We start from the raw sequence: 288,358 nt of genomic DNA on the forward strand, positions 1-288,358 counted from the left end.
TTTCAAGGTCAGTCTTGACAAAGCCCTGGCTGGGATGATTTAGTTGGAGATCGGTCCTGCTTTGAGCAGGTGGTTGGACTAGATGACCTCCTGAGGTCCCTTCCAACCCTGATATTCTATGATTCTATGGTGGAGATGGATTTGCAAAGATGTAAGGTCATTCTCATATGTTAATAACTGTTTAGAGAAGAGTCTGATAAGCAAAATTTGGATGAAGGTACAGATTTCTTACCTATTCTCCCCCCGCCTACCCATGGTTTAGGTGGTGCTTGGATCATGAATGTTACAGAGATAATCTGTTCATGAAATTTGGGTGTGGTTTTGAATTCCAAGTCCCTCAGCAGATGAAGGATGTTCAGGTCCAGGAGATTTGTTTGGGTCCATCTCTACTTTTATTTTTTGCATTACAGTGCGAAGCAAAAAGCTGGACACAAAACTACAAATTCACCTTTTGCAAATCCAGTGAAAATAAATATTTTCCCCTCCTGGTTAATCCAATGATGAAGCTACCTTTTACATGGCTCTATTCAGGAGCTGCAATTTCACTATTCAAGAGGCTCCTTCAAAGGGCTGGACACATGGTATATGTCAGCGGCACCATTAGGAGATTTAAGAATAACTTTAAATATCCTCTTGTGGCTGTAACTAAACTCAAATGGTTATATACAGTCTGTTCCTAGAATTCCTAACTAGAAACCAGAATGAACTGGTGGGAAGAAATGTTGGAAAAGCTGCGGAGTCAGTGCATGAATCGTTTAACAAAGGCAACATTCTGGGAGAAATTTCAGAGGCTTTGACAGTAGTAAATGGTATTTTCTTGTACATAGAAAAATGGAGACTCTTGAAAATTTAACAGCAGGAATCTAATACTTTGGGGACTAACAGGGGGAGCTGGGGGGAATGCAAAAGAGATGACGTTTTCATTTGTCAAAACAATAATTATTCATCATATTCCACCCTAATTATACCATAAACATTAAAATAATCACATTTCTGTTGTACTAGGAGAGTGGGCTTGATTCTGATGTCACTTACAACAGGAGAGAAAAGGGGCTAAAAGGGGGTGGAGGCATATATCAAGCAATCTCAATCTAATGCCATCCAGTGATTCCTTCACAGTAGGGTTGGTCCTACGTGTTTCCAGCTGCTGTACATACTTGCTTAAATCATTCTGCCCAAGCCAGAAGAAGGAGGGTTTGCATCTTTAAAAGTAATTTACAACTTAGGGCCCAGATCCTAAAAACATAAATGCATGTGCTGAACTTTGAGCTTGTGAATAATCCCACATGAGTAGTCTTACTGAAGCACTTAAGGTTAAGCATTTATGTGTGTTTAACCAGGATTGTGGTCTTAGAGCACTGGCCATTCTCTACTCTGCAGAGTTACTTGAAGCAGAACTAGATATCTTTGATGTCAGAACTGACAAGTTTTTCCCCTCACTTGCATAAAAACATCATGGCTTAGAGCTAAATAGCAATTGCTATCATTTTATTTTTTGGTTGGTTTTATTTTTCATCAAGTAGAGAATTATTGCTAATACAATATACTCTGTATAATTACCAAGTACATAATAGTGGATTATTTGTTGCTTTTTGGATATGCAGATTTAAACTCAGGAAATAAAATTAAAATAATATCAAGTGGGGGTAAAAAATGGATAAAACTAATTATTTTTAATGTTACATTTTATTTTGTTTTTATAAGTGATTCTAACTGTGATATAGGTTCCCAGCCTCATATGTCAATTTTACACCATTGACTTCAATGGAGTAACTCCTCATTTACAGTAACGTGAGAGGAGAATCAGGCTCCGTGTATCTAAAATGAACAGTAACTGCTGATGAAAAACTTTCCTTGGGGAACAACTGTATGAGAAACTGGAGTGGACTGTTAAGAAGCTGCTTTCTTATGAGTAAAATATGTTTGTTTAATTTTCACCATTTGTTACCCCACATACCATAACTTGCAAACTGTGGAGTTCAATATATCAGCATCGTATGATGCAGAATGACTTGAGGGCCATGTTCATCAATGTGTAAGGTTGTAAGAAAATCACAGGACATGATTTTGTTGTGGAAACCGCAACTTTTAACATATTCCACAGTTTTTTCATAGTTGCTGCACATCTGAGCGGCACTGTGACCTGGTGCCACTCAAATCTGGCCTGGTTGATCCTATATCATGCTTGCCTTCAAGGGTCTTTGCAGGCATGCCAATGTCTGACTGTACCAAAACCACAACTTTAACAAACGGTGGCTGCCGCTTCTGAACAAAAAACCCCCAAACCGAACAAAAAAACTTTATAGCCTTTAATGAGCATAACCTTGGTAATTAATAATAATTTTCACTTACAGAATCCCAGGATCTCTAAAGACTTAACAAATATTAACTTCTGGCATTGATTCTTGGAGTGCAATTCCTATTGATTTCAGTGGGAGTTATGTATATGTAACTAAGGGAACCAATTTGGCACCACCTGAGCTGTGAAGTGGCTACGTATTTTTAGTGTTAATATCCCCATTTCACAGATAAGGACGTTTCAGCACAGGAGGGACTAAGGTTAAAACATTAAGAAGTGTGAAATAGTTTTCGGTATCTAATTTGTGTCTCAGGTTGGGATCCTCAAAATCATGCAGCATCCAGAATTAATGGAACACTTGTGAGAATTTGAAGTTGAGTGATTAGTTCAAGGTCTCATAGCTAGTTCGTGGCAGAGCCTGGATCAGAACCTGGAAATCCTGAGTCTCAGACCTTTGCTTTATCCTGAGCTACCCAGGAGTTGCAAGAAGTCATTTTCAGGCAAGGGATGAGGAGAGCTGTTGAGCTGACAGAAAGAGGTGAGGGCATGGGGAGGAGGGAATAGAAAGAGCCCTGCACCTCAGGGCCAGCTGTGCTGTTTGCTCCCCTCCTGATCATATGGCTGCTATGTGTTCTGTAGAGTGGGGAAGAGGGGCAGGCGGCGCCGACACACAGAAAAAACATGTCCTCCTTTTTCCATCAGCCTGCCAGCACTCAATCCTTGGCCCTCAGGAACACTGGACCTGACTGCAGAATAGTGGGGCTGCTATTGAGTGGCAGCGCAAGATGTATGCACAATGTGGTACAGTTGAGAGCTCTGGACATGGCATCTTTGAAAATGAGAGTCTTTATTACTAACTGCTGAGATACACCTGAGGAGTAACTTCCTTATTTGAAAGAAAGCACAATTGTAACATTGGAATTGTTACACTGATGCATAATATTAAGTGATATTTAATATGGGATGTTTAATATTCTTTGTCAAGCAGTTGAATAAGGGTATTTTGATGCTTTATATCAGGGGTGGCCAACCTGAGCCTGAGAAGGAGTCAGAATTTACCAATGTACATTGCCAAAGAGTCAAGTAATACGTCAGCAGCCCCCCATCAACTCCCCCCGACCCCCGCCAGTCAGTGCCTCCCCCTCCCTCCCCGCACCTCCCAATCAGCTGTTTCATGGTGTGCAGAAGGCTCTGGGGGAGGGGGAGGAGCGAGGGCACGGCAGGCTCAGAGGAGAGGGTGGAGTGGGGGCAGGGCCTGTGGCAGAGCCAGGGGTTGAGCAGTGAGCGCCCCCCCGGCACATTGGCAAGTTGGCGCCTGTAGCTCCAGCCCCGGAGTCAGTGCCTATACAAGGAGCCGCAAGTTGGCCACCCCTGCTTTATATCGTGTGCTCAACTTGGGATATTGCTGGAATTTCCTTTCACGAAATATCCCTGCAGTGTTGTTTTTAGTTAAAGGAAACAAAAGGGAATCATTGGTCAGAAAATTAGCAGACATAAAATATTTTTTCTGTAATATGATTTCTAAGTACATGTAATAGATTTGGAAGGAGTAATTGCATTTAGTAACACTGAGAATAAGGGCAGATGCTTTGTAGAACAATGTGTAATTTAATTATAAGAAGGTTGTCAGAATGAAAATTCTACTTATAAAAATTAAAGAAGTCTAAAAACACTTGATTTTCAACTCATTGAAATTCAAGTAGGCTACTTGTCTGTCAGAGAAATTTCAGAACAAGATCCTTGAGAAGTTCAAGTTATCCTTGAGATTCTGTGGCTTGCAACTACTATTCTTCATCAGACAGCTGAGCCAGCTGATGGGTTAATTAATCACATCAGCCCAACTGGATAATACAACATTTTCAAACAGGACAAAAGAATCTGGTACATGTACCAGGAGTATTCTATTCTTAACATGCAAAGAAAGAGCAGTTAAGCAACACGAAACAGGGGTCTGATTATTTTCCCACTCACACTAGCTTTTCACCAGTGCAACTTCACTGAATTCAGAGAAGTTACTCCTGATTCTCCAGAATGCAAGGAAAATCAGACCCCATATAGAATTTATTGGGCCCCTCTCTGATTCCCACTGCATTCATTCAGTTCCCCACTGTTATACATTTAAGACAACTCATTTTAAATAAGTATTTGTGGTGTAAATAAGAAATGGATTTTTTAAAATATAGCTGCTGTTTTCGGTATTTGTAAATTCAATAAAATAAAGATTTTTTACGGAAATCATTCTACTAAAATATTAACCAGACTGTTATGTCATTGGAATTTCCCTTCTTTCTCTGTTCTTCTTTGTCTCTTCACTTGCTTTGCAGGATAATCTATAGCTACCTACTCCTTCACAGTTAGGTGTTTTTCAGAATTATAAGCCTAAATCAAGTAGGTGCACTGTGTTCCTATTGTCCCTATAATCTTTTAATATTTAGTAATGTCTTTCAGTGCTGTTACTGTATGTGATCACTATTAATGGTCCTGAACCATTCTCCCTTGATAGCTTCCTGATGGAATGAATCAGCCTTCATCTCCTTATATTTATCATGTCCATTAAATCTTGTAGTCTAACACCACCATCATCCTTATCTGTTTTTTAATAGCTGCTCCTTTTATGTTCAGTTGACACTGTCTCTTGCTTTTTTATGCATTGGCTGTCATCTCCAGCTTGAATTTTCATAAAACATAGGAGGTTGCTCTTTGCTGAAATAAACAACATAGAAACATCCCGAAATAAGGGGAATCTTGCATTGTTCCCTCCTATTTTCTAAATTCTTGCTCAATTTTTCCCTATGCATATACTTTTTGGTCTGACTGCAACAAGAACTGCTGCTATTGAAGCAGTAGTCTGTGTAGAGAAAAAAACATTATTTGTCCTTCCTGACAACCTGTTTCTCTCTATTCTCTAATCTTCACTTACAGTATGCTTTCAATTCTTTGATGCTATCCCTCTGATTTATGTCTACACTGACCCATTCCCTACCACCCCCACACTGAAGTATCTTTAACTAGCCTCTGAATCTGTTAGTTCTCTGATCCTGTTGGATTTGCAGCGTGAACTTCATAGACATTTTATCCTTCAAAACCAAACATCTGGAGTTTGGTTCTTTGAACATAATTCTGACTCATTTGAATAAGTATGCTAATGAAGCTTTTTAGGCATGGTACTGCAGATTTTTGAAAGGAAAAATATTTTAAGACATATTTAAAAATCTCTGGTATACAGCGTTGGTAACAGTTTCAATTGAGTGTCTCAAATCACAATTTAATGTATATTTTATATCAGTTAATTAGAGATCATTGAGAAAACAAAATGCAGTATGCAATAATTTCGATGCATATACATTCCAGGACTAAATTAATCACCAATAACCTCAGTCCAATGTGAAGAACAGATTTAAACATCAATTTTTGTATTTAAACTTGCGGTATATTTCTGTAAATATATGCAACTCGGTTATCAATCAGAAATAAAGGTGATACAAATAATTGTTTTAGTGGTTGCTGAAACAGAAACTATTTGAATTCCCTAGCAGAACTGAAAAAAGGCTAAGTACAAACAGGAAAGGTGCTTTGAAATGGAAGCAGATGTAGTACAAATAAGAAAGTCATGTGTATAATTAGTAAGCTTTGCACATGGAGGGGATTAATGTTTCACCAGAGAGTTTATGCCAGCAACCTTTGGCATGTGACCAGTCAGGGAAAGCCGCTGGCAGGCCAGGATCATTTGTTTACCTGCAGCGTCCGCATGTTCAGCTGAGCGCAGCTCCCACTGGCCGCGGTTCGCTGTTCCAGGCCAATGGAGGCTGCGGGAAGTGGTGCAGACTGAGGGATGTGCTGGCCGCCGCTTCCCACAGCCCCCATTGGCCTGGAACGGTGAACCACATCCAGTGGGAGCTTTGATCGGCCAAACCTGCGGACACTACAAGTAAACAAACCATCCCCACCTGTCAGTAGATTTCACTGATGGGCCACGTGCAAAGGTGGCCGATCCCTGGTTTATGCCATTATGTACCTTTCAGGTCACTATAAAAATCCCAACCAAACAACCAAAATCAGAAGAGTCCTTGCTCCTGCAGTAGGAGTTTGGGATGCTCAGTCCCTCTCAGGAGGCACTTTGCACCTTGGAGGATCAGGTCCTAAATGAGAGATTCACAGGAGTAAGCCCTTTGTGAGAGTTCTTGATGAGAGGAAATGCTGCCCACCACAATCTTCTGGGATCTATCCAAGAGTGACCAATAGAATCAAAAATGGTGATAGATCTAGAAGCGCTGGCATGGATGGATGACTTATTCCTAAATGCCATAAGATGGTGTCTCCATGCCATTCCCTGGGAACTGAGGATGTTGTGGGGCCAAACACAAAGCATTGCTGTGGTTAGCCAACACCACCTTTTCACTTAACTTCCCCTAAAAGGCTAGGTTTAGAACTAGATTGTTAGCTGACAAGATTGCCAACAGCAAATAATGTTTCTTCAACACAGGACTGAATGATTCATGTTTTAAGGTTGCTAGTAGGTTGACCTCCCTAGAATTCTGATCTGACTCCAGGTGTCTTTGGGTATGTCTACATTGCAATTAAAACCCTGAGTCTGGCCCGTGTCAGCTGACTTGGGCTTGCGGGGCTCAGGCTAAGCGGCTATTTACTTGCAGTATAGACATTCAGGCTCGCCTGGGGCCTGGGCTCTAGGACCCTGCAAGGTGGGTGGGTCCCAGAGCTAGGGTTGCAGCCTGAGCCCAAATATCTACACCGGAATTAAACAGCCACTTCAGTAGAGCTCTGCAAGCCTAAGTTAGCTGGCATGGACCAGATGTGGGTTTTCAGTTGCAGTGTAGACATACACTTAATGATCAACCTCACATTAAATCAAGTGCTGAGTCTTTGTCAGCATGGTTCAAACCCTCCCCACTAGGCTTTAAGTGACCAAGACTGGTACAGATCCAGTTCATATGTGGTGGCTGATGTTTCTCAGTGCTTTCATGAATTCCCTCCCAGCACTCCCCCACCCTTAATGGCAAATGTGTGTGGAAGGGTGTGTGATGGAGCAATGGCTTTGCCACCCTGCCCTCTTTAAGATACTGTGAATCCCTGAAAGAATAATTATGAAGCACTCCCTCTCTGTCCCCAGTGTGCACCTATATAAGGATTAGTTAGCATGTAGGTCTAGGTAAGCTGTTGCATCCCAAACCCCTATTCAGTGAAGGAATTGTTGAAGGAAGCAAATTGAATTTTAACAATAGCAATTTAGAGATGTTCTTTTACATTCCAAAAGCGGCGTCTTCTAGATCTCACAGTTTGGTCCCAGAGGCAAAGACGTTAAGAAAAATGTCTGAAGCTCATCTAAGTGCAAATGATATGTAAATGTATGTTGGTGTAATTATATTACAGTTATTACTATAGTCTAGACCTTTGCTAAAAATAATAAGAAAAAAAAAAGAAAAATAAAGGTCTCTTCAACAAACATATTCCTGACAACAATGCAATCATTGAAATTATGGACTGCTGATGTTATTTGCACTAGCCTCATGATAGCAAGCATTTGGGCTACTTCCAATGTGTCTGCTTTAGAAAAAGGTTTTCCATTGACATATTCAAATTTGTCAATCAAATAAATGCTTGATGAAAACATAAGATCTAAAACTAGGACCCTAGCTGTCTTCAATCAGATATGTTATGAAGAAGAAACAGTTGATCCTTTGTATCTGGAGGAGAACCACAGGTAAGCCAAAGTGACTACTGCAGACCAGTAAAACGATATTCCACGTTAACTCAGATTCCTGCTGCTAGTACCAAAAACGACCGACAACACCATTTGTAGATACTTGGTTATGTGGGTGGGTTGCATTAATTTTTACCCTTTTATATTTGTCTACAACACATGCAGAACCACCTCTTGCCATTTTATGAGGTAATTAAAAGACTGGGGGAAGCTGAACTACAAAGCACAAAATCAAATGAAAACAAGTTAAAAATATGCATTTGCTCTAGAATGTTTAGACTAATACATCCCACACCTTCTAAAAAGGGTAATCCACAAAGAAGTGATCAGACTGCTAGAGTTTGTGGAGGGGCACTCTGATGCCATGCTTATGACATCCCTTCCTCAAAGGAAATTTGCCCTTATAACAACTATTGGCTCATGTATTATTCTGTATAATATAAACTGAGTTCATCTATCCTCTACATCCTAACTCTGCGTGTAGCCTCTCTGTTCTAAAGTGCCCGTCTCACTATGAGCCTGTTTACAGTGCATCTGACTTTTTGAACTGCAGAGTGTGACACACTGACAATGTGTCTGATTATAAAATCAGCTCATCTGGCAGTATTAGGGAAGAACAAGATACTGTGTGAAATACATTTTAAATGAACTGCATTGTAACTGGAAGATAAATCAGTCTGTAATGTCTCTAAGGTGACACACTCTGCAGTCTGGGCTTTGTTGGGTTTGGGTTTTTTCAAAGGTTGTGACATTGTCCGGCCATGCCAAAAGAAAAACAGGAGGCAATTGTTGTGGCTTAATTAGGCAGCAACTTTATTCACTTAAAATAGCTGAGAGTACCCAGCAATAAATTATACAGTGCAGAGCATCATCGTTTCCTTAATCATTTCCACATAATCCCGAACATGGTCCCAGCTATGCTGTTCCTGGGAACTATAAAAGGAGAGGAACTGGCTTCCTGCTGTACCAGATGTAAGAGCCCTGAACCCCCATTCTTCAGCTCCTTTTAGGGATGCTTTCATTTAAATCCTTTCCCAAACCATTTTATCTGTATCCCCTCCATCGTGAGTATGCACACTGGACGTTTCTCACAAGGAGGAGGCAGCAATTTAGCTTGTCTACTTCCCCCAACTGTGGCTGGGTTTCCAGATATTTACTGATCTTTTCTTAGTATTGGACAAAAATATATTCGCTGCCTAGTACATAGGTGTACCCCATCCTCCCTGAATAACTTGGGAACCCAGTAAGATACATCTGGATGAGGAATTACCAAAGCCCTTAGCCACACCTCACCCTCATTCCCACCCCCGGTCACATACTTCCTGGTCATCTCATCAACCCACAAAAGCTTCACAGCTCGTTGCCGCACACTGCATTACAACACGTCAGACTAAATAATGGTCACCCTCAGAAAAATCCTGGATCTGCCCCAAATCCATCTTAGCTCTGCTCATCAAGTCAACCCCCTTACACTTTCCCAAGCAATTTTCACTGCGTTGAAAAATAATCACATCTGGATCCAACTCCCAGGTCACCGACTAAAGTGTGTATAAGATACATCAGCCGGTCCAATAGCATGTCTTTCCTTCCATGCCAGCTCAGGATTGCCTCACTGCATCAGCCTTCCAGTTAATCCAGAAACCTGCTTATGCACCCAGTGTACAATACTGTGTCCACTGACGCCCACCACTGCTCACTTGGCCTGTTTACATTATTCTGAAATTGGAAACACAGGCTCCAATTCTCAGCCTGGGGTCTCAGAACCATCCTATGTGTATTTGAATGCCATTGTTCCAATTGCCTGAATCACTCTGGCCTCTAGCCCTAGGTGGGCCATGCCACAGCCCTAATCTGGAATGCATGGGAACCGAATTTGTACACTGGTAGCCCCAACTTCGTAAGCCCCTTTCTGAAATCCATAACAAATTGGTATGTTGTGAGGGGCCTTCCATCCATATGAATAAAGAGGAACCCTCCTCTCCACTGGCTGATCTGTTTTTGAGATGCTGCTTTTAGCAACCTCAGAACCCTGGGTAAGGTGGAGGACTGGCAATTGATAAGTACCACCACCATGTTGTCCAGAAACACACTCTGTTGTTTACAAAATCCATTCCCCAGATAGTCACTGCCACTGAAATGGGAAATTCCAGGATGTTATATCCCTTACTATCCCTTTTTGTATCCAACCAGAGGGCCATTTCGGGTGCATCACCTGCCTTGGTAACATACCCCAAAACCTATTCCTCCTGATGCATCTGAATTAACCTTTAAATCTGCTTCTATCATCCATTCCGCCCTCCAAAAAGACACTCCATTAAAGTGATTCAGAAACTGTTGCCATATTGCCAAATCCGCCTTCGTCTCTTTATTAACTTATATTAAATGTCTGGGTTTTGATATTCCTGTGGTGGCAGTTGACAGTCGGGTGCAAAATGCACGCCCTGCAGCCACCATTTGTCATGCAAAGATAAGATGCCCAATAAGAGATTGCAGCGCCAGCAGTCTAACCTTCCTGGCCACTCTAGCCTTGATAATCAATCCGGGAAGGTCTCCCAGCTTATCCTGGGGGAGTCTAGATATACCAGCCCACATATGTAATTCAATCCCCAGGTAGATAAGAGTAGTAGAGGGTCCCTCCGTTTTTTTCATCCACTTACCTACCAGCCAATGTGGCAAGCAGGCTAACACACTCAGAATCTGTGTCCGATTATAAAACCAGCTCATATAATATGGCATTATTAGGGAAGAACAAGTTACTGTATGAAATAGGTTTTACATGTACCACATGTGAACTGTAAAATAAATCCATTTCTAATGTCTCTAAGGTGAAACACTGTACAGTGTGTTCTTTGTTGGGTTTAGGTTTTTTTTTTAAGGTGTGACTTTTTATCTTTTGTTCTCATAATATCCAGTAGGCACTGAAAAATGTGCGTGCTCTTTTCAGTTACAGTAGACTTTTCATTTGTAAATATAAATGAACTCAGTAAGTTCACTGCCCAGATTTCTGAAAGAGTTCAATGCTAGATTTTCAAAAGCTCGCTATCCACAATTAGGGCCAAAAGAGCTCAGCTTCCATTCAGGCATCTAAATAAATAGGTGCTCATATACTACGCTAAATAGTGCTATATAAGAACCTATATATAATAGAACAAAGGCCAGATTTTCAAAAGTGCTCAATAACCAGGGGTACCCATTGTGACACAGATGGCCAGATTTTCAAAAATGTTCAGTGCCCAACATGCTGAGCTATTTTGCCAATCTGGCTAATATTGTGCTGAAGCTGAAATGTGAGATATTTTCATAGCTTAGCTCAAGAAATTTCACAAATGATCTTCAAGTTGAAAATTTGCTGATTCATCCTGAGTGTATGTGGCTTTCTTCAGAATAAATAGATCTATAATTTGGTGATCTTACACTGTGCAGCAGATCTTTACCTGACGCTCAAAACTGGCCTGTAGTAAATGTTTAATATGCCATTAAAATTAAACCACAATAAAAATGTTCTAGTACCATTAAGGATCTGACTAAAACCCACAACATAAGGAACTTCAAGAAAGGCCACGCAAAACTGCAAGCCAACACTATAGTTGTGACATACTTTATTATGCCTTTACGTTGCAGCACTTATGTAATATAGATTTATGGAGACGGAAAATTCTGCTTAAAAATGAGTGAGGTGGGTGCTCCCTAGTTAGCCTATTATGCTTTTTTTGCTTAGGATGATGTAATTGAGTTACTAATTCCTATTCAATGAAAACCTGAACAGACCCGTGGTAACACCCCTAATAGTGGCATCCCTTCAAATTAACATTCTGCTGCGATCAGACATGAAGGAGAGTTTCAGTAGTGAGCTTTCTAATCTGGACAGCACAAAGAAAACTCTAGAGTGCCAGAAAAATGAGGAGGCTAATGAGAGCTGCAGATATATTGGCTGCAAAAAGGAAATACCTTACAGAGACTGATTGTCTTTAATTAATAAAATTGTATGAACCTTAGTCCTTGACCCACATTAAATCCTTGTGCTTAAAGGAAACCCGGGAGTGAGTTGAAGTTCTTTTTTGTGCACAGTGCTATCAGCGTGTTGTTTCCACAAAAACTATCTTCTATAATGTGAAGATATGGCCCAGGTTAATGAGCTATTGAAAGCATACAAAAATGATGTTCTCCAAAATGTTTAATCCTTTTTGAAACTCTGCGTACTCAAACTCTGAACTGCCAATCTCCACATGTAATGAACCAATAGTTGAGAAGGCAGCTCCATCATTTAACATGGAGAAGGCACTGTGCCATTCCCGCTTGCTTTCAAAATTCTTTTTCCCTTGTGGCACTCTCCAGTGTGAGCTGTCATGCACATCTGATTAATCCAAGTACAATAGTGCCTGTTGTGCTTATGTTGTTTCTGCCTTGTCTCATCATCTACGCTGCATGCCACTGGCAGCATGGAGGATATGGGGAGCTATGTGCTGCAGTGAAAAGCAGGCTGCATCCACACTGCAGTGTGTAGCAACACACATCAGTGAAAGGCTCTGGTGGAAGGATGTGGCAGGTAGCTGCTGGCACCTTTCCTGGCTGCCTCCTCTTTGCCAGAGCCTTTTCCCAATATAGGAGTCTTTCACTGTAGCAATGAAATGCTCAGCATCTCGCTGCAGCAGTGGCGAGCAGCGGGACACTATGCAGCTAAAAATAGCAGTGTAGACAGAGGAGGCATTGCTTGGGCATGTAGAAAGTGATGTAGAGCAGTGCTACTCAAAGTGGTGGTCTGCGGACCGGCGGCTGCTGGTCTCCGCGCACATTGGAAAAAAAATTGCCAGTCCCCCACATAAGATAGCACTGATGTAGAGCACATGCCCACAGGATACAGGGATGTCTTTACCTGACTCACCTAAGCAAATGCGTCACTGTCAAAACTGCTCTTTATACCTGTACTGCGGGGCATGCAGTGTACATACTCTATATGCTGGTGTAAGGTTTGTGCAGTGTAGGCATACCCTAGGATGAGTTCTGGTTAGAGTCAGACCTTAACTAAAATCCTGGATTCACATACCCGCAACATTTATTGGTAAGAGATGTTCACAGTCCAAACCTGGACCAGAATCAGAACTTTGCAACTGAGTCTGCTGCTATAATGAATAAAACCCAAGGATCCAAACACTCCTGCACTTAAAGAGGTATGAAAAAATCTGTGTCAAGTTCTGAACTTCACAGTTGAGCCATGTCTCTAGTTCTGAGCATGAATATTCCTTCTATGTTTGATATAGGCACCAAAAATAAATAAATAAATACAGTACAGCTCACACACCAATGGAGCTATAATGACTATACACTGACTTTTGAGTTTTACCAACGTTATCCCACAAAATACACAGCAGGCCAGTAAATCTACTAAGACTCAACATTTAAAATAATGTGTTTGTATTTCTTTCTTTAAGAAGTGGACCAAACTGTTTGTAAATATGGGTAAAATTTCCCAGTGAACCTGGTCATTCCTGTGGAAAGAAAGAAAAGGATAAAGTGCACAAGTATTTCAGATTAGCACTTCACTCACATAAAAGTAAATTTGCTAAGAGATCTTGGGGAAAAATAATTGAAAACATCATAGTGGTTTTGATTAAAGTGAACATTCTTTGAGCTTTATAGTCACTGAAGCTCACATATGGAAATTACAGTTGGTCTTAATCTGCTTTCAGAAGACTGATGCAAATATTAAAAAGTAATGAACTAACAAGATTGTTTGTTAATGCCACATAAAAGTGCTAATTATACATCATTTCCTGCCTACAGCTAAACCCAAGAGACATTTCCTAAGAAATTGTTAAATAAGCTGCTTCACTTGAAATGTGAATAGATCCGCAGTGCTTGATGGATTTCCGTTTAAGGATCTGGGTGCCATCTCACCCTTTAAAAAAAGTAGCACACTAAACATATACTCAGAATAAATTTGTTTAGTTCACAGAATGTCTATTATTAACATATTCATGATAGCTAGTGCATACTTTAAAGGGAAAGGATTTAATACTTAACTGCATTTATCCTGTGATTATGGTATACAGTGTAATATGGTACTGCAGTATAAGCATATGTAAATTCTTATACTAGCGCTGTTAATAATTTAATAGCATAATGATGTTTTTTTTTACTTTAAATATATATTTGAAACATAACTCTTGGTGTTGCATTGTAGGAGTCTATTAGTATTTCTAAAGATTTTTATCCTGCATTCAGATTGACTTCTGTATCCTATGTGTGAGTTGTAGGTATGCCATAAAAATGTCATCGCAGATATGTCAGGGTGAAAACTGAAGACTTATGAAATTTTTATTTTTACTTTACTTTTTTTGACAGTTTCTGCTGAAATTCACTGTTTCCTAGGAGGTAATTTGAAGTTTAAAAACCCTGCTGGTTTTTGTTCATGCTTAGAGTGTATATACTGAATTACATGTATGTAAATTCCATTAAACTGGAAAATAGTCACCTCAGCAATGAGTATTTGGTCTCTGTAACAGGGTAAGCCACCTGTCAAGCACCCCTGTGTGGCCTGAGGTCTCTGTGCAGGTGTCCTACTTAAGTTTCCCCCTTTAATGGGCTTCTTAAACACTACATGCAAATTCTTCTCAAACACTCCTCACCGGGGCTTGATGTAGTAACGTAACAAAATAATTCCCAAAATAAAGTTCTCAAAAATCTGCATCAAATCCATATTCCCAGTCTCTTTCTTGCAGGGTGTCTCCCAAGCCTTCCCTTCCTGGAATCCTTTTCCCTGAAAATTTTGTTCCCTGGTGGAGCCTGTTCACTCCCAGTAGTCTCTGTAGCCTCTCACATCCTGCCTTTCTCTGCAGTTTCCTGTGGGAAAATCAACTCCAACATACTCTGCTGGTTCTATTTATCAAAACATCGCAGGTGTGGCAAGAAAGGCTAATTGTAGAGGGCTGACCAGCTCCAGGCCTCTATCCCTTAAAGGTGCAGGCTGCCTCATTACAAAACCATTTAAACCACATCTGTTTCTAAGTAGTAGTTTAAAAAGGCAGATTAATTCAGCATGACCTCATGGACACAATGTGGACTGAATTCTGCTCTGATGTACACCCCATGCTACCCCAATTAATTGGACAATGCAAAGGGGTGTAAGTCTGGGCAGAAACTCACACTAAAGGATGCCATATAATGATCTGTCTCCCATGTGATCCACATGCTTTAACACAATTTCCTATGTATCTAGCACATGGGACAATGAACGGCACAGTATTCAGTAAGGGAAATGATACCAAATATAGGGATGCATATTAATATTTAGAAAGTCTTGAGCCACATGCAGTTCTGAGTGTGGAGTTTAGATTTTCTAAGTGCCATTTTAAAGATACAGTTAAGAAGCGAGGTTGATGATGGACTTCATTAAACATATCATCCAGTTCTTTTTACCTAGGGGGATGGAAGAAGATATGGGAGCATCTTTATGGTCCCAACATACTATGGTAGCACTTGGAATGTGGGGATAGGTGGCCATTTAATTTCACTAAATCCAAATTTGATGAAAATATCTATAGCCTTTTTCTTCAAATGGCAGAAACAGTTTGTGCTGGCTGTTTGGAAAAACATGGCTGATACATTTTATATGTGTTAATATTGTATAATTGTACCAAACTGGTACTTTCCCAGAGATCACGGATAGGTTTTCTTATCAACCATCTGGATCCATAGGTTTGTCTCCACACTTCATTGCTTCTCAGGATAAATCATGAGTTACTTGGCTTGTGAGTCTGGTAAGGTGCAGAGTTTTGTTCATATGGCTTTTAATGAATTGTTCACAGCCAAATGGAACTGTATCTTTAATATCCTACATAGGTTTTTTTGGTCTTTACTTACAGAAGAGTCCTTCTTTTGGGCACAGATTATGTTTGAAGTACAGTGCCAATAGGGTGACCAGACAGCAAGTGTAAAAATCGGGACAGAGGGTTGGGGGTAATAGGAGCCTATATTAGAAAAAAAGTCCCAAATATCAGGACTGTCCCTATAACATCGGGACATCTGGTCACCCTAAGTGCCAGCCACAGATGGGAAAGCGGGAAGAGAGATCAGTGATCTGAGATGGCAGAACCATTCTGCATCTGGCACTGGTGAATACAGTGGATGCAGAATGAAAACAGGTTAGATTAAACAAAATGTGAGGCCATTATAACACTAGTAAAATACTTCCCATTGTACTCGACATAACAAGAACAGGTGCATATACTGGATGGTGTGGAAGTGTTGTAACTTATTAATAGAGAAAACAAACAACACAACAGCCTTTCCAAATGCAAAAGGAGTTTGAGTGTTTACATATTCACTTTATGTGCCACCACAAACAACTAAAAGTAGGGGGAAGGGAGGAGGAAATGAGACATGGTCCAAGAAACCATGTTCATGCTGCAGTTTGTTTGTATATATTATATTTTATTGGTAATCTTTTAAGAATGCCTAATGTATAAATATACCTACCTCTAAAAAAATTTTTATGTCCATTATACTGCTCTGATGACCTATTACTAATAGAAGTTGCTCTTTTAGGGATAATCAGCATTCAGTCTGTGACATTATACATTGTCTTCAGCACATTTATAGTGGTACACATTGCTGATTAGCTATTGAGTGACGATAAGGATTCAAAATATATGGCTTTTTGTACAGAGAGGAAGCGATAATGCATGCTATGGGAAGAGCAATAAAACGTATTTATTGGCTGCTTGATGAAGACTGCATTGAATAAAACTAGGTACGTCCCTACCAATTCCACCTCAGGACTTATATTAGAAGAAGTTTGGGAATGTGACAATGAGAAATCATAAGCTTTTAAATAACTAAAGCAAAAAAGAAGAAGTAGGAAAAAGTCAGTAAACTTTTTTTCCCATCCTTTGTTTTGTTTTTGGTTATTTTAGCTCATTAATGTCTGATAAAGTTAAGCATCTAAAGCAGAGTAAATCCTCCATGGGTCTATTGCACTAGCAAAGCTCCTCTTGATAATAATGGCCAGTAATTCTTTTCACTTATTACAGATTATGCAATGAAACCTAGTTTCAATAAAAATCAAGCAAAGAAATTCTGAGTTAACAGAACCAATTTCCTGCAGATTGTTTATTCATATCTTCCATTAACAACTGGTCCTTCTTAAATGCTGAAAATGGATATTGCGCGATGAAATATAGTAGTTCTGAGACTTGTGGAACAGTTTGATCTTCCAAAATATCTATTAATTTAAATGAAATATCACTGGACTATGGCATATTCCCTTTTACAGTATATACATCAATATTGTGATGTATTTTTAAGTTTTAGCAAAGGCACATCAACAGTATTGTTAGCAGAACTGGAGAATTAATGGATTTACCAGTTGTCTTGCAATTCCAAAAAAAATAATAATAATTTCAGTCTGAACTGAAAACTGTTTTCAAAAATTTTCAGTAGGGCTGTCAAGTGATTAAAAAAATTATTTGTGATTAATCGTGCTGTTAAACAATAATAGCATTCCATTTATATAAATATTTTGGATGTTTTCCACATTTTCAAATAAATTGATTTCAATTACAACACAGAATACAAAGTGTACAGTGCTCACTTTATATTTATTTCTGCTTACAAATATTTGCACTGTAAAAAATAAAAGAAATAGTATTTTTCAATTCACTTAATACAAGTACTGTAATGCAATCTCTTTATCATGAAAGTTGAACTTACAAATGTAGAGTTATGTACAAAAAAACCTGCATTCAGAAATAAAACAATGTAAAATTTTAGAGCCTACAAGTTCACTCAGACCTATTTCTTGTTCAGCCAGTCGCTCAGACAAACATGTTGCATTTGCAGGTGATAATGCTGACCGCTTCTTGTTTACAATGTCACCTGAAAGTGAGAACAGGCATTCGCATGCAGCGTTGCAAGATATTTATGTGCCAGATGCACTAAAGGTTCATATGTCCCTTAATGCTTCAACCACCATTCCAGAAGACATGCTTCCATGCTGATGATGGTTTCTACTTGATAACAATCCAAAGCAGTGCAGACCAACTCATGTTCATTTTCAACGTCTGAGTCAGATGTCACCAGCAGAAGGTTGATTTTCTTTTTTGGTGGTTTGGGTTCTATATTTCCGCATCACAGTGTTGTTCCTTTAAGACTTCTGAAAGCATGCACAACACCCTGTCCCTCTCAGATTTTGGAAGGCACTTCAGATTCTTAAATCTTGGGTCGAGTGCTGTAGCTTTCTTTAGAAACCTTACATTGGTACCTTTGCATTTTGTCAAATCTGCAGTGAAAGTGTTCTTAAAATGAACAACATGCTGGGTCATCATCCGAGACTGCTATAACATAAAATATATGGCAGAATGTGGATAAAACACAGAACAGGAGACATACAATTCTCCCCCAAGAAGTTCATTCACAAATTTAATTAACGCATTATTTTTTTAATGAGCATCATCATCATCATGGAAGCATGTCTTTTGGAATGGTGGCCAAAGCGTAAAGGGGCATACAAATGTTTAGCATATCTGGCATGTAATACCTTGCAATGTCGGCTACAAAAGTGCCATGCAAATGCTGTTCTCACTTTCAGGTGATGTTGTAAATAAGAAGAGGGTAGCATTATCTCCTGTAAATGTAAACAAACTTGTTTCTCTTAGTGATTGGCTACACAAGAAGTAGGACTGAGTGGACTTGTAGGATATAAAGTTTTACATTGTTTTATTTTAAGTTGCACTTTCACGATAAAGAGATTGCACTGTGGTAGTTGTATGAGGTGAATTGAAAAATACTATTTCTTTTATCATTTTACAGTGCAAATATTTGTAATAAAATAATAAAAAGGGAGCACTGTACACTTTGTATTCTGTGTTGCAATTGAAATCAATAGATTTGAAAATGTAGAAAAACATCCAAAATATTTAATACATTTCAATTGATATTCTATTGTTTAACAGTGCAATTAAAACTGTGATTAATCATGATTAATTTTTTTTAGTTAATTGTGTGAGTTAACTGCAATTAATCAACAGCCCTAACTTTCAGTGAGCAAAAGATCAAAAAATTCCAAGTTGGGTCAAAATGAAACATTCCATTACAATTTGATTACAGTTTTCTTTAGATTTTAAGGCGTTTTGACAAAAGCAAAGGAGGAATAGAGTCACAAAACGGTTAGTGGTACCATCTCTCTAATAAGCCTTTTAGCCAAGTGGTTAATGCATTGTTGCAGGATGTTAGAGATCTCAGTTCAGTTCCCCACTTTGCCTGATGTGGAGAAGGAATCCGAACATCTATAGTGGTAATTCATAGTCATTCATTATGACAATGGTTAGGCATTGAGTCAGGAGAAGAAAGTGAGCCTGGTGGTTAGGGCATCATGTAGGAGACCCAAGTTAAAGTCCCTAATCCAATGAGTAGCTCCACTGGCTAGGGCACTCTCCTGAAATATGGGCGACCCACGTTCAAATCCTTTCCCTGCATCAGGCAAAGTGGGGAACTGAAAACCACGATTTGAGGACTTCAATAGCTCAGACATAGGTGAGAAGTTTTTCACAGGAGTGGGTGGGTGAGATTCTGTGGCCTGCATTGTGCAGGAGGTCAGACTAGATGATCATAATGGTCCCTTCTGACCTTAATATCTATGAATCTATGAATCAGGCTGAGGCGGAATTGAAGCTGGGTCTTCCATATTCCTGGAGGTACCTTAACCACTGGACTAGAGAGTATAAGACAGAAACTGGCACCACTACCGCCACTTCCACCATTTTGTGGTGTTGTGATTCTGGTCCTTCTTTCCTTCACTTTTGTCAAAATGTCTTGAAATCTAAAGAAAATGTTTTGTTTTGATATTACCAAAACATTGATTTTTTTCGATTCAGTTGAAACTGTTCAGTGAACTTGACATGAATCATTTTGGCCAACCCAAAATTGGATTTTCAGCGAATAAACTGTTTGGTGACCTTTACTCGTCTTTGTATAACCTATAAATAAATGGAAGTATTCCCAATATTAAAACAGAACTTCTCATTAGTAAGGTTGAGTGGTAATATCAATGAATTTCATCCTCTTCCTGGGTGCTCTCAATAAGAATATTGTTTTGTTTTCTATTATCTTTATTATCCAAAGGCCACAATCAGGATCAGGGCCTTATTGTGTTAGGAGTTGTACAGACACATACAAAGACATGCCCTCAAGAGCTTAAAATTTAAGAAATTGTGTGAGATTTCTTGCTGGCTGTGAAGTAAGTCTGCATCAATCAAGTTTGCTTGCTTGAAAATTTAGCTCCATCAACCATAGTTGCATCACTTTATTTTTCTGATGTCTTGCAAATCAGTTTTTACTTTCACTTTAATACCATTATTGTAGAAAAATGAAATAGTTACAGGACTGTCTCAAACTGTCATTATAATCTGGATGCATACTGGTAAATATGTGTTACATGATAAATAAATTACATAATTACCTCACTGGCCTTTGACATATAAGGATCACAAGATCCCAACCTTAAGGGTATAATGAAAATAGCTTGTTTGCATTATTGTGCATTCCTGTTTTACAATCTTTGCCAGCAGAATTGTGCATAGTCTTTTGCAAACTCTAAACTTTGAACAGATTTATAAACCTAGGCTTTAACCTTTTCAATATTCTGTATTTTGATTGGTTGTCTGTTCCACCTCTTCTTCCCAGGTTACTAAGGCTGTTAACAGGGGAGAACAAGCATAGCTAATGAATCAAACTATGGGACACCGAAAAGGTCAAAGTAGTACAGTGTACTATTATCTTCCATAGAAAATGAAGCATTAAAATTCTGATGCCACAGTCTTGTGACAAAGAATATAATGAGAACTATAAATAATAAACAGCACAATATGAATCTCTTCTCATGATAATGTTTGTAACCAAACTAAGAGACAGTAAATCATTAACCCTTTCTCACTGCCCTCATAAGAGAAGGCTTCTCCTCTGATGGGTTTGTTGTTGGCTTCTATAACTGAAAGAATAAGAATGGAGAGTGTGTAAAACATAAGAGGAAAGATAGGAGGTTGGAATCCCAGGAATGAAGAATGATGGAGAGTTAAATACAACAGCTACAATGCATACTGGTTTCTGTGATAGAACATTCCTTACAGACAGTTTAATATAACTGTGAATAAACAGTATGTGGACTCATGCATGAGAACATTAGTGAGATGGGATATGGACCCACTAGTGATATTACCATCATCCCTTTATAAAACTCTCTGCAGAACCAGCTGTTGGGATGTTATTGAAATACTGGCTGGATTTCTTTTCAAAATCGGTCTCAACAGCTGGTGAAGAAGATATTTTTGATGTCCATAAGCATGCCCAACTCATTCTCTCATTAGGGCTGACAATACAATAAGTGCGTAATACACTGGGACTAAGCTACCCCATAGCAAGCAGCTGTCGACCGATTTGCTGAATACTTTTGTCCAATCCACTGTGAATTTGTGGCACATTTCCAATTTCAGGACATGCTTAATACAAAAGAAAATTCATCCAGCAATATCCAGCTGCCCTTTGTAAATGCTTTGCTGCCACCTGTAAGACTGGCATTATCTAAGAAGAAACAGGAACTAGGTCCTTGAAGGAAAATATTGTGCAGTTTGGGAGGGCTTCTGATTAGAGCTGCAGCAAGCAAACAGTTGGGTATGCTGGGAAATCTCGGTGAACAATCACTCCGATTCAGCAATCCAGCTATCTGCCATTGAATTGTAGACTTGCAGACTTGCTCTTCATAGCAAGCCTGCATGTTTTCATCAGGTTCTGCTCCAGAATGAAAGGAAAGATTAACATTTAAGCTTTCCAGCTGGCACGAAATGTCAAGCTTTGGACAGTCCAGTGACTGTATGCATAAGAAACCAACAAAACCGAAGCATCATGATTTCATTCCAAAGGGAATTTGTTCAGATGGGGACAGGCCCAGATTGCGTTAGTAAAGCTAGTGCTTTACACTTGTAAAACTCATCTGGAGATCTCAAAGTGCTATACAGACTCACACACCGAGTCAAGACAGACCTCAGCAGTGTTGTTTCAGTTTTCTGTGACTGATTCTTTCCTTTTCTCTGAAAGGATCTATGAGAAGGGTAACTAGTTTAGAGTACAAGGACTATAAATCAAGGCTCGGGATTCTGTTCCTTGTTTTGCCACAGACTCAAGCCCCAGTCCAGCAATGTAGTGAAGCACATACCTAACTTGAAGCACTTAAATAATTTCTTTTGACTTCAATGGGATTATTTATGAACTTAAAGTAAGACACATGTTTAAGTATTTTGTTGAACCACAGTTTCATTGTCTGATGTCAGGCAAGTCATTTTGCTTTTCTCTGACTTAGCTTACTTATCTGCAAAAATGACTATAATTATATTTACTTACCTCACAGGAGTACTGTATTATCCAGTTACCTCAATCCTCCATTAATCTAAAACCATCTCTTTATACTATTGATGCCCCAGTTGGTTGGTTCTTTGTATCGGATATTATTTTTTATTAGTCTATGCCTGGCGCTAGAAAGATTGCTGAGAAAATACTTTCTGTTCTTTTCCTGGATCCTTGATATCATTCTTAATTATTTCAACTCTTCTCTCACTCTGTGGCTGGCTCCCCTCTCAGCTGATATGCAAATAGCCAGGTTCCTATGGATGTTGTCTGTTATTTAAACACACCTTCTGCTGGAGGAACTCCTGGCAGCAAGTAGCTCCTACTTCCATCTCAGTTCTCAGGGGGACATGAATCAAGCCACTGTGCTCTATTTCAGATATTAAGGGAAATCAGCATTATGAATAATTTGGTGAAGTCTTTAAGTCCTGTGGAGGTGAGAGAAATGCAAACAATTGTTGAGCAAAGTTAACTGCATGTGAGGATGTGAGATAGCTGGCAGAAACTGAAGACTTGCCAAGAAAGCAGCTGAAAGCTTAGCCTATAAAGGTAATACATGGCCTCTTATTTGAAAAGACAGCTCCAACTATGACTCCAAATGTTGCTAAATTGTTTTAAGGTTTGAGTCAAAATGCCAACTTCTAGTCTTACATGGGTATATTTACTCTTGCTTAGTAATAATGAAGCTGTTAAAAATGTGCATTACTGCCAAAATTTTACCATTTTTACTACAATGAGCTTTCACTGTTGTATATTGCAGAGAAAGTGGCATTTAAAATGTGTCCTTCTTACTTTGAATAGAATGAAGATCCCAGAATGTTTTTTCTATTTAAAAAAAGTGTCTACAGTTATGTGCTTATCATCAGGCAGAGCCTGTCACACACACATTCCATTAGCAGGTGTGGCTTGATGCCAAGTATTCACTATCTTGGGACAATATTGTATTTTTAATTATCCAGATCTCAGAGTAAATAATGGGTGGTTCATCATAAATACTTAAAAGGGCTGACGTGCTGGTGATGGAAATACACTGCACTCTGATTGGGTAAAAGGATCATCACAGGGGTCAAGTATCCCATGTACACAGTGTAATTCATTTCTGCAATTAGTATAAGGTCAACAGCAAAGATGGTTATACACCGTTACTCCAAGTTGACCAAGTGATAGTGAAGAATAGGAAGCTGGCAGTTAAAATCAATCGCAACTACTTCTGTGGCCAAGTAGTTCATGTTGTCCCTTATTGTCACTAATGACATTTGTTAGCCGCCTATGGTTTATCTTTATATTTTGTTTTATTTATCGTTACTTTAGGGAACACCGCAGGTGTATAAGGAGCTTTGCAGCCAGATGAAAAGATAGGGGCCTTGGGTTTTTACAGTCTGAATTTTGTCAAGGACAGAATAAAGAAATGACATCAGGCTGTGCTGAGAAGGAGCAAGTAAGACCTGTAGGAAAAGGTTACACATAACAAAACTATAATTAAGAGGCAAGGTGGGTGAGATAATATCTTTTATTGGACCAACTTCTGTTGATGGAAGAGACAGAGACAAGCTTTTGAGCTACACAGAGCTCTTCTTTGGATCCCTCTGTGTAGCTCAAAAGCTTGTCTCTGTTTCTTCTGCTCACAAAAGTTCATCTAGTGAAAGATATTATGTCACCCGCTTGTCCATTGCATATCCTGGGACCAACACAGTTACACCACCGTGACAAAAAAACCTATACTTAACATTTACTAAGCACTTTCTGTGTGAAAATCGCAAAAATGTATATCAAGCTTCAAGAGAAATTAGTATTAGTCTGATTTGTGTAAGATGTGTAGATAGAAGCTCACTTACAAAACCAACCAACCAAAACTATACAAACTATAGAAAAGAAAAGAAAACGAAAACTTTGGATGAGGTGTGAGTTTTGGATGAAAGACTGTTCACCCATTCATTCTCATTATATCAAGCATAACACCTATGGTGTAGATAGAGTAAAGAGTTCCAGTTTAACAATGAATTACCATAGAATAGAACTGGAGATAAGTAGTGAAAGGATAGTCTTCTCTTTTGCCTAATTGGATGCTAGCATTTTCCCACAACAAGTCTTAAGAGAATGAGTAAATTTCTCATCCATATTTAACAGGGTTTTTTTCTTTTCTTCTCATTAATTTGCTGTCTGCAATACGTAGCTAAGTTTGGAATGCTATGTCCCACTGCAAAGGGGTCAGTAGTAGCTGGTTCTTTGTGTTGTATAAGCACTGGATTATGGTACATCCTTTTTTTCTGACTGAAAATTGTAATCAATACTTAATCTTTCAGGAGTTGGTTAACTGGGTTTAATTTTGAGTTTCATGGCAAGGAAAACTGAAAATGGTTCTAATGATTAGCAAAAAAAAGGCAGGAAAAATAAAGACCATTTTCTTTGCCTTTAGAGAGTGCTCATTTGATTGATTGGCTGAGTGATTTGTTGCATTCAATAATTTTCCCCCTACATGGTCAAATAAACAACTTGCAAGATGAAGGATAATAATTTTATAGATTGACTACAATTCAGAATGCGAGAAAATGTGCTGATAAGTCCAAAAATTAAAATTATAATAAATTCCACCCAGAATGAGCGTTTCTGTTTACTTGTTATATTACGTAGCATTATTGTGCTGCTGCCACTTCTCTTTGTTAAAACAGCCGGTATAATCACGACTGACAAAAACATCTTTTTTTCTTGTTTTGGACCTATGCAGGTGCAATGTCAATGGAAGGAAGTTTTACATTAAAATTCTTTCCTGTTAAATGGAAATAGATTATTCTTATTTCTGTGTATTTTTTTATGCATAGAAACAAAACAAAACATTCAGTGTGAATCAGTGTGTAAAATATAAAGTGTTGAGGGTGAGGCATAAATCAATGAATGAGAAGCAATTCAGAAATTATTTACCATACTGGGCCAAATTTTCAAAGGACATGAAGAATTGCAAAGGACGAACACGCAAAACCCAGCATTTACATGCTCATTTACAAATTGATTAATTACATACCTGATTGCCAGTTTGCAAGCACAACAAGCCTGACTGTAGAAATGTATCCATGGTTTCATCGTCACACAGAAAAAGTTCAAGTTGCAGGTGTACTTGTAAGTAGGGTTAGCTTATTTGAAAATGTGGCCAGTTGCGGGATATCTGATTTTCAGCATATCATATTTGTTTTATTATTTAGGCACAAAGTAATAAATTAAAATGGTGGTGGCAGCTTTGTTTCATTGTGATTCACTTAGCTCTAGTCCGTTCGAGTGCCCGCTCCCTTAAATACTTTAAATAATTACTTTTTGGATTTACAAACTATTAGGCCTGATCCACAGCCCATTGAAGGCAGGCAGCACTTTGAGTCCCAGTGACTTTCTTTGAGTTTTGTTCAGGCACATTATGTCCTTCTGAGGGAATAATTGTTATCATTTATATTTTATAAATATTTCCTGCCACTCAGGGCACTATACAATAATGCTACTATGCCACAAAATCTGAACAAATTAAAATACAATACAAATATATATATTTTTAAATCTCTTAAAAATCAAAACAGATGAAAGCAAATAAATGGTTCAAATACAAAAGAAGAGAGGAAGGTGGGCCAGAGGTAGTGGCTATCAATAATCATATTTAGGGAACCAAAAAACCTTTAAAATCAGACCCCCCCCAAAAAGTTTGAGATTTTTTTTTAGATTGGGCAGAATTAAACGGATGGATTTCAGAGAATAGCAAGTTTCACTCCTTAGAGTCACCTCATCAAAGGTATAATCATCTGCTGACCTGAGATGGGTTGCTCCTATCTCTAAAGGGGAGGTGTTATCTTCTGCTATGTTTGTACAGTGCCTAGCACAGTGCAGCCTTGATCTCAATTGACGCCTCCAGGTGCTATTATAATGCCAGTAGATTGGGATTTTCTAAATAGCCTAAGGAAATTCAATGCCAAAATCCCAGTGAAATTCTGACTCCTCCATATGACACTATTTTTCAGTCATTCCTCCAATCTCGCAGGGTGTATATGGCAAAAGATATGCATCCGTGTATCATCAGTTTACAGAAACTAATCTCGTATAAATCAATAATCTTGCCCAGGGGCCTCAGATATATGTTGAACAGCATGTAGGATAGATTCTTGAAGGACACTCCTTTTCAGCTTCTCGGTGAAGATACAATTGTGCACCACTACCAGCTGGTTTCCAGCTTCTAAGTATGACTGGAGCCACAGAAGAAGAGTTGCAGACATATCAGCAACATCTCTTAGAGGCTGAAGCATCAACCTCTGATCAGTCGTATCAAAAGGTGCATCCAGCATGGCTAAGGTGGCCATCTGACCTCCAGTTTAAAACCAGCAAATCAATATTTATGTCTGGAACCCAGAGTACTATGTACTCCCAGAGTCAGTGGTGTTCAAGAATATGCAGAGTTCTGCCTTCTCAGTTACCTTCCCAAAAGGGGTTTGAGACAGGCAGCAAAAGGTGTTTATATGTGGAGCCAGTACATGTCAGTAAACTTAAAGATAGTTGGTATGCTCACTCCACTAAACAAGGTGATGATATTGCATGCCATTGCTGGTACAATTGTCATAAGATGGTAATACATTTTACTTATATTTTAGTGTTTTTTATCTAGGTACCCTCTCTAGTAGACCACTCTTCAGCATCAGTTAGATCACAGACATATGAACATAAGAGTTACTAGTGTCTAAGGTTTTGTGTGGAGATAGAAAATGGCATGGAATTGGTCATGGAGTAGTCCCTAACTGATATGCATGAGATCATAAAGGATGACCTGAATCTCAAATATTCAAACCAAATGCCAAGACAAAGACCAGCATATCATGTGACTTTCCTATTCACATGCTTTGGGCATCAATATATTAACATCTGCATATTAATCTAATATATACACAAAATAAATCTAGGTGTCTTTCACAGAATTAGAAGAGGTTCTCCCCCATCTACCTTTTTATTCCCTTCATGAAACTTCTATCCACCAAGTTAGAGAAAGCAGCTGGGGGCTTGTAAAAAAATTCTAATCATTGCAAATATAAAATAGTAATCAGAAGCAGAACTTCCCCCTCCCCCCCAAGCAAACATGAAACATATGCTAGGTAGCTTTGATGAAAATGCTTTGAAATACTTGCTGCTTGCCATCAAATTACATTTCATCTTATATTTAGCATGAGGATTACAACACTTAAATAAACAATAACTTTATGCAACAAAAAACTAATTATATTTATTTAGCCTAGCTAACACATAGTGTTTTGGCTCATTCACAATGAAGTTTGGAGCTGTCAGTATAATGTTCTCATTATTCATGATATCATGGTCTCTGCTTGGGCTACAGACCACATTATAGCTTATGAAGCCTTCTAAAGCCAAAACAAAAGTACTGCAGAATGCTTGGAGAAACTTACTGGCACTGTCTAGACTTAGAGAAATTCAAAAATATTGTCATTCAAATGTAACACAGTAATTTGGTGGGAACTATATTTGAATTCCAAACTCTATAGCAAATACCAATATGACAATGATCCTGTAGAATTAAAAGGATAATGTTTCAGTGCAATCTCTGAAGGAGTAAGTTAAGTGCTAGTTAAGTGCTAGTTTATTTAAAATGTATTCTAAAGTACTAAAAGATTGTTATAATATTCAGCCATACCACCTCAGGCTGTGATCTCAGATTTCATAAGTTAAACAGCTAAACCAGCAAGCAGGTCAGTGCTTGAAGACTTCAAAAGAAAACACAGTAGGTGAAGATAGAGGTGTTTGTGATTCAATAGGTAGCACTCTTCTTTCTGAGTCAGTACTGCTGGATTTCAGGAAGGATTGCCATCTATGAGCTCCAAGCCACTTTTGGTTAAAAAAAAAAATCCATTTTTGGTAAGAGTAACTATATTAACACTAGTGTCACTCAGCATGTCCAAATTTCATGTGGGGTAAATTTAAAGAAACTTCACCCTGCAGTTTCCCCTGCGTAAACTATTCTCCATTTCCTAACCTAAGCCGAACTGTTGCAAACTAGGTTTGTGCGCCACTGATTTCCAACCAGTCTGCCCGTATTTCAGTGATTTATAGAAATTAGATGGGGGGTGGAGAGGGAGGGGAACCTGTTTAGTCACATAATACATCCCCTTTACATTGGAGCATTGCTGGCGATTTGTCCAGTCTAGTTTAAATACATCATGCCCAGCAATGAGATTTCCTTTGGAAGACCAATCCACAGTCAAACTGATCTGTCAAAGTTTTTAGAATCATCCTAAATTTTCCTTTTCTTTATTTCATCCTATTGTTGCTTATTATCCTCCCCTTTATACCATCCCAAATATTTCCGTTTAATCCTTGCTGTTTGCACCACTTAGATACATGCAGATGGTTATGTCTCAAGTGATTGGTGAAGTAATTCCTGCAATGATGTACGGTCAAATTGTTTTACACTCAGTAGAATGTATGCATTTGGGGTTTGGACTGTATTGATATAGTTACAATTATATAGTTACACCGGTGCAAATTTATCTATGTTTACAGGAATTTAATCTCTTCACATCAATTCACGCATTTGAAAAACAGGGACAATAATATTTAAAATACATATGTCCAAGATCCCTAGCACTCACCGCAAAAAAGATTTTACAAAACAAATGAAATGAGAGAGAAGATAAAAAAATAGAATTTAAGGGCAAACAAAGAAACAGCATATAAAATAAAACAACAACTTCACCATTCCATCACTGCTTTGTGTTAGGTCCTATTCACCATCCCTCATCTGGACAATCTCTATTTATTAAAAGTTGTAATCTTTAATGGCAAAAGCTGCATAAACAATAAAAGTAACACTTCCCTACCAGAATGTTTTGATGCTCATTGTTTGAGATCCTCTTTGGGAATCCTGTTAACACTTTGCAATTGTTAGATGGAAGGCACTATGTCAGTATCTATATATAATTATAATTATTAATAACAATAAGCCAAAGTACTTGTACAATATTTGGCAACACTGAGCAATATAAGTTATTTCTTGAGCGATGTCCTTGGAGTATATTCAGTTGGGTGTTATTTTATACTCTGACAGCAGCTGTTACAAGGTGTTTGCAATCTCAGCTGAATGAGACTCTCAGAGCTTGCAGAGAGTAACCTATGAGTTTACTGCCACGTGCCCTGAAGCTTTACTTCTTGTCATTTAGTCTGAAGGTGCCTGTAGGCTTGCCATGAAAAGCCAGCCTAAAAGTGGGCTAATAATTGTGCCATTGACCCAGTAAGAAATGTTTATGACTTGAATTGCAGGAACAATGATGTCAACATGGCTGCTGAAACAGGAATCAAAAAGCTGTTTCATGGTTCACAGAAATGTGACTCCTAGGAACTCAATGGGAGTTTGTCAAGTATTGACACTTTCAGACTGAGCCCTAATGAGTGTGTGCTTTCCTCTCTCTCTCTTTACTTTGTATTTTATTAATTTCATTGCATGATCAAAAAGACTTGTTATATTTTATTTTTAAACAGCTTCTTCATCACTTACACTTGGGCTAAATTCATCCACCCAACTCTGGTCATTTGACTAAGTATTGGTTAGACATTGTTTGGAATGTTGTTTGAAATACTGGTCAATCGTGGTCATAAAAGGCCGGGTGGGGGGGCAGGGAGGTAACCCCTTGCTGAGTAGTACTTTACTCCACAAGGAGTCCCAGTGATTTCACAGAGAACGGTATTACTCAACATGAATAACAGTGGCGGACTGCGGTTTTTACTGAGGTCTAAGAAACCAGAAAAATAATTGAAGTAAGGCAGAGATCTTTTTCATGTCCTTATCCAGCATGTCTTCTTCTAGGGCCTGATTCAGCTGCCAGTGAAGTTAGTGGAAAGTTATTTATCCTTCTGCAGCTAGAAGCATTTTGAGTATTTTACTGCAATTGTATTTTACATCAGTGTGATGCTTCTTGGAGCAACCAGAGCTGTGAGTTACCTTGTTGCCACCAGCCTCCAGCAGGAGGGAACCTTGGCTGTGCACTGGGTATTAGTTCCCTAACTAAGGTGACCAGACAGCAAATGTGAAAAATCGGGCCAGGGGGTGGGGGGCGGGGGTGGTAATAGGAGCCTAAGAAAAAGACCCAAAAATTGGGACTGTCCCTATAAAATCGGGACATCTGGTCACCCCATCCCTAACACAACCAGCCCGTCAGCTACCCAAGTGCTCTTCTTTGCGCTACACCAGCCCAATCTTTGCCTTGCAGGATGACAACAAATGCACCCCAGCCCCAAGTCCCTTCAAAATATCCTCCTGTTGAATCCAGCTCCTAGCACAGAAATCCTAGATCCTCTGTTCCAAAAGGAACAGTGTATCCCAGTTTACCAGTTATCCCATACCACCGCTCCTGTACTGCACACAGCATTTGAGTTTCATTATAAAGCAAAAGGAAATTTATTTAACAAAAAATGGAGATTCAATTGAAAAACAGTTTGAGAGATGGGAACAAATGCTTACCTATAAAACAACATTATAACACACATTCTAAAACTTAATGGTAACTAACAAGTTTCTTCCTGTCTAAAAAAAATTATCTCACCTAGAGTTCCCTCCAGCGTTTTCAACCAAGCCTGGTTGTGATCCCTATTTCATTAAGCAAATTACCTCTCAGTTTACTTCCTAGGTGAAGGATCCCTGGGTGTCTCTTTGCACCTCCAAATATACCAGAACAGACCTTTGACAGAACAGCCAAAGGTAGGGTCCCTCCCCACACCGCTGGGTACCTCTTTCTGTAAGTTTCCTTTGGAAGTCTACACCAGCTCTTCATTAGCATTTGACTTAGAAATGCTAATAGACCAGTGGGTCCCAAACTAGGGGCGCCGCTTGATCAGGGAAAGCCCCTGAGGGCCGGGCCAGTTTGTTTATCTGCCATGTCTGCAGGTTTGGCCGATCATAGGTCCCAGTGGCCGTAGTTCGCCACTCTCGTCCAATGGGAGCTGTAGGAAGTGGCGCAGGCCGAGGGACGTGCTGACCGCCGCTTCCCGCAGCCCCCATTGGCCTGGAACAACGAACCACCTAACCTGCAGATGCGGCAGCTAAACAAACTGGCCCGGCCCGCCAGGGGCTTTCCCTGAACAAGCAGCCCCCCTAGTTTGGAAACCACTGTAACAGACTCTTATCATATGCCATACAATGCATAATGGTCCACACTGGAGATAAATGTGTTCCACCCCCTTTCTGGAGAAGTTATCTCAAAACACACTACCTTTGAGTGACCTGTTTTCATTTACAAGGGCTAGGGTACGTAATTTTTAGTATACAGTAACTCCTTGCTTAACATTGTAGTTATGTTCCTGAAAAATGCTACTTTAAGCAAAACCATGTTAAGCGAATCCAATTTCCCAATAAGAATTAATGTAAATGGGGGGGTTAGATTCCAGGGAATTTTTTTTGCCAGACAAAAGACTATATTTTATATATATATACACACACACATATACACAGTATAAGTTTTAAACAAACAATACTGTACACAGCAATGATGATTCTGAAGCTTGGTTGAGGTGGTGAAGTCAGAGGGTGGAAGAGGGTGGGACATTTCCCAGGGAATGCCTTACTGCTAAATGATGAACTAGCAGTTGGCTGAGCCCACAAGGGTTAACACATTGTTGTTAATGTAGCCTCACACTCTACAAGGCAGCAGGAATGGAGGGAGGGGAGACAGCATGGCAGAGAGAGACAGAGGCACACACCGTGTGTGTGTGTGTGAGAGAGAGACATGCATTGCCCCTTTAAGTTTGCTGACCCCATTCTAAGTACATTACCTTTTAAAGTAGATTAGCAAATTTAGACAGCAGCTGCGGCCAGCAAGATTCCTCCGTCCTGAGCCCTGTCATGACTCCCCCTTCCCCCCCCCCCGCTCTGTGGAGATAAGGTACAGAAGCGGGGGGGGGGGGGGCGGTAGTAGTGGGAGGAGGGGGACACACTGACATTAGCACCCCTCTTTCACCCACCTCTGCACAGCAAGCAGAAGGCTCCCAAGAGCAGCCTCAAGGCCCAGGGCAGAAGCAGCACACAGCAGTGGGGGGAGGGACAGCTGAACTGCAGGCAATTGATAGCCTGCTGGGCAGCTGCTGCACAGGGAACTTAGGGGAGCGGGGAGCTGATGGGGGGCTGCTGGTCCACCCTGGTTCCAAGCCCCCACCAGCTAGCTGCAATGGGCTGCTCTTTCTGCAAGCAGTGGACAAAGCAAGCGGCTGCCAAACAACGTTATAAGGGAGCATTGCACAACTTTAAACAAGCATGTTCTATAATTGATCAGAAACATAACAACGAAACAACGTTAACCAGGGTGACTTTAAGTGAGGAGTTACTGTATACATAGGCGCCGACTCCATGGGTGCTCTGGGGCTGGAGCACCCACGGGGAAAAATCGGTGGGTGCTCTGTACCCACCGGCAGCTCCCCGCCCCCCGCCCCAGCTCACCTCTGCCTCTGATCTGCCTCCGCCTCCTCCCCTGGGCATGCCCCGCGTCCTGGTTCTCCCCTCTCCCTCCCAGCACTTGTGCCGCAAAACAGCTATTTCACACGGCAAGTGCTGGGAAGGAGAGGGGAGGAGGAGGAACATGGCGCGCTTGGGGAAGAGGTGGGGCCAGGATTTGGGGAGGGGTCCAATAGGGGCAGGGAGGGGGCGGAGTAGGAGCGGGGCCGGGGGCGGGGGGGTGCGAGCACCCACCGGTGCCAACAAAAGTTGGCGCTTGTGACTGAATATACATAACTCCTCACATATTGTATATACGTAACTCCTCACATATTTTCCATGCATATGTCCTGCTATGGTTATGATGACACAGGCTTTCATTAGTGGCCTCGTGGCATTCTGATGGTGAACCCAAAGGATCCCTGTACTCCTGTTTGCCTCAGTGCCCTCTTCCAGTTGGCATCCAGAGGTTCCTGGATCACAGTCTACCTCCCTGTTTTTGAATTCTTCCCACAGATTCTTGTAAGAACTTTCCTATACTGTCCTTCCTCTCGTCACACTCACCTCTCCACCAGAAAAAGACTGATGCATATTGAAAAGAAATCTACCAATAAAAGAGAATTTCAGATGCCCCAGATTTCAAGGAGTGCAGTTGTATTTCCTCGTGGAAACTCTCCAATGTCATGTTCAAATCAGCTACAGTTGGTTTCACTATATGAAGTTCATATTTTACATTCAGGAAAATTAATTAGTTTTATGCCACTTATTTTGAATTTTAATTTGTAGATATGCCTTTTTCTGGTTCTCTAACCCAGAATTCCGTACTGTTGAGAAAGTTACCTTAGGAAAGCAAATAACAAATATTGAAAATCATATTTCACTGACTTATGTGATATTTAAAGTGAATACCAAGGTGGCATTATTTAACCCAGATAGGCTTTATCATCACAGGAGGGAATTATATAGTACCCCTCGTTACTGAACATGGGAGGGAAGTTTCAGAACTAGAAATTGTTCTGCAATATATATTCATGTTAACATTTTGTCTTTATATTGATCAATTATATACACACTAGCAAAGTAATATGAAATCATAATACCTTAGAATTCCTCCTCCTTAAGACTCCCTGCACTGCAGTGTGCATTACGTTTGGAGTTCTTGTAAAAGTAGACGCTCACTTTCTGCAGGAAAAAGGGGATTTGTAGAGTTCTAGGAGTGTCTTTTTTTAGAGCTTTATTAAAATCAAGAGTTTATATGCACTGAAATCAGGAGCATCAAAGTTATGGTTCCCAGATCAGAATACATTTTTTCATGCTTCAGGGTGTAGAGTTATGAACCTTCAACAGCACCCCCTTTGGGGTGTCAACAGGGTTGTTTACTCACACCAGGTCTGATCACTCAAGTGAGGGCACTCAGTAGCACTCTGAAGGGGATGGGTTCTAAATCATCTTGCTGAATATCTCTGGATGCTCACCCCTTCCATGGTACCAGCAACAAACAATTTAGTAGCAGGAAAATAAACAAAAGAAAAGAAAATATACCTGACTTCTCTTCCTTCAGAGGGGCCTTGGATGGGCTGCTCAAAGTCCACAGGTTCACCAGCAGAGGAATATGCCCCAGCCCCCTTGCCTCAGTGGGCTTGTGTCTCCTTTTAGGAGGAGGGGATAAGCTCTGTTCTCTCCAAGGCCTCTCCCTGAGAGCTAGGAAACTCAGCACGCTGCTCTTCTCTGAGCTGCTCACTGCTGAGTTCAGCTTCTCCCCTCTTGAATGCCTCCATTTTTGACATGACATACAGATGTGGTAGGGCAGATCTACTCCAGCCCCCAGAGAAACTCCCTACCCACTTCCTGCCTGACCAGGGGTTTATACACCGCTCTCAGAATATGGGAAACCTGAAAATAAATGCACTGAGGACCAACAACAAGACTGTTAAATCTGCTACATTCTTTCCATTGCCATCTTAATGAAGAGGGGTACAGAAGGATCTGCATGGGAGATTTAGCTTTCAAGATTATGGTGAGAATAGCTGAAGGCATGTTCACTCACAATAGGCCATATGCCCTCCTGGAAATGAACAAGGAACTCACTTGATATCAATGTGAGCTTTGCTTGTGGATCAAGGTTACTATATGACCCTACTCTCATCTGAAAAGAAAAGAATTACATATTTTCAGAGTGATAATTGCACTTATTACTTAATATCTTCCCTAACATTTTTGTTCACAGATTGCAGAGCAGACATTCATCATTGATGAACATAACATTGTTCCTCTTTCAGCAATCTGAACCCTATAATAGAAACCATGAAACATCTTGCATCATAAAAAGCAAACATGGGTAAATCAATAGTAGCTGAGCAGTTTTTCGTAAGAAAATACTAGATTGAGAACAGGGACATGAGATTTAATAGTAATTTTTTGGGTGGGAGGGGAAAGTTGCAAGTCACTGGAAACAAAGTCTAAGAGAAAACAATTCTTTCTGTACTGTAACTGTTAACACAATCCTGTAATGGAAGGGAGCCAATAATCATATTACTATTATACAATACACCACTGTACTTAATCAGAAGAACATAGGGGAAGGGGGAAATGTATATCTTCAAACATGTTCGGGCAATCTTTAATGAATAATGTTAATGCTGTCATTAGTGGCAGCTCTCAGGAAAACTTTTTATCTATTTTTTTCTATGGAAAAGCACTCTTCTGGGAGATGAATGTTGCTGCAGTCATATTGTGCTTTCAGTTAATGAGATGTGGATTCTATTTGTTAGAGTTTTATGGTAATGAAGCTTATAATTTACTGACAAACTGGCTTGCTTTCAAAACATTCTCTTACTGCCATGACATTTTTTATTTTCGTCAGGAACATTGATGTGCTAATTTGCGTGTTGATGGCAGCAGATGTGTACCTTCACGGAAAGGCACCGAAAACATGAAACGGGATAAAAAAGACAGAGAGAGGGATTGAGAGAGAGAAGGGTGGGGTGATGGGTTCTGCTTTCAAAAGGCCCTGAAAGCCAGAAATAAATTAATAAAGGGTATAGCTTCTGAGGAAGTGTGTTCTGAAATGTCATTAGTATGCAGTGTTTTAAAGATGTTTCATCATGTTGTGCTATAAATTTGATATTTGCAAAGGTTGAAATTCACCCCACTCAACCCCCTGGGAATCACTTAAATCCAGTACTGGGTCTTTTTAGAGGGAGTTGCAGGTGGAGAAGCAATATAGAACACTACGGCACTATCTACATGCCATGAAGGTTACCCTCAGTGGCCCCACATTTTTGAGTTTGCCTGTGAAAAATAAAGTCCTGAATCCAGTGAAGTATTTAATAACATGCTTAAAGTAACACACATGCTGAAGTACCTTTATGAATCAGGGTTCTTTGCTGAATCAGAGCCAAACTTTTCAAAAATGGAAATAAACATATGTTTTTTGTTGTTTAGGGATTTTAAATGCAAAAAAACCTGGCTTGCAGCTCCTAAATGATGAGGGATTTTGCTCATCCTTTGTGAATAATTCTCCATCATAAATCAGTGCAATCACTGCAACAGAGGATGCATTTTGTTTGATTTTTCTTTAGTATACTTCCTAGGTATTATTCTAGATTTGGGTATTTAGCATTCACATTCCGATGTCTGGCAAATGATGAATGGACCCTCTGACCCATTTTTAGACAAACCTTTCTGATGTTCCTCAAAATTTTACCTGAACATGAAACATCTACAAATCAGGACCAGACCAGTATTTTAAAAAATGGGTACTTAAAGTTGGTTTTCTAAATCTTTATTTAGGTGCCTAAGTGAGTGGCCAGTTGAGCATCCAGTAACAATAAACATGTTAAAAATCAAGCTATTTGTTTAGGCACCTAAATATTGACTTAAAAGCCTAGCTTTAGGCATACATTTTTAAAAACATCTTGGCCTTGGAATGTAACATATTGGAAAACAAAATGAAATTTATTATTACAGTAAATATTTTTTGTTCTATCAGGAAGATGTTGATCCAAAACCATAATTATATATTAGAAGCAAAAGAGCGTTCTAATGAGATGCCAATCTTTACATAGTCTTTGCCTTTGACAATTTAATATAAATTGTATTTCTTTGTTTCAATCACTGCATTTTAATATAACAGATCTCTTCTTGGGAACTTTTCTTTTTCTAATCCTTTTGCAATTCCAGTGAACAATAATGCAAAACAGGTCAAAACAGTACTAAATATTGTAGGTGGGCATCTGTGACCTGATCCAAAGCCTGTTGTCAGTGGAAAGACTCCTTTTAACTACAGTGGACTTTCAGTTAATTCCTTAGGGCTTAATCTAGTTAGCAACAAATATTGAGGGCTAGCCTTTCACTATTAGGGTTGCATTATTGCAGGATAACCTTCTCTATGCCTCATTTGTGTGCACAAATTAGCAAAGTAAGTGCACAGCTAATTTTGAGCATTTTGCCCTATTTCCTGTCCTTTGTCTTTTTACTTCACCTAAAGTCATTCACAAAAGCCCTTCCAAAATGAAAATAAATCACTAATTAGCATGATATAGCAAATACTGGGTTAAACATCTGATACAACTGCTTTGCATATGTGTTTTTTATGAGTATACATTGTATATACACAGAGGGAAGTGTGAGGATATAAAGAAACTTCTACGTGTAACTTCAAACTTAGTACCTTCTAGGACAAACTTCTCCCAATTATCTCATTTTGTGCTTCAGCCATTATGCAAGTCTGTCAAAAACAAATCTATTCCTCCAAGGCAATTGATTAACATTGATCAGTTTTTCTTCAGTTTCTGTTCAAAGTAATGTTGCCAGATTAACAACACACTTATTTGCAGTGGGCTGAGTCTCTGTTGTTTAATTAAAATAAAATAAAGCTGTCCATGAAAAAGCAACTTGTTTGCACAAATACAACTGTTTAGAACTGACTCCTGGGTTTTAATTTAGGTAGGAATCATTTTATTCCCCTTCCTGACAAGATAAAACATTCATTTTGTTGTTAATATATCTTATTCATTTTGAATGGATGAAGAGCTAGTGATTTTGTTTAGTAAACTTTGCATGAGAGAGGGAATTTGCTAATGTGGCATGGTGGTAAAAGCTTGAAATTGCCCTAAATGATTGTGATACAAACCTGCAGTGTCTAATTATTTCTTTAATCACAATGGTTCTAATTATATTCCACATTTGTATAGATACAAAAAAGGATCAAGTCACAAAAAAGTATTCTTTAATTAAAATTTCAATTTCAAGTCTGCTATTAAAATAAAATTAGCATTTCTAGAGAGAGACAGCATATTCAGCTGCCTAAAGCATTGGTCAAAAAATCTGCATGTTAATTGACTTCTTTTGAAATGTATATTACATGTGTGCATAGAAAGTTGGTAGATATGTTTTTATACAACCAAGAAGAATCCCTGAGGGCATTAGGTCGACTTAATATGCTTTTCCTAAAAAGAATGCTGCATTTTAATTGGTACTTTAAAAGTGTAAACACATATGAACAATGGAAGGCCTTCTATCTGGGTGGAAATAACTCTTAACAGGCGTTTGCCTTTAGCTGACAATTTAACCGGTTGATACATTTTTAATTATAGCACCTTCAAGCTTTTAAAGAAGTGTTGTTACTGCTAAGCAAGGGAAATCTCTGAGACAAGATTTCCTATTGTTTTGTGTCAGGATGATATAACTTTGCTTCAGGCATTGCTACAGGTGGAAAACACTTTTAGTGGATTAAAAAACAAGACAGATGGGCATCTGTTAAGTTGATAACCATTATCAGTTTGAGAATGGTTTTTCTATTGAAAACTATTCTTTAATGCACACAACCATAAAACATTATGATGATGTCATATGATTTTAAATATTGATGTGTGAAGTAGAGTGTAATGATTCTAAAAGAGCGTCTATGGTCTATTGAGTTAAAACAGTTTTTGAAAACTAAATATCTGCAAGAAACAATGGTTCGAGTGAAGTTTTGTGCTTTTAGAGGCTAAAAGAAGTCTTTTGTGTCAAACTCAAGTGTGAATTTAACCCACTGACACACATATGGTATAATGTGTGTTATAGCTTCCTGAAAATAGCTTCCTGAAACAGAACAACATTTTCCATATTTAAAGTTTGCTGAAGTTTTGTTTTAAAGTAATTTAGAGTCTCAATAGTTGTCGTTTCTTGATTATGAAATAACGTATCACAAGTAAAAGGAACCTAGCTGGAAAGAATTGCTGAAGATGGAAAGCGTATATTTGGTCCTACTTTATTGTTTATATTATGGTAAGATCTAGAGGCCCCAACTGGGACTGGGCTGCAGTGTGCTAGACACTGTACAAACACATAGTCTCCACCCCAAAAAGTTAACAATTTAAATAGACAAGACAGAAAAAGGGCGGGAAAACAAAACAGAGCACAGAAATGTGAAGTGATTTTTCCAAGGTGTTATAGCAGATCAGTGACAGAGCTGGGAATAGACTTCCTGACTTCCAGTCCTTATCCACTAGCCCATGCTGCCAGTCCTTGTGTGGGCTGCAGTGGTTGAAGCAACAGCAAAAGTACTTAATGGGTAATGTTCTTTTAACAAGAAGGAGGGAGGCCAAGCTGGAAACAGGAGGCCCCCAAAGATTCCATGGTAGCTGAACCTCACTTCAGTTTATTGATGCCAGTGTACACGCTGAAGCACTGAGAGAAATTTACTTAAAAAGAATTAGTGGTAAAATGGTAGCCATTAAAAAAATCAGCTTTTACCAACAGTTATTATCATCTGGGATTATGATTGTTTCCCCCATACTTAGAATGGAAGTTATCTGAGCTAACTCTTTAGGAATGGTAGGCAAATATTGACTTTTTAATAATTACTATTCTACGCATTTTAGCTGATATAGCAGTGGTGCACAAACTTTTCCTATTGTAAACACCCCCCCCCTTACCAGTAATGGAACCTTCCCCCCTGCCCCACTCTGCCCTGCCCCGCCCCGCCCCACCCCATTGCTGCACAAGTTGGCTCAGCAGGGGAGCTTGGGCTGAAGTTGGAGCTGGGGGCAGAACTGGGGATGCGGGAGGAGCTGAGGCTAGAGGCAGAGCTGGCCTGGGGGCAGACAGGGAATGAGGTCAGAGCTGCGTCTGGACCAGGGCCAGAGCTGGGCTTGGGGGCAGAGCAGGGGGCTGAGTAGAGCTGCAGCCCAAGGGAGAGCTGGGCTGGGGGCAGAGCTAGGCTGGGTGGTGCTCCTCCCAGCACCCCTGGGGATAGCCTGGGCCATGCCACATGACCCCTGAATGTTGCTCTGTGTCCCCAGAGAGGGAATGCCTCACAGTTTTGGGACCACTGTGATATAGTATGTCAGAACAAAATGAGATATTTAGGCCATATAGATTTTCTGAGTCTGAGGATAGGGGAAAAATAATTTTGAGACCTTGCAAGATCACCTAAGAAGGAAGTTCTGCTATATTCATTTTTTGCGTGTAAATGCAGGATTTGTGCGCTCAGTTTGGGTAGTTTTGAAAATGTACCTCATAATACTCAAAGAGAAATAAATAGAAGCTCAATTATTCCCGCAAATGACAGAAATAGATCTCTCCTTGAGTGCTGCTTCTTATAATGTTATCCACAACTGAGGCAAAAGTCAGATTGTCAGCAAGATAAATGTGTTACATTGATTCAAATAATGCTCAAAATGATTGCACTAGTTTACAGCAGACTTGTAAATTAAGTATTAGATGGTGGAAAAGTCACAGAACAGTCACCCCCTTTTGAATCAGACTACAACAAATTCTGACAGACTCCTTTGAAAAAGTATTCTATTACAAATGACTGATTACTGGATCTCAGAAGTAATCAGTTATATATTACTGATCACCATCTCATAGAAATCCTAAATGATAGATTAGTCTGAGTTTTCTTTCGTGTCATGTGATTAACTTGCACAGTTAACACAGTGGCTGTGTTTCATGATGCTCTGTCATCTTTGCTCATGCTATGCTCTGAAGATGAGAGTTATATAACAGCTAAAAAATAAAACCAAAAAAGTAGTAAAAATAACTTAGTTTGCAGCCTGAAAGCAAATCAGATGCCTTTGCAGGACTGCATGCTTTAAAGATTAATCTGTTATAACTTTAAAAAGGGTAACTTTAAACAGTAATAATATTTATATTATTGGAGGTTTTCCTAAGAGTGCACACTAGAGGGTACTAGTATTCAATACAGAACCCACGTACAGTTAATTTAAGATCTTCTTGAAAATATGGGAAGTGAAAGAGGGAGTTTTAAGAGCTTCCTTTTTTCCCACTTGAGTTCAAAAGGGGAGCACACTGTAACTTTTGGCCTAGCTGTTTGGTCCTATGTTTTCTCCATGTGGGCATTGCTTCTTTTAAATAAACTGGTGTTAATCTGAATATTGGTGTCTGAAGTGGATTTGGAGTTGACTGTAATGACCTATACATTCAATAATCTCTATATGTTTGTCTGATTGTTGTAGATGTTTACTGAATGTATGTGTTGATTTCAATGTAATATAGAGGTGTTAGGAAATTCATCCCAGGAAGGAAGAGGGTGGCTCCAGGTAGCTATTCATCTACCAGCACTCCAGAGACTTTGGCAAGCAAGGAGGCCCAAGTTTGTGCATTTAGAAAACAAAGGGCTTTGCCGGTTTTAAAAGGACACTCCCTGACACAAGATTTCCAGTGAACTGAGATGACCTCTCAGGAGAAAAGGCTGAGATGAATGGAAACTGAGGCTAAGACCCAGAAAAAAGGGGCTTGCATGATCACTACATTGGTAGGACTCTGGGCTAGGGTTGCCAGGAGTCCGGTTTTCGACCAGAACACCCAGTCGAAAAGGGCCCCTGGCGGCTCCGGTCAGCACCGCCGACCAGGCCATTAAAAGTCCGGTTGGCAGTGCTGCAGCTCTAAGGCAGCCTCGTCCCTACCTGTCCTGGCACCGCGCTGTGCCCCAGAAGTGACCAACAGGTCCAGCACCTAGGTGGTGGGGTCACGGGGCTCCACACACTTCCCCCACCCCGAGCACCAGCTCCGTACTCCCATTGTCCAGGAACCATGTCCAAGGGGGAGGAGGGGAGATGCCTGCGGGCGAGAGTAGAGCACGGAGGCTCCTGCCCCACACCCTTGCTGGATCTTCTGGCCACTTCCAGGGCGAATCATGGAGCCAAGACAGGCAAGGAGCCTGCCTTAGACCCGCAGCACCGCTGACCGGGAGCCGCCTGAGGTAAGCCCCTGCCCCAGCCCTGAGCCTCCTCCCACATTCTGAATCCCTCAGCTGCATCCACCAGCCTGGAGCCCCCTCCTGCACCTCAAATTCCTCATCCCCAGCCCCGCCCCAGAGCCCGCATCCTCAGTTAGAGCCCTCACCCCCTCTCGCACCAGCCCAATGAAAGTGAGTGAGGGTGGGGGAGAGTGAGCCACCGAGGGAGGGGGAATGTAGTGAGTGGGGGTGGGGCCTCAGGGAAGGAGCAGGGCTAGGGTGTTCGGTTTTGTGCGATTAGAAAGTTGGCAACCGTACTCTGGACAAGCTAGGTTCACATATAGGCTTTTTGTTGTTTTCATTCTTTTTCTCTGGGATACTTTGTTCCTCAATGAAGAATATGTTAATTTTAAGAAGGCAGCGCTAGTCATGGAAATCCACTGGTCACAAGCTCCCAGAGGGGAACAAGAACTGCAGGCATCCAACCCCCATTGGGCCTATAGGGTAAGAGCAGTTGGTCACAGTGTACTGCAGTCTAGATCTCCTGCCTGAGGGTGACAGAATTGTGTGATTCCACTCTGAGACAGTAAAAGGCAGGAGGCCTAACACCTGAAAAGTTGCACTCAAAGAGATCGTAAACGGTCCAGAGTTGCAGCTAGCTCTAAACGATGACAGGGTCTTTTTACCATTTCTAAGTTTGCCCTACAGTTATTTTTAGATAGTTATCTGATTACATGTAACTAATTACTGTAACTGGTTGGTTTTATCACCCTGGATCTTGATCATCTGATGAAATTAATTTTAAAAAATGTACACATACAGTGAAAAATGTACCAAAGTATTAAGATGTCTGTCAATGAGTTATGGGATTTGTCAATTTTCAATACCAGATATTTAGGTGACTGTAACAAATTACTTTTAGGTGTCTCTGGATAGGTTATGATGATTATCCATCTTGAATATGTTGGTGAGGGTTTGGCTGTTAGACTCTGTTAATCTTATCTTGTGCCGACTTAGATATCAAGTTATGCTTTGCTTTTGCTCTGTCACATTTCACTTCTCAAGCCATTTTCCCTGTAGATCATCACATGTGCAATAATACAGCATGACAAAATGTTACAAAAATGTGTAAGGGAACTTATGTACACTGGGTTGAGAACAGATTCCTTCTGTGCTATCAGTCTGGGACTCACATAGCAGATGGCTAATTTTTTTTTTTAAGACGGGAGGATTTTTCTATCTGCAAAAGATATCTGAATGTATTTGCCTAGTCTACCTTCCAATACATCACTGCTAATAAAGACCTTGTTGACCCACGCTAGTGTAATGCCATAGGACCTTAGCATAGCACCCTTCTGGTTAATGTATTTTTAATATAGTTTGACATTTTTGCAGTTTGTCAAATCAAAGTTGATTGAGAGCTGTGTGTTAGAATTTTCCTGGCTTTACAAGTCTGGTGCACAAGGAGGTTCTAGAAAGTTTAGAAAACTTATTATTATTTTGATACATTTCTCCTTGTTTTTAACTAAGCCTGTAAAGCACAGCCCAGGACAAAGGACAGTGCTGAGCCACACACACTGCACAGGGGGACCAGCAGGAGGCATTCTGTTTCAAGGAGGCAGAATTTGTTTCTGATCTTTGCCTCCTAGGCCTTCAGAAACTGCAGGATTGGTTGTTCTTACTCTGAACAAAGGGGAAAAGCCACTCCCTGCTCCTTTTTGGGAACTGTGTGGCTCTTGAGAAATACAGAGGGACCTTAGTACTTTCCTGAGAATAGTTTTACAGGTTTACAGAAGCCACAATAAGGGTGGATCATCCTTTCATCTGGCAATAAGAGATTGTGCCTTCTTACTGCTATGTTATCCCTTGCTATAGCAGAAGCTTACTGACAAGGTGGTAACATTCATTTTCTTTTAGGTAATGATGACAGTCTTATTGCTCTTCTACTGTACACCTTAGTCATAGTCATTTTGAGAAAGAGGTGTTCTCACAATCATTAAAGAAGAAGGGATGTGAAATGATCTGTTTACTGCCAGACTCTTTTTTCTCTTGGAAAGTAATTTAAAACATCAGGCAAGCAGAATTGTTGGGGGTTTTCTGCAATCATGCCTTTCTGTGTATTATATTTCAGTAGAAGCAAGGCTTTAAGAAAAGTTCTTCTTGTCTCTCATAGCAAACAAAGAGGTCCAAAAACTATGGAAACATGAATTAATGCTGGAACTTTTTTCCTTGTTCTGTCTGAGACTTCTAGGTTTTTGTTAATGTATTGAAACAACAACAACAAAAATCTATTAGTCCTGTTAATTTTAATCTTTTTTTGGAAAACACTCAAAAGTAGTAACTAAAATTGTTTCTCCATGAATCCATTTCAGTATTTACTCTGTACATGTGATTGTTAATATTTTTTTGTTTATAACTTATAATAACAGTTTAACTCTTAGCATTCTAACATCTTCCTGTTGCTCAGTTCCAGACCCGTGTGTAGAAGTGTGCCAGCATGTCTCTGTACGCACATGGATCTGTGTACACACAGGTACCTGGTATATGTTAATAGGTTATTTAAGTGATCCCCATACACACCAGAATAATTGTTTTAAACTAAACTTAGAAAGACTGACAAATATAATGATTTTTAGGTTACAAAACCATCATTAGCTTGGGAAGGATAGTCATTAGTAGAGAGCTTTTCACAGGAACATAGGAATTGCCAGACTACATCAGAACTGTGGTCCGTCTAGCTCAATAACCAGCCTGCAATAGTGGCTTACCCCAGATGCTTAAGAAACCCCACAGTTGACAGATGTGGAATAATCTACCCCTCCCCATCATGAAGGGCTCATCATAATCCTTTCTAGTTAGAGATTGACTTAAGCCCCAAGACATGAGCTTTTATATTCCTTCCAATAGTCTTTTATCGTTAACTGTTATAACTCTGGATACTCTTGATATAGATATACATGTCCAATCCCCTTTGAATCTAAGTTCTTAGTCTCAACAACATGAGGCAATGAGTTCCACCACCTAATTACACCTTGTGTAAAAGTATTTCCTTTTCAGTTTTTAATTTACCACCTTTCAGTGTAATTGAATGTTCCCTTGTTCTTGTGTTATGAAACAAGGAAAACTGTAATTCACAATCTACCTTCTCTATATCGTTTGTTATTTAATATATCTTTTTACATCTCCCCTCTTTTGTCTCTTTTGCAGGCTAATCCCAATCTTTTCAACGTATCTTTATATGAGAGTTTTTCTATGCCCTTAAGTCATTCTTATCATCCTTCTCTGAAACCTCTCTAATTCTGCAATATATATTTTGAGATGGAAGTGTATAATGACATCAGAATTTATTCTACATTATCCCCCATCTCATTTCTTATACATCTAAATATGTTGTTTGTGTGTTTCTGAGGTGAACCCTGTAAGGTATATGAATAGTTCATTTCCCCCCCCTGCAATGTGCATTACTTTGCATTTATCAACATTGAATCTCACCTGCCAATGTGTTGCCCATTCACCTGTTGTTATTATTTATTATTTGTATTACCATAGCACTGAGAAGCTCTTCTCATGGACCAAGACCCCATTTTGCTAGGTGCTATACAAACACAGCACAAAAAGATTGTAATATCCTTCGGGCGGGGCCATCTAAGCATAAGAGAAGAGACAACAGATGGATAGAATAGATGGGGGAGTACAAGTAGACAACAATAAGACAATATTGGTCATCATAATAGGCAGTAGTCAAGTCCCTCTGAAATATATGTGTTCCCTGAACTTGACTAATATATATAATTTTGCATCATCTGCAAATGTTGCTGCCTTGCTACTCACACCCCTTTCCACTTGCTAATAAATATATTTAAGATCATCAGACCTAATAGAAAAGGAGTACTTGTGGCACCTTAGAGACTAACCAATTTATTTGAGCATAAGCTTTCGTGAGCTACAGCTCACTTCATCGGATGCATAAAGATCCACTTTTGCATAAAGATCCACTTTATGCATCCGATGAAGTGAGCTGTAGCTCACGAAAGTTTATGCTCAAATAAATTGGTTAGTCTCTAAGGTGCCACAAGTACTCCTTTTCTTTTTGCGAATACAGACTAACATGGCTGCTACTCTGGGACCTAATAGAGAATCTTGGAGCACATTGCTGGTCCATACATTATACATTTGACCAGTGGTAAGATTTCTAAAATACTATGCCTTTGATTCATGAAAATTTTTAAAATGTGTTTGTTTTCATACTCACTCGACCACCTGACAAAAGCATTTCTGGTTCAAGACCCGCTCTTGATTCAATACTAGGAGTAAAATTCCAAATTCTTTCACAAATGGGATGAACAAATGTTTTGTTAAATGCTTTATCCTTCATGCTGAAAAGAGATAATTTGACTCTAACATGGCAAACATTCAAAATGAAATCAAACTTTATGGTTGCACATTAGCACCATCCATTACCTTGTCCCATAAGATGCAATAGATGTTGTTATATGTTTCTAGCTTCAGTGCAAGCTCTGGACTGGGTTATTTTTTCTTCAGCCCATTTGGAAAACTGGAATTCTTAAATTAAAATAAAGCCCCAGAGTTTCAAATTCCCTCCTGTGCTACAAGGTGGATTCCACTGAATAATCTTGAGATCCTGTAAAAGAACATCCCTTTCCTCCAGACAAATGGTACTTTAAGGCTGTAGTGTTGTAGGTGAATTAAGGCAAAGACGAAGACAAATTTTTTACACAAATTATCTTAAGAGCTTGTTATAAGGAGTTTGTGGCATTTGTTAGCTTTTAAAACTACTCTTCATGCAATTTAGCCTTTTGAAGGCTAAGTGTGAACATGCTCATCTTCAGTAATTTGTACTGAACAAAATTATACCTAAACCCTCCCTCTTCTCAGCAAAAAAATACAACCACCCTCCCAAATGGCTGCTCCTGCAGTCTTCCATGGGCAATGAGACTTGACCCTGCTTCACAGCTGCCTTTCCTTCCTGCAAACCTCAACCTAGCTTTACCCCTTTTCAACTACTAGCTTCCCTAACATGTGGTGCCCTGCATCTCACTGCTATTTCCAGACTGAAAATCCAGACAGAAAGCAGCAGTTGGAAGGAGAACAGGTAGACAAATGGAATGTGAGGCTGGGCACCACTTGTAGAGGATGTGGCTAGCAGTAAGAAAAATGTTTTGCTGAAAGAATCTTGTTTAGGACAGTGGAAATGGGGTAACCATACACTGCTGTTTGAATGCAGCTGTGTGATGTTTCTCGCTTTCTCTTTTAGTAGTTGATACCAGAATAGATAATCTGTGGATAAAAAAGAATAATAATTTTATTTGCTGACTGGCTACCCTGAAACATATAGCACCTGTGTAAAAGAATGGGTGGGGAAAAAAATAAAGGTCCCATCCTGGGCACCTGAGTTTCCATCAACGTCAGTGTGAATTGAGGACACTCAGCACCTTGCAGAAGGCACTGAATAAGTTTCAGAATCGGGCCCAGAGAGAGACACCGTCAGTCAAAGTAATAAAAATGCAGGCTCAGTTTGAAACACAGACTGTCCCTTGACAGCAAGTGCCAGTAATGCCAGTAAACCATAGGTCTACATCCCCTTGGCAAGTGAAAATGCAATTGTAAGAGGTGTGATGTCTTAATGATAAATTCAAGTCAAGGTATATTTGTGTATCTGATGCTATTTACATAGATAATATTTCTTAAGCGCTTCAGTCGTGTCTCTTGGTGAATATCTGTAGCTTACAATACAAAGAAGGAAACATTTTAACAAGGGGTTATAAGGTGGTGGCATAAGAAAAATACAAGACTTTTGGGAGACACAGTATAGAAATTGTCTGAAAGCTTTTTCTAAAGTTGGAAAAGCTTTTTCACTTGATAGCAATTTTCAGTAGGTAATGCTTTCTGATACTGCCTGTTTAACACTCATGGTACGATATATTAGTTGGGCTGGGAGGCCTGTTTTAGTTGGGCTGTGCTGTATGTATCATGGTGGCATCCTGGATCTGATGGCGATGATATTTCATTACCCACCATCCTCTACTGGAATCCTCTGTAACTGTGCAGTAAGTGTGTTATACTCACATTTTGGATATGGCAGGGATTGGATAATGCTTTCTTCCCCCTCCCGTCCCTTATGTCCCTTTTCTCTCCCTTTCATTTTTATGAAAAGTTCCTATAATCTCAGCTGGCCATGAATTCCCATGACACACTGAATCTGCAAAGGGGGAGACAGTGTCTTCAAAATGTCGATGCAGTATGTCTGATAAGTGCAGACAGCTCAATGGCACAACACTAGGAATTCTTTAAATTTTGCAATTGTGGACCGTCAGGATCTGGGCCTGGAAAATGCTTTTCATTGACCCTTGCTGATGTTCCTGCTCAAAATTTGACATATGAAGCTGCAACTTCTGCTTCCTAAATTCTAGCAGACAAGAAGAAATGTGTTTTTTGAAAAGAGAATACAGGTACAGGGAATTCTTGGTCAGCTACATACTTGGGCCTAGATCCTCAGCTGGTGTAAATCAACATAGCTACACTAATGTCAATATTGCCATGTTTCTCAGCTGCTATAAGTAAACATAGCTTCACTGATTTCATTGTTACACCAGTTGAGAATCTGGCCCTTAATCCATGTGACCCATGGAATATAAAACTTTTGTGAATGTGTCAACAGAATGGTGCACCTACATATCTAAATAAGCATATCTAACCCTACCTTTGTGTGTGTGTTTGGGGGTGAAAGAGACTGGTTGGTATTTTGGGTTTGGTTTAGATTTTTTTCTTTCTTTTAATGTACTATTTATATTTTAAGAAGTTTTTGTATTATTAAAGAAGCTATGTTTTATATTTTCTGGGGCTATCCGGAGACTAGTTCTACCATCTTGTAGTCAGATTTGCTTCACCATTACTTTGAAGCATGGACAAAAAGACAATCATCAAAAGTTGCTATCTCTACTTGACTACAGAGTATGATCCTAAACAAAGCAGGCAATGGCAAATGGATCACACCTGGCATGCTTGAAAAGGCATCTCTTATCTTTAGAATAGTTAAGAACTTCTTGCAAAAAAAACCCACTTCTTTCTTCAGTTTCCCATGAAGTCTATAGTAGCCAAATTGTGTCCTGGAACTGCAAATTCATGAGTGAGTCTTGCAAGGATCCTAAATTTTCCATTTGGAATACATTCCGGAATGGACAAGACTACAATTCATATTATACCTGCTCTGCATGAGACACTTGAATCATAGGACTGGAAGAGACCTTGAAAGGCCAACTAGTCCAGTCCCTGTACCAGGTGTTTGTTTTAAAAATGATGGAGAGTGCACAACCTCCCTCGGTAATTTATTCTAGTACTTAATCACCCTGCCAATTAGGAAGTTTTTCCTAATGTCCAACCTAAACCGCCCTTGCTGCAATTTAAACCCAAATTGTCCTATCCTCAGAAGTTAAGGAGAACAATTTTTCTCCCTCTTCCTTGTAACAATCTTTTATGTACTTATGTTATCATGTCCCCTCTCAGTCTTCTCTTTTCCACATGGAAGAACCCAATTTTGTTAATCTTCCCTCATAGATCATGTTTTCTAGACTTTTAATCAGTATTATTGCTCTTCTCTGTACTTTATTCAATTTGTCCACATCTTTCCTGAAATGTGGCACCCAGAACTGGACACAATACTCCAGTTGAGGCCTAATCAGCACGGAGTAGAGTGGAAGAATTACTTCCCGTGTCTTGCTTATAACACTCCTGCTAATGCATCCCAGAATGATGTTCTCTTTTTTTGCAACAGTGTTACACTGTTGGCTCATATTTAGCTTGTGATCCACTATGACCTCCAGACCCCTTTCTGCAATACTCCTTCCTACTCAGTCATTTCCCATTTGTATGTGTATAACTGATTGTTCCTTCCAAAGTGAAGTACTTTGAATTTGTCCTTATTGAATGTCATCCTGCTTTCTTCAAATCATTTCTACAGTTTGTCCAGATCATTTTGAATTTTAATCCTTTCCTTCAAAGCACTTGCAGTCCTTCCCAGCTTGGTATCAGCCACAAACTTTATAAGTGTACGCTATATGCCATTATCTAAATCATTGATGAAGATATGGAACAGAACCAGATCCAGAACTGATCTATGCAGAATCCCACTCGATATACCTTTCCAGCTTGACTGTGAACCACTGATAGCTGCTCTCTGGGAATAGTTTTCCAGCCAGTTATGCACCCACCTTATAGTAGCTTCATCTAGGTTGAATTTCCCTGGTTTGTTTATGAGAAGTTCATTCAAGACATATCAAAAGCCTTACTAAAGTCAAGATATACTACATCTACTCCTTCCCCCCTATCCACAAAGCTTGTTACCCTGTCAAAGAAAGCTGTTAGGTTGGTTTGACATGATTTGTTCTTGACAAATGCATGCTGACTGTTACTTATCACTTTATTATCTTCTAGATGTTTGCAAATTGATTGCTTATTTATTTGCTCCGTTATCTTTCTGGGTACTGAAGTTAAGCTGACTGAATTATTGTCCTCTGAGATAGTTTACATGGCTGAGTACTGACTCTGTCTTGTATTGCAACTCTGTGTTTCTAGAGTGGGCTATTTCTTACATAATCTTTGAAATAGTACATCAGAGTGTGTTAGAGACTTTCCTGCTTCCTTATTGGGAAACTAGAAGTCACAGGAGTATGATAGCAGGGCTCAGTTAGGAAAGCAGTTGACAGCTGTTAATTAACATTTTTACTGTAACTCTTATCTTTAGCAGTGACATATTCATTGTGTTTTCATTATTCACATATTCAGAGCAGTTGGCAGAAAAGTCTGTGCCATAAGAGAGTGTGTACAGCCAGACAATGAATCTATAGCAATATGTGGGGTCCCTGCAGGGAAGGGCAAGCATTCCCTACATTGTATTTTTTTCATGGGAACAATGCTGTATGCATACCAGTAGCACTAAGATACTGTTACTGTGATGCAGTTGTTGGTGAGATAAAATAATCATGAATGCATGCCAAATTAGTGTAGCTCAGCAAGACAGGCAATGCAAAGGGACATCTCAAAGCAAGACACTTACTAACTGTGGCAATAGGAACAATGTGAATGGGATGAGACAATGTCAAGAAGATGCCTAAAGAATAATGGGCCAAGGCATTTGAGGTACTGACAGATATTCCAGACTGCCACAGCCACAGAGTAGCTGTGTGTGTATATTTTATATAATAGATGAAGCATGGAAGCATCCTTTTTAGGCAACTCTTCTGCTACCGATTGCCTCAAAATATCCACTATATTTTGAGTACAAATCTGTTCCATCTTCGTTAGAAGATCACTTGCATTGTGTCAGTGTGTATGGAGGTTATATCTATGATATTTTGCAGTCATGCAATAAATTTATTTATCATGTGACCATCTCACTAATGTTTGTCTGTCATCCAAGTCCTTCAGATATATTCTAATGTTTCAAACCTCTCATAAGCTTCAAGCATGGGTTCTCTGTTGAAAATAGGCAGTATTCAGTATGGGTAAGAAAACTTGGTACATTCAAAGCTTTTAATCTGAGAATCTTACAAGCCTTTTGATTAATAACTTTAGATACAGTGTTAATGGCACAAGAAAGACAAGATCTCAAACTGGAAATATTATGTGCTACTATGAGCAATCATGACTGTGAAATATTCTTGCCAATGGAGGTTGTAGCCCTTACCTGGATATACAATTAGCTACTATATTGATTACCTGAAAATGCTTGCCCATTCTAATCAAATGTGAATGCATGCCAAGTGAGTTTTCCATCTGAATTGAGAACATTGTAGCTCAGAGCACAGAAACATCCCCAATTTTAATAATCATCAAGAAAAATCATCAGGAACTGGGGAACTCCAAAATCCTGCTCTAAAGCTTGCATACACAAGCTTATTATTGACATTTTCAAAACATATACCTTTGAAAGTGATCTTGTGTAATGTATGCAGTGTTTGCCCACCTGCTACTAAACACTTCTAAATAAGACTTGATTTGCATGGCACAAATGACTTAGTAGATATTTGAACTTTGTTCTCTTTCCTTCTGTAATGTACATGAGAGGTAGAATCCTGGCCCAAATGAAATCAAAAGAACTTCTGACATTGATTTTACTTGGATAGGGATTTTACCTATTGTGACAGGCCAGATGGCTATAGGAGAGTAATAGAAGGCAGATACATTACCCCCAGGCTAAGTAGGTCCCTTTTCCCTGGGTAAGGTAACAGGGAAGGTTCCAGAACAATCAGGAACCTTCTGGAGACAATTAAGATAGGCTGATTAGAACACCGGCAGCCAATCAAGAAGCTGCTAGAATCAATTAAGGCAGGCTAATGGCACCTGGGTTTTAAAAAGGAGCTCGCTTCAGTTTGTGGTGTGCGTGTGAGGAGCTGGGAACAAGAGGTACTAGGAGCTGAGAGTGAGAATGCGGACTGTTGGAGGACTGAGGTGTACAAGCATTATCAGACACCAGGAAGAAAGTCCTATGGTGAGGATAAAGAAGGTGTTGGGAGGAGGCCATGGGGAAATAGCCCAGGGAGTTGTAGCTGTCGCACAGCTGTTCCAGGAGGCACTCTAGACAGCTGCATTCCACAGGGCCCTGGGCTGGAACCCGGAGTAGAGAGCAGGCCCGGGTTCCTCCCAAATCCTCCCAACTCCTGGTCAGACACAGGAGGAGTCGACCAGGACTGTGAATTCAGAAAAACGGCCAAGCTGAGGGCTGCCGTGAAGCTCCAAGATGAGCAAATCCGCCAATAAGCGCAAGACCCACCAAGGTAGAGCAGGAACTTTGTCACACTATGCAGTCTAATTTCGATACCTTTTGATTATGTCTTTCTTTTTCATACACACCAACATCTGTGTGCTCCCCTTTTGAAGGCCATTATAGAGTTCATAGTGTTTCTTAGCCCAGTGGTCCCCAAACTTGTTCCGCCGCTTGTGCAGGGAAAGCCCCGATGGGCTGGGCCGGTTTGTTTGCCTGCCGCGTCTGCAGGTTCGGCCTATCACAGCTCCCAGTGGCTGCGGTTCACTGCTCCATGCCGCTTCCAGCAGCTCCCATTGGCCTGGAGCAGCGAACTGTGGCCACTGGGAGCCGCGATCGGCCGAACCTGCGGATGCGGCAGGTAAATAAACCGGCCCGGCCCGCCAGGGGCTTTCCCTGCACAAGTGGCTGAACAAGTTTGGGAACCACTGTCTTAGCCTTTTTTCAAGCTGTAACTAATACAAATCCACTTTTTGGGTGACTACTTATTTATGGCCTTCACTTCACTCACAGTGTCTGAGGTCCCTCATTAGGGACTAAAGACACTTCCCCATGGCTCTACCAATGGCCAGTACATCCCATTTTCAACCAATATCTATTCTATTCCAGTCCTGCCTTTACCCCCAGAAGACAATGTCCTGTGTGCTGATTTATGTCAGAGAAATGTAGTCATATGAGACCACTGCCCTCCTTTCCCTTGTTGTTATAAACAAAATGCAAACACTCGTGCTCACAAATTGTTAATGGAATTCCTTGTGTCAGCATTTACAATGGTAGTTCTTTAGATTATTCTGTAATCCTTTAAAAGTTAAGATCATGTCCTGATAGATGATCTAAAGTGCGGGTTTCCTTACATAATTTCATTGTTTCTACCTTTTATGTTGGAAACTTCTATTGATTTAAATTATGGATTTCACTGGGATGATATGTGAACTCACTGTTCACAGGCACCTCTTTACTTCTTTTATTGCCTGTTTTAATTAGTATGGATTATATTATCAGTTATATCCATACTCAATTCTCTCTTTCTGATGTAGTCTCTTCATGTGGTCTCACAATCATCATAATTGCATATGCTTTAGTTCTGAAAGGAAAAAAAACTCAAATTGTTGGAAAGACCAGTTCTTCTGTGCACATAACTTGTTCACCTATATTGTGATTTTCCATCTTCAATTTAAAATGGGGTAGGTGTAAGTATTATTAATTGTTCATTATATATTTAAAGTTTCATATGCAATTTGCCCAAGGCTGACATATATGGTAATTTAAATGGTACCTCTTACTGCTGAAACCATAGACTATTAGTTTATGGCTTTTTTCAGACAATTCTGTGTAGATTGCAACATGTATAAAATGCTGCTATTGGAATTTTAACTCTCATGCACTGGGTTTTCAAAGTATGTCCCTCCAAACTTGAAGGAGCTAATACAATTACTTCCTCTTAAACATCAAACTCACATTAACATTGCTTTGACTTAAAAATCAGTACTCAATTTGGGCCCCTTCTGTTTATCTGAATTTCTATCTACATAGGAGTCCAGTTGTCGCTTGTGAGCTGCTAAAACTGGGTTTGGCCCTTTCCAAAAGATGAAAGTACTGCAGTACCAAATATACAAACTTAGGAGCTGAATTATCCTTAGCTTTTTGTTTCTGGCAGAACAATAGTGTATCTTTTAAAAATTAACATTTTAAATATGTTTTGGGAAGATTTTTCTTGAAACACATCATTTTAGCCTGTACCATTTACAGGCTGGAGCAGGGCCAGCTCTACACCTTTTGCCGCCCCAAGCAGCTCACTGAATTGCTGCCGCCACGAGAGGCTGAAGAGAGAGAAGCTGCCGCTGAATTGCCGCCGCTGCAAGCAGCTCAAGATAGAAGCTGCCACCGATTTGCCGCCGCGGGCAGCTGAAGAGAGAAGCTGCCGCAGAATTGCCACCGCTGCAGAACTGCCCAAATGGCACACATGGACTGCCGCCCCTTTCTGACCGCCGCCCCAAGTACCTGCTTGGAACGTTGGTGCCTGGAGCTGGCCCAGGACAGGAGGTCATAGATATGCAAGATCTTGATCTGTCATAGATATGCAAGATCTTTCTACACCCCAGCTTTTAAACAGTCTGTCAAGGTTCCTTCCCCACTCTGAACTCTAGGGTACAGATGTGGGGACCTGCATGCAAGACCCCCTAAGCTTATTCTTACCAGCTTAGGTTAAAACTTTCCCAAGGTACAAACTTTGCCATGTCCTTGAACTGTATGCCACCACCACCAAGCGTTTTAAACAAAGAACAGGGAAAGAGCCCACTTGGAGATGTCTTCCCCCCAAATATCCCCCCAAGCCCTACACCCCCTTTCCTGGGGAAGGCTTGATAAGAATCCTCACCAATTTGTACAGGTGAACACACCCAAACCCTTGGATCTTAAGAACAATGAAAAATCAGTCCAGTTCTTAAAAGAAGAATTTTAATTAAAGAAAAGGTAAAAGAATCACCTCTGTAAAATCAGGATGGTAAATACCTTACAGGGTACTCAGATTCAAAACATAGAGAATCCCTCTAGGCAAAACCTTAAGTTACAAAAAGACACAAAATCAGGAATATACATTCCATCCAGCACAGCTTATTTTACCAGCTATTAAACAAAAGGAAATCTAACACATTTCTAGCTAGATTACTTACTAACTTAACAGAAGTTCTGAGGCTGCCTTCCTGATCTGTTCCCGGCAAAAGCATCACACAGACAGAAAAACCCTTTGTTCCCCCCCTGCTCCAGATTTGAAAGTATCTTGTCCTCTCATTGGTCATTTGGGTCAGGTGCCAGCTAGGTTACCTTAGCTTCTTAACCCTTTACAGGTGAAAGGGTTTTGCCTCTGGCTAGGAGGGATTTTATAGCACTGTATACAGAAAGGTGGTTACCCTTCCCTTTATATTTATGACACAGTCCCTTTGAGGAATCAGTGTGCCAGACCCCCAAGGAGTCCCACTCTTCCTTCAGAGTAGGCTCAGTGGCACAGAGGCCGCATAGCCTGAACCTCTGGCCTTCAGCATTCCTGTTTCGCACAGTGAGTTCTCCCACCAAATCCAACTGAAGTAGACTCTGGATCAGAGACTTTTACACTCTTCAGGGCCCAGAGCACCTCAGCAACTATTTGCAGTTACACCCACCAGCCTCTTTAAAACAGAGTACGGTTATAGTAACACAGCTTCAGGATGTCTTTAGGTTAGCAGAGAGAAGCAAAGATTAACACCTAATCTGTATTGGCCACATCATTGCAAAATGCTTTGGAATCCATTTCTGGCTGTGGCTCTCTAGTAATCCAGGTGAGAGCTCAGTGTCTCTCCAAAAGCCAGCTGCTATCCTTGCCTTTTGATACCTTTTGGTCCATTGTCTAACTCCTGCAGTTCACATGTTCTGGAAATTGCCACTGTTAGGTGTTCAGTACTGGGTGCTTCTGCTGTCTTACTGGATCCTTGATTGGTATTAGTCAGTTTCAGCCAATCCTGTCATGACCCATTCATTCTACCGCAGACAGTTATGTGATACAATACATGTCTTCTGCCCCAAGTTCAGCTTTCTTAACCCTTTTGCTACCCAGTGGGGTAACAATCCCTAGCCAAGTAACTCACTGCCAGGCATATAATTCATAAAATTTACAGGAAATTCCCACGTCATCACAGTGACGATTCAATACAAATAGGGAAAGTATCTCTAATATGAGCAGTGACTGCTTTAATGAAGCCAGTATGAGGGCTTTGCAAAGGGTCTTAGAGTAACTACTCCAATTCCACCTTTTAAGATGAGTTCTGAAAGTTTTACTGCAGTTCCCTAACTTGACACCAGATGGTATAACAGTGACAGCTTATTGTCCCCCCCACACCAGTCAGATCTATTTCCACACCTGGCTACAGCTGTTGAAGTACATGTAAAAGTCCCTTAGACTCATTTAAGCTCACCTGAATTTGGCCCATAATGGGGATCCTGAAAAAGAGTAAAAAGCCACATTTTAAAATGAAGCTGAAACCATCTATAGCTGAAAGCACTCAAGTTAAAGGAATAAAGGAAGACGTTTACTGAAGAACTGTGTTGAGATGTCACCCTTAGGATATGTGACTTCAGCCATGATAATTTATACCATACATGAAATACTGTCTGAAGACAGGAACGATTCATTTCAAATGGAGGGAATGAGGCTCATTTTTATTGTTTGGCATACGTAGTAAAAAGTATTTGGCACATTCCCTTCATCGTTATTTGGTCCCAGAAAGGATCATATAAATCTCTCCTTCACCATACTGAATAAGCATGTCAAAATAGTACCTCTCGTGTACTATCTCCACTAAAAGCAATGAAGTTGTGCTTCTGGACATACTGATTCACTGTGATGAAGAAGAAGTGATACAGACCAATTTAAGAGAACCATCATGGATGGCAAAATCTTATTGTGGTGTTCTGAATGGGGGGTGGGGGAAAATCTGTGTAGTGTGGATTAATTTACAATATCCTGTAGCCTGCATTTCAGAAATAGTAGTCACATGTTAGCCAAGCTCATCTGTTTAGATGTATTCATATTTTAAAGATAGTCTAGCTATATTGTACTTGTATGGTGCAGTGTTTCTCATTCACAGAATATAGCAATCCCCCGTCTTTGCTTACGGGACTGTGTATGTATAATGTACCTTACAATGTTACATGTATATGAAAACAAATCAAATTATTTATAAGCAAGATTGAGGGAAAATACTTCTCTCTTGCTTTTTACCATAAATCATTCTGCTGGAACTGCTTTGCTCAAACACCTTGAATTTAGCTTGGTAATTCTGCACATTTCTGTATTTCTAATCCTTTGATATGTAGCACTTTTTCTGAATTTTATTCACACTTATTTGTGATCACAGGTAGGAGACATTTTCAAGTATTGTTTTGAAATAAATTATAATATGACATGGGAAATAAAGTAAGCTGGCTTGACACTTCAAATAACCACAGCCAATTCCATTTTCAATCTAAATCAAGCTGTCAAAGATAAATGAACAAGTTAAAAGTTTGATTAGTTTTCAAGTGGTATTTATCATTCTCAGCTGTACTGATTTGGTAGGTATATTGCCAACAAATTTAGTAAACATTTTCCCTTCCTAAAGAGCAAGACTCATATATACGTGACTACCATATAACTACCTTTTTGATACAAACTATTAATAAAGACTCATCTGAGAGAGAAAAAAAGTTAATAGGCTTCCCATATGTAAATACTTTTGGAAGTTGATTTGATTTCCAAGTACCATTTAAAACAAGTTAGCCAATATTCTGAAACTGCCAGTTAATAGTTTATTCTTGGGTCTAATGTACTATCTCTTTTACGATCCACGTGTCTGAAGTGAAATCAATCAATATTTTGAGAGATCCAGTTGTGTTTCAGCATAAGTCATGGAAAACATTTTTCCTCCATTTCATTATTTATTTCCATTTCTTGCTTCAGGTGAGACTACTTTGATAGCCTCTTTCCAAGTAGAAAGATAGCTGAAACACATCCTTTTAGGCAAAACCCTTGTTGCTCAGATACCTAGTCAGCAAAAAGGGGATTGCTCACATTTGGATTCAGTCTCACAAAGTGGTGGGCACTAGTCCTGAACCTCTCCATTCTCCCTGATGTTGATTGGAGTTGAGTGCTCTTAATACCTTGCAGGAACAAACCCTTAATGATCCTTTTCCAAAGAGAGGACTGGCTAGACAGCTGGTATGCTGCAACTGCTGCATGCTACACTAATCATAACTGTCTCATTCTTTCCTTGTGCTCCCCTTGTCTGTTTGGTGTATTCATCTGATGCTACTGGGCTTGTAGTTAGGCCAAGTTTTTCAGGGTGGGGACCATCATTGTCTTCTGAATGTACTGTGCCTAGTACAAAAGGGCCCTGATTGGAACCTATAGGCACTATATGCAATACAAATATAATAATGATATCCTTCATATTTGCATTACGAGCAGCTTTAAGAGGATAGTCCTGTATTTGTTTCTAAATCTAGGTGTAAGACTTGTAACACTTAAGAGTGTAATAGTAGTAATAATCATGATACCTAGCTCTTCTGTAGTGTTCTTAATCCATAGAACTCAAAGCGCTTTCCAAAGGAGGTGGTATCCCCATTGTACACCTGGGGGAACTAAGGCACAGAGGTGAAGTACCCAATATCGTAGAACAGGCCAATGGAAATACCAAGAATTAGATTGAAAATAATACTCTCTAGAAAAATGATGTGTACTTGGCAATTATTGTCTGCTTTTCCTGGACCGTCAATAGTCACTCAAAACCTCAGTCATTATTCACATTGGGCCTAACTGTTCTCATTGAAACCAGCAGTGAGTGCTTTGAAAATCCACTAATGTTTTGCTGCTGCTATATCCAATATGCTATATCTATTTCTTTAAAACCTCATTTGCCTTAGCAAGCATATTAAGTATCTTTCCTAATGACCATTTTACTATCTGAGATCTTGCTGTAGGATAGGCTGCTTTTTATCCTTGTCTTTCAAAGAATAACCTTGCCTAAAAGCATTCCCAAATTCAAAGCACAATTTTAACTAGTGATTTCAGGGACCATCACTTGCTTAAGCAGTATTAACAATTCTGCTACATTGTTTGCCTTATTGGGCTAGCTTCAGGGGTTTAATGGGTCACAAATACTGTGTATGTAGGGAAAAGGAAAGCATTGATTTTTGCTCTGCAGTTGATGTTTGCCTTGCTTTTTCAGCTTCAGGTAGGATGAGTGAGGGAATACAGAGCTTTGGGTTCCATTAGGAATTAATTTTTAAAGTTTATAAGTTCAGTTTCTTACATTTCACTTACAACCTCTGTAGAGATCAGAATGATTTACAGTCACCGTTGGACTTAAGACTGATTCCCAGAAGTTGAAGTCCAGTAGTACTTCTATAAACCACTACAATAATATTTTATTTTTATGGTTCTAAATGTCCTGCAGTGTATGGTAATTCAGATATAAAATAATTAAAGGCAATTAAAGGCCATTATACTAAGGATTACTTTGAGCTAATGATAGACTACTTGCCGCAAGGAAGAATTCTTTCTAAAGTAATGCAGGAAACCTGATAACTGGTTGAGGTAGGAAAAGGAGCAGATCACTGAGACTAAAATAGGGGGAAGCTAAAATTTTGGAGATTTGTGCAGCCTTTAGAGCTGTCATAGCGTCCTGTCACTTTTTAATATTTTTATAACTAACTATAAATACTATTTTATAAGGAAAGGTACTCACAATTGAACACTTCCTCAGAGAACCCATTTTCCTCAAACAGCACTTTCAAAGAAGAGAGAATTATTCTGGGTTTTAAATTTTGTTTTGACCATATTCTCCTCTTCGGTTCAACAATGATAATTTACAATTGACCTCCCAGAAGCGAGTCTGTCTTTTAATAAGAAACTTCCCTTTTTAAAATAAAATTCAGTATCCTTGTTGGACAGAGCATCAAGGAGTGGAACCTTTAGGGTCAACTTTTCTAAAGAGCTCTAGGCAAGATTAAGTGCTCAGCAGCTATAATTGGGGCCTCATTTTCAAAAAGGCTCAGCAACTAGCAGCTTCAATTGTGACACAGAGGGCTGAATTTACCAGCGAGTTTCTGGGTTACGGACAGGCAGCTCCTGCTGTTTGTGTGCTGCACAACCAATAAGGCACCCCCACCTGCATAAACAGGAGTCTCCACAATACAAAACTGAGCCAAATAGTTGTACTGCATCTGAAGGGGATGGGGGCTCCTGGCTCCGACTCCCCAAGTCCTTTCAGTATAGTCCCACATTGCCTAACCTCAGAAGGGGTAGAAGATAGCAATACCAACCATGTAACAGCTTGCCTTGGGCCTTGTGGAACATATCCTACCGGGTCAGTATACCAGAGTCTGCTGTCTCCTTGTAGGTGGACGGGAACTGGTGAATGACCTTCTTGGTAGCAGTTGAGCTACTAGCCGCTCTCTCCCCGAGCTCCCCAGCAACTGTCTGGAACTTTCTGCTTTTAAGCCTTTATTCCACCCTTAACATAAATGATAGAGCTGGAGAGGCAGGGTCAGGCTTGTTGACAGCAACTCTTTAACCTCTTTGTCACCAGTGTGGTGTTTATATGTCCTATCACACCAACATCCTGGCTTCTTATTTTGGTACCTTGACTGGACTTTTAACGGCCCAATCGGCTGTGCTGCCCGGAGCCACCAGCATCCCTTTTCGACCAGGTGTTCCGGTCAAAAACCAAACACCTGGTCACCCGAACTATGTTACAAATTTTATCTTTTGAAGCCTTATATGACTGTGATTTCTGCGAGAGTCATACAACACATAAGATTCTTGAAGCCATTCAGTCTTAAATACATGGTGAGAAGGGGACAAAGTGGGCTTAAGTTTTAAAAATAGAGGATCAGTTCAAAATTAGAAGCAATTAATGTACTTGCTCTAATTAATGTCACTTGCATCACAGCCATCAATGTTGTTAAATCTGTGGAAACACCCTATTTTATGCTCTTAGAATGAGTTTAGATTGATTGGGTGCATTCTGTTCATAACTAAGGAGATATCAGTATAGACACTTAACTTTGTTCAACAGAGAGACACAGTTTCAGCTCGGGTGACCAGTAGGTGAAATCTCGACACAGTATGGGAGGTAATAGGCGCCTATATAAGAAAAAGGCCCCAATTTTGGGACTGTCCCTGTAAAATCAGGACATATGGTCACACTAGTTTCAGCCAATGTTAATGTTGCTACATTTAAAATAATATTTTCAGTACGGATTAGCTGGACACAGTTTACTTTAGAACCTTACATTATTGGAATGCTGGTAGTGTATTTAATTCTGTCTATCTTGCCATTACTAAATGATCAACAGTTAATATCTTAATTCAATCAATAAATACATGGCTACTTCTCATTTTAAAAATACATCAACCACATACAGCATTAGAATACTGCTTTCAGCAAATATAGAACCAGAATCTGGCATTTTTTTTCAGGGCTAGTCATCCTCTTAACGGTCTGTCTCCATTGCAGCTGGGGGAACCAGCTGCAAAAGTACGTATGTATCTGTGGGGGTCAGGTGGGCTGATGCAGCATATTCTGTAGCCCATACCACATCCTCACTTCTATTTTTACCAAGCTAGCTAGAGTGAAGCTATCATGGGTACATCTACAATAGCTGCTATTCACCTCTTGGCTACAATGTACATATATTTGATGGAAAGCCTGGTAGCTGGACTTGAGCAGAGTTGCACTTGTGCAAGAGGAGATTGGGAAGGGAAAAGTGTCTGAGAGGAACACAAATACCTCTTTGGTTCCTCTGGGGCATACAGAGGGTGCAACATCCTAAAGGGTGAGTTGATTTGAAGAAATTGCAGAATTGGTACCTGCATGAAGACTTTAGAACTTAGCCCATATCTACTTATAATCTTTCATTACTGAAAGAACCAGCACTGACTGCAATGATGGGCACCATAATTATTGTGAATCCATCATTTCACAGACAGTAGGTGAGAAAGGTTGTGATCCTATATCTTTTTATTCTTATAGGATTTATTCATATTGTTATGCACATGGATTGCCATTCAGTTCAGGTTATTTATTCACATCTGCATGGTAAACATGTCACTGGATGAGTCAATTCAGATTACGTTTATAATGACGACTTCATCAGTCATTAACATCGGGAACTGTCTGTGGAAATACACATTTCGTTAATAAAGCTGCTTTTACTCAAAATCAACCCTGGTGTCCTGCTTTGAGGTAGCAGCGCTGATTGCGTCCCCTGTGCAAACTACCCTGATCTTTGCTTTTTACCTTGTGGTTTTGTGCACAACACTCCTCACCTGTGCTTTGCAGGATCAAGTCCAATATGTTTCATCACACAGCAAGCAACATAACGAGGTGCTGGAAGCAAGATCATGTGAATGGTAGTAATGTTTTCATTGTCCATTGGCCGTATTCCATTACTATTTTTTTCTCTGCTTGTCACATTTCTATAGAAATGGACTAATTCGCTATTTGCCTTTGAATTTACTCTTAAGGCACCTGATACAAAAACAGTGAAGTGTGTTTAGGCTCTTTGAAACATCTAGGTTACACTGGGGATACTCAGAGTCTTAAACACAAGGATTAGACTAGTCACTCTCCTGATAACTTTACATCATCTTATTTGAAAAGTCATGGTCATACGAGTGACGACAGGAAGGGAACTGATGCCACAAAAAGATAATTTGTATTAATCTGCCAACCTAGATTTGAACTAGAATTTATGAATGGTGGTGAAAGGTGACAGGCATGGTATAAATTGGACAAACTAGTAGTCAATATGTATAGATCTCAAAACGGATTCTATCTCTGGTCACTGCAGTACTACAGGGGGACTCATCCAAATATAGTTATGTCCCTGCTGCTTTTGCTCCTAGAGCTTAGCTCAAGGAAAGTATGTAGTATGTACACATTATATTAAATTTCCCCTTGAATGTCATTATTAGTTAGTAGCGTAAGTGGCTGCAGTTCAGTGCAGTCTTATATATTGTGTAGAGGAACACATGCAGAAGAGAGATGAACAAGTGCCAAAATGGGTACAAACCAGTACTTTAGGGTGGAGCTGCTTAGCCAGGTTGCCCTGTCACCAGGCCGCTCTCTGTCAGATACATTCTTCTGCAGCTCTGCCTCTCATAGAGGATGATGTGGCCTGAAACAGCCAGTCCACAAAGGGCAGGTTTTTTCAGGTAAGTCTGCTCACCTTGTCATATGGACGAGTGAGGAGATGGTGCCTTAAAAAACTTAATGGAAGAAATACACATTGTGCAATGTATGTGACCACTTTTATTGTATCCCAAATGAAATAAATTACATTTTTTCCAATTAAAATGCAAATAATGTTGATAGAACCTCATCATATACTGATGTCAGAGGAAGTAAGACTTCTAAGTTCTCACTATTTGAAATTGTCTAAGTCAATAAAAACTGTTCATCCATGAAGGATTTGAGTGTTAACACGGTTTTATGTGAGGCATAAAGACAACCTTGCTTAACATTTTATTTAAATAAAATACTCTTTATGTGAAAATAAGCAATACTGTTTGTGATTTCCTTGCAGCTACTTTAAAACAAAATGATTGCTTCTCCTCTGAGATGGAGTTTTTCAAACACTAATGTTAATTGCTAATCCCTCCAAACTGGGAATAATTTTAAATTTCATAAAGCACTTTCCCCACAAATACAAGAAATTTCATTTGAATGACAGGGAGGAAATGGAAAAGAGATTAACAGAGACTCTTATCACTGTAAAAAGAAAGGATATTCTCGAATCCCACTTATCCTTTCCTTTGCTAAGCTTTCATCATTGGTCCATAGCTGAGCCTTTGTTTGCAATTATAGCATATTAAAAAAAGTTTAAAAGTGAGGAGACCTTCTTCACTGGTGTGTAATTACATATTTAGGGATACTGTATTCTTTCTTTATTTATTTATTTATAACTCCTTAATGTAAACATCACAGAGGGATAGCCTACAAAGGAAGAAAGTGATGTTTAAGGAGGTCTCAGTGGGAGTCTTAAAAAATGATGTTTTGGCTGGGGAGTCCTCTTCAGATTACAAATGTAAGAACCAGCATTTTAAATTCTAACAACTGATTCTGGGTTACTGCATAGCTGAATCATTGGCACGAAAGCCAGGTTGTTTCGAGCTTCAAGTAGCTCTGTGAGCAAAGGAGACTAGAGGATGCATAAACCTCTGAGTGGCATTATTTAGAATTTAAAAACATGAGATACCCCATGTGGCAAATTTTAATCAAGTGCAGAAGATTAATAACAAGATTTTAAGAAATATGATAAAACTGTGTGCATAAAAAGGTGAAGTTAATGGGGAAACTTGTTCAGAGATGCCCTATTTATCTATCTTGGATACCATTGCAATGAGATATCTATTATAAAAGATTCCAAAGGGCATTATATAATGTGCTCATGGTAGAATTCAGTCTGCTCTGAGATGGCACATAGGAGTTTTATAAAGATCTGCACCTACTGAAGTGTTTGGGAAGTTTGTCATTGACTGTAATGAGAAGAGAACCAGGCTCCCAGTTCACAGATAATGAAATAAATGAGGCATATCTTTCATAAAAGGCAATGTTATGCAATTCCTACAAACCACTTAACTGTTGTGATGTCATCTTAATCTTGGAATTTTGTCCTTTGGAGTCTAATACTGTGCCATCCAAGTATTACTTCCATTACACAAGCATTGCTCTTTCAGATAATCTTCCACCTTATTCACTGAAGAATCGTTATTCAGACAGGATGTTTCCTCTAAAAGGTGAGGAATAGTGGGAACAAGCACCCAACCTCAGTGCCCTTCCTTACAGTAAAGATGTGCCTGTCACAATAACCACAATTCAGCAGATCCTGCAGAATCCAAGGTATCTATATTTGGGTGGGTACATTTATAATATTTCTAATCAGATTGGAATTTTCTTAAATCCAGGCTGTGCAAAATCTAATAGCAGAGTGAGGATTTTTTCATTCCTTTAAAAAAAAGGATGCAGGCAATAAAGTGAAGACTCTCTAAGATTAAAATTAATCCAGCATCTTATTACCATATTTATGTATTTTCCACCAAATCTTTGGTTCATTTTAAATATTATGATTTTTTGTAGATTAAATTGCTTTACAATGTTAAAAGCAGTGCTGAATAAGCTTTGAAATAACTCTTGCTAAATTGATAAGTTCAGGGTCTCTAGTGAAGCTCTCCAAGTTTTACTGGCTTACACCTGATTTGCTCTAATAAGGGTTATGGGAAAAGAAAAACTATTGAAACTTCCATTTAGAGATGCCTGGCAACAGACAGGTAGAAAAGACTTCGAATTACTATTTTTCATTACTGAGAGCCCCCTTAGGACTATACTGGAAAGAATTCTGTCTGCCCCAGATAAGAGTCTCCCAGCAGTTTAATGTGCCAATCAGTTGCGCTCAGCAGCCTAGAATCATCATATTGCAGCTATTGAATAGTTCCAGACCATATGCTCAGAAGGATAGGGAATGTGATATGTGTCACACTTTCAAAGAAGGATGATGAAGAGTATTAATATGCTGATGAAGAAGAAAAAATAGAGTGAAATCTGGGGGATCCTAATATACCTGTGTTATAAAGCCTGACAGATATGCTGCACCAACTATGCCACTTCATATACATTGACATGTTTGAGTTAGCATAAGAGCCGTTTCATACTAAATTTCTCAGATCCTCTCTATCTCTTCACCTGTCCTTTATACTATCCTGTAATTGCTTTTTTTATGAAATAAACAGTTAAATCAGACTCAAAATACCTGCAAGGAAGCCTGTAACAACATCCACTGGGTATCCTAGAAATGTGGTTGCGTGTGTTCTGTATCTAACTAACTACCTTGAAAACAACTGCCTAGGGTTGAACCAGGTATTGCTTCATTACCATTTGCTGCCACAGCTATAGCTTGAAGAAGGAAAACAAAGGAGATGAGAGAGAAAAAAGTGAGAAGAAAAAAAAATATTTTTCTTGTTGTGTCGTGCATCTTCAGTTTCAAAATTTCCTCCTTTATGAAACTAAATGCAATTAGCATGTGTCATGATGAGTAGATAAATGAACAGTGCCTCACAACCAGTTACACATATCTAGAACACACACAATATACTTCATCTTGCATCTGATCCCTAGTAGCCAGACTTTCTGGGGTCTATTCTCAGAATTATTGTGCAGATAGAAATTTAGGGGCAAAGAAAAACCTGGTATAAGCAGCTAAAACTGCATTGATTTCTGCTTACACCAGATCTAAATTGGACTCAGGTTTCAAGTCTTCCTCCTCGTTCATCTTCAGCCTCATTCTGAATTGTAAATTAGAGGAAGAGAAGTGTCCTGTGGGAAGACTTTCAGATTAATGGTTTAAAGCAACAAAAGAAAATGTTTGGCAGTGGCCCGCACAAATGAGATCCTTGGAATTGAATAAGCACTTTGATGACAAAATGAATTCTGGGGAAGTCAAGGAATATTTTTTGTCAGAGCTGGCCACAGCTGGCACTTTACATTATATCCATGTAATTAGTGTTCTCTTCAGATACCAGTAGACTTTCATTCTGGAAATATTTGTCTATTAATCCTGTTATAAACACACTGTGTTTGCCTGGATTGTGATGCCTACAAGATTGTGCAACACACTGTTCTAGATATTGTGCTCACATCAAAACCACAGGCTCAAACAGCCCTCAAGCCCTGAGGTTTTCAAATTCTGGATATAGATCTGAATTTTGCAATTTGTGCCCATCTCTACTTTGTTCTGTTAACAAAAGACTCAGATTAACCATATGCTTATTTGATCTCAGAAAAAATATGGGATCATTCATATTTGCTGCTGCTAATGCTATCAATTTTGGTTTATTATTATTCATTTATTTAATTTGTACTTTGGTTTATTCCAAACTGAGATTGTGCAATAGTTGGTCATTTCACTTTGCATTATGTGAGTATTCTTTGGTCTCAGTCTGTATTGGGTAGCTCTCCCCAAGTTACACTTTAGTTTCAGGTTTGAATGAAATCAAAATTGCAGTGTGAAGCTCATTAAGTATTACCAGAACCTCCTAGCTGTACATCAAGACTGTGCAAAACTATAGATTTTATATGAAAGTGCAAACATATACTCTGAGATAGGGTTCAGTCAAAATAGTGTTCAGCTTCACACAAAAGATTTGTGATTTTTAGGGAGTATTTTGACAGTATTAGTCTGAACGTCAGGTTTGTATCACAGGATTGCCAACCCCAAATGTGCAAAAATCATGAGTCAGGCTCACCACAAATCATGAGATTGGTTTTAAAATAATGAGATTATGTAAAATAATAGATAAGGTGGTCTTCTTATTTGCCTTCTGTTTTTTGAGCCTTTAGGGTGCACTGGGGTCACATTTTGAAGCTTTCTCCACAGTCACAAGGCCTAGAAACTTAATTTTTCTTAAGAATGAAGGCTGAAATCATCACATATCCACTTGACTCCAGGAGCTGGGGCTTTAAGGAAAACAATAGTTAGCATGAGACTCATGACAAAACCCTGAGAGTTGGCAACACTGGACCAGTCAAAACCTGGAACCAGTCAAGTTTTATGGATTTTTTTGGATTTCATCCACAGTATTTCATACAGGTCTATTCCAGACAAGTATGCCCCTTCTGCTTCTTTAGATGTATAATACAATTATTAGACTGTCCCACATTATCTTCAGTGATCACGATTGCAATGTTATTGGTTAAACCAGATTAATGCTTCTGTACTATTTTTGCAAAAGAGAAGCACAATGACTTCAGATAAACATATCCTGTTGCAAGAGGGCATGACACTAGCAAGATGACTGAAGAAATAACTTGACTCTTCCACCTCAGATTTTCTTACATGGCCTCAGCATTTGTTTATAAGAATGTTTATCCAGTGATCTGTTTGCATGGGGTATTTTCAGTTAAGTATTTTCAATTAAGTCTGGGACTGATACAGAGATCAAATAATGCAACTAACATAGAGTCTTCCCTTTCAAACAGTATACTTATTTTCTTGCCTGAGGACAGTTTAGGAAACGTGTTTTTTTTTTCTTTGTGTTTCTTCCCCACTGTTTCCTTTTCTTTCAGATTAAATTCATGATTTTCAAGCATCGAACATGTATGAAAAATAGCAGCATGGGGTTTACCCTTGCATCCCTTCTACTAACTTAGAAAATTACCATTTCCAAAGGATGGACAATATGAGATGGACATTACTAATTGTTGTGAGATTCATGTAGGTGTGGATGAGGGAATCATCTGAATTTCTTGACGTGTACTTTGCAACGTCATCCACAAGCTGTTTTTTTCACCAGATGGTTCTTAGGCATGTAAAATGTGTAGTTCCAAAGAGTCAGTTCCTTCTCCTCCAAGCATGTTTGTTGTTCTCACTGCAATTGGCTCAGGATTTTACTGTTTTACCACTGGATTGAGCCTGTTGAGTACAGCGCTGCATTGCTGTGGTGTGAAGCTAATGCTCTTCATGAAGCTCCTCAATGGGGGAGCATCCCTACTGGTACACATCTTCATGGTATGCACCTTGCTTCTTCCTGAAAACTGGCCCCACTCTGTGGTCTTGTCCAGTGAACTCCAACCCCCACCCCCCTTTGGAGCTTTGGGTAGCCCTGGAAGAAGAGAGAGAAGTGTCTGCACTCCCCTGGATGCTAGGACTTCAGTGCTGCCTGGCTCTTGTGCCTACATAAGAGCCAAGCAGAATCTAGCCCTTAGCAAGAACGCACAGTGTGAGTTTTGTTTCATTCTTCTGTAATTAGTTCTTTAGGAAGGCATTATGCAAACCGCAAACTGTGACTTGTGAGCACAGCTTCAGTCCTTTAATGCACATGGGTTGACACCATTTCCTGGAACAATGTTAAGGGCATCGAATTCCAATCCTGAACAATGTAAAAACAATTCATGCTGCTACTGGAAATGGTAAACATTCACGTGTTGGCTGGATTCATACTGTAATAAGAGATTTATAGTTTTGTGGGGGAAAAACAGTTTTTATCCTTTTTGAGCTAGCTAAAAAAATACCTATCTCCAGGTTTCATAGTTCTGGGCAAAAAGAAAATACAACAATTGTCCCTCCCGGATCCTTTGAGAAACATTTATTTATATAAAATTCATTATGCTGGAAGCAGTACCATTGATTGCTCTTATTTGACCTGTAGTTCAGGTCACAGTTCAGGTCACTACAGTTTCTGATTCTCTTCTCTTAGAGAGAGAAGGTGGCTGAGGTAATATCGTTTAATGGACCAACTGCTGTTGGTGAGAAAGACAAGCTTTCGAGTATAGATAGAGCTCTTCTTCAGGATTGGGAACTTACTCAGAGAGTCACAGCTAAATACAAGATAGAACAGATTGTTTAGCATAAGTAGATTTCTATGTGACCTTGAACTTAAGTCAAACTTGGCTGCATCGAGTTAGGCACCTAATTACTTATTTAGACATCCAAACACAGTAAATAGCCTGGTTTCCAAATGTGCCTAACCACACACATTCACCAGCTTCAGCTCTAGGACACTGCACCAGCTTTTCCCCTTTCAAGTACATAAAAATTTTAAATAAATTATAAACAATTATAATAATTCAGTCATGCCCTCAACTGGAGGGAATCTGAGGGTCATCTCATTAGCCACCCAGAAACTTGAAGGACTTAAACAGGACTTAAGAGAACCTGAGCTCTTTGTAGGAAAACTACCCTAGAATATTGTGAAGGAACCTCCCAGAGTGATCTTATTTCATTGTGTGTTTGTTTGGGTTTTTTTAAATTGACCATTTGATCACTGCTCCACAATTCTCTGGTGTTGTAAATGTGACACCTTGCAGTTTTTTATTTTTTGTGTTCATTCGTTACTCTTCTGCTCTTCTTCATAACGGGGTATGCCACGCTGTCTGGAGTAGCTCACAATTGAGAATGCCAATCTCAGGTCAGGCTGTTAGAAAACAGGGCAGATACCCCAAACTGGTGGTAGATTCTATAATTAGATTTCACCAAGCCAGTAACAAATGTGTATTCCTGGATTACTATAGTATTCTTACCATGGAGTCACAGTCTCCTTAAGCTCTCCTGTTCATCTTGCAGTCCAGACAAACTAGACTTAATGATAAAAGGATATTAAAACCAAAAAAATCACACCACATCAGGTAACTCCCAATCCCAAAGGAAAGGTCACTTATCCCAGGCCAATGGATACTCTCAATCTTACACCAAAAGCAACATTAGCAGCCAATTTATTTAGTAGACTAACTAAAGGTGTATTAGCTAAGAAAAAGAACTGAGAGTTATTGAGAGTTTAAAGCAGGTAAAATACATTAACAGGTAAGTCCAAGTTTGTAAGTCCAAAGTAAAAGCAGAGATGAAGTGGTCTGCTAGTTTTCCATAAATCTCTCAGGGTTACCCAAAATAACTTTGGGGATCTCTGTCTTGTATCTGGAACACTCCCTGAAAGTGTCCAAACAGCTCAGAGATACAGGATCATTCCCTGGATCCATTCTTATAGCTGTCGTCCCCAGAAAGCATTCTGGCAAGTGTTTCCATCACATCAATGGCTTTTCCTCTGTTGACTAAATGCAGAGTGGGTCTGTGGATTTCCCATTGTCGAACACAATGACCGATGCTTTGAAATTCGCATGCTTCTTCATTGACAGTTCCAAGGCTCCAATCTCATTTGGTGGGCAATCCAAGTACAGAAATATACACAATGCATTTAGTTACAGCAATCCAAACAATCTTTCATTAGTTTTCATTAAGATTATGCATCAAGTACATTCACATCTTAATATTAACACACTTTCATCTAGGGTTATCTAATTACAGGATATACATAAAGTATGTAATAGTAAACAACCAGTTATAGGCAAGAGAAGACAATAACATTAACATTTCTTTGATAGCCACACGTAAGTTAATTGTCCTATGCCTCCTAGCCCACTTATCATTTTTGATATTCACACTAAAATGACTTGGCCTATGGCTTTGATTTTAGCTGGCAACCTGCTAGATAGCATCACAGGGTGAATTAGTGTTCAGAGAGATAAATGTCTAATAAAGATCAGTAGTAGCACTAAATGTGATTTAAGATTTCCTCCAAGCCCCAACCAAAAAGTAACTTGAATCCACTTTTCAGTTCTGCATAGTTCTCATTTATGTTCAATGACCTGCAAGAGGCAAATGAGATGCTTTATTTTTCTGCCCAGGCATTCTGCCCACCACTTATGGCTCAAGTAGTTTGGGCAATGGAGGGTTTAGCATCAGGGAATACTTTCTATGGAAGTCAGCACTAGGACCCATTGTTAGTCTTTCCTGCATTCTTTAAGTCACTTACCTGAGTGTGAGACAAGCAAGTGTTTGTGATGTCAAGTGAAATGATTAATTAAATAAGTCACTTTCAACTCTGCGAAACAGCCGTTTTAATTGTGAATGCTATTCCAGCATTGGGGAGGGTGGTGCACATACACACATAGGGAACAAGATATATACATTGCACACATTTCTTTTTAGGACACTGGTAAGTATTTGGGTGGCTGGAACAGACCCTGAACAAAGAGAAAACAATTTTAAAAAATACATATAGAATCAGCTTGCAAAGCATGGACTTACTGGGACAATGGGCTGTATCTTAGGGTTTGTCTACACAGCAATTAAGCATGCAGCAAGCCTTGATGTGACATATACCGCGCAGTAGGCTGCTGTGCACTGACTGGCCACATGGACCGTGCTACCATGCAATAAAAGTTCCATAGTGCAGTTTTACATATCAGAGGGGTAGCCGTGTTAGTCTGGATCTGTAAAAGCGGCAAAGAGTCCTGTGGCACCTTGTAGACTAACAGACGTATTGGAGCATAAGCTTTCATGGGTGAATACCCACTTCGTATGCATCCGACGAAGTGGGTATTCACCCACGAAAGCTTATGCTCCAATGTGTCTGTTAGTCTAGAAGGTGCCACAGGACTCTTTGCCGCTTTTACATATCAGTACATCAAAGCACACTACAGAACTTTTAGTGTGCTCTAGCAGGCTCCACATACTGAGTTAGTGCATGGCAAGCTAGTGTCCTGTAGGCTCGCAATCTGGCTTGCCATGCACTAAGTTGCCATGTAGACAAGCCCTTAGTCTGAATTGAGTATTATGAGTCCAATTTTAATTATTTTAAAAATCCCATAAACATTCTGTACCCTACACTAACATTAACACAGATAAATTCATTTGATATTTGTGGTTGTTTTGATGAGTTTCCTTTCAGAAGTTAGTTATATTAAGATACTAGATTGCTGGTGTTATCTTCTTCTCTATTCCACATGACAGTATTTGAGCACCTTCCAGTAGTGCGCAGCAGGCAATGTCAATTACATCTGTCAAATGTGTGTTCTCTCATCCTCTCCCCTGGGGGGAGAAATGTGTGCAATGGAGTGCAATTTTTTGTTTATAACTTGTATACACATGTTGCTATATGTTTATGTTAGAGAAAGCAAAATCAAAGAAGTGTGCCTTGCACTTGGACTGGAAGGTGGTGAGGTTTGTGATGATCCTTAGCACCTGGTCTCCCATTCGATTCCACAGTCTTGGGCTGCCTCCTGAGAAAACTCTGTCTTCTCCACAAATGAGCTTCACGCTTATTCTAGAAAGTTCTTCTGTGCCAGAGGAGCCAAGCTGTGAACCGTGGTTTTCATCCCAGAGTTTTAGTCCATCTTTTAGATCTGGGCCCAGGTCATGGAACACATTGAAGATAAGGACAAAGATGTTGCACTTGACTCTCTATTCTATGGGAATCCAGTAGAGAGAGTGGTGGACAGGTTTGATGTAACCGCAGTAGCCAGGGTTGCTGAAGATATCTGCTGCAGTGTTCTGTACCACTTGGAGTTTCCTAAGGGTTGACTGCTTCATTCCCAGGTACACTGCATTACTGTAGTCCATCCAAGAGTTGAAAAAGGCATGAATAACTGAGGCCAGGTCATCATTTGCCGGGATGGGATGGAGTCCTATCTCTTAGCCACCCGGAGGTTCTGTAAAACGTTACTCGTGATGATATGTGAGAGTTTAGTGCCTGTGAGGAATCCAAGAGTATTCCAAAACCACAGACTGAATTGACCAAAAGTGGGTGTGTACTGTCAACCAAAGGAGACTGCACTGTGGATGCAAACTCTTCCAAATGCTTTCCTCTGTTCACCACCCTAACCTCTGCCTTGCTTGGGTTCAGCTTCAACCAGCTGTTCCTCATCCATGAGCTGAACTTGTTGAAGAACTGGGTTGTCTTGGTGATAGTGATGTCATATGTGATGAAGCACAGACAGAGCTATGTGTTATCTGCTTATTGCTGGTACTCAATCCCAGGTCATCTGACCAGTTCATCTAGTGGCTACATGTATATGTGGAATAGTTTTTCTTTCCTAATATAGTCTGTGTTGTAATGTGTTTATTTAATATAATAGTACAATGCCCACTGTGGTATGTGCCCATTAGTAAGGCTAAGATTTAGTTACGGGTATTTTTGGTAAAAGTCATGGACAGATCACAGGCAATAAATAAAAATTCATGGCCACTGACCTGTCCATGACTTTTACCAAAAATACCCCTGACTAAATCTCTACTTCTGGGGTCCCACTGCTCTGGAGGGCTCCTGCTGGAGGGGACCCTGCTCCAGTGCTGGGGGTTGACTGCATCCAGCTGCTGCTCCCAGGGACAGCCTCTGGGTGCCCCTGGGGCCGCTGCTCCAGCTGCCTGGGGACAGCTGCTGCTTGGGCAGTCCCCAGGGCACCCTTAGGACCACTGCTCGGGTGCTTCCCGGAGTCAGCCACTGTTCCGGCGGCCCCAGAGCCAGCTGCCCAGGGCCACCCAAGCAGCAGCCAGTGCAGCTGGCCTCAGGGCAACCACCAAGACCACTGCTCAGGCGCTCCCCAGGGCCACCCCCAGGACCACTGCTTGTGCAGTCTCCGGGACCAGCCACACCGGCTGCTGATTGGGTGGTCCCTGGAGCCAGCTGCCGAGCAATGGCCAGTGTGGCTGGCCATGAGGGCGCCCAAGCAGCTGGCCCTAAAGTCCGCCACACCAGCAACCGCAGAAGTCACGGAGATCATAGAAACTCATGGAATCCATGACTTCTGTGACCTCCATGAAAGAATTGCAACCTTACCCATTAGGAATTGATTTACTTTTGAGAACAACATCACAACAGCGTTAGAGCCAGCCAACTGTAACTTTACATTCAAAGGTACATGTAAAATAAGTATTTTTTTTCTTTTACATGTTTGGGAAGGGGTATTCTAAGAACTTGAGTAATTACAAAGTCATGTTTGCAAAAAGAAAAGGAGTACTTGTGGCACCTTAGAGACTAACCAATTTATTTGAGCATGAGCTTTCGTGAGCTACAGCTCACTTCATCGGATGCATCCAGTGAAGTGAGCTGTAGCTCACGAAAGCTTATGCTCAAATAAATTGGTTAGTCTCTAAGGTGCCACAAGTACTCCTTTTCTTTTTGCAAATACAGACTAACACGGCTGTTACTCTGAAAAAAGTCATGTTTGGATTTCCTTGGGCTTAGGTGTAGTGATTTTGCAAACTCACATCTGCAAATAGTGTTTGATTTGTTCTATCTTTTAACAAAATCTGCAGAAACCAATACCCATTATTTCATGGCCCTATCCTACAGTCCTTATTTCAGTTGGAGTTTTGATTGGCTTAAGAATACAGGATCTGGCCTTAAGTCAAAGAGTTATTACCAAGTCTATCAGCTGTACTGCGAGTTACAAATTAGTCAAAGCATGTATTTACTCTGTAATTTCATGCAGCTCATGTAAATATCATGCCATAATATAATATATTAGTAGAGACATAGAGCTTGTGTGTGTGTGTGTGTGTGAAAAAGTATTAATGGTTTAGTTAACCCTTGCCAAAGATTGTCCTACTGTATACTGAGGTAACAGCAGTTATGTGCAAGTTCAATGCAGAGCTCTGGGAAGAGAGATTTAGGAAGGAACATCATAAGCACTTTTATTAACAGCTTCCATTGTAAAATGACGTTAACATCTAAGGAGTATTTTCTCATTCTACTGCGCAGGGATTTATGTGCCTAATTCCTATTAACCCATCAATCCTTACTCATTGAGATAAAAATATACCCCTCTGTATGGATTATTATATTAAGCCATATTACATACAGCTTAGATTTATTTTATGAATATGTTGAATTCAAAAGTCAGCATTTAGTTTCCAGATAATGATACATGTCTAGCATCAGATATATAGGCATTGCTGAACTCAGTTGAAGGGGTAACACTCTGATAATCATCCATTTTATTTTAATGGTTTCTTTTAAGTCATTCACAATTCTTTTTCAAGTATGGGGGGGGGGGTGAAAGGAAGGAGAATGGAGAGGCTGTAAAGAATGGAATTAGACATTAGCAAGCAGATTAGGCCATTGAAATTCAGATGACGTGGTGCAACAAGAAATGCTTATATACTTTATCTGCCCACATAACTCTGGAATTTTCCATCTGAAGATGTACCTAAGGGTAGGTCTGCACTTTGAGCTGGTGGTGTGATTCCCAGCCTGAGGAGACATACCCATGCTAGCTCTCATTGAGCTAGTGTACTAAAAACAGAATGTAGCCCGAGCCGTGTGAGTGGCAGGAGGGGCTAGCTGCCCTGAGTACATACCCAGCAGCTTTGATGGGCATGTGTTCAGGGCTGTTAGCTCCTCATGCTGCTATGACTACATTCTATTTTTAGCACACTAGCTCAATGAGAAGGAAAGCAAGTATGTGTCTCCTCAAGCTGGGAATCTCCTGGCTCAAAGAAGAGACACACTCTAACTCTTTGATGAAAGCAGATCATAAAACTGTTCTTGCAGGCTTTCTGGTCTGTGAGCAGCATAGTTAGAAGTGATTACTGAACCGCAAAGGCTTTGCAGTTTGGGTTCAGGTTGCTGGAGTACCCAAACGCTAATCCCTTCCCCAAACTGTCTGAATTGGCTGAATCTGCAAAATCAGGCCCTCTAGCTGCAAAGAGAAGCACAAGGTGGGTGCAGGGATCTACTCATGCAATCCCTTTGCATGAGTGGGGCCTTGGATTGAAATTGTTGTTGAAAATAGGCTTTATGATGAATTTTCTTGAAGTCCTTATTTCTTTTAAACCAGAAATACCATGGAAAGAAATACTCTTACAGTATTTCAGCCATTCTAGTTTTGTTCTTAAGATTAATAATTGTAGAGGTGCTTAGAAATGTAAAACAATGTGAGGGAAGGAGAGTGGAGTTAATGTTACATTTTAGAACATGAAAGGGTTTGATTAGATTCTAGAAATGGGCTAATATGTTGGAAGAAGTGGATTCTGATATATTCTCAGTATTGTTTAACTATCTCTAATAAATTATCCTGTGGGAAGTTGTCTTCCCTTGTAAAGTAGTTTGCCTTTTGTGTGTCATTGTTTTTGCAAGCATGTGGAATCTAATTTGATTGACACATTTAAGCACATTATTGATGCATATTTAATTTCAACATCTCTTTGTTACCGCTCATCCAGGAAAAAAGAAATTGTGCAGTGACCCAAATGTGATTGAATCAAAACATTCTGTATAAACTGTTGAAGGTGCTAGTTAAAAGTACTATTATTATAATTTACTAAGATGGTTTCCTATATAGATCTCAAATCTTTCACCTGCCATCAGGTGGAAGAAAGCTGCAACAGTGTAACATGTGGAAAGGAGAAATTAGATTGAAGGATTACACCTGTGGCTTTCCACTTGTTTATTCTCCATAAATTTGTACTTCTGTAACATTCTGCAGTGATAATTCTTTGTAGAGATACATGTCAATTGTAACCTATCTGTATTTTTTTCTTATCTTATGTGGTAAATGGCTTTTTTCCCCCTGGTAAATGTTTTTTTTTCCCCCAGTAGGGATAGAAAAAACACATTAGGCTTGTGTGATGGAGGCTGATTCAGTGACTTTAAAGTCCAAATCTGGGACAAGGTTCATAGATTTATTGTCTGGATTTGCCACTGACTACAAAGCTGATATCAAGTGATAAGTGGGGCAAAAATTTCCAGTCATAGAAATGCATTGCTATTTGGTCAATGGAGATGAGAGGGGAAATGTCATAATTCCAACCACTTTTCAAGCTTTAAAAAGTTGAAAAACTGCTGTTCTCAAGATGATGAATATTTAAAAGTACCAAAAAATCATCCTAATCACTTATCTAATTTTCTTCTTCCCTTTTAATTTGGTTATTTATTCATTTCATTTATAATGTTAATGCACAGATAAGCTATGTGATTTTACACTGCAGCACTTGCATTTTTTTTTGCCCAAAGTAAGGGAGAGAAGCAACAGAGAGAGATGTGTGTTTTGGTCTGAATACTCTGTGTCTCTGCCCCATGCAACTCAGCTAGGAGGTTCCAGAACCATACAGAAATAAGTTGTGGTATTTAATGGATATACTCAGCTCAATCTGAGTCTGTATAGGACTTTTTCAGGTCAGACCCAATCACCTTCAGAGAGCTGAGCCAATCAGAGTGTGCATGGGGGGACGGTGATATTAATATAAGAGTTAAAGAGAGCCCTGTGGACTCATTCAATGGCTGATCCATGCAGCACTGGGAGATGGGTCTATTTTGAGGAGTGGGTCCCAGAACTTCAACCACTTTGGATACAGGTGAGTATTAGTCCAGCTTTATTTATTAGGGAAGCCTTCCATTAGGATAATGTTTGGTCAACTGTGGTGTGTTTTATGGACCTAGAAGGAAAGCTGAGATGGGAGCATTTGTTACTCAGAGACTGCAGAGCCTGAGGAATTTGTTTAGCTGTTAGCCAACTGCTTTAAACTGGGATTTTTTCTCAGTTGAAAAGAGAATGGGGAAGAGTTCAGGGAGGTGAAGGAATTAATTTCTTACCTGACTTGGCTGGGTTTATGGGGAAAAGATACTGCTATGTAGTATTAGAGCCTTAGGGCTTGTCTACCCAGAGCAGCATTGTGCACTATGGGGATGTAATTTCTAAAATACGCTATAACCATACCCTGTAGCGTGTATTGCTGCTCCATGTATACATGCCCTTAGAAATCCAGGGAAATAATATTTTATGTACTGATACCAAAACCTTTATCACTTTGGATACAACCTACAGATTTCTGTTTCATCTGCAAGTGAGAACTAGTCAACTACTAGTCGAAGGGCTAGAATGATGCTAAGTGTGCAGATCCCCTGTTTGTTGCTGACAGGGTTCTAATGCATCTGGAAAAGAACTGAACTGCTGCCTTCCTTCTCAAGCTCAGAAGGGTCCATGTGACACATGCTATGTAGTATGGCCACAGAAAGACTGAGAAATCATCCATGAAAGTAGATCAGAGATACATACATGTATGTGTGCACGACAGTATAGAAGTGTAAATGTTCTAGTGGAAACCTTTCATTACAAAATTTAAATATGTAACAGCAACAAAGCGGGGGAGTCTGTATGAGGAACACCAATTCACTGTCTAATAGCTTTTGTGTAAATGTTGTTTATAGTATTCCCAATACAATTTATGTTATTTTCTGCGTGCACAAAATGTTTGTTTTACGTAGGGCTGCACTACACTGGGAATTTACATCAGCATAGCTACACCTCTTGGGGTGTGAAACAGCAACACTGCTGAGAAATGTAGTTATGCCAGACTAACATGCTGTAAGGGTCTGTGGCCTAGAACCTGAGGTTTCAGACCATAGGATGGTTTATTTTCCCCACTGTGCCACCATGCAAAGCTATGGCCAGGGAGCACTGTGGAGAGTAGATGCTGCAGGAAGTAACAGCCAAGGGAGTCAACATCAGGGCCGGATTAACTCTACTGTAGGCCTGGGGCTATTAGATTTTATGGAGCCCCTGTATACAAGTCTTTTTCCTAATTTAAAATAAAATTATCACAATTATGGCATTGAGGTTATTAACACTATACTAAACTTACCTTTTAATTAACATAAAGCCATTCTGTGATTACATTTCAGTCTTAAAACTTGTAGAATATAGTTAAGGTAATTCAAAATAGCCTACTTCTTACCTTAGAACAGCTGTTATATTAGTGTTTCTGGGAGGGAGTTTGGGTGCAGGAGGGGGCTCCAGGCTGGGGCAGAGATTTGGGGTGCAGGAGAGGGTGAGGGTGCGGGCTCTGGGAGGGAGTTTGGGTGCAGGAGAGGTTCTGACCTGGGACAGGGGGTTGGAGTGCAGGAGGGGGTGCTAGGTGCAGGCTCTGGCCGGGAGGCGCTTACCACAGGTGGCTCCCGGCTGGTGGCGCAGCAGGGCTCTCCTGGAGGTGGCCGGCTGCTGGCACATCTCTGCGTGCCTTTAGGGGGAGGGGGACAACATGTCTCCGTGCACTGACAGCACCCACAAGCACCGTCCCTGCATCTCCCATTTGCCAGGTGGGGACGGTGCTGGGGGTGGGGTCAGAGCGTGGAGCTGCCTCCCCCACCCAGGGGCCACAGAGATGTGCTAGCAGCTAGCCACTTCTGGGAGCGGCGTGAGGCCACGGGATGCAGGCCACCTGCCTGAGCCCTGCTGCACCGCTGGACTTTTAGCGGCCCAGAGATTGCTATCGACTCCAGGATCAACCAGTCGATCGTGATCAACAGGTTGGTGACTACTGAATTATATATAATTATGGATTTATTTTTGTGTGGGCCTCCTTAGCCTGAGGCTGTAGCCCCTAAAGCCCCTGCATTAATCTGGCCCTGGCCAGAGTGACATTACCCTGCAGCCCTCTGACTGGCAGAGCACACTATTTAACTCAGGGATTGCCCAAGGAAATTATCTGGGTAACCTCACAGACTTTGGCCTGCTGTGACTCCAGATCCTGGCCTGACTCTGACTCTTGCCTCCTGACTCTAGCCTGGTACTGTCTCTGATCTGTGATCTCTGACTCTAGCCTTACTCCGACCCTGATTCCAGCCTGGTACTACCTCTGGTCTGATTCCAGCCTGGTACTGTCCGGTTTCTGACTCTGGCCTGACTCTGACTCCGACTCCAACTCTTGCTTACTGAGCCTAGCTCTTGTGATACTGCTGACTCCTGCTCAGTGACAACCGTCCTTGACGTGCAGACCCCAGCCCAGCTGTGACTGCTAGGCCGGACCGCCTACGCCCCAGTCCCTTACACATGCAGTGTAGATTGTCGTTGGTCACTTCTGTTGACCTAGCTACCACCTCTCGGGGAGATAGATTACCCACACTGCCCCCTATTGGCATCAGTAATGCCTACACTGAAGTGCTACCGTGGCGTAGCTGCAGTTTAAGTGTACACATACCCTAAGAAACTATGTATTACTCTCTGTTTCGAACTGACTGGGGCTATTGATGCCTACTTGTCAAGGGTTTACATACAATAACCCTGACATTTCACTCGGTGTAATGCTTTCTGAAAAGTCCCAAAAAGACAGCTCTTCGGCGTGCGCTTCAGCAAAGGGTTGAGCTGAGGTGCAGGAAGAAGGTGTGACGGGTTGGACCCAGACATGCCAAACCCACGAAAAAAATGCAGAAATTGGGCTTGTTTTTGGCTTAATTGGCTTGTGAGTCACTTGTTGGCTAGTTTTTGGCTTGTAGCTTGTTGCAGCTTGTTCTTTTTTTTTTATCAGCTCCTGGCAAGCGGGGGGAATGGGGGGCAAGCAGCAAGAAGGAGCAAGGTGGGGGAGAGAGTCGGAGTGCACAGCAGGCCCACCACAGTCCCAGACTGCACGCCGGGAGGATCTAGTCACATAGAGTGTTGGGATTCTGAGGGATTGGCTTGTTTTCACCTTGTTTTGAAATGGGATTAGCTTGATTTTGGGGCTTATTGTGAAAGTTGGGGTGCGTGAAATTTGGCAACTGGGGTGTACCCCTTGGTAAGCCACCTGATGTGCTGAGATACCACTGAGCCTACCTGTTCTGCCAGCATGGGCCCCCTTTAACTTGTCTTGCTGAGCCAGGCTATTAAAGCCTCCTATAACACACATGCACACAGGCAGGGCCACACCCAGCTGTAGATCAGCTCTGGGAAGACTCATCTTGTTCCAGCACTCAGATGGTCACCTCCCTTGGAGTGCAGACCCAAAGATATATTATGAAATTCACCTCCTCCCTCAATGTGGAGAGGGGTGTGCACACTCCTTGTTCCCCCCACACCCAAGTTAGAAATTACAGAAACTGGATTATATTATAGACAAAAGAAATTTTGTTAAGTAAAAGAGGCAGATTTTAAGTGGCAAAAGGGGTAGCAAACAGAACAAAGCTGATCCCTAAGCAGATGAAATCAAACGTGCAAACTAAGATAGTTTCACTAAAGAAATTGGTTACAAATAGTATTTCTCACCCTAGATATTGTTGCAAGCAGGTTGCAAAGTTTCTGTGGTTCAGCGTTCCAGTTATATTCCTTTTCAGACTGGATCCCGTCTAGTCTGGACTCTTCCCCTGCCTTCCCTTCTAGTGGCTTTTGCAGTCTTTCTTCTTGGGCAGACAGGCCATGGACAGGAGGAGTCCCCTTTGCCTTCATCCCCACCCTTAAATAGGAGTTACATAAGGCAGGAATCCTTTGTTTCCCCCCTTCCCTTCAGTGGAAAGGTACAAGAAGTTGCAGGAAACGTTTAGTATCAGGTCACAAAGACCACCAGACCTAGTAGTGTCACAAATACATCCCTGGACGCCTCCCAGGAGGGAGAGAGATTAGTATCTTCATGTTTTGCTGTTCCTTCCTGATGGCTCATCAAATTTGATGGCCTGTCCACTAGTGGGTGTCTTCCCAATACACACCCAGTTATAATTGTTACATAGTCCGTATTTCTAACTTCAGATACAGAAAGGATACAGGCATACAAATTGGATAATTGCATTCAGTAAATCATAACCTTTCCAATGATATCTCACATGAGCCATCTTGCATAAAGTATATCTCAGTTATGTCATATTCATATAGTAAGCCTATTTTCGTAAAGAATATGGAATGACACATCATAGAAGGGAAGTGTAATAGAGTTATGCATAATTGAGACAGCCTACCACTACCCATTACACATGCACATCCTGCTGGATAAGATGTCTTTTTCTCTCATTTTGAAAGTATTTCCATCTACTAATATTCACATTTCACCACAACTTTACTATATTATACTCCAAGCTTTCTGAATGAATCTTTTCTATAGGATCAAGCAGTCTCAACGCTAAAAAGACTAAGGGTCAGATCCTGCTCCCAGCGACTTCAATAGGAACAGTCAGGCCTGGGAAATGTCTTTTGGCCGGCTAACTTTTTCTTTTGTGTAGTATAATGGCACGTTGGAGATTTAGAGTGCCCTACATCTACAATGTGTATGTAGTACATGCTCCTGGGAATGTAATGAAGAAGCTGAACGAGTGCTTCTACCTCAGCTTCATTCCCATTGTGTACTCTGTCTTGCTCTAGGCACTGTTGCATTCTAAACATGTGATACTTTTTATAATTATGCTGAGAAAATTTTCCTCCCAGTACCCAAAGTTTCAATGTGTTTAAAGCCAAAGCATTTAAGCCATCAAAATAAACAGATATACAAAAACTCAGAGAGACATAGTGGGTGAGATAATATCTTTTATTGGACCAACCTCTGTTGATGAGAGAAACAAGTTTATACAGAGCTTGAAAGCTTTTCTCTCTCACCAACAGAAGTTGGTCCAGTAAAAGATATTACCTCACCTACGTTGTCTCTCGCCTATCCTATCACCAACACAGATGCAACAACACTGCATGTACTGTATCTCAGTTATTCATCTGAAATGTACAAGGAATTGCCAGATATAAACATCCAAGACAATTCTTTTTATACACAACTATGTTTAACTGCTCTTGTGCCTTATAGATAAATGAGCTACATGCAGTAAAATTATGTAAGTGATATATTCTATCATTTGGCTATATAGCTAGAGTTGTACACAATTACCAAATTTCATTAATCCTTTCTATCTCGCATATAACGCACACAGCAATATACTGTTATGCATGTTGTAAACCTTATTTTTTGCAAAATTCAATTTAGTGTTAAATGTTTGTCAGTTTCCTTCAAACATACTGAAATGCCACAACAGGAAATTAGGCATTTTGCTGAACTTGTGCCAGAGTGAAATTTTGCCATTTTCCTGATATTTCATTATTATTGAATAGCAGCAGCTTTTTTCATGGACAAAATGTTTTTTCAGCCATGGTATTGCCTATCGTTTTTGTAAACCCAGACAAGATGCGTGAGCAATACACATGCATGCATGCATGCACACACACACACACACACACACAATATTACACAGTACATTGATGCCTGGAATGTGTTCTCTTAGTGTGACAAGGCAGTTCCATTAATATTGATCATCCAAAACAAAATGTGTCCCGAACTCTCTGCATTTTAAAGACAAATGAAAGAAATACAACTCATGACAATTCATGACATTGTGCTTCCAAGTTCAACCTGAGAGTTTTAGTGTATCTGGTAAACATTTCCATTTTACTACTGACCTTATAACAGGAGACAGTTGCCTTGTCTGTGTTATGATTCACCACGCATAAACTTACAGGGCTGCTGTAAAATCTTTAAATCACAACTCTTCATGGATAAAAATGAATAGTAGAGCAAAAATGCATGGAAATAAAAAATACTATCCCAAGTAAAAGTCATAAAAATATAAATTATTCTTTACTAAGCAGAGCATGAACTTAAACATGAATAACACAACATATAATAAATAACTTGTTGTGATAAATTCCTTATAATAAAAGAATTCCTTGAAAACTTGTGATAAAATGTTCAGTAAAAATGTTCATAAATATTCTTTTCAGCACTATTTAAAAGTGCCTTTTTTCTCTGATAATAATAATGCAGTAAATCAGTCACCTCCAGTGATCTATATCCTGAAGAACAGTGGTTGATAGATGGATATTTTTCACACTTTCTCACTTCTTATTTACACGATTGAGAGGCCTGTTAAAGTATCTTACAGAAATTTTCATTTCAAAACAAATTGTGCAAAGTTTTAAAATGGACATATATTTAAAGAAATGTATTCACTAACTATTCTTTCTTGAACTTTTGTAGCACATTTTGCAGGATTTTGTTGATAAAGGACTTCATAATTGCTCTGGGTCCCATCCTGAATTTCATACTTAGGCAAAAACTACCTTTAGTATTTTTTCTTGAATAAAAAGTTCAGCAATTGATCTCTGAGAGCTGAAAATTTATTTAAATAAATGTTCAAGAGAGAAAAATATTCTACTATTGATGTTATTAGCCAAAACCCTTTTCAAGCCTTTTCAATATGTTAAAGGTATGTTGAATATGAGCTTTTATTACTGAATCTGGAAATTAATACCACTGGCCTGATTGTGTGTGCCATATACAGTTAAAACTTTTCTTAACTTCAGTTGGGGGTTCTGGGTGAAGCAGTTTTGTGCATCTACTACCCATTGATTGTCTGGAAGGTTTGAACCCCATGATTCTCTCTATAATCAGCGAGCATCTCTGAACAATCTACTTTACAATGAATGGAGCTGGACTGTGGGGACATATTGGATTAGCTTCTGGTACATATATTTTAGGTCAGGAGAAGATACATTTGATTCTCTTTAGTCCAGACTCGAACCTTTTGTTTCATAGGTGCATAGAATGATGGGGAAGGGCCAAGGAAGTGCCCTATCTTTGTGCACTTCTTCAGCAAGGGGGCCCAACTGCACACAATCAAGCCTACGGACTGCTCCTTCCTTACTATGCAAGTTATCCTAAAGGGAGTGAGGAGGAGGTAGGGCCATGAAATGTTATGATGTTCTAGCAGTGTTCTCATGTATCCCCCAAAGGGATGAAGCAGTAGGTGCTGATGCAGAACTCCTTTCATATCTCCCTCTGGCAATGTGCTTCCACAGCACCCATAATGTCGGAATGAGTTTAAAGCCACAATTGAACCCTCACCTCAATCCTAACTGATGTTCTTCTTTAGCACTAATTATTAGCTCCTTCACAGAAAATGATTCTCAGAATAGCCTGACAGTTATGAATATATTGGGACACTTTTGTTCAGCTACTTGTTTGCTTTATGTTCTTGAGTTAACAGCTAGCCTAATAATAATTTTAATCAGAATGTCCCACAATTACAGCTGTCCAAATAAATGATTTTTCCCCCCTGGCTTTTCAAAAAAAATTTTAAAAAATTGCTTTGGGCTGACTCAAAACAATTTTTTTTCAAAAATTTGAAAAACTGAGAGGTTGAATATAAATTGTTTTTGGTTAAACTAAATGGCTTGTTTCTGAGCTTGTCATAACAGTTTTTAGTGAAACTTGAATGAAAAGTTATTATAAATTCAGAAACTTTTTTTAGAAACAAAATATTTAGTCTATTGTGCTTCTTTTTTTTTAATTGAAACAATTTGGCAAATTCTACACAAATTTGTTAAATATTTGGGTCAACCCAGATCTGCATTTTTCAATTTAAAAAGTTTTAGCCAATTTTTTTTGTCCAGCTCTATTCACAATAAAACTGTTGTGTGTATTACACACACAACTTGATATTAATAATTTCAAATATGGAGTAGTACTGTTACCCACTAGTAGGGTATTTTAAGGGAATTCCTTAATACATCCTCCAAAAATCACAATTTTGGCTGCAATTTTAATATTTATTACTGTTACAAATAAAACCTAAACTAATTGTAACTGAAAGCGATTATAGCCAAAATTTATTTTTCTGTCTTTCATCAGCTGATTTACTTTGTGCATGTTAGCAGTGGTTTGAGGTGTCAATTTCAAAGTTTTGGTGATGTTCATTTGTACAATGAAATGTGAAGGAGTAGAACCACATGGGTAGAAATCAAAGACACATATGTATGAACTTTTGCAAGACAAGTGTTACAGAGTGCTCGTCACACATTTTAAATGTTTTTATTGGATATTTAGTTTGTGCTGGAGCTGTATGATCACAAATAGAATGCTTTGTAATCCATCAATTGCTATTAATGTTACCAGTTGCTCTCTATTTGTGCTCCTTGAAGCAGACATAGTATTACAGTTTGCTGAACTGTTCACTAGTATGAACAGGATAGAAGAAAATAAACAAAACATCTGTGTAGTATATACAGTCTTACATCAAAATATTTTATGTGATCTGTGTCCTAAAACGTTGTCTGGTTCCATCCAGTTTTTTTTAACCCTGCACATTTTTTTGAATAAATTGAAAAAGAAACTATAATTTCAGTTTAATGACACTATAATATTGGCATCCAGAAGCCAAAGACATATTTTCAACAGTGGCAATAGATGTCACGTTCAAGTCTACTCTACTCTATTTTTCCTTGCCAATATTATTTAGCCCTTGACTTTTTCAGAGAAACTTTTCCATTTCTAGGCTACTTAACCTATTTCTTAGGCACAGAAAATTACTACAAAATATCTATTCCAAAGCTCTTTATTAAACTATTTTAAAGCCGAAAAAAGGGCGTACTAATGAAAGTTTCCTGAACGTAATATGCTACAACATGCTTTGTACCATAGATGACACACTAAAATTAAATTAGTGCAAGAAAGGGATTTGGTTTCAGGAGATCTTCATTTTTACTTGAATATAAAATGTTTCTTCCTTACGCTTAGAGCATAAAGGGAAAATATGGAGAAAATAAAAGCAAAGCAGACCCACGTTTAGAGGGCATTAGAAAATCATAAAGAGGTATTGTTATAACCTTATTGGAGTCTGTGGTTCTACAGTAATATTCAATCATATGTCATCTACAGTAACTACAACAGTTTTAGACATCTTTAATCTTCTATATCACCAACTAAATCACTGCAAATTACTGGTTGCATCAGTTCTTTAATTAGGAACCTGACAATAGCAAATGTTCTATTCTTCCAATAGAATTACACTTCTCAGAACATGGTAGAGAAAAGTTCTTGAGTGTGGTTTTTCTCTGAAAATTGAGTGTAAAAATTACACCTTACTGAACATATTTGCTCCCTTTTTGTGTTTTCAGTGTCATAGCTGTTCAATTTTGTGACAAAAAAGTAGTCCTTATTTGTTTTTAATCCTAACAGCAGCACTCCAGATACAACAGAATGAGGGGAGATTGATCTGACTTCTATTCTGGAATCCACACCAATAGAACTTCCAAATTTCAGGGCCAAATTCTGCCTTGTGTTCAAAAGAGGTGAAAGGCAGAATCCTGGGATTGACTGACAAGCTAGAAAGAACCCATATGAACTTTCAGATCCCCAGCTGAGATTGCAGGCCTGGCATTTTTAGAATAAAAAGAACACTATTTTACTTGTAAACTGAACAAATGTGATCTAGAAATCATTGAGGAATGACAGATGGAACCCACAGTGACACCTTTACAGTCACTTCTACAGACACTTAACTGTGCCAAGCATTTCACAGAGAATGTAACTGTAGTGTCATCATTTAATTTGAATTAAATTCTCCCCATAAAATCTAGCCTATTAAAATGTATTTCCAGTGGGCCCCTCTAACTCTTCTGAGAAGCCTACAGTAATGTTCAGATTGTCTGGTTTATTTGTTTTTTATGCATCTGCTTGTCACTCTTCTGTGCCAAAATTCAATCTTCCGGTATTAAGATGTACTGTTGAAGTTTTGACAACTTTACATATTGAAAGCTACTGATCCTTTCTCTTAAATGATTATTCTGAATGGAATCGACCTCTTCATTGTAAAAGAGATGATAAATCTTTCTGTTGTCAAGCAGGATTATTAAGTAATTTTCAAATAGAGGGATCCCATTTCGGCCCTGATCCTGCACCATTAAAGTGAATGAGAGCTTTGACTTCAATGACCCTACGATCAAGCCCTTAGTAATTTGCTCAGTGACCTCTATTTGTATTGCATATATACGAACATTTTTTTCTTATTATAATTTATTATTTTCATATAAAATACAATTAGTTATCAGTACAAACATGTAAGCAGAAATTAACAATGAGGGGGAATATACAGTTAGGCCACGATCCAGCACGTTTCTATCTACAGGTAGACTCCTACACTTGCACAAAGCCCTATTCACTTCAGCAGGGCTTAGTGCAGATGAAGGGATCCACCTACACAGAGCCCATTTCAGGATGAGGGTATTGTTTTGGTGAATGAGGGTTATTTGAAAGCTTTACCACTGTGGGTTATATGAATTAATATCATTTTACCCGCTAAACTCAAAATGATCAACAAGAGCAATACTACAGTTACAAAAATAAATATAAAAATGAAAAATCAACACAACAAAATAAAACCAAAACATCTTTTCGGGTATTTTTTCCACAACTTATGTTGTAATTAATTCAAATTGTTTAATTTCTGCTGTTTTTCAGCTAATTAAGATTTTTACTGTCCATTTCTTCAAAATGTTGAAATAACCGTGGCAGGGTAGGGAGGGGACTGCTGGAAGCAGAACAAAGTCAATGCAGGGATTGTGGGCTGGAAGGATTGCTGTGATGGTTTGGCTGCGTCCGCAACTGATTGTCTTATCAGTTTGTCTTGCAATTGGTTCACTAGCATGGGCAAACTATGCTATGCAAAAATATCAGAGTCTCTCAAACTGATTTTCCTAATGTTATTTAATTTCTGCAGTACATGTAGGGCATGTAGTCTTCATAGAATCCTTTCCTGCAATTATGCACACTTGCATCTAATTTAGGACACTAAGGTTATTCCCTATTCAGCAAGGTGCTTTAGTATGTGCCTCTCTTTAATCAGGTGAGTAGTTCCTTTGAAAAATTAGTCATGTGCTTCACTATCTTACTGAACCAAGGTCTAGTTGCAAATACGTAGCACGTGGATAGTCCTGTTGAAGTCAATGAGACTTAGGGTTTCCAACCTTCCGAGGTTGTCCTGGAGTCTCATGTGATGTTATGATGAAACCTCCAGGAATATGTTCAACCAAAACTGGCAACCCTCGTGAGACTACTCATGATTCAATTTGTGCACATTTAAGGATTTACAGGACCATGTCTTTAGACTTTTAGTTTCTTGGTACTCCTTGCATGTTGTTGTTTGGCAAATTCACTGATAAATGCAATGGTCTTGTTTCCTTTATCTGTTTGGGTTGAAAACATGTTTGGTCAATATGCAAGTTGCCCACAGCTTACATGAGATTTTTTTATATGCAGTTGTCTACAATTAGCTATTATACTGAAAATACACTGTTCACAGGATACCAGCACTGTCATGTACAACAAATGTATCCTATTGTTTACATTTCTGGAATGTTTATGGATTGTAGGTAATTAATCCCCATGGATATTGGTTATCTTCAGATGAGATGACTTGGAATAGATAATTACACTGAATAATGTTAAAAATGATATGTTCCAGCATTGATGTACCTCCAGGACAACAGTTTTAGTTTACAGTTTATCCAGCCTTCCACTCTTAAATTCACATACACCTTTTTGATTTGATGGTTATATAAGACTAACTGAGCTTGATAGCCTTAAGAGGTGCTAAATTGAAGACATATGGTAGTGATTCTGTAAAACTACCTATACTATTAATTTTTGCCAGCTACCATTCAACATATACATATATAGGTTCTACTATATTTTCTATTATAGAAAAGCTTCTTCAATATAAATGCAGTACAGTTGTTTAAAATATTTTTGGACATACAGCATAGTTAAACCAAGATGGTTCTGTTTAGAAAATTAGAACAGAAGAGTATAATGTAACCCTTCTGCCCATCAGAGTTGGCAGCAACAAGGGCCGGGTTCAGTATCTAGGGGTTCCATTCCAATAACACCAGGCAAAACCAGCTCGAGCCCCCGCCCAGTGACCTGGGACAAATATATACCACCCCCGCTGGGCACCTCTAAGAAGCAATACTTCCCCTCTCACAAGCACAGAGTCTGAGTATAGCAAAAGCCTTTTAATAGCAGAGAGAAACAATGTGGCATTATGTTGGGGGAAACACCACCAACAGGATTCATAATACAACCCATGAGCAAAAATCCCGGCCCAATTTGCTTGGGGTGGGATTTTTGCTCATGTCCTTTCCCTTTGGTTCTTCAGTCCAACAACCCAAAAATCACCCAAAGTCCCAAAAGTCCAACAACCCAAAAATCTCTGTCCCTGGTCAGTGCAGCGCCAGAGTTTGACAGTTTATCTGCAGAGTTTTACCTGGGTGGAGATGGGGGGCTAAGGGGCACCTTATGTGGTCCGAAGCCAATTGCCCCATCTCTCTGTGGGGCTCCGCTCCACTCTGCTCTACCAGCCGTCCCACAAATCGCTCTGCTCTGCCAGCTGGCCCATGAACTGCTCCAGCCATCCCACAAACTGCTCCGCTCCACCAGCCGCTCTGCTCTGCCAACCATCCCGCAAACTACTCTGCAATATATCTTCAGCCGCCCCCCCGCCCCACTACTTAAGACAACACTCAGTGATTTCAGCTCTTAGTAATTTTAGCTCTTTTGTGATTTCAGCTTGTAGTAGGGGAGCCTCAGTGCTGGTGCACCATTGGCCCAAAGTGAATTCAGGTCAGCAGCCTGTAACTAGACTCCTAATGGAATCAAAATTAGGTCTGATATTCCACAGTGGAGAGAAGAGGAGGTGCAACTGGCATGTAGGACCCTCACCAGGGGCCCATTCCACCAGGTATAACTTAGATAATTTTTTCACTTCAAGGTCTAAGACACAGACAAGGTTTTCATCTCAAGGCCAAAAGACCAAAAACAGCAAGACGCTTGATCACGGCCTTAGATAGGCCAAAAGACTATTTACACTTGATCTTAGCCAAAACATATGTCCCCAGGCTCTCTAAATTCACTGAGTTTTGAAACCCATGTCCCTTGCCTAGCAAATGCTACTTAGTCGATGGCGAATCCCTCCATCATAAAAAAAGGCCAAGTACAGTTCCACTGTCCTTAATTCACATAATCAGGATAATAACAATTTATTCTTCCTGCCCAATAACAGAGAAACTGGGGATCCCACAGCAGCCAAAGTGACCATTTGGGCAGCTATGGACTCATGCTAGATGGGGTGGGTGTGCCTATGCAAATGAGATCAGCCCCTGAAGTTCTTTTCCACAGCTTGCCACAACTCACCACCAGATGTCAGGGTGGAGCTCATCCTGACTCTGCTTACATCATATGAACAGTACTTAACTATAAGTGGTCTAGCGTAATAAAATAGTACTGCTGGGAGTACTGTGGAGAAAACATAAGTAAACTTTCTCTATTTTTTCCCAAGTACTGATCTTGCACTGGGATTTGCTAAAGTGGACTCCTGCATTTGTATGTATTCTCACTTAAATGAGTCTTTGCAGGAGTCTGCACCAGCATATCTTAATTGTATAACAGGGTCATAGATTATAAACTTTTTGAAGCAAAATCCATATTTTTTTTTGTCTATAACATGCCACGCATGTCTATAGCAATGTTCACTCTGGGTCTACAGATGTTACCAGTTTTAGTGATATAGAAAATCCCTACAACCAAAAATTTGGGGTGGTTTGTTTAGTGCATAGAATCATAGAATTTCAGGGTTGGAAGGGACCTCAGGAGGTCATCTAGTCCAACCCCCTGCTAAAAGCAGGAACAATCCCCAACTAAATCATCCCAGCCAGGGCTTTGTCAAGCCTGACCTTAAAAACCTCTAAGGAAGGAGATTCCACCACCTCCCTAGGTAACCCATTCCAGTGCTTCACCACCCTCCTAGTGAAAAAGTTTTTCCTAATATCCAACCTAAACCTCCCCCACTGCAACTTGAGACAATTGCTCCTTGTTCTGTCATCTGCTACCACTGAGAACAGTCTAGATCCATCCTCTTTGGAAACCCCTTTCAGGTAGTTGAAAGCAGCTATCAAATCCCACCTCATTCTTCTTTTCCGCAGACTAAATAATCCCAGGTCCCTCAGCCTCTCCTCATAAATCAGGTGCTCCAGCCCTCTAATCATTGTTGTTGCCCTCTGCTGGACTTTTTCCAATTTTTCCACATCCTTCTTGTAGTGTGGAGTCCGAAACTGGACACAGTACTCCAGATGAGGCCTCACCAATGCCGAATAGAGGGGAATGATCAGTGGTTCCAAAACTACGGGCGCCGCTTGTTCAGGGAAAGCCCCTGGCGGGCCGAGCCAGTTTGTTTATCTGCTGCATCCGCAGGTTCGCCTGATTGCAGCTCCCACTGGCCACAGTTCACTGTTCTCGGCCAATGGGGGCTGTGGGAAACGGCGCGGGCCGAGGGACGTACCGGCCACCACTTCCCGCAGCCCCCATTGGCCTGCAGCGGTGAACCGTGGCCAGTGGGAGCCGCAATTGGCCGAACCTGCAGACACAGCAGGTAAACAAACCGGCCCAGCCCGCCAGGGGCTTTCCCTGAACAAGCGGCATCCCAAGTTTGGGAAACACTGATCTAATGAAACATAATGATAGATCAGATCTATATTACATATCTTTAATTACATGTAGGGTTGCTAGGTGTCCGGTTTTTGACTGGAATGCCTGGTTGAAATGGGACCCTGGCACCTCCGATCAGCTTCGCTGACTGGGCTGTTAAAAGTCCGGTCGGCAGCACAGCATGGTTAAAGCAAACTCCCTGCCTGCCTTGGCTTTGCGCGGCTCCAGGAAGCAGTGGTATGTCCCCGCTCTGGCTCCTAGGTGGAGGGGCAGCCAAGGGACTCTCTGCGCTGCCCCCTGCCCCAAGTGCTGGTTCTTCAGCTCCCATTGGCTAGGAACTGCGACCAATGAGAGCTGCGGGGGTGGTGTTTGTGAACAGGGCAGCAGGCAGAGCTGCCTGGCTATGCCTCAATGTAGGAGCCAGAGGAGGGACATGCCGCTGCTTCCGGGAGCTGCCAGAGGTAAGCGCTGCTCAGAGCTTTCACCCCTCACCCTTCATGTCCCACCAACCTCCTGCCCCAGCCCTGATCCCCCTCCCGCCCTCCAAACCCCTTGATCCCAGCCTGGAGCACCTCCTGCTCCCCAAACCGCACATCCCCAGCTCCACCCCAGAGTCTGCACCCCAACCAGAAGCCTCACATCCCCCTGCACCCCAACCCCCTGATGCAGCACTGATCCCCGTCCCAGCCTGAAGCACCCTCCTACACCCCAAGCCCCACATCCCCACTCCACCCCAGAGTCTGCATCCCCAGTTGGAGCCTCACACCCCTCTACACCCAACCATCTGCCCCTGCCCTGATCCCCCTCTGGCTCTCTGAACCCCTCTGTTCCAGCCCAGAGCACCCTCCTGTACCCCAAACCCCACATCCTGGCCCTACCCCAGAGCCTGCACCCCCTCCTGAATCCCAACCCACTGCTGCAACCCAGAGTCTCCTCCCACACCCTGAACTCCTCGTTTATGGCAGCACCCCAGAACCTGCAGCCCCTGCCAGAGCCTGCACCCCAACCCCCTGAGCCAGCCTGGTGAAAATGAGTGAGTGAGGGTCGGGAGAGCGAGCAATGCAGGTGGGGGGGGGGGTAATGGAGTAAGCGGGGGGGGGGCAAGGGTGTTCGTTTTGTGCAAGTAGAAAGTTGGCAACTCTAATTACATGTTTAACAAAGGTTGAAATATTTTGGAGCTGTTAGAAGCCATTTTATTTGGACATCACCAGATGAAGATGATTACCTGCTTGAGCTTTTGAGCTAATTTTGCTTACTGAATGCTTGAGTCAGTACTTCAATGTTTTATTGTAACAATCTTAGCAATGCTAACAATTCCATAATTACAAGACAACATCTAGCATCTGTTCCAAAGCCTATTGAAGTCAACTGGGAATCTATTTCCATTTACTTCAGTGAGCTTTGGATCAACCCTTTACTTCAGTAAGGTGTGGTCCTGTTTCCACTGAAATCAATGACAGAAATTCCACTGAGTTCAATGGGTGTAGCATCAAGCCCTGAAGTAGACATATTTTATACAAGAGATAAAAATGTCCATTTAATAATTCTGTAAAAAATTGCTTACATTATATTTTTACTTTTCAAGTATCCTACTTATATTAAGCAGATCAGTTTTAAAAAATGGATGAAGGGTGTAAGGCAGGGGTAGGCAACCTATGGCATGCATGCCAAAGGCGGCACGTGAGCTGATTTTCAATGGCACTCACACTGCCCGGGTCCTGGCCACTGGTCCTGGGGGCTCCGTTGCTGGCCTGAAGTACTGGCTGATGGCCCCCTGCCAGCCGGGGTTCCATCCACCAGCCCCGCTCAGCCCGCTGCCAGTCCCAGGTCCCGGCCGCCAGTCCGGGGGGGCTCTGCTGCTGGCCTGGGGTCCCAGCTGCCGGCCCAGGGCTCTGCAGCCACCCCCAGCTGTGGCCCACTGGCCCCAGCCTGGGGAGTGAGGGGTGCAGACAGGGACAAGAGGGGGCGCAGCTCAGCACCCCCACCTGAAAAATTGTTCCAGCGTCACTGTGCTGCGATATTTTCAAGTCCTGATTTGCTCCTTACATCACTATCGTGCCACGTGGAACAGCGCACTGCCTTTGATGTTGAGATTAGAATGTACATGCAAGAACTGGAATCAGAATTTTCTGACAGATTACAAGATTTCCAGCAATTTGGCCCAATGCTTTCTTTTCTAATTAAACCTGAAAAGTTCAACCAAAGCGACTTGGATTTGTCTGTATTTTAGCGGATGGGCGTTGAAGATTTCGAAATGCAGCTCATTCAGGTAAAATGCTCAGAATTGTGGGCATCAAAGTTTGGAGATCTGCCGAGTGCACTTGAAGCTACTGAGAGAGATCATGGGGCCTCTATTCTGACCTGCTGGACGTCCCTGCCAGTGAAATTTAACTGTTTGACGAAAATTGTTTTTGCAATGCTTTCAGCATTTGGATCCACATACCTGTGGGAACAGGTATTTTCACACATTAAATCTGTCCTCTGTCCCTCTCGGAGCAGGTTAACAACTGATTGCTCAGAAGCCTGTGTGCAGCTTAGAAGCCCGTGTGCTGCTTAAAGTATCCAAAAATGTGCCAGACATTGGAAGACTCAGAAGGAAAAGCAAGGGCAAGGATCACACTAAACTGATAAGATCTGCTTTTTAATTTAATTTTAAATGAAGCTTCTTAAACATTTTAAAAACCTTATATACTTTACATACAACAATAGTTTAGTTATATATTATAGACTTACAGAAAGAGACCTTCTAAAAACATTAAAATGTATTACTGGCACACAAAACCTTAAATTAGAGTGAATAAATGAAGACTCGGCACACCACTTCTGAAAGGTTGCCACCCCTGATGCAAGGTCATACTCCAGAGTGCTACCTACATTGACCTGGGATATAAAATTATTTTGAGTTCTTGGAAAACAGATATTTTCCATTGCAGGTGATAAATGTAAAAGTCCATAGCAGTGTGTAAAATCCCTCATCCTGCTCCTATAATTCAACACTTCAGCTTCCATAGAAGGAGATTCTAACTTTATTAAACTATTTAATTATCTGAGGGTGAAATTCACTCCAGTGCAGAGGCCCTAGGCGCCACCTTTATTACCTACAATTTCACCTAAACTGTGATAAGAGAAAACAGTAGCAGAACAATGGAAACAAATGAAAATAATGTTGTTGCTGTGAGAAAAATGAGGTTGACAAATTGGAAAGTTTTAAGTTATAAGGTTTGGAAAGTACATTTTTTACAATTGTACTAAGCTATCATAATCGCTTTAGAACAAAAATATACCACATTGTATTGTATTGTTCTGATCACTTTCAGTAAGCTTATAAACATTTAAGAAAAATTTCCTGGAGACCTGATACTACTTAAAATGTTGTTACCACTTCTGTTTCTCATTCCAGGTCCATTATATTCCCATTAATTCTTTATAGCTTACATCCTACATTGTATTTTTTACAAAAATAGTAACATAAAAAACAGAACAAAACTTTAATATATTTTCGACACAAAGCTCTATTGTCGTCTTTCTGAATGTATCTCCTTTCGCCATATGCATTTAAATTCTTAATTCTGTTTCTTTTTTTAAAATTTAATGACTATGTTCTTTAGAGGTGATATTTCCACAGTTAAATTCAATTATTTCTGTAGCTCAGGAGGGTGTGAAGTGAATAATAACTTTGATGATTAACCCAGTGTTTGGCAGATTATATTAAGTGTGATGGTTAAAGAGCTGATCCTTATTACAGGAAAACCATGTAATTAATAATTCAATTGCTTTTTATTATAGTCTCCATTTGCGACCTTCCATCCATTAGGAATTTTTGTAATTACAGGTCTTTAAGACTTAATTCTTCACAATTGATCATCAACGATACCACAGTATATTTATGTTTTGGAAATAGTTATAAGAGCACATGGTGATAATATAAAATAAAAATTCAGCACCAGCTACAGATGGGAGCACATTAAAATATCAAGTCTGCCCACCTAGATGATGTAGGTACCACCCAAGTTACTTTATACAACATATAAAAGTAGTAAAAATAAATGACGAGTATTAGATGGCTGCCAGAGTCCTTTCTTCAAAACGAGCTGGGGAAGTAGGGAGATGAATTATCTGAGGCAGTCCATGTTGTTGTAAACTAAGTGGTTAACAGGACTGGCTGGAAAATAACAATTCATTTCTGTGAAAACTAGACCATTCCAATTTTTTTTTAACGAAAAACAAAAAAAAGAGAACAAAATTGACAAGAACTGGTGTTTAGGGCACTCACTCCCTTGGGATATGGGAGCCCCATGTTCAAGTACTTTTCTGGCTGTTATTGTCATGACCCATGGATCTCAGAACCCAAGTCTGCAGGGTTCATGGGAGCAGCCACCCTCCACCTGGCAGCCTGCTGACAACTGCTTATCTGGGATCCACAAAACCCAGCCCCGGTGTGAGACTCTGCCACTAAGATCTAATTGGTAGAGTCCCAGAGCAGCTGATTGGCCTGCTGGCCCTACTTAAACTAGCAGCAGGAACAGGAAGTTGTCTGAACAATTGGTCTTCCCCTTGCTCTGGACTGTGTGCTTCCTGCTCCCCCAGCTTGATTTCCTGGCATCTGACTCATGATTCTGATCTCCAGTTTGTCTCCTTTTTCTGATCTCCTGGTATCCTGACCTAGTCAACTCTTGTCTCATGCCTGTGGATTCTGGCTCTGACTACTAGATCTGGCCACCCATTACAGATACTGAGCAGGGACTTGGATTGTAAATCGCTGGGGCAAAGACTGTCTTTTTGTTCTTTTCGTACACCACCTAGCATAATGGGGCTCTGGGCTATGACTAGGGCTCCTCACTGCTATGATAATATTAATAATAATCTGGTTATCCCACATCCTATGTCCTAACCCCCAAATCCTAATCCCCAGGCTAGAGAGTCAGTCTCACTCTCCCTTTCTCCTTCAGTCTCTCCTGTTGAAGCTGTTTCTCTTTGTGTAAATAAATAGTCATTTGGCCAAAGAGAGAGAGAGAGAGCCAGAGAGAGAGACTGACTCTATAGCTGGTGGCTAGAGTCCCCTAGAATGTTGGAGATCGAAGTTCAAAAGTCCCTGTTCCAAATCAGGCAGAATCAGTTATGATGAAATAGCATTTTTCAACACAAGAGTTTAAGTGAATTTTTTAACATGCTCTATTGTTAACTAGCCTTACCCAGATTAAATTGAGCAAAGTTAAATTTCAGCTAAATATTAGGATGGATGTTTTGTAACAGTGTGTTCTATTGGGTCATGGAAATTAGGGAAATTTTGAAGCCTCCGTCTTATGAGTAGGGAGCAATCCACATCAACTGGGGGAATAGAAAAGGTGATTTAATACTTCCTTTTCATCTGTCAATCTGTGGCAGTCTTAAGGGACAAGGTCAGTGCTTTGTTGCTCTAATTTTGAAACTCTGGATGTTGACCAGTCACTGAAACACTAGTTGCCAATGTCGCTTTTGATGGAGCCAAGAAAACTCACAGATGAGTGTCTGGGATTAATGGCCTATGGCTGTAACTTAATTGAATCCATGCAAAATCAATAAACCTGGCACCTCCTAAATAGTCCTTTAATCACAATATAAACCAACTGTAGATGCCCTGCAGACCCCAAACCCATGCCCAACTAATGAGGTTATAGCCCACTTCTCTCTAATCTTCAAGCCAAATTTCCTTTCAAATAAGTTCCACTAAGGAGGTGTCTCGTAAATGTATCCAAAAAAGCCCATTTTCTTGTTTCCCCTTCAAACCCATTTGTGCCTTATCGCCGCCTGTTCCCAAAGGTTTGGGAACAACACTGCTCCCTTCTTCAAAGTTATAACAATAAAACCCTGATTCATTGACATAAACAAGCCAAAGTTAAGTAACGCCCATCAGTAACAGGGATGGACAACAAAAGTAACTTATGGCCCATTCTAAAGAACCATTTTAATACACATTTATGTTTCTTGGCATTAAGTTAGACACTATTTTTCCTGATATTTGGTTGTCCAACTAAGAGCTGATATATACCAAATATAGATTAGCTGTCCTATCCTAATGAAATCAGCATTTGTTTTTTATTTTAATTATTTTTGTGTAATATGGTAGAGAATTAGAAAGACACAGATGGCTTAGCTGACTTGTGCCATAGTGAATTCAGATTCCTTTAGCATTTACATTTCAACGTGTTTGAGAAGGAGAGATCTAAAGTTTTCATTCTGCTGACTTGCCTATGACATACACACTTGGAGATATTGCATATGGTGTCCATCTGCCCCAACACAGGAGCTGGGAACATTTTCGCTAGCGATGTCCAGCAGAGGTAGTGCATGCTATCTATTCCATGGTACCCGCCATACTGCACCACTGCTGTAAACTAGCACAGAAACCTTCCTCCTCTTCCGCATCTAAAAGATCTCAAGGAAAGAAGAGCTCAAAGAGAGCATCTGTTTTCCTCCTCTTCGGCACTGGCTTCAACAGCACTGTCCCTCTCAGCATCACAGTGCTCAGGCAGTCTTCAGCCCTTCCCCTGTCAGCACTGGCAGCTTTGATCAAAGCCTGCTCTGAACCAACAGTTTCAGCTTTAGAGGAAACTTCAAAGCAGAGACAGGCATCTACAGTATCCTCACTGCAGGGACCTTTTACAATTCATTTTACAGCTCCTAAAGCTTCTTTCATGTCTTCAGACTTCAGGGTCACCCCAGATCCTGAATCACCAATCCCAGAGGTTTCCCCAATCTCAGTACTGGACAGATCCTCCTCCTCAAAAAGAAGTGAGGGCACTTTTAATGAAAATTGCTTTGAACCAGCATGTCAATATAATTAAGGATTTAAGCCCCACTCAAATCCTTCAATTTCCTATCATGGCTTCTGTATTAGTGGTTTCTTTATCCAAAGACTCTGACTTCTCTGCAGGGGACTCCTCTACCAAAAAGGAAACTGTCTAGAGAGGCAATTAGAAAAGAGCCTCCTAATAGACCTGAAGATGCTAATCTCGCTATGATCCTTGGTTCCCTCAAAACTGGCCGGATATTCCTTTCCCATATGGTCCACAATTTTGATTGTACAGGCCCTCATGGCCTTGATATTTCAGGGAGAAGTTCTTCTGCAGTATATGGGTTCTATTTGATGGAGGTGGATGATAGAGGAAAATGTATGTGCAGGAACTCTATTTGCCCCTCTGATTGCATCCAAAATTTTGATAACCGATACATCCAAGATGGGCTGCGTAGCACATATAGATCATATTCAGACTCATGGCCTCTAGTCTTATCTAGAATCCATGATCCAGATAAGTGTACTAGAACTAGTACTAGGCAGTGAGATTAGCTTTTCTATCTGTCATAAAGAATCCTTCAATCTAAATTCTCAGAGATAGGAGGCTATGGAATTTTTACATAAACAGACAGGGAGGCAAGAGATCAGTCCCTCTTTCCCAAGAAGCCATAAAGCTTTGAATTACGTCAATTTAGAATCACGCCAATCTGACACCTCTTCACCTCCCAGGTCTAGCGGATTCACTAAGCAGGAAAATGTACTCGTCCCGTAAATGGGAATTAAAAAATTCAGCACTAAAGCAAATTTTCCAGAAGTGAGTACTTCCCCAGTTGGACTTATTTGTATCGGTTCAAAACAGGAAATGTCAGATACTTTGCTCACAAGTAGGAAAGAGTCCAGGATCTCTAGCAAATGCATTCATGATTTCTTGGTCACACAATTTGATGTACGTTTTCCCTCCATTTCCGCTGATTCCAAGAGTGTTATGGAAAATAAGGTAAGCAAAGGTTCAAGTTATGCTGGTGGCTTCTCCTTGGCTTCACCAATTTTGGTTCTCAGATCTAATGCTACTGTCAAATCATCAATTTATCAAGCTCCCAGTGCAGAAAGGCATTTTATCACAGAGTCAGGGTCTGATTCTCCACTCAAACCCAGCCTGTCTATATCTCTTGGTCTGGATCAGTTGTTCCTAAACTAGGGGAGCTGCTTGTTTAGGGAAAGCCCCTGGCGGGCCGAGCCTTTTGTTTACGTGCCGCGTCTGCAGATTTGGCCGATCGCAGCCCCCATTGGCTGCAGTTTGCCGCTCCAGGCCAATGGGGGCTGCGGGAAGGGTGGCCAGCCCCCATTGGCTGAGAGAAGCGAACAGCGGCCAGTGGGACCCGCAATCAGCCGAACCTGCGGATGTGGCAGGTAAACAAACCGTCCCGTCCCGTCAGGGGCTTTCCCTGAACAAGCGGTGCCCGTAGTTTGGGAACCACTGGTCTGGGTGATATCTGGATGTTCCTAGTAAATAGAATGTTCTACAGAGGTGCAGAGTACTCTTCAGAGTAGAAAATATTCCCCTAGGACTATGTACACTGCCAGATGGAAACATTTTTCTTTATGGGACAAATCTAAAGATTAACTCCATGTCAGTGTTCTAGACTAATAATATAATTACCTCTTATCTTTAAAGCACTTGGGACTGTCTATTTCTTCAATCAAAATCAATTTGGTAGTGATATCTGCAATCCATCCTCCAGCAGAGGTAGGCACAATTTTTCTGTTATCAATCAGTTAATGCATTTATGAAAGGGTTTGTCCATGTTTCTTCTCCTGTGAGAGCAGTTCTTCCAACATGGGACTTAAAGTCAGAGCTTTCTTCACTTAGGATGCCCTTCCCCCCAACTTTTGAACCTTTATCAAATTATTCAGTTCATCTGCCATCAGTGAAGGTAGCATTCCTGATAGCAATTACATAAGCTGATTGAATAAGTGAATTATAAACCCTCCATATGCAGTTTGTCACCTGGCTAGAGTACCTGATACCACATGCATTTTTTTTTATTTCTAAAGCACTGTGAAAATTTCTTATCAATCAATTAATCCATTTATCAGTTTTTTCAAAAACCTCATTCTTCAGCTGCTGAATCTAAATTACTTACTTTAGATGAGAGAAAGTCACTGTTATATTACCTAGATAGAGCTCAATCTTTTCATAAACCTTCAGGATTGTTCATTGCTTATGGTAATAAACCAAAAGGGATGGCTGTTTCATCACAAAGATTTTGTAAATGGACATCGGATCATGTTAGAACTGCTTATGATATTAATAAGCAAGTCCTCTGTCAACATCCAAACTCACTCCACCAGACAGTAAGGTGCATCGATAGCTTGCTTAAGCCAGGTTGCAATACTGGAAATATGTAGAGCAGCTACCTGGTCTTCAGCGCATACATTTATGAAACGTTATTTGTTAGCTGCTGCTTCAAGATCTGACACTGTTTTCAGATAACTCCTAGCTTCCATCTCTTTAAAGATGACTGCTAGCTAATCACTGTAAGTGGGATCCACATGTTCAGTAATTCGAAGAAGAAAGAATGGTAATTTACCTGATACTAGCTGTAATTCTTCAAGATGTTTTGCACATGTGAGTCCCATCAACCACCCTCCATCCCCACAGCTTGGTAGCTTATAAATGAGAGTTCTGGGTGCAAAGGAACTGAGTAGCATTTGGAGTTGCTGTGCACTTCGTGCCTTTTGGGGTGGGATGGAGGCATGTGCACCAACCCCTGTTGGACTCTGCTAGTGAAATGTTCTGAACTTCTGTGCTGAGGCACATGGACACTATAAGTGGGATCCACATGTGCAGAACTTCTCCAAGAACCATAGTTACTATCAGGTAAGTAACCATTTTCTAATGGTCAAGGAAACATCTTTCTTTATCATTATGGCTATTCATATCTTATTTTAAATATTCATTTTCAACTTATATAAATGAGTTTGAAAATGCCAAATTTCTAGCATAAAAAGACCACTTTCTATATTTCATTGACCTCTGAACCATTATAAAGTTCTCTCAGTAAAACATTTTAGAATATTCTTTATCTTTCTTATGGAATTAACAAGATATCCATCCAATTCTGAATGAGGCACTTGTGAGCAGAAAGCATTTAGGTATTTACTGTGTTTTTAATATTAGATAACTCCAGTTTTTGTTCAGATGAACGGACATGCTCCTATTTTATTATAGAATGAGTATTGTCACTCAGCTGAAAATTATAGATAACACATATCCTCTTCAGTGATAGAAAACCAATAATAATTAAGAAGTGTCTTATAAGCATACAGAGGGTCAGGATGATAATTTTGTTTGTGTGTTTGTCAAGTGGTATGCTGCTGTATTAGTTTTTGGCAGTCGAGTCATTTCTTATCTGCATTACTCCAGAATAATAGGGGTTGTTTTTAAATATAAATTGCAGGGGTGGGTGTTTGTTCTGTTTCCCCCCACTTTCTATAAGGATTCACAGCATGAGGAAAATTGGTAAATTGATTTTCTCAAGTTTTGGCCAGTTTATAGGGTTTAATAAAACAAGATTCTCCTCATTGGTACATTTAATTATAAGTAATATGGCTATGTAATTATATGGAAAAATTTACAAAAGAACCTAAGACTTAGGGGACTAAGTCCCATTGACTTTCAATAACCCAGCCTTCTATGAGCTTAAGCCATGTTTGAAAATGGAAGAAAGCCATATAAATCACTAGGTGTACAACTCTGGATGGAGCAACACCTAAATACCTTTTTAAAATCTGTCCCTTAAAAACATTTGAAAATTCTGCTTGTCATTTTGTTAAATGTACCTTTAAATATAGAGGAGTTTTTCCTGTTGGTTAAAGAAGTAGCTGAATGTTACAGTGCATTACTGTCTTCCTTGCCACAGAGTTTATATTTGCTCTCTTTCTTTTTATTCAATCTGAAATAAGTCATCTAGAGCCTGAGAAATACATGTTTTGCTTCTTCAGTATGTGGTGGTGGTGGAGATAGAAATAAATTTGGCTCTGAGGATGGAATTCTAAGAATTTGGGGAAAGTTAAGAGATTTCTTGCTTAAAATAAAAAAGAACCCCCCTCCCAAAAAATAAGCAGAAACAAGGACAAATTTAAAGTATATGATCAGGGATTTGAACAGTATTTTTATGCAAATATTTTTGTGCAAAGAACTGGGAAAGTGGCATTTGCTGCTCACAAACAATAACAATATCGCCATCTGCTTAGCCATATAAATTGCATTCCCCTATTATCCTTAATCTGAAATAAAGCAGCAATACATTTTGCTCTATTTATAGGGAAAACACAATAAATAATAAACACAGTAACTTGCATTTCTGTAGCCTTTTCATTCAAGAATGTCAAAATACTTTACAAGCATTAGACCTATTTCTGCCAGGCACATAATCATATGCCTATCTTCAAGCACATGAGTAATTTTATAGAAGGCTCATGCTTAAGAACCTCCCTGAATAAGGACCTTAATGAATTAGGCCTCACAACATCCTTGTGAGATAGATGTGGTGTTATCCTGATTTTATAATTGGGGAAACTAAGGAACAGAGAGATTAAGTAACTTGCCCCAAACAATATAGAGCAAATCAGCGGCAGAGTCATTAAAGTCAATGGGAGCTTTGCCATTAATTCACTGGAGCCAGGATTTCACACCAGGAGTCCTGAATCCTGATTCCTTCTATGTCTATTGGGCCAGGAAGCTGTTTGGGAGACAAATTGCCCTTGTGACTTATGAGAAAGGTGTGATTTCATTGTTATTCAGGTAGTGTTTGTCAAAGGAGCTTGCATTTGCCATTGTCAAAATGAAGGCAATTGTCCCAGCTCTGTAATGGAATGGGCAAGGGATAGTTGAAACCAGCCAGTTACAGGCAATATATTAGTGCAAGCTAAAAACTCCCTTTTTTAAAACTTGATTCTTTCTTCCACATAACCCCATAACCTATGCAGATTCAAACTTTCGTGCAATTCAAGTAAGTTCTACAAAGGAAGAATAAGCCTCTTAACAAGATTGAATTTGCTATTGTGCATGTTACAAGCTGAACAAACAGAGATTGGGCAAGTTTCTGTTCATTCATGTGCCTCCTTTAAAAAACAAATACCAGTTTAATATAAATGGAAATGAGGGCAACATTAGTGTGAACATAAATCTTGATCTATTGTACCCTAATAATGAAAGCAATACTTTTTAGAGTCTGGATAAATGAATAAAGCTATATATTTTAGAGTTAGGATCATCGCTATTTTAGCTAAGATTTTCTTTTCTTTGCTTGCTGGGATTTCAGTAAATGCCAGCATTTATGGAAAAGCACTTACTTGTCTCGAAATCATTGAAAACCAGATTGCCCTATTGTATGATGAACAACTATTTCTGTACAGTTCAAGGAACATTTAGAAATATAATGCTGCAAGGTATTTATAAGGAAAAAAAAATTTTCGTGGTTGACTTCATGAAGCTTCATATTTTTATAACCTTTTAAATAGTCAAGAGACTAAGGTTAATGATAGTCCTCTAACCACTTGACCTTTACTGAATGGAGAACTGGCAGAGCACTTATAGAAGTTTCAACAGTGACCTCAAATTTCATTGAGCTATTAATGTCTAAATAAGTGTTGATTAGAAACAAAAGTGTGAGAACATATGGTTTGGAAAGCTATCATCTTGGGATTTGTGAATGCTTATTTAAAAACTGACTTGTATCCAAACAACCCCAGAAACATGTCAGCTTTTTTTTTTTTTATGGGATGGGGGTGTAAATCAACCATTTTCATCTGCAAAAGCTGTTCATTTTCACAGGCAGTGAGTGTGTATGAAAAGCTCAGGTGCCATGCCATCCTGACTGCCTTTTAGAGACAAACAAATTGTGGCTTTATGTCAACTTGGAAATATTTATTTAAAAAAATCAAATTAAGATAATAGAGGGTTGTAAGTGGATCTTTGGAAGTAAAAAGTGCTTAAACTAAACATATTGGTGGATCTGTGAAGCACACCAGAAGAAAAATAGCATTTCTATCACACTCTGCCCTTCCATAAATTCAGAAACCACTGTTCCTATTTGGCTGTAGGCAGGGTAAAACAGATTCATTATGAATCAAATCACTATTTCCAAGTATAGGGCCAGATTTAAGCAGTTTTTATTAGTTCAAGTTGACTCGTTCTGTACGAAAAAAGACAACACGCTCTCTAGAAATGTACTTATCTGATCAGAGGGTGAAGAGACCAGTACTGGAGGGATGAGGAGAAAGATATAGACATGCTTTCCGTTTATTTTTAGAAAATATAAGTGTCTCCATAACCATTGTGATTAGTATGATTTAAGTGCCTGGGTGGTAGATTACATAAACAGTTCTGGTTTAATTCTGACTCTCCTGATGGGAGTTCTGTTATTGAGTGAATGGGTCCAGGATTTCACCCCTTCTCTTTATAAAATAATATAACATTATCCTAAACACAATGTTCTTGGGGTTGGAAGGCCAGAGCATTAGCTAATAATTTGAAGGATTGTTCAATGATGGATTACATCCAAGAGTATTTAGGAAAAATAGCATGCATTGTATCACAGGGTATGTAATAGGGAGGATTATCTGTAGCACTGTACTGTAATATCGGGAGCAGAACTGTGCTGGGTGCCTAAGGCTGTAATGTTCAACATCAGATAACTAGGTTGCATCCGCACACTGAACTTGGTATCCGAGCAACAAAATACACATGGCTGTCATATATATTTTATTTGGACATATTATACCCAAAAGAAATATTCCTCAAGAGACTTAAGTAATTCATGTAAATACTTAAGCTTTAGAAGAAAATGTTTAGTTAATTAAGGAGGAGAGGAAACATAGTATTTAATTGAGACCTGAAAAGATTTCCCCCGCTGCATCCTTTTCCCCCCACAAAAAAAATCAAAACAATTAAATGGCAAAATATTGTTTACTCTGGGAGCCATTCTGCTCTTTGGAGGAAATATATAACTTGGCAGAGCTATGATGGTTATGTAGATACAATTCATGTAATATTCATTAAAAAAACATGCTTTATAAGCAAACAATTTTTAAGCAAGAGTAGGCCACCTAACATGAAAACTTCTGGACAGCCACAAACTTCAGAAATAATCTTAACTTAAAGCTAAATAGAAATACCCCAAATCCAACTCTGTCCTGTTCTACTTCACAGAAGCTGTCTGTCTATCACATTATACTCATCTACGTGCTTAATGACATTAATCTTTAATGATGATCTCCATTATTTGCTTAAAATTCCTGGAATCAACTTTCAATCCTCTGGTATAAATTGTCTCTAATAATGTTAATAGTCCAAATGAATTTTTTTAGCTCCTTTAGTGCTCTTGTATGAATACATTCTTCCCTGAATAACTTAGTGGAATTTAATTTCTTGCGATTCCCTTCAAACTTTCTTTCTATCAGTGTCTCCTGTTCACTCCCTGTAGTTATTGAACATTATACCTCATTAAGCTCAGAGATGAAAGCCAATGCAAGTGCATCATGTAGCGTGGCTGTTGTTTATACATCTGGGGTCCCAAAAGACCCCTTGACATCCTCAGGATTTCCTACATCTGATTAAAAAGAAAAGGAGTACTTGTGGCACCTTAGAGCCTAACCAATTTATTTGAGCATAAGCTTTCGTGAGCTACAGCTCACTTCATCGGATGCATACTGTGGAAAGTGTAGAAGATCTTTTTATACTTTTCATGCTTTGTGTGTATAAAAAGATCTTCTACACTTTCCACAGTATGCATCCGATGAAGTGAGCTGTAGCCCACGAAAGCTTATGCTCAAATAAATTGGTTAGTCTCTGAGGTGCCACAAGTACTCCTTTTCTTTTTGCGAATACAGACTAACACGGCTGTTACTCTGAAACCTACATCTGATTGTCATTGAATTATTTAAAACATAACTGTCCCCTGCACTCCTGGTGACTCGGGTCTCCTTCTTGTGTTCTTAGGCTTCTCCCCTTGTACATGCCTGCTGTAAATTGTATAGCTCTGGTAATATCCTGGGTAACTCAATGCCACAGAATAAGGGTCCTGAATCACCTCATCATCCATAACCCCAGGATTCCCAGTTAAAGAAGGAAGCCATTTACATGAGCTCAGAACCCACAGAGATTCCATGTGATACCAGTTTCTTTTGTAAGGTTTACCCACAGCTCCCAGAGGCAGACAGAATTATTGGCTCTGACAGTACTAGATCTGGAAGGGCCAAGTAAGCTGCCTAAATATTCCATTTGGAGTTCAATACTACAGTGTCTGCCTGACTACTTCCTTGAGCCACTGTTCTTCTTACTAAAGAGGAACGGGAACAAGATAATGGAACTGGGAAGATTACCTAGGTGGCTGTAGGTTGGAACATGGGATGACTTGATCTTAGTAAATATTCTGCTTCCCCAGAATGCATTTAATTTCTGTCCAGATCCTCACTATACTTTCCAGGGGGCAGTTTGAGCAACCCCTAAGGAAGAAAACACTCAAAGTTCCAGAAATGGGTCACATTCGATTTCCATGTCTTCTAGAATGAAAGTCAATAGCATTGCCTATAACAACCAGCATCTGTTCTTCTTTGTCCTCTTCTTGTTTTAAAATGTGAAATAAAAATAAATTGGAAGCCCAAAAGAAAATATCACACATTGATTTTTCAACTGAACTTTCACAGCCATATGGCCTGCACCTGCGATCCTACTCTGTATAGACAAGGGGAGTACTTGTGAGAATAAGGACTACTTTTAAAAGTAAGTGGCTAGTGGGATGAGGTGCAAAGCCCTTGTACTCCTATAATCCCTTCCTTACTATTTGTTTATGATACTTTAATGTGTTCTATTTAATTTTGGTTGTGATCCTCCATTTAGATTTCTGCATGCTAAACCTGTGCCAGTGCAGACCTTCACTACCCTCAGTGGAACTATGGAAGGGTATAGGAGCCCACTTGCATGGATCATACTGCAAAAGCAGGGCCAAATTTTTAAGGTGTTTATGTGCCCAAAAATGCAGATAGGTGTCTAGTGGGATTTTCAAAAGCACCTAGGCACCTACCTCCCACTGATTTCAATGCTTTTGAAAATTCTACTTTGCACCTATCGGCATCTTGAGGCACCTAAATACTTTTAAAATCCTGGCCCTTAGATTACAAACTCCTTAGAACAGGAACCTATCAATTGTATGTGTTTGTAAAGTGCCACACACTCATCCTGATGCACAAACAACAATAACAGGAGAAAATAAATGATGAATGTACTGGTTGACTACAATTCTTCAAAACTGACTTCACTTTAATACACACACACAGTTGAAAAACACAAGACTTCTGTTCGTGCCAAATAGACCACAAATCACTATAAGAACCAAAGAACGTTAATGTCTATTGTTTTTCTTTTTTTTGTTCCACTTGAAAACCCTTGTGCACAGTTAGTGGCTGCTCTGCTGGAAACCGAACCTCTCCTAACAGTTCTCATCAAAAATTATGTGCTGGCTTTTTGTCCATTAGTACAAGCAGGGTGTGATTTCATTTACAGTTTGTATAATAAATGTGATTATTAATACTTACAGTATTGTCTTATTGTACATTAAGGGAATTTTACCCACAGATGCAACTGAAGTCAGAGGAAACAGGGATGTTCTCTTCTGGAAAAAGACAACTGGGGCTCTTCAAACTCATTTCACTGCCTTTACGTGCCCAGAGGAAAATCTGTCACACCTTTGTACCATAATTTTTTTCATGTTTATGGCTCCTGCCACATCTATTGCCAGTAATGGTCTTAATTGCAATGGGGAAATCTGACTTCCAGTATCCAGGAGTTAGCTTTAAATTCTGCTTTGCTATACTTATTAAAATGAACTAGAGGTTAGGTCTGAAGAAAGATTATTAAGGAACTGATTAAGTCAATTAGGCTGTTCGGGGATTCCTTTCCGCTCTGTTGTTGTTAGCTGGAAACCCTAATAGGACCATTAGGATTCATTAAAATCGGTCTGATTGATTAGGATATATAAATCTGCATATGAGCCATGCTAGTGAGGCTGGATATTGGTGTTGTGCAAAGGTTATGTCTTCTCACAGAGAAGTGAGGCCATGTGGAACACTGAGTCAGATACTCATGCAGCTGCAAATTGGCGACAGCTCCTCTGAAGTCATTGGAGTTATTCTGACATAAAACCAAAGCAGGGGACATCAGTATCTGGCTTACTCTTACTTCAAACCTCAAACAAAGATTTAATCAGAGCTCTCTATGGAAATGTTCTAGAGACAAGTCTGGATTCCTAAAATTCTTTTCTAAACTGCATGTTAGGAGCGTTTGGCTTTTGTTAGTGATACTGAAGCTGGGTTTGGGTGAGTTCCCCTCGGTTAGCTGAGGGGGGAAATGGCTACGTTGCTAGAAAGCTTTTTCCGAGGAAGTATTGGAGTTGGCAGGACACAGTGAGTACAACTCAACCTAATATAAAACTGGTGACTGAAGCTAAGCTCCTAAAATTAAATCCACCTCTTAAATTGCAAAAAGTGCTGAGCTTCTAGAAGCTCGGCCATAGAAGACAGAGCTGCTCGAAAGTGGCTACTTGAGCATGCATGAAGGAGATTCTAGGTCTCCTCATGTGCTCTCCTAAAGCCTCGCTTTCCAGGAGTGGCTTTACATAGCAGCAGGTCCTTCTCAGTCTTCCTGCTCACCCGTACCTGCATATATACCTGTCCATTGTTGTGCAGAGACATTTCATAGAGCTGCGCTTTCTGGACAGCCTGCATGTTCTCTCCCTTGCAGTGGTTTTGCTGTTGGTGTATATTAGCACACCTTATATACATTGTCTAAACTAAATAACTTACTCAAGGACACTTTTCAAAATGTAGCTTCCTAGCTATGTAGGATTGCCTGTCTCTGTAAGTGAATAACAGAGTCCCTGTGGAAAAAAATAAAAACAAAACCCCACTCCGTTCTTGCAGAAGGAGAGAATTTCTCCATTGATAGTTATAATACAGATACGGCCCTGGCCGTATCTGTATCTGTATTATAACTATCAATGGAGAAAACAAATGTTAAAAGAATAGAAACCGTAGAGAACTTTTCATTTTTGAAGAACTTTAGGTGTTTCTTTTGGAGTGCAGTTCCATGAACAATGTGCTAATTAATGTTCAAAATTCTTCTGTGTTCAAAGTAGAGATTGTGTTCTCTAGATGCAGAAGTGAAGGTAAAATTAGCCCCAAGTGGTGAAAAGAAAGATTCCCTTTTCATTCTGGGTTCCCAATTTTGATTAACAAACTAGACTTACCAAAAATAGTCATTATCCTTAGTAAAGTGCCCTAGGGCTCAAATTTGCAATGAGCTCTGTGCTGGTGGAATCAATCCATTGACTTCAATTCAGAACTAATTGCGGGTTTATGGGCTCGGTCTTTTCACAATTCCTAAGCTGTTTGGAACCTGAAAATGATAAGAGAAGGCATCTGAGGAAGAATATTGCTACACAACACAGCTTTAATCAATAAAACACTTGAATATTCATTCAGGTGGTTGCATGTACTTCACCCACCTGTCAGACTGCAAATTGTGTTATTTGTTAAAGCTTCATTAGATACATGCCAGGTGGAAACCTGCAGGTTTAACTCACATTGCATCTGTTTTTTAAAGTAAAATTAACTAGATGTCAACTTTATAAAATAATAAAAACTTAAGAAAATACCAATTTAGCTTATTTTTAACCATCTGCTTTTTGTAGTATGTATGAACTCTGTATTGAAAGTAGCCAAATACAGAATGTCTTATTTCTGAAAGATCTAGGGGTTTTTTTTACTAAAGGAAAAATGTCACGTATGTGGAAAACACATTGTTGTCAAGACTTTTCTGAGCTCAGTATATCTATAGTAGGTAGCTACATATTCCCCATGACCATGCTATCTTTTTCCCAAGTTTTTATAGATTTACTTGGTAAACTCCTGTACTTTAAAACTGAGGAACAAAGACACAGATAAGAGTGACTTTTCATGAACACTTGGGAAGTCTGCAGAAGTGCTGGTAATTAAACCCACATGTCACAGATCCTAATCTAGTACCATAACAAGAAGACCATGCTCCCACCCAGTTGTAAGAAAAGGACCTGAAACCAAAACTTTGATTGGAACAACCAGGATTTTGAAGTTCCAAATCAGGATGCAAATATTGCAGCTTGGGCCCATCCTTAATTCCATATGATTAAATCACGCCCATAGCACTGTCTCATAGACATGTCAAAAAAATTAGTCTTACATTTAATTGCTGAACAAAATCTGCCTTTCAAAGCATTGTGGATTTAATTCCCTTCTCCCTCACTCCTGTGGCCATTGACTTCATTCACACCTGTGACAGTGCTGGTTATTTAGTTTTTTTTTTTAAATCATCCTTACAAATGCTTTAAGGTTTCTGGTTTTTGCAGAACCATGAAACTATGTAGAGTTTGAGTATATTGATACATAGCTCCCAATTTCCCCATCATGTCTGACTCTCTCAACTGATTTAACACTTCCATTCCCCTTGGTAAGCAAGTAATGCAAATGGTACTGGTTCTAAAAACTATACAGGTTCTCTATTCTGTGCCAGTCAAGGGGAAAACTGCCATCCTTCATGTATAGCTCCATGCTAAGAAACAACTATTAAAACAGCACCATGAGGTTCCATGGGTTTGCCTCATGATTTCCATTTAAAATGTGCTTATTTACAAGATGAAGGATTCTGTTTGTTTTTAATTATCTTTCAATCCTGCAAACTCAGCCTGCGATCTGAAAATCAAGCTGGGTTCTTTCTGGCATGCACATCACCAGTGATAAACCACTGAGCAATCAATTTAGTTAAGACCTAGTTAGAACATAATCCATCACTTTCTGTCTGAATTGTGCTGGCCCCATAGGGCTAAGGAGATTTAAAAGGAAGAAAAGCTTATTTTGCTCAGTAGTATAAATAGAAATGACTCAAAATAGACATGGGGAGCATGAAGCTAAGCTAAGCATGAAGACGCACTTTTACCTAGCCACCTGTCTGAGCATAACTTTACTTTGAAAAACGCTTTACTGAACAATCTAAATGTCTTTTAGACATTACTGCAGAGGAATGCCCATTCCTAGGAGGCTTTTGGTGTAAACGTTTGCTTGTTCACTAGGGGCGCAATCATCTCCCCCTTTTGTGTATTGAAGGAAGCTAGATAGCATGCAAGGTAGAAGGGAGTGCAGGCCCCACAGTATGTCTTCTCTCTTCCACTCACCCCCCCCACACACACACACATACACGTGCACACATATACCTTGCCTTGCACCTTGCAGAAAGCCTTGTGATAAAACTCTGTAGTGTTGTGACTGTGTGCTGATTTGGAGGTGAGCCAATGAATGAAGGCAGGTGATGTGTAGCGCAACTTCTCTCTACAGCATGCTTCTCTCTAGAGGTAGGTGCAGACATCTGCTAAGTTAAACAAAAATAAATAAATAGACTTTTAATGTCAGACGGCTGGGGCTATTTTTCTGCAAAATATTTATAATTTTCTTTTGTCATTTTTTCGCACAGTAGTTCAAGTTTTGGTTAAAAAGCAAACAAAAACCTCAACTCTGATTTTTTTTCCTGGTGGTTATTTTTAATAAAACCCCTAAAATCCCACAATCTTCATTTAAAAAAAAAAAAAAAACCAAACAACCCCCCCTTCTCTTTAAAAAAACAAATAAACAAACAAGAAAGCTTTTTGCCCAGCGTGAGTATTTGAGTAGTGGTAGCATGGTTCCTGCTGGAGCTATTCACAGTGGTGGAAAACAGTCTCGGTAGTGACATAGAGAGACACAGCATGCTTTGGTGTTCCCTCCTTCTTGCAGATTTCAGGCTGTATGATGGCTTAGAGGGCCAAGCACTCCTGCCCTTTCACAGGATGGCAAACCTCACTCCTAACAGAACAATTAGGAAGAAACACCCAAGAATCTGTGTTTTGCTCTCTCCCCCCACCTCCAATGTAAGAAAAAAGACCTTAGTTGGGTCCCCCCGCGCGCACACACACACACTAACAGTATGTTGTCCCTGCTTTGAACATGCTTTGATTTGTATATGCTTTATGTGGACTTCCTTTAAATATGTGCTTGAAAGTGTTGTGCGTACTTGTTCCTTTTTTGCTTAGGGATATTACGTATCATTTGGGGGCTTCAATTTATTTTGTCTACTCTTACAAATATCTTTCTTCTCAGTCTCTGCTGTGTCCTTTCAAACTTTTCCCCTTCAAAGAAAAATTTTCTACTACACACACAGTTATTCCTAGAATATGCTTCAAACTCTCCTTTATCCCATTGACAGAGATAAAAATTAGGGGTTCCAATGTTTCATTTCTTAGTGGGGTGGGTCTAGATTTTTTTTCTTTAAGACACTGTCCAGGTGAAAATATACTTGTTCATATGAAAGAAACCAGAAGCTTGTTCGAGAACCAAGACATCTTAGCTGTCAGCAACTGGGTCACAGATGAATGTCACCATTCGGTATTTCTTTTCAGATGTATTTAAAAAGTAAGAATCAGTTTGCTGATAGGGAAGTAAATTAAGAAGTATCTTAAAGTATTTACACAGAAATCTCTTATTTTACCACTCAGCTGGGCTAGTGCATGCTTAGTAAATCAAGAGGTATCACATGTCTAAAGGGACCTATCATTAGCTTCTGGTCCCACTTTAATAAGGGATATCCACAAATGCAGCACTCCTCAGGTCCTCGTCCTTATTATTTCCAACAGTCACCCAGGACTTCCAGTAATCACCAATCTTCCTCTGAATTCCGGTGCACATTTACTGCACAAAAGTGTTTAGATTCCCTATTCATAACTCATGCTGTTAAGGATTCCTGCAGGATGGCTTATTTTCAGTAGGTGTTTAACTGAATAGCATTTTATCCTCTTGAGTATATTCTCAAAGAACAGCTAAACCTCTGGGGTATGTGCCTGGAGAACACTTGAAGAGCAGGAACTCCCCAAATTTAAGATTTACATTATGTATGGATGAGAGGAAATAAAGCAGGGGATTATAGTGTCACTGACAGCATCTCATTCTCAATTTCAAAAAAGGTTTATATGACATTGGCTAATATTGTGCCACATGCCAGGTTTAAGACTCCTTAGATTGAGATAAGACAGTTGTATGAAGTACAAAGTAATCAGACACAGGATTTTTTTTAAAAAAAATTATAGATTTATGGGGTCAGTGATCTTAGAATCCTTACAATTGCAAGATGTTAAGTAAATACTGTGAATTCTTTTGCTTTGTTTATTTGACCTCTTTATCTTGAGAAATTTCTATAAACTGTCATGAAATAGCTGAAAAGTCAAATCCTTTTCATAGAATGGTAATAGTAATCTCAGGAAATAACAAAACTTTTCAGTCTTTTTAAAATTCAAGCAAATGAAGAAAAAATCTAGGCTCAAAAAAACCACATAGTCTTATGCTCCCTGCTTTTCTTCAGTATTGCCCAAAAGGATTAAATATGTAGCTTTAGCACTTATCTATTTCCTCTTAAAGCTTAACTTAATTTTTATTACATTCTACTCCTGTCTCTTTCCAGGACATTGTGTGTAATGCTGACCAATTTTGAAGTGAACACATTTATCCGAAGTACAGAATAAAATGAAAGTCCAAGATAAAAGCTTCCTAATTTATGACTTGAAACAATAAAAAGCATGTAAAACATCATAATATGCTTTAATTTGTATAATATCAAATAGCAATTATCATTTTGAGTTCCCCACTTTCACCAATAGATGGTGGTGCTAGCTATTTCCATTCTTGTTTAAAATACATTTCTTCAAATTTGATTGGAACTCACTATAAGGGTATCCAGGAGTTCACAGCATGGAAATGTTCAAGCAGCTTAGGCTCATATTGTGCTTGGCCCTTTCAGGGGTGCACGTCAGTAGGGGAAGCCACAAAGAGCCTGCCCTATTCTGTGTACCTCTTCATGTGGGTACTGTCCAAAGCAACCACAACTATCGAAGTTCCAGCCAATGGCAGCATGATTTCTGCTAGAACAGCCTAGAAAGATGTGTAGGTTGCGGTAAGGTAGGAGACGTCCATTGTGATTTTTGGGGGGGGGGGCGGGAAGCAGGGGGCAGTGTGGTACCCTTCCCTCTCAGAATACACAGGAGTTGGAGGCTTGGTTCCTTTCCCTTGAGGAGATAATTTTCAGGAACCCTGCCAGGTTTTCTGGCCCCTATGATCTCTCTTCCCAGCATTTGTATGTATACGAAATTGTCCTAAACTTGTGAAGGACCAAAAACAGACTAATTCACTTAGGAAGTGGACTTTGTGGTGGTTTCTGTTACTGAGAGAAGTTGATTTGGTGGTCGGGACATTGCAATATAAATTTACTGTTCAGAACCATAGAATCACTTCACAGAGGAGGGAGGGGCCTTTGACCACCTTGGTTTTCCATCCCAACAGTCCCTCGCTCTCCATGGATTTTTTTATTTGGTCTGAACTAGTTCTTGTATTCCTAGTATCACAGCAAGAAGATTGACAGCTGGCATTTTGGCCTAGCTGTGGGGCTAAAGCTAAAAAAAATTGTTTAGTCACACATCTCACTAAGTGAACAATTAAAAGTTGAAACACTTCAAATGAACTGAAGAACAAATTAAACATGCCCATGGCAAAGAACATGTTTTTAATTTTGTCTAACCTCCATTTCTCTGGTGTGTGTGATGATATGACACTGGAGCTCTGAATGCTAAATGAAGCAGTAAGAGCCCAAGTGCCATTGCATTCAGTCTGATGTTGTCATTTCTTCCCCTTATCTATGGCTTCCTTACTTGCCTGCTCTTCTGTGTTCCTCCCTTACCGCAAGGAATAAGATAATACGTGACTGGCAGCCAGCAGCTTGGAGTGAGAATTCCCATTTGTCACATTCTGCTCTTGGCTGCCAAACAAAATATACAAGACCCAGTTTCAGATAGTTCCAAAAACTGTAAGATCCTTTTGGCTTCTAAAGTCTTTAATACTAAAATTTTAGAGACAAAAATCTTAGGTCAGATATTTCAGCTAGATTTTTTTATTATCTTCTGTTGTCTATTTTAAAAAATAGCTGATGAAGAACAAGGGTAAAAGGGAAGAAAATGATACTGCATTTCGGATTACTTGAATTAATAAATTATAGAGATTATAGTAATCGAGGCTCAAACCTTGCATTTTCAGCATCCAAGTCTCTATAATTTGAGCTGAAGGGGGTCCCTCTTTAACTAAGCCGTAGTAGCAGAATGTATAGTTATTGGGACCAACCACGAGAGGAAGACATGCTCAAATTCTATGGGCCAGTATATTGCATATAGTTTAGTTATTCCAGCAAGCTGTTCACTAAGCTCTTATGTTTTTCGTGTTATATTGATATGGTTTTATTTTGAAATTAATTCATTAAATTGTACAAATGTAAAGAAATTTCATTTAAAAATACTTAAGTATCATTGCACTTGAAAACAACTCCTTTTTTTGGAAGAAACTTCTTTTTTATAAATATAAAATAGAGTCTGATCCCGCAAATTGCTCAGCTTTCTCATTTCCAGTTATGGTCACAGCATTAGTACATGTTTCTAACAAAATAACTCCCCCCCCCCCCCCCATCAAAAAAGGGAGGCTCTCCAGGGGGGATGCAGGGACGGGGGAACTGTGCAAAAAACGCAGTTCCCACCGTGCACCCACTGAAGGTATAAAAGAGATAGGAGAGTTTCAGCAAATGTTTGCAGAGTTTTGTACATGTTGCTATTTCTTTACAGTGGACGACTATCTACCTGTTACTGTATGCCTGCCCTTGAACTCCTTCATGTTGTTTATAATACACAAATGCCATCCCTCTTCCCAAGCTTGCCTATTGGATAGAACACTGCACATGACTCCTGTAATGCCCTTTTGAAGGGCTTGATTCAATGCCTTATGCAGTCTGTGAAAGACTCTGATTTCAGACCAGTCTTTGGATCAGGTCCTTGTAGATCAAAATTTTGTTAATCAAGGCTATCTGCTTCAGAAAACACAGCAACAAATAGAGAGGGCTATCCTGAAAGTGAGATCTCATCTCTTAAATCAAAAATAGCATTCCCTTTAGGCTGATTTTCATGCAGTTGAACTCAACATTAAAAGCTATCAAAGATTTCCATTAGTTGTTAAATCAGAATGACCTCTGAGCGCAATCTGACTAAACCTCTGTAAAATAACTTTCTGACAGACCACTAATCTCCAAAATTGTTAAGACAACTACATTGAACTAATCTGTTACCAGCCCTGTGTCTCACCCTTGTAATACAATGAGATGCATTATTTACAAGTACTGGGGGCAGGTAGTGGCAGAAGGAAATCCACAAATTTGAAAGGTAGACTTAAGCAATGATTGAGAACACAGGATATTTCCTGGGTTTTAATGACTGCCGGGAAGGAGATGATGGCCTGATGCACATGAATCCTTAGGATGTGTCCTGCCAATGTTGTTGCTAATATAAACTGAAGTGAAACAGAACACTGAGTATGATTTTATATAGTTTTCATAAATACATGCATATAAAGAATGAATGTACTGTATATTATCCAAGTAGATTGCTTCAATAGAATCCAAACTCTATACTGATGATATAAAATATACTACAGGTCAACATATCATGAGTTAATCTGTTATATGGAGCTGAGAAGGGAAAGGCAATTGTTTCAAAATTAATTTTTTTAAAAAAGTAGAGGGATAAGTAGGAGTCTGTGTCTAAATTAAAAATGTACATACCTGGACACGCGTACCAGCTAGGAGTACAAAGAAGCTGGACTAAGATATGGCTGTGCACTCAGATTTAGGAAAATAATCATTCTCACCTCAGAATTCCCCACACCCAAAAAGGGGAAAAGGGGTTGTTTAGTTGTTGAAGTGCTGAAAGAGAAGAAAACAGAAGGTATCCTTTTGTATTATATGGGGTTTGTTTGTTTGTTTTGTTGTTTTTTTTTGCATAGGTCTGGTTACTGTATTTCAGTTTGGGAAACCCCCCCCCCCCCAGATTGGGAGTTCTTCTTTTCAATTTCAGGAGTTAACTACAGAAGATCTTTGAGCTAGATTCTGGCAAAAATACATGTTTAGTACCTTATTTCTAAAGTAGTCCCATTGAAATATTAAAACTGAAACATGAAATTCATGGGTTTAGCTGTGGCATATAGTACTTCATGACATAAGTATGGAGTGACGAATCTGGTCCAGTATGTATTGTATACTTTTTTCAATAGTACTAAACAATGGAAGAAGTTGATATCCTTCTGTTTTATGAGGAATTCTCTATTAATTCTTTTAAGCATATGTAAGTCTTTTGTAGCATTCTCAGAGAGTGAAATGAAAGCCAAGTAATTTCTCCTTATGATTTTAATAACCAACGACCATTGAAACTTTCACATTGAAATTATGTCAACCTAATATAAGAGGATCTATTGTATACTGAAAATAAAATATAAAATGCATAGTGGCAAGATACACTCTTCCTTACATGCAGGAAGAATGCAAGTCACATAGCCTTTGAAGGGGAGAAATACATATTGAAAATACATTGCTTAAATCCTCGGCTAATTTTGTTTGAGGGCATGCTATACTGAATTAAACATAGTGATGAATCACTGAAGATCAGAGTGATATCTGTTTACTAACTACATAGATGTACTATTCCCTCTGCTTCATCCAAAGTTATCTGTTTCATGTTTTCTCAGATTTAATATCCAAGGTTATTAAACTGTATTTATCTATTACACAAGTAAAAGATGGTCTTCTTGACAGAATCCAGAATGAAACTTGGAAGAAGGTAGTGTTTGCAATTTTATATTTAAAGAGTGAAGTTAGTGTGCACAAAAGAGAATATTAATACTGACTTGAGTCAATGTAGCTAGAATATGTACGCTTCCCTACACCTGAACCCTGACCGGGAATGGCCTTGCTATTCCAGCACTTGGAATCTCCTGGGTAAAGACTACCTACCAATTATAAAGAATTGTCCCTGGGCACTGAGTTTGCTGCAGATGTGTATATGTCACCCATCCCCTGCTTTCTCTTGCATGTTCCATTCTTGGGGAGTCAATAGGGGATTTAAACTGAGAAGTATCTTACTGTGTGAATCCCTCAAAGAGCAAGTTACTTTTCAGTAACAAATATTGGTTGGTCACCACTCTTATTTTTAAGTGTTACAGCTCTTCAACTGGACTGGAGGGATAATAATAATTTCAATCCTGAGTGAATCTGATTTTTTTTTTTTTTATAAATGCCAACAAACAGGTAGCCTTATATGAACACTTCAGCATACCACTCTCTTTCAGCCTTATGGAAGGAATTATACGTTTCATGTGCAGTTACTGCTAATCTGTATCAAAACATTCTGTTGGTGTATCCCTTTAGATATGAGTTATTTCTACATAAAGCATTGACTGAGAGCAGCCATCCAAATTCATGGAATAATATTCACTTTTCTCATGATCCCAATGGGGATATAGAATCCATTGGGTGTGGCATATTTCTTGGTCAGCTCACTTCTGAATCTTAAGTCTGTAACATCCATTCAAATTAACACATTTTTCCTCACATATCCTGACTTTCCCATTTTATAGGTTAACTTGCTGAGCATATAACCTCCAGACAGACTCTGAAATCAGTATTCAAGAGGATGTGTACGGTGAAATCACCTCATGAAGACGCCTTCCACAAGGCCACTGCATCACTCAAGTCCCACTTTAGGTCTTTAAAAAAAAAAAAAAAAAAAAAAAAGGCTTAACTGGTACTTCAATACCTCAAAGGCTTTGTGTGCACTGATTGCACCGGAGTGAATTTCGCCTACAGGGCTCACCTTTAAGCATATTTCTGTTGCCTTTGCATTCAAATAATGTGAAGTAGTAACAAAACTCCTTGAATGCCAACCCTTGAGAAATCTACTGCTTATACGTCTGTGCATGTAAGATTCCCCCCCCCACACACACACACCCCTTTTGGAGGTTTAAGGAGGGTCAAAAGTGGCAGAGACATCCCACTGCTTCGTCACAGGGGGAGAGCTGATGTCACGTTCTAGGGTGCAATTCAGACCAGTGAGATGTAGTGTCACCACTTGCATTTTGGGGACACTCAGGGTTATAATACTTCTGCTACTTGTGGCTCCCTGCCTGCAACATACACACAGCCAGCAGGCACTTCATGTTCTCCATGCAGTAGAACTCTGATTCAACCATTTTGAATCCAGCTGCCTGCCAGGAGTTATCACAAACACTCTGGTCTTACCAGACTTTGGTTAATGTTAGCAGGTGATCCTATGACACCCCAGTCCTGAACTTTCCCAAACCCATGTGCTCTGTAAAGTCCAGCCCTCTTCTACAATATTCAGAGGAATAATAACATCTTTTTGCTTCTTTAAACAGGAAATCCACCAGCTTGCCAAATTAACTGGTGTTATCACTTTAATTCAAATGCAGCACTAGTGGTTTAGGTTAATAATAAAAACAAGTGTATTAACCAAAGAAGATAGGATTTCTGGTGAGCTCAAGTATAAGAGAGACTTACAAATGGTTAGAAGCAAATAGAGGCACATTTTCACTTTTAACAGTCTAAAACTTAATCTAGCAGGGTACAGTTTAGAAGATGGCCTTTCTCACCTAGCAAGTTGGTGGCTGACCCCTTAGACAGGATCTCTTCTAGAATCCCAAAGTACTGATTACTTTGTCATCTTAGGTGAAAGAGAGAACTTGGAGTTCTCTGCCTCTTTCTTTTACAGTCCAGTGAATATTTGAAATAGATTCTACTAAAGGTTACCCCTGAAAGTAAAGTTCATTCAAGCTGTGAGTAAGGTGACATGGAGTCTGATGAAGGGAGCCCATACTCTTTCTTCCTCCGCTGGTCTTTGCTAAAAGGCAAATTGTTCTGTTTCCTGCAATCTCCGCCCTTGTTAGTTTGATGGCCCTGTTTCCTGCTTATGTAAATTGAGGTACCCACATTGTTTAGGATAGACCTGTTTAACAACTCACTCAGCATGCCTTGTTTAAACATACTTTAGTCATAATTCCATCATATTTCCATGATGCTTAATATGCACCATCTACATACATCACACAATTACCATTAAATTACCATTTACTTCATTCTTGAAAAGAATCACACTTCTCCAGTAACCCAAGAGCTCCTCAGAGGAATGAGACCAGAGTGATGTGTTTAATTTACCCCGCTAAGTCTCCTTCCTTTCTGAGACGGGATCCAATTCTCCCTTTGCAGGATACAAATAACTCCTTTTGAAGTCAAAGAGGAGAAAACTGAAACGCAAGCAGTCTAGATACTTGGGAAAGGGGAAGATTGCTGCTATCTGTCTTTTGGTCCTGTGCCTTGTAGACCTGCTTCCTTACTGCTTTGCACCTTGTACAGTAATTTACATGTGTGTAAAATGGGTGAGTCTAGAATTCTGATGTGGGAGCTTTGTATATCTATTCTGCAAAGGTCTAAACACTATGCAAGGTGCAAGACGCTGGAAAATGAGACCTACATTCTAAGAATTGGTTCTAAAAGGAGGTGGTCATTCTAAGCTAACCTAATAAAGTTAATGGCTAGTCTTCCTGAATATGCTCTATCTGGGGGAAGTATTTCCCAGAATATTTTTTAAGAAAAAGGCAGCCTCCTCTTCAGAATTAAGTGATTAGAACATTTCATCTATGGGTGGACTGCATTTCTCAGAGGTACAAAAATCTGATGTGGCTTTCATAAACTTGTTCACATATGCCTGCAACAGAATTAATTCTGTAGACAGACATTTTCATAATGGGGTAATCACAGTATTATGGTCACTCATTAACTTATGTTCCATGGTCGTGAGTAGTTTGTTTTTTTTTTAAACTTTCTTATGCCTGCTACTCAAATGTATTCAGTAATGATATTTCTGCTGAAATTAGACTTCACCTTACTATATCACCTCTGTAGAATTTAAATTCTAATTTTCAACAGCTTTCAAATTGATAATTCAAGACCCCAATTTTTACGAATAAGGCACAGCTTCTAAATTATAAATCATATTTGCTGATAGATGATGTGGCTAAGTATAAAATATGAATGCCTTGCATGTTACAGTACGTAGACATGCAATCATCGTTTGAAATGCCTTTGCAGGTCTTTACATTTCTATTCATTTAGCTTGCTCAGAATGGACATGGTTTATATATTATTAAAGGTATAAAAATTGGAATTCATGTAGTAAATGTTGATGTGTTTTATGGTTCAACAGAAACCGATGTAGTAGTTAACTTGAGGTATTTGCCAGTTCACAAGTAAAATGCTCATACTATTTCTCTTTGCATATGTGGAGGATGATAAGATTGATTGGATATAGTTTTGATACAGCAGAAGGCTTCTAATAATTTTTAAAGGGGACGATTCAAAGTAGGCAGTAATAACTATTCAGGTAACACATGCACATCCTAAATTACTGTTAGCAATTAACAGCATAGGTCAGTGTCAAGAGTTTAGATAGACATCTATAATAACATTATCTGAGAACTTATACTATTTTGATTTAAAAGCAGGAACATCAGTGGTTCTAATGAATGGGTTCAAGTGATGCCAAAACTGCAGTTTTCTTTCTTTACCAAGGGCTTGTCTACACTGGTAAGTTTCTGCACAGTAAAGCAACTTTTTGTGCTCAAACTGCAGCTATCTACACATTGCCAAGCCACTTTGTGCGCAGAAACTCCTCAGTTGCAAAAAAACCACCTCGACGAGAGTCGTAAGGCTATTTTGCACAGAGGCGCCAGCGCTCTAGTGCCAGTGTAGACACTTGATGGCTTTCTGCGCTGTAATTGGCCTCCGGAACTGTCCCATAATGCCTCAAGTGACCGCCCTGCTCACTGTTTAGAACTCAGCTGCCCTGGAGACATGCGCCCCTCCCCTTGCAAAGCACCATTTCTGACAGTCCTTGAGTGCTGTGCTGATCTGCTCCTGGACACAAAGCAAACCGTTAATGTGGAATGCTCCGACTGTTGAACACAGAGGCAGGGGTGCATGCGAGAGAGTGAGAGAGCGCGCGCGCCCAGGGAGGGAGGCGGGGTGGGCTGATCTCGGGGTTTCCCCTGCCTCAGGATTGGTTACTTCCTGCTGCTGTCTGAATTTACAAGACAGCATGCTGACACACTCTCCATCCCCCAAAACACACTCTCTCTCTCCATATACACACACACACACTCACTCCCTGTCTCACACACTTCCCCCCACCCCACTTGAGTTGAAAAGCGGCTGGCAATGTAGTGGGATGCCCATGGAACAATGGATTTGGAAACCTGCATCATGTGACACTGTGCCTGCCCCATGAAGCATTGCAAACCCTTCCCAAAGCACCCTGCAGCCAGTTGCACAGTGGGATAGCTACCACAATGCACTGCTGTCTTTGCCATTGCAAGAGCTGCTAATGTGCCCCAGCGTCACAAGAAACATAGTGTGGACACGCAACACTGGTTTAATTCCAGCATTTTAATAAAAGTGGTATAACTTGTGGCCCAGGAACTTGCCAGTGGAGACATACCCTCAGTTTGATGCTATGGAGTTGTCTGACTTGTCAGTTACTCTTCTCCTTTTAAACTCTTTAATTGAGTGGGTTTACTACTTGTGCAAATGAGTGACTAATCACTTTGGCTTGGGGGAAGACTGGTATGTGCAGAGTTTATGTAACTACCCTGGCACAGCTTTGCCAACATTTGGTCCTGACCTGACCATCTAATATTTTAGTCCAAAATCCCTTAATCCAAAATCACCAGTCCGGCTATATTGCATGGAGGTGGTGGGATAATTCAAAGTTTTAAAATATTGCTGTTTCAGTGTAAATATTAAACCATGTGATCAGAGAGGTGACCATAAGTTAATCACTGAACAAATTTTAAAATGTAACCAGAAAAAAGAAATGTAACTGAAAAGTCTTTTGATTAGCCATGTCTTTTTCAATAAACATGTAGTTCTGAAGTCCCATTATTGCTATATAGGTAGGAGGGGTATCATTATAACTTCTTCCAAAAACAAAACAAAAATGACACATTCTGAAGTCATAACAAGATAATTGCATGCAGACAAACCTTGGAAACAGCTTTGCAAAATTATATCAAGCCAATTAAAGGCCTCTCTGTTTAATATATAACTAATACCTTTTTAATACCTAATAACATAATGACTGTCTTCATAATAGATTTGCCCTCCTGCCCACAAATGTGGCGGCATAATCTCCCCTGGTAAAATGTCCAACTACTCCTGCAGGAGTAAAAGGATAAGTTATTGTAGTATTGCCCTGTCTCTAAAATACAAAAGGTGAAATCCTGACCCTATTAAGTCAATCAGAACTTTGCCATTGACTTCAGTAGAGCCAGGGTTTTACCCAAACATCTGCTCAGTGGCTATGGGCTTCCATGATTTCTTGGATGAATATATATATATATATAATATATTCTAGTGCTCTTACGAAGGGAGGAATTTCCTTTTTCCAACCAAAGGAGCGTCATACTCTATAACAACCTGGGTCAATTTATTACTTGTCTGCAAATATATATTCTTGTCAATGCCAACATAACTTTAGTTTAAAAAATATGTAAAAGGGGAGAAGCCAGTTTATGGTGATTCATGCTCAAAACACACTGGGGACTGAAGGTCACTGAGCTAAATTTCCATCTCTGCTACATGTATCTGACTAAGTATGGGCTCAGCCTTTATCCAACAAAGCAGTTAAGTGCTTAACATTTAAGCATGTGAGGAGTCCTGTTGACCTCAAGTTAAGCATATGCTTAGTGCTCTGCTGGGTCAGGGCCAGAATGCTCAGCAACTTGTATGACCAACCCCTTGAGCTGGTTTTTAGATTTTTAATGTTCAAACAACTGTCCAATATCTCACCAATAACTAGCCCAGTATCTCAAGATATCTTCAAGCATGAACTGTTAAACTGAGGTCCTTTGTTCTGGCTGAGAAATACAAAGTAGGTTCCTCAGTTATTGTTTATATAGCCTGAACATACACAAAATATTCTTACTGGAATTGTATTGAGTATATGCTAGAAGGCCATTATAAGAAATGGATATACAATAACATGCAATCAGATTATTCCAAAGTCTGAGAAGCTTGTTCAATATTTGTCTAAAGGCTGGAATAGCTTTACATCTCAATTTTAAGTTCCTATCAAGATGGACAACTCTCACTCGGTGATGCATTGCACTTAAAAATGTCCTCTTTTGCACGAGGTCCATTAGCACCAACGGGAATGAGGTGCAGCTGACATTAAGATTATTATAGTACTGGAGAATCCTGTGGATCATAAGGTGGTACTTTCGGCCAAAAATATATTTTAGTAAAGCAGTTTTATCTGCGTCAGGGACAGGCTGGTAACATTTGGCCCTATATGTGTATATACTGTTATCATAGTGTAATCTATGCAGAGGAAAATTTTCAAAAGGCTGTATCTGTGTTAATAGATCGGACTTGTTCAAAGCAAATAACATTTGATATGGATGATTTGTAATCTCTAAGTGACATTCCCCAAATCTCCAGTCACTGTAGAATTTATTTTCCGAATGTTTCTCCATACACAGAGAAGGGAAATCAATACTGAGCTGCCGTCTGCCGTCGTTGGCTAAGATTGTTTTCAGTGTGGACAATGGGAATCGCAATGAGCCACCCCACTTACTCTCTAATTCATGTCTTACTTTTTTCACTATGTACAAATAAGTAGAGCAAATGATTAGAAGTCAAGTGAAAATGCCCAAAAGAACTCAGGGGACCAATTTTGCTGCAAGTGAACTAATTTTTCAACTCTCCGAAACTGCCCAAGTCTCAGATTTGAGTCTGACAATACCCAAAGTGGGTTACAAATAGATCAGAGACACAGGACTTGACCTTTTATTAAATTGAGGGTCTGATGTGAGATGCAGTGACCAAAATAATGAAACACATGTTAAAATTAAATTCAGATCACTGGTGCTATGATACCCACAGACAGAAAGCTCTCATAGTTGCTAGTAAGTGTGCATAAAGTTTGTCATTTTCTGGGACTGAACAAAAATACTTCAACTCAAATTTATTAAGATTGAAGGGTTACTGTTAAATTTGTCTCTGAATGTAGCTTGAGTCTTTTTACGCTTTTGCAATCTCTAACATTAAAAATTTCCATGCTTTAAAAAAAATCCCCAAGAAACAGTTTAGGTAAATATTTCACTGCAGTTTTTGCATGCCAAACTTTTTTCAAAGATGAGAATCTGAAAGTTAAATCAACTTCACTGTAAATCACTATATTGTTTCTTTAGACAATGAACAATATAAATAGTGGAAAATAAATTGGATTGATTAGAAAACCTTTCCTTTTAGTAGTTTCTAAGGTGTTAGTGGTAACATAACTTAAAATGCATACAATGTAAAGAACTGGCTCTCTTTACTTATGTTCCTTCAAAATCGGTATATACAAATATTCTGTTGGTGTGTGTTTGTTTAACATCTTAAAGAGACAGTGTCCTTTTCACTCCCTCATATTTTTAAGCCCCACTACATCTCTGTACTTTAAAAAGATAAATAAATAAATCAATAGCCAGGTGATCCAAAAATCTGTCAGAGTCTACAAGCTCTAGAGAGAGTAAGGGAAGATTATTCAGACAAGGCAATGCCTTTTTTTTCCTCTTAGCTGACTCCAAACATTTGCAGTCTCCTACCCCGTGGGGGAAACTACCATTTTCTCCTTCTCCTGCCTCCTTCCTTTATCATTGTCCCACCTCCTTCTCCTTCCACATTTTCCCACATAGTCTCATGTCTCCTCATATTTGCCCACCCTTCTTCTCTCAGTCCTTGCCCCTCAGATTCTCTTCCTGTCCCTTCAGTTTCCCTCCTGTATCCCTCCCCCACTTCATTTCCTTCTTGCACTTCCACATCTAGTTTCCCTGCTGCTCTTCACTGTATACACCCAATATCAAATCAGCTACCTTCTATTGAGGACTGGGTGTGTAATTTTCAATGAATTCCCATCTTTTTGTCTTGATGGATTATCTGTTGTGATTCATCTGAACATATCATGATCTTTTTTCTTGAATTTCTTGATTAGGCAAAACTATTTGCATAGATAACTTCTGCAAATAATTCTCTGCCAGGATCTTGTTCATAAGCAATGCATTACAAAGTAAGCGGTGATCAAAATTTGATCTGTTTCCACTGCAAGCAAAGATGATAGGTATGTTTCTTTCCCAGGACTGGATAAGCTTGACAGTTGGAACAGGTTTCCTGGTGCAAATAACTACAATTATAATTTTGTAAGTGGCTTCCCACAAACATTCTGGTCCTGCTGATAAATTCATTTGCCAGAGTATTTGTAGGGTACAAATAAATCAGGAGTATGAACATAATAGAAGCATATTGTTTAAAAATCAAGGGCCACTTCCTTGGCTGGTGTGAATCAGTGTCGCTCCAATGAAGTCAATGGACCTACACTGATTTACACCAGCTATGGAACTTGCCCTGAATGAATATGCTCTGAAATCTTTTTGGTAGCTGCCAAGCTTTAATCATCTCTACAATTAACCTTCCTTTGAGAAGTGACATAAATGGTCACTGTCCAGAGCAATTTCCTGTATGGCGTAATTAAAAATAAACAGGGAATGGAAGATTTCTCTTGCTCAGTGACTGGCTAGTATTGTAGCCCTTAATGATGCATTTTCATACAGAGAAGACTTTGTCACTTTACCCTGAGATTCTATTAAGTGCTTTTTTTTTTTTTTGCCAGATTGTTTCTAAATGGAAGAAGAAATGATATGTAGTCTATCGTTCACCGATCGCTAATCTCAGGTCACCAGGCTATCTCATTTGTGACCTGAAATTTCTGAAAAGGTCATTCCAGTTGAAAGGAAAAGCCTTACTTTAAAAGAAGGAGGTTTTTTTCATTTCAACAGTGATAGATTAGAGTGACTAAAAACTGGAATCGTCCATGTACCAAAATGAAGATACAGAACATATTTTTTCCCCAAAGTTGCTGCATAAGTAGCATTGTATAATGGGCTCTTGTCATCGCAACAGTGCTAATAAATCTAAGAAATGGGTCTGTGTTTGAATGCAGGGTAAGCTAGAGTTTGCCACTAAACTGGCCTCCTTTAAAACTGACTGTGAGCCATTTGTATTGAAAAGCAATTATTAGAACTTAATTTTTCAGCCACAACTAGATTAATCACCTACTGAAAATTATATTACTATGAGGTAATGAGAGTGCTGAAAAATAGATGGCTTTTCTTCTCATACATTCCATATCTTGATTTATTATTTTACTCAGGAGTCCCACTGGTAGTTGTGCTAAGAGTCTTTAAACAAAATTCATTATTATATGTAATCCAATTAATTAAGGGGATATTTTGTAGAGAACTGAAGTAAAGTACTTTCCTTTTTTCCAAACCAGTCAAAATTTCAGCAAACATACTTGAAAATAGAATTTCTATTGAAAATATTTTTTTTGTTATTAGAGGCTAATACTGTATCTCTCTGGCATCTGCTTTTATGACCTAATTAGAATATGGAAGAACCGAAGATACTGAGAACATTGACCAGCTGAGGATGGAATTGTAAGAGGACCCACACATAGCAAAATAGTAGAGCACTTTTTTTCTTTTTGCAGCTGTTTCTTCTCAGTGATGTGTACCAACAGTCATAATACGTAGCTTCAAAACAAAACCACCAACAACAAACCCACATACCTGAGAGGCTCTTGCATTACTCTTATTCCGAGAAAAAAAATTGTTATTGAGCAGTGGTTTGAAGTGCAGTAGAGCAGCACATCGCTGTGACTGTCAGTTGTCTTGCAGAATGACTAGTCACTGAAGAAGATGATCTTCATGCAGTGCATACTTCATGATTATTAAAAATAAATAAAGTAGAACCGTACTTCTCTCTGAGTAAGGCCTTCCAAATTACCATAACAGCTTTTTCAACTCACAAGTGAATCTTGTCCTGTGCTTGAAATGTGCTTTATTTCTATGAGAGAGAAGCTTGAGGTGGGAGAACATATATGGAGAGAAGAAGAATCTTCCTAGATATAGATCAGCTCAAGTTGTAAGTTTGTTTCTTACTAAGGGTTAGGCAGTGATACTCTTACTTATGTTCACTAGTCACTTACCCAAGATCTGCACTGAAACTAATGGGACTTCTAATGGGAGTTAAGGTATCTTTGCTCAAGAGGCAGGGAACCAGCCTCTGGCCAATCTTGAACTAATTTTGCATTATTTGCAAATAGATTTCCATGCTCTTGATATAATTTTAAGGGTTTCTGAGTCTTGGAAGAAATTGCCTTTAGAAGGCATGTGAAACAAATAAAGAATTTGTTTGTTTGTTTCAGTAGAGACCTTTGACAATGAGAATTTGTTGCACTGCCTTTTGAGAAGTAGTCAGATAGAATCACTTGCAATAAGTCAGTATTAAATGTGCCAAGTATTCAGGGGTGCTGGAACAATGTATATAAAGTTTGTATATTGTTTGTATAGTGGGGGTGCTGAGAGCCATTTAACCAAACTGTAAACCCTCTATAAGATACACTTCAAGCAGCACTCCCAGCACCCCTGGTTCCAGCACCTATGCAAGTACTTAAAAGCTTCATGTCACCTTAATGTCCTTTTTAAAAGCTTTTCAATGTCAATTGAAAAGCTTCAACTTCTACAGAAGAAGCAGAACAGTTTGTGAAATCCTTCATGAGCAGCAATACTATTCAGACTCATATGTTGTCAAGGTTCCTCCCCCACTCTGAACTCTAGGGTACAGATGTGGGGACCTGCATGAAAAAACCTCCTAAGCTTATCTTTACCAGCTTAGGTCAAAACTTCCCCAAGGTACAAAATATTCCACCCTTTTGTCCTTGGATTGGCCGCTACCACCACCAAACAAATACTGGTTACTGGGGAAGAGCTGTTTGGACACGTCTTTCCCCCCAAAATACTTCCCAAAACCTTGCACCCCACTTCCTGGACAAGGTTTGGTAAAAAAAGCCTCACCAATTTGCCTAGGTGACTACAGACCCAGACCCTTGGATCTTAAAAATAATGAACAATCCTCCCAACACTTGCACCCCCCCCTTTCCAGGGAAATGTTGGATAAAAAGCCTCACCAATTTGCATAGGTGACCACAGACCCAAACCCTTGGATCTGAGAACAATGAAAAAGCATTCAGTTTTCTTACAAGAAGACTTTTAATAGAAATAGAAGTAATTAGAAATAAGAAATCCCCCCTGTAAAATCAGGATGGTAGATACCTTACAGGGTAATTAGATTCAAAACATAGAGAACCCCTCTAGGCAAAACCTTAAGTTACAAAAAAGATACACAGACAGAAATAGTTATTCTATTCAGCACAATTCTTTTCTCAGCCATTTAAAGAAATCATAATCTAACGCATACCTAGCTAGATTACTTACTAAAAGTTCTAAGGCTTCATTCCTGGTCTATCCCCGGCAAAGACAAAATATAGACAGACACACATACCCTTTGTTTCTCTCCCTCCTCCCAGCTTTTGAAAGTATCTTGTCTCCTCATTGGTCATTTTGGTCAGGTGCCAGCGAGGTTACCTTTAGCTTCTTAACCCTTTACAGGTGAGAGGAGATTTCCTCTGGCCAGGAGGGATTTTAAAGGGGTTTACCCTTCCCTTTCTATTTATGACATATGTTAAGGCTAAAATTTGAAAATTTCAATGCCTAAACTCCATCGATAGGGTTAAATTCCATTTTTGCACTTAAAGCAGAGACATAATAGAAGTTGAAGACATGTTTACTATTTGTGAGTACTGAATGCATTTTCTGAGAATTTACAAGTCAATCTCTTAACTCCTGAAAAGGGTTAGAGTTATATCTAAAAGAAATCCATACGCGTTAAGGTATGGAAACGCACAGTGAAGGCACCCAATCAACCTTAACTCTTCTATGTGGTGAGGGGGGGGTGTGGAATCTGGAAACGGAAACACTAAAATATCATCTTAACTGCCTGGTTATTGCATGGCATCACTGCAGGGCAGAGTGAAGTTTGTTTGGGAGCCTTAATTATGGACTTGTCTATAGGGCTGTATATTGAGCAGCAAAGCAGGGTATGGTTGTATGGTTGTATTGCACACTAAGCTTGCAGCACACTAATCGACTCTGCTACCTGCTACTAAAAGTACCAGAGTGCACTTTGACATAGCAACAAGCTAGTTAGTGTGCTGTAGATTCACACACTGTCGCTTTCCCATGAAATATCTTTCACACTGGGGCAACCTTCTCTTTTAAAGAGTCCCAAGAAGTCAGATCAAGTGATGATTAAGCTAACCTTTTGGGATCTAGTCTACAGCACTAGGGATTCTGAATATGTGTACAGATGACCCTGTACCTTTGGCGGATTCTACCAAGATCTGTGAGATAGGCCCTGGAATCCAGTTTTTCCATGGGCAGGAAACGGGGCAAATCACACCTTCCTGAAAGAAGAATTTTGAAGGGACACTGTGTCGCCCTTCTGAAGTAAAACACTGTGGGTAGGAAATTATAATTGGGTCCTATACTTTCAGTTTCAAGATTCATCATGTGTGGGGTTGATAAGTTACAGTAACAAACAATGCAGATTTACATTAAGCTGGTGGAAAATTTGAGTGTAAAACTGCTGATTTAGCTAATAATTGGATATAGTTCACTGTTGGCTTAGTTAATCAGTTGTCTTTCTTATAGCATTTTAAAGGCAATGCCACAAAATACCTGGGGGAATAGATCATTACAGTGCCTAGTTCCCTGTACTCCACACTGCATCAGGTCTGAATTTATTTTACATAACAAAACCAGAGTGAATATAGCAATGTCCTTCTACTCCAGCTTGTTTTTTTAATTGGATTCTATCTTTTTTCTAACAGTATTGTAAAACACCAATTTAAATCCTTGGGATTAAATGTATGTGACAGTCTGCCATTTTCACTAAGGCGGTGTATCATTGTCCAGCTATACCGAAAGAAGGACGGGAAACATTTGATGTGGTTTTAATCAGGCCTCAACTTTATTATTAGATGTCTGGGACTCCCTGTCAGATAAGTGTACAGTGCAGGTAACCCCATGTTAATTCCATAATTACCCAGGGGCCTTCTGCCAGCTCCCCATCTTTTTCCATCCAGGTCCCCCAGCCAATCCATTGAGGGGACCTTACCATCCACCCCTCCTCCTCTTGTAGGAGGGTTAAGGTTGGTTATAAGAAAGGGGGATTGGCTCCTGCTGCACCTATCATAGGAGCCACAACACACACACCCCATTCTGATGCTCTAACTAACACTTTTTTATGTCCTTTTCCAAGCCATTTATCCTGTCACTGTATGCTTTCCCTACGGAGAATCTGCACTGGACATCTGCCCCACACTTATGTAATGAGATGTGACCTATCGGTTACTGCCCTTCATGCTGTAAGGTTCTTTCAACTCAAAGCTCTTGGTAACTTTTACTCTGTGTGAGATGGTGTCAGGAAATAAATCATGGGAGACACAGCCATCCGACCAATAGATGGCTGGCACAAACAGGACAAAACGAGTGCTTTCACTTAAAGCTAAATGTTACTTAGTCTCAAGCACTTACACACAGGTCCGCAACAGGTTAGTAAAACACCCCCAACCCTCGATAATTACCGAAGTGTGGCTCTCGAGTGGCACAGCGACAGGCTTCCATTGGCCAAATTTCTGTCTGCCGGTGTGGACCCCAAGATGCGTCCAGAGGGAGCGTCCCTGAGGAAACCCTCCCGAAGAGTCCAGCTACCTCAAAGTTTTCCCCTTTATTTATACATTAAGTGATATGTCATGGTATTACTAAAGAAAACTTGCTAAGCAAACAGTTTTTAAAGGTCAAGCAAGAGGTTTCCTTTTGATAGTCAGTTAACCAGATACGTTTTTTTTTTTCAGAGTGTGCATGCCTTGCGACCCTGACAGACACATTCCTAAGGGCACATTATAGACAAGCTTCCTGTTTTTCTAAAATACATATATCCGCAATTTCAACATTCTTAGCAGGAAGGATGCAGGGTCAAGCTGCCCTTTCTGTGGCACCCAAAATCCCCTCCCCTCCTGCCTTGGTTAAGCTAAGGCTGCTGCATGGCCAATTTATGGCCTGCTGACTTGGCTACTATTAGCAATAAACACTAGTGGTTTCAGGCACTTTACTGGTTTGCCAAAGTCTCCCCATACAGTGCTACACATGAACAAAGCCCCCTCAGCCTGCTTCATGTAAAATGGGTCTTCACGCATAGGGCTGCCCCTTCTAAACCATGCTGCCCATTGGGTTCCCAGGGGATGAGTTAGTGTCTCCATGCTGGCCCCTTGTCCCCTTTTTCAGCAGTTTGCCTCTCTGCCCCAGCCCCCAAGCCACAAAACACTGTTCCCTTAATTCAGTCACCCAGACAAATCCCTCTCCCACATACACACTTAAAGGTGCAGTGCGGTCATTTTAATTATTTTGATATTTCCTGACAAGTAATAAAGAAGCAGGTCCTTCCTTCTGAAGGTCTTGTTGCCATTTTCTTCCACAGAATCCTTACATCTCAGTAGCCCTTTTGTTGACATTTGACAAAGTGCAACTATATTCCTTTTAAACAAAGAGGTCAAAAGTTCTCAAGCTCAGCAAGAATTCTAGTGTGATACAATTTAAGATAAGCTTTGTTTATGTGATAAAAATCCCCTGATAAATGAAGGTCCTAATGCATTATGCCTTGTAGACTTAGATCTTCAATTAGACCCATAATTATACTGAATATCTTACGTTCAAAAATAAACTGATCTTCAACTAGATACTCCTTCCAATGTACCTACAGATGAAAAACTCCAAAACTGTGAATTAGAAAATTAGATGCTGATTGCTTAACTATAACAAACAAACAATGTTATGGAGCTGCAGACAAAGGTATAATTTGAGAAGTGTGATAAGAAATTAAAATCCTAGAAAATGAGTGTGACCAGACTTTGAAAATAGTCATATTTTTCTTGACCGTATTTTGTACTGCATGTCCCAATCACCGTCATTGACATGGGCAATGAAAAGGTAAAGATGAAAGTAATTCATCCTTAAGTTAATGAGCATATTATTAAAAATGATGGACACCTTCAGAGATATAAGAAACTGTATATTAAATTTAAAAATCTCATTAGCTGGGGAGAATTAGCTTTTTAAAATGTTATGTTTGAGCCCTTCTGTTTCAGGCAGTGAGCCTTTTAATATCCAGCATGCAAGGCTCCTTCCCAGTGGAATGCATTAACTATTATGATTGTTTAAATTGATTTTACTGTTGATCAGCTACTATTGAGCAAATGGCAAGGATGCTGATAAAGTACTGTACTGTAGACATGTCCACTCAGATTCTATCAGCTCTCTCATTCAGTGCAGCTCTCCAAGATATCCCAATGTAAAGGACTTAATACAGCACTGAAGAAAACTTAGAAATGGTCTTGTGTATTTATAGACCCTGGAAAGAAATGAATAAAAACAAGTAATTGGTGGCAAATGCTGACTTTTAAAATGGCTGTTACCATACATAGAGCCTGAGATTCCCCACAAGAATAGCCCTGTAGTTAGGTGCTAACTTGCTATGTGAGACACCAAGGTTCAGTTCCCTGCTCTGACACAGACTTTGTGACCTTGGTCATTCAGCCTTTTTGCACTTCAGTTTCCCATCTGTAAAATAAGATAATAGAGACAAGTCCTACCTGAGAAGGGGTATTGTGAGAATAATACACTGAACATTGTGAAGCACTCAATGGGGATCATATGAGTACTCTAGATAGTTTTTCCTGTTTACTTAGAATAGGAAATAACTAGTTGCCAAATCCTGACTTTTTAAGGTGGTGAACAGTGGGATGCAAATAATCTAATTTTAGAAATTTAAAAATATAGAGGTGGACTTGCCAGTAGAGGTGATAACTGAGACAATATGAAGTGAGAAAAATAATCACAGTAAGTGAAATCCTGACCCTACTAAGTCAAAGAGTTTTTCCATTGATTTTCAATAGGAGCAGGATTTCATCCATTTAAAACAAAATTTTGAAAGCATGGTCCAATATCTTAAATATGTTTGGCTTAGCTGTGACAGTGTGATTCCAAGGTAACTCCATTAACTTGAGAATAACTGGCCAAATGCACTTATGGCCAGGTTCAGCAAATATTTTCTGGTGGCCTTAGCATGGCAAGAAATGAGCTAGGCACAAAGCCAAAGAAAGTGAGACAAGACCTAAGCTGGAAGAGAAAATTCTTTTTACTGAACTTGGTCTAAACCTACAAAAACACCTGATATGAACTTCCCACTAAGATTGTAGGGATCTTAGGTGTGTATTTGCCCCATTACAGAGCGAGAGGCCAGCCATATCCAAACTTTCCTAGAGTGGGAGGCAGGTAAAACTCATATGCCCAAGTCACACTGACTAGACAAACTATGTTATAATTGTGTTCAGATGAACCAGTTTAGTACATAGGGACTTATAGTGCTGATCTGGAGGTGGAATTCTTATTCAAAGAGTTGTCTTCCTCCCAAGGCCCAAAATGCAAATTTCCATAGACACTTAAAAATCCTGACTTAATTGTACATGCTCCAAATTGACTTGAGCTATTGGCCTAATGTAGTTATTTAAGGAACATATACAGGGAGGCCAGCTTAGTGACCATTTTCTAAAGTTCTTGTATGAGAACATCTTTCACTGCCCAGTGGTCTGTTTCTCCCGCAACTCCCCCCCCACCCCCAACTTTCCCAAACATGCTGTGATGCATGGACATATCGTCCCCGAATTGATCTGTACCTTCTCTTTCAAATCTCGCCTCATTTCTATTGAGACTGCTACAAGAAAGCAAATGATAGCTGATATTTATACAGAACTTTGTGAACATATGATATATGAAATAGGCGAGAGCAAATCAGTTAGGGCTAACTTTCAGATATCACTTAGCCTAGTTGTCAACCCTTTTAGTCGGGGTTCATATCTCTTGTGTGGCTGTACATCCACACAACATAATTGAGCCCCATTCCGGTTTTTTTTTGTTGGGTGGAAGGGGGGCTGGGTACTAGTGCAACATAAATATTAATCAGTTGATCATTTGCAAATTATACAATCCACCAAGGCTTGTAGAAGGTGGTATGAAGAAAGAGGAAAAAATATGCAGAGCTTCAAATACTCTGTTGTATAAAGCAGAATATTAGGTAGGATTAAGGAGCTCTACTGAGAATTTCAAAGTAGTGCAGGAGATTTAGTCACCTATCTTCCATCAGTTTTGCAGAAAAATACATGGCTAAATCCTTTGTACTGCTTTGAACATCTCAGCCCTTATGTGTTTATTTGTAATATTTATCTTGATGATCATGTATGGAAAATTATGGGGGAAAGTACTACTTGTAGTCATCTAACAGGGAGATACTTGTATATCTTTTCACTTAATTCATTCCCAAGATTTCTTACTTCCAATTTCTTTGCCTTTTTTAAAATATAATATGGGAACCTATCTTTAAAGCTGTTAATGGAAATCATGACATTTTGGTTTACAAATCATTATTTTAAATATTAGATTAGCTTAAAACATTCAGCTGCTTGTAAAGACCAGATTCAGTTCTGACTTCTGACCTGTGTTACCACAGATGCATAATTTTAAATGTCTCATTACATAGTATTGTCATTTAAGCTATGTGAAGTCAGTATAAATCAAGACTCTGAAGCCCAGCATTATAATCAGATTCATATTTTAATTGAGTTCCAATTTATAAAGTCTCTGATTTTTTTCTCTCTCCATATTAGTCTGTGTCATGGGACATGGGCATTAGCTTGGAGGGGTTAACGTACGTAATAGAAGCCAATTAGCCATAGGCTGCACCTGGAGGGAAGGTAGGCTGCAATGAGTCTTAATTGGAGATGAAGCTCACCTCGGAAGAAACTGGAGGGGCTTTTGTAAAGCCAGGGAGCTGGTAACAGGGAAGGGGTAGGGCCTTTGGGTGAGGAAGCTTGCAGGAACCCTCCCTGATACAGGGGAGAAGAGCAGGAAGCAGTCCAGGGAAGGAGCAGTAAGGACTGGAAGAGTAAAGACCCGAGCTGCTGGGTCAAGGGTCCCTGGTATAGAGGGTGGGGCCACATTCCCCTACAAGGCACTGTGGTAGTGGTAAGTAGGGGCAGCTTATTAAGGAACAGGTGGGGATGGTTTGGAAGGAGACTTTGATAATACCGTGGAAGTGGGGGAACTTCAATGTGAGTTAGCCAGAGGGCTAAGCCACAAAGAGGAAAGCCCTGCAGCTTCGGGAGCATGAGAGAGGCAATGGAGCATGTGAGTAGAATGATGGGCTAAGCAACTGCAGGAAGGGGTATCAGGCTATGTGTGAGCTAATCCCCAGGGGGGCCTCTAGGAGGTGCTGGAATAATAAGAGAGTATGCCCCTGTTACATGCTAGTTGTTGTCTTATGTTTAAAAGGGAATCTCCAGGAAGGGCTTTGCAACTTTATTTTACAGGTAGTTAGATGATATTTGTAGGATGGCTTTGTGTGGGTAATGAAATGAGTGCTACCAGCATGTTGTATGACCTTTATTGATGCTTAGAGTTCTTCCTGAAGATCCCTTTTCTAGTACAGTGAGACTCAAATAATGTGAAGAAATGCTGTTGAGGAGCAAATTTATTTTTAAAAGGCTTGCTAGCCAAAGAAGAGCTCAGTCTTTGAAATATTCCCATTTCAACCAGTCCCTGAAGCGGGGGAGAGAGCATATACTTGTAAGGTCTGGCAGTGCAATACAGGGATCTAAGTTCAAGTCTAATGGCTTCTCTCTCACTCCTTAGCTAGCTGGGCCTAATGAGCCCTTTGGAGGCAGCTTATTCATTTCCTGCACTCCAGTGAATCTCAGCTGGAAGGGCTATTGAGGGCTGTAGAGAGAACTGTATCTTCACTCCAAAAAGGAGGGCTGGAAAATCAGGGCCTGGTGCCTCTTAAGGGGAAGTAATATGGTAGAAGAAATGGGGACTCTTTCAGGATCAAATATGCATGCACATATTACTCCATTGTTCATTTTCCTTCTCACTTACAACTGCAAAATCCTCTTCCCCTACAATCCTCCTTTCTCCCCAGTTTCCTTAGACAGCTCATTTAAAGATTATAGCTTAGCTTCTTCATACCAATTTCCATTGAGTCCTTCGTGGAAGGCCTAGTCCATGTCACTCTATGATGGGTAGGTCAGCTGCAATTTGTGCTTAAAGTGGGCCTATCAGGAAGATGGCAGTGAGATGAAGCCCAAAAGTTTGGAGGAACTTAGCATATTCACCAGAGCTCAAAACACTGTTGAATGGCTCACAGCATCGTTAATCATCACTTGGTTGGGCCTTCCACTGTACCAAGTCTCTTCCTTCCTGAGAAAATAGTCTATTACTTTGATTCATAATGGAAATAGCTGTTCATACAACACCGAAGAATCAATACAGCACCACAATACACAGGACTTCTGATTCAATGGACCTTTGATTTTTGACCGGTACAAATGATTTCTTTACAACTGTGTTGAAATTTCTAACCTCTTTTTCTGCATATTGTTGATAATTAGGGTCTAACTACTTCCACTTTACTCCCCACTAGCCAAATTCACACTTGGTCTCTGCGGTGAAATTATTAAACCGTACAATAAAGCCACTCACTATGCCTCTAAATCTGATAAGCACAATCTGTATCCATTGTGAATGCTTGGACTGTTGCCTTCTGTAGTCAGTCTGTCCAGAATTGATTTGTCTCTAGATTAAAAATGTAGCCATTGAAGTGAGTGTAATATCTGGCATTAGAAAACAGACTTTTCACTTTCCTAAAACTTTGGATAGCTATAAATAACTGTATTTTTGAGGTCTAAAACAGTTTTGAAACAAGGTGGTAGTGAAGTTTCAAAAAAATAGCTGGCATTATTTTACAAACATGCAGCATATTAATACAATAACATGTAGGTATCCCTGTGTACACACAACCAAAATGAAACTTGTTAAACTGTTATCACTCTCTAAACTGGCTTCTCAACAGATCAGAGTTTAAACCACCTTTTGAGTCCTTCTGATCCCAGGCTGCCCCAGGGTCTGGAGAGTCCTGCAGCATAATTTAGAGAGATCTGGGGAGCTGTTGAAGTTATAGAAATGTGTCAAGGCTGCTATAGAGACTACTGTACTATTCAAAATCTTCACAGTGCTGTGACCCCTGGCCCTGGTACCCCCATCAGCTCTGACATGCTCCAATACCAGGGCTTGCAAGGCGATTCTTGAAAGATAGCCTTATGGCTGTTCTACATGTCTGCATGGAGGAATTCTGACTCTCCAGCACTAGAATTTTTAGGGCCCCTTTTAAACCAGGTAAAAGGGCCAGAGTGATAAATCTGCTTTGAATGGACAATAAAGAAGTGTTGGAGCTTCCAATCTCCTAAACCACCTAGTCTCCCCAGTTGCTTAACATGCTAGTTATCCCATCCTCTAACTTTAAACCTAACTAAACATACCTTTGGTTAGAAATCAGTGGCCTAACCTTCACGGATTACTTTGCCCCAAAACAATTTTGGAACCTCAAGGAGCTCTTTGCTTTCTTCTCGAATTGAGTACTATATGCTACAAGGACTTCTTGAACAACCTTTACAAGAGACCTGGACAGTTGGGTTCTTTTTTTTTTTTTTTTTAAAGAACTCTACTGTAGAATAGACTAACTCATGCTGAAACAAGGATTTTCGTAAGTTGTCTCACACAGCCTGAGGATATGGTTTGATCATTCATGCAGCTGAAGGGATTGATCCTAGTCCTTGTGAACAGTCCCTCAATTTGTACTTGTTTATTGCATTTATTGTCTTCCTGCTAAACACTGATGAACTTGGTAAAGGTCTTAAATATCTGACAAAGATGAGTTCAGAATAAGTGTACTGAAAGAATACTCTTAACCGTGTCAATCAAAGCTTTTTTCAAAAATTACATTATTACAAAACAAAGGTTTTTCTTTTTACTCTGAGAGGTTGTAACCTGTATTTGAAAGCGGGAACAGCAGAGTGGAATTTAAAAAGAATGAGCCATATAAGCTGAAGGCTATATTTGTATGACTTCCTTTGTATAACATGTTTGTTTGTATTTGGAGCTACTGGACACATTTCATTTTTACATTTTTTTTAAATGGTATAGAGAGTTTATAGGAAGAGTGAGCTATTTTGGCTAAAATGACAAATCCTATTTCTCCCTTCACCCCAACATAGACTGAAATTTTGCATTTGCCATTCGGGTATCTGCTTCTTTTAGAACCTGATCCCTCTATGAATTTTCTGCATGCCTCTCTCTGGCTCTGACCGTATGGATAGTGCCTTCTGAGCTGCCCATACCTGGACAGGGAGTCTCCATTTCCTCTGAGAATTATTCCTGGATAAACAGTCACATTATCTAGTCTTGCACTGCTCATGCCTCTTCCTTGCTGAGACGACGGAAATGTCATTTAAAAAAAAAATTGGTTACTATTCTTGTTACTTTTCAGCTGTACCAATGCGTCTGGGTTCTGAGAATGGAAAGCAAAAGTGCAAACATACCATGTAGGTGACTGTTGTTGGTAGAAAAGAAAGCTGAAAATGACAGTTTAAGCCACCTCTTGCTATTTTGAAGTCGGGGAAGGAAATATTTGGCTCCACTCCCTCTAATTTCACCGCATAGATGGATTAGAGGGTGGAATGATGTCTGTCACCTTCATGATAAGATCTCCCCCACTACTTGGGTTCCGAAGTGGTGGATCCTTGAGTTTCTCCCCTGATACTGTAGATCTTCTTCATAGGAGGCAGTATGTTTTTCCCTCTTGGGAATCTTTATTTAAGGAACCCCCAAGAACAACTCCGATCAGATTGGGGGACCTAGTGCCAGCACAGAGGTATATGGCCTTCATGTGCATGGTGCTGGACACATTTATGGGGATTCTGCGGGGACTAACAAGGTTTGAGGGTAGAACTGTGGCCTATACTAGTATAAATGAGGGTAGATTGAATCAATAATATTAGAGAATTGCAAGATTTGTTATGTAACTCCCATAAATACAGACCTTGTGATGTTTATTAATAGGTTTGGCAGGATTTGACTTTAAATTAATGTTGGTAAAATCGATTTCAGCTGACCCCCTGAAATTGCCAGTGCAGCCAATGGACTAAGCCATTCAACAGTGAGCTGGCCTCCTCCATGGCTGGGGGCTCATCCTCCTCCTTGCAGCATCTGCTACACCAGTGCAGGACTGCAGTCTGCCCCAACCATGCAGGGAGTCCTTGGAGCCCCACTATCAGTGCTGGGAACCCTCTGCAGCAAATGTCAGTGCTGCCCTAACCTCAAACCTACTACCAGCCCTCAACTTCCCACAACCGTGAAAACTGTTCATAAAATATAAATGAATTCTGCCAAGCCTATTCATAAACTTGAAGCTGATGTCAGAGGTTCAGATTGGTGTAAAGGGGGGGGGGGGGTTGGGGAGAAGGTTGCTGGGTGAATTATTAAATATCTTAAGTGTTTTTGATTATACATTAACCTGAAAATCAGCAACCAATACACAGAAACAAAAATTTCTATATTTCCTCAATAGCCTTTGTGTGAATCAGAACATCTCAAGGGAATATTTTATAAACGTTCTTTGTCATTCCTTCATAAAAATAAAATGTAATATTTCTTTTTAAGAATGTAACCACAGTAATTACATACCATCTCAGTAATACGCAATGTTTTACTAACACAAATCAGAATAGGCTGATAATTTTATGGGGTAAAATACTATTGAGGTTTAAAATACCATTAAAGGAATTGAACCGAACTGACCATTTGAGGGGAAAAATGGATCTTAAGCTATTTTGGAATCATTTGGCACACATTGTATTACCTACTTGTTTGTGAAAATTAAGTATCAGTAAATAGTAACTGCACTGAAGAGACAATAGGAACATTACACTACAAATTTGGATTTAAAGACAGTCTTGATGCCTCCGGGCTCCAGCCAGCAAAAACTGTGCGAGCATGATGTATTTTTGGCTGTGCTCAGACAAAGGCTCGTAATTCTTTTCAATGTTGCAAAACCATGTTGAGAAATGAGTGTGCATTTCATATCATATGGTAAATTAACTAAAAAAAAAGTGACCGTGTATTTCTAGTTCCCAACTCATAATATACTGTTGGTAGGTAGTATGACCTGTGCAGGTGGTGGTAATTTCTCGATAGGTGCTGTTATAGTTCTTATGCTTAGAAAATGCAAAGTAGCCTATTTGTGTGTTCAGGTACTGCAAAGAGGTCAAATCCTTCTATTTACACTGGCATCACTATTCCATGAAAGCAAATGGAATTAGATTGTATTTGCATTGATGTAACTGAGCAGAATTTGACCCTAAATTGCTTTTACCTGCAAGTAAACAAAATCATATCAAAATACTTGACTTTTTTGTAGATATGAAGGTTTCTTGAGTTTATTTTTTAGCAAACTCTTCAGACTGAACTTGTCTCCATGGTTGCAAAGTCAGAAGCTATAAAAGCCTCCCAGTGCATTTGTAGAGGCTCCTCCCCGTCATTAGATGATTCTTCTCCATAGGTGGCTGTGTAATGTGCTACCTTCAGACTTCAATAACTGCCTAAGCACATTTTATCCAATGAGCTTGTATCTGATAGCCCCGCATAGGAATGACACACATGGGAGGTGCTTCCGATGGTGTTTTAGTATTGGATGGTTTCTTCTTTGTAAGACTTGCTGCCAGCCACCTAGGAAAGATTCTTAAAGGAGCTGAAAAGCCTTCTCCTTGCCTGAATTATGAGAATGTAAGCATTCTGCTGTGTTCGTAGGATCCTTTCATTATTTAAAGGAATGTTCTTTGTACTCTCTAACTCTGTTCTTTGATTCAGTGAAATAAATATTTCTTGGCCAAATGCTACTTCATTAAATGATGTAACTAAGGGAAGAACTGGACCTAACTTATATGGGGTGAACTGGCATGACTGAGCAGTGTTGTGCACTTTTTGTTAGATGTCTGCGTAATCAATGAATGGCAGATCAGTGGGATGGACTGGAAGTTCACATGAACAATGGTGAATCCAAAGCATTTAGGTTCCCACCCACCCCCCTTTTTGGGGGGGTTAAATTATCATGGTACAAAATTTAACAACTCTTGGTATATTTCCTGGTGACATCAATGGACGTTATTGATGAAAGAAGAAACGCTTCATTTCTTTAAAACAAATGACATGATACACTAGCCTTAAGGAATTGTGGAAACTTCAAAAATAAACAGCTGTTAAGGTTTCATACATAACACCCAGCTGCTGTTGGGTTTTTATAAGTCTATTTATTCTAATTATAAAGCTAAGACGGTATAGAAGTTAAAATGACTCAAGGCGGGAGGGGTTACAACTGCTTTAGAGGACAGGATTAAAATTCAAAATGATCGGGACAAACTGGAGAAATGGTCTGAAAGCTATAGGATGAAATTCAATAAGGACAAATGCAAAGTAGTCCACTTAAGAAGGAACAATCAGCTGCGCACATACAAAATGGAAAATGACTGCTGAGGCAGGAGTACTGCAGAAAGGTACAAGCTAAATGAGAGTCAATAGTGTAACACTATTGCAAAAAAAGCAAACGTCATTCTGGGATGTATTAGCAGGAGTGTTGTAAGCAAGACAGGAGAAGTAATTCTTCCCCTCTACTGCGTTGATTACACCTCAGCTGAAGTATTGTGTCCAGTTCTGGATGCCACATTTCAGGAAAGACATGGACAAATTGGAGAAAGTCCAGAGAAGAGCAACAAAACTGATTAAAGGTCTAGAAAACATGACCTATGAGGGAAGATTGGGGGGGAAAAATAGGTTTGTTTTTTTTCTTTTCCAGGCTAGAGTATTGGATGCGGGGGAACATAAAAGGTTGTTACAAAGAGGAGGGAGATATATTGTTGTCTTTAACTTCTGAGGATAGGACAAGAAGCAATGGGTTTAAATTGCAGCAAGGGTGGTTAAGGTTGGACATTAGGGAAACACTTCCTCTCAGGGTGGATAAACACTGGAATAAATTGCCTAGAGAAGTTGTAGAATCTCCATCACTGGAGATTTTTAAGAGTAGGTTAGACAAACACCTGTGAGAGATGCTCTAGAATAGATAGTCCTGCCTTGGGTGCAGGGGACTGGACTAGATGACCTTGAGGTCCCTTTCAGTCTTTTGATTCTATGTTAACAGAATGTTTACCATGCACAAAGCAGCAACTGTATTTCAGAGACTATGGCTTCTTTTGGGCGGGATAGCTCAGTGGTTTGAACGTTGGCCTGCTAAACCCAGGGTTGTGAGTTCAATCCTTGAAGGGACCATTTAGGGATCTGGGGCAATTGGGGATTGGTCCCGCTTTGAGCAGCGGATTGGACTAGATGACCTCCTGAGGTCCCTTCCAACCCTGATATTCTGTGATTATATATTCCATGACCCCATTGTCTGCCTTTATACTGGCATTAACAAGAAACTACTTCACAGATGCTCTGTTGCTGCTCCTAATCTCATGGGTTTATTGTTTTTACACTTTTTTAAGACTTTAGAATACTTCAGGCTGAACCTTTTTTTAAATGAAAGCTATTTCTGAAATGAACAGCTATTAATCTAGCAGTTAACCCCTCTTGGACGTGCACATATGTACGTATGTTTGACTGAACTGTCAATTCGTATTTTGAAATTAGCAAAGTGACTTGCATGTGATAAGAAGATACACAAACTACATAAGGAGAACTATTACTGATCTCAGCATGTGTATCAGTGCTGCAAGAAGATTTGTATTAGATTAAAAACTGATTATTCAGACTGAATAGGCATTCTATTAGAAATGCTCTGTATAATTAGGATTTTTTTAAAAAAATCCTTAAATAAAGGATTGTAGAGTTTTTTGGTTTTGCTATTGTTTCATTAAAACAATAATAATTCCTATGTTATCTGTTAAAAGTGAAATATTTTATACACTATATTTGATCCTTAATCATCCTCCTTCAGGATAGTATATCTTTTTAGCTCTATCATAAACAAGGAGATAGAGTACCATTTTGATTGTACATTGTGTATAGAAAATTTTGAATTTTTTTCTCTGTAAAAAGTGATCTTGAATAGCTTGGTATATAGAGATACTGTCAAATTTGAGGCCCAAACTTTGCACAGCTTCTCTCACTTGTTGGCAAATTTCTGTCAATTGCTTTCTTCAAAACTTGCTTTCACCTGTGTGTTTCTTGGTTATCAATGATGATAAAAAAGATACTTAATAGTATTGTGGGAATTCTGGGTGAAAATCCTATGAATCCAAATAAGATTAGACACCTGGAACTCGAGAGAGATGGGATGCTGTTTTGTTTGTCTTGTCTCACTTCACAAAGTCTCTCTCTCATTTTTTCTAACATCATAAATCCGTCGTCCTGAATCGGCACCACCCCAAAGCAAATTAAAATAGTTTTCCACTGTTAGGTATTTGAATCCATACCACATTAAGATTTGGCCAACATCTGGCAATCTGGCGTACTAAGTGTATGAATTCTTTAGTGGCTATACTTCAGACTATAGGCTTTGATGCAAGGACACTGTCTTCTGAATTTTCCTGTACAGGAATAAATGGATATTTATAAATCACTGCTATCGTCATTGCAAAGTGATCTTATAATGAATACCTTACTTTCTGACATGTGCATGTCAGACCATACAGGAGTAGTTGAGCTGTGCAGAGACTGAAGGAATTCTCTCCTAACTCCATAAACTTGTGGATTGAATTCATAGCCACTCTGGGATGGAGGCTAATTCAAACCAACAACTGAAGTACCCTTGTATACCCTTAGCGCATTCCTGTGGTGAAAGGGATGACTGGAGCAGTTGCTGGGGATTACTGTGGCTGCAAAGATGGAAGCTGGATTTGCCCTCTGTGGCAAGGAGGATTGGTCCTAACTGGTTTTAAAACACTAGCAACTAAGCCCCTCCTGTTGTACTTTATGAGCTTTGCCATCTTAGCCTAGGGACAATATTCACCAATGAGCAGCTCTCCATTTCAGAGTCTCTGTAGATGATTGCCCATATTCCTTCAGTACCAGTGACTAGAATCAAGGATCCCTCACTGCTGCTAGATAGTCTGTGGCAGTGTTCTGGTTGAGAAGTCCTTAATCAGCTCCTGCCACTCCATCCCCAATCAAGGGGAATGGATTGGGGCTGGTTGAATAGCCCTGTGCCTACCTGTTAACTGGCCGCACCTGCCATCTTATTAGCCCAGAGCTATAAAGGCTGGGAGGAGGCTGGGGGCAGGGGGGGGGAGAAAAGAGGTCAGACACAGAAGGAAGTGGGAGTCTCCTAGTCTGTTGCTCCCCTCCTTACGCCCAGTGTGATGACCTACTATATTTACCTGTGAAACCCAATGGGCTCCATGCACCCATCTGACCTGAGGCCTCCAGGTATTTTGTCTGATGTGCTTTTCCCAACATTAGGGTGTGGGATGGCAAGGAGGTCAACTGACCACCCCAGTTGAAAGGAAACGTTCAGGAGAATGGGGATGGAAAAGACCTTGATCTTCCTCCTTTTGTTGCTTCTGCCTTTATTAAATTAGGACCATGGTAGGCTCCCCTGAAGTAGAGAGAAGCTTTTTTTTCCATGAGGGGGTCAGTAAAGGGGGAGATATTTCAGTGGCAAGTAGAAGGCTTTTGCAACCAGTTGGTGGGAGAGAGTGAGAGGGTGACCTTTGAGGTATGAGAATAGCATAAGCCCATTCAGTGGCAGAATCCTCTCTAAAGTATTAAATCTCATGTTTGTTTTGGCTCAGTGAGACATGATACAGAGTTTTCCATCCTTTTATATGAAAGAGTATCCATCCAGTGATCTGTGTTCACCTCATAGGCAACTTTATTGTACCCAGGATGACTGCTGGAAACATCTAAGAAACAAAGGCAAAAGGGTTGGGGGGAGGATTGAGCCCAGGATGGAAATGGTGTCTGGCCTGTGAAGGAATACCTGGAGTTTTAAGCTTCAAGCAGGAGCAGTTTGTCTTCCAGGAACTCTGCAACCTACTTAAAACAACATATAGGGTGAGAAATCACTACTCGTAGCCAGTTTCTTCATGTGTTAAGCTTAGTTTGTGTGTTTTATTTGCTCAGTAATCTGCTTTGAGCTGTTTGCTATCCCTTAAAATCTATCTTTTGTAGCCTTCCCATGCAGTACTGATTTCAGTGTCTCTGTCTTTATGCAGCTGGGTGAGTCCCTACTTATGTGTTTGCTAGAGAAGGCTTGAGGTCCTGGCTCAGCAGGACCTAGGCTGGTGGAATAGGTGGGCTCAGTGGTATCCCAGTATATCAGGTGGCACCCCGAAACGGGGGGAGGGGACAACCCATCACAGTTGGTTTTATAACATGTTAAGAAAGTGAATTTATATTCCTCTTTGCTAGACACTGGTGTGTATGTTACAGGATATTTAGTGTGAAGATGCATAATGCCTGACTCACGACATGGGTGATTTACATGAGCAGAATGAAAAATCTCAATGACAGACAGTATAACTTGCCTGCTTATATCCAGATCCTGCAACATTTATGCTTGTAATATTATTCACATGTATAAGTAGTTCTGTTAAGTTTAATTGGACTACTGACATGAGTAAAGTTAAGTACGTGGACAGATGTTTGTAGCATCAGGTCCTTATTCTGTATATTCCTTAACAGGCCGCTCTTTCAGTAGTCTAAATGGCATATGAATACAAGATAGGTTAACATATTAACTTCATTGGGATAGTACCTATGTGTATTAAAACTTAAAGCTGGAGAAAAATGTTATTGTGAGTCATTATGAAATAACAAAATGAAAAGTAGTGCTTTCTAAAATCAAAAGTGCTTTGTAAAGACTGAGATTTTAAATTTCCATCCTAAAAAGGATAGGCACTTAGAGATGGTCCTGAGCTGCAAAAATCAATCCTGGATACTAATTTTAGGCACACTAAAGCTACTAGGTAATCACATCTCAAGTTTGGGTCCATGGTTATAATCTAGCAGGTTGTTTTTGTTGTTGTCGCCCCCCACCCACCTGTATTTGTAACTCTGATTGCAAATAAACATATTTTCCATAGTGGAGGTGGCATGTATTCTATCCAATCGCATTCACCTATGTTTTAAATGAAACTGAAATAGACATGGCTATTTCAAGAGCTGTATAGTTAAAGAATCTTCTCCCACTATTCAGAAGATGTTTTCATGCTGGCACATCCCACTGGCATTTTGGCACATTCTTTGAGTGACTGCCCAAGTCCATTCCACTTCAGATGTGTGCATGCCCAATGCATCAGAGACAGGAGTGAAGGGACGTAAGAGCCTGCCTCAGACTCTGAGGAAAACCCTGAGTCAGCCAACCATCATGGCACTCTACCAGGCGATGCAGGGATCCATCTGCACTGCTCCAGAGATACCAGTACCAGGGATATCAAAGTAGGTTTGCCCCTAGACTGCACTGGTTGAGGAAAACCCTGGTCAGTCCAATACTTTATTTCCCATGTGCTGAGCCTGTGGTGAGTCGGTAGCGTGGCCCAAGGATGCTTTGGACTGGGTGAGCCATCTCCTGCAGCATCAGGGACTCTAGAATCAAAAGGCAGAATAAGTATTGCACTGCAACATATGCCTCCAGCATCATTGGTACTGAGATACTTTGCTGCTGCTGTGGCATGGAACCAATTGGTACTGGGTCAGTCGCAACAGCCTGGGTACTGGTGCTGGAATATTCAACCTTGAATGAAGAGGTCGGTACTGGGGAGTTGCTTTTGCCAAAGGATGCCTTCCTCTGTCCTCCTGAATGCTTGCTGGGTATGTGGAATAGGGGACCTAGATCCTCTAGCAGAGCTACATCTTGGCTCCTCAGAGAAATCCAACCTTTTTATGCTTCTTCCTCAGTATCAGGAAAGGGGATAGGTGCTGTAATTCAGAGGTAGTGTTCGAAGGACAGTTGGCACCAATGCCAAAGTACTTGGTGCACATCCTTTATTGAGGCTTCAACTCCCTGCATATTTGGCAGCAGTCCCAACATGACGCTTGCTTTAGAGTGGAATGAGGGTCACTCACTGGCCAAGACCTTTTGCATCTGGACAGGTTTAAACCCTTGAGAGTGAGGCAGACCCTGGTTCCAGAGATCAGCACCCTGTAACAAAAGGAAACCAACTCTCCAATAAAACAAAAATAATAAATGAAACTTACACTCCTCTAACAATGACATAATTAATGAATACCAACTATTTACAGCTAAAGACAAGGTAAAGTCTCCATAGTGGGAGTGGGGAGGGAAACTTGCGGAAGAAAGCCAACACACTCTTCAGCAGTGGTAAGAAGTAAAAAAGGGGAATCTGAGGTGGATCTGTCCTTTGTACATTTGCGCAGTAGCAGGAGGCAGCAGGGGGTGCCTCAAAGAGAACCTTTAAGAGAAAAGTCCGTGACTCTGCCCACACACTTGGAATGGATATGTGCGAAACATCTCAAAGAACAACCGGATAGTAACTGTTTATTTTGTAGCTTCATGAGTGTGTTTCTAGTAGTGATGGAAAGGTTACATGCTTTACATGTCTTTGAGCTTCTTTTCAATACTTCATCTGTGAAGCAAGTCAGTGAATGATTGATTAGTGGCTGAATTCACACACCTCTCTGGTGTCCCTATCATCGACTAAAGTCTTTCCCCATTAGGTACTGCATTTCTGATCTGCCCTTGCCTAGAATGTAAGAGTTTTTTTTCCCTGAAGTGCTGTTAGCTCTTTCTGTATGTCAACATAAAGGTATCAGAATCTGCCCTGTAGTAATAGATTTGGAGATTTCCAAATTCACAAATGGCAGTTAAGCTCCTATCTCCCATTGACGTTAGAATAGACTATACACACTTAAATAAGTGACCTAATTATCAGAGGTCAAACATCCATATCACCATTCACTTAAACATGTGTAAGGGTGGCAGAATTAGGGCCTAAGTCTGTAAAGTAACTGAAAAGTTAACATGGTGCCTTTTTTATTAAGTGTGACTGATAGTTTACCTTTTTGCATATTGTCAAGATGATACCTAAGCTGTGGCACTCTGAAAGTTTAGCTAAAAATATATCTGATGCACAAATGCACCTTGACATTTTAGAGTAGAACTGTCATAATGCCTTTTTCAGTTGTAAACTCACCAGCTCAAAAACTTAGATCTGAGGGGTTCTGCTATGTGAGAAAAAGGCTAGGGTAATACATCCAGCTATTGATATTCATGCATGCTCATTTTCCTCTAGTGAAAAATGACATGTGACTGGTTGGCTTGACAAATGTTATGCATCTTCTCAAAGAGCTGACATTCTTTAAGTAGGCCTTCTAATAATTAAAAATTTACTTTTGCTTATTCCATGCTAAGATACAGAGTGTATTTCAGGTAGTTTTGATTTATTATGCCCACTCTGTTCACTGGATTCACTGCTTTTCTTTGCTATTTATATGTGACAAATAAAACATTAATAAATGAATTCCTTTGATTTATCCTACAGTGTATATAGATGGTATTATAAAATCATCCAAATTCAATTTTATCCACTGTGCCTCTGTTCTGAGAAGCTCATTAGTACTGTAATTCATGCAGAAAAGATTAGAATATACTGAAAAGCAACAATTCCTGAACCAGCAGCCATAAGGTGTTTGATTCAGCTTGAACTACAGTAAATGCTGAGGTTTGGAAAGTGGGGGTGGAAATGTGTACTATATAAAGCTAGGTAAAGAGGCAGGTTTGTTTAACAGAAAAGGAACTTTTTTCATCTAAAAATGTTTATTTACCAAACAGGAAAATAATTTTCAGAACAGCAACTTCTTGTGTGCGGTCCCGTTAGACATATCCTTGGTTCCAGTGCATGTTAAGATCACAGCAGAAAATCTGCATAAAAATTCATTGTATTCCTGCATTGCCTGCAAATACTGTACTATAGCAACAACAGATCATTTCCAATAGTCTTTTTTTTTTTTTGTACTTCAGCTGCGGTCATTTATAATTCACCCTTGTATCCCACAGGCAATACTGTTTAATAATGTTTGCCTCTCCCCCACACCAAACCTGAACTCTAAGGCAAAGCTCTTTGACAAGATTATGCTACAGAAGTGCGCAGATGTTCATCTTAAAATACGACAGTGATTCATGCAACACATATTGCTACGTTAGGGACATGCCCCATAAAGAAAATGTTGTGATCTCTTAAGTATTATTGCCAAAGTGGTAATTTGCTGATTTAAGCAGTCCCTCATATTGCTGATATTGTTTGTTGTAGAAGGCATTATTTGACAAGTTTTAAAATTATTTTGCTTTTAAAAATAGGTATACATCTTTTTGAGGTCGTTTATGGCCACAGGTTATAGAGATAGCTTGATCTAATGGTTAGATCAAGCTAAGCTTCAATTTGTAAGTATAGCTACTGACTTATTCTATGGCCCTGGAATAGTTACTTAGGCCTACATTTTCAGTTGCTTCTCTTGTGCCCAACTTGAGGCACCTGGTACCAGACTTCTAAAAGTGCTGAGCACCTGTTGCTCCTTTCAAGACAACTGGTTGTATGGGTGATCAGGGCCCCTGGATTTCAAGTCGCCCACCCAAAATTTAAACACCACTTTGATCATTTAGGCCCTAACCTCTTATCCACCACTTTTTCAGTCTATCTAAAATATTAGTGTACTGATGGTAACTAGATGTCGTCATTACCCAACCCACCTCTCAGTGGTCTTGTATACTTGTTTTTTTGTTTTTGTTTTGTTTTTTTCTTTTGTCAAGAGCTCTGAGATTAATGATGTGGAAATGCCAAGTATAATTTTTGTCTCTGCACCTAAAAACTGCTTCATTAATATCTGTGATCATAGAAATACATGCAAGTTCTCTACTGAAAGTTTGCTGCTTTTAAAAATATACATCTGAAAGACCTTAGATATAGCATTGAATTCCATGGGATTGGGAATGACTGAAAATTCAGTTTCTGTGGCCTTCCTTAATAAGGAACTACCTTTATAAATGAACAAATTAACATCTCTTTAACTGGGATAGAAGTAATTAGCTTTTGGAAATGTGGTCTTTGCAGACCTATGAAACTCCTATGTTTGATTTGTAGTAACTGAGACAAATGCATTAAAATTTGTTGGGAACTTTATCCCATTTTTATTGAATTTTATTCATTTGCCCAAATGATTGTATGAACATTTGCTTTTATGTGGAGAATAGTCTAGTGACTTAAGTTAAATTATACTTCATATTTTATTTTCACTTTAACTGCCCTTTGCCGATATTAAATACTGTATTTTGCTTTGCTTTCTTTCTTTTACTCCAGCCTTGCTTTTGGTATTTAGTCTTTTTTCATGCTGTACCATAGCTTCAAAATCTGTGAATAGAAAATTTGACAAAATGGGTTCTGTACCAATAATGTTTTCAGAACTAGATGTGCATTTGCTTAATAGTGCAGCATTGCACAACCTTGTTATGAATATATTTGAGTCATCAAGAAGAAACATTGATTGTCTTAGGTTTTTCAAGTCTTTATTTTGCAGATCGTAAAAATGCTGGCAGACGAGAGAAGAATAAAGTGCATACTGAAGTTAAATTGCAGTATTATTCACTGTACAAAATTGTATTCAGAAATGCTTTGGGGTTTGTGTTGATATCTACAATTTTGCTAAGGTCTAGACTACAAGCGAATCCACATTTTAAGCCCAAGCCTGAAGAAAATGGTTTTAATTTTGGTCATCCTGTTCCTTTTTCTAATTCTATTCACTTGGGGAGGGGGGCCGTTGTTTGTAACATTTAACATTCATGAACATATGCAGCCATACCAGCATGTCATTAAACCAGGTTATATATTGGAAATATAACCATGGTACAGGAATGATCAATTTCCTGATGTGTACCTCAACAGACATTTACAATAAATAACATGCAGGATGCCCTTTATATAAAGTTTAATTATCTGTAAAAAATCTTGTTGAATCAGCTTTCGTGAGAGATACACTAGGGTTTTAATAATGGTCAAATAATAATACTTCACATTTGTATAGTTCCTCACATACAAGGATATTGAAGTATTTCCCAAATGGTAATTGATTAAGCCTCCTAGCACCCCTGTGTTATAGACTCCCACCCCACCTGGATTACCATCTCTCAATTCAAAGAGCCCAAGGCTTCGGCAGTGCTATGGTAAGACATTAGCATGCCACAGTGTACTTCTTCCTTCTATGCTGCCTGGCCAGGTTTCACGGCTGTGGACTCTTCTCTGTTGGCAAAAAGTAGAAGGGAGCAAGGAATAATTAATACAGGAGAGCCTCAGTTATGAACTGACCAGTAAACCACACCCCCCACCCTTTGGAACCGGATGTATGTATCAGGCAGCAGAGAGAGAGAGAAACACACATACAGAGCAAATACAGTACAATACTGTGTTAAACATAAACTACTAAAAAAAAGGGGAAAGCAGCATTTTCTTGTGCATACTAAAGTTTCAAAGCTGTATTAAGTCAATGGTGGTTCTTTCAAAAGTTTACAACTGAACATGTATTCAGAGTTACAAACAACCTTCATTCCTGAGGTGTTTAACTCTCAGGTTCTACTGTACCACTAAAATTGTCAATCCCGGACATTCAAAGATCATGAGTTAGGCTGAAAAATTTCCCTTCATTCATAAATTTTTAAAAGTAAATGCATTTATTTGCCCTTCAGGGTTTTGAGCTTTTAGGATTCACATATTTAAGCTTTTCTCTCTAACTGAGGGCTAGAAATTTTACGGTTTTGAGTGAAATGTGATTCTCAAATTTCTTGAATCAAGGATGGGGCTTCAAAACTACCACCAAACATTGTGACCCTTGTGATAAAATCATGAAAGTTGGTATCACTGTGCCCACATTGTCTTCTCCAGCGCTAGGCAAGAGAAACTCTGCAAATCATTCCACTGTGAGCATGGTATTTTCCCTGGGCCTAAGTGCGGGGGTCCAGCCTCCAAATACTATGGATATGGAAGAGAAAAAAATGATTCTTGCCAGCTACAGCTCTTCTATGGAGCCACACTTCCAGCTACTCCTCTTATCCCACCGCAACAATGAGGAGAGGTTCTACAATGCTAGAATTTCTGCACAAAAAAGTAAGAGAGCCTGGGTTTCCATTACCCAGCCTGGGCAGTGTTGGCTTACAGCCTTTTGTGCAAATACCCAAAAAAGCTGTTGGGAGAAACCAACCCATTGTTTCTGTACACATGGCTATTGAGTCCTTCAGAAAGCCTTTTGGAGGGTTAGTGCCAGGGATGCAACTGAAGCCCTGTTCCTTTCACACATGGGATGATGTGTTCAGTGTGGCCTGTGAGAGTCTGAACTTAATTTACCGTCTTATATGTATACTTTTCTCACATCAGTCAAAGGCTTCATATTGTAATTGCCCTGGATTTTTTTTAAGTAAAAGATAAAAGGTGTTTAGCTGTGCACATTGTAATTTTTGGAATACAAAGCTTATGAAATCCACACAAGTAGGTCTCGTAACTTACCAAGATGAAAAGCAAAATTGCAACATGAAGCACTTAAATGAGAGATTCCAGTTTTCAGCTTCTACTTTTGCTCATTTTGAATGTTTGGCTACTTGTTACTGTCTGGGACATGGGTTGGGGATAGGATTACGAGACAGCAAGTGTGAAAAATCAGGATGGGGGTGGGGGGTTATAGGCGCCTATATAAGCAAAGCCCCAAATGTCAGGACTGTACCTATAAAATCGGGACATCTGGTCACCCTAGTTGGGGAAGAACAGCAGCTGAGGTCTGTTTGGCTTGTGAGCTGATAATTTTCACATGAACCAACCAACCCATTTCTTCTCAAAATTTAATTTAAGAAAACTCCTGAAGTTTTTACGTATCTCATTTTAGCATTTGCGTTTTTACACAGTCTGCCCTAGACATGAAAGGTTGGTCATCACAATGCTGCTATGCATGATCAAGAAGTGGAGTTGAAAGAAGAGGAAGTTAAACTGGCCATCATGAGCAGGCCACAAATCCCTTTTAAAAAAGGAATCTGCCTTAGTAAAAAAAAAAAAAAAAAATTCCCCACAAATGCGACTTGCAAAATTATTAATCTGCTACTTTCATTAGTTGTTTCTAGAATACTTGCTTGGAATTGCTGTTCAGCTCACAAAACCTAAAATTTCATGGGAGAGACTGTTACCTGTTTTCTAAATTGAAAAAAATTGATCTTAAGTGCTTAAAACACTTCATGCCCTGTTGCCTACACAGGAATCTATGGAGCCCCCAAGCACTGAAGTTCTCTAATGCCATAACATTTTCTACTTAGAAAGCTTTATGCCCTGGATTTGTTAAGGCTGAAGAAATGATTTCTGCATTGAAATCTGTGCAGAAAGTCATCCCCAATATTAGTTATGATGCTGTGTTAGTCCAGAGGTAGAACTTCTTTGGTAGCATAGCTCTGAATGTGTGACAGACAATAGGAAGTTAAGGAAGGACAACGGTAGTAATTGGGTTTCCACAGGTTGATAACTGCCCATACCTAGCAGAACACTTAAGCACATATGCATATCTTCATATATGTGAATAATCCCATTGAAGTCAACTTAATTTTAATAATATTTTTAAATGTGCTGCTGGATTGGGGCCTATTTGCACAATATGATACTGACCAACGTTAAAGGTGGGGTGGGGAGGGCTAATACATGACAGCAATCCCCACTAGCCTTCTCCCTCACCATTGTCCTTGAGTAACTCCCATCTGCACATTGTAAAGTTTGAACTATAGTTATAAGGCTGATATATACACACACACAAACACCTTTAAAATTGAGTATAAAAGGTGTAAATTTTAGCCTTGCATTATCCAAAAAAGGTTGAATGGATTTTTCCTAAAACTTTGAGGTGGGGGGAGATGTACCTGAACTCAAGCATGGGAAGTTCTAGTTAAAGAGAATCCTTATTCAGAAAGACTATGATCAATTGGAAATAGAGCATAAACTGGAAGTTCCAACAAAGCCTTAACTATTTTAATTTTTTTAAAGACAGTTACTCATACAGGACCCACCTCCTGTTCAAAGAACTCTACAAGAGAGTAATCACTGTTTATTAATAACTCTTCAGCAATAGCCATCTAAAATATTACCCCAAGACATAGAAAAGCTTCTGAGTTTGTTATATCACAATTAGTGTAAATTCTAATTTGCTTGGGAACTATTTAATCATTTTTGCATTAAACTCCTTCTCTAAGTCAAACCTAACAAATATGGTAAAATTATAGAACATTGGTCATTACCTTTACCAGGTTTCTGCTCAGTTAATGAGTCAAAGTACAATTAATGGCAAATATTGCATCCACTATCAGTGGGGTACTTGTCCATTAAAATGTCATCTGCATATGCATAGCATTATCTGTGCTGCCCATTGTCTTAAAAATACAATCAAAACCAACTTAAAGCATAACTCAATGGACTTACTGTCGAGTTCATTCTCGTTCCTTCTGCCCAAGTAGACACATCTCTAATTACTTTCTGTTAGGAATTTCACAAAGAGTAAATTATTGGAGAGACACTACCAAATCCCCACCAGAGTTGGCAACAACAACGGAGTCCAAGAATTTGATTGGCATAAAAACTGAATTATTCCTAGAGGTGTTGTCTCAATAGGTGAGGGTAACACTTTACCAGATACAGAGAGAACCTTCCTCTTCCACTGCTTAGTTTGCACATTTGCTGTGCTTAGAAAACTTCAATCTTCACTTTTATCTCTGTGCACACAAATATTTTTATTATTAGAGTACCCAAATGACTCAACAAGGGTTGAGATTTATTGTGCAGAGTGTCATGTGAACACACAAGAGGTAATGATGCTTGACCCAAAGAATTTACTTGAAAATAATTCACAACAAGCAGGCATAATAGGAGGGAAAGAGAGAGTAGGGACACAGCTACATCAGGCCTGAATTTGTTAAAATTAAAAATAGGCTTTCAAAATAAAAGGCCTGCTGTTGTAGATTTAAGGAACACATAATTTGCAAGTTTACAGATGAGAGCACCAAGTACTACAATATTTAGGACCATCCAATTTTTGGGAAATAGATATTTTTCCATCTTGTTTTGGAAAAGCCAGGGGATGTGATAGTTGCTCCGCATTAGGGGAAAGTAAGCATAAGAGTTAAATCTAATGACACAGTATTGGGAGCTGACCATAGGTACTTCTATAAAAGGAATACTGGCTAGATAAAAGGTGTTTATAAAGGACAAGAAAAAGTCTAGAGAAATAGAATCAGACTTTAATATTAAACTCCATAAACTGTCAGTCTCATTTATTTTCATGCAGTAATACTTAGCTTGACACAGTTGTGTTTATCAGTCTTTTCAACCACAATGCTCCCCAAGTAGTCAGCACTTTGGCTTTTTCCCCCCTTTACATTTATCAGTTTCTTATTTATCAAGCAAGTGTTCTTTCTTGAAGAAAGGCTGCTGGGTACTTGAGATGTCCTTGCTTCCCCCCGCCCCCACTCCTCCAACACACACACACGAGAAATAGAAGAACCTTAATGGGAAGAGAGAACAGGTACAGTTTGGGTCAGGTTTGAGAGCTGGGGAATCATCCATATTTTCTCCTTGGCCACGAGTCATTCTTCATATGCTTGGAGAACTCTTGAAAAAGGAAAATGTTGTTGAAGAAAAATCATGACCAGATTCTTGAGTAGCACTGTTGACTGGTCAAAGTGACTTTGCACGAAACAGTATCTAACCCTAGAACAATTCAGTGAGAATATTGCCAGTTCATTGGGGTACACAAGCCTGCTCTGCATTATTATGTTTCTTCTTAAATATGTTCTCAAAAAGTTGTTTTTTCAGCTTCTACACAAACCATATCCCTTCCCACTTTGAAAAATTTCCACCGATAGCTATTATTTCTACTGCTTATTTTCAGCCAGTTGGTGTCTCACTCCATTAATTTTTGATATAAGAACTTGTTGTTGACCTTGGTTCTGTTCCTGCAGTGAGATCTACATGGGCAAAACCCTCTGGAGTTGCAAGGGTTTGCCCATACTGATCTTGCAGTTTCAGGGGGTTTTATCTATAGCAGTATTTCTACTGTATTCTCCTATTTAAAATTTTGTCTTAAAATTTTGTTTATCCAGGTTCCCCTCTCCCCTACCCAGTATTTTGAATGATGGTTTTACATTGGTTGAAGAAATCAGTCTTATAGGTTTCTAGGTTTGTCTCTTGATCCTGCTACCCAGTAGCTTCTCGGTCTCATGTACTACTTCTCAATAAGATTTCTGGTTTTTAAGGCCACAAAAGACCACCCTGATCATCTAGTGTGACTTTCTGTATAACACAGACCATCTAGTAACTCCTGCATCAAGCCCATAGCCTCTAGTTGAACTAGAGCATACATTTTCAAAAGGTCTCCAGTCCTGATGAAAGATGTCAAGTGACAAAGAATCCATTTCCTTATGTTCCAATGGTTAATTACCCTCCATGTTAAAATTCTGTGCCTTATTTGTAGTCTGAATTTGTCTAGCTTCTGCTTACACCCACTAGTTTGTCCTTTGTCTGTTAAATAGAATTTTGGTAATTACTTACAATTTTGTGGGGGGGGCGGGGGCGGGGTTCCATGACAAAAGGTCTACAGGTATCAGGAAGGGGTTTTACGGTATTTGGAAAGGAGACCTAATCTGTGATGAGAGATGCTATTTTCTTTGGGTGATATTCACTCCACCTACCTAAAATCTAAATATCTGGGCACTTAGTGGAGTGTAGGGAGGTGAAATAAACCCTCCCAGTGTAAAGCCAGGATGTGGGACTGCCACATAATTCAAGGATGGTGCATGGTACTGGGGATACTGAATCCATATAATGTGTGTCTTTCTCCAACCCATCCCCAAAGTGGCCAGCTGCTGGGTCAGCATGGAGAGCAGTTCTTCTGCATGCAGAGGTTGCATAAAGACCCCTGTGTGGATGCTTAGTGGGTAGATCCCCAAGCAGCTTTAATAGGTTTGTAGGGGCTTGCAATGGAAGTAAATCTGACCTTTTCTGAATTGCTTACTGCCCAGCGTGTACTCAAAATACATTTGAAATATCCCTAAGGCTTTACTGCAGAAAGAAGGGACCCTAGTGAGTACAGACAGGCTTGAGCATCTCTTATTTGTAAAGACTAATGTAGGCATGTTTGATTTAGCAACAAACTGTGTCTCATGTGAGTTGCTTAACTAATGGAGAATCCATAAGGGAGGAATCTTATCCCTCTCATACCATGCAAGTGCTGTTATGATAATATTTGGTGCGGCATGCATTCTGGCATTCACTGGCTATTGTGTATTTCATTTGTACTGAAAACTGCTGCTGCTGGAAAAAAAGAAAACTAAGCTGTTGCCATGGGTCATACTTTGCAGAATCCAATTTTATCAACAGAAGGCTGGAATTCACAAACTCTAATCTGATGTTTTTAAAGTGCCTAAGGTCAACAGTGAAACAATTGAATAAGAGGTGTTTAAAAACCTTAAATCCATATAGAATTTGCCTCTAAAAATTGCCAAAAAATACAATATACCATTAGTTTACCCAATTAAAGGTTTCACTAATTGTTATGGTGAGTGGGACTTGTGCAGTTTTCTATAAAAGATTAGAAGTATTTTAATTACATTTAAATAAAAGGCAAATAATATAAATTAGGCATTTTATTGAAACAAACATAAATGGAGGCAGCTTAAGCACAGTGTTTTCTACAGATTGATTTATCTGTCATGCATTTTATTTTGTGGTTAGCCATAATTAATTATATAGTATTTACAAGTTTATCTTCTGTATTATGGCCAGTTAAAAAAAATCTTCATGCTGATAAAGAAGTTTGTCAATAATGTGATAGTATAATCACATTTTACATCACAGGTTTGATATTAAAAGCCATTGTTTATTTTTTTAAAAAAAAATCTCTTACATCTTGAGAGATGTTTGTAAGCCCTGAAATATGTAGAATATTATATTCTGTTCCATTCTTTATAGTCCAATTTATATTTCTTCCACTTATGTGTATTTCTGGCATTAGTAGGCAAAATATTATACTGAGAATAGCTTCAGAACAAGAAGTTATTTTTGCAGTCAATATCCTTCTGAAAAAATGACCCGATTATGATTTCAGATGCTACTTAAATTAACCTTTGTTTAAATTATGCATAATTTTTTCAAGTTAGGATTTTGAAGACTAATTAAGGGTATAAAATACAATCAAGAGCAAAATTAATAATATGTTGCCCTTTCCATTGTACCTTTTCTCTGAGGAGCTCCATGCATTTAAACAAATATTTATAAATTCACAACACCCGTACATCATTTTAAATAACTGATAAACTGACACACAAGTTCTGATCCAACAAGGTGCCTGAACTTGTACACCTGTAAGCAGGCGAGTAGGTCCATTGTCTTCAGTGGATTTACTCATCTGCTTAAGGTTACACACATGCCAAAACAGTGTCTAATGGGCTCAGTTGTGCCTGTTCGGCACAGCCCTGCATTGGCAGTGGTGCAGATTATTCTGTATTCATATCATACTACCCCTAAACTTTGGCGTCTCAATTGCACTACTGGTGGATTAAGGTGTACCAATCAATGTCAGAATGGCAGATCAGATGCTAAGTGACTCACTCTGTATATGACATGAATGATACTAAAATGAGCCTCAATTTAGATAAAGTAGAAGAACCAACATCTTCCTGTTTTGACTGAAATCAGTTAACAAACAAATGTATGGGGTTTATTTTATTCAAAATAACCTAAATCGGTAGTTTGCAACATTCATCAGCTTATGGTCAGACTGTTCCTGGCATTTTGACATGGGTGCAATAGGCAAGGATGATGAAAGGAGGCTTATTCCCTCCCCTTTTGCAGTCCCTCTCCACTTCTGTGGGAGGCATACAGTGCCATGTCCCTGTTCCCCTTCTGTAGAGCAGGACCATTATGAAGAACGCAGTGTGCTGCACCCCATAGAAGTCCCAAAGAATGCCTCCTGGTGCTCCCTGTGAGGCAGTTTGACCCTTCACCTCTTTTGTTATGACCTTGGCCTAAAGGCATAACATAGCCATAAGTCATTGTATAGATAAAGCATGTAGCAAAATCATGTTTCAAGGAAATTTTGGGTTACAGTCTCATACCATGGTACAAATACCCTTTTCTCTTTATAAAAATATAAAGTGTATAGTTGTCTACATTAAAATAATTTTGGGCAACTAGCCAAGCTCAGAATAGTAGAACACCAAATCAGGTGTTTAACAATTAACTGATTATCATCCTTAAAGGGTTTGGAAAATATGCTTTTATCGATAATATTCACCAAGACTTATCAAATTAATGCAAAAAATCTTGAACCAAATTTTGTATTGTGCAGCATATTATTTCGTTCTTTAAAAGGTAAGCTTTGCATTAAGCTTTCATGTTTGTGTAAAGAATTGAAATAGGATGGAAATTTATACAGGCAATAATTTCTAGGAATAATTTTTTAGGCATTAATCTGGACAAAAATGCTAAATCCCGCCAATGAAATCCATTCTAGCATTATGATTTGATACAATTTTGCACAAAAGGCTATACCCGATTAAAATAAATGTCTTGATCACTCATAACAGCAATCCGGTTTTTAAACTAATGAACACAATCATAAAACAGCTCTCACCCTACATACACTTGTGCTGTCACCAAGTTCACAAACAAACAGTGGGTGGTTATAACAGAGGCCTTTCAAATTAAAGGGACCTCTGTTGCTGGGGGGCAGAGGGGAAGGAGGTTAGTTTAGCCATAAAACTTAACAAGGCTTGCCCATAAATTATTGGCTTACTAATCAATCGTGAAGTTAGAGAGAAATGTGTTGACTCGGGTGTTTTACATACATCGATATTACATTTTTCAGTACAACTTGTTTTTCTTTTTTTTTTTTTTCTTACTTCACAGGATTCCCCATTCTGCTTTTTGCTAGGTCCTAGTTACTATGGACTCTGTTCTCATATCCAGGCACAAGGATTTAGATGTACATGCATGACTACCAGTGATCCTTGTAGGAGCCATGCATATCATTCCCAACATACACAGTGTACTTTAATCTTTGTAGTTTTTCCACAGCAAGCTTTAATTTTATCCCTATGTTATGTTTAATCTGTTTTGCAAATAAAACACAAACCTGTACTATCTCCACCACAATAAGTTAGCATCTCTTTTCAGAGGTTATGTCACACCTTTTAACTGAAGTTGTTAAATTTTATTGCAGCGGTGCTTTAAGTGATTGTACATTTTATGAAAGTTGTGTGGAGGAGAGAGCTTTTGTTCACCTCTACACATCTTTCATTTTCCCTCTCTCCCTCCTAGCTCTAGTTCACTGAGTTCATTTAAAATGAAAAAAGATAAAATCCCCAGCATAACTTGTAATTGTGTGCTGGGATGCTGGAGTAATTGACTTAAAGTTGTTAAAATTCACAGGATCATCAACATGCACCTTACTGAATCAATTTTTTAGAAACATGGAATTGACAGTTTAATGAGAAAAGCTTTTGCTGGATCACAGTCCCCTCCTCCTCATTAGGAGATTCAGTCTTACATTAAAGAAATGGTAAATCCTATTTGATTTTCCTTTCATGAAAGATTGAACTGTCCCCATGTGTAAGCTTTCTTTATGGGGAGTACAGACACTAGAACACTGAGGCAACTGATCAGTATTGTGTACATGGTTTATAGTTTTACAAACATACACACACTAGGATATATTTTCCTTGGTTCGGGATCATCTGCTAGCATAGCCTATGGCTGGCAGAACTTGAATACAACTAAAACCTATTCAAGGCTAGACAATTTCTTGGTTTCAGACTTTGCTTTGACCATTCTCCCATTGTCTTTTGGATTAAGTCATCAACATAGCTTTAAAAATTGCTACTAACATTATGGTTTAATGAACTGAGAAATGACTCTGTTGACCTTGCCGTTCTAAAGGGGACTATAGTATGACTTCATTGCTGAACTTATTGGTCTTATTCAGGTGTAAGAACAACTTCCAGGAGAGGTACATTTCCACAGTCCCACTCTCAGAACTAAAAGCTTTCTCTTTTGAGAGATCAAATCTCTTATTTACAGTAGGCTCCCTGCCTACAGTCATTTATTGGAAATATTTTATCATTTCATTGAATAGTCAAGTTATGCAATTTTCAGTATATTATAAAACTCAAAGAAACTAAAATAATAATTTTGTACACATATATTGCCTATATCTGGGGATTTCACAACTCCTTTACAAGTAGATCTTTGAGTAATCACATCATTGATACAGATAAGGATAATTGTTTTTACAGATGGGGAAAAAAGAAGCCTCAGAAAAGGTAAACAAGTTGCCCAAGGTCACAGAGCAAGTCAGTTGTCACAAGTAAAACTCAGAAATCTTATCTCCCAGCCCTTGCTGTAACTATTAGACACACATTCTTTCCTTTGAATTCATTTAACATGGAACCTTTTGTTAAAGGGTCATTAGAGCTGGGATACCCTTACTTTGTCCTTAACTGACCTTGTTTCATGTAGTCATTTTGCTCAGACTGTTTTTCCTTAGAATCCTCAAACTATGGCTCGTTTTTTCAAAATTTTATGGGAGGGGAATTACAATGGTAGAATTAGGGCAATATACTACTATATCGTGTACACTTTCCATCCTATATACATATCTGTTATAACCAAAAACAATAAATGCTTTGTTTAAAAAGTAAGGATAAAAATATGGCTCAAAGTTTCTTCAGCCATTTTGGCTTAAATTTTAAGGGGTAAATTTCAATGGAATCTATGCATGCCCTCTGTCTGCACCATGTGCAGACTGCACACGTATACCCCAAACACAGGCAGACAAATCAAGCCTGCTGTGTTTCAAGTGCAGAAGAGAAAATGGTTTTCAGTAGCATGTGTTCACTTTGAAATGATGTTCAGAGGCATTGTTTGACTGATGTGCAAACCTTTATTTTTCCTTTTCCCCCCTCCTCCCCATTCATGGTGTGATTTACATAATTAATTTCTAGGCTGTAAATATCTCATTAACATGATTACCTAATTTATAGTTTTGTGAATTACAATAGACAAGTAACAATAGTCTCAGTTTAATATCACTAGTTTCATTCTCTGCTCTGTGATCATAATAAACAGATTAAAAATGTGGCTTTCAAAAGGAGGGATTATTCAAGTAGGGAAAAGATAATGCATCAGGAAATTCAGAGTTTATATTCCAGCATCCTTCTCAGCACCTTCCTCTACCACCTACCTGCAATACTTGGTTATCATAGCTCATATGGCATAATAATATGGCATGTAAGAGCAAGCACTGTACAGCCTCCTAATCAGAGACTAGATTGTATTTGGGCACCATAGGGTGAGTTAAGTACTAATGTAATCCTAGCTTCTCTGAGCTAAAACCAGAGTTTTGCAGGACTTTACTCCCTGCAGAGACCCCTGGTATCCAGACCATGTAATCCATGCTGGGGCTTGGGGAGAGAATTTGTTCCTATATTAATGAAAGTAATTTTTAATTAAAGATGTAAGGTTGTATCTTAAACACATAAGCACATGAGTTACTATATTGATGTGAGCAGTCCCAGAGAATCCAAGGAGACTGCTGACGTGAGTGAAGTTATTCATGTGATTACACGATTGGGCCGCTACAAGGATAAGAACTCCTTTAAAGACATCAGGATCTGTTGTGATTGGGGACTTCTGTAAACTACGTCATTATTCACCCCATTATTATTTTCAGTGTATTAAAGTTGGTCATATATTAATGTTATTTAACCAGTAAACCAAAGAAGATAACAGTTTACAATAAAATACAACTTTATTTTGTCTTTTGTAAAAACTGTGTCCCAAAATGCTCTATAGCTTTAAATAATTATTATTACATAAATCTGTATCAAGGACTTTACAAGGCCCTAAAAACCATCCTCTTATAGTCTGTCAAATCCCAGTGAATACTTAACCCTAAATAGGCAACCTTTTCAGCATTTGTATGTGGTTTGATAACCATATCAAATAGGGAAAATTATACCTTTTTCCTTAGATTCAGTCATATAAGTGACTGCAAGTGGGAGGAGTTATTATTCTATACCCTTTCCACCAGAAGCTTTCAAAGTTCTGTACTAACCACATCCAGAGGCCCCAGATTTTACCACTATAAAGTGGTCCAGAATATCATCATTATAGTAGCAAGTATTTGTAAGGTGCTCATCACCGTGGTGTCTGGAAAGATCACACAGTCACCATATTTTGTTAACATCGTTGGTTTATTTTATGCTATTTAATTCTAAGCGAAGTGACCAGAAACACTCAAAAGGGGTGAGGTGTAGGGGGCAAGGGGAGGGAGAAGAGAACTTCCTGCAGTTTTGTTTCTTGCCAAACTTCTGCTTGTGTCAATTAAAAGTAATGTATCAAATGAACAAAAATATGTTCAGAAAGCAAACCAAGCTGAGACATGTTCTTAGTAATGGTCTTCTGCATATAGCTATTCAATCTGTATGTGAAAGAAAAGGCAGGGATTCATCGCTGCCTGTTTCTGCCTTCTATGATCGGAACAGGAAGCAGGTATTTCAGATGGAACCAAGTCTCATAGTGACAAGTGCTTAGTCTGTTGCAATGAAGAGTTATAACCAGAAATATTTTATCTATATAATAAATGTCACATAGGAAGTTGCCACAGGAAAAGAGACCTAATTAGTAATAGCTATCTTGTTGTATTGCTGGAACTTAAAGGTTAAACAGATTTTGCTCCAAATAGTGCTTCAAACCACACTTTTCTAAGCTTACATGTTCCTCACATACTTTGCTGCAAAGCAGGTTCAAACATTTGTCATAAACACCTTTAAAATGGGTTTATAAAGACAAAAATGACACTGTCCTAACTATACAGGAAATACTAGAATTTACTTTGTCTAATTGCTAATGGAACTTGTTTATATCAAATCTACAGCACCCTTGAGGCTTACTCCTTTCTGAGAGGGTCCACTTAACTCAATGTAGTCTGCTGAGTATCCTCTAAATACATGTCACATGCTTGTTCCCCTACTCTGTGGCTGGAGAGAGTCTTCAGAAGAAAAAAAACCTTGTTTGATAGTGTCTTAGATGGTAATAAGTGTTGTTTGGGAGCGGGTGGGGGAGGAGAAGAAGCTGGTTGAGATGGGCAGGAGCTGTTGTTAAAGCCTGATCCTGTTTCCTAGAAGACAAAACAAGATGATCATAAGAAAATAAGAACTGCCATACTGGGTCAGACCAAAGATCCATCTAGCCCAGTGTCCTGTCTTCCGACTGTAGACAATGCCAGGTGTCCCAGAGAGAATGAATAGAACAGGTAATCATCAAGTGATCCATGCCCTGTTTCCCATTCCAAGCTTCTGGCAGAGGTTAGGGACACCATTCCTGCCCATTATGGCTAATAGCCATTGATGGACCTATCCTCCATTAATTTATCTAGATCTTTTTTGAACCCTGTTATAGTCTTGGCTTTCACAACATCCTCTGGCAAAGGCTGATTGTGTGTTGTGTGAAGAAATACTTCCTTTGGTTTGTTTTAAACCTGCTGCCTATTAATTTCATTTGGTGACCCCTAGTTCTTGTGTTATGAGAAGGAGTAAATATCACTTCCTTATTAACTTTCTCCACACCAGTCATGATTTTATAGACCTCTATCATATCCCCCCTTAGTCATCTCTTTTCCAAGATGAAAAGCCCCAGTCTTACTAATCTCTCCTCATATGGAAGCTGTTCCATACCCCTAATTATTTTTGTTGCCCTTTTCTGAATCTTTTCCAATTCCAGCATATCTTTTTTGAGGTAGGTTGACCACATCTGCACACAGTATTCAAGATACTGTATCATATCTTTATATGTATCATAGATTTATATGCTATGCCCAAGTCTGATATTTTCTGTCTTTTTATCTATCCCTTTCTTCATGATTCCCAACATTCTGTTTGCTTGACTGACACTGCACATTGAGTGGATGGAGTCATTGTGGATAGTTCTCTGAAAATGAGATCTCTTAAGTGGTAACAGCTAATTTTAGACCCTATCATTTTATATGTATAATTGGGATTATGTTTTCCAATGTACATTACTTTGCATTTATCAACATTTGAATTTCATCTGCTATTTTGTTCCCAGTTTTGAGAGATCCTTTTGAAGCTCTTTGCAGTTTGCCTGGGACTTAACTATCTTGAGTATTTTTGTATCATCTGCAAATTTTGCCACCTCACTGTTTATTCCTTTTTCCAGATTATTTATGAATATGTTGAATAGGACTGGTCCCAGTACAGACCCCTGGGGAACACCACTATTTACCTCTCTCCATTCTGAAAACTGACCATTTATTCCTGCCTTTTGTTTCCTGTCTTTTAACCAGTACCAATCCATGAGAGGACCTTCCCTCTTATCCCATGACAGCTTACTTTGCTTAAGAGCCTTTGGTTAGGGACCTTGTCAAAGACTTTCTGAAAATCTAAGTACACTATATCCACTGGTTTTCCCCCTTGTCCACATGCTTGTTGACCCCTTCAAAGAGTTCTAGTAGATTGGTGAGGTATGATTTCCCTTTACAAAAAACATGTTGACTCTTCCCCCAACAAATTATGTTCATCTAGGTGTCTGACAATTTTTTTCTTTACTATAGTTTCAACCAGTTTGCCCAGTACTGAAGTCAGGTTTACAGACCTGTAATTGCTGGGATCACTTCTGGAGCCCTTTTTAAAAATTGGTGTCACATTAGCTATCCTCCAGTTATTTGATACAGAAGCTGATTTAAATGATAGGTTACAGACTACAGTTAGTAGTTCCCTCAGAACTCTTGGGTGAATACCATCCAGTCCTGGTGACTTATTACTGTTTAGTTTATCAATTTGTTCCAAAACCACCTCTAATGACACCTCAGTCTGGGACAGTTCCTCAGATTTTTCACCTGAAAAGAATGGCTCAGGTTTGGGAATCTCCCTCACATCCTCAGCCGTGAAAACCAATGCAAAGAATTCATTCAGTTTCTCTGCAATGGCCTTATTGTCCTTGAGTGTTCCTTTAGCATCTTGATCATCCAGTGGTCCCACTGATTGTTTAGCAGGCTTCCCATGGGGGAGAGAGAAGGACAGCAAAGAAAGAAAATATAGCTTGTGTCTTTTATTTTGACTCTCGTTTGCAACCTCACTGCTGAAAAAAACAAAGGCACAACACATGGTCTTACTAGCCATTTTGAGACCTGGCAAACTTGTACCAGGATCAGGTGGTTTAAGGCATTGCTTTTTAGCAGCCTCTTTCTGCATCACAGACTTACAGCAGTGAACCAGACTCTTTTTAGACAGATCAAAAAGGAGAGGGATAGGAAAGAGACAAGATAAGGTGGGGAAGGAAATGAACACACTAGACAAGTAAGGGGGCGGGATAGACAAAGTCTCACATCCCTGGTGGTATTTGGAATTTAGTTGGATCTGGTGGAGGTGGCAATGTCATCTCTCTCTCTCTCTCTGGCCTGATCTGATCAGACTTTCCTAAGGATTAGGATGAAGAAGGTCCAGGGTCCCAGGAGACAGTGGGTGTTGCAGCCATGATGGAGAAGGAATGAGCTTCACCTTCTTTCAGTCAGCCAGCGTAGCAGTAGCCTCTGTCTCTTAGTTTGTATTTTTCCCATCAGAATCCCTCTTTTTTTTTTCCCTTTGGAACTAAGAGGGAGTGTTTAATGGGGGGCTTGGAGGGCTGGGAGGCACAGTGGCTGGAGCACTTGATTTCTACCCTCCTGCTTGCCCTCTTCTTCCTTGCTAGTACGTTTGCATGATGATGTCTTTGTAAAGTGTGCATTTTCTGAGGGATAATTTCTAACATCAGTAAAGTCCATTTATATATTTTCCCTAAACCGATTTCTTATGCTCTTGAGCACTGAGAATAACCCTGAAGCAGAAGCCTCAGATGTTTTGAGAAGGGGCTTTTCATTTCTGAATAACTATGACAGAAGTAAACATGACACTTCTTTCGGGGTCTTAACTCACTAAAATAAATATAAAAGACAGCATCTGATGGCAGACTTACAAGTGGGCTGCCTTGGATTTTCAGAGGTCAGCGTAGTCAAATAGGCATATGCAGTGCATGCTTGCAGATACAGTCTGAAACATGGATTATAGTATTAAAGAGGTCTGTCATTCACTCTAATGAATGAAAGGGCAGAAGAATGTTAGCTATCAGATTGCAGTTCTACACAGCATGCTCTCAGTTGAAAATTGCAGTGCTATAGAAAACAGTAAGGTTATATATTATGATACCCTAAGACTAAACAATACTTTTATTCCTTGAATAGTCCCACTGGAATCAAGGACATCTCAAGAAGTAAGTTCCTACTTATCATGAGTAAAGATATCACAATCTATCCCTAATGGACTTGCAGTAGGGGTAGGTGAACAACAGCCCACAGTCAGTAGGCCCAGGATAATGGCTGAATAATAAGACTAGTAACACAATCTAGTCTAGTATGGATTTTAGATTTAGCACCTTACTGCTCTGTGGATTTTAATGTTAACTTAATGATGGCAAAAATCTTGAATATTCAACACTAGCATTCAGCAGCACTACTTTATACATTAAAATATATTTTGGGAAAAATAAGCAGCACCTCTGCTGGAGATATTTATATTAGTCACCCTGGGCAGACTTCTCCATGGTCATTTCCATATTATAAGTGGTAACTTAGTACAGTGTTTCTAGTCTCTGAAGGAAAGGCACTTAACCCCACTCTTGCTTACCAACCCAGACCAACCTCTGCAAACACAGATCCTCAATTATGGGAGGGAAAATCAGATGCAGACTCTAAACTATCCTGGATGCATACATTTAATAGAAAATGCACATAATCAAGAAAACCTTCCTTACTCTAGTACTCTTTGAATGAAAAATTCTCCAAAGAATGGGCTTCAATGAGTACATTGTAACAATTCCAGTCTGACTATAAGGGAGACCTGAATAAAACTTTCTATAACCTCTGGTTTTTGTTTTGTGGTTTGGTTTTTTTCCCCAGTAATGATCTGGAGATTAGGCTTTTCCAGAGGATTTTTAATTAGGCATTTATCTAAGACAAGAGGTGCATAACTTTACAAACCTATTAGCTAATATGCATTTGAATGTGTGATCGGCTTGAAATGCTGCCAGTTCTTTGGGCTCCAATTAAATGGTCATAAATATATGCACAATAATAATCCATAATATTTTTAATAACTCTTCCTTGAAGTTAAATTGTTCCTACTCACCATTGCTATAAATAGACCAGCATTATCCATTCTTCCTGTCATTTCAGATGACAATTATTCCCTTGCTTCTCTCTACAGGCCAAAAGAAGCTAAATAATGGAGCCCACAGCAATCTCTTTATATCTTTTGTCAGAGTTCCTTGGTGAACTGCACCCGCTAGGTCTCAGGCCTCTAGCCATCAGCTGTCTCTCGTGATGGAATCACGCAATTATCTCATTCTCAGATCAGGCCCTGAGTTGCTTTCCCATGGTACTCATTGTGATTACCTCAGTAAATCTGATGTAAGCTCAGACCCTGCTCCCCCTGGGGCAATGACCCTGGCAATCAGTGTCCAAACAACTAAGGCTAGTTGGAGAATATTTCCCTTTCATGAAAAAATTCAAGATTTAAATGAGACCTTTCAAAATATGTTGTGGAATAAACAAGGAGAGAGAGAGAGACCAATTCACTAGTCACTTAGCCAGGGGTCTAGAGCAGGGTTTCTCAACCTGTGGGTCACAACCCAAAACTGGGACACCAAAATGTTTCAAAGGATCACGGGGAGGTTTCCACAAGGTTAGCTGAGCTCAGCTCTCCACTCTAGGCATTGAGACTTCCAGGGTAAAAGGCCTACTCAGGTTTGGCCCATCCGCCCCTCTGTTACAATGATGTGAGGGCTGGCTGGGCCAAACTTGACTGGATGACACTGTGACCCCATGAACCAGGTCACAGTGCCACTCTCACATATGTAGCCCAGCTAGCCCTCCACCAGGGACAGGGCCAACCCTGAGCAGTACTGTGTGCTGCAAACCTGCAGGTAACAATGCCCAGAGCATGGAGCCAATCCCAGCCAGTTGCAGGAACCAACGACATGGAGTTAGTGGGGAGAAAGCGCTCAACATTCCCCCAGCCCCAAGGCCTTCCACATACACCCCATTGTCTCGGGGGTGGGGGAGGGAGAAGGAGGTAGGACCTGACACGTGGTCTATTTACTGGGTCACAACAGGCTATCAATATTTACAAAGGGGTCCTGAGCCCAAAAAAGGTTGAGAACCACGGGCTATGGTGCTCACCTGGGACATGGTAGACCTAAAATTCAAAGCCCTTTTCTCTGATTCAAAGGGGTTTGATCTGTATCCCCCACCCCACCATGCTATTGAGTCAGTCTCTCTCCCTGGCTCACTGAATATTTAATTATTTATACCAAGTGGAACAGCTCCACCAGGAAAGATTTTGAGAGAGAGAGAGACAGAGACTGTGGTTGAGGCACTTACCTGGGATGGGATGGAATGGGACGGGAATCAGGGCCAAGCCACTTCTCTGAATCAGAGCGAACAAAGACTTGAATTTGGATCTCTCACATCCCTTGAAAGTGCCCAACCACCAAGCTATTGGCTATTCTGGGGCAGATCTCCTTTCTCACCAACTTGGACCTGAGGAAAGTTTCAACAGAAAAAAGTTTTTGTTGAAAATTTTTGACCGACTCTACATACAGCTTTTTCAAAGCAAAGTATCCTTGATTGAGACCAAAGGAATTTCCAAGCAAATATATCTTAAAAACAATAACCCAGACTGCATGCATATGTAGTTTTTCCCTGAAGCTGACTATTCCCTGGGTCTGGGAAGGCCCAATTCCTTTAGACTCCCTCCACAGATTATCTCTCTGTGTGTCACCTTGTTTCTTAGACAAGGCTTTTTTAACACTTGAGTGTTCTTTTCAGGCTTCCAGCATGGGAAAACAAGGGTATTGCTTCCACCTGAAGTGCATCAGGGTGTTGTAATTGCACTCTAATTTTTTGCTGGGAAGTTCTATTGATCCATTGGGTTGCCTCCCTGAACAGTCCTCATTTAACTTGAGTATTAGACACCCTATAGTAAACAGATCCAAGTATTTGTACAGGAAATTGTAATAACCTATCACACTGATATGGTGACTTTACTAATCTGCTCACTTACCCTGTTCATACCATTATTGAAGTTCAGTATTCATATATTAATACATATCAACTCCACATTTGTCACAACTTTTTCCTTAACAGTAAAACTAAGGTTTTCAATATCCCATTTCATAAGGTTGCTTCTGTCATAAAATAACTGTAAATCACACATAATGGTGAAATGCCAAAGCTTTTTTAAATCTGTCATAAAACACTAATAAAATATACATTTGTTTTATTTATATTTTATAAAAGGAGTGGGGGAGGGGTGCTCCATTCTATCTCTAAACTGTGTATAAGACTTGCTCAGTTCAAACTGATGTGGTTTGGCTATGTTTGTCTTTAACTCTCACCTTTACAAAACCAGATTTGGATTTTCAAGTCAAAATATGGTTGGTCTGGTTCACTTTTCTCCAGTAATGATTGTACAACTAGAACTTGGTGAATTCTATTCAAGATGCACAAACCAGATTAGAATCCAGTTAACTTTCATAAGTTTGTTGCTTCTGCAGGTCTACTGGGAGTAAATGGTGAAAACATATTTGCCTTTGGGAGCAGATCTATTCAGCAAGAATGTGACATTTTTAGTGTCACTTTTTGGCCATAAGGTGTTTTTTTGTTTTGTTTTTTTTTTTTAAATGGTTCGTTGGTTTTTTAAAGTGTTGCCAAACATATTCTGTCATTTAGATTGTAGGTTCTATTGGGAATAGGTTGTCCTTTCTTGAATGTCTGGAATATATCTAGCACAATATTGGTGCTTACCATAACAAAACAAGAAATAAAAAATAATTAACCTATACGTAACCTCAATTCCCACAAATCTGCAATAAGGTAAATTTTAGGATTGCTCAGGACACTCGTGAATGAAAGGCAGATATGGGAATGGATTTTAAGCAGCAGGCTGCAACTTTATTAAGTTAACACTGTCTAGGAGCAGTACATACCCAGCTATCTTGCATAACAGCCATTGGGTTCCAGGATGGGGTTTCAGGGCTTCTTCCATATAGCCTGTAAGTCAGCCAACCCTAGGTGTCGACTCATTCTGCATCCTTTATCCTTCATGCAGATGCATCCTCTGCATCCCTCCCCCAACCCATGAGGGGAACTGAGTCTGCAAAGATTCAGGCTTTCTCTTCTGCTTAGAGGCACAGGGTCCACCAGCAAAGTCCACTGCAACCTGTTGAGACTGTAGGCAGTGGGAGTCTTTTTTTTGTTTTTGTTTTTCCCTTCAGTTTAGGCTCTTTCCTCCTCCACTTCCATTCTGGGGACAGTGCATTCTCACCACCATCTGACCAAACCTCCTCTTCTCCTTCCAACTCAGATGGGAGATATTGACGACTTGGAATCAGTGAGTCAGTTTCCAGTGATGCATTGTTTCTGGAATCATAATTTAGACGGGAGCTAATTCAGGCCTGAGAGACAGTAGTATAAGCACAAGGTACCATAGGTAGCGGTATAAAACCCTTGGGCCTGAATAACCCCTTCCTACATATTCAAGACAGCTGACCCCCTTCTTTCTTTTCCAACTAGAATAATCCATTTTACTTCACTGTAGTCCTCTATTTACAGTGTTATGTTTTGAATGCTGTTTGAATTATTTCACCATTGTGTTTTTGAGCCAACACTTGGTGTCTATTCACATAATTTTTTAAAACATTATTAATGTTTTGCTGATATTAAAAATTATTGGGCTTTTTTATCATCACTCCACTGTCTTCAACCCTAGAAGTAATTATTATTTGTATTAAGCAGGAATAAGCAGCCTAAACAATAACTCATCACATAAACAGAGCATTCAAAATGCCACAGGCAGCCGGCCTTTTTTCTTTTTCTAATAAAAAAAATATCAAGGTTCCATACCTAGACAAGATTTTACTTTTAAATGTTTATTACTAAAAAAATTGCTTGATTTTACCAATGCCACTTTGATACTGAGAGTCTTTTTCAATTGCTGCTGAAATGTAGCAGTAAAGTCAAGCAGTAATGAAAGTTTTTTTTGAAAGCTGTTCCTCTCTATTTGCACCTTTTCTCAGAGGTGGCATGCCCATATTTTGCCAAGGATAAATAAATAGCTTTAAAATAACAATCCTCTTTTCCTTTTGCCCACGTGTAAATTCACACCTCTGAGCCCCATTTTGAGTCTTGATTAGAGGTTCACTGTGCACATCAAATTTGCTTTTTGCCTTCCCTCTCCAAGGTGGAGGCTAACCACCTCCCGCTCCTCATTCTCAGTCAAAGTTATGTTTATATCTATAAATTCTTCCACGGCCACTCTTTCATTTAGATACTAATTCCCACATCATCCCTTTTAGAAGTTCCACAATTTACAAATATTTTAAACATCTCCAAGTGTAACTGCCACTTCTGATATTTAATAATTTAACCTATAGGCTGACCCAAACCAGAGCCCTACAGTTTAACACCTGTAACAATGGATGTTAGTTTCATCAAAATTTAAATTCTGTATCTTGAACAATCTCCAGTTTCTTTTGGTTGGTTGGCTTTTTGGGGAGATCAGAGTGGAGGGGGATGAGGCCAGGCTGCAACTCTTGCTTGTGTGAAATAAGCAAACTCTGTGTTCAATTCAGCCGTTGCAGCATCCATAGAAAAGAGATAGTGGCAAACAGATAAATGAAGGGTTATGCCTTCACTTTATGGTATGGCTCATTGTTCATGAGATTTTTTTTTAATCTCTAGTATCAGCTAAAGGGACTACAGGTGTACATACAAACTCTGGTAAGCAAGATACTCCACATCTATGAAATTGTAACACCTCTTCACAACTTCACACAATCTGTTAGACTTTTACCAGGTAGACGGTTACTGCTAATCAGCAAACTCTTTTTGGTGAAGCCGATATGGAGTGGCAGTGATCCTGGACAAAGCACTAGGAGATGTTTAAACATTTTGCCATGAATTATTTCTGGGATCAAGACAGCAAATTGAGATAGGGGTCCAATTGTGTCATTGAGGGGTAGAAGAAAGAGGAAGATTACCATTTTGAGTTTAAATGCAACAATTTGTTAATCAGGTATTTTTCAGATGGGTGGAGAAAGACAGGGGAAGAGAAATTTCTACTTTTATTTTAAACGCCTGATTGGCACATAGGGCTCACAGCTGGTAGGAAAAGGGCAAAGGTTAAACCATTATTTTTTCTTTTTATGTGATGAATACATTTTGTTCGGGATTAGCAGGGAAGGTATTTGGAATCGCGCAGATATGGCGGAGAGGAGTATTTTTGTAAATCTAAATCATGTGGAGATCTTTATATTTTTAAGTATTAGCAAATAATTTTAACCCGTGTCAGTAATTTAGTGAGGACTATTTTGTTTGGTTTAAATGAAAGATTTTATTTTGTAATACTAGCATAGTTATTTTTATTACAGCAGGATTGTTGCCTGGACATCTGACATACGAACTTCAGCACTGGGAATGTAAACTCAACAAGGGTGCCTCCTTCAGCGTGGCATCTGAGGTGGGATAAAAAAAAATTGGTCTCAAAAATGCCAGAAGAGGAACCAAACTTGTAGCATTTTCCTTCTTTATTTCTGCCACTAGTGTGAATACATTCATTTGTCTGTACTCTGAGAAATGGGGGAGGGAGAGCTCAGTGGTTTGTGCATTGGCCTGCTAAACCCAGGCTTGTGAGTTCAATCCTTGAGGGGGCCACTTAGGGATCTGGGCCAAAAATTGGGGAGTGGTCCTGCTTTGAGCAGGGAGTTGGACTAGATGATCTCCTGAGGTCCCTTCCAATCCTGATATTCTATGATTCATGCTGTGCCATTTTCTGCATTTGTTCTTTCTTACAAGAACAGCACAGCAGAATTCTGATGGCCACAGGGCCTGTGAATGGAGTAATATACTGCACTACAGTTTACTACTTTTAACCTGTAAGCATTCTATAATTAACTAGCTATAATCTTTAGATAATGGATCAAAATGTTATGTTCGCACAGTAGATCTCTCTCACGCCCTCATGTAAGAAAGTCCGGCGATAAAGATTGCAACAAGAACGCAAGCAAGCCCCTTTTGTTGGGGGCCTGAGGGGAGAGGAAGGGGTTGAAACACAGAGCTGGCTACCTCAACCACCATGCCATCAGGAAAACCACTGTCTGAGGGGTATTCTCAAGTGAGACAATAATTTCCTTTAGGGAGCAGCCGAAAGGGGCTTTGGTGCAAAGCAGAACTAGCCCTGTATAAAAGTAGGCCTTCTCTTGAGCTTTGAACATGAGAGTTCTGGCAGTATTTTAGAAGGTGTGCCAAGGTTAGCCCACCCTAGTGTGCACACAAAAAGAGGTTGCATTGCCACCTGTGCCTCACTTGCTAGGTCATGAGGGAGGTGTTTAGATGCCAAAACAAGTTGACCTGGTTGTTACTTGTTTGCCAGTAAAAAGTAATGAGACTGTGTAACTGATTTGTGATACATAAACTTTCCCATTTTTGCTGAGATTGCAAGACTCTGTTTCTTCTTTGCTATTATCTCGCCCCTGGGAGCAGCTGCACCAGCAGTATCTAGAAGTGTGAGATTTTCCATATGTATTTATTCATGAAGTGAGTAGTGTGTTTTAATACCTTTGCCTTGTAATCATCACTATGTTTTTTTTGTCCCTTCTATTTAACCTCATCTGTATTAGAGGAATTTATAGATTAGATTTATTTAGTGATTTACTTAGTGACAACACCAAGAGAAAGTACCTTACCATTTTAGCCTTTGATAGTGTTGTGTGTATATATTATCTAATAAATCTACCTGTTATCTGTAACATAAAGCTGTCATATGGTTCAAATCTTCTCTTTCCAGTTGCAAACAAAATCTGAGATCGCGATTTTTTTCTGCTTACTAAAGATGGTCTTTTCCTGGATTTTGTTTTGTCAATTTTATTACATCTACAGTACGCAAAGAACATGACACATGACTGAATAAAAGCAAGGATTTATTGAAGAGTCGACTCTTGTCTGTGTGTGCAGTAGGAACAGCACTGAAGTAAACAGTCTTACCATGGCGATAATACAAGTGGATCCTCACAAGGCTTTGCAAATGGCTTATAGCAAACCTTGCATCCTTCTGACAGCAAAAGAACCCTTATTTGCTGAAACTAGAATTTAAATCTGAGTGAGTGGATACTGGGGATTTTGATAGCGTTGGCTTTCTAGTTCTCCAGTTAGTAGTGGGTGATTCTCCAAATGCACATACATTTGATTTAGTTCAGACAAGTATCCAGAAGTCTGAATATTTCTCCATATCTCTTTGATCAGCCTGGAAATCTTGTGTAGATTCTTGCAAGATATCTGATTGTGGCAGGAAGACTGAAAATAATGGGTTTATTTATCTTCCTTCTTTTTTCCTGCACATTGACTTTGAGAGTGCAGAGTGTATAGGCATGAGTCCTTGAACCATGTGTGAAGAAGCCTTCTCTTACCCTCTTAGCAAATCCCTGTGTAACTCTTGAAAGAATTACTGTATACAGGTAATTCCTAATCTGGGATCTCTTTGACCTTACTCAGGTGCCTAACCCAAAGTCTGGGGAGGGTCTATTAGAGACTGATGGTCATTTTTGTGGTGGGCCTGACAGACTTGACTGAATCAGGAGGACCTGAGGACGCTGACCAAAGGGTTGACAAGGATACTGAGGGCTGCAGGTCCAGAAGGAAACTGTAATATAGAATGAATTTGTTACTGTGTCTATGTGTGTATTATGTGAATATAAATGTTAATGAAAAATATTTTCTGTCTGGCCAATTGATATCCTGTCTTACCTCATTTATTGGTCTAAGTTAATGTAAGGCTGACGACTGTCTGTCCAGAGAGAGTGACTTATCTCCTCCAAATCCAGGAGTTAGAGACATGACCCTGAGTCAAGGAAAGCAGATGGGTCAAGGACTTTGTAGCTTGATCAGCTCTAAGTGTGGTGGCACATGCGGCAAAGATAACTGTACTCACAGTATTGCATTGCTCCCAGTCACTGCTAAAATAAAGAAACAAAGGTTTGCAAAACAACGCCAAAGAAAGAAAGCTTACTCGTGCTGTTCTGATGCTCACAAAAGGTTGGGTAGAGTTTTGTTGTGACCGTTTGGGACCGTTCTCATTATTACCAAATCTGTCTGCTCAGTCTTAACTTGAGTTCTCTCTGTATCTGCCACGTTACCTGATCTGAAGCCACTCAGAGTCTTTCTGTTAATTTCAGTGGGTATGGAACAGGCCATATGAGAGAACATTATCAGATACAACAGCAGATTTGGTACCAAAATATGTCTGTGTTGGTTTGGCAGATTTGGAATAGATTTTTAGGTTTTCAAGCACACTGTATTTTAGTGGGTTAGAGAAGCACTATTTCTGCTTGACCTTGTGATCTGATCCATGTGAGCTGACCCCTGAACCCTAATAGACCCCAAAAGAAGGGAGCAGCCTGCATGGATCAGATTGCAGGGTTGTGACCTTATACTGTAATTAGAAAACATCATGATGAACTGAAAAATAAAATGCTCTACACCTACTATAAGATCAAGGTAGACTTCATAAACACACTGGAGTAATAGAGGCTCTACCTTCATAGCTAAATAAATGTTAGTGTGAAAATGCTTATTCTGCAGTTCTTGACACCTCCTGTGTTCCCAAAGTTAAATCAATAGGAGTATTCCTTTTGTTGTCAGGTTTCCGTTAGGCTAATTTAATTATTTCAATCTCATCCTGCTGAAATCCAATTGCAATAACAATAATACCAATCAATATTTCCTTCAAAAAGGGGGGCCAAATATTACTCTCATTCATACCTCCTAAATTCATGACAGCGAAGATCCATGGGATTTACACTGGTATAACTGAGAGCAGAATCCAACCTAGTAATTCTCATGGGTTCAGCTATTATTCATTATTTAAATATGAGTCTTCTGCCTGTACTTGTAGTATTTTGCTTTTCTTGATAAATCATACATTAAGTGATTAAAATATTGCTGTAACTCAGTGCATGCTGTCTAAATTGAATTTATGCTCCAATTAGAGATGGACTTTAAATGACAGGTCATTAGGCTTTAGGCCACATGTTTGTGGACAAACAACCAAATATTAGTATTTTTATGCAATTAATTTAATTAAAATGCATGGGGTATGTGTGCATTTTATTGTGTGTGCACATTCTGCTCGGTAGGTTAGGCAATCAAGCTTGTAATTAGATTGAGACTGATCCTGTTTCCCCCTATGTTGCTGATTATTAAAGCAATATGAGGACCACTAGATGTAATGATGTACTTCAAATGGTTTGGATATTCAAATAAGCATCTGAAGTGTTGGATACTTATTTGAACCTTCTGGCTGGAAAGCCCTTAAGATCAGGGTTTTGACATTTCTGGCACCTCTGGAAATATGTCCTTGGATCCCCTCAGACCCAGAAGTGTGGAGAAATGGAAAATAATTGGGGTAAACTGTTAAAGGAATGTGTTGAGACAAAAGTGAAGCTGGAATTTAATCAAACTCTGATATTTGCCATTTATGAATGGGTTGGCATAATAATGCAGTCCCATTTGCCCACTGTATGGTGCTTTCTTTACCTGGAATCACTCCACAGCAGTCAATTACTGAGCAGTAATGCAAGGAACCTACAGGCCTGCATCCTGTAAGACACCGGCGTGAGCAAGTTAGCATAGTGAAGCATAGGCTTATGACCTTTAGCATGGATAAAGTGGCCCAACATTTTCCCTAGATTTGTGGGACTGGGAATAGCTTGCTTAAGAGAAAAGTGGACATAAAATGAGACTAGGCAACTACAGGAATACTGAACTAAGTTTGAATATCTTAGGATAGGATCACTGGTAGATGTCTAACCACAAACTTGCTTTAGCAATATGGTAACGAGTCAATAGGCATTAATATGCTAGCCTGTCAGGGAAAGGCACCCCAATATTATGAGGGTGAGTCAGTTGGATGTGGACAGAGGAGGCTGGGTGTTTGTATGAATATTCATGATGATTCCCAGGCTGTATATAAGCAAGAACTCACAATAGAAGTGTAGTTAGCACTCCACCCTTCAATATTTCAGTGCTATAATCTGTCGTCTATCTTAAAGCATTGGGGATCTGGATCCCAGTCAGGACCCATTTTGTATGCAGGAGACAGGCTGGTCCTTTGTCTCTTACCACAAGATCTCCAAGGAAAGAGTGTGAGCATGTAAGTCTGTCAAAATATGCTATGCAAGGAATAACCATTAAGATTTGCCTAATATTCTATTATGGCTTATGTGGTTTAGCATTTTTCTGTTTCTATTAATTGTATTAATAAAGGTGGTTAAGGTTCTGTTTTGCTCTCTGTGTGAGTGTCCTTGCCATACACCCCAGGGGTCCCGACGAGATACTGAACTCGTCAATTTTGATTCTGTTGTCTGCTTCTGGGACAAGACGCTTAGTACACCCCTCTCATTAGTTGAGTACCAACTGGCATTCATTATTGGATCTGGCTACACCATCGTATTCTCAATGATTTTTGAATCTCTGTCTAACCAGGTACAAATTACAAGTGTTTTACTTTATCAGTTGGATCTGTGACATAGTACAGAAAAAAGTAATTTTGATTGTCTGGTTTCATATTTTCCTATATTGTATTTCAAAGCCTAATCTAGGGTTAGGTATAACCAGGTGTAAATTTAGGAATTCAGGTTGACAGGCAAATATAGTACATTTTAATTGTGCAGATGTATACTAGGTATTTACAGAGATTACAGAGTCAAAGCACAAAAAAGAGTGACACACCAGTTTGTACACAAGATGGAAGCATTTTAGGTGCATCTATGCTGTGTCCTGGATTTAAAATGCAGTATTATGTATTGATTGATATACAGTAGCTGGGCCTTTGTGTTCAGACAGATTATGTATATTTGTGATTTAGGATACATTAAAACCATAGTTGCCTACTCGGACTTGAGTAATAGATTTTGTGTTTACAAGAAAATGATAGGCTCACCAGAGTATGAAATGTAAATATCATATATGAAGCAAATGCGTCCTAGTGAGATTGTGTTGGAATTGTATAAGTGTTTTAGTTTAGTGTTCTCACAAGCAGTAAATAATAGGTCTTCAAGGACCTATTTGTTCTTGAAACAGTCCTGAGATTTTCTGATCCAAACTATGATTTGTTCCATACCTTGTATTTCTTACAACATTAGCTGTATCTTAAATGTATTTCTTTATATGAGCCATATTGTGTGGCTCATTTTCCCCCTTAGTAGCTGTTAATAATTTGGATAAATATCACCTGGGAAAGATAACAGTAAAGACAGGTGCAGTTGCATAAGTTAGTAGCAACAGTAGCTTAGGAGGAGATGGTTGGTTTTAAAAATGCTGTAAGCTGTTGTCATATAGGGATCTTATTTCTGGGTGTATTACCATTACCTGTCCTCAGAAAACTTCTCTATTGCATTTACATGACTCAAGGTGCTGGATTTCTAAGGATGGATTTGTTCTTACTGTCATGACCTCAGATTTTAATTTGTTTGGGGTTTTTTTTTTTGTAACCAGAAATAAAGCTAAACCCTTGTAATATGCTACAGCCTAACAATACCCAGGTGTTTTGTTTGTGTGATGCAGTATAGCAGAACATCATCTGTGCATATAGGGACATTTTGTTCCCCTGTATATCTGTGTTGTTGTGCATCCTGGTGCCATTGCTAAGGCAGAGAGTAACCGTGGTAAATGGGGCTTGTTTTTTAAATTCAGTTTAAGCCTAAAGAGTTCTGAATTTAGGCCTTTCACCTGGGCAGTGTAGGGGAGATAGCTTAGTACAAGGCTAAAACAAGTTAATCTTTGAATCCCATGTAGAATAATATCACAAATGGATGTGGCTTGTTTTTTTTATCTGTTACCTCATAAAAAAGGAGGAAAAAAAACAGGATAAAGCCCATAGCAACACAATTATTTTTACCATCTGTTTGATTTATGTCTACTTTAAACTGCTTGTATTTTAGAAAGAAATCTGTTTTCTATCTTCAAAAGGATGAGATCCAACATCCCTCAGTTGCTAATTTTTAGCACTTAGAGGCTCCCTTGGGCTGCTGTCAGACACAACTTATTGCATAGGTACTTTTCACTAAACTCATTATAAAGTGATGAGCCTCAAGGAAGAGGCCTTCCAATGCTTCAGCCTGCTCACATTATATGCAGCTTTGCAGCTGAATTCTGCGCTGTCAAATCTTATCAGATGGTGAGCATAGAAAGAGTCATTGGATTAAACAGATAGTTTGTTAATAGTGATGCTGTCACTTCTAAGAGATAACTGTTCATAAATTTCAGAGACAAGGGGATGAGGTAATATCTTTTACTGGACCAACTTCCGTTGGTGAGAGAAACAAGCTTTCAAGCTTACACAGAGCTCTTCAGATGAAGAGAAAGAGCTCTATGTAAGCCTGAAAGCTTGTCTCTCTCTCTCCAACAGCAGTTGGTCCAATAAAAGATATTTCCTCACTCACCTTGTCTCTCTTGAATAGTAAAATGTACCTTAGTGGTGGCTAAGAATAAACATCTGAATTCTATCCTCCAGAATAGGGAGGAAGAGTTCAAGTAAGGTTAGTTCTTAGCTATCAGGACGAGGGGTAGTCTTTTTTTATTGTTTGTTTTCATCTAACCAATTAGGCAGGGGGCAAGTTAAACTTGGCAGGGTGAACCGTTTTCTTTTTTGCATTCAGGGCTTGTAAGTGACAAAACAGCACTTATAAGCTTCTGAAGAATGTTGTACCTCTTTAAGATACAGAACTTCCCATACTCTAAGATATTTTTTTTTTAAATGTCCTTTGGAGAAAAGATCTTCCTGTTTGTATGTGGTCACGTACTCAAAGATAAATACCTGCATGACAGTAAATCAATGAGGGTCAGGCTTAGTTATTTGCCTGAAGAATAAGGGTGCAGAGGGTAGGCTAGTGTGGCTTGGTGAAAGACAAGAGCTTCCCTAGTTCATTTCCTCACTTGTCATTGCTTTATTTGCTTTCTCATTGTAATCTCAACTTCCTTCCCCTATATTTGTTTCAAAAACTCATCGATGCCATTGGGTTTGCTCGTCTTAAATATTTCCAGGAGTTTAGATCAAGCTGTGATGTTGCACTCGACTCAGAGTGTCAGTGTTCCTCAGCACTATTAAATGTCTCAGTATAGAAAGTGCAGAAAATGCCACCCACCCATATTAACAGGTGTGGGAACTTGATCGGGCCAGTGGTGAAAGGGGGACAGTCCCTATAGCAAGTGAGGAAGACACTCGCCAAAGGACAATAGGTAGTTCTTCCCCCTAAGAGTCTCTGCCACACATTGGCCAGTTGTGGGAGAGGGGTGCAGATTGGACAGCATTCCCAAACTCCCAGGAATTAACCCAAAGCAGGGTTCATGTGGAGCCTCTTTGGGCTCCATTCCAGATGCTCACCCTACCCGCCTGAGCTAGGAGTGGGAACCTGGCCTAACAGATGCTGCAGGTCCTGTTGATTGCCTGTTTAGGGGGTCAGGAAGGATTTTTTTCTCCCATGGCCTAATTGGTGTGTTTTCCCTTCCTCGCAGCACCTGCAAGCCACAATGGATTCAGTAGGAACATGGTTAGTATCTAACTGAGGTACTGGAGTGGAGTTGTTTGTTTGTCATATGTTGCGGCCAGTTTCCAGTGCTGTTAAGAGAATTAAATGACCAGTTACCAGAGTAAAAGACATGGGATTTTGGTGTTGGGGCTTTGTGTCATGTGAAAGGGTTAGACTTTGTGACCTTCATGGGCCAAGGTCAGACCTTGTGGCCCTCGCAAGCCGAAGCCCCCACCCTGTTGCACCCTCTGTCCCCCTCGTCAAGGTGGGGAGTGCTAGGGGTCAGGGAGAGTTGAGTCCTGGGGGGTAGGCTGAGGAGATTCTACCCTGCATTATGGGTTATGCCCCTCCCCTGTGTTAAAATTTAATAAAAGTTGCAGCCTGCCATTTAATTCCATGCATGTGTCCTCATTTTGCTGCTGTGTCCACATCAAAAGTTCCTGCAAAAACATTGCTCCCAGACAGACTCTTCATGGTTCCTAATAAGATGCTCATTTTGCAGAGCAGAACAGAAACTGAAATGTCAGGGCTGGCAGCTGAAAGGATACAGTTAGTCTGGGATTTTTTGATAATGAGACTTTATACGAGGGCAGCTGTTTCAATAAAAAAGTTAAAAGTAAAACATCCCTTTGTGCCTCAAAATCCCTAATTAATTACAATGGAGTTATTGGAGCTTGATGGTACTTTTAGGCTTGCCACCCAACAACCTTGGAGCTGAATAAACTGTAATTGACTGCTGTGGAGCGATTCCAGGTAAAGAAAGCACCATACCTAAGAGCTTTGTAAGGAGCAAGATGATGTGTAAAGCAGCAGAACAGAAAGTCACCACATACATTTCATGCTTTATCACATAGTGTTGATATGGAACACCTTAACCTGTACAGGTAACAAGGGTCACTATTTGAAGCTACATCATATGTCTTAGGAGGCAAAGCTAAATATAAAATGAAGAATGTGAATCATGAGAAGATTTCATTTTCTTATTCAGATATATGACCAGTGACCGCTGATTTGTTCTCTATTAGAAAGAAAAGGTGGGGGAGGGGTAGCAGGTGAAGGAGATGTGGGTATAAGCAGAGGAAGGATAGGGATCTTTTTAAGTGACTCAAGCTGATTTATCTGGAAACGCTCTTGATGTAAATCAGATCACCTTTCCTGGCTTGACAGCTTGTAGAGTATGAGTATTAACTTGTTTGAATTTCAGTGGTCATTTGCTATTCCTTCATTATTTCATATGTACAAAATAACACTGTACTTCTGTCTATTTCAAACATCCTTTAAAAAGAGCTGAAGTATGTATTGACAAGATTAGATTAGAACCGGACTTGCTCTCGTGTGTCATTTGGAGGGAAGAGGATGTGGCTTGTTTGGAGACTTTTGTTGCTTAAGTGGTAGCCTAGTATAATGCAGCTGGAAAAAAGTGGATATGCTTGAAAGCCTGAGATTTTGACTGTGCTGATTTAGTCAATATTTGTCTTGACGACCAAAGAAATTGTTCCTGAGATTTACTTTAAGGGTGCTTTAGTAGTATCAGAGGGGTAAAGTAGCAAAGCACCAGACAGAGAAGTTTAAGGAGCTAGTCTGTAAAACAAATCACTGCAGGTTTTTCAAACTTCACCTGGATATGAGAATTGACCTGCAAGGTCTGTGTTCTGCCACTTTTATGCTAACTATAGCAGGAGAAAATAGCCAGTGTTCATGTCCATCACCCGGGGTCTCCTAAATCACCTTTTTTCTTAGTATAATACTTGCTCACGTTTATCTCTGAAATGATGAAAATTAAAGCTTTGTGGGGATTTTATTTACTGCAATTTTCTTGAGATAAAAATGTGTTTTTAGTTAATGCAGCTGTAGTATATCAAAGTCAAAAATGTTTAAGAATAAATCTTATGTTCTGGTTGTATTTGTAAGCAGAGTCAGGTTGAGCTCTACCTTGACATCTGTTGGTGAGTTGTGGAAAAGGACTGATCTCGTTTGCATGAGCATACCCACCCTACCTAGCATGATGGGACTGCTTGCCAAAATGGTCAGTTTGGCTGCTGTGGGATCCCCAGTCTCTTTGTTATTGGGACAGGAGTAATAAAGTGTTGTTATCCTGGTTATATTAATCAAGGACGGTAGAACTGTGCCTGGCATTTTATGATGGAGGGACTTGCCCTCAACTAAGTAGCACTCATTAGGCAAGGGACATGGGTTCTAGAACCCCGAAGTTGACAGAGGCTGGGGACAGGGATGTGTACCTAGTGGTGTGGGCACCTTCTGGGAGCCCTAAACACCAATTTCACCCCCTTCTCACTCAACTGTGTAATATCAGAGCTAATTTTGATTCTGTTAGGAGTCTGGTTACAGGCTGCTGAGCTGAATTCACTTTGGGCCAACGTTGCACCAGTACTGAGGTTCCCCTACTACGAGCTGAAATTGCTAAAGAGCTAAAATTACTGAGAGCTGAAATCACTGAGTGCTAACTAGTGGTGGGGGGCTGAAGATATATTGGTGAGTGGTTAGCGGGACGTCTGCTGGAGATGAGTGGCTCTCAGGATGGCTGGCGGAGCGGCTTGTGGTGAAGGCTGCAGCAGACCCCTGCGGAAAGGCAGGGCAGTTGGCCATCGACACAAGCAGCGGAGCACATAAGGTGCCCCCATACCTCCCTGCTTTTCCATCCAGGAAGGGAGGTAAACTCTGTCGATGAACTTTCAAACTCTGGGGCTGCGCTGGACTTTTGGGACTTTGGGTGACTTTTGGGTTGCTGGACTCAAGAACCAAAGGGAAAGGACATAGCCCAATATGCTTGGGGGTGGGTCTTCTGGTTCGTGGTTTGTGTTTATGAGCCCTAATTGTGGTGGTTCCCCAACATAATGCTGTATTGTTTCCCTCCTATATTAAAAGGTTGGGTTTGTTGGTTTTTTTTGCTATACTCAGACTCTGTACTTGCGAAAGGGGAAGTATTGCCTCTTAGAGGCACACGGGGGGGTGGTATGTAATTGTCCCAGGTCACTGGGTGGGGGCTCGAGGCAGTTTTGCAATGTGTTATTGAAACAGAACCCCTAGATACTAAACCCAGCCCTTGTTGCTGCCAACTCGGACAGGCAGAAGAGTTACAGATTTAATAATTTTATTAAGATGATGTTAAAATAAAAATAAAATGGTACAGAGTATGAGCATAGAAGTTTCTGATTATCAGGGAATAAGGTACAGATTATCAAGGGGTGCAAAGTTCGGTTTAGGATCAGGTGGCGTGAGGAATACATAATCTGCAATATCCCTGATGGGGGTAAAAGGTTAACAGGTCAAAGTACAGACATTGAGATATGGGGGTATGTTGTTCTATAATGGCTATGTTCCGATGTGGAGTATAATGAGTGGATACGATGATGAGGATGGATTTACCCTCATTTGGTGTGATTTAATGTTCAGTGAGTTTATGGTTCCAGTTCATATGGTCCAATGGAAAAAGTCTCTCAGTCCCTTTATCATAGTTGATGCACAATGGTCCAAACAGATACTTTTAATCTTGCATTGAAATCTTATTCTTTGTATTTTTGACCAAAACTAACACGGCACCATTTCTGTGGCTCAGTGGCCCTAGCTCTGCAGAAAAATAAAAGCATTAAAATGCTTAGTAATGTATGACACCTACTAGTGCAAGAACAAGGTCTAGTATTCAAAAAATGAATAATAGTGTTGTAATAACTTATTCAGTTCTTTGGGGGGAGGGAGGGGTTTCTAGTTTTACACTTTCTACGAAAATACATTCTTAACTCATTTCCAAGGGCAGCAGCAACAGCTTCTCCATAGAGTCGGAGTTCATTACCTGTATAACCTTACATTGGTAACACTCTCTGAGATGGTTTTTTTATAAATACTAACTACTTGGGCAAATAGACCAGGTGACAGATTTTCATATGACAACAATGTTTCCTAATGTTCAAGAGAAACTTTCCATTTAACAGCCAAAATGAGCCAACACATCACCTTACTTCTTCTACCCATCAGTGTCAAGTGATCTTTTGCAATCTTCTGATTGGATACATTATTCTGTATTGCTTGTACAATGGCTTACTACACTGACAGGGCCCATTTTGTAGAGCTTTTTCTTTTACCGTACGTCATTATATTTGATTGTGGAAGCAAATTTCCACATGCAACCTGTGGTTGTTTACACGCTATTAACTGTACCTTTGTCACATATGGATATTGCCATCTATTTCATATGTGCCAGAATCAAGGAAAAATGGATTTAAAAATCAAACACACATTTCCTTTAGGCCTGTTAAAGTAGTTCTTACTAAATGTTTTTTTGAGACCATAACGTAGTCCCATAGTTAGAAGAATATAATGTGATATCTCAAATACCATGGATACATTTTAACTTTTTATTGATAAATACCATGTGTCTTCTTCAGTTTTAACTGTTCCAACTTCAACACACTTGTAGGTCATGACATGATTAGAGTTCGCGGCAAATTTTTAACAATAGGAAATTCTCAGAATGCAACATTTTGAGAGTAGTTAAAACTCTATGTCAAATTCAGCAAATAATTTCATCTCCAAGAAAACCTGAAACTTCTTTTCAGAAATGTCAAAACAGTTCACTTCAACATTTTCGGAATAAAAATATTGATTCAAAACAAGATTTTTGTTTCCAAAATATGGACTCATCAATTTTTTTCATTTTAAAATGTTTTTGAATCAACATTTTAGATTTTAAAATGTTTTGTTTTTGTTTTTTTTCATTTTGGCATAAAAAACTGGGGGTTGGGGAATCAATTTAGGTTTAAAATGAATGAATTGCCTTCTGGCATTTTTTGATTTGACCTCTGACCAAAAAACGAACAAATAATTGTTCATCTTTATACATGCTACTATTTTCAAAATTGGGAGATTGGTTTCACTTCCATTAATCTGTTTGCATGTAATATATTAATAGACTTTGCTAACATCATTTAATATTGGTGAAGATTTTGAAGAGTACAAAGGTCGGAACTAGCTTTTTGTTTCACTTTTATGTGTAGTTTTACTAATAATGATATTTAAAAAATAAAAACACAAGATAAAGGCACTTCCTGGTTAAGATCAAATGATGTGATCTTTATTTGGGATTGTTTTCAATCAGATGATATCTAAATTATCTGACTATCTTCATAAAATTTGACTAGGTTGGCAGTTACTCATGTAAAACTCATATCACCTTGTGAGAGGATATAATGGTGCACTCATAGCAGAAAAGCATGATTTTTCTAGTGAATTTTGAATTTAGTGGTCTTTGTGGGAGGAAAGTCTTCACCCTTGAACACCTTTTTAAGGAAGGAACTTGAATACAGTGTCATTGAAAATTAGCCCTGTGATGTGTTGAACCCCCCCCAACCCCCCCGGGATGCCACATGATGTGCTAGGGTTCCACTGGTTCTGCCTATTCCACCAACCTGGGATTCCTCACTCTATCCTAGCTGTGCCAGGCCCTCAAGCCATCTCTAGCATACACACAGGTAAGGCCACGCCCAGCTGCAGACACAGACTGAAATCAGCTCTGTGTGGGCAGATTCAGCTCGTGGATGTACTTAATACTCATGTGCACACCTCCTTTGTAGTGTTAAACCCAAAATAATATTGTCTTGTGCTGTATAGAGAGAGCTACACAGTGCAAATTCATAAAAATCACCCCCTCCCTCAATGTGGAGAGAGATATGCACAGCTTTCCCTCCCCCCCCCCCCAGATATGAATTGTACAAACTGGGATTTGTAATAAACAAAAAATAAGTTTATTAACTACAAAAGGTAAATTTTAAGTGATTAAAGGGATAGCAACCAGAACAAAGCAGATTACTGAGCAAATAATTCAAAACACGCAAACTAAGCTTAATAAACTCAAGGATCAGATTACAAAATGTGATTTCTCACCCTAAATGTTGTTTTAGGCAAGTTTCAGAGTTTCTGTAGCTTAGAGTTCCAGTTATTTATCTTTGCAAACTAGATCCCTGTCTCAGCCTGGACTCAGCCCTTGGCTATCCCTCCTCTTAGTTCCTTTTCCTTCAGGCGTTTTTAGCAATCTTCCTTCTTGGATTGGGAGGCAGTGGAGAAGAGTCTTGATTGACTTACTTCCCAGCCTTAAATAGAATTCACATAAGGTGGGAATCTTTTGTTTCCCAGTCTGACTTCTCAGCCCCTCTTAATGGAAAAACAATGAAAACCCAAGATGGGAGTCTAGTACCAGGTGACATGATCACTCAACCCTGTAGTGTCAAAGCAGCACCCCCAGGAGCTTCTCAGGAAGGCAGGAGATTAGTATCTTCCAAGTCTTATTGTTCTTCCTAATGGCCCATTGAGGCTGATTGCATGCTGTCTGGTAGGCGTTCCCCCAAATACACACACGCAGTTGTAATGGTTACATAGTCAATATTCCTAATGTCAAATACAGAAATGATACATGTATACACATTGGATAATCACTTTAAGCAAATCATAACCTTTCCAATGATACCTTACATGACCCATCTTGCAAAAAACATAACTTAGTTATGCCATATTCATATCACAGCAATATTTCTATGAAGAATATGGTGTGTAACGTCACAAGCCCACAGCCTAAATTTAAACCTTAAGTTCATTTTTTTCCATTTAATCATTTGTAGTCTGTTGGTTTGCTGATTCCAATATTTAAGGCTCAATCCTTCAGTCTTCACTCATTGGAGTAGTGGTTCAAGGGTTATACCCTTCCTTAATCTGTAGCTGTACTTTTCCTCTTGGAAATACCATAGCCTCAGTTTTAGTATTTTCTGGCATCTCCCCATTGTATTGGTCTTAAATGAAAGTGTTAAGATGACAGAAATTAATCTAAGAAAGTGCGAGAGATCTATAAAGAAAATATTGCCAAAACACTTCAAACAAATGCAAATAGCTTTCCAAATGTACCATTCTACCAGTCCAGCAGTTAAAAGAGCTGCTGGTTTTCATCCTACTTTTCAAACTAGCTTGTGAAGTGTGGGCCATCTGTCTTCTCAACTCTGCATCATGAGTCACTTTATTTCTATTCACATAATATCTAGCAGCTCTCTCTCTTTCTTTTTTTTTTTTTCAAACCATTTCCTCCCCCCAAGCTTTGTTAGCATAGAATTACTGGGTTGTGATTTTTTTAAAAAACATTCATGTGTAGCTACCAAGCAAAATTCAATATAATTTTAAGTCTGAATAGTCTAAACAGTTTATATTTTCATTGAATCCCCTGCATGTTCCAGTTACTATGAACACAGTTGTAAATATCTGTAGGCTTCAGAATGCAATTTTTTACTTTCCCAGTGGTTTTCACCTTATATCAGTGTAGAGGATGATGTCAGCATTGTTTGTGATTTTTGTTAAGGGAAATATTGCAAAAGGGAAGTGTAGCGGGGTGGTTACCCGCTCTGGCCCTGACAGGGCTGAGGCCAGCCCTGGGAGAGGGCTGGAGCTGTGGAGAAAAGCCCAGGCTGATGAAGGGAGCAGGCCCAGCTGGCCCCTATAAGAGGCTGTGAGCCAGGAGCCCAGTCAGTGTACCTCTGCCTGTAGAGGGAGAAGGGCCCAGCTGCAAGGTGCCGAGCAGGACGCCCAGATTGGAGCAGGGCTGGGGAAGGGCCAGAGGAGCTGGGAGCTCTGGCCTGGAAAGCCTCAGGCTGCAGGTCTGACTACAGGCCAAATAGGTGCAGGGTTGAAGGGGGGCAGCCCATGGGTAGGCGGAGGCAGCAGGTCCAAAACCCCCTTGCCTGTGATGAGTGGCATATACACTGCAGTCTGCCCCCGATATAAGGGGCTAAGTGGAGACTGGCAGTAGCCCAGACTGAGCCAAGGTGGGGTTAGAGGGTGGGGAGACCCAGAATCTGAGAGTGTGGGGGTACTGCCAGGAGGGCAGCACCCCAGAGAAAGGGGCACTGGGTCCTGGGAGGGACATGGGGGCCGGCGATAAGGCGGATCACCGGCCTGCAGCAGGCGGTCCGGTGGCGGGACGAGCTAATTCCCGACCACTACCAGCAGGAGGCGCCACAGGGGTGAGTCTGAACCTTTACAGGAAGATACTCTGTTTGAAGATTATCCTAATCTTTCCTCCCTCCCCTCCTTTGGAAAGCTTCAATGAAGGGGAGAAGGGAAAACCAATCTTGTTTTAAAGAAAAATGGAAAACCAAATCCTTTGGTTGAAAAGTGGAAAAGCAGCAAGACAAAGCTTTCGGCTGAAAATTTTGATTCAGAAACGGGACCATGATGCCTCATACTCACATTTTCCTTTGTGTATAGTCTATATCTCCCATGATGCATCATGGTCACTCCTCTGAACCAAAACAGTATATTATGGAAGGCCTAGCCACATTACTTCATGGGAGAGAAATAATCCAGCAGAGGAACTCTGCCCATTGAGGAGAATAGCAGTAGAAGGCACTGGGGCAGCATTTGTCAAACAATACTTTTTGGTTTTCTGTGCCAAAACCTGAAAACATTTTGGTTTGGGAGCGTTCAGTTTTTCAGCAAAAAGCTGAAAATTTCTAGGAAACCAGACACTTTTTTTAGAAAAAAAAATTTAAAAGTTTAATCAAAAACCAAATTTTCCTTTGAAAAACAGGTTATATAAAAAGTTGTCCACCAGTCCTGCTCAATAGACACACGAAAAAGGGCTGTAGCTAACCAAAGTGTACAAACCTTCACAGGGGTTTGTGCAATTTTTTTCCTTAGTTTTGATTCATGTTAAGAGTTCACAAAGACAGACTTGTTGAAAGCCAAAATGAAACTCAATTTGAAACAATCCTCGTTTCAAACACAATCCAGACTCATCCCCTTCCTGGTGTTCAGGTTATTAACACAGAAACTAACAATCCGCTCAGTCCTTTCTTCAGGCTGTTCAGCCCACATCCTAGATCTGATTTCTAGAAAGCCGAGCCTATCTCTCTTATATCCTGCTGAGGTAATGAACAAACTGCCTCAATAGGTCACCATAACCCATTTAACCCTTTCCCAGAAGGATCAACATCTGTTATCAGGGTGGGGTGTTTCAGGCAAATATCGACAGCTTATTGTACAGAGTTTTTCTGCTTTTGATTAGAAACTAAATGAAACTGCACCTTCCATGTGGGTTTGATGTGAAAGAATAAGCTTGCACCTTAGGAAACCTTTAAATGAAGCTGACTTAGTATTGCAGTTAAACCTGGGCCTCACATAGTACGGGCTGTCTTTTGTCCACGTTTCACACTGCTCCAGTGACAGATTTTCCTGCCACTTTCCACAGTGCTAAGACTATGTCTACACACTGGGTGCCTCAGCAGTACAGCTATAGCACTGCAGCAATGCCACCGTCGCAGCGTAGTGTAGATGCTTCCTGCAGCGATGGAAGGGGTTTTGCTGGTGTTATAGGTAATCAGTGGTGGCTAAGTTATCTCAGCTATTCTTCCATCATGAGTTAGCTCAGCATAGCTACAGTGCTCAGCAATGTAATTTTTTCACGTCCCTAAGTGCCATAATAATGTTGACCTAACTTATAACTGTAGGCCAGGTGAATATTAAATGCTATTCATTAATTTCCTACAGTCATTGGGTAACATACTTTCTTAAATTATAGTTTCTATTGAAAGTATAATTCAAGGGTTTGAACCAAATATTTCCCAAAACCCCAGGCTTCCTTTGGGATCCACTAGTATGGATGTCTGCCCCACTAGTAAAGTCTATAGTGTGGCTTGACTAGCAAATGAGATCCTAAAACATGGTATAATCTCCCATCTCTCTTGAACTGTAGGATGAGAAATTCACCTAACAAACAATTTCTGTTCTTCCACGAAGGAAATTAAAGTACATGCAAATATTGTGGTTATGTGCTTTTATTTAATTCTAGTTTTTCCAGTGTAAATTTATAGGTACATTAGCTGTAGCCCTCAGGCAACTGGCAAATTTTGAGTATCCTGACCTAGATGGATCAAATATTACCCAACTAGTGTTATGAAGCACACTTAGGGTTGTTTTCTCTCCTAGGGGGAATGCTTTACTATTTCTGTTCATAATTTACTCCGCAGATTTGTTTATTAAGTATTCTTGGCATTTCTTTTATCTTACCATGAGATTCTGCTTGGGAGCAGGGATGTACATCTTTATTCTTAGGAAAGAAAAGTTGCTCTGAATTTTACTTTGAAGCACCCAGTGATATAACTGAAATGTCATGAATAATTTAACCAAACATTGATGCAAAAGCCCCTAGAAATAATCCAGTAACTTCAGATGTTGTAAATAAAAGCAAGTTAAAAGAGTACATTTGATGCATTTTCAAATATAATTTTATATATCCACTAAAGTAGGCAGGAATGTTATTCTGGTGCATATGGGACACTCCATATAGGATTGGAATGAAGAGCATACACCCTAATACAGGCTCCTCATTTGGGAGTAAGAGTATGAAAACTGATATCCCACACTAGCTGGTCCTTGGCAGCAACAGGAGCATTGGATGCAAAAAGCCCAGAGCCTTTCAGCTCATAGAGAGAGATTTTGAAGTGTCTGAATGACTTTGACTTTCAGTGGTTTTCATAATCTCCGTCTTACTTCAATCACTTTAGATAGGGACACAGAAGCAGTAGCAGTATATAGATCCCTTTCTCTGTTTGCAAACAGTTAATAGATTAATGAAAATCAAATTATTTGTAATTATTAAATGAACAATATATGAGAGAGAATTTAAGCATAAAAGATTTTGTGAACTGTTCACTCAGCTGTTGCTGTTGGTTTTGATGCGCAGTGGGTCACATGTTGTTGCTGTTCCCCAGTTGGTAAATGAAATTTTAATCTGGAGACTAGCGAATATAAATACTTTTGTTCATGCATGAATGCACTTTTTGTTTTTGAATATGGGTATTCATATGAAGAATATTCATTCCCTAAAGTTCATGTTGACAAAAACCCATTTGTGAATAACAGATAACAAGGTGCACAGACGTTTGCTAATGATCAGCTATTTTGAATTTGTATTTGAATCCTTCCTGTGCCATCAAACATTGCTTAGGGGACCAGAAAGGCTCCACCATGCCTGTCTATTTTGGGCTGTTCTTAGCATGTCTTCCGTGTTGTTAAGTCCTGTAAGTTTTCCTTTCTCACTTTTGTTCAATGAAGGGATTCATTCAGCCAACCTCTTTTACCTGTTCCTGCAGCTGCCCAGTGGCACACCTGCCATGGCAGACTCTCTGGCTTCTTTCTTAACACATAGCTCCGATATTTCCATCTTCTGTTCTGTACAAATCTGGAAAGAGGGGGTTGTTGAACTTTGGCAAATTTCTGTATTAGTTGTAAATTTCATTTCATGTAATATTTAGTATTTTCCTGCAGCATTTGCTTTCAAAAGCATTTAAACATCTGTTTGTACATTTTGTAGATTCCAGCCTTGGCATCCATATGGTAAGGTGGAAATAACATTTGAGTTGAAAATTTAGTTTGGTCTTTAAATTGTAGATTTTTCTATGATCAAATTTTTTTAAGTTGGTGAATGCAGCTTCCATCTTGCCAGTTATGAAATAAAGTCACTAATGTGTAATTTTTTTAATAGTGAGAGAAATTAACCATTGGAACAGTCTACCAAGAGTTGTGGTGGATTCTTCAGCACTGACCATTTTTAAATCAAGATTGTATTTTCTAAAAAGATGTGCTCTAGGAATTATTTTTGATGAAGTTCGATGGTTTATACAGAAAGTCAGGCTAGATGATCACAGTGGTCCCTACTTCCCTTGGAATCTATGAATCTATGGACATCCCTACTGGCTTGCACGTTATTGCTGAGATCTGTGAATTAACTCACCTTTTGTATTTCTGTGCTTTCTAATGTAATGCTTGAGTTTGGTTTTGCTGTGGTTTTCATTAGATTTTATTTTTCATGACTAATTATTAACCCCATCAGTTCTGTGATCCTGGACTTTTGGTCTTTGCTTGCATATTAGCTGAGTTGTTACTGAGGAGCAATATCATCAGAAAAATCTGAACCTCCTAATGTACTATTGTTGATCCATATGATGCCTGTGTTGTATCTGTCTAGGCTTTTTCTTGTAACGAAGAGGCAATGCCTAACAAGAGGTGAGAGAATGCATTCTTGTTTGGTTTAACACAGACATTGGTATCATTTACTCATGTCTGCACTTAGTTGGACTGTGCAAGCTGAACTGTTATATCAGGCCCTGGTGGTGATTTTCATTGGTGTGCTATCAAATGCTTTCTTAAAATCTATGAAGTTTACAATGTATGGTATTTGCCTTTGATGCTCTCTGCAATGATTATTCTTAGGGTGAAAATCTGGTCAATGAATGATCTGATGAGTCAAAATCCAGCTGGCTCTTTTCTTAGCTTTGCCTCTATGACTTTCTTTATTCTGCCTAAGATGACATTGCAGAAGACTTTGCCTATCACTGAAAGGAGTGTAAAACCTCATGAGTTTTTATAGTTCCTTAGGTCACCTTTCTTTAGTATTTTAACCCCAATGCCATTTTTACACTTTTTTAAAGGCTTTTTCCTGGTCCCATGCTTTGTAGAAAAAATTGGTATTTTTTATCAGTGGTTTCCTCACTGCAAGCTTTAAACATTTCCCTAGTGACTCAGTCTTCACCGACAGCTTCCCTAGGATTTAACATTTTTATTGCGTCTTTCACTTCTTTGTACATGAGATGTTAAAATGTCTAGTTCTGGACACTTTGACAAATAAATAAAGTCCACAGTTTCTTGTGGGCTTGGTCTGTTTGCACCTTTTGAACGTGATTTTTCCCATTGCTCTTTGTTCTTTTTCTGTTGCAAAGGTCTTTCCTTCTTTATCCATACCAGGCTTTCCAGTTGATGTAAACTTGATAGTTAAAACCTTGTTGAGCTGATAATGTTTTAACTCTCATCTCTTTCAACAGCTGCTCCAGCTTCTTTGATTATGATGTTCATGTATTTTTTTCTTCTCTCTTTCTTGCACAATGTTTTACTGCTTTGTCCTCTGTTTTATATAGATTCTTTTCGGCTTCTTTTTTCCAGAGGGGATTGCTTTGGCTTGGTTTTTCTTTTTGCTTCATACAGTTCCGAATATCCACAAATCTTTAGGTTTGCTTGTCTGGATACCAACTATGATTATTGTGGCATCTATGATACTGTCATACAGAAGGGATCATGACATTTCAATGTTGACTATTTGTGGTGGATCTAAGTTTTCTAGCACTTAAAATTATTTCAATTTGAAGTTGCTGCTGTTAGACTTTTAATGTTAATTTTCTTTGTGCTTTTCTTAATTTTGTTCTTCAGTCTTGCCACACAGAAATTGTGTTCACTTCTGATGTTGGTTGCTCTGTGTGTTCTGATGGCCTGAAGAACAGCTCTTATTTTCCTTCCAATATATAGATGATCAGTCTGCTTCCTGATGACTCCATCTGGGGGATTTCAATTTACTTTGTGTGGGAATAGTATTCCACGAATTATGAGCCTTGATACCAGTCATGGTTCTACTAGATGACTCCATCTGGGGGATTTCAATTTACTTTGTGTGGGAATAGTATTCCACGAATTATGAGCCTTGATACCAGTCATGGTTCTACTAGTCTTTCATCATTATGTTTTTGGGAACCAAGTTTGTGCTTCCCTATGATTCCTCCACTCTGTTTGCCCCAGCCTTGGCACAAAGTTCCTTTTACTAAACATATGTCATGCCTGGGAACATTATCAGTGTTTGTAGGCAATTGTAGAACAGATCTGTGGTTCTATCATAGTTGTCTGTGGGTGTATAATATTGTCATTTTCATGTTTCTTGTTTGAAACCTAGCATGGAGCAATCTGTTAAATGACTCACAGTCTGGTAAGCGATTTTTCTGCTTTGGAAGTAATAATTAATGCTAATTTCTCTGAGACATAACCATCTTGCCTTCCCAAATACATTATCACTTTATTTTCACTTTTGAATTGCTTTTTATCAACTCCTGACCATCAACATTTTTGAATTCCAAGGATTTTGAGATTATATTCTTCCATTTATTTAATTACCTGCATGGTTTTTATTGCTGCAGCCACTACTTTCAGAGTTGTCTTTACCTTTAGTAAAGAGCTTCTGAAGTCTTGACTTCTTAATGACTTTCACCAAGACTCATAATTTCTACTGAGACAGTCCATTACTTTGCCAGGAATGTGTGGAATGGCTACCTTGTTGTGTTTCTATAACTCTTTTATGATGATAGATCATTGATCTATCACTAATCCTGGACGACTGCTTCTCATCTGATCCCTACCCTTCGACCTGTCCCTCTCCAGGTGACTGTATGAGCAGTTAAAACTCCCACCATCATAGCTCTTAGGGTCATTGAAGCACACAAGCCTTCCCACCATGCCAAGGTGCAGTCCCGAGGAAAGGATTATGAATTCATATGAATGCTTGCCATTTTGCAGTATTTGTCCATTTTAAGTCACAATGTTTAATGAGGAAATCTCAAACTGAAGACATTTTTTCCATTATATTCCACTTAAGTGTAAATGCATTTGTGCTCCTGTGAGTCTGATGTCTAAGATCTTTGTTACAGTGAAATTGGGTGGACATAGCAGACCTCTTAAAATTGCCAAGGAATAACTGGCAGAAGACAATGACAGAGGATATTTAAGTGCTCCTGAAAGGAAAGAAAGTAATGAAATACCCTGTTCCACCAAACATACATTCTCAGCTGCACCTTTTATGCTCTCTCCTTAGCTTATTGACTGCCAAGGGGCCATTGTGCAAACAAGGAATCCTCCAGTTTAGCTTCTCTGTCCGTGTACCTATACTGGGGGATAGGAGGGATGACACAATCCCAACTTTTGTCAATCACTGTCATCGGATAAGTCTCTGTTTTGTACAGTAACATACTCAAGATGATTTCATGGTGTAGCCTGACCTTCAGTTTGGGATGAAGGTCCTGTGCCACCGTAGAGTCCCCTAAGCCAGGGCAATCAACAGACAAGTCATTCTGGAACTAAACTGAGGGGGGGTCTAGTCCAGTCTGTAATGTTTTGACTATTATGAACTGTAAAGGCATTCATTCTAGTGTTTGAATGCCATCTCTGATGGCCCGTGAGAGTGCAGAGAGCTGTGTGTACCAAGCAAAGAAGCAATCTTTTATCTCCCCCCCCCCCCCACCACCCTGGATTCTTAACAAAAAAAATGTTTAAAACAAAATAAACCCAACCACCATCCCAAGATTATCACAGTAGTAAACTGGATAGCAGATGCAAAGGTGCATGTGGATGGAAAATAAATCATACAGGTAGAAGTTCTGCTATCTGAGGAATATGGTGATATTTTAAGATGGCTGCAGTGAAGCTATTAATCTAAAATTTGGAAAAGCAAACACCACTTTTCAAAGGATGAACTGGTCAAACAGCGGTTTGCATCCCAGACTGAAGGTCAGGCTATACCATGAAATCGCCTTGAGTATGCTACTGTACAAAACAGAGACTTAGCTGATGACAGTGGCTGACAAAAAGAGACTGGAAGCTGCCCATCACAGATGGCTGAGGAGGATATTTCACATTTCATGGGAAGGAAGCTGACAAAGCAGAAATGTTAGAAAATATCAAAGAAAGAAGGCTCAGGTAGTTTGGTCCCGTACACTGTATGGAAGATAGGAGACATGCTAGGCAACATCAAATTGAGTACTCAAGGAAGGTCAAGGAATAAGTGGCAGAAGACAGTGATGGAGGATACTGAATCATCTAGAAAGAAGTTCCACAACTAATTAGCAGCTATAATCAATAGAGGAACTGGACTGCCCAATATGTCAGTGGCACGGAGGAATTAGTCTAGTGTAAGTTAAACGCTTCTGTTATCTTTAGGTCACAAGACAGAGACTTCACAATATGAGGCTAAAATAGATGCCTTAAAGAATCAAAAGGGCATATAATCTACTGAAGAAGAAAAATTAGAACATAATTGCATATGTAAAATGTTCTAAAATTGAAGAATTAAACAGAATATAGTGTAACTATAGTTTTATTTTAACAAAAACTGTTTACCTTTTTTCATAATTATGAAAAACATTATGCTGTAAATATAAATCAGAGCATACTCAATAATGATGAATATGTTTGAAAAACACATCAGTTATTGATTCAGAAATCTTAAACAGTAAAACAAGTATTGAGATTAAAATTAATTGTGTGGTCACAAAAAGCAAATTAGAAAATGAGTATAAACCTTTGGAGTACTGAGGACTATTTTTTGTTCTCATAAAATGTCAGTTAGTGAAGAATAATGTGCTTGTGTGGGTTTTCCCCATGATCCTGAAAAGCACTACTGGATTAAGACCGCTTCCATGGGAAGGGTTAGTGTTAGCAGGAGGCCTACCTAGTCACAAGCTACACAAGCACGTTCAGCTGAGGCCTGCTTCCAGATGCAAACTTCTAGTGCGCATGAGGGGCAAGAATTCCTACCACCTTGGCCAAAAGACAGTGTTTAGGAGGGCCAGCAAGCAGGAAGACCTGGCCACTTCCTTCTCCCTGGCTCATATTTACTGCTTCTGTCTCTAGATCTGTAGTCTGCCTTGAAATAAGGAGGCCACTTCTTACCACAACCCAATTCTGCCAGCCCTTGTAGAGGGCCTCTGAAAGGAGACTTCTCCTCCCACACCAGTTGAAGACTGTTTGTATAGCACGCTTTCCACCTGGGCAGAGGGCCAGATTCAGGGCATGTAAGCATGGAAATGTTGTGTTTAATACAGCCCTGCCCAGAATTGCCCAGTCTAACACCCCATCTACCTCAGATTGAATAAATGGAATGCAGGTACAGATCAGACCATTCACAGATGAGATCACAGGTCCTATTTAAAAAAAAAAAAAAAAAAAAAAACCTACATTTTTTGATCAAATGAACACACAACAACTGATTATTTGATTTTTAAAATGAATTAGCCTTGCGGCTTTAGCTTTATTGTTTCCATTGCCAGAGTATTATTTTTAGCAGTCCGTATCTAGGCAAAGGATGCGTTGTTGTGGATGTGGAAACGGACAGAATCCTTACAGTGACATGACACTGGTAGTCATCCATCTCTGAAAAAGAGGAAAATAGTCCTCGTAAGTGTGTTGAGTATTCAGTAGGTAACATAGGGATCACAGTTTTGATTCACTGAATAGTATTCCTGGAATACGTTAGATAGCATATTATCAGCAGATGGTTGAGAAAAATGTAAATAAGCTATGGAGAGAAAGCAGACAACCTTTCGGTCTGTTCAGCTTTGTGCTAATCACTCCCATTTCAAGACTAGTAAAACAAAAATAAATGAAGAGAAAAGAAGGTTCATCAGTATCCAGATAATTTTAATAAATAAAAAGTAAAGGGTAAATCCATGCAAAGCCATTGGCTCTCTTTGTAACAGTAGCCTTGCTCTTTTATCAGTACATCAGATTCAGGTATAATTGTATTTGTCATTTACTCCTGAACACAAGAGATTGTTTAAAAAAAAAATACTTGAAAATTGTAATTAAAATCTATTTTCACATTTAATACTGCCTAATGCTTTTAATTAATCTGACTGTCCTTAATTACTTCTGTAATTTTTACCATGCGTAAATGGCTAATTAAAGTATTAAAACATCCTCAGATGCAGTCTGGAATTAAATATATAAATGTTCTGTGGCTGATTAAGAGGATTACATGAAAAGATAGTAGGGGTTCAGGTATGAATAGTTTCTGAATGTAAATTCAGACAGATACATCTATCCACACTAGATTGGACACAGCAGGAAGGGGTTAATGTGAGAGAGAGGGTTACGGTACCTAGATGGTCAGGGCAGTTTTTATGACTGCCAGAGCCCCAACAGAGTTTAGAGCAGAGATGCTAAACCCATGAAAAAAATGCAGAAATCTGGCTTGTTTTTGGCTTAATTGGCTTGTGAGTTACTTGTTTGGCTTGTAGCTTGTTGCTTCTATTTTTTGATCGGCTCCCGGAAAGCGGGGGCAAGGGGGGGATAGAGTCAGGGGTGCACAGCAGGCCCACCACAGTCCCAGACTGCATGTTGCGGGGGGTGGATCTAGTAACATAGAGTGTTGGGTTTCTTAGGGATTGGCTTGTTTTGGCCTTGTTTTGAAATGGGATTAGCTTGATTTTTTTGGCTTATTGTGAAAGTCGGGGTTCTTATTGACCGCATGAAAACTGGCAACTGTGGTTTAGAGCAGCTAGTCGGATAGTCATGAATTGCTAGACTGCTGTGTGTTCTGGACGTTTCTCCAGCCGCAACACGGGAGGGACAAGATGGCAAAGGAGCCAGTCAGAATCTACAGCCACTGAAGGAATCCCTTAGTGGGGAAATACAGACAGTTTCCATTCCATCTTCAGTGAGTGCTGTGAAGGGAGCAGGAGGGGACAGAGAATCTGGCCCAGTGGTGCAAGTACATTTTAATTTTTACCGGTACACATAGGCGACTCATGGGAGGGACATGAAGGGGGGGCACATGATCTCCCCACATGACTCTTCCTCTCCCCAGCCCGACCCCCCGCCGCACTCTCCTGGTCCCCTCCCCATCCCACGTTACCTGGAGAGGCAGGGCTCTGTCCGGCTGTGCCAGATACCGATTTCTGAAAGGCAGGGCTCTCCCGGGAACCGCAGGGGCAAAAGGAGCAGAATGTGGGGCCACGCCAGCAGCTTCTTCAGCAGGCAGGGTTGTACAGACCCAAGACAGGAGATGCAGCTGTGTGGAAGGGCTGGGGGTGGGACAGCCACACTGGAGGAGCTGCCAGCGTGAGCCCACCCGACGTCCCCATGTTCTGCTCCTTTCGCTGCTGCAGGTCCTGAGAGAGCCCTGCGGTTCTGAAAATGAGTACCGGCAATAAATATCTTTAATCATATGGTGTGCCTAACCGTACCTGCTTATTTGCACCACTGATCCGGCCCCATGTTTGGTAGGAAAGGAGAAGGCTGACATTTTTATCAGTCCCAGAATACCATGGTGATGAGCATAGTATAAATATAAAAATAGAATAAGTTTGTGTCCTTCCCAGGGACACCATCCGTCCAGGAGAAGCCTCAATTCAAATTATGCACAGTATCATAGAAAAGAACACTGAGTCTCTTGAGCAGGTTTTCATTCAGGTTTTTAACTGTTATGACCACAGCTGTTGATTGAGAGATTCAAGAAATATGTAGTGAAGAAATCTAAAACATCAACTTTATCCCAGTTTTCAACTGTCCAGGAAATAACTTCATTTGAAAGACCCCAGAACCTATGAACCAGGGGCTACCAACTGACGTATTTGGATGCACAGAACCATCATTGTCATTACTTAGATAGTGCCAAATGTGTGCTAGGCCCTTTAAAAGTAGGTAAAATAATTAGATTTCTGTCCTGAAGAGTTTACAGCCAGACATTGCTTGAGGCTCGCATTCCAGAACAGAATCTTGCAGACAAGGAGCAGCAACTCTTCTGAGTTGGCAGGGCCATTAGCCATTCATGAAAGGCTTAAATTCTTTTCTCTTCCTGGACTATCTCCATTTCAGATAAATGGGGCTTAATTCACTGAATGTATAGAAACCCTCATCACTTTTGTTGCATGCTGGGAAAGAAGGACAAAAAAAAAGACAAGCCATCATCAGTAATTCAACAATCTTCTGGACAGTCATTGTGCCTCCTGCAAGCATATTCCAAGGGCTTTATTCCAGGTTCTTTGTTGAAAAGACTGTCAGACACAGACCTTCCATTGCTAAATCTGTTAGTATGTAAAACTAGAGTGAGCATAGAAAACATGCCATTTCTCATTTAAGCAATCACCCCTTGATATTGCCTCTGTGCCACTAACCAGGAAACCATTATCTCCATTTCCTACCAGCAATGTTCCCTAAGATTGGTGGCTCCTGGAAACCACTCTGTGGGCGTGCTCTGTGGCGTATGGCTAGTACCAGCTAAGAATGGATTATTTAGCTCCAAGTGGTAGAGATCAGTGGGTTTTTTTTGTTGGGGGGGAAGGATTGGATCTGGAAGACCAGTTTCTAGTGCCAGGGATGTGCACAATTCTGCTAGTGTTTGTCTACAGTCTGCAGTATGTGGATTTATTATAGCTTGTACCAGCTGCCTTTGGTCACAAAACTGTTCCAACAGCCTACAATTGCTGTAACCCAGAGGGTTCCCAGCCATACCCTCTCTTTCCTGTCACTCCACCTGTACCGGGAGATCAGGAGGAGGGTGGTGAATACCAGCTCCTTGCCCCCAGGGTTTTCCTCCTACTTTGGTGAATGCCCATTTGACTAGGTAAGCTAACTTTACAGCTCCTTTCTGCCAGTGGAGTGGTGCAATGGGTCTATATTGTTACTGAGAATCAAGGCCTTGTTTTTATGGTTTTTTCATAAGGTAAATCATGAGCAGTGGCATTAGAAGGTATCACTGGGCTCATTACGTGGTTTTTATTGCTGCTTAACTATTAGACATATTTTACGGCTTTGTACTTTAATTGATTTTTAGCTGAAGTTAGGTTACAAACAGAAAATGTGCATCTTTAATATTCTTTTTCATAAACCAGCTTTTTACAAAAAATTATCTATCTACTTTGAGTATTAGCAGTTCTGTCCTTCACACCATACTGTATATTTTATTGGATATTGCATTTCAGTTTTTGAGAATTATCCCCAGAGATCCTGAAAATCTTACAGACAAAGTTCAATTTCCTTTGTCTTCATTGACATTTTGACTTAATTAGCTAAAATGATAATATCTCCCTAAAGTATGGGTAATTATCATTGGCATCATTTTTGCTGAGATAGGTGGCATATTCAGAATCTTCTTACAGCTTTATTATGAACTTATTTTAAACTGATAGTATGTCTTACAGAATCTTCATATTCACTTACTCTAAGTTATAAAATTGTTCCTTCAGAATTATCTGACATCCTTCAGACTATCCCTATCCCATGCCAATTAGATGGACCAGTGGCAACAATCCAGTATGCAGTCTCTCTCTTCACCTTAGCCCCAGGATATGTGCGTGGAGATGTTATAGGTGGGACTGGTACAGCCATCTATTAAGGTTGATTGAATGAATCTGCTCTGGGGATGAATTAGAGTTATGTAATGAAGTAAGTTGTTAACTGTAGGACCCCTGCTTCATCAGTTTGATGCAGAAGTTGGAATGTGTATAGTGGATGAGGCAGGGGATTGCAGGGATAGAAAAGGGAGGGGGGCATGTCTCGGGGTAATGCGGTTGAATTCTTCCCTGGAAAATTGGAATCTATATTTGTACCTCTGCAACAGAGATCCTGTGTGAAGTTAGGCAAGTCACTTAAACCAGACTTTTCGCAGCTGATCACTACTGGTGGGTTTGGCATTATTTGCGTGCCTAACTTCATACCCTGGTGTCTGATTTGCAGAACTGCTAAGCACTCACATTGAAAAGTGAAATCAGTGACAGCTGTGCTTGAATAGATAAAGTGCTAAGTACTCTGAAAAATCAGGTCTCGGGTGTCTCAGATTGGGCACCCAAAATAAATGGATACTGTTGATCTCTCTGTAATTCAGTTCCCCATCTGTAAAATGGGGATAATACTACTTCATGTCACAGGAGTGCTGTGAAAATAAAGTCATTTATGTCTGTGAAACACTTGGATACTATAGCGATAAGCACCATAGAAAAGCCCATGAGCAAATTAAGAGTTCTGTTTTCAGAGCAGGGTTTGAATTATATGTGGAAACTGAGGCATGGGGCCCCACACTAAATAGTGAGAAGAAAACAAAATATTGAATAGCTGCTTATTAAGTAGTAGTGTCTTTCTATGCACTGAATGAGACAGGGATCCTGTGTGTGATCATGTAATTAAAGAGTGTGTCATAATGGGGATGAATTAAGGAAGCACAAGGAACTTTAATTCTGGCATTTCCTAACTTCTGAGTGCTTGACTTTTCAATCTTGTAACATAGCTTTTTGAGTTGATAGTGCATACACAGTCCGCATTAGTAGTCATGAGAGGCTCAAGCATGCTTATTGAGGATGGACTCCTCAGAGATTTTGGCAGCTAAAATCTGAGAAGTCTCTGCTGATCATGTGTGAACTGCAAGTTTGCAAAAGCTTATAACTTGGACAAAGCTGGGCAGACTTTCAGGGGCATGCAAAAGGCACAGTCCTGATGGAACAGTCGCCCCTGCCAAAATTCAAATGTTAACATATTTTTTCCCTACCCTCATTCTTGGAAATGACACAATAGTGGTAGCTGAAATTTTCCAGTAAAAGTCTGCCTGATGCAGACAGTCAGCATATAAAATGACAGCCCAAATGTTAAAATTTGGCAAATTTATAAGCAACTGAAAACAGCGTCTTACAATGGACATATCAGACAACCTTAATAGGTGATAGTATGTATGTTATAGCAACTCATGTCGAGCATAACTGCTATCATTCAGATTGGAATTTGGTTACATTCTATAGCTTGTTCTCAGATTCATTGTTTTCTAAAACATGCTCTCGGAGCTGAAATTTTCTATTCTCAAGTTTATTTCCAAAATTGTTTTTTTTTCTGGAGTTTCAGCAAAATTTGTTCTTAGCTTTGGTAGAGGGTAGAAAAAATACACTTTTCCTATTGTCTTTTTTAAAAAAGTCAGGATTCTTTTTCTCTTCAAAAGGATCAAAAATGGCTGAATGTTGCAATCTGAATCTCTGTCTTTAATGATGTCTTAATGAGCAATTATATGCTTTCTAAGTTTTGAAAAATAAATTGGCTTTTAAATAAAGTTATAAATGTTTGAAAATACATTACTGAACATGCAAAGTGCAAAATTTAATTAAACTCTGAGCTGCATGTTTAAAGCTTGATCCTTTGAGATGCAGAGCACTTTGGAGGTGCTCCACACACCCAACTCACAGGGAAGTTGCTAGTTGTTCAGGGTATCAAACACCTTTCCCAGGAAGCACTCCACATCTTGCAGGATCACTCTTTTAAAGATGGGTGCATTTCTCACCTTTATATGTGAACTGAGTAGCTATTTGATTACAGGATTCCCTAACCCCAGTTGATGAATCTGGATATTTTAAAAGGCCAAATTGTTTTCCAGAGAGATGAATTTACAAGCTGTACTAATGAAGCCCAGAGAGCTTGTAAATTGCACAAGCTTGAGGGGCTCTTGATTTCCGCCCCCCCCCCTTTTTTTATTGGCAGGAAGTGAGGGATTAAGTGCAAAAATCTTGTGTTAAAGGATTTTTAACTGTGAGATCAAGCATTCAGTATTGCTCAAGAATACTAATAATTGAGGAATTATATAACAGAAAATTTGATTTAACACCCTTAATATTAATGCTAATTCACAGTTTAAATCACACTTGTGATGCTGATACCCATGTGAAAAATTTTATTTTCACTGCCTCACATGCACTCTACCCACCTATCTATTCCCCTAGGACATATTCTAGGATTACAAGCCCAATACAGCTTCAAACTGCTGTCATTTTTCTTTATGTCCCATTTGAGTATGCCATTCTGAAATTTGCTTGCAAAGCCACAATAATTGTGTGTGCAAATTAGATGTGCAATTGCATCAGGTCACTTAGAAAATTAGGCCCCGTGTTTTTATGTTTGCATGCTTATCTACATCAACACATTATTAAAGGAGCATATTTAAAATTGAAATAAGGAGATTCAGCAGTTGTTCTCTTAGCAATATTAACTTACCTGCATTGTCGGGAAAACATTGCAGAGTGATGATATATCCTTAAAAGTGACCAAGAGCTCCAACTTTTCTCGTCAACTTTTTTTCCCCATCATCTGGCTATCATGTAAAGTGCTAGTTTGGTATACCTGTCTGTAAATAACCCCAATAATTCATGTCCTATAGGCTAACAGGTAACCAAAATACAAATTATGGATTATAGATCCTTAGCTTTTCTATTGTTGTTTTATTCAACTCTATAAACTGTAGCATTCTGCTAGGTACTCACAAAGCTTACCTCCAGAACTTTGGAGAGGAGTGATTTTTCTGCATCGTTACAATTCTAAATCACATACCTCTGTAGAGATGTAGAAAAACCTAGCTGAACCTATGAAATTCTGCACAACCACAGTATATAGCATATATACCCTATAACACAGCAACACGCTACTCAAAAGCAATTGTATCGCTTCTACCTTCATTATTTTGATGGAAATATAATCGAGCTCACTAAGTGACTGTTCCTCATTGAGCTGGTAACCGCTATACAGTTTAAAGGTCAGACATTTCTGAGTTATTTGTAGGTAAAACAGTCTTATGGATTTTATTGTAAAATGGGAAAAGCTACTCATCTCATTCAAAAAGGGCTGAACAGATTCAGCTCAAACTTTCTCACACAAAAATCTGCTTTGTAAAACCAAATACAGCAATTTTTAGGAGAAAAATTGAATGATTTAGAAAGTGAACAGGAGAAAATAAGGATTATAAGAAAAGGTGAGCTGCAGTTTTATTTTTAATAAGTAGGTACAAATGTCTAGATTAGAACATTCTCCACAGCAGATCGGAATTTATCAGGGAAATTCTGCTTGCATATTATTAGTTGAAGAGGCAATGGTCAATAAACAGGTACTTGCTGTGGTCAGCTTTCCCACTGAGTTATGGCAGATTGTATGCATGTATGCGATGTTGGAGATAAAATAATTGAAACTAGATTAAAAACACAGCCACTTGCCGTGTGTGTGTGTGTATATATACATTTTTATCTGTAAATTTATATTCAGTGGGTGGTATGACAGCTGCTTTTGGAGAAAGCAGCTTGGCGGGTTCTGAACTTGAGGTGACATTGAATACAGTTGCAACACATGCTCCACTGCAGTGCCAGAAAATGCCATCAGAAAATGATGAACATCTGCCCAGAAGCACTCTTCTGGAAGATTCTAGCAAAATTTGGAAAACCGCTCAAGCAATGGAAGAAATTATGCTTATTTTAGCTATCAACACCACACAGTGTGGTGTTTGCGCAAAATGAACAATTGGGAACAAATAAAAGAGACAAATGCCTCCTGCTAGAGCACAGCAAGGCTTGCAGCTGCAACCTCCTAGTGATTTAGATAATAAGAAACAAGTACCGCCATCTTCTGTTGAGTATCCATTTATGCTATTTTGCAAATATCTGGTGTGTTCTCTGATGCAGCAGATACACTTGTGGCTCAGATTTTAAATTTCAAAAGTTGTTCTTCTGTGCTGCCCATCAAGAACTTTTTCTATCAGTCAGTGGCAGTGCAGCATTCACTCAAACTGGAAATAAGAGAGAGAAAAGTTCTGCCTTTCATGATTCTTCAGTACCTCCAGAGTTAAAGGTAGCTGCAGTGGATTAAACAACATTATTATCAAAGAAGCCAAAATTTGAACACTTGAGTTCTGGTGTCACAAAGAATGCAGTATTAATATTAAACTACTGTAACATGAATTCTTAGTTTTAAATTGTTTTAGTATATTTACAGCACTGGAATGTCTGAAATCCTAAAAGCTAGCCAACTTAGTTTTTTACTTGTTTGTTTTTCTTTTAATTATCTACAAGGTCATAAATAAAGAGAAGTTGCCAGTTACATTAAAAGGAATTTAAACCTTGATCCTGCAATGAGATCTATGTAGACAGACCCCTGAGTCCACATGGACTGACATCGCCTTCAGTCGGAGTGCACCTGGCACCTGCATGTATCTTATTGCAGGACCCGTGCCAAAAGATACATAGCTCAAGAAACTAAATATGCAGAGAGAATATTGTCCTCCTCATGGGCCCAATCCACAATGCTTTTCGAAATACCCTTCATCCTAGGAAATTTTGGATTCCAACCACAGAATTACATTTTATAGGTTGGGTCAATCTTCTGTATTCTCCTGTTAAAATACTGCTGCTGTCCTCTTCAAAATGAAAGCCGTTGTTGCAAAATTCTAACTGGAATTTTAAAAATTCATAGGGAAGATGGCTGCTAAATCAGTGGAAATTTATAACACATTGTTCTCCTTTCCTATATTCTGAAATAGGTATGATCATGTTAAAGGCACAATATACACATTTTTTGGAAAGAGAAATAACATCACTAGTCATTTTTCATGATGTTCAAATACTGCGGATATATAAAGGAGGCTCCAAAAGGTACACGTGGGTTACAACAAGGTGTTCTACTGCATTATATGTATAGCTTGTGCTAAGACAGGAAACAGGAACTTGAAAACAATCATGAATAGAGGTTTACTTGACTTCACCATAATTAATATTTTGATGGTAAAACATGAGCTTGATGTTGAGAGATTTACATTAGATAAAATATGCCGGAACAACTCATCCCAGATATACTAAGTCGTCCAGTATTTCTATACAAATAATTTGTTTTATGTGAATGACAATGGCACAGGTGAGATTTGCTGGAAGCCTACTCTAACTTGCATGTCTGACTTTTCAGTTACATGTGGGTTTTCATTATAGACATAATACTTATTTTTAGTTTATCTCAGTTCTAGTCGTTAAACCCTGTTTTACCCTTGTATTCTTTTTTGCCCTCTTCCCAGCATGGTATATGGTAAAACTATACAGCTGTATCACATAAGCAGTTATAAAATTTGGTGTCAATATGTTACAGAGAGATGTAACACACATTCAAATTGAGGAAGCAGACCACCTGAGCAGAGAGAAACTTTGAATCTTGTAACTACTTCAGCCATCTCTTTTATTTATATATTTATTTCTCCACAGGTTAACTGATTACTCTTACAATAATTTAAAATGCTGTGTATTATCAAATATAGGACAGATAACAGTTGGAAAAGATAGGTTTATATTCTTGAGTATTAAATGCTTCAGGTGACCCAGAGGGAAACATTGTTTCATTTACACCCAAGCCACACTGTTGAAATCAAGCCACCCCTTTGGTGAAGTCGTTGGGATGGCATAGATTAAGGTAAGGCAGAATCTGCTAAACACTGCACTATGACAAAGCACACTAATGTTAATTTATGAAATGTGTGTGTACACAGTGCTATTTACAAATATTCGTATGTTACTGTTACCACAGCTATTCGTGTATTATGATCAAAATTCGAATCTGATTCCTCCAATCTTTATAAACAGGTTTTTCAGACCTGTTAAGTATGCTGCTTAAAATGGAAACATTTGGAATCTCTGTGCTCAGTTCATTTGAAGTTTCACATCTAAAAGTCCAGCAAACTCAGCCCCACTTTAAATACTGATACATTTTGAATTTTAATAGACTTTATTACAGGCCTTCAAATTAAAAGCTGTCAGGAGAGATAAAAGGTTGGGGATTTGGATTCAAAGGAACTTTGATTAGACATAAAGGTCAGCAATGGTGGCAAAAAGTCGATGCATCTAAATTGAGCATAAACCTCTGTAAGAGAATATGCTAATCTTTCGTGTAAAGTACTTGTCAGGCTGATCTTGGCTCATATCCATAACAGTTAAACTATTTTCTGTGATGAAATTTTTACAAATGGTAATCCACGCGTAATTTGCCTGTCAAGGGTCTGCAATTTATTTTTACAAATATTAGATTTTAACTGGTAAAGGAGCATGCTATGCTATGTAATGTGTTCCGGATGTCTAAACTTTGTTTTAGAATCTTTAGTTCAGTTTTCAGCTGCAGCATTTTTCTTTAAATAAAATGTTATTAAAAAACATTCCAAATATCATTGGTATTTGTAAAACCTAGGCATAAATGTATAAATTACACTTTAATAAGGCTGCTACTTGATACGCTTAGAGTTATAATATCTGTTAATATTTCCAAAAGTAAAATTAAGATTCTGCGCTGTTTGTGAGCAAACTCATTAAAAACATAAAAGGATGACAGGATGAAAAAGGATTTACATTTGTAGAATCTCCTGTAAAATTATGAGAAGTGACAGGCTCCATTTTTTTGGGTGCTGGAATCAAGGTTGCATGTCTAAATCATAGTGACAGTGTGGCTGGATTCTGCATAGCTGAGAACTAATGGGAAATTAATAGAGTGTAATACAGGCCTATTGAATTCAGTCTAACTTTGCAGGTTTGATATGTAAGAACAGAAGACATAATTTCCATCTTTGTTTAGTGTCCTGGACAGCCAGCTTCACTAGCATCTCAGTATGGTCAGGATTAAAAATGTGATGAATAGCACCACAGTACCTTCTTGACAGCTTTTCTGTTCAAATACACATTTCTGTCACTGCCCCAGAATGTTTGAAGGAGCATTCAGAGATGAAATATCGTAGCTGCAACAACTCCAGTGTGAAGCTATTATGTTTTGAAAGGAAAAATAATTACAAACTGTACATCTCATAGGCACATATCTGTATTAATAATGCATAGTAATAAATACACTGGAGTATACTAATGAAATGTTATTGAACATTAAAGTTTGGGAACCAGAGGGTTATGAATCTGTCAAGAAAAATGTCAATGCATCTGTCTAATTTTAGATATATCTACCTGTTTTAGGCAAATAAATATTTGGGAGCATTATGATATATTATGATTTATACTAGCTTTCATATTCTTTCTCCAGGATATTTTTTCAAAGTTGAGATTTTTGAAACATCCATCCATCTCTGTATTTTCACCTCACCCCCAAAAGAATATTTCCTTTCACCTAAAAGAATCTCATTATTAACTCAAAAAACCCTTTAAATTGTTTCTGGTAAAAATGCATGATTTTTTTTATAGGAATGCCCTACAGAAGGAATACTGTGGTTCTCAGTACAGCAAAGTAGGTCAGAACTTCAGAGTCTGGCAGATGTGATTTCAAAAAACCCCTACCCTGAGCTACTCATGAATAAAAATGAAGGGGGAAGGCCGATTAGTATAATGAAATGCTTGAAGTTGAAGACCTAATACCTGTAGTAATATTCCCCTTTGTACCTGATCATTAATGGGAAAGAGGGATATCCCTTATTTCATTTTAATGCATTTCCACCCCGTTGCAAAGAATCCGGCAGACAAACTGCAAGATAGTACCTTTAGCCATTCCTTTATGGAGTCCTACTTCCTGTGTCCCCTTGCGTTACAGTGACAATGGAGCAAATAATGGCTGAATCTCAGTCATGGTTGACATTTAATCTCATGTTCATTGGTTTTCCTTAAGATTTGGTCTACTACTATCACTCTTAAAATATCAGTAATTACCCACTAGCAATCACCTCAGTTATCTCATACCACTATGTATCAATAGGTATCTCCTATTCTAAGTAGAAACAAACGCTGGTATTTCAAATACCTTTTTTGTGGGTATTGAGTTTTTCATAATGGAAATCATGTTGAAATAAGGATACAAACAATTTACCTGCTTAATAGAAATGTCTACAACTTTTGCGTGAAAGTGTTTCATGTTGCAATCTACCAATCTTTTAGTGAGAATGTTAACAAACATCAGATTGTTACAATTTGCTGGACAGGTAAAATAGTATTATATCAGACAAAACACACACACCCTCAAGAAAATAAGAATGAGAAAATTCAACTGTAGCAAAGCCTCAGTCTTATTGGGATTTATTTATGTATGTCTAAAATTTGGTGTTAACGGGGCCATGACCATGCTGCAAAGAATCTCTGCATGTTTCCCCATCTTCTGAACCAATTCAGAGTAAAGAGACCACCTCATTTCACAGAACATTGATTGCATCCCTGCTGAAATAATGTACTAGTTTTATTTGTTCTTGGCTTAATCTGTCAACCTTATGAAGCTCACTATTTCAACATTTGGGATCCTTCCCATAAAATTGATAAATTTGCTTAGGAAGTCTGAACAGCTAAACTACTTGAAGAGTTTATGCTAGTGAAAGCTTACAGATATTTATGTAAAGAAGGGAAAATAGCCCCCCTTCTGTGAGCAACAGCCATTCTCAGAGCCAGACTGATTTGTGTGACAGGAAAATCTTTTTTTAATGACTTCCTTTTTAATAAAATGAGAGTGGCATCATTGGAACCTAAAAGTTCCTCAGATGTTCTCCCCACAGCTGGATGGATGTTTGGAATGCAGAAGGTGAGGAACAAGGGAATGGAGAATCAATGGGTTACTTAGCCCAGAGCAGCAGCTAAGCAGAGGAAAAATTACCTTCACTGCCCAAATAATTTTGGAATTTTTCTGTCTTGCCTACATATTTTGCTGGATTTATATACAGATGTGCCTTTCCAAAGCTATAGGTAGTTACAAATTAAATTTAAAATATCTCATTCAAGCATTTAAAAAGACTAATTCAACCTCAAATAAGCTACCAATCCAGTAATATCCTTACCCACTCTCCTCAACAAATCCAGCCAATTCCCAACTCTCATCATTTCCCAAATTCCTAGAAAATATAGGTGGGAATTATCGCGTGGCCTAAACATCCACAAACTTGGGTTGTTTTGGAATGAAGGTGGGGCAGGGATAGAATTCCAATATGAAAGTATATCTTGGATAATGTCTTGCCAGCAGCCTCCTCCTTTTTAAACTGAGGTGGCTTCCAGGTTGGTGCAGCATCTTGTTGCAATTTTACTGTAACCATTTGGGGAGAAAGGTGATCTCCCAGATAGGCAGGACCTTGGGCATTAGGATTTTAAGTTCTACATGAGAGAAGGCAAAGAGATAAGATTAGGAGGTGAATATAAGAGGGACAATGAGCTGCAGCATGTGGTACTGTAGGCCAGTAAAATTAGAGCCAGTCAGTTAAGAAATATGGGTGAAACCCTAGCCAGTGAAACAATGAGAGTTTTTTTCCATTGACTTCAGCAGGACCAGGATTTTGCCCTGTATGTTCATACCTGATTTCACTCTGCCCTGAGGTGTCTCTAGCCACGCTTATTGCATTCTGGCTTGTTTTTTCTATACCATCAACCCCATAAGACAAGGTCTTAATATCCCTAATCAATTGTGAAAGCAGCATATTATAAGCCAGTCCTGGAGGTCTTGCAGTCATTCACACTTTTTAACTCGGTCCTTGAACTCTCCGTAAAAGGTACATGGTACTTTTTTAACTGTTGTTTTTTAGTGTCAGGTGAAGTATCCAAACATTTATGGAGTAATTCTGGAGCTAGGTGATTGTAATAATAAATTTCTGTGTATCAGCTTCTGAAACTGAGCTGTACGATGATGCTCTTTGTGAAGCAAAGGCCCCAAATTAAAGATGTGAAGCCTTCAGGGTTCAGAATAGTTGTCTTTATTGGATTTTAAATTCCTGTCCTGTAAATCCTATTCTCCTGTCCAAGACCTGGTGCCAAGGCAATACTTTGCAAAAGAATATGCATTTAATTTTTGCTGAAATGGGATGTTTAATCTTTCTATCAAAGAGAAGTTATTTTTACCATAATTGAAGCATAACAGACCAAATTTTAAAGGGTGGCCTCTCTCTTTCAGGGAAATCATATGGAGGCACAAAAGGTATAACTTATGGCCCTGATATTTAGCTAGGTGTTAACTTGACCTCTCATAGCTAAATGACACCCATTTCAGTTAGTGATTTAGTGCAGCAGGATAGATTCCTTTTTATAGAGGAGAAGGGGGGGTTAAGCAATGGGGGACATTTTCCCCTAGAAGGGGATTTTTGTGGTTTGGAGAGGAGAGTTATCAGTATATTAGGGAACATACCTTGCAAAGACACTTGCATGAAACTAATTTGACATGTAATCCTATTTGCAACTCGTCAGCTCATCCTGTTTTCCCCCTCCACTCATTTGCGTGGCTCTCCCTTGTGTTATGTCTGGGACAGATTTTCTCTTCTGATGTATTCAAAACTACCTAGTGCACTGTGTTCACTACTGCAATATACATACTAATAAATTGGTATTATTGCAGGCAGAATGTTATGGTTGCAAAACTGTGCCTGCCATATTGTTGGCTATTTTTAATAATGCAGGCTTGTACTTCTAACTCCCTAGTTGTGCCCCAAAATCAAGCAATTGGATGACTGAATCTTAGCAGTTGTGCTAGAAGGGACCAGAGCACAGGCAGTCTTGCCTAGTGGTTGCAGCTGGGCTGAGGTCTTCCCACCAGGGATGAGAGTTGCCGGGCTAGAGTTAACGTAATCGCGAGACCAGGTTCCATAAACGAGTCAGGATCAGTCAGTCCAGGGTCACAGATCGGAGATCAAAGGCAGTATTGGGTTAGCATCATGAGGCAGGAGTCAGGGTCAAAGTCAGGCTGGAGTCAAGAGACCAAAAATCTGGAGATGAGGCAAAGTCTGGCAAATAGCAGGCCAAGGTCTGTATGCTTGCCCAGATAACTTCCTGGGGCAACTTTTGGGATTAAGTAGGGGCACTTGTCCAGTCAGAAGGCTGCAGGGTACTGTCACTCTGGATGTCATTGGTGGTACTTCCTGCGGCAACTACTCTCCATAGTTCTCCTTTATTATGGCTCTGCAGGGCCTTCCAGGGCACTGTGGGAAAATCAGTTGCCCCAGGGTCCGCAGACCCAGGTTCTAGTCCCCAGGTTCTTTATTGTACCAGCAAAAATGGAGGCAAAGCCAAGAGCCCATTGCAGTCGTGAACACCTGAATTTAATATATGTCTTGAAAATCTCAATTACTCTGCTGATGTACTTTCTTGTACATTTTGTGTATTTCCTCAGAAGTGAACATGCAGCCCCTCTTTGATAGCATGTACACACTGAACAACATCCTTCCATTCACATGATATACGCATTGGGAATTTTCAAGGGTTAAGTGTTTACAAAAAACCTTGAGGTTTTTGATAGAAAGCAGCCTTTTATTTTTCAGAGAGTGACCTAAACATGTCAGGTTAATGCTATAATTTTTTTTAAACTAGTCACAGTTTCTGAAATACTGGGCTGAATTAGGCCAGACCTACACGAAAAAGTTAAGTCTGTTCAGCTGTGTCACTCAAGGGTGTGAAAAATCCACGCCCTGGAGTGATGTTGTTAAGCCAAGCTAAACCCCGGTGTAGACGGTGCTAGGCCGATGGAACAACTTTTCCGTTGCTGTAGCTACAGCCTCTCAGGAGGGGGATTAACTACACCAATGGGTAGGGTTCTCCCATTGCTGTAGGGTAGCTACAAGCTGCGCTGCTGTAGCGGTTTAAGTGTAGACAGCATTAGATTGCACATTAAGGGGTAATTTGTATATTTAAGTAGGACACCATTGGTGCATATATTAAAATATCTAAATCCTACTACCACTGCCTTCTCTTTGGAGTAGAGTGAGTGGACTATAGCAAGCTCTTTTCCAAGCACTGTTTTCTTAGCTATATATAGAGAATTCAAATTTACAGGATACATTTGTGGCTTAAGTTTAGGTAACCCATTGCATCTCCCAAAAAGGTTTCAAAACTATACATGGATGATTGACATGTAGAATGAATTTGCTCAATTATTGATGTCTTTAAAAACAGCCCCAACACCATTTTCAGTCATTTTAAAAGGCCTAAGTTTGGGGAAAAGAGCATTCCATTGCTCTCAAGGGTACCTGTGTAATGTAAATGAACTTTCTCTGGTAGGAAAAAGGGTCTCTAGAATCCCAAAGCAGCTTATTGGTATAGAATTTGGACTACTGGACTATGGGACTGTGCTGTCACAGTACCTCTTCCCTAGACAGGCTGAAGAGCATATTTGATCTCCAGCAGCTTAATGTTTTGATACTAAGCTGCTTTCAACTCACCATTTCATATTTCTCTCACATTTTGGGGTTCACTTATGTCACTTCCCCCCATCCCCCCAGTAATTCACCTGTCATCTCAGGATCAACTTCAAAAGGGTAAGCAAAAAGCTAGACTCCAAAACTGAAAAGGACACAAAGCAAATGGCAAACTTATTGCAGAGAATTCTGAGCAGTGATAGTGAAAATTTCATTTAATTTAGATTGTTTTACTTTCATTTCTCCCTGCGTGGGTGGGTGAATGGGAAACCAAAGATCTTTTTGACTGTATAAAATTTAAGTCTTTAGCTAGGCTACTGAAAGGGATTTAAGTGAGAGATTCACTTCCTTCAAGTGAGCCCTATTAACCATGTAAGATCTGGGGGTAGCTTTTTTTTTTTTTTTTTTTTTAAACCTCACCAAATCTGGCTTTAGATAGTTCAACCAAGATGCACAAACCTGCTGGGGAAAAAAATTAGAACTAATCAAGAATACAAAGCATAGAATGTCACAGGGTCCTCCTGTGGGTCCGTCTCCCCCCCCATCCCCCCCGGCACCCTAAACTGTGTAAGATTAAGTTTGAGGAGTCTAGTAGAGAAATACTGTGTAAATGGATTTTTAATTCAGCGTTTCAAATATTTTAGATATAATATTAATGATTTAGTAAAATGTTAGTAGCCTTTTCCGTCTTATCCCAGTAATGACAAGCTTCTTTTCTAATGTTTAATGCCTGCTGTGCAAGTGGTGCTTCTAACAAAATACATTTGCTGCAGGCTTTTTGACATGGCCTCACACTGAGATAAACACAATTAACGAGCCATTTACATTTTCTTTCTTTTGCACTTATTTATTAATGGATTTTGAGATTTATTTTTATTTTAAAATACATATGAAACAATTTTGGTGGCAACACTGATGCAGTTTTTAGTTGAAGTGTTCCATTATTGAGAAATACCTGTGATCATACTTACAGTGCTTGAGATGGCCATATCGGTGCTTGTACAAAGCTCACCTTTCAAAAGGAAGCATAATAGTGTGGTGTTGGAACAAACTGAGGACAAAGCAACTGAGAGAAGGCATGACTGACTAGCTAACTTTGTATAAACATTTCAATACGAATTAAAAGGATACAGTGAATCCCGTTTTACAAACAGTGCTTAATCTTCCCTCGATTTCACATCAAAATCATGTATGTTTGTTTGTTTTAAACAAAAAACAGTTTGGGGGCTGACTGTACCATCTAACTCTCATTAAAGTCAAATGAAAGGCCTTAACGGGAGTAAGACCATGTCCTTAAGGCATGCTTTTGAATGGGGAGCAATGTGGAAACAGGAAGCGTGTGCCCCAGAAAGACACAATGCTTGCTGGAGCCACAATATAATACCCTAATGAAAGGATGATTTTAGTACCAGTATCTGTATACTACAAGCTTAAGCCTAAATTTGCAGAATTGACCTCTAATTTTGGGTGCCCAACATGAGACACCAGGTATTTGGTTACTAGAAGTGCTAAGCACTTTCAGCTGTGGATAAGGCTGAATTAAACTAATTGGGGTCCCAAGCATGCTCCACATGGGCGCTTCGATCCCCCCTTCCCCACAATAGTTTCACCCTCATGCTGCAGTCCCACCCTGCCAGAGTGTCAGAGTTAAGGCATTTCACTCTACTTTTTTCAGGCTTCCTGTAGACACAAATAGGCATTCTTTATACTTGGTTAATGTTTTCAAGCTTTTGTAAGTATCCATGACTACTAGAAATTTTTTATTTTTAAAAATGAAAGCTGATATTCTGATACCTTGTAACTCCAGGAACTTGGACCCTAGTCATGAGCCTAGAGTGTCTATGCCTTAAACCTACTGTGGCTGCAGAGACTTAATGCGTGTGAAAATCAGCCTCCAAGGGTATGTCTACACTGCAATTAGACACTGGTCTGTGCCAGGAGACTCAGGGTTGCAGGGCTTGAGCTAAGGGGCTGTTTAATAGACATTCCCTGCAAGGTGGGAGGATCCCAGACTTCGAGCTGAAGCCCAAGTCCAAAAGTCTACACCACAATTAGACAGCCCCTTAGCCCAAGCTCCATGAGCCCAAGTCAGCAGGCACGGGCCAGCTGCTGGTTTTTAATTGCAGTGTAGACAGACCCGCAGTCTCTGAAGCTAGGCACCCAAAACTGAAGCCACTGGAAATTAGTAGATGCTTCTGAAACTTTTGGCCTTAACTCATTGATGTAATGAGTATACTAGCAGTGAATTTGTAATGCCTATTCATTTTCCATATAGAATGTATATGCTGTGGTGACATTTTTCTGAAATAGAGAATTTGTAAAACAAAACAAAAAATTTTAGAAGAATATTAATGAGGTAGATCCTCCTATAAATAGCTCAATTGACGCAACTTCAATGGAGCTATGACCATTCACACCAGCTGAGGATTTGCCCCAATAATTTTAAACTACGTATCTTTCTCTTGTGCTTGCATCTCCGATAATGGTACAAGAATTCTAATAAAACTCTGGCATTTATCCAAAGGCTATGCCCTCTTAAGTTAGGAGGAACATTGGTATTTAACCAGAAAAGCCTTATTAAAGTATGGTTGAAAATGGGTTATATCCCTATACCATAATCATTGTTTTGGACTCACATGTGATCATTGAGTCTTGTGATTCATTTAAGACATCTGGATTTGCTATTGTCAGATTACTGACATCCTTTTCTTTTTTTTTCTTTTTTTTTAATTTATGCCTCCGATGTCTGTAATATTTAAATATTTATAACTTAGGTTCACCAAGTGCATAAGCACAAGGGAAAATAAATCCATTATGCAAAGGGTGATTAGCTTTATCACAGTCTTCTACAGGGAAGCTGTTTATTTTCAGTGTTCATTTTCTTGGATCAGTCAGGCAGACAGCTGTTCTTTTAGGGCATTTCTGTTAATTTAGGTAACTTCTTTGAATTGTAAATCTACCACCAAATTTCAAAAACTTCAGCCTGGAGCTCATAATTCTATCATCAAAAAAATCTTTATGATCACAAATTCAAAAAATGTCTACATGTCATAGGCATTTCAAACAAATGTAAAGTATATACACCATAAATCACCTAATAATCAGTGCCTATATGAAACTTGAATGTAAAATGTCCAGGTCTGTGAGGTTTCTCAAATAAAAAAATAATGTAGTATACACTGTGTACTTTCCCACAGGACCATGTTCCAGTTGAAATACCATATTACTATTTGTTTGACTCTATAAACTCCTATTTTTATCAATATGGCATTGCAAAAGTAGAAATGTGATGAGTGGATAACCCATAATTTTTCAAATTTTCTAAAATTGCATTGGATTTGTGGCCAAGTCCAGGATCTAAACAGTCACAGAAGAGGTAAAGGAAGATAAACGTGCTACTGGAGAGTGATTTGGGAGCATTTGTGTGCAGGCTTATAAACAACAAATCATGGGAACCATGTCTTACTCTCAAAAGTATCAAGAATGCTATGTAAGGGCCCAGTCCCTTCAATTTTAGCCATACAGCTAGTCCCTAGTCATGCATGTAGTCCCTATTTGGGTGACAAGGATTATTGGCTTGAAGCCACAGGATTGTTCCATAAATGTTTAATTATAACTAAATTGCAGCTTAAAGTGCTGGTGGAAAAACTACTTATTCTCAGCTCCCATAGCATGTGGTGATATCCAAACCTGTCACTGAAATGTTGTTTTTTTTCCCCGATTGTAAATGTGCTTATCTACAGGATGTTACATAGTTGTTCTATTAGATAGAAATATGAATCTTACTCCGTGAACGTCAGTATTCATATTGAAATTGTCAAATGTTTAATGGCTGTCAGCAACATCTTGGAGATTGTGGGCCTAATTCTACTCTGTTACTCTGATTCAAATGCAGAGTAACTCCAGTGACTTCAGAGGGAGTTCCATGAGGGTAGAATTTGGATGCTCAAATGAAGTTACTCCAAGTATACACTGTGAGCAGAAGTTGGCCCCATATATTACCTTGTTAATGAGCCAAATTATATGTGGAGTGTTCATTGACTTGTGTACATTCAGAGGATAGAATTTGGTGCTCTTGCCGGAGGGAGGGTACAGAGGTGTAGAAGGCTTCTGATCCCCGCTAGAGCATGAATAAGGGCCTACGCTGTCAAAGTGGGAGTTATGACCTTAGGGATCTCAGGATATAGGGACTTGCTGTTAATATAATTTGTCTTTAGCAAATAAATAAAATAAAACACTTGTGCATGAAGGCCTGTTAGTCAGGGTTTGACTTAGTACTGAAAGCTATTTTTTTTTTTTTTTTTTTTTTACAAAATCAAAGCTAAAATGTGGTTAGTTATTGTGGTTTTATTCTCATTTTTAAGTAGCTTGCAGTAGATTGTAAGCCCCTTGGGACAGGAACTGAGCTCTTTGAAAGAGCACCGAGCATACTGTTGTCACTCAGCAAATAATAATGGATAAACCGTGGATAACACCTGTTTGTTCCCTTCGGAATGATTACTTTTCAGGTGCAGGTGTGAGTACAGCTCAATTTATATTACAATTAATATTTAAAATATAGAATGTTAGTGGTGAGATTGTAGGGAAAATCTTTATAGAATAAAGACAATAGAACGTTTAGAGGGAAGCAGACACTGAATATATATAAGGCTAAGGGATAGAACAGAGCTGCAGCAAAAATAAGAGCCCTCATAAAGCACCAAAGCGGATAGAAAAAAAATGCTTTGCAGTAACAGCAAAGCACCGTGTATTCATAAGTGAAAATTGGCAAATAATCATTTAGGGTCTCATTTTCCTACCTCTGCCTCCAGTGAAGTCAAGGGGAGTTTTCAGTGGGTGCAGTGTTAGGCCAATGTTGACCACTGCTGAAAATTGGACCTTCAGTGTTTTATCAAATAGTGTGGCATAGACCGGGCTTCCATGGCTGCTAGTGTCAACTGGAATATTTTGAAGAATTTAAAAAACACTCTGAGTCAATTTTCACGTGACCTGTAAGCATGAAAGAGGGTCAATTTATGAATTTGCCAGGGTGGCAGTTCTGTTTTTAAAGCTGAACTCTAACAAGCTTGATTTGCCAATACATACTAGAGTCCCATACAATAACGCGTCTTTCTTGAGTCCAGGGATTGTTAACATACCAGTTTAACGCTGGGTTCTTTTCAGGTCAACTTGAAGAGCATTTCCGAAATCAGGACATTTGCTTATTCTTTACCAACCAACAGTGTATTAATCCACCACATTAATATATTACCAATAGTTCTCCACTCAAGTGCAGACACAACCAGTTGTGTGTACTACACACACAATATAGACTTGCAAGCAATTATCACAGACTAGAGTTGAAGCTCAGTAGTTATATCAAAGAACAATGCAAATTGCCAAGATTTTTTTATCACATTTACTTATGATCAACAATTCTGAATTCTTTAGTACCTAAAACATTTGCTACACTTCCAAGGGTGCACTTGTCTTTAAGGAATGAGGCTTAAGGAAGAGTATGATTGGTCCAAAAGGAAGAAGTTTAAAAGCAATTGCTTAAAATTCTTTTCAATCTCTCTTAGGCTTGGAATTATAAAGGCAATAAAATCTAAAATGTAGTTACTTGAGGTCCCAATAGGAGTGTAGATTCAACAAGATAACCTACAGTTATTTATATTAAAGATGAGGTGGGGAAATACAATATTTTAAATGAATTCTCACCACGCTTAACCCTGGGATGGGGGGAAGAGTCCTTTTCACACAGCTGGTCTAAGTCAGTCACACTTAAGATTCTGCAGCTTCTTGTGTTGGGTTCAGTCAATTCTCCTCAGCACTGGGTGACTTGACATTTTTATATACTCCCGTTTCAATTTCTTTGCCTGCTTCCATTGGTATCCAGTAGACGGTGATGGTGTGTAAGAAATTACTTCAATCCTTTTATTATCAGAGGCTTTTTGAGTGTGATTCATTTCAAGGATGGTATTTTTGTATTAGCCCCAACTATCAACTGGGATTCTCCCTCTTTTTTAAGCAATATCTCTTAATATCTTAAAATTATACCTTGGTTTATATCTTCTAACATTTCTCGTTGCTGTTGCCAGAAAATTCCTATTATTTCTAGAGTGCAACAATTAGTTACAATGAAAACCAACAAAATCCTTATATTCTACATTTGGAGGACATACATAATACATTCTTTGATTATATAGAAAAATTTCACAATATTTAGGACTTTCAAGCTCATACAGAGTTCTTTTGTAAGCTTGTTTCTCTCACCAACAGAATGTTTTCCAATAAAAGATATTACCTCACCCATCTTGTCTCTCTAATAGAACAGACATATTTTCCACGTATAGAAAGATGTAGATCTGATTCACAAGGCAAATGTACAGATTCTGATTTGACGTGACCAAGACAATTCATGATATATTTGATTTACAAGGAATACAATATATAGTTCATAATTTGGGGTAAAAACATGTGACTTAGATTTTTGGGGGTAACAGTTTGCCCAATTTGACCTTCCATCTTCCAGCCACATTTCAAGTTTGTTTAACTTGCAGCTTCCCCACCCATCTCTTTTCTAGATACTACTTGTGCAATGGGCAATTTACATAGCAAAGCAGGGTGTGACACTTGATTGGTAACTTGAAGTCCTTTTTAGCTAGGTTGGAATTGAGAAAAAGTATTTATCCATATGCATATTACAAGAGATCCTTGCCTAAGTGATTAGCAATACTAGTACTCGGCCATTTTAGTTTCTATTCTTAGGGATGGGAAGATCCAATCTTGGCTGATTGTGGGTCCTTAGGCAAAGTTTCTCATGTGATGTGAAGCATTTTCTTACTGTCTTTATAGGTTGATCCTATTTTGGAAAAAAACAGAGGGGGATAGATTTTATCACTTTTTTTGGTTGGTTTGTTTTTGGAAAGCCAGAAGGAATCATTAGTTATTAATAATTCAAGGCATACCTCTGGCAGACCTCATAAATTCCAATTAATATCAGATTTATGTGACTAGTGGACTGCTAGAGGGGAAGGTGAAAAAACCGTTCACAATCCTAGGCAGTAATATGGCTGTTGGGAAAAGTGGACATGAGACCTGTAAGAAATCCATTTAGTGTGAAACAGATGGAGAAGAGTGAGAAATCCTAGAGCAGAAAGAGGTGAGGCCTGGAATCTGAGAGAAGTGATCTCAGCTGGAGTGAAAGAGGGTGCCTGAGTCTTGGATAATCAGACCAGGTGTACAGAAGTACATTGGAGAGACCACATTACTGGAGCAGAGGAAGCCTGAGAGGAGAGGAAACCTACAGAGAACAGCGAGACTCCTAAGGCAGAAAAATGCTTTTAGAGGGGATAATTGCTTTGTTAGTATTTACTTAGTATTTACTTTTCTGTCTCTGAAGAGCTTTTCTTTGTTGGGGAAAAAAGCATGATTCAAAGTTTTCATTTCTGTCAGGAAGAGATGCATATTTAGGCTTTTCAAAATGATACTTTCTGCACTACAGAATGTAATCTGAATCATTCTAAATAGTCTCACTTGGCAGTCATGCTTGATAAAGACAAAGAGACCATCTCTAATTGCTTTAGTCTTTTACTAATTATCTTATTATTAATATGAAAGCACCGTTATAGTTAATTTCAAAGATAAGCATAAAAAGAGTCCAACAAGTCTTCTATTTTTTTCTTTATTTTTCCTGAGTGTTTTTTTTAAACAAATCTTTTTTTTTTTTTAAATCCAGCAATTGCTAAATGGAAATTAGAACTTGGCTGATAGGAACTGTAAACATCAGCCTGAGAATGAGTAGTAAAAAATATTCTGTTGTAATATTTCTTATCCAGTGAGATTATTTTTTAGTGATAAGGTAAAACAGCTGGGACCTTTTAATCCAAATCAAAACCTTATCAGATTATTACTGCTGAGAAGCCTCAGGGAATCATCCATTCTCACTATCTTGATATTGGTGATCCAGAGCTCTTGATACCAACTGTATTTGCATTAACACTTAGCACTGGAATAATCCAGACTCCATAGACCAAGGATTTAAAGATTCAGCGTGCTGCGCATGAAGTCAATTGCAAAACTTCTAGTGATTTCAATGAGTGTTTGGGTCCTAAAGGGTGGGATTTTCAAGAATCTAAATGACTTACAGCACAATTTCCGTTGACATTTAGAAGGACTTTGTATTCTGTAATCATAGGACTGTAGAGCTGGAAGGGACCTCAAGAGGTCCTGTAGTCCATCCCCCTGCACTGAAGCACATCATCCCTGGCAGGTGTTTGTTTAACCTGTTCTTAACAGCTTCCAGTGATGGGCATTCCACAACCTCCCATGATAACCATGTTTTAGTGCTTAACTATCCTTATAGTTAAAAAGTTTCTCCTAATATGTAACCTAAATCTCCTTTGTTGCAAACTAAGTCAATTTCTTCTTGTCCAGCATGGAGTGGGCATGGGGAACAATTGATCACTGTCCTTTTTATAGCAGCCTTTTACACATTTGAAGACTGTTATCAAGTCCTCCCCTTAGTCTTTCCTTGACTAAATATGCCCAGTTCTTCCAACCTTTTCCTAGGTCAAGTTTTCTAAACATTTTTTGTTGCTCTCCTCTAGAGTCTCTCCAATTTTTCTACATTTTTTCTGAAAGTGTGGTGCCCAGAACTAGACACAATACTCCAGCTGAGGGCTTACCAGTGCCAGATAGGAGGCAACTGTCCCACTCTGTTTTGCATACAATACTTCTGTTAATACCTCCCAAAATATTTGCTTTTTTTCCAGCAGCATCACGTTGTTGACTCATATTCAATTTGTGATCAACTATATCCTGCAGATGCTGTTCTGCAGTACTTCTGCCTAGTCAGTTATTCCCCATTTTATACTGGATTTTTTTCATTCCTGAGTGCAATACTTTGCACTTATCTTTTAGTTTAATGTTATTGATTTCATACCAATTCTGCAATTTATCAAGATCATTTTTAGCTCTAGTCCTGTCTTCCAAAGTGCTAGCAACCCCTCCCAGCTTGGAGTTATCAGCAAATTTTATATGTATCATTTAGGAGGTTTTGAAAACAGTACCATAAGTACATTCAGTTAAGGAAACTGTGAAATCCTGACTCCAATGATCTCTTGGTATTAGAAGGACCCTTTGTTTGATTAAATTGGTTTTAAATAATCACTTACCATAAAGTCTAGTGTCTGGGTGGTGAAACCAGGGCTGGGATGCCTAAGGAGACTGCAGTTAGGACTTCTTGTTAACCAGTGTAGTAAGACAGAAGTTTACTTTTGTTACTGGCTTGGTATATTTTATGGAAGAATAACCACCAGTCTGGGGTGTGTCTGCCCTATTTCTCAGCAATTCATCCTGAATTTGAGCATCCTCATTTGTGACCCACTGAGGCATGGTGACAAAGATAAAGAAACCTAAACTATTCCCTTTTCTCAAGGAGACCTTGATGTGCAGGACTCTTCCCTGGATCCTGGCTCCAGCCAGCCTTCTTTCCTACACTGAGATCTGAAGGTCTGCACTCCCTCCCAGCCAGGCAGCAGCTGAGCTGGGCTCTCCCTTTTCAGCCGTCCCTCAAAGCTTGACACCTGCTTCTACTGTTGCAGGGTGCAGCTGATTGGATTCCTAGCAGCCCATTCCCACTCATGTGGGGTTTGTACACTCCATCAAACACACCCCACCCAACCAAATTAACTGACACTGTAACACTGTACAACACCAAGTAGTGTTCCAATTTGATGGCATATTTATTTCATTCTGAAAATTGTTCTACTTTTATTTAGATATATGTTGGTTGCCTGCTAGGGGCCAAACTCTGCCCTCATACCTGTGTGGAGCAACTATTGAAGACCTCTCTGGATGAGATGAGAGCTTGTGTTGATTGTTACATTTAGATATATTTTTCATACTATGGTACATAGTCTCCCTTGATGCATATGAATAATATCTTTTAGTATCAGAGTTATGCCAGAGTATCAGAGAATCCTTACATTTGGCCTACTGTAATGTAGCTAAAAGCTTTTAATTAACAGTATATACTGGACCAAATTTGATTAACAGCTAGGATAACTTATTTTTAAAACCCTGACAGAATTGTGCGTTCTGATGCAAATGCACTAGAATGGTAGGATCATGTTTATGGTTATAACCCCCATAAGAACGGGCTGAATGGTGTGTTGTTTGTTCAAACTGAAAAGTACTGCACATACGTTACTCTACAAAAAGGTTGTAAGACACAGCAATACTATGTTGTTGGGTATTTTTTCCAAAGAAATCTTTTAAAAATATTTTTAATTCATATTTGAAGTGATCTCTGAGCAGATGGAGAGTCTGTAAATGAGTTTATGACAAGACTCAGGGGTTTCATCTAATTAAAAATGAAAGGTGAATACTATATGTAGCTGACTTTTATTTTTTGGTGAGCTGTTTTAATTTACTATCTGAATGTTTGGTACCTGCCTCCATAAAAGTAGAGTGATTATTTCAGGATAATCTTGATATACCTGCCAAACTGACTTAACTAATGAAGTCAGTTAGTTAACATTATAACCCTGTGGGAGCAGCACAGTGCCTGATGAGACCACACATTCCCTGCAAGTATATTGTGAGATCACACAGTTCTTGAGTTTAAAGGAACAGGAATCACGATGTAAACTGTGAATTTTTGACTGAGAAATAGTTAGGCAAAGTCAATGTTATACCACTGACCATGACTGCCATTGCCTAATTGACCTCTTGGTAAAACTACGTCTTGTTTCCAGTAGGATAGTGCACTTGCGTTTCTACCATGATCTAAGTAACACACCTTTTTTTGGCTTTGAAGACAAAGCTATGGGGTGATTGTTTTTTTTTTTTTTCCCTGAGCCAGCCTGTCCTATCCCAGAAGGACTTCTGCTCAAAGTCCCTCCTCTGCCCTCACAGTCCTATAAAGCTCTGTATTCTGAGGAGAGGATTTTCACTCTTCAGATGATGCATGATTGTTCCCTCACTTCCCAGTGTGGCCAGTAGTCTGTTCATTTCATGTGTGATAAGAAACGTTGCTCGTTATTCATTCTGTTTGTGTGTTATAAGCCACCACCACCCTGTGTCTGTGTAGTCTATTTAGATTGTAATCTTTTCAGGGCAGGGACTGACTAATACTCTGTGTATGTATAGGGCCTTGCAAAATAGGCTCCATTTTTGGGTGGTCCTTAGGCACTACAGTAATTAACATTAATAAACAACTTATTCTGGCATAGGTGAAAAGAACCCATAAACCTAAGCAGACAACCTTTTAAAAAAAACAACAATGTTGTATGAAAAGTGATGCCATTTCTGCTATTCTAATGAAATTCCAAATTTATATCCTAGTAGGGGAAATTTTATGAGAAATGTAATCTGGTAGTAACTCATAGTTGGGTGAGGTATGACTGTATAGATCAAACACTGTTAGCAAGAAAGATTGATTACTGTATAATTAGTGCCGGTCGATATGTGTAAAAAAACTATGGAAGAACCCAAGTAAGCATGCTGGCTGCAGGTGTAACACAATGTCAGAAAATAAAATTCTTCCCTAAATAAATATTAAGATTATCCCTATGTCAGATGGAGTATGGACTTTGGCGTTCCCCTTCCCATGTCTGAAACCACAACCATAGTGATATGATAGCTATCGTATATGACCGTTGTCTTTTAAACCAATGGATGCCATTTCCTTGCATCATGGATCTTACCCTTTTGGTTTTCAGTCATGACCTTACCATCATGGAGTCCTCATTTTCAGTATCCTGCTCAGTATAATGGTAGACATCCCAGACCTGGAGGTAAATCTTCTCCACCAGTGTAACTTCAAAGAGTGATGCATTCACCTCAAATGGAAGAGGTTGAATCAGGAGATCAAAAGTTGCAGAGTAATGGGCATGATATTTTGTTCAGCAGGGGACTCCTTTGGCCTTTTCTTCATCTTCACCAGATGAAAAAGTCATCCCATCAATTTCATATATGGTGGATTATTTCAAGGCATTTCAGAACCTCCTTAAGAGAATGACTGAAACCCTAGGAATACCTGTAGGAAAAGTTGTGTAAACTGTTTTTTGACATTTTATACCCTGTCATGCAGGAGCATTTAGTAATGCTGATTAATAAGGGTATGTTAGACCCAGATACAAATCTTCAGCAGACCCCTGCTTCCATTGCAATGTCCAAATTTACGAATCAGACACCAAGTCCCATCAGAGTAATTTTATACTCACCCTAACCTAGGGTCAGTGGTTGTGATGGATACAAATGAAAAATCAAGGCAATCTGTTCCCAGGCAAAGTATGCCCCAAGGAACAAAAGAAATTAGGTATTTCTGTGGGGAGGAAAAATATTATCTAGCTAGTTTACAAGTCAGAATAGCTAACTATTGGGCTTTGCTAGCTAAGTATGACTGTCTTACAATGGGATAGTTTCCTAGTTCTTGGATAAACTTCTGGGGAACCTAAGTAACAGATCAAATCTGTGTGTGCTGAGGGGAAATTAATTGCCAAAGTAACTTTTTCAGGCAGCTCTATATCCTGCTGATACAGCTACAAGATCAAGGGCTACTTGTGTCACAATGAGGAGAGATTCTTCATTGGCTTTGTCTGGTATCTCAAAAGAAGTATAGATGACAATAAAGGGTTTATCTTTTAAAGGACATAATTTGTAGCTCCAAGACTACTGAGGCATTATAGGCACTGAAGGAATCAAGATCAATCCTTCAGTGTTTATGGTAGTATAAAATATCATATAGGAGGAAACAATTACAACCTCAAACAGTTAAGACAAAGATTATCCTCTTATTTTTACCATCAAAAATCTAACTTGTTCAAGAAGAAATCACACTATTGAAAAGTGTGCTTCTTTAACCATGATATTGCAGTCTGGACCTAGCCAGAGACAGTAAATTTGATCCCCTGTATGAGGGTTCTGGACTAATCAGCAAGGATCTCTACTTTGCCTTCCCCTCCTTTTGGTGGGTACCTTCTTGCTTTTCAAGGCTGCTTGGGCTCGAACGGTGGCTGGCCAGTGGGTCCTAGAAATCATTCAAGAAGGTTGTCACCCAATTTCAGGGTTTGCCTCCTCCCTACATCTAACCCTGTCCCTCTTCTGTGATGATTCTCTGCTTCACCTGGCTCCATTAGAGATAGTGCTGCTTGCTTTCAGGGTTCTATTTTCTATACTTCTTAATGCCAAAGAAGAGAGGTTGGAGGTGCTTAGAACTAGACTATCTGTTGCTTTTCTCTTTTTTTGTCTGCTATGCTAAGTCCCGAAGGCATGACAGCAATTCCCTCTGCTTTCAGCCAGTACAAAGTGTGTCTTACCAAGAAAGAGGTGGATATGTCACAGTTAGAGGTTTGAATAGCATATTGCCAAGTCGGAAGCATTTTATAGAAAAATATGTGGGTGGATAGTGAGGACATCGCGTATAAGGTTAAGAAAAGTGTAGTACCTACCTGAGGGTGGACAAAGCATCTTATCTTTATCACCATCTGTCACTTACTTTTTGATTTATTTAAATTAAATAAAATAGACCTATCCAAAAAACTCTGCCATCACTTACAATCATGTAGATTACATCAGGAGGATCAGGTTAGCCTGCACCTCTTCACATCAGCTGGCAGTCCTCAAATGACAGACAATAAAAAATAAACCCACTATAACCCATTGCCCACTCTAACTATTAAAAGAGAGCTTTTATAAATGTATTGTCTTCTAGCAATTTAAATGCCACCTTTGATATGAGCCTTTGTATACATACAATTCACTGAATGGCACCACACACACAATGATAACCAGAATGTTTTTTTGGATACCAATGGCCTAACATATCTCAGGCTAGCAGTACAAAAATTTGGTTTTTAATCCCAAACCAGCTGCTTTTGCAATGTGTATATTTACTGTGCAATAATAGCAAACATACTAGGAAAAAAAAACATTTTCCCCCTCAATATCTTGAGCTCCAAGGAAAGGAAAAGTTCAGTTCTACAGGCCCGATCCTTTGAAGTCAGTGGAACGGAGCCAATGTACACCTGCTGAGAAGGGTTTACAGTCTCTTAAAAATGAAGTACAGTGTTCAGAGAGGGTTTATAGACACACTGTTCTATTAGATGTCTGGTCATTACTGTAGAGGATATGTCAGAATAAAATCATAATTCCAAGAATATCTGTTGTTGGACAGTTTAGAAACAAGCAAAAATGTGATACATCATGTTGGGTCTGGGTTATTTTGTTGATTGTGGTGTTGCCATCTGCCCAGCACTGCAACTTATAACCTCGGACTCACTGAAAGATTGTTTTTATGGCTTTCTTTTATGGAGGTGTTTGTGTTTAGAGTCTTCACTGGCCTCCCGAGAAATGAAATTTGTTTCCCTGTGTTCTGTCCTGCAGAAACTTGAGTTGTTTATCATTTTATCTTGGCTTAATTCGGGTCATATTGTAACACAATGGCTGGACTCTATGAAGAATTCATTAGGCCAGGAATGTATTGTAACAACAACAAAAAAGAATTAATATTAGATAATAGTGCTAAGATTTTTAGTTTTTTTTTACAAAAGAAAAGGTACTAAAGAGTTTTAAGGCACAATCAGGTAGACTCTTACACACAACTAGTTCTTCTGATATCAAGACTGCACACATGAGTAAGGGCATGTAAGAACAGGCTCAGAGTTTGCTTCAGTGAAATCTCGCAATATGAAGCCCAGAATTTTATTATTTATTGTGATTTGGCTAATGGGATTTACAACACATGATCCTACCTGCAAGAATTTGATATAAAGAAATATAGTAAGAGCTGTCTGAGACATATGAAACGCACTGTGGCTGCTGGTAAAATCATATTATTAATGGTTTAATTTCTTATATTTTGCACAGGATTCAAGGTTCCAATTAAAACCCTGTTTGGGCCATTGCTTTGCCTTCCAGTTCTTAATCTTTCCTGAAAGCCTCATCACTTTTCTAAAACAAAAGAAGAATGAGGTAAGGCGAGAAAGTAATGAAATGCAGCATAACACATCTGTCAAAGGAGCAGAAAGTAGCTTTAAAAAAAATCCAGGATCAGTGACATTCAGAAATTATTTGTTGAGCACTAAATGCTTTCATGTGAGGCATCTTAATTCCAAGGGGTCCATGTCTAAATTATGAGTCTAACATACACTGGGGGTTTTGTTGCTTGTGTTAGAGAGTTTTACAGTTGAAGTAGCCACGGTGTATAAATAACTGATGCCAGTACTGTGAGTGATAATCTGTATTGCTAAACAATCTCCTGCTTTGTAGAATGCAACCCTTTAAGAGATTCTTTGACATTTTGGAGCTGAAATTATGAATACAATTAACATTTTTAAAAGTTCTTTAATATCCATTTTTTATAATGTTAGATTTATATTCTCCAGATACAGGCAGTCCTCGGACTTATGACACAATTGGTTCCTGAAAATTGCATCGTAAGTCGCAACATCATAACTTGGAACCACAGTACGCTCCATTGTGGGACCGAGAGTCGTAAAGTCGAAACCAATTGTCATAAGTTGAATCAGGGTGTCAATTCAGAAACATTGTAAGAGTCGTTCATCATAAGCTGAACATCGTAAAGTCAATGTACAGCGAAGACAACAGTGGGCAATGTATTAAAAGACCTAACCTAATTCATCATGCAGAGGTCTGATACCCTTTAATTCTTTATTGTTGATAATACATCTTTTTGAAATTCTTGTGCTTGACACTTCATTGCTATGTTGTCACGCTGTATTGCATTACTACATTCGATGGCAGATGGAACTAAGGGTGACATAGACAGAGGAAACACCAGTCCATGAATTTAAGGCATGTGTAGAAAATATGTCTGGACAGTCAATTGAAACGATCCTAATTTGTTTTCACTCTGTAATATCTGGAGAGTTTAGGGAGGGAAGGTTCAGGGAGGGTTGAGGAAAAAGTTAAATTTCTTCCTTTGCTCCTACCAGCCTTTTATTGTATATGAGTATTTTAAAAGGCTTATACACTAGTTTAATGATAAGAAAAAGGAGAGGTATAGCCACGGGTACTTAGTTCACATCTTATAGGCATCAGATATTCCATATCTGACCTTGCAACCATCGCATCTTCACTTTATATAAGGGCCAAATTCTTCTCTGTTACTGCAATGGAAATCAAGACTATCTTCAAACTTCCATTGAATTCAGTAGAGATGTTCTGGAACTATACTGGTACAAATAACAAAGATTGGCTCTAAATGGGAGAGTTGCTTCCATTTCAATATCAGATATTACAAAATTCTGCTCCCAGTTATACTCCTGGAACCCCAGTGGTGTAATCAAGGGCAGTATTTGGCTCATACTACTTACAGTTTCCCTTTTTGATATTCCTCTTTATTTTCCTGCCTATACATCATCCAGCATTAACGTTATTCGTATTAATACATGGGACATCAGAGGAAGTTTTCAGGGCCATTTGCTAGGAGCAGCTTTGAGCCATCTCCTCTGATGGTTATGTGCTGCAATGGTAAGTGTTGTTTGTTTGCCTTGATATTCACTTAAATCCACTTTTTGTTATGATGTTGACTTGTCTACTTGATGATATTTACAATAGATTATGATTCTCCTTCGATGATGGCGATAATGCATTATGTTTACCTAACAACTGAAGTCTAATATTTATCCGTAGAATAGGAGCAGCATAGATAACCACAATTTTTTCAAATGTCGGTTTGATAATTACCATGCAGATGCAAAATATGGCTATGTTTGTGTAAATTTCTGAAACAATAACTTGATATTTGTGATGCTGCTGTAATGGTCCTAATAATTTCATTAAGTGTCAACAATGAAAGGCTTTTTGTAGACCTCCATTTTTTAGTGTTCCTAATTCATCCCCAAAAGAACAAGGCCTCACTCTGGGCTGAAATTTGATGTACAATACATCATCCGTGACTAAGTTATTTTACACGTTCTGAAAAGGAAAAATTATCTTCAGCTCTAGGAGAAAAAATACTAACTACCTTCTCATGCGGTATAAAGGAGGAATAATTGCGATAAAATCAGCGGAGTTATACCTCTGATAAATCAGTGGAAGTGAGATGAGAAAAAGACCTAGTAAGCAGAAGTTTGTTTTCAGAAGCAACCATTGCTGTAACTAGGGTGACCATATATCCTGTTTTAGCCAGGACAGTCCCTTTTTTAAGCCCTGTGCTGGCCATCCTTAATTTTTTATTTATTTTTTTTTCAAAACTGGGCTTTTGTCTCGTTTGCTCTTGCCAAACAAGAGCCAGCAAGAGCAAATGGGACAAATGCTCTGTTTTGCCAAGAAAACTGCAGTGGAACCCCTCAAGTTGGATGGACAGCCATGGGGCTTGGGTCGGGCCTGTGAATGGGGAGAACTGAGGTGCCTTGGGCTGGCCCCACGCGGGCGGGGAAGAGAGGAGGGCCTCGGGCTGGCCCTGCACAGTGTGGGGGAGGGGGCTTGGGCCAGCCCTGTGCGGTGTCCAGTTTTCCCTTGGGGAAAATATGGTCACCCTAGCTATAACCCTCCTGTGATGGGTTGAACCGCTCTTTCAGGGTGCCACTGGATGTTCTGCGGTCCCACTGAGCCTGCCTGTCCTACCAGGCTGGGTTTCCTTTATTCTGCTCCGTGGTGACAAGCTCTCAATCCCCTTTCCAGTACACACAGAGGCAGGGACATGCCCAGCTGTAGAATCACAGAGAGTCTGCAATTAGCTTTCTGTTGGAGGGTCCAGGTAGGGCAATGCCCAGCTCTCCTGTGCACATACCCTCTGCAGTGTAAACCCAAAATAATAATGTCTTGCACTATATAGAGATCTATATTGCATAAGCTCATAAAAATCGCTCCCTCCCTCAATCTGGAGCAAGATATGCATAGCTCTTTGCACCCCGCCCCCAGTTATGAATGGCACAAACTGGGTTTTGGTATAAACAAGAAATAAGTTTATTAACTACAAAAGGTAAATGTTAAGTGATTATAAGGGATAGCAAACAGAACAAAGCAGATTACTGAGCAAATAAAACAAAACACACAACCTAAGCTTAATTCTAAATATAGGCAGGTTGCAGAGTTTCTGCAGCTTATAGTTCCAGTTATTGTTCTTTACAGACTTCTCTCAGTCTGGACTCAGTCCTTGCCTTTCCCCAGTGTAGTTCCCTTGTCTCTTCAGGTGCTTTCAGCAGTCTTCCTCCTTGGGCGGGGAGGCAATGGAGAAGAGCACTGATTGACTCTATTCCCCAGCCTTAAGTAGGATTCACATAAGGCAGGAATCCTTTGTTTCCAGTGGAAAAATACCAGCAGTGTCCAACATGGTACTCTGTACCAGTGACATCATCAGATGACCCTGCAGTGTCAAAGCAACATCCCAGGAAGCTCCTCAGGATGGTGGGAGATTAGTATCTAAGTTCTATTGTCCTTCTTAAATGGCTCATTCATGCTAATTGCCTACAGTCTGATGGGCGTTCCCCCAAGTATACAAAGTTGTACATAGTCAATCTTCCTATCTTCAGATACAGAAATGATACATGTATACAGTGGTGAGCTAGAGCCGGTTTGCTGGAACCGCTTGTTAAATTTAGAAGCCCTTTTAGAACCGCGCGGGACAACTGGTTCTAAAAGGGCTTCTAAATTTAACAACCGGCCAAAAGTGGCACCTTAGGTGCCACCTCCGTGGGTGCTCCGGGGCTGGAGCACTGACGGGGAAAATTTTGGTGGGTGCACCCACCGGCAGCTCCTCACCCGGCCCCAGCTCACCTCGCCTCCGCCTCCTCCCCTGAATGCGCCGTCATGCTCTGCTTTGCCGCCGCCGCCCCCCCACCCCGGCTTCCCGCGAATCAGCTGTTATGGCTCTTTGGGGCGGGGTGCAGTGGGTACCCACTATGATGGCCCATGAGACCATCCTGCCCAGTTCTGGGGGCAGTCGGGGACAGGGGAGGGGGTTGGATGGGGCAGGGGTCCCAGCGGGGGGCGTCAAGGAACACGGCGGGGGGGTTGTATGGGCAGGAGTCCCGGGGGGCGGGGGCGGTCCACGACCCCCTCGTGGGGTGAGGAGGGAACCGGTTGTTAAGATTTTGGCAGCTCATCACTGCATGTATACAAATTGGATAATCACATTGAGCAAATCATAACCTTTCCAATGATACCTTACATGACCCATCTTGCATAAAATAGATCTTAGTTATGCCATATTTATATCATAACAATATTTTTTATGAAGAATATGGGGTGTCACAACCCCAAAATCATTTTTTCTTGTAATGAATGCTTGCACGTGAATAGTACATGGTGGTGGTGGTGTTTGTTATTTGTATTACCGTTGTGACTTGGAGCCCTACTCATGGACAACAGATCAGTAACACATAATATATGTCCCATTATACACTCCACACACATTTTTAATGATGACCATGGGGTATCTACACACGTGGTCTCCCTTAAAAATTTGACTTGTATAACAAATTTACCTGAATATTAGAAGTACTCTAGGACTATCCTATGATTGATATAGAAAATTTGAGTAATGTATGAAAATACTATTTTGGGTGTATTTAAAGGTTGCTAAAATATAATCATTATCATCTAGCACATCCTCTGTGACCTGCACAGAGGCCTCATGGCACCTGATTCTAGTCCCACCTCTTAAATTAAGAGTGACTCAGTATAGGTCTAAGAAGTTATGCTAGTAGCATTTCAGAGCCTTAATTGATGACAGCCATAAAAATCTGAGATGAAACTAATTCTCTTGGTTTTTTATCATTACAAATTTTAACATCAAAACCTGCCAGTTACTGTAATGTCTTCACTTCAAAATTCTTTTTCTGAGGTATTCCAATAATTTAACAAATATAATTCTAGAAATTAACTGTTTGGGAGCATAATTTCCTTCTCACAAATAGTGTGGATCACTTATTGATACTCAGTAAATCCACTTTTTGTTTCAGTGCAAACATTTCTATTGTGCTTCTGTAAGTAAGTATATCCATGTTTTTGTAAAGCTTCTTTCTGTGAAGGATGAGAAAATACAGAAGATATTTTCCCCCATCTGTCTGATTTTTTTTGTAAGTTGATATCAAAATCAGAGACAAAGACCTTAGAACAATAGGAAAGTTTGTTTTCTTTAACAGGCTAAAAGATTCCTGTTTAAAATCTTTTGGGCATTGACGGGTCATTTGTTTGACGGGCAGATATGTTTCATGGTTTGTTATATTTGCAGTAGTGTGTTTAAGATATAGATAGATAAATATTCATATTCATTTTACTTATGAGATAGCTTATTGTCCTTAGTGCACATCAACAAGCTATTATGTCATGGATGAGAGATCTTGATTCAAGTGTTCAGTGTACAATTTCTGCAGGGCTGAAGGCTTTCAGTGATTCTCTTCTTTTCAATGTACAAATCCTTTGTTTGAATATAAACTTTGATTACGATAGCTTAATCTTTATCTATTAATTGTTAGGTGTACTAATTGCATGATTATACAATACCATTATGAGTAATGTTTTCTGCTGCTTTTTTATTTACTCCCTTTATTTGGTGCAATCAGAAAAAATGTTCTGTAGTCAAAGTCCTTTAAGAGATACATGCATGCATTCACTGGACGTGGCTAATACCTAATGCAAAAGAGCTTTAATGGGGTTACAGCCCTTCAAAATGAAGTGTGGTTTGTTCATTTTTTCAAAAGATTCATGTGGGTTTGCCAACAAAAAAAGATCTAGTGTGTGGTGTACTTTTCCCATTTTAGATACAGTACTATTTAAAATGCTTGAGGGTTCTCAATACAGTCAGAGGTTCGCTCTAAGGATTTTATACATTCATTTCTGGCTGGGGCTCACATCAAAGATTTTCTATTAATATTTCCATGATGAAGTAGGAGTCAGGCTGCTGGAAATGGCTATGCAATCAATGAAAAATATTTTGTAACAATAGTGTTCTTTGTGCTTTCATTTGAGGATTCAAAAGCAATTTACAAATATTAATAAAGTCATATAAAAATCTTGTGACACTAGATCAGTATTAATGTCCCATTTTAAAGGCTAGTAAAATAAGGAACAATTTAGTTACCAATACTGTCTGAAAACTACCCACTAACTTTGCATGCTTCCATTTCTGTGTGCCAGCACACCTGGAGAGATCTACAGTTTCATCTTCAAAAGTGCTGAACTGCAGTTCCTGCTGAAGTCCATAATTACAGTCCGCTTTTTGAGAATTTGGAGAAGCTTGACTCCTGAACCTAAACTTCAGGGCTGTGGTCTCTCTGTGTCTAATTTTTGATTAAACTCAACCTAAAAATCAAACTCCAAGGAATAAGAATATTATGCAGACAGTAATTGTAAAGAAGAAATAGGGTTCACTGACTTTCGTGTGGCCCAAATCAACTTTCCAACAGCTATATCCACCTTACTCCACAGGTATGCATGAAATATATTCATTAAAACATACTATGTTCAATATAAAGTCTGTTTTTTGTGCTAGAGAAAAGCCAGATCACCAACTATGTATTTAAGGGCAAAGAAAGAACAGCCATCTAATCAAAACCCAGGAGGCAAAGCATTTGGTAGAGGTTTTCAGCAAGCTCCTTTTTTATTCTGAATCAAATACACTGTACTAAGTGTATCTCATTAAAACTTCATAAAGTGATTGTTCAAATTTTACAATCAGTTCTGTACCTTTATTATAAAACTTCCTTGTTGTATTTACAGTACATTTAAACACTTTCAGCTATGAACGGTGTTTATGAGACATGGAAAGAGGTTAGAGTATTAAGTTATCCAGCACCAGAAAGTGCCCTACAAATTATTTTGCTCATGTCTCAACTAATTTGTCACAGTGTAATTTGGTACCAACTTTTAGAAGCAATAGTTTCACAAATGCTAATAATGGATTTGGTATCCATTCCAAAATATGTGATTGCCAGGACCTCAAAGTAGATAACTATGAGCTTGATACTGTACTCTTTACTCGGACAAAACTCCAGTTATGAATAGGAGCGCATAGTGCCATGCTGATAGAGAGATCTTTTAAAAAATGTTCAGTAATATGAACATCAAGCTAATATGGCTTAACTCTTGAATCTGCTCTCAGATATTTTTGATTTAATTTCTTAAACAAAATGCTCTGTTTTTAAAGGGGAGTAAAGAGCATTTCCTGGAGATAACTTGTACCATCAATCAGTGAAGTGTCATTTCTTTAATTATGTACATAAAATATAAAACTAGGAGTTTCTGTGTAATTCCAACTCTGTGTGTTTTTTCAGTCAGTCACCATGGAGATAGCTTCCTGCAATTTTCCAAAGTTCTGTCCCTTCAGATAAATGCACCTTTACACAATTCAAATGATTTCATGATATTTAAAGTCTCCTTTAGAAATCTGATGTGTTAGCTTAACTTAATAATCTATTTGTGTTCAGTGTAGCAAAATCGCATACTTAGCAGAGCTGTTGCAGCCCTCTTCCAATATGTTTTGTAAATCAGTGACTCAGTAACAGACACAGGAGACAAAACTAATCCACCAGAAAAGCTCAAAGTTAAAAATACCAATAGATGTTTCCTGTATATATTTTTGTGTTGACCTTAACTTATTATATATTGATAATAAAGTCTTATAGCAATCTTCTGAGACTAGATCAGTATTAACAACCCACTTCAAAGATTAGTAAAGTGAGGAACAAATTAGTTACAGCCACATTGTGAAAGCTACCCACTAATCTTGTTACATAATACTGATTGTTATATACCATGGCTAATACATGCTTTTACTAGCATTAGATGCTTAAGACACCATAAGTAACCAGCATCACATTGTGTCTTCTCTTTGCCATTGCTGGCACCAGGAAGTCAATACCTTATGAAATGTGTAACTCCCTTCTGAATCTAGAACGCTTATAAAATGACACAGAGCTCCTCTTCAGGTCTGTGTAAACTTAAAAGCTTGTCTCTCTCGCCAACAGAAGTTGGTCCAATAATAGATATTACCTCACCCACCTTGTGTCTCTAATATCCTGCAACCAACATGGCTCTAATGTCATGCATACATTTTACTTACACTTTAAAAAAATATATATTTTCCTCTCTGAGCATCAATATTTTACATATGCAGGAGATGAATAGTGACTAGGGCAGCAACCAACTGTTCACCAGAGATTTGAACGCTGGTGTTGAAAGCTCTGCAAGCTTGCTTGGAAAAAGAAAATTCAACACTTAACTGTCATCCTTTTGGGCTCACAATGAAGAGGAAGGCTGGAAATATCAAATCACTGGAGGACTTCAGGTCTCTGTAAGCACAAGAGGTCTGAACAAAACTGTAGTATCAAGAAATTGCTCAAAAATCAGGGAGGTGGGGTGCATGCACCGATTGCATGTCAGAGTGAGGGAGGTGAAATGGTATCATGGAATAAGAATAGACGCTAACTATATATCAGTATTACATGCTCTTATCAAAAGACTTTAGCAAATTTCATTTTACTTAAGACTATATCTACAAGTAATATTTTAATACCTTTTTATTACCTGGCTATTTGATTTTTTGCTAGCAGCCATGGAGGAAGGTAATTGGAAACCTAATGGTAAATAGAAGATCTGAGAGTAGAACTGGGGAAGGTTAACTAAAAGCTGATTTCTTTTTCTTTCTGTCTCCTTCTTTGACATCTACTTGGGCACATTTCTTCAGTTTTAGCAATCTCTACTCCCTCCACCCCCCCCTCCCCAGTATATAAATAAATCTGGAGATTGTTTGATAATAGTCATTGACTTTGGTTTCAGGATTAACTTTCTACCTCTGGAGAGCTAGGATAAAATCCCATTTAAGTATGCTGTTCTCATCATAATCCCTAGTAGACATTTGTCCACATCTTAAAATCACCAACCAAGAAATCTCAGTATAATAACCTTCTTCTACTCAAGAGAAGCACAGGACTGAAATAGTAAGGGGTACAGCAGATCAGGATTTAGCTGCGCGGGAAAGTGTGAACAGTGGGAAAGTAATGGTATCCTTCATGATATACTCATCTCATGTACATGAGGGCTAAATTCACATACAAATATACAGAATATACAAATATAAAGGCATGACATATGCAAAATAAATCTTTGTAAACACAGATTTAAAACAGCATGTTTAAGCTCTTAATTTAATTACTGGACATTTATTTTGATTTGTATCTGAAACACAGCAGGAAGAGGAGAGAGAGAGATTGCATGCACTGGAACAAAAATAGCTCATTTAAATGCACAATATTTTCCATTAAACTGTCCCTTAGGCTTACAAGCCTAGAAAGGGTTGTTTTCCCTCCCCCTCACTGCCTTTTTTTTTTTTTTTTTTTTTTTACTTAATTTCAGTATGAAACAGGAAGCTTGGATCAAGATCATAACACACGATATTTCCAACTATTTAAATACATTGTCATTTATAGGTATTATTGCCTCTTATTACATCATCACTAGCAAAATAAGGTGCTATGTTAACTAGGCATGACACAGACACAGTATCAAACGCCGGGGACCTCCCCCCTCCCTTGTCATTTAACTGGGGTGTATGAGTCCACTCGCATCCCCCCACCTAGTTGCCTGGGCCAGTTTTAATCTCCTGTTTGAACTCCTACAACTGGAGAGTTCTGCTGATTTTCATTTCTGAATGATCAGTGATTTGGAAACTGAATATACACTCAGCAAAAAAAGAGATCGTAAAACAAATGTGCCAGCATTGTGTGTTGTGTTTGAGAGGTCATCAAGGTGTTCTACAATGAAAATTCTTTGATAATTATGCAGTTAGGAATCGTGTTTTGTTTTGTTTTTCCTTGAAATAATTTTATTGATTGCTGTTTTCATAGCATGTGGATCAAATTGCCATTTTTTCTTTCTCTGAGTTTAGTATTTTGTTGTTTTGCACACATTTCTATATTTCTACATTTCATGCAGGAGAGAGTCCAAAAGGTTACACAGATGTATTGAATAAATTTCAGTTTTAAGTCTGTGAGTGATTTATTATACCACTGCACACTTTGTTGCATCTCTTTTCACTAATGTGATTTCTCAGGCCTTTGCATCATGTAACAGTTTCACTAGTTAATCCATTGTGATTTTAACTGGCAGAAAACATCAAATTAGTGGTATTAAATTTTTTCTTAGTCAGCAAAGCAGAAAGTTAATTTTAGTGTTTATTTAGGTATCCACTGATCTATCTGTTGGTGCAGAAATGCCAATAACTTTATGTATATAGTTTTTTAAAAAATATTTTTAAAAAAATCTATTGAAGCCAGAAGAATACTTGTCTGAGGGAGTGAATCATTCGTGGAAAAAATAGCTTGGATTTTACTTTTGGTCATTGTTTTGTGTGATTTTCTTGCATATTAAATGCTCCAAAGTTGGGTTAGAGTTTTGTTAAAATAGAGGCTTCCATAACTGTTCTCGCAATATATGCGGGTGCATGGAAAACCCTGCATTTGTATAATCAGACTGAGCAACCATGTAGCATCTTTGCCCACACCAGTGAGTAAGCCTGAAACTACTGCCTGCACAATTCGGAAGCTCCTCTCAAAATTAGAATATGGAAGAAGTTCGGAGCGGTGGGGGGGAATGTTATCTATTTCTATATTATCCAGTACCTACAACACTTTACAATGGGATGCATTAGTTTTTAATAATTCATGCAGAGTTCAGTCTGGGTAATTTATTAATATGGCATCAGTTATTTCTCCATTGAACTTATAATTCTGTTTTATGGTTGTATTTGAAAGTAGTGGTGAAATCTTGTTGTACCCCTTGGCATTTTAAGTACTGTATAAAGATGTAAAAAGAAAAGGAGTACTTGTGGCACCTTAGAGACTAAAGCTTATGCTCAGATAAATTGGTTAGTCTCTAAGGTGCCACAAGTACTCCTTTTCTTTTTGCGAATACAGACTAACACGGCTGTTACTCTGAAACCTATATAAAGATGTGTATGCAGTACAAAAACTTCAGTCTGAGATTCAGAGTAGAGCTGTTTTTCACTGGAAAATGCTGGTTTTGTCAAAACTTTTTGCAGGGATGCATCGGATTCAACAAAACTTTTGTCAATAAAGGTATCTCATGTGTGGGTGAGACAGACTCGCCCTAGAAATAGCCTGGTGATCAAGTCACTCCACTGAGGTGTGAGAGACGTAGGTTCAAATCTCTGCTCTACCTGATCCATATCAGGGATCCACATCCCAGATGAGTGCCATAATCAGTGCGTTTATAGAGTCAGTCTCTAGCCCAATGAATATATAATAATTTGTACAAAGTGGGACACCTCTAACAGGAGAGACTAAGCCTCCCTCCCCACCTCCCCCACAGAATAGACAATAGCTTGTTCATTAGGGCAGTCATGTGGGAGGCCCAGCTTCAAGTCCCTGGTCTGAATCAGACAGAATAGGAATCTGAATTTGCATCTCCCACATCCCAGGTGAGAGTCCTGACCACAGGCTATTGGGATGCAGGTTTCTCTTCTCACTTTTTGTTGAAAAACTTAAAGGTCTCAGGTTTGTCCAAGTGTGAAATGGGAAACTGTTAGAAATCCATGAGAAGTTTTGTGAACAGGAAAACCACTTCCTGCCCAGCTCTAATGTGAAGTAACACTCTATGGGTTTAGGGTTGCCAACTCTCCAGGATTGTACTGGAGTCTTCAGAATTAAAAATTTAATCTTTAATTACAGATAATGTCATGTAACAAAACCTACAGGAATTCATCCAGCCAAAGCTGATAATCCTATATGGGCTTGTCTACTCAGGAAGTTAGTGGAAAGTAAGCTAGGGTGCAAATTTAAAGTGCAATAGCTATTCCTCACGAATTCCCTGTGTGGACACTCCTACTGAGCATTAAAAGTGCTTTTTATAATCAAATGTTGGCTTACTCTGTGTTAACTATGGGCTTGTCTGCACAGGAAATTATGATCTGTCTATAAATTTCTTTCATATCCCATCACTGATCTTTAGTTCTGTTTCCTAATCCCTGCGTATCTATTTAATATTTTCTGTGCATCTATCCCAGTAACTTGTATATCAATTCTGTGTTCAACTCAGTAATACAGTCACCTTATGCTGAATATCTGGTACCTGGAATAAGTTTATACAGTATCCAAATCTAAGTGTATCAGTATATAGAACGCTAAAGATAGTTCCATCCTAAACTATCCAGCATTTTGGCCTTTAGTAGTGTTGCTATAATCTGGTCAGTTGACCATTTTTGTATTTATAAAATCAATAAAAAGTTTGATGTACAGTGGTCATCATTAAAATGACAGCATTTGCTAACAGGATATCTGTTTTACCACTTTTTACCCCAGATTTGCACAGGACATAACTATGATAAAGCTGTGGTATCAGTTCCTGAATGCTAACTTTATAATGGTGACCTCTGTTGTATTTCTGGTGGAATGGGTCTAATAGTATCCTAGTATTTTACAGTTAATTTCAAGTGATTTTTATTGGGGTTTATTTGTTTTTGTTCCTTCTTGCAGTAGGTTTTGCGGGCTGTCATAGTCTGATAGTGACCTTTGAAGCCACTTGCTATGGAACAACAAATCTTGATGATCCCAGAAAAAAGTCAATATCTGCTTATTGTTGTTGCTAAGGGGGGTTAGAATTGCTGTTCATATGAAACTTGAACTCTTATTTCTCTGACCATTTTAAAAAAAACAATCCATCATATAGTGACACTTTACCAATATTGTCATTTCATTTAAACATGCTGTAGTTAGTGAATTTAAAAAGCATATAAAAATAGAGCTGCTATAAAGCCACCACCCCACACTGGGCCACTACGGTTTGGATTTCATTAACCATGTGCTGCCTAATGTCACCTACAGATCCAGGGAGTGAAGTGGAGTGTGACCAGAACAGGATCTGCTCCCTTTTATTGCCCTTCCTTGCATTCTTAGGAGAAGCTAGTACAAGGAGTTCCATTGCATTCCCTTACTCAAAGCCTAAAGCACAATGAGGCCACTGAATAAACCAACCAAACTCTTTTTCTGGTGAGGTTTTCCTCCTGTCTTTCTGTGTATTTGTCCCTGGCAAAAATGCACCATTTTTGCAAGCTTGTATGTAGGTTAAGAACTAGGAAACTAACCTGATCCAACACTTGCTCTGGTGCTTCTTAAGGACTCAGTCCCGTAATCTGATAAATGAGTGTGTTTTGCCAAGAGTCCTTTTAAAATTAGATATGTGCTTTAATGTAAAAGTTTAATGCTGTCAATTTGAAATTGTCTTGAACTCCTGGGTTGCAAAAGACCTCACATTGCATGCCCATGGCCTGATCCTTCTCACATTCAAAGCAATTGGACTTTAACATTGACTTGAATAAGGAGCAAGACCAGATGTGAACTTAGAGTCTGTGGTCTTCCATGCTCTGTTACTATCTTGATCTCATTCACTTAAGTGATCTCTTGTTGCTGCATTTGAAGCTTTCAAAGTTTTGTTTCTGATTTAACATTTTCTGACATGCTAATAATTCTCAGTCATATGACCCCTAAGGGATTTCAATATAAAGCCACAATGAAGAAGGAAAATTCTTAAGGCCTTTATCTTGCAAAAATTTAATCATGAAAAGTCCCACCAAGGCAATGGAATTACTCACATGCATATGGTTAAGCTAATGCATAAGTGTTTGCAGGATTGGGGCCTTAGTTTGTCTGGGATCCATCACACCTAATGAAGTGATAGCACTATAACTTATTTTGTAAGATGTGAGATGCCTGCATGCTACCACTGGTACAATCATTGTTAGTCAAGTTTGGAAACTCTCATACTCCAATAGCCAGAGATGCTTCTTAAGGTATGAAAAAATCCTTTTCTGTGTCCTTGAGTCATCCAACTTAGCACTGATGCAGAGTGTGCTCTTACTTAAAGGTTTCTGAATGAAATCTTGTGCTTCAGGCATGAAGATTATAATATTTCTCCAGGTACAATTACCCAGGAAAGACTAAGCACATTCTGTGATGTTTTGTTCTTACAAAACAAAAACCATTATGAACAAGGTATGCGAACACAATGCTGCAGCATTTCATTCTGATGAAATGTATTCCAGTGAAGGGCACTAATATTGCATCCAGATTGTATTTCATTGTGTTACTTTTTGCAAACAGAATATTCTTAAGGGAGTTTATTATTTATAGTTTTATTTTAAAAGAAAAGTAATCAGAGGAAAATAACATTTTATAAATAGTAACTGAAAGAGAACAGAGCATTTGGATTGTTGACTTTTCTTAATATCCTTGTGAGAACATAATCTTTTGCTCTTTTCAGTGCTTCCCTTTTAGGGGGAATAGTTATTTTTTCAGTGTTACAGTAGCTAGGATATCACACACAACACTGGTTATATTGGTATCATTTTTTCCTGTGTTCTCTGGGGAGAATAAGAGGCAGCGAGAGTAAGGCTTCTCTGTCAAAGACAAAGTATGAAAATAAATGTTATACAAGCCTTTTCTGAAACTGTAAGTTTATGTGATGGAGTGAAATAGAGTGAAAATCTGTCACAATCAACATTACTCAAATGTGTGTCAATTTTCTGGTTTAGACCTGATCCTGTGAGGTACCAAGAGTCTCTCTTTTGAAGGTGCTAAGCATCTTTAGCTACTGTTGACTTCAGCAGTAGTTGAAGACAAACAGCACTTCTCAGCATAGGACTTGCAGCCACATATTGCCTAGAAAATGAAGTAGGAAGCTAAGTTTTGACTCTTTGCTTGCTTGGGATGGGGGTTTCACTCTCAAATCTAATGTGTTCAGACAAGTGAATATCAGTGCTGACAAGATAGGGAAGGAGGTTACTGTTGAGGGGACAACAAGGTGGATGACTCAACTGATAAGATGGTCATCAGGGTTCCCCTGAAAAGTTATTCCATTTTTGTCTTAAATATTATATTTGTAGTCCAAAATGTCTCTGTCAAGGAAGGTATTGTTAAAGAAAAACATGTCAACCATCCCTGAAGGAGAGAAGCTGGAGTCAAAATGTCCAAATTACATGCAGTATGGAACTTTACAATGTTAGAGTATGCCGTGGTGGTGGCCTTTTGGATCAAGCCTTTGGCTTACTGAGTAAGGACCCTGTGTCTTTGAACAGGAAAAGCCTGAATTGGAATGACAATAATGCCTCTTCCTGATGTTCTTGCACAGCTGAAGTGTTTGAAAATGTTTATGTTCAAAATGCAGTTGCTGAGTTTTCACACAGTTTTTGCTTGGATGCAAAATGTCTGATATCAGACCAGAAAGTCTTTTTTCCCCTCTTACCCATCAAATTTATGTAATTAAAAAAATGCTTTCTTCAACCATGAAAACTGTTTTTTTTTGTTTTGTTTTTTTGCCCAGCGGATAAACTAAGCAAGGACCTGAACAAGACTGTCCAAGGAAATTGCATGTGTGTGTGCATGCATAGTATATTAAGCACACATAACATGTATGTACATTTATTTAATTTATAGAAATGTTAAATAGGTCACCCATCCATATAGTCAGTGCACTGTGGACATAACTTATAAATATATATTAAATGGAGCACTGTAAGGTAAACTACCACAAATCCCCTGGATATTTATATACACATAAAATAGGGGTTATTCATAACAATATTTATAGTTAAGGATGCAGAAAAATTTCCATTCTAATGGGCGATTTTCAGACTATATTGTAATGCATATGCACACTGAGACTAGAAGGGGATAGAAAAAAGTAAATATTTTAAATTCTTGATAGCAAAGCAGCTATAGAGCTGCTGGCATTTTATATTCTCATTCTGTTTTACCAACACTTAGCCAATGGGCAAAGACATATTGTATTGCTACCTTCTGTGTGATTCATTCCTCCCATAAAGCAATCTGTTCTTTTAGTGGCAGTTGTTATTAATCAAGCTTTCTCCCTCTATTAGAGTAGTTGTTGGCTCAGTCACTTTGGTGTACATAATCACTAACTTTCTCAATTACACTAGTGAGTAGGTGTTACTTATATGCCTGTCAAGGGGATGCTAGTGCATTTATTGTGGTGCTTTGCAGTTTTAGTGAGAACACGAATTTCTGAAGGGTGATTGCCTCTTCTTTACATCATATATTCCTCTCAGAAACCATAGAGAAAAAGAATTGGATGTTCCAATCTCAGTTTATTTTTGTAACATTAAAATGTTCCAAAGTGCAAAGGAATGTTTCTCTAGAAGCAATAGTTTCCTAACGTATCTGCAGAGACACTAGACCTGAGCTATCCAAAAACGAGTGCTGAAAAAGCTACAGTAGAAATTTTGTACAATACTGTGTATATTTGGAGACTGAGCACAAAAATTATCTCTTGCAAAATTTAATGTGAGAGAGGAGAAGGCATTTTCAAGTGAGAACTTTATTTTTTTGTATGTTAACTATTTTCCCTGAGAAAGTGGCACATTTCTGTCAGGGACAAATACACAGACAGACAGGAGGAGAATATTTATCATTAATGGGATATAATGCCACTTTTATTTTAATGCAGAAAGCTGACATAATAGGGAAATTTTGCCCCAGAAGTACCAAGAAAACCAAAATAAATTGTTTCATGTAGGCAGTGTGCTCTCTCTCTCTGTCTTATGTTCCTAAAATCTCATGTTTCATGGCTCCAGCTGGTCACTTGCAGAAGTCAGGAAGTGATTCCTCTCTCCCCCGTGTGTTCTTGGGGATTTTTTGGTCTCCTTCCTCCGAAGCATCAGAGATGGTGGCGACACTAGATGGAGTAGGCCTGTGCTCTGAGGTGAAACCGTGCATTCTCTCTCACACATTCCTTGCTGGCTAGTTCTTGCTCACATGCTCAGGATCTAACTGATTGCCATATGTGGAGTTAGGAAGGAAATTTCCCCGAGGTCAGATTGGCAGTGACCTTTTTTTACTCCTTACTCTGCAGCATGTGGTGAGAGTCACTTGCCGGGATCATTTGGTTATATCTTTCTTAATTCATTGGAGGGGCCTTGGGCATTGGTGCACCTTGGTCCCTCCTGTTCTCTGCCTGTGGCACATAATAGTTCAGTCTGCTGTGGGCTTCCACACTTCCATCTAATTATGGTGGTTGAGTTCAGTGTGTGGGTGCTGGGTGGTGAGGTCAAACCAGATCAGCTGATGGTCCCTGCTGGCCTTAAACTCTTGACTCATTTCTATGACTTTCTGTGCAGCATTTGGAGAGCATTCTGATTGGCTGATTTCAAATAAAGACAAAAAGTGTTTGTCAACAAATATAGAGGCCACAGGGGTGTACATGTCTGTGCATCTCTGTTTCCAAAATGGAGTTTCTTATCTTTTCTCCAAATCCATCTTCACCTCCGTTCTTCTATATCACCACTGACTACTGCACTTTCCCCCATCACAGGCTTCAATTAATCTTTCCCCTCTAAGTGCGTTCTTTGCTTCTTGACCCCAACACGTAGTTTTCTTTTTAATATAATCAAAATCACTCTTCCTGGTTTTTTTTTTTCATTAAAAAAACAAACAAACAAACTTGTCACCATCCTGGAAATCTTTTTATCTTGATTACAGTAGTCTTCTCCTTTCTTGCTTGTCCCTTGTCAAATCTTTACAAAACATTGTTGCTAAATTAATCGTCCTCTTCTGCCACTATGCAAACATTGTCTTTTCTACTTAAACCTCTCCACAGCATTCCTGACTTTTACTGCATTAAAATCCAGCTCTTAGCTCATCATCCCTTCAAGCCCCTACATAGTCCTGCCTATATTTCACATCTTATTCCCAACTCTTCTTTTTCTGTCTTATATTTCTCCCATCCCAGTAGTCTTTCTCCATCTTTCAACTTTGCCCCTTTTTTTCATACTATCCTATACTCTTATATCAGCCTCCTACTTCCTGTCTACCAAAGGCTGTCCCTCTTCTCCCTCAAGTGCTTCCCTCATATCCCCCTCTAATACGTCATACATTTCCACACACTCCTTTTCCTCAACCATTGTTCTGCCTTTTTAGATGAACAACGCTTTGGGATGGGACAATGCCTTAATCTCTGGTCTGAAAATCTCATGCACATTTACCATGTTATATAAGGAATAAAACCTGGAGCTCCAGCTGGTGCCGCTGCTATTTGATTTTGAATTCTGCATTTTAAAATAAAGCATTTTTGCAAATGATTTTGTAATAAGAAATATGTCAGATGATAGTGCGCGTCCCAGGGTCCCAAACGTGATTTAACAATACTTTTTATTCATTTATCCTTGATACTGCCCAACACATTCAAAACTCTGAGGTTTCTTCCTCTTGGTGTGAACCTCTCTAAATGGGAAGCAATTTGGTGTCTGATTCTGCTCTCACTTTTACCATCACTGAAGTATGTGGAGTTACACTGATGTAAAATCAGAATGACTGAGAGGAGCATCAGTCCCATGTGGTGTTTAACACTGACTCCATGTACTTAAGGTATATTAATATACCAGTGTAGAGAGGTGCTCCTTATTAAAACTTAAATTTTCGTATGTTTCTTTTTAGGTGAATCACCCAACCTCCAAAATAAAAAACATTAGTCAACCTAGTGGCAAAGCACTGTAGACATTGCAGAATCCATTCCTGTAGCTCTTTATTTGCCTTTGCAGGCTTGTGTTTATTTAATAAAGTGATTATTTTGTGTTTTCCTATTTGAAAAGAACATTAAACTGTTGCTTTGGGGTCCATTCCCCCACCCGCCCCCGCATCAGACCTGCGTAACACAGTTGGACAGCAGTTGCTTCATTTGCACATATATATTTTTGAGTTACTGCTGAGGGTAGCAATTAGTCGTGCAGTTACAAGTGTATTTAACTGTCAAGATATACACTGGTTATTGTAACTGTGGATTTTTTTAATGTCATTCTGTTCCAGGGGGAACATAGTGATTTCCTTGCAAGGACACTCATATCAAACAGATCTTAGTTTTCATGTGTTGTTTTCCTGTTAAATGTACAGGAAATCACATGGAGTATTTGAGTATACATTGAACAATGAGCAACTAAATGAGTAGAGCTATATAAAATGAAACAGATTTTTGCCTTGGAAGGACTTAGGAAGCATTTTCTTCCTTTTTGATACTCGTTTTGCTTTCAGAATTGCATTTGAAACTTTAGGCCATAAAAGGAGTTCTCTGCACTGCCCCCAGTAGGCCAGTTTGTAAGTGTTTGATTCGTGTTGATTAGCAGGGTCATATAATACATTATTAGATTCAAAGACCCAGTGTCTCAAAAACCCTACATATGGGTTGCAGAGCTGGACTAATGGAACATCGTTGATATGGGTTACATTAATACTTCACCTTTTGGGTGTGAATTGCAGTAATTAGTGTTGTAGCTCCTCAGCCTGCCCAAAGAGTTGGGGGTTAAATAACACCATCGCCACCACTCCCAGGTGTCATGGAGATCCTTACCCAAAACTTGATATTTAGAGTTTGTGCAGGTGTTGCACAGATCGCTTTACTTTAAAGCTGAAGAGCCGAGAAATAGGGACCCGCGCATTAGGTGTTAGTTCTACTACAAAAGATGTGTCGTTTTACACATTGAGGTTCTTGTTGTGCAGGGTCCTAGTTGAGACGGCTATGAAGGTATAGCACGGCACAGGAGGATCAATGCTGTTCTACTACTTATCAAAGATGTAGCTCTCAGAACATGCCAATGGATCAATGGAAGGGTTGTTGGAAAAAGCAAAGCAGGGCAAAAAGCCAAATGCTGGGGGGCAGAAAGGGGAATGTGTACAGCCTATAGCTCAGACTTCCACTGTCTTTCCTAAAGGAATAAGTTTTCATACTAGCAATTCATAATTGCATCTGTACCTGCCCTATGTTTGACTTTAGCCAATTCTAATTTCCTCCTCTTTCATATTAAATTTTATAATATCTTCAGTGTTATCACAATTGTCCATCTATCTGCTTATTTCGTAAATTAAACTACAGCTAAAAATATGTGATATTACACTAATAACTAGAGAAGCACTTCTGGAAAAAAGTAACAGATGCTACAAATGAGTGGTATTTTCTCTGTGATCACACAATAGACAATTACAGCATGTACAGACTTTGGAATATGTACAGTAGTTGCTATTAAAATCTTTACAACTGTAAAGATTGTAACGGCTACCACTGTGCCCTGGGCGTATGTCTGCAGCACAGTGCATCTGGAAGAACTTGTACATTTCTCTGAGCCAGATTTAGGTGCATTGGTGCCTTAGGTGCAATTGGTCAACTTGCCAAAATAGCTCTGTGTCCTTCACACACAGCTCAGCAACCCACTCAGTCCTTTGTTTGCCACATCCCCTCCTCCATACAGCTGGTCCTGCTTTTGCTCTGCTGTGTGAGGTAATGGCTAGGCATTGGATAGATAAAAAGCCCACAGATGGAGAATAGCGACCCAGGACTGACCTATTGCTGAATAGCACTGACAGTCTCTACATTTGCAACATTCCTCTTACATGTGAATCCCGAGACTCAGAACTGGAGCAGGCAATGTTGCCAAACCTGCAGTCTTGAGGAGCCTGATTATTGCCACATACAGTTCAAAATATCTTTTTTTTTTTCCCTTGCACTTGTGCCATGTCTCTCTCTGTTCCTATATTCTGGTCACATTTTCTGTCTTCCTTGTAAAACTGTTCCCCTGGTTCTCTGGCTGGCATGCCAGGAGGGTTTGGTGTTCTTGAGTGGAAGAAGGTGGCAAACTGATGCTGAGGTTTGGTGCCACTAGAAGATTCAAATGAAGAGTCCTTGCGGAGAACTCCAGATTTCCTTGCACCAGCTGTGCCTAGACAGCCACTTAACTTTTTTGCCTACAACTGCCCCTGACTTCCATTACAGAATAAATCTACACACATTGAGTCTGTGATTTGCACTCTTTCCACAGTCAGTGCCTTTTTAAAAATACTGAGCTGAATTTAGCATTCAGTTTAAAAATGCTATTTCAGTCATTGTTTAAAGACCAAATGGAGATGCACTCAATCCAAGCTAACATGTCTGTAAAACAAAAAGCATTAGCTGCAGCAGTTTCTTGCTACTTCATGGAGGAAAGAAGCGTTTTGACGGCTGGTCTATGATTCATTCCCAGCATTCAATGTTACTGAAATGTGAATATTATTGTTAAATGTGTGACTATGATGATATACCCTTCTCTGACTTAGAGAGTTTTCAGAGTACTAAAAAGTCATTATTTACTTTCTTCCAGTCTATTAGTGAAGAACAATTGTTAAGCAAACTCTGCAGTGGGAAGGTTGATAGGTTCTTAGTGGACTAGTCTTGTAATAGGGAGCAAAGAGCCTCTTTGCTCCCTATTTCCACTCCCGTATGGAAAAAGGCTCTACGAAACAGCTAATTGTATTGCATTTGAACTGCCTCCCTCGCGCAACAAAGGCTGTATCCCTAGACCTTTGCATTGACATATGTGAGGAATGTACATTTAATGGTAGCTTCAGTATTCTGGCAAACAGCAAGTTTATTTATTAAGATTTGTCATCTTCCTATATCTCAAGGAAACACCAATGTCATAAAGCAAAGATACCTCTGATCTAGACAAAGGCACATGCTTTTGAAAAGATCTAGAGGAAACTGATTGCTTTTCCTTTATACATTTCTTGCATATTCTACCAGACTTGGTAAATAGTTATATCAGTCGGACAGGACCACTTCATTTTCTAAACCAATAAATACTTTTGAGTCGTCTTTCTGGGCTTATTCATTAAACTCCATCAACCTTTTTTTATTCAGGGCCACTCCATTGGCCTTCACAGGACAATTACATTCTCCAGTACATTGGAGAACCGTTTTAAATCTGACAACCTTGCTGAAGTAGCCATAGCTATGTATGGGTACCTAGGAATGAGTTGGCATCAAGTGGGTTGGTGAAGCTGTCCTGTTAACATCCAGCTCCTGGTGGCCAGATTCTTGCCCTTAGATGCACATATAATACCTTCCTGAAGCTGGTACTTCCTCAAATGGCAACTCAGCATTAATCAACCTATGGACAACAGAGCCTTTCTTAGTTTAGAGCATAAAACATTGTTCAAAAACTGTTAAACTATGGCCTCTCCTAGGATAACCAAAATCAAAACATCTACAAAAGAGCAGTTTTTTGCTAACCTACGTCCATATATCAAAAAGTTTAGGTGTTTAAGTTTCTACATACCTGAGGTAGAGAGATGTTTTGTGCTGCCCTTTTTGAGAAGGCTCACAAAAAATGATAGATGGACCACCAATCAACTGCAGAGCATCCCCGACTGATTAGTTGACAAGTGTAACTGAGAAGGAAATTAATCAGATTCCCGCTCTACCCTTTTATAAGTCTCTTGTTCTTGATATCAAGTGTCTTAAAACAAAACCGCTCTTGAATTTGGAGGTGCATATAACCTGCCCCTGAAATCCTACTTTGCATGTTTAAAAGGGCTTTTCACATACTCCTGTTGGTTAAACTTGTAGGATGAAACCATTCTGTCCTTCAGGAAAGGGGCAGGAAATGTTTGTATGTTTTTTGTTTGGGCCTTTTTTTTTTTTTTAAACAGGAACATGGTACAATACATCTTGGAGGGGAAAGAAATGCCCTTCAGCACAGGTGGAATTTTAAGGCTACAGGAAGGTACTGACCCAAAGCACCGAAGTGCATAAAGACTGAAATTATGCTGTGCTTCTACAGATATAGATCATCACTTTTTGAATCTGGTGGTAGAATAAATAACTTGCTTGTGTAAAAATATAGAAGAAACAGTGTATTTCAAACACCTGAGTAACTTTTTAAATGAACAGAACCCAAAGGTAGCAGTACAATGTTGGGTTTAACTATGTAAAATAAGCATTTGAGCCTAAGCTGCTCTGCAAGGTTTGAGATCTGGATGAAAAATGGAGCATTGTTTAGTCCAATTTCTCATAGTCTGAGCTAGAGTTTTATATGGTTAAAATTATTTCAACACACAATGTAAATTTTCGTGGTGGCCATTTCATAATATGAACCGCTAACAATTGAATAATATCTAGTTTCTTTTCTCGAGGGTATAGTATCTCAGTTTATGAATGCACTTGTACTTCATAAATCATTCTCAAGAGCATAAGGGAGAAAAATGGAAAATCCATTTTCCTTCAACCCCTGGGGTCTTTATTTAATTTTTAATGAAATATAGAGGATACTTGGTCAATGGCAACAATAAAATAGTTTCAACGCTCATCCTTGCACACACTAAAAAGCTTTACTGGGAACACAAAATAATTTTCAAGTGTAATTTTTTTGTTTTGTTTTTTTTTTTAAAGAAGGAAATGCTTTGACAGTTTAAGTGAGAGACATGGTACATCTAACAAAACAATTCAGGGAAGAATGAGTGTGAATACAGCAAGTTAGCCCATCATGTAGAGACGTGGATACTAAATATATCAAGTGCTTTGCAAGTGAGGGGTGTTGGGTAACAAAGTACTTACCCTAGGGCACAATCTGTCAACCCACACTGTTCTGTTTACATGATGATATTGTCAAGGATCACAGTAACTGCACCTTGCACTTGGTGTGTGGTTTTTGGATGAATCCCTTCATGAATCATTGTGTTAAGTGTTGAAGATAGCTGTGTCCATGTTATAGGAGAGCATCATTAAAACATTCTTCATTAACGTGTGTGTGTGTGTGATCGTATGTCCCTTATTAAACTTTCTTGTGACTGAAGGTAGAGGTTCCCTAAAAGTTGAAATCTTCACAGGTTGTAATTGGAACTGTCACATTCTCAATTTTATCATGTTAGTCTCACTTTATTAGGCTTGTAAAGTTCTTCTAATACTTTCTCTGGACTAACAGTATTTTAACTGGAAGTAGTCTAGGCTGTAGGCATAAAAAATTGATCTGCTTTGAAAATACTGTTGCCTCACTTGCCAGATTCCAGCAAAGTGTTGTCACCTGGTGGTAGTACTTAGTGTTGCCTGATTTTTTTTTTTTTTTTTTAATATTCTTATGGAGTCCCCCTTATGTAAGGAATGAGTCTGTTTCCTTTCAGATTTTGCTGTGGAACAAAGTTTCATACTTTTCCATTCTGACATACAATGGACCTGCTCTTTGCATGTGTCCATAAGAATGCAAGGAGACTATACCCTCTGTACCCCAGCATAGCGGGTGGGCTAAGTCTGCTTCTGTGCAAGCTGCTTATGGAAGAGAGATACCTCTGGTTCCCTCCTCCTCTGTATAGGCTAGGGTGTAGAGCTGGGCAAACACAGTGGGGGGAGCAAACACATAAGGAGTGGCACGGCAGGCACATGCATTCTGTGCCTCTGACCCTGAAATGTCACCGTTTTAGACCATGCTATACACCGTGTATAAATGTCTCGCTTATAAACTTGTATTGTTCACATAGTTCAATTAGGTCTGCTTGATCCAATTTTTGCACTGATCTTACGGGTGATCTTTGCTCAGAGGGGACTGGAAAAGTAACAGTGGCCTTCCTGGCAGAAAACATCTGTTTAAATTTTTAACAGGAAAACTGCATTTGCCATTTAGTCATCACATCATTATTTTGCTTTACAGTGATGTTGGCCTGCTGCCAAAAATATGTCATCTCTCATTTTAATGAGCAAAGTTCTGTCTGTATAGTGATATGGAACGTCTTCTGTAAAAAGCCAGCAAGAAAAACACACTAATTCTGAGATTGTCTAAGGGAATTTACTTGTGACTAAATATTGCAGCCAGAGTTGTCATTAACATGATTTTCAGAGTCATCCTGCTTACAGGTATCTGCTACATTTCAAAAATCCAAACTGAGTGTAACGCAGATAAAGGAAATGATGGAGGAAAAACACCCAAGGGGAAATGGGTCAAGAACCTAGACTCTTTCTGTACATGAATCTTACTTATAACTGTATCCTATTAGATTTTAAACACCATTTTAAAAATAAATGTCCGGGTTTATATTAAACTAATGAACATCAGGAAATTCAATCAAGGCTAAAATTCACTGTCATGCTTAGATATTATGGTGGATAATTTGGCATACCATATGCACTGTAATACCTACACACTGCTGTGGAGTTCAGAACATTGTCATGGTCATAAATGAAAATACCGCTGCTGGTTCTTTGCCAGAGGCACAGGTTTTAAATTTACTACTGCTTACCGCAATGACATGAGTGTTGCTCCTTGCTTTCTTTCCCTGTTGTTGTTGTAACATATTATAAGCAATTTTAATTCCCTTTCCCTCCATGCTCACTGTGACAGATGTGGCAATTTCCTGCAATATATTTGAGAGATCTTACTGTATTAAATTTATGTATCATTGTAGGCCAGGGATTGTATGTAATTTCATGGGGGAAGGTGACCACAGCCCTCCAGGAACTAAGATCAGTGGGGCATCATTAGGTAATTTCACTCAGGTTATAACACCTCCAGGGAGGTACCACCACCTGGAGAGGCTCATATGTAATGGATCAAATTGGATACTCTAGAGACCAGCAGACAAAGAAAGGACTTTTAAATTCAGGCTACTTATCTAAAGTAACTTAGTCTTCTTTCTGATCCAACAAGCAGAACCTTCTGGCCAAGGGAGGCCCCAATCTTTCCCGGGAGTGGCTGAAGGATTGTGACCTACTGAGGCCCCAGTAGACTATGGGCAACCTCTGGTAAACTTTTAGCATGCAGATAGGAACTTTCATTGCTTTAATTTGCAGACACCTAGAGGATAATAAGGTGATAAGTAACAGTCAACATTGATTTGTCAAGAACAAGTCATGTAAAACCAGCCTAAGATTTATTTGACAGGGTAACAAGCTTCCTGACTGGGGAAAGTAGGAGATGTGGTATATCTTTATGTGAGTAAGGCTTTTGATACTGTCTCGCATGACCTTCTCATAAATAAACTAGGGAAATACAACCTAAATGGAGCTACTATCAAGTGGGTGCATAACTGGTTGGAAAACTGTTCCAAGAGAATAGTTATCAGTGGTTCACAGTCAAGCTGGAAGGGCATATTGAGTGGTCAGTTCTGCAGTGATCAGTTCTGCAGTGATCAGTTCTGTTCAATATCTGCTTCAATGGTTTGGATAATGGCATAGAGAGTACACTTACAAAGTTTGCAGACGATATCAAACTGGGAGGGGTTGCAAGTGCTTTGTAGGAGAGGATTAAAATTCAGAATGATCTGGACAAACAGTCTGATATGGTAAATAGAATGGTAAATAGAATAAAATTCAGTAAGGACAAATGCAAAGTACTCCACAAGGAACAATCAGTTGCACACATTCAAAATGGAAAATGACTGCCTAGAAAGGAGTACTGCAGGAAGGGATCTGGGGGTCATAGTGGATCACAAGCTAAATATGAGTCAGCAGTGTAACACTGTTGCACCAAAAAAAAAAAGCAATCATTCTGGGATGTATTAGCAGGAATGTTGTAAGCAAGACACGAGAAGTAATTCCTCTGCTCTACTCCACGCTGATCAGGCTTCAGCTGGAGTATTGTGTCCAGTTCTGGGTGCCACATTTCAGGAAAGGTGTGGACAAACTGGAGAAAATTTAGAGAAGAGCAACAAAACTGATTAAAGATCTAGAAAACATGACCTATGAGGGAAGATTGACAAAATTGGGGTTGTTCAGTCTGGAGAAGAGAAGACTGAGAAGGGACGTGATAGCAGTTTTCAAGTACATTAAATTTTGTTACAAGGCAGAGGGAGAAAAAAATTTCTCCTTAACTTCTAAGGATGGGATAAGAAGCAATGGGCTTAAATTGCAGCAAGGACAGTTTAGGTTGGACATTAGGAAAAACTTCCTAACTGTCAGGGTGGTTAAGCATTGGAAAAAATTGCCCAGGGAGGTTGTGGATCTCCATCATTGGAGATTTTTAAGAGCAGGTTAGACAAACACCTGTCAGGGATGGTCTAGATAATACTTAGCCCTGCCATGGGTGCAGGGGACTGGACTAGATGACCTCTCAAGGCCCTTTCCAGTCCTATATTTCTATGATTCTTATATGTTTTATCTCAAAGGCTTTCACCTTCAGACTGTAAGTGTGCGTGCTTAGAAGGAGCTGTGTGGGGACTTGTAACTGTGGGCACTTATGCTGTTTATAGCCTCTGATGAGAAAACAAAGCTCAGACGCAGGCCTGTTTAGGCAGTTTGGCTTTCTGGGAAAATGAAAGACAGGGAACTGCACAGCTTGGAAACATCTCAATAAGGAGGGAAAGGGAGAGACATGGTCTTCTGTCTGAGAGGTGACAGCTACAGACCTGGAGCCTAGCGTGTGTTCCCTTGATGGACCACAGAGAGGAATACAGTGCAGTTGCCCTGAATTGTGAAACTCAGCATACAGCTAGCTTTAGCATTTTATTTTGCTTAGCAGTAACACAAGGGTCCTAGAGGCCTGTCTCCTGTAAGACATTGGCTTAAGCAGTTAGCATAAGGCTGGAGGTGTACGAACTTCGGCATAGATAAATGTCCTAATGGTCACCTCTGAGTTTTGAGGAACTGGGAATAGAGTGTTTAAGTAGGAAGTTTGTACATAATGACACCAAGCAACCACAGGAATATGAACTAACAGCAGCTTTTGGAAATTTTAGACTAGGAACATCTGCAGATGTCTGACCACAAGAGTGCTATGGCAACAAATTGATGTATATGTTAATAAGTTGAGATCATTAATATACTAACCCAGAGGAAAAGGGCATCCCAACATTACCAGGGTAAGGAAGTACAAATAAGAAAAAGGGAGGGAAAACCCTACTGAACATGCATTAGGTATAGAGGCATCAGCATAACATATTATAAAAGTTGTATCCCTGACTGCATGCTCGAGGAAAGAGAGATGTCGCACTTGGAAGGTGCCAGGATGGTGGCCACTGGTGATGGTGAGTGAGAGTGTTTGTGACTTTGCTAAATGTATTAATAAAACTATTGCAAATAGAGAGAGGTTCCTAAAGGGTGAGTGTTGGAACCATGCACACCAGAGTTCCCAACTGAACAATAATGTTAATGCTGGGCCTGACCTTGGGACAAGAAGCTGTCAAACTTCAGAGAGATAACTAGGAATTCTTAAATAATCGATGTAATTAATACACAATCCATAGATCAGGCAACACCACAAATGTTCCTTTTTTCATTTTTTTCCCCCACTTCCTATATTTTCCAACATGGGGTTCTACATTTGCTTGTCCCATCATAATCATAACTGCATGCATAAATGAGGCATGAAATTAAATGCCTGCCTTTTTGAATATAAGGGACTGATCCTACAACTACGTATGTGAGTAATGCTTACTCATATTAAGTTAATCGGGCTGCTCTGATGAATAATGTTGCTTACATCTTCATTGACGGCACTATGGCCCCTCTTCTCTCCATATTGTTCACAGAACAAAGCCATCCAAGCACAGGCGGCGGGTATAATAGGCCAGGGGAGGTTCTGCCTCCCCTGGTGCTGCCACAGCTGCCAGACCCCCCGGTTGCTGGTTTTGGTGGTTTCCACGTCCGCAGGAGGAAGTTTTTATTATGTGCTATGCAGGTTCCAGGGTGGCTGAGCAGGCCTCCTCAACCGCCCCAGAATCTGCATGGTGCATATGAAGCTGAGAGGCAGCTTCAACTTGCCCACCACTGCCTGGCTGCCCCCTCCTCCCCCGTGGTCTTGCCAGTGACGGTCCCCCTTCCTCAGGATCTGGACACCTTTCTATCCCCAAAGGGGTACATTGGCCTCTATGCACCATGTCCCCTTAATGTGGGGAGATGAAGCTGCCCTTGACCAGAGGATGTAGAGCCCCTGAGGGGCAGGTTCCAGGGCAGGGGGCTGCAGTGCAATGGAATTAGCACCTCTCTAGGACCAGGAGGAGCTGGCTGGGAAGAATGGCTGGACTCCCTGCCTCCGGGCAGCAGAAGCAGCAGAAAGGGATTGTGAATCCCCGCTGTGTGCAGTGACTCGGGATCACACACTCCTTGCAAGGTCCCGGAGCCCTTGGGCTCTGCTGCTGGGGACAACTTTCACGCAGTACATAAGCACCCTGACTTTCACAATAAACCGAAAATCAAGCTAATCCCATTTCAAAACACGGCCAAAACAAGCCAATCCCTAAGAACCCCAATACTCTGTCAGAGGTGGGCAAACTATGGCCCGCGGGACCGTCCTGCCTGGCCCGGGAGGCTAGCCCCCGGCCCCTCCTCTGCTCTCCCTCCTCCCCCGCAGCCTGAGCGCGCTGCGCCGCGAGCACTCTGTCCTGCCGCTCTTGCCTGGCAGCGTGGCTGGCTGCAGCATGGTAAGGGGGTGGGGAGTAGGGGATCCTGGGGCGGCAGTCAGGGGACAGGGAGCAGGGAGTGGTTGGATTGGTCGGGGATTCTAGGGGGGGCAGTCAGGGAGCAGGGGGTTGGATGGGTCAGGGGTTCTGGGGGGGGCAGTCAGGGGACAGGGATCAGAGGGTGGTTGGATAGGCATGGGAGTCTCAGGGGGCCTGTCAGGGGTTGGGGGTGTGGATAGGGGTTGGGGCAGTCAGGGGACAGGGAGAAGGGGGGGTTGGATAGGGGGTGGGGTCCTGGGGGGCAGTTAGGGACGGGGGTCCCAGGAGGGGGTGGTCAGGGGACAAGGAGTGGGGGAGTTGGATGAGTCAGGGATTCTGAGGGGGAGCAGTCAGGGGGCGGGAAGTGGGAGGGGGCAGATGAGGGCGGGGCCAGGCTGTTTGGGGAGGCACAGCCTTCCCTACCTGGCCTTCCATATAGTTTTGCAACACCGATGTGGCCCTCGGGCCAAAAAGTTTGCCCACCCCTGCTCTATGTGATGAGATTCCCCCCGGTGTGCAGTCTGGGACCGTGGTGGGCCCGCTGTGAACCCCTGACTCTCTGTCCCCTGCTTGCCCCCCCTTCCCCCTGCTTGCCGGGAGCTGATCAAAAAAATAGAAGCAACAAGCTACAAGCCAAAAACTAAACAACAAGCAACTCACAAGCCAATTAATGTCTGCATTTTTTTCGTGGATTTGGCATGTCTGCCCCTGAGCCCTGGCTGCAGCTGGGGGAGGTGAATCTTGAGCAGTAACGTTCCTGCTCCCCACAAGCCTCTCGCAGTGCAGAGACCTCAGTCTAGCTAAGCACCCCTTCCTTGGACCCAGCTCCAGCCCCTGCTCCCAGGGAGGGCACCGCTTGGACGGAAGGTAAAAGAGACCTTCTCATCTCTCTCTCTCTCGTGCACGCACATACACACATGCACGCACACCCCCTGCAGTGCCTCCGTGTTCTACCCTGGCTGCAGGGGGAGGGTTTGGCCCCAGGCTGCTCCCAGCTGGGCTGGCTGCGATTCCCTTCCCTGTGGCCAGGAAAGCTGCCGCCAGCTCCCGTTCTTTGCAGAGTGCGTGAAGCCAACCTGCGGAGTGCTGAGGGTGGGACAGTGACATGTGTGGGGACAGAGAAGGGAGTGCATGCAGCTGCAAGGGAGCGCTGTGCTCCTTCTGTGCACACATGAGCTTACTTGCATGCCCCTCGCCTCGCAGCCTCAGCTATACCTTGACATGCATGCCGCTCCTCTGTACAGTCAGTGCATTCTTCTGCATGCCTGCCCACCTCCCTGTCATCTGAATGTTACTCATTACTTCCTATGAGATCAGTGCACTCACGGCTTGGACAGCAAAGTGCAGCATTTGTGCACAATTACCCTTCCTGTGCCATTTAAAACAAGAAACCGATAATGTTCCTTTCTCACAGTTTTACCACCCCGCCCAGCACCCCCCATGTCTATTAGGAGAGTGGCTTTATTGGGTTAGGGGAAGGAGGAGACTCTAATTAAAGAGATTACTCCTAGGTATCAGTGTTTTCCTGGGGAGCCTTTAATTTCCTCCACCAAACCCCCTTGCTCTGAATCTGAAAAGCAGCAGCAACTTCTCATTTAAAGTGGTATTCCTGAACCTTCTCCTTTCATGGGGCTTATATTTCACTCTGGGCTTGGCTACACTTGCGAGTTACTGTGCAATAAAGCAGCCCCGGACGCCCTAGCTCACTACCCGTCCACACTGGCAAGGCACGTAGAGCGCTCTGTCTCCACGGCTACAGCGCTGCGGGTAGTCCACCTCGGCAAGTGGAATAACTTCTGCTGCACCCCCGCTGGAGCGCTGCGGCACCAGTGTGGACGAGGTGTTGCTTTACTGCGCTCTGATTGACCTCCGGAAACGTCCCATAATCCCTGGGGCAGAGCAAGGGTGGAGTGTGGGCAGGACCCTGGGTGGAAGAGGCTGGAGGGGGAGCTAGCCTCCCCAAGGGAAAGCATCACCTGCCGCCCATGCGTCCAAGTATGTTGTTCATTTTTCTCTCTTAGGATGGATGATTTCCAAGGTTTTCGGTCTCCAAGGAATTCCATGCCCAAAGCAGATGCTCTTTGCAAAAGTCTAGAGCAGTGGTTCTCAAAGTTTTTTTTCCGAAGACCATTGGAAATTGCTGAGGGTCTTGGCGGACCACTTAATATTTCCAAATGTTGTTAGTACCATTAGCTAACTGTTGTAAAGCACTTTGGATAAAAGCGCTATATAAACAAAACCGTTAATAATAATTGTTGTTTGGTTCTACAAAGAAAAACACACAACTCCTATTTAATATCAGTAGTCTTACCTTTCTAATGCAATGGATGTGCCTTCTCTTCCCAACCGCGGCAGCCCCCAAGATGGGGCTGGGAAGGTAGGGGGTCTCTCCTTCTCTCCCCTGTAATGGCACCCCCGAGCTGCAGCTGGGAAGAAGGGGGGTCTCCCCCACCACAGCAGCCACAGAGCTGGGGCTGGGAAGGAGGGCTGTCTCTTCCTGACAGCTGCAGCCCTGGAGCCGGGGAAAGTTGCCTCTTTCTCTGGCCTGCCGCAGCCCTGCACATCCCAAATCCCCCCACCCTCTCTTCTCACCCCACTGTCCCCTCCCACCTGCCTCCTATTCCCCCCAAGGCCACCACCTCCCCTTACATGTGTGTCTTCTCTAGGGTCCAGGAACCTAATTAGTGAAGCCATGCCTGTGCGGCTCCACTAATTAGGTGGGTGGCCCTTCATTCTCTCGTGTATGGCCACTCAGATGCGCATCTTAGTGGGAACTATCCGCGGACCACCTGAATGAAGCTCGCGGACCACAGTTTGAAAACCTCTGGGCTAGAGCAGAGTATATCTTGTGAAGCTGCTGTTGAATGTTAATTTCTGGGGCTACATCACATGTCATGGGACCCACGTGTGAATCTCCATCTGGAAAGGGGATTCTGGTCCTTTGTGGCACTGTCCCGAGGCCATGCAGAGTGCTCTCTCTGGAATCTGCATGGAGGGAGTGGATGGACTCAGGACAGACTGAGAGATGTGCAGGGAGATGCATATCATCCCCTATCAACCTTGCAGAAATTGTCTGGAAAAGCCACAAATTTTTGTTAACTCTTCCATGGACCCCCACCCCAGGGTAAACTGAAGCTGCAGTCCGAAAGGGTCCCAGACAGTTGAGCAGTACAGAATCTGCACTGGCAGTGAGAGTGGGTGGGTGGGGGGGAGGGAACAAACTGCTGAGGGCCAGAGCTTCTGTGGGAGTAAGGTCTTTTTACTTTTCCTTGTCTCCTGTAGATCCCAAGAAATCTGCTAGACTTTAGAAAGCAGCTTTTCCACAAGGTAGACATCACACTCCGTTTCCCCCATGGTGTGATGTATGTCCCCCATGGGGTGATGTGTGGGAGTCTCCATTAGGAAAGACTCTCCCCTCCCTTGGTTTTCATTTTGGGAGGAAGGTAATCTGGTACCTGCAGTATCACTCCCAGAAATCTTGTCTGCTTTAGATTTATTTTTTAAATGATAAAGATCATACGCCTCAAGTTTCATAAGTGATTAGTGATTCTGAGTGCCTCATTTTTGGAAGTTCAACTTAAGACACCTTAAAAGAGCCTGATTTCCAGAGGGGTGACTCAGTACTTTTTTAAAAACTGAGGTTTATTTACATGCATCATATAGGGCACCCAAAATGGAGACATCCAAAATAACTCTTAAAAATGAGGCTGTGAAGATTAAAAAACGATGCATCATCTTCTCAACTCCCCTTTGCTAGTGACTCAACAGCCATCTTAACCTCTAGAAAACAAATCTGGGTATCTCCTGAGCACACTGGCTGCGTAAGACCCTACTAATGTTTAGACTTTTTTCTTATGCACTGTGATTGGTTATATTGTTCCCCCCAGATGGTAATTCTACTAAATCTTTATTGCTTCCTGTGCTCATGACTTATTCATTGCTTTATTTTCTTCTTTGGTTGTTTATTGAATAGATTTATTACCTCTCCATGAGATAGTTCTGTTAAAATTACTATTTACTCCCACTGTAGCTTCTTAAAATTTAGATGATTACTTAGCTTTGGATTACATTTACTAGTGTGAGGGGGACAAACTCTATCAATCTTAATAATTACTTTCGAAAATTTCTTTGAAGTGTCCTGTTTTCCAGTGAGAATACAGCCAATTTATTTATCAATTCTTGTTTGTTTCTTCAGACTTAGCATAATCTTTGTCCTAAAATGAAACCTGTCCAAAGCAGTGATTTTTTTGAGGTACAGTTTGCAAAACTGCACACATTTACTCTTCAGAACCAAAATTGGCTCAGGATCCACAACTGGCTCCAGATTTTCAAGCGTTCAGCTCCCACTTAAGACACCCAAATAAATGAACAGATTTTCAGAAGTGCTGAGCACCCTCCTGCTCCCGTTATTGACAGTGGAGAAAAATCTGGCTCATCAGTGTTTATCAGTAACTCAACTTTTTTTTTTGTATTCTGTCTTTCCTAGCTGCGTGGTATTGTTGTTTGTTGTTACTGGTGCATCAATCTTTCGAAGACTTTCAAACACCCACGTTAATTTAAAAACAAATTTTTAAAAAGGAGAAGCTCCCAAGATGAGACTTTGGATGCTAAATGAAAATCTGGAGTGGAGGAAAATGATTTATTATGAAAACATTCACAGTACAACCAGGCATTACCATGATTGCCAACAAGTGGGTTTACATGGTTTACATTAGGGAGAGAGGGAGATGAGAAAGAAAGACATCATTTTCCTTGGAGCGTTCTGAAATTCAGACCAAACTAATATGTTTAAATTATTGTAATTTTAACTTGAGTTGACACAAGCCTTTGCATGAGATGAATATAAGTGCTAAAGCAAAGAATAAACTTACTTTAAAAAAAAATGGAAGTATACAACGGCCCAGCTATCCAAATTAATCCTGACCTTGGCCTGGTGGAAAACAGGTCATGTATTTGTTGAGTATGTTCTCCAGTGAACATGCTGCTGTTCAGTTAGAAAAGCAATCAGATACCAGCCTAATCATTGATATTACATTTCTCTATTTCACTGAGCCTCAGCTAATTAAAAAAAAAAGTGTATTTAGCCAAAGGAAGCATTTTTATGACTACACAGATAGATAGATGTGCTTCAAGCAAACAAGAAGAAAAAGTAATAAAGACTAATTTAGTTATGAGCACTTACTCCATCTGCTATATACACATCATATATCAGCATCAATATTATCCAGTATTATGATAGTACATATTTATTATTATTTTCTCAAAATAAGAAGACTCATTAAAATACAGCATTAAATCATTATCTTCCTGGAAGTGTGACTATGAGAAACCTATTTGAATGGTGATTAAAATAATCATTTTGTTTCATTCTGAAATTAAAGTACTCCATAGGACAGTGCCTGGCCCACACATGGGTGGGGCAAAGGAAGTCTCCTTCACCTTCCACTACCACACAAAATGGCATCCCTGAGCACAAGCTTTGCTTGAGATGATGCATGCACTAGCTTCCCCAGGGGAGGCAGCATGAGACAGGGCCATGCCCATTTCTCTCCCTTGCGTCTGCCAGCAAATCTAAGCTCATGAAGGACCTGAAGTGCTTACTACATCCTCTGTAATGGCACAGCTGCCACACTGCCCTACATTCCTGGAGGCATTCTACCGCTTGAGACACAATGTCTCCAAGAGGGACTGCTGGGGCACTTTGCCGCTGTGGCACTACCTACAACTGTCTCTGGCTCTAATATGGATACTCAGTCAGTATGTACAGCTGAACCCTTTCAGGCTGATGCAAAATGACAGGGCGAGCTGATTGTATAGACAGATTTCTGCTGAGTGTTGTTTCTCAACTGGAAGCCTGCTGAATCATTTTATTCTATTTTATCTCAGCTTCAGTGTGTGATATTCAAAAAACACAGAAGAGTTGCTACTTGTATTCTGATCAATGGATATATTTTTCCAGTTTTCTTTACATTTGTGAAACTACTGTATGCTAGTCTAATTAGAGGTCTACCTTTCCCAGTTAGTAATGGAGTAAAAATTAAGGGTGTTTAAATTGCAAAACACTACATAACCTGTTATAATAAATCTGTGCACTATTCTATCAGTACCATACATAATTCATTAGTGGATATAAGGGAGAAACCATTTGCTAAGGAAATAATCTATTCCCTGCATAAATGGAAATAATCTTTCACGTGGGATGAACTACGCAATCAAAATGGGTATTTGTTTATGGTGTGATCGATATTGTTAGAGCTCTTTTCTGACGTTGGCAAGTAGAGAGTTTAAATCCTCTCTTTGAGCAGGTTGTCTATAACATGCGCTTACCTCCAATTGTCAGGGAATGCAGCTATGATTGCAGTATGGCCGAGTTCACTGTTAGGTGATGAACGAGAGTTCTAGTGTGTCTGAGATTGCATAGTTGCTGGTGGTGATCAGCCACCCTTGATTTAAGATGCAGAGAAAGAGCTATCTTTGTTTATTCTGCTCCTTTGGCTTCAGGAAGCCCATCAGCTTTTTCCCTATAGGAGAAATGAACTCCAAATATGGGAGTGGTTTCTTCTTCACATATGCTTGACTGCCTTGACCACCACAATACTGTAGTTATAGTGTAAATCTGGGGGCAGGTCCTCAGCTGGTGTTCATTGTCATAGCTTCATTCAAGTTGAGGTTTGACAGCATATACCAGTTGTGGATCTGCCCCTTGATACTTATGGTGCTTCATTTTATATGATGGATTGTGTTAGCCAATACAAAGATAAATTAGAGATGATTAATTGTACTTATTTATGTCCCTGTTATAACCCTATACACACCTCTTCAGCTGCTCTTTCACTTTTTTTTAACTCCACACAACAATTCAAATGCCATTTTCCCATGCCATGAAGAATATGACTTCAGCCCTTAATTTTTATCTAATATTGACAATTGTTCCCTTTACTGTTTCTGTATTGCTGCAATGTGATAGGATTAGAAGAGCATAAACCTTCCATGTGCATTTACCAGTAAAATCAGCCTCTCCTTCTTTATTGGTCTGCATTTTTGTATAAGTGGCTTTTTTCTTACTTGGTAAAGGTAACAATTTTTGGCAGATTATGTCAACTAACCACAATGTGGTTGGTTGGAATAGACTCCTTGTCATATATGTATGGTTAATAGAGTGGGGGAGGAGATGTATGAATGTTTCACAGCAAATATTTTCTCTTTTGTCTGCTAATTATCCACAAACAGCTTAGGATTTCTTAGAGTGTGTTTGTTATGTGGTGAATAATATGAATGGTCTGTGGTTCATTTGCAGGTTCTTGGCTGGCAATATTAGTATTTGAGAGTTAAGCTGCATGGAATAGCATTGATGGGATACATGGGTGTATCTTGATAAGAGGAGTGTAACTCTGAATCAGGTTACATATACAGTGTGACAGGTTGTATCACAGAATCCCCTTTGGGGCTGGCAACTGATTGTGCCAAGACTACTTCTGCTCCTGCTTTCCTGCCCTGGCAGCTTGGGACGTCAGTGCCCTGCCTGGTTTGAGCCAGACCCGCTAGCCTGCTGCAAACCCAGACACAGGTCTAAACCATGTCCCCTAACAACTGTAGGTTTAACTGAAAGCAGCTTACAAAAGTGTGCCTGTCTTTAACACTCAGATGCCCAACTCCCAATGGGGTCCAAACCCCAAATAAATCCATTTTACCCTGTATAAAGCTTATACAGGGTAAACTCATAAATTGTTTGCCCTCTATAACACCGATAGAGAGAGATGCAGAGTTGTTTGCCCCCCACCCCAAGTATTAGAATCATAGAATCATAGAATATCAGGGTTGGAAGGGACCCCAGAAGGTCATCTAGTCCAACCCCCTGCTCGAAGCAGGACCAAGTCCCAGTTAAATCATCCCAGCCAGGGCTTTGTCAAGCCTGACCTTAAAAACCTCTAAGGAAGGAGATTCTACCACCTCCCTAGGTAACGCATTCCAGTGTTTCACCACCCTCTTAGTGAAAAAGTTTTTCCTAATATCCAATCTAAACCTCCCCCATTGCAACTTGAGACCATTACTCCTCGTTCTGTCATCTGCTACCATTGAGAACAGTCTAGAGCCATCCTCTTTGGAACCCCCTTTCAGGTAGTTGAAAGCAGCTATCAAATCCCCCCTCATTCTTCTCTTCTGCAGACTAAACAATCCCAGCTCCCTCAGCCTCTCCTCATAAGTCATGTGCTCTAGACCCCTAATCATTTTTGTTGCCCTTCGCTGGACTCTCTCCAATTTATCCACATCCTTCTTGTAGTGTGGGGCCCAAAACTGGACACAGTACTCCAGATGAGGCCTCACCAGTGTCGAATAGAGGGGAACGATCACGTCCCTCGATCTGCTCGCTATGCCCCTACTTATACAATACTTAATACATACTCTGGGTTAATTAATAAGTAAAAAGTGTTTTTATTAAATACAGAAAGTAGGATTTAAGTGGTTCCAAGTAGTAACAGACAGAACAAAGTGAATTACCAAGTAAAATAAAATAAAACCCGCAAGTCTATGCCTAATACAGTAAGAAAACTGAATACAGATAAAACCTCACCCTCAGAGGAGTTCCAGTAAGCTTCCTTTTACAGACTAGTCTCCCTCTAATCTGGGGCCAGCAATCACTCACACCCCCTGTAGTTACTGTTCTTTGTTCCAGTTTCTTTCAGGGATCCTTGGGGGTGGAGAGGCTACCTCTTGAGCTAGCTGAAGACAAAATGAAGGGATCTCCCAGGGGGGTAAATAGACTTTCTCTTGTGGGTGGATACCCCTCCTTCCCCCTGTGTAGAATTCCAGCTACAAGATGGAGTTTTGGAGTCACATGGGAAAGTCACATGGCTATGCATGACTCAGAACTTACAGGTAGCAGCCATGGTTCACATGCTACCTTGAACGTCTTCATGTAGACTTCTTATGTGGATTGGAGCCTTCCAAGATCCATTGTCCATTAAGTGCTTCTTGACTGGGCACTTAACTTGCAAATTCCTTTCTAAAGAAGCTGACCGAAGCTTCCTTACTAAGGCTATTTAAAATCAAACAAGTATACAGCCAATAGTCATAACATAGAATACAACAAGGACACATGCATACAAATAGGATGAATAGATTCAGTAGATCATAACCTTTACAGAGATATGTTACATGGCATATGTAGCATAAAACATATTCCAGTTATGTCATATATACATTTATAAGCATATTTTATAAAGCCTTATGGGGTGCAACATCACATACAGTATTCCCTTTTTATTAATATTAGCCAGGATTCACTTGAATTGTGGTGTTTTGTGAGCATTCTTGCCAGTAAACTGAGTCAGCACAGGGTATTCAGAGATCAAAACCAAAAAGGAATTCAAATGCAATCAAACTGAATTTGTTTTAAAATTTTCAATGAATATTCACGCAAAGTATTTTGTGGTATTTGCCCAACTATAGAGATTAATAATTACCATGAAGCTAAAACAAGAGGCCACCCTTCTTTTGCAATTTATTGTTTTAAAATACCATCCCAAATTACTTCCAAATGTACAAAGTACAGTTTCTTCATTTTTATGAGAAAACTACCTGTGTTAAGGAGTTAATTGTTTCTGGTCCCTTGAATAGTTAACTTAAGACAAATTTCCTGTTTAACATTTTATATTCCACTTGGAGAATTTATTTAAGGAACAGTCTAAGTCTATATTCAAGTATTTACCCTTTCTATTTTTTGACTATTTGATGAGTCAAAAAGTTGGAATGTTTCATGCAAGAACCAAGGCAACACTGAGCTATCTCCATCTACAATAGAATTTATATTTTTGAAAATATCAATTTTGAGTCACTCTTTATTTTCTGAAAGAAAGTGAGACAGCGGGAAGCATTTTGAAACCCCAGAGACTGCTAATATGGCATCCAGATGAGAAGGAATGATAGGTCAATGGCTAACAGATGGCATTGTGAGTTGGAGAGGCTGCTGGCAGATGAATTTGACAATTTCGGCAAGGCTCAGCTTTTGACAAGTGCTCAACAACATTGGAAAGATACTGAAGAACTCACCTTCTTTCTGGTGGTGCTGCCAGTTTGGACACGGCAGATGTTTTGCTCAGTGAGACATATGGTAGAGAAGCAATTATTCTCCCTTCATAGAGGGCAAGGCAAGGGAAAGGATGCCTTAAGGGGCTTGGTTCTCTGCAGCCAGGGCTTTTTATATTAAGGTGCAGTATTAAACTATGAACTCTAACTGTAAACAGTTCTGGTATAATAGTCTTACTGCTGCTTCTAATAGCCTACTAATATTATCTTCTGTATAGACTAGACCATTCTTGATCGGGGGAAAATGAACCCCCCCCTCCCCTTGCTCCGCATCAAGAAGGGTTGTTGCATCCAAGCAATTGCCTCATCTTTTTTCACCTGTTGCTTTCTCTTTTCCCCCTTTCTTCCACAATATCTTTTTCATCTCCAACAATGTTGGGGTCTTTCTTAGAATCATTGTGGACACCAATAGTAACAGTGAAAAGACACAACTAAAATTGCCAAGATTCATTTTGAAGAATGCTGCTTACACAGCAGTGGAAGGGCTAAGTAGAATTTTTGAAAGCATAGGTCCCCAAATGCTTAGTATATTCAGACTAAAATTTTAAAGTATCATCTGCAATTTTATGAAGAGGCAAAACCCGTAAAGTACTTATACATCCCTTGGGAGCTTAACAGATTTCATAGTTAGGAAACATTTTTATGATATTCAGCATAATTTTTTCCTTTCTCAGCTTATCCCATTTCTCCTGGTGCTACCTTCAATAATTTTTCTCCTTCCTTTGTGTTTACACCCTCAAGTATTTATAGATTCCATTAGCACAGAAGCAATATTGTTGCAGTAGTCATGTTTTATCTTAATGTTACTAAAAAGCCTTTATGTGTTTTCCCTGAAGTGGGGGACAACAACATCGTGGGAGAATAGCCAAACAAGTTCTTGATTTTTGGTATTGGTAAACTGACAGAAAAAGGGGAAATTGAACTTTTGAACATACAGTGCTATTGATGGGAAAAGACTACTTGTATTATTGCTGCATAGTTAAAAACATGTCAGGAACATGCTACTGGAATTGAAAAGCTCCTGTGGCATTTGTTGCTATACTTTATAAGAAGCAGAGGTGGAAACGAGTTTATTCAATAATACTGGTTACCGACTGTCTTGGGTTGGAACTTATTGTGAAGAAGGACTTCACTAGTACAAGAACTACTCTCATGAGTCACCAGAGGAGCAGGCTGAAACCTGAAAGAGTTACTTATTTTTACCAGATTATTGGGTTAGTCCCATTATTCACACTAATACCAGCTAGGTGGGAGGGATAGCTCAGTGGTTTGAGCATTGGCCTGCTAAACCCAGGGTTGTGAGTTCAATCCTTGAGGGAGCCATTTAGGGATCGGGGGCAAAAATTGGGGATTGGTCCTGCTTTGAGCAGCGGGTTGGACTAGATGACCTCCTGAGGTCCCTTCCATAGTCTATGATTCCTCTGTCATTGTCTGTCTGCAGTGTCATCACTTTAAAAGTATGCTCAACCAGAGCTTCATGTAATAAAAAGCAGTCGGAGTGGGAATGATAAAGCAGATTTATTTAAACATAGGGTAGATATTTTAAGCATGATTAGTGTAGAACAACAGTACCGGACTGATACAGTTTGAAGTCTTCTGTTTAATTATACAACATGACATCATGGGAAGCTAAAGAGCAAGATTCCCCCACTCGTGGCTTAACTTTGACCTGCAGGGAGAACTTCAAGGGAACATGTGATAATTCAGTAGGAATGTCTCAAAGGATTACTTCTTCCTTATGATGTGCTTTGTTAGGCAAATATAGTTATTTCCAGGAAGGGTATGAGAGTGCATTTGAATTAGTCAGAGTTTTTTGCCTCGACACTTCTGAAAATCCCAGTAGTTGTCTATCTACATCTGTAGGTGCCTACATACCTTTTAAAAATCTGGCCCTAACTGACTTGTTGAAGACCACAGAAGGAAATCTGTCAGAAAACTCCTGGCTCCCAACATACTGCTCAGACCACTAAATGATTTCTCAGTCCAGCAGGTACATTTCTAATTGCTGGGATGAAGGCTTGAAGAAGAAAGAGGTATAATAGCGAGCACAGCAAAAGTAAATATGGTAGAACAAAGACTTCTGTGAAACCGATAATTTTAAGATACCAACTCATAATAGACCTGTGTTATACCTGCAGTTAAGACATTATTATTTTCTTCTACCTTTCATTTCTGTTACATATGTCTTCAGTCGCTTATTTATAACCAGCATGTTTCTTCCTCTACCGCTGAAGTTTTCAACAGTATCATGGTTCCAAGTGTCCCTTGTTAACTAAGGTTAGCAGCAATGGAATAATTTGCTGCAAATATGTCTTATAACGTATTACCTGTTCCCCAGAACTATTGCTTAAACCACTGAAATTCAACTGAATTCAACTTTTTCTTTTCACTCAGCCGAAACTTCATGTTTAGTCAGCTTCCCAAGAAAGTTGCTGATAGGAATCAGGAAATCATAATTGACCTTATACACTGTCATCAAGTAATGGGGATATTTAAATGGGGAGGCAGCTGCCTCTGTCCTTCACACATTGGCCTTTAGCTCTCTTCACTAATAGCTTTGGACATTTTAATAATCTATTTTACAGCAAGGTCAGGTTAACAGGGGTTTTTATAGGCCAATATTTTACAGAGAATCGGTGAACCAAAAATTGTAATTATGCATGTGAAATAATCCCTTGAATAATTAGTGATGATTAACTGGCTATTATCATTTAGACAGGTTTCAGGAATTTGATATAAGAGGAGGCAGAAAGGAGATGGGTGCCAATTTTATGATAAGTAAATGTTTATATCTGTCATAAACCCAGATATTTTTTAAACTGAACAGTAGGATCAGCTGTAGCACTGATTACCATTTTATCAGTTGATGTCTATCACTTTTTTTGAACTTCATGAAAATGTATGTCTACACGGAGTATTCCTGGTAGCCCACTAATGAGTTTCAAACAGCTTGTTATCATACCAGTAAACCTATTGACAATATGCTAGCATAGATAATGAATGTTATCAGTGTTAAACAAAGAGGTTATCTCACAGCTAAACATTCCACATAACATATACAAACATTTTTTTTCTTTCAAGGTAGTTTAGTACTTTAGAAAATAACACAGTACTGCAATGTATAATTCCCCCAACATCTCCATGTAGCTTCCATAAACATTATTCAGACCCATGTGCAAACATAGGGCCAAATTCTAGCATCACAAAGTCAATGGCAACATTCCCACTGACTTCTTAAGGAACTAGATGCAGCCAAATGGAGAGGGACATACCCTATAATCTTCATAAGGAAAGGAAATAAGAACTCTATCATGTCCACACAATGTGGCTACTCTTTACTGATTGTGCCAAAGATACATGCTCCAGATCTCCCCTCTTCTCCCTATATCCATGCAGGGAAGGGCCCTTCCACATATTGGTCTTCCCCATCCTGCATGGGTGTAGGGGACCCAGCCTCCCTTCCCCCACCCCAAATCCTCTCTTCCTTTTTTCAGAAACTGCAGGACCCCTCCTTGTATCCTTGTGTCCAGGTTTCCATATGAGAGAGGTGGTGGAAACTGGGCAGGCAATGGGGGGGAGCCCATGGCCTGAGGGATACTTATTGTCACCTCTATGGCCCCCATTGATGTTAGGTTAAAAAAAAGAATATAAACCAATGCTTCCTGCCCACCCATCTGGCTAAGGATAGGATAGGATCTGGGTAGTTCACCACTTCTAAAAGTTTATAAGCAGCAACTGCCACTTCATTCGCTAATTGTCAGATCTACATAATTTGAGAAGCATATTGTGTGAGAGTAGTAAGATATAGAGAAATGAACAGTTATTACTAGTTATTACTAAAAATTCAATTGCCATCAGAATCCAAATACATCTGGTACAAATTATTTAAGAAAAAATAAAATTAATAAATGCTGCACCTTTAATTAGAACAAAAGTCAAAATTGTTCTGTTCCATTTATTCCAGACATATCCATTACTTTTTGCAATGCAGAAGAATAACTGTTTTGTACAGCTGGAGCTGATTAAAAGGAATTCACCTCATTCAGTTTAATAAAACTAGCCAATTTACAGAAAGTCAGGGTATTAAAATTTAGTATACATGACAACTGTTCTCATTTTCAGAATGCAGCCTACCTCCTCCATTTGATTGGATTTCTTATTATAAGCTCTGAAAAGGTTAATGAATACCTTAACAAAGCAGCTCAGGTTCTATAATTGGGACTAGTAAGCAGATATGGTGATGGGCTTCTTTTTTAATGTGATTGTAATACAGTTTTGCAATGTGTTATAAAAATAGCATAGTAAGAAGTGTAAAGAAAAATAGGGTCTCATAAGTTCATAGTTTGCAAATATGCTATAAAAATTGTTTCATTTATCCGATGAAAACAACCAACAAATAAATGTGTGTGTTACTTACACAACTGCAAAGGTGTACTTCAGAAGCAATTGTTTCTTTCCTATAAACAACGGTAGAAAATTTCTGTAAACAGAAGACAAACTATATAAAGTATAAAAAGATGTTCACTAAAATCCTCTTATATGAAGCCCAATTGTGTTTCATGTTTGTTCTGTGGAATTTCAAACTGCTGTCAAAGTCACTACTGAGCCTCAGATAGAGATAGATTTTGTTCTTTTTCTTTATGAGAACAAAATGTATGTAGATAATTGCCAAGAATGTTCTAAATAATACCCAGAGACTGCAATCCTGAGTCTGATTTTGCAAGGTTTGAGATGCACACTTTATAAATCTGAAAAATAGGTAAATCAGTGAACTGGTAGTATGGTCTTTCCCCCCCTTCAGAGCATAGTACCATTGAATAAATGGAATGAAATGAGGGGCAATATTCAGACCTACTGAAAGAGGATGCAATATCCCTGCCATCAGTGAAATTTCAGTTGGGTATACCAGATCTGAATTTGGCTACCTGAACATCTAAGGCCCCAATGCCTGCAAAGAGAACCATTCAGGAGCACCTCTCCCTCCTCCCCCCATCCACACAAGCAGAGAGGCTGACCCATGTGGAATGTGTTGCAGGATTGCAGCTTAACGGTCATGGTATGAATGTCTAATTCCCAACCAAAAATTATTTTCATAGAAGTCAGACAGCAAATGCGCATTACACTCCTCTTTAAGCACGTGACTCATATGAAATCAGTTTTTTGACGTATAATAGAATACTTGTCCAATATGTGGCAACCAGAAACGGGGGTCATGAAGGGAGAGGGGTAATGATGGAAGAAAATAAGCAGTGCAGGCAGGTACAGATGGAGCATGGGCTTTTGTCTGAACAAAATGGCAACAGTGAAGACAAAGTGAAAGCTGAGCCTATTTTCTCAAACTTGGACACCTATGCTGGGTACTCAGTTGTACATTTGTGTGCTCAGGTTGGCATTAGGGTGACTAAATGTGTGTGCCGGACAAACAATGTGAAATCAGTTTCCCCCTAACGTAGATGCCTAAATTTGACGACTGGGCCTATGGGCCTTAGTATCAGAACAGTCATGTAGGGGTTAAAAATGGCAGTAGTAATGGGCAGTATTCCTCAGTGATGAACTGCTGTTGAAGTTCTTTCCCTACCTGACTCTCGTGTTCTTATTTATTTCTTGAACAAATAAGGACAAACCTGCTCCCTTTTTATGTTGCTGATCCTCGCACTGTTCTTCAATGTTAGAATTTAAAATGGCATGTCAAATGTTTTCTGTGTAGGCTTGTTATGTTAGTGATACCCACATAATTGGCAATAAGTAAAGTCAGTGGCTTCTAAAAGGTTGTTAGGTAGAGCTGGTTGCTAATAAGAATTTCTATTCAGCAGGAAATTCCAACATAAAGAAATATCTTTTCTGTTTTGGAACAAAAAGCCAAAATTTCCCACAAAATAAAAATTTCAAAAAATCAATTTCATACCATCAAAATGTTTTGTTTTGATGGTGGTGATTCAATTAATTAAATGTCAACGTGACTGTGTCTGTGTGTGTATATATATATTATTACATAAGTACAAATGTCCATATAATCAATAGAATATGTATTTTAATATGCAAGTCTACACGATATGAATCAAAATACTATCAAAACAAAATATTTTGACACTATTGAAATTAAACGTTTTGACTTTCTCATGTTGAAAAATGTTGTTCAAATTAACATGTTCCTGTAAAATGTTTGTTTTGATGTAACTGCATTTTTCCGTGGCAAATTGTTCCTTCTAATTGTCTTTGACCAGCACTATTGTTAGGTAACTGTGCCCAACGGTATGATTAGCCATAAAAGTGTGTGATTGTGTGTGTGTGTTTGGTAAGGTAATGTTTGTCTTTTGTTTCATTGGCTAAGTGTGCCACACACTCTCCTATAGAGCCATGTGGTAGAATTCTGGAATAAAGTAGAACTTTTCTGTCTTTCTTGCTTAGATTCAGATCAGATCTTAATAAAGTTAGTTGTTTCTTTTTGTATCCAAAGTCTTTAAAAATAATTACTATAGAGTAAACAGCAACACTTCAAGCATTCAGTTCTTACAATGAGCTGATAGTGTTAATGGCATTTACACTTGTAGGTTTAACTGTTGACCATTACCCTTTATTGTCTTTTCCACAGCATTTTGAAATGCAATGTTTTACTGCAATTTCCCAGATATGAACAAGGCAGCAATAGCAGAGAATAAAGAAGGAGAAAGTACTCACATATCAGAAATGAATATAACAAAAGTATAAAATTGCCTTTTTAAAGCAGCTGTCTTATCATGCATTAAGAAACCAACCACACATATTGATGATCTGCTTCTTTCTGACTGAATATAATAGTTTAAAGTATCTAGGTTGCATTAAAACTTTTCCAATTATCTTATGTGGCCAAAAGAATTTATAAAGATCCCTCAGCTTGTGAATTTTTTCCTTAAGGATCTGTTCAATTGAACCCTGCACATATAAAAAATATGTTTTCCAGCAATATAGTTGGATCCAAATGTATGATGAGTTAGTGATGGACAAACTTCAAAGATTTTAATATTTGTGTTGAATTTAAAAAAGAATTCAGAACTCTACTTATTGCTCTACAGTGTATGCAAACCAGTATGACCAAATTTTCAGAGGATCTCTTTAATTGTGTGTGTCATTTGCAGACGCATCTATTTGTGTACATGCAAACAGATACTTGTGCAAACTAGTCAGGTAATTTTGTGCCTAAGTACCTGATTTATGCACAAACACATGTTCTTGTACCCATAAAGATTGTGAGCATGTAAAAAAGAGCAAAAACAATTGGCCACTTAAGTCTTCAAAATTGGGCTTGAAAGCAGGCTTTCTCATAAGACTTTTAAGAACTTTCGCTCCTGTTCATGGCCACAAATACTGCCAAAGCAGCCTTTCCAACATTAATTTGGCATTTATGTCTGTGTTGCAGATGGGGAAAATTAAAACTTACCTGAATGTTCCAGGAAAAAAAAAATTAGTTCCACTCATTTGTAAATAGGGCAATATATGCAGCAGGCTCTTGTTTCTCCCGTACATGCTTGCCCACAGCAATTCAGTAACTATAAAGGGAATTTTTCAAAGTCAAAAGGACATTTAGGTGCCATATTCCATTTTGTACCTTAAGCAACTTCACATGATGTATATTATTCTTACTAACCCGTTCAATTCTAACTTCTCTCAATGGAAATTTTATATCCTTCATTCTTTGATTCCACTGGTGCCCACAAAGTGCCAAGGCTGTGCAAAGAGGAAAGAAGGCATGGTCTCTACCTGAAGGAACTTACAGTCTTAGAAACAAAAGCAGAAGATACCACCTGAGAATTATGTTTTTCAAAGAGCTCTGTAGTCCACAGTAAATTTGAATGCTAACCAAATCATATGATTTCAAATATAAGAGAACTCAATCTTTTACGGTGCGGTAGATTGGACCCAATGAAAGTGACACAGGTCCTTCAGCTCATTCATATCTTGTATTTGCTCTCTCTCCCCCATTTCCCCAAACAATTTCTAGACAGTTCAGTGCAGTACATAGATGTGTATATATATATTTCCAAAGGCAGATCCTATGCTGGTGTTATAGCTCTATTATAGTCAATGGAGCTATAACAATTTACATCAGCTGAGGACTTCATTCCCTATGTCTTTGCTTAGTCTAGCCACATAGAGAAACTGCAAAAAGCAAGATGAGCAAGTGTAAGTCAAACATTCTTGAATGGATCCCTTAGGTTACAAAATATAAATCTGCTTGCATCCAAATAATTTTGCATTCCTGTTCTACAGTCTTTTTTTTTATCATTCCAAACAACAATGCAAGCACTTCATATTAACAAGATGTATGGCAGGAACATGCAGAATGAAGAAACAACAAGCTGCATCAATTGCCTTGCACCAATTTTAGGATTATAATGGGAACTACCAGTTTATGATGATGAAAACACATCACAGAAGGAGCTAAATTTCTTGTATTCCCTCTTAAAAAGCAGTGCTCTGTTTTTTTTCCTGACAGTATAATCTCACAGTCAACACAATGAACCCTGCTGTTTGGTAGAATAATTGTTCATCTCAAAATTATGTTTAGCCTTCTCCTTTTTTTTTATTCAGCATTGTGTTGTTATAAAAACATAAATATTCTTTGCAGTAAACAGATTCTCAAATAAACAACCATCTATTCCTCAAAACTTTTAAGTTACAAGCCACAAATTTGAATATGAATTTTATATATATGCTGCACTTCTGAACTGAACTCATTAAATCACCAGCAGTAAGAATGCCTTGTTTTTGTCAAGGTGGGCGGTAGTAACGTGTAGAATGATTGACTTTATTAGCCCATCTATTGACGTGCAGATTCACTTAAGATAATAATGGAGACGTCTTCCTATAATAATGAAAGCACGCAGCAGAAGGATGTTTTATTAATTACTTTACATTTCTTGGCCTCTATTTACCAAAAGAAAACTCACTGTAGATTGAGCATCTGTTTTTGAGGAGACCTTTTGCTTAGTTATTTGTTAAGTTGGTTGATTAAAATGCAAAAGGTCAGTCAAGTGACTGACTTGCATGAGGTTTCGCACATCAAATCAGGGTCTTCTTCCTAATTAGACAAGCCCAAGACCCTAGTGATCCCATTAAACCATCCTGGCCCAAAACATCTCTGCTAACATAAGCTAACAGCACCCCACCCTGCCACACACACAATTATTTCTGCTCAGAAGGAGAATTTAACAATACTGCATACAATAGGTGTCTTTTTTATTAGACATTTAGCTAACCTTTTACCATATAATCCAGTTTCTATTTTTTGCACCCATGCCTACTAGAGGTAATATAGCACAGCAGTAGCAAAAAAAATCATTAAATGTAATGGAAAGTTAATGGTAAGAGACTCTTGGTAGTACCAGGCAGGTTTATGTCAGAGCGATTACAATAACCAATATTTCTGTTAGAGTTCTGTTAGGACCTCTTTCTGAGCACAACTGTGCTCTAAAAGCGGGGATGGGGCACTGTATTGAAAAATTACTATAATAGAGAAGCAGTGTAATTTTGAATTATTACAGTAATGTTTCTATACTTCTTAAAATAATGGTCCTGCAACTTTCAAGATGCCTCTGCTTTGTATTTAGAGTAGAAGAGTATATATCAATTGCTTTCTAAAATAGCAGATAAACAAAATCTGATGTTTGCTGTTATTTACAGCTGCCCTAAGAGTTAGGGGGCAATTGAAAGGTAGTGTTAAAATGGTGGCATTTGGGAATAAGATAACATAGTATATATATTCCACCAGTGTCTGTGCACATGCTGTCTGTAGACAAAATGGGGTGGTTTAACCTCCTAAAACCAGTTTCTGGTCTGTTCATTTACTAGTACCTCATTCACTTTTGCCTCTACCTCAATCTCCCATCTGAGTAATAAATAAATAAGTACATGCCTTAACTTTCAGTGCATTCTTCTTCAGGTACATTAAGTAACCTCTGATTTGAAACCTTTCATGCTAGATTGGCCTTGTCTATGAAATAAGGATTAACAGTTTAGGAGTGCTTCCCTAACTGACCAGGGTAGTGAACTGAAAGCCATGGCACTTTCTATCTATTGCATTTAGGGATGAATTAAGTCATTTTGTCTAGTATCAGAGCCGCTTGAACACTGTGGGTTGGAACATGCATCCCAAACATTATCAGGTTTGTTTTCTGGTTTAGAGAGGCTGTGGATGGGAAAACTACAGTGGTAGCAGAGAAGGGAAAAAATCTTTTAGAATATAGGGTTAAAAAAGAGAGAGGCAGAATGGGAAACAAATATAAAGAGATTTCTATGCAGCAAGAGGAAAATTCTTGTGAAAAAGTAGACTCCTTGTATACAGACTTTCTTTTGTGCTAACCTTTTTAGTGGATTCTTCTTATGCTTAGGTCACTGACACAATACAGGCCAAGTCTAGCTTTAATGACATTCTTCCATTCCTAATGTATTACAAAAGTCAATCTACTAGTTTTGTGGGGGAGAAGGATTACTAGCCCTAACACATAGCACAAGCTTCCCTCCAGATAGAAAGATGTTTTAAGCTGCACAAGTATCAGGGGGTAGCCGTGTTAGTCTGTATCCACAGAAACAACAAGGAGTCCAGTGGTACCTTAAAGACTAACAGATTTATTTGGGCATAAGCTTTCGTGGATAAAGGCACCACCGGACTCCTGGTTAAACTGCACAGTTGCTCTTCAGGAGCAAAATATGTCTACATGGCAGGGGGCAAAAGTTTGTGAACTCAAACCCAAAGGTTCATAACCCCTTCCCACTCCTCCCAAAGAAGTGAAAGCCACCAAGTTTGGGGTGGGGAAGGGGGAACCCAGCAGTGGGCAAACCTTTGAAGGTTTGGTTCAGGTAAACGCAAGTCTAGATGCTTGTCTGAAGATGCTGAAACTTTTTGACTGCGAAATTGAACTAGAAGCTGTGTGGGGTCCAGGAGCAGAGGCACATGAACACAAACATTTTGGTGCTAATGACGTGCCTGAAAGAAAATATTTATTGTTTAACATGCTTTTAACTCAAGAAACTTAAGTGACCTACAGACCTCTATGGACACAACTGCATGAGAAACAATTTGTAGAGAAGGTTGTGATGAAGTAACTCCAGGCATCTAGAAACTGACTTCTGGATTCATCTCAACTTATGTTTTAGTCCTGGATGTGATGGAAACTCTATCTGTTAGTATCTTTGGTCTGTGATCATTGGGAAATTGAGATTTTATTAGATGTCCTAGCAGCCTGTGATGCTAGTGACCACAAGATGTTGCTTATCTGCCAGTTCTCAAACATCCTTGGAATTTCTAATCATTATAAATGACATTTTTTTCCAATTCAAAAAGTGCTGCAGCCAACATGGGGGGATTCTTTATTAGACTTTACTGTAACAGATAAAGAAGAACTGATAACAGAACTAAAAATGAATTGTAGTTTAAGGTACAAGTGATCATGATTTGATCACATTTTATAATGTGCAAGCAGAATAATGTCCAGACCAGTATTATATATACTTAGTGCTATAATAGGGCCAATTTCACAAACTGAAAACAATTATGAGACAATCAGCCGGGAAGAAGAACTTAATCAGAAACAATGTGAATGATGAATAGTAATAATTTAAGAACACTTTATTAGATGCCCAAAAAGCCACAATCAAGAAAGAAGGCTGTGCTAGTTAAAAAACTGACCTTGTTTAGAAGGGAAGTGAAGGTAGTTGTAAAAAATTATGTGTAACAAATGGAAGAAAGGGGAAGTTGATAATAATGATTATAAATCGGAATCTAGAAATTGTATAAAATTAATAAGAGAATCCAATGGACAAAAGGAGAATCTACTGCCAGCAATGTTAAGGACAATAAGGAATTATTTAAATATATTAGGAACAAAAAGAATCCTGACCATGGTATAGGTCATTACTAGATGAAAATGGTAGAATTATCAATGATAATACAGAAAAGGCAGAAGTGTTCAATAAATATTTCTGTTCTGTATTTGAGGAAAAACAGATTCCACTTGTATCTCTGGCAAATGTTAAATGGAAGCTACTAAAGTTAGATATTTTTAAATCAGCAGGTCCAAATAAGTTGCATCTAGGAGCTTTAAAAGAGATGCCTGAGGAAGTCACTGGATCATTAATGTTGATTTTCAATAAGTCTTGGAATACAGGGGAAGTTCCAGAAGACTGAAATAAAGCTAATGTTTATAATGAAGCTTATACGGTACTTGATTAATAAAAGAAAAAGGAGAATAATGTAATTACTGCAAATCAACATGGGTTTATGGAAGATAGATCCTGTCAAACTAACTTATTTTTTTATGAGATTACAAGTTTGGTTGATAAAGGTAATAGTATTGACATAATATACTTAGACTTCTATCAGGTATTTGACTTGCGGCTGAATGAAATTTTGATTAAAAAAACTACAACAATATAAAATTAACGTGGTGCACATTAAATGGATTAAAAACTGGCTAACTGATAAGTCTCAAAATATCATTGTAAATGGGGATTCATCATCGAACGAGTGTGTTCTAAGTGCAGCCCATAGGAATAGATTCTTGGCCCTATAGTATATATTTATTTATTAAAGACCTGGAAGAAAACACAAAATCATCACTGGTAAAGTCTGTAGATTACACAAAAATTGGAGTAATAAGTAATGAAGAGGATAGGTCACTGATTCAGAATGATCTGTATCGCTTGATAAACTGGGCACAAATAAACAATATGTATTTTACTATGGATAAATGTAAATGTATACCTCTGGGAACAAAGAATGTAGGCCATAATTACAGGTTGGGGGATTCTATCCTGGGAAACAATGACTCTGAAAAAGATTGGGGGTGGGGGGTAGACAAATTGCTGAATATAAGCAGTCAATATGATGCTGTGTTTAAGAGCTAATGTGATCCTGGAATTCCTAAACGGGATTCTCAGGTAGGAGTAGAGTGGTTGTTTTACCTCTGTATTTGGCACTGGTTCAGCAAAGAGCCATGAGAACATTTAAGGGATTAGAAAACATGCCTTATAGTGATACTCAAGGAGCCCAATCTGTTTATCTTAACGGTGAAAAGTTTAAAGGGTGACCAGACTACAACCTATAAGTACTTACATGGGGAAGAAATATTTTATAAGAGAGGGCTCAAATCTAGCGGACAAAGATATAACAAGAGCCAGTGCCTGGAAGCTGAAGCTTTATAAACTTAGACTAGTGCTGGGTGAAATTTTTTTGCCTGAAATTATTTTTGGTGAAAAATGCAGGTTTGACAAAACTGACACGTTTTATAAATTCATGTCATTTTCACTGAATTGTTTTCATTTGGAAAACAAGAAACCTGAAAAAAATTGAAACATTTTGTTCCAAATTTTTCTAAATGAAACACTTCATTTTTTAGGTTCAAAATTAATTTTTGTTTCAAAACTTCATTAAATTTTATTTAGAAAAAAACAATAAACCATTTTAAATGTTCAAAATTGAAACAAACCATTGTGATGCCAAAATGAAATGAGTTCTTTGGACTGAAATCAATTATTTCTTTACTTACCTTTTCAATTTTCTGCAAATTTTGGGGGAAAATCATTTTCTGTTTGACTGAAACAATTTGTGGGTTTTTTTGCTTTTTATTAAATTGCCAGTGAACTGAAAAATTAGTTATTAATACAGGTGTACTTTTTAACAGTAAGAGTCATTAATCTTTGGGGCAGCTTACTGAGTATTGTATTAGATTCTCCACTACTGGAAGCCTTACATTAAGATTGGAGTGGGGGGCGGGAGGTTATGTTTATATATACTGTGGTTCAAATAGGTATTAATTCATGCTGGAAGTCAGACTCGGTTATCACAACACAGTCCTTTTCGGTTTATAATCTATTAATCATTGAGGTGTCCTTTTCATCAGACTTTTGCTCTCCAGTTGCTTTTCATTACCAATGCCTAAATATGAGATATAGACTTTTAGAGTTAGATGGCTGAGGCTCACTGGATAAAACAGAGGTGATACTGGTTGGAAGAGTGAAGGAATTAGAAAGAGATACAGGGATTGTGACTGTTTTATCTGTTGCTGGAGTTCTCAAGCTCCTTGAAAAGAATATTCATAGTCTTGGGCTTTTTTGGAGCAATGTCTGCTCTTGGATTTCCAGGTAGCAAGTGTTTATGCTTCTGTTTGCGGTGTTCTGAGAGGTTGCACTTTTCCTTGCTATTGCAAATCACACTAGTCATCCAGGCCTTTGTCACCTCCAGCTTGAGCTGCTGTAATGTATTTCACTGTGTAGCCACTCGGAAGCTTTAGATATTGTAGAATGCAACAGACCTTGCTTAGTGGATGGTTCACAGGAGGACATTATACCAGACATCAGTGAACTCTACTGGCTTTTCATCTGATTTGGGGTACAATTCAAATGGTTTACACTCTGAAGTTCTGGAGCAGGGCCTGGCTTATGGATTGTCTCTACCCCATGTACCAATGTTTTTTTTGTTTTAGATTTGCTGAGATCCTTTAGATACAGCCTCCCATGGACAATAAATCAGTGAAGGGTTCTCAGCTGTGGAAAGTGTCCCCTTTGTCAGTTCATCTGAGCATGAGTGCATTGGCTGCCAGAAGATCATACAATATCATGCAGCATTTTAGTCAAGCATCTGTTTGACAGCTGATTATCTCTGGATATGTTTTTCTTATTCTGGTTTGGGGCCAAACAGGAAGTGAGCATGTTTGTGCTGTCAGTTGTGGGAACTCATCTTTGCACACACACACTTATATTTTCAAGGAAAGAAATAGGGTGTATGTGTGAGTGAGATTTAACTGCCTTTTCCAAATTTTAAGAACATTACTTTTACCATAACACTTGTCAGCATTACTGCAATACTGGAAAACATTGATTCTCAAATCAGAATTAAAATATTCTATAATGCATTGTTCTGCCAGGTTTGATGGTCATGTTTCTTCCACAGGTACAGGTTAGTGTCTGACAGGACCCATATGGTGAAATGTGTTCTCTAGAGACGATCAGAATAGAATTGAGTTCCCTAAAACCATTGTTTAGAAAACTATATTCCATTCTGATCGTTTTTCTTAAGGTGTAATAATATGATTGATGTTTCATACTGTTTACACTCGCATCAAAAAAAGGAGTCAGGTCACTATATTATTTATTGATTGTATTTATATTTTGCTAGCACCCAAAATCTATGACAGATATTCACACCACCTTGTGTTAGACGCTGTACAAACATAGAGGCAGACATGGTCCCTGCCATGAAGAACATATTGTGAGGGATCATAGGCCTTGAATCCAGGCCCACAGGTCCCCAGGCAGCACTCAAGCCACAACTGCCACCAGCAGCTCACCTGAATAACTAGGGAAGGGTCAAGGGAACTAGCTAGCAGAGGGGCTTGCCCCCAAAGCTCCTGATGGTGAGGGGGAACATCCCCCCGCACACACACACACACCCAATTGGCTAAGCAGTACTGTATAAACCAGGAAGTAACAACAGGAAGTTGTCTGAACGAGTAGAGGAATCTTTGATTAGCTACAACTATGGATCCTCCTGCTTTACCTAACTCCTGAGCCCTGCATTCCTGCCTGCTCCTGATTCCTGTCCTCCCATTCCAGACCCCCGTCTACTCCGAGTTCCTGCTGTCCTGCCCTTCTCCAGGCCCCTGCTCCTCCGCCTTACCTCTGGTGCTGGCTCTGGCTCTGGCATCTGACTTTGTCTCCAGCTCTGATCTTTGGCTTGCTACCTGGCATCTCCGGCTCAGACCCCTGCTTGGCACCTGATTCTGTCTCTGACCTTCAGCATGGTACCTGATCCTGTCTTTTGGTTTTGACCCTGTGCTCCAACCATTAGGCCTGACCAGCCACACACTGGTCATTGCGCATTGTCTATAGACAACACACAGCACTTTTTAGTATAGCAATCATTAGGCAGGGACTGGGGAGGGAGGACAAGCATAACTAAAGATAACAATTACAGCCTTCTGAAAAGTCCAATTTAATTTCTGCAAAAAGAATCCCTGAATGATACAATTTTGTGGATATGGATGTTTGGTAAGAAGATGAGCAATTGGAAGTTGGGTGAAAAAAAGATAGGTCAGTATAAGGACAAGTTATTTCAATAGAGTGATCTGGGTTACTTAGTAAGATGGGCTCATTTGAACAACATGCATTTTAACAAAGTCAAAAGCAGGGTTATACATCAAGGAATAAAGAAGGTAGGTCACGCTTACAGGATGGGGGACAACATTCAGTGACTCTGAAAAGGACTTAAGGATCATGATGGAAAACATCTGAACATGATCTCTCAGCAAGGCATGGTGGCTAAAAGAGCTCACTCAATCTTTGGACATGTAAGTGAGGAACTATTGAGTAGAAGTAAGGAGGTGGTATCACTTCTGTCTATGATATCAGTAACATAATTACTGTGCAGTTGTGGTGTCCAGATTTTCAAAAGGATGCAGAAGAATTGGAAGAAGGTTCATAAAAGTTCAATGACC

The 288,358-nt window shown here is 39.5% G+C and overlaps 2 long non-coding RNA genes across 2 annotated transcripts; one reads left to right on the plus strand and one right to left on the minus strand.

The window, feature by feature from the left end:
- Positions 1 to 102,185: 102,185 nt before the first annotated feature.
- LOC122461868 lies at positions 102,186 to 239,010 on the plus strand. Its single transcript, XR_006284089.1, has 4 exons — positions 102,186 to 102,361; positions 232,513 to 232,617; positions 234,033 to 234,138; positions 238,753 to 239,010. It is a non-coding gene; the product is annotated as an uncharacterized LOC122461868 (long non-coding RNA).
- On the minus strand, positions 165,847 to 170,796 carry LOC122461869. Its single transcript, XR_006284090.1, has 3 exons — positions 170,720 to 170,796; positions 169,512 to 169,585; positions 165,847 to 166,659 (listed from the first exon to the last, which is right to left on the minus strand). It is a non-coding gene; the product is annotated as an uncharacterized LOC122461869 (long non-coding RNA).
- Positions 239,011 to 288,358: the final 49,348 nt, after the last annotated feature.

The sequence above is a fragment of the Chelonia mydas genome, chromosome 9 (genome assembly GCF_015237465.2).
Source record: "Chelonia mydas isolate rCheMyd1 chromosome 9, rCheMyd1.pri.v2, whole genome shotgun sequence".
NCBI lineage: Eukaryota > Metazoa > Chordata > Testudines > Cheloniidae > Chelonia > Chelonia mydas.